This window comes from Mixophyes fleayi, chromosome 8, assembly GCF_038048845.1.
Source record: "Mixophyes fleayi isolate aMixFle1 chromosome 8, aMixFle1.hap1, whole genome shotgun sequence".
Classification (NCBI taxonomy): domain Eukaryota; kingdom Metazoa; phylum Chordata; class Amphibia; order Anura; family Limnodynastidae; genus Mixophyes; species Mixophyes fleayi.
Window position 1 is genome coordinate 109534720 of NC_134409.1, and position 288358 is coordinate 109823077.

The 288358-nt window shown below is 39.9% G+C and overlaps 2 protein-coding genes across 3 annotated transcripts; one reads left to right on the forward strand and one right to left on the reverse strand.

Annotated features, from left to right (window-relative positions):
• Positions 1 to 19205: 19205 nt before the first annotated feature.
• On the reverse strand, positions 19206 to 237319 carry SYN2 (synapsin II). 2 transcript variants are annotated; one of them, XM_075183165.1, is made up of 13 exons: positions 236465 to 237319; positions 132913 to 132970; positions 131280 to 131371; positions 129521 to 129677; positions 128258 to 128347; positions 92202 to 92264; positions 91206 to 91348; positions 89864 to 89938; positions 88538 to 88640; positions 62379 to 62528; positions 42163 to 42223; positions 30682 to 30922; positions 19206 to 21123 (listed from the first exon to the last, which is right to left on the reverse strand). In XM_075183165.1, exons 1-13 carry the CDS (start codon positions 236740 to 236742, stop codon positions 20988 to 20990), a joined length of 1647 nt encoding a protein of 548 aa, XP_075039266.1. In that variant the 5' UTR covers positions 236743 to 237319; the 3' UTR covers positions 19206 to 20987. The 2 variants fall into 2 exon arrangements, with proteins under 2 accessions (XP_075039266.1, XP_075039267.1); XM_075183166.1 differs by lacking the exon at positions 30682 to 30922 and having other exon boundaries at positions 21012 to 21123; positions 236465 to 237308.
• On the forward strand, positions 98658 to 122138 carry TIMP4 (TIMP metallopeptidase inhibitor 4). Its single transcript, XM_075183167.1, has 5 exons — positions 98658 to 98926; positions 108399 to 108487; positions 109481 to 109586; positions 110954 to 111078; positions 120260 to 122138. Exons 1-5 carry the CDS (start codon positions 98803 to 98805, stop codon positions 120434 to 120436), a joined length of 621 nt encoding a protein of 206 aa, XP_075039268.1. The 5' UTR covers positions 98658 to 98802; the 3' UTR covers positions 120437 to 122138.
• Positions 237320 to 288358: the final 51039 nt, after the last annotated feature.

The window sequence follows — 288358 nt, forward strand, 5'->3', positions numbered from 1 at the left end:
CTCAGGACCTCTTTGTGATTGTCATATTATAAACTCATAAACCTTGTTTTCTATTGTTGCAGTGATCACAGTATTGCATTTTTAAATCGTTCAGCCATTGTAACCAAGCTTGATGAGCTTTTTATACAGTGATCTGCAAAAAGGTCCTCTGATCGGTGGTTAAGGATATGCTAAGGGTAATTAAGTCAGAAGTCAATTAATCCAACATTGCGGTTTCTTAAATCGGGACAAGGTTGTGGCCATCTCACAGTGGGGACATGGCTACATCTTAATCATATCAATAGGCCCCTATACCCTTGGAATGTGGCTGATTATTTTTTTTTTATCACTGCTTAACGTGATGATAAGAAATATCTTATTGCCACAATTTACCAACAAAGTTTCACAGGGGCAGCTGAGCGATACCACTCACCAGGCGAGACGCTCTAGCTATGGGCATGCATGAGTCGGATAGCCATTTTTTTTACTGAGCATTAACAGACAAATAATCACTTATCCAAATTCACAAGAAACTTTTATAATCATAATTAAATTACTGAATAACATAAAACTCTTTCACAATACAAATCAGACCCATGGTTGAAGTTGAGAATTATGCAATCCCATGAAACAGTTAACATACTGTTACCATAATTATTTATATATATATATATATATATATATATATATATATATATATATAAATATATATATATATATATATATATATATATATATATATATATATTTATTATAATTAAGATAAAGGACAATTGTTATAAAAATGAAAACAAAGTATAGGATGGAACGATTTGAAAAATCCCATGAGAAAAATACATTTCTATTTATCAATCAATGTATTGTGTTAGATTGATTATCTCCATGAACTGGTTGGCACATCCATTGCAGGAGGAGCTAAGTCATACTTGACAACTTTTAGTTTTTTAAACTGGGAGATGCGGACAAGTATGAGCTAAATGAAGTGAATCACTACAGTAAACACAAGACGCCTGTAGAGTGCAGAATATTTGACCACTCCCACATTGGAAGGGACATGGCAGCTCTCAGCTCCCATCTCTGTTAAATAGGATAATAGGATAATACCAGTAGGCAAGGATGAGGGAAAGGATTTAATTTTGAATGATTCAAACTGGAAAACAGCAATCAAATCTCATATTTTTATTTAATTTGAGAACAATAATATTTTCTTTTGGAAGGTCTATTATATTTGTCCACTGTTGTTTTCCAGTCCCATATATACCTAGTACCTCCAGGTTAGGTGGCAAATATGGAAGGGGTGTTGTGATGCAATTGTGTCACTGTGGCCCCACCCCTGCAATGCCACGATTCATGGCATCACACAGCAGGGCGGGGGGCCTGATGACTTGAATTGAGTGCTTTAGTCCTGTCTCCCCTGCAGTCCGGGAGGGTGCCTGCTGCTAGAATGCATGTGTACTGAATTCGGCTAGTCCTGACACCGCTTCTGCCCGCTACATCAGTCCTGTTCTGTCTGCATGTGTACTGAAATTTGGCTCTTCTGACTATGTGTACAGCTGCCTTGTGCGGTGTTCTCTTTCTTTCAGTCCGTAGTGCTACATCATGAGGCAGGCCAGTGGACCGCGACTTGAGAGTTCTCGGCAGCAAAACCCATCCTGCCTTGGGCGGTTCTCTCGGCTTGATGCTCTGCAGCGGCAGCCTCCCTGTCTGCACTGTGTTCTGCATCCTCTTGGAGTTGCTGGATCAGCCGCAGTGAGGTTGCAGGGTCAGCATCCTTCAGCTGTTTGAGAGCGGTCTGAAGGTAACTGTCCAGGGTAAACTCCCCACGTGATTGAACAGAGGTATTTGTGGTAATGTGCACTGCTGACTGCTCTCCTGAAGCAGAGAGGTTTTCACCACTGTCTCCTCCGGCTCTTAGTTTCTGATCAGCCTCCACAAGCGCTTGCAACAGTTGCTCTCGGTTCCTGCCAGGGACAACAGCAATTCCTCTTTCGACACACAAAGCTAAAAGCTCATCCTTTTTTATCTGCTTATAGTCAGGGGCCATCCTGGACCTCACACTTCCATCAAATAAAAAATATAAAGAAAAGAAAAAGGGGGGAGACAAAAACTATTTGCGCAGTATGTCTTTTAAAATTTTGTAAGCCTTGAACGTAATCTCCGGTCAATTAGGATGCTGACTCTCTAGGATCACACACAACTAATTCATTTAAGTTCTTATGATAAAAAGAAAAATATTATCAATCCCACCGCTGCCACCAGTTTGTCACAAACGCCCAGCCTGTCCCAAATAGAGCAATCTAAACAGTTGGTCGTGAGCGTCACCTTAGTCACTTAGCAATGAATACACCTATTCTACCCCCACAAAGGATTTATTATGGCATCCTTATGTTCACCAGAACCACTTATTAATGTTTCACACTGAAATCATATACACATGCATGAGCCTCTTGGGCTTTGTAAGTTCACACAGAATCACGGAAAACACACTAGAAAAATCTGAAAAATGTTTCCGAGGCTTAATTACAAAAAAAGTTAATAACAAGTCATACAATAAATTTGCACAAATAAGTTTTTCGAAAATAAAACAGGAAATAAAACCCGAGCAGTACTTACTAGTTAAGACTTGGTGTGTGAGGGAACACAATTGAGAAAAATTAGACATTGCAGTCCCGATAGACCCCTCATGAAAATGCACACGCAATTGTCTAAGGCATAAGATTTTAAACTCTTCTTACAGGCTCTTCACCCCTACCTTAGGAATTACATTTTCAATTAAGTCAGATTGATTCGCAAAATGACACAGTTTTCCAAAGTGAATTATCTATCACTAAGATATATGTTTGGGCATCTCAGAGAATCTCTCAACTCTGCTCTGCTTGAGTGGCTAGATGGTTTACAGCTTTGGGCTACAAACTCCCAGGCCTGGCTAGTTTCAAAAGATTAATGACACTTGCATAAGTTCAAACTCATGTCATCTAGCAAATCACACATTGAGATTATATTACAATGTTACATAAAATATTCACATGGCCATACATGAATTCAACAGAAAATAACAATTAGTCATTAGATATACTACATAATCCTCACAAAGGGTGTAAACTGTAGATCTCTTTTTGAATATAAGACCAACATTGTGTGCTTCAAGATCTTGCTCACTGCCATGTATCTATGAAATTCAGTCTTACATTCCAAGTTACTGGCCTGAATCAATAAACAACCCTCTTAGTAGCAATATACTACTGCAGAGGTTTCTGTTTACCTTCCTTCTAGTGATTATATATCATATTTTGAAATAAACATTCATAGCAAAACATTTTTGTGTTAACACAAATATCTTTGCTTTTACACATTCCATTGATAGACACCAAGAAGGCAGTTCCAAATGTAAATGCAGGTTTTCTAGAAGGGGGATTTCCAAATGTTTGATTTCAGAATGAAGCAAAAAAAACATCTTGGGCTAGATTTACTAAGCTGCGGGTTTGAAAAAGTGGGGATGTTGCCTATAGCAACCAATCAGATTCTAGCTTTCATTTATTTAGTACCTTCTACAAAATGATAGCTAAAATCTGATTGGTTGCTATAGGCAACATCCAAACTTTTTCAAACCCGCAGCTTAGTAAATCTAGCCCTTTGTCTCAATACACCTACAACAAACATTTTATTTGAGTTATTCATATCTGTACTTATAGCTACTGCTGTAATTTCTAAGCACTGTTTTATGATCTGCATATTGTTATTTGCGGTGGTAATCGTTAATACTATTACCACAGTTTCTTGTCATCGCAACTTGAATTCCTTTAAATTTAAAGCGGCAATGTCAAGCCACCACAAGTTAAGTGTTTAAACAATTAACCCGACATTGCCGCTTTAAATTCAAAGGAATCCAAGTCGCGATGACAAGAAACTTTATTGCCGGACACCTCTTCATTAGAAATGACTTGCGGTCAGCATTGTGGTGCATCACTTAGCAGCGGAGTCGCTGTACAGTAGGGCAAGTGGGTGTCGGGTTTTTCAATACCGAAAAACCGTACCCCACCCGTAGATTGAACTACCTGGGGTATATCTTTAATTTGCACAAAAAGTACTCCAATGTCATATACACCAGTATGTGGCTATGCACAGTAAGCATTCTATAAGAATGCCAGAAATCTTGAGTACACTCATCCATGGAGCAAGCACCCAAGTGTGTCGCTGTAGAAGAACATTCACAATATCTGCTCTGCATGTCTGAGACATTAAGTTCTTTGCATTTCTCCAGTGAGGTCATAAAACGTGATATATACAGAAACTATTCGCTATAGCTGAGCTAGACAACTGACTATCCAGCTGTAGCAAACAAGCAAAATAGTGCCAGCGTATGCTGGGATTTTTACTTCCATAAGACATGAAGTGCCACCGGTTAACTAGCTCTGCAATATAAAGAAGAGTGCAATACATTCTATAGGTCACTCTGTTAGACCCCTACTAAAGGTTTGCCAGGAACATTACTTTCTTCCCAGAATCCTCAGCGGAAACCAAAATTTGCAGAAAAGCACGGCCAGAGGCCAGAACAATAGTGTATGGTCCAGTCACCTATGCGCCTCATTCCCCCAGTCTCGGAGTATATGAGTTTACTTAAGGTTGGAGCTGACCAGGGAGATGAAGTTGGACACTCGGGCCACTAGGACTGCATGGGTGGTTTGGTAGGTCCCAGTCCTTGCTTTGCTCATCACATTCAAACATGCAAGGAGGGCTTTGGTGAACTGAACTTTCCCCCATTCCCTACAGAGGACATGCATCGATTCCAGGCAAAAACAAATTATGTTATAGAACTGCTGTAAGTTAACATAAAATATACTACCGCTCTATGGTGTAAGAGTGTGTGACACTAACAAAGGGATTAACACCTCTATTTTGTGGTATTGTAACAAGAGAGCAATATTCCTGTCACGGAATTAGCAGAGGTGGCCACTAGCCGGTATTGCTGCAACTGAACAGGGAGGCACAGAGTCTAACGTACCCCTGGCATTACTAGCAACCCTGCAAGGGAGTTTGGGCTTTGCTGCAAGTGGTACACAGGGCGTGGTTCTCTGAGACAGTCACTGGTGTAGTGAAGGGAGTAGTCAGGCGTAGTAGAACAATCCGGGTCTGAACCAGTGGAGCAGTGCGGTACACAGGGAGGATCAAGAAAATAATCAGGGCAAGCCAGCAGTCAAACCAAATGAGCAGTGAGGTATCAAAACATAACCAGAATAGTAGGAGAAACCAAGCCGAGTCAGAATCGAGAAATACAGGATACAGGAACCACAGGTAATTGTTGGAGCAAGGTAGTAAACAAATACTTTGGCACCCTATTGTTGACAGATGGTTCTATATAAGCAGCAAGAAGCACCCTGATTGGGTGAAGTAATCTCGGCGCCAACCGCTGACAGATGAGTGAAAAGCGTAACGTGAACTACAGCGCATGCGCACAAAGTGTGCAGCAATAAACAAGGGAGTGTCCAGTTGCTAAGCAACGGGGCGCGGTGATCAGCAAGGTACAGGCGACCGTCCACTGCACCTAGTGTTAGTGCGGAGACGGCGCCTGACATCGGAGAAGAGTGCTAAGATAGTATAGGGCTGTGTGAGGTTCCCAAGTCCATGATAGAGAAGCATAGAGATAAGGCGAGTCTTAAAACACTGCAGGTGTTGATTATGAAAAAAGAAAGTGGTGATCCCAATAAGTGTGAGATTTGTAACCGAGAGTATGAGTGCATATGGCCTCTGTTTGTGCACACTGGCCCATACACCCAGGGATATAAGAGAGAGAAAGAACTAACATACAGCTGAGTACACTCATATAGATTTAACATAAATTATTTGATACTTCTTACCTGATGTTTTAAAAATAGTATTTTGTTTCAGGTTTAGCTCCATTTTAAATTGTCTGTATAGACATACAAGAGTATATCCAACCCAAGCAACATACTCTATTAATGCAGCAAGTTGGAGTCAATTTGATTCAAATTGGAAGTCCAAATTGGTGCGTATATGGGCATCATTACGCATCAGTCCTGCTTTTCAATGGCCTGCCTTTTTATAAACTAATTTTCTATAACATGTTTTTCTCACCAGATTACGTCATGGACCCCCACCCCACCTTATAAAACATAATAATGTTCAGGAAAAGAATAGTTATAATTCTCAGTCATGTGATATTTTTAGAGTAAACACCGTCACTGACATCTAAACCAGGAAACAGTGGTCAGGAATAAGTTTCATATTAGTTAACCCAAGGAAAGAGGGAACTGATCTGAGTGTCCTAGCACTGTCCTCTTCTAACTGCAAAGGATTTTTATTTAAGCCTGATTAGACATTTCTGTGTATCAGTTTTTCGGTTACCAATTCCACTAAGTCTCCTGATCTATAGCCAAAGTCTGTAGCTGCATTCACTTAGTTACCTTTAAAATCCAAAGTCCTCAAGCTCTTAAAACAACTTGAATTTGAGATTATTATTAGCTACTGGAAGTGAGAATTTACATATTGTGACTTCCACCTAGTGGAGAAAACTGTTTAAAGTTATTGCACTACATGATGAAATAGGTAGATATAGGATAACCTATGTGACCTAAGGTAATGTAGCAACAGGACCAAACAGACACTGTGCTCCGATCACAGAGCAAGCAATCACGACCTGCGCTAGCCTTCAGTTGAAATATTATCGGACAACAGTTAGAACATGCCATGAGTGATATGTCATATCTATTTGTGATGTAAGATTAGAAATTCTACTTTATTAAAAATACAAACATTAATTACCTAACCTAAATGACACTAGGCATTATTTTTGATTACATATATATCCCTTTGACTGCATCTTCTCCGTTATTGATGTGGCTATTTGCCTAGAACAACCCTAGACCAGTGGTTTCCAAACTGGGTGCCGTGGCTCCCTGGGGTGCCGCGGTGACCTCCCTGGGGTGCCGTGGCCAGGGCTGGTGGAAAGCAAGGCGGGTGACTACTTGGTAATTATTTTGGCTTAGGGGTGCCTTGAAAAAATTATGGAGACACTAAGGGTGCCTCGAACTGAGAAAGTTTGGGATCCACTGACCCTAGATCGTGACCTCCGAATGCTGTAAACAGTATGGCAGCCTCCATTGTGAATAAGTCCACTTTAAGACATCCCATTCTGTGTAAACCCTTTTTTGTTTTGTCATCCACTAGCAGAAAATCAAAATAGGAAATTTGACCTGCTTCTGGTAATCATATAATTGGAGCACAAGCTGTCGTAGGTTGACAGTGTGTCTTGTCTTGTTTGTTGTCCGTGGTGTCTGGTTTTGGTGGTTTGGTCCTGGTCTGTGGAGCAGGGTTGTTCCTTATGTGTTGAGCTCAGGGTGAGGAAAAGTAGAGTGTGTTACAGTTTAAACCAGGGAAAAGGATGTTGGTTGGGTATGGCAGGTAGGAAAGTGGGTGTGGGTGGGAGTGAGGGGAGTTTAAGTGGGTAGTGATGTTAGGAGTAAAGGGCGGTTGTGTGGATGTGAAACGGGGGGGGATTCAGATAAAGGGTTGTAATAGTTTGGATTGTAAGAGTGGTGGCGGAGACATAGGGTGGTGTTAGGATGGATTATGTGGTGGGGGCTAGATTTAACAATAGGGGTGAATGGCAGGGGAAAAAGTGGATAGAATAAGAGACTGAAAACTGAGATGTACAAAAAGATAGTGGTATGTGAAATATAGGATAGTATATTACAGAAGAAAGTAAAAGAAAAGGGGTTAGAACAAAATGCAGTTAGAGTACAGCAAGGTAAATGATGGTGGAGAGAACTGAGTGTGTAAGTGTAATAGAGGGGGGTGTCAGTGGATATTTGAGGAGAGGGAGGGATAAAGGGAGAGAGATCAAGTATAGTGTGCAAATACATAAACCGGGTCTGAGAATTGTGTTGTGAAAATATATATGTGCACGGTCTAAGATACTAATTTGGTGGGTCTAACAGCTGGAGATGTGTTCTAGGTAGTTCAGGATTTTGGACAGTTATGTTTGGTGGGAAAGGGGCAAGGAAGAAGATCAGAAGAAGGGGTAAAAAAAGTGAGAGCTGCAGTGGTCTGTGTAGATGGGTGAGATGGTAGGTGTATAGGTGGGACAGATAGGTGGCCACAGAATAAACTCAAATGAATGAAATGCAACGAGTATTAAATGGCGAAAAAAAATAAAAATAAAATGAGAGGAATGGGTTCTGCGGACAGAATGGAATCCAATCTGTCCACAGAACCCACTGCGGAAGCCACTACCTGATACCCTCACACTCCAACAACAGTCTGCCATTTACTTCTATTTACTGTTTATTTATTTTATTTATTTATTGTATTTTATTTCATTCTCTCATTTTATTTTATTTTTATTGCAATTGATCTTTTTTTTACCTCCACGTCTACGCACAAATGATCATAAAATTCTCCCCTGCTTGTTTCTAAAGCCGGAGTATAAAGTTGGTAACATTTTTTTTGTATTTTCCAGGTAATCATATGAAGCAGCCGCACGGGGGGGCCAAAATATTTCTCGTGGCCCTTCTTTGTGCCCTACAATTCCCATTATGTTTAGTGAGTGTGATAACAGTGTGAATGTTTGCATTTAACACACCTCTTCAATGAATGCTCACGTTAAAGACTTAACAATAGATAGTAGGAATTGCATCTACCATGCAGAAAAAAGAAATAGTACTGTGTAATTGTTCAATACTGCAAAAACAGGGCCATTTCCAGCAATACAAAATTCCAGGGACAAATCTTTAAAACTGGGGACAAACCCCCGAAATTAGGGGCAGTTAGTAACTATTGAAATCTCCAACAAGTACATTTTTAATCCTGTTGTATTTTTAATATCTAAAAAACTTTGTGATAGACATTTTGAGAACGTTCGGTAACTGTATGAAGCAAACAACATATAAAATGTAGGTAAAGTATAAAAACATCTGAAACAGGTTTTTCTTATCAGCTCTTTGTACAACTCAGATAGCTTTCAGAATTATGCAGTTTAGTAACCCTGTTGTTGCGTCCAGCACAGAACCATGTTTACAGTCAGGCAGCTGAACAGGTTAATCGTTGGTAAGCAGGAGCACGTGAAGAGTGAGTGGCTGGAAACACCTTGATACGCCAGTTTCGTTACTCATTAGCCAATGTTAAAGAGAAAGGAAGAATGTTCTTTTGGGAACTGCTGAATCATGCTGATCATTTGAGACCAGTATTTGTGTTGCTCCACAGGTAGCTGTTAAAAAACAATCATTCAGCCCCCATTTCAAATCAAGAAAAAATTGGTTATGAGTAGTTGACACTTCAGGTCGAACTGGTGTAGGTGGATGCAATTTTCCAAAGCAACTGAGGTAAAAAGTGTTCTTAACACTCTAATCATTAAAGTCAGAGCCGGATTAACAATAGGGCTAAAGGGGCTACAGCCCAGGGGCCTCGGGCAACTGGGGGGCCAGCCGGCATTTATCGGGTTTCTGACTGTCACCTGTTCAAGGAAAATGGCAGGCAGCTAACAGCAAATGTTATACTGTTAACTGCCTGCTGTCACTGTAGGACTTACGCGGCGTGCAGTAATCTCCTTACTGAGGAGATCTCGTGAGAGTGAGACTATGAGTCATAGTAAGGAGATTACTGCGTGACGCGTAATTGCTACAGGGAGTGGAACAACGGAAGGAGGTAAGTTCACTGGGGGGCTCATGGGGGGAGGCTCACAGTACCCATAGCCCGGGGGCCTCCCTTCCCTTAATCCGGCCCTGATTAAAGTACACTTTCACAAAATACTGCCCTTTCAAATCAATTATTCACCTACACTAGATATATTTTGCAAAGCCTCTCCTAAATAAAAGCTAGAAAATTATCCCAAGACTACATAAATTTTGCCCCTAGCAATTTAGCAAACACCAGTGGTTCTTGCATGATAATGACAGATATAAATGCAGTATTTTTACACTAATCTTATGTGCTCATTTTGGATCTGCTTCTCAAACAGCAACAAATACATGTTTTGCTTGTCCATCTGTCTTTGTATACGTATGTATTCAAGAACAGGACACAATCAATTGTAGAAATCCACTTTTTTATGCAAATGCTTTATTAGAAAGGAATAAAAATAAAATAAGAGACCGATTAACATCTGCTAGACACAAATCATGCAAATACATAAGTACCATCTTAATATCCTATAAAAGATACATACTGATACAACTTGTGGAACATAATTAGGTTTTCTAGTTTTCATTGTTTTTTTTGGGGGGGGGGGGGAATCAGTGTTTATTATTCCTGGGGGGTTTTTCTGCAAGCAAAAAAATCTGTGTTTTCTAGTGTTTGTTAACAGATACCTGCCAAAACTGAAAAGTTACAATTTGGTGTTCATGTTGTTTCATTTTTAAACAATCTAGAAGGGAGGGTTCCAGTGGACGGGCTAAGAGGAGATGGTATCAGAGAACAAGTTCCCAGGAGATACATATTTAATCTTTTACTGTACTTCTTATACACTGCCTCTTTCCTCCAATGTAATGGAGAGGCACACCTCTGTATTAATAAGCTTTGTGTACGCAACCAGCCAATGTGGTCCTGAGGAATTTACTGGGGAGGGGCACTGACACTAAAACATAATTGTCAAATGAAGCCTAGTTAGGCAAGCACTGCACTGACTGCTATACAGGTTTGTCAGAGCCCCGTAAGAAAGGTGATGGGTGTCATGTGACAAGCAGGGCCGTCTTTCCCAGTGGGCACGCTGGGCAGTTGCCCGGGGGCCCCACGAGCATAGGAGCCCCATAGGCAGGGTCCAATAGAAAAAAATATATTCACCCATGTATCAAGGCACCAATACAGTTGTAATAAGAATTATAGACATAGACTTACCTTCATTATTATTTCCGCACCACTGATATACAGTATAACCTGTATATTGCCCATCCGTAGACCTATATGTCCCCCAACTCATAAGCCTGTGCAGCACATGCTGCCCTCCTCACCAGTCTATGCCCCACATGCGCCTCTCCTCACCTACTTATACCCCACATGGACATCTACTGACTATTTTGCAACCCACCTGTCTTTCCTCACCTGTTTATGTCCCATATGCCCAGTCCTCACAGGTTTGTATCCCAAATCCATTATCTTTAACTGACGGTGCCCCACATGCCCACTCTGCACTCCTCACCCCCATGCCTCCTTTCTCAACAGAGATCTCTGTATTATGTGGCTGGAGTAATCACATACCTTAGTGATATCACAGTGATATGAAAACATCCAACACAAAGGTGAACTAGACGCTACCATAACAATGATTGGCGGCAGGGGAGGTCAGGTATGTGGGGGAATGGTATGCTGTCATGTTCCCAGTCTACTCAAGCCCTGTTGCTTGAGCCACATCTGTAATCCACCTCTGTTACTGGCAGTTCCAATTTCCCCTGCTACTCAACAATTACTTCATACAGTTCTCCAACACCATTGCTTCCACTTAGTGTTTCACAGCTAAATGCAGTATTATAAGAGCCTAGAGCACACAGCCTGTTTAGATTTCCCTAGAACCCCAACATGTTCGGCGAAGCTCTTGGGATTTCCCTGGGATCCTCCCTAAGGCCCTCATACCACGGCAATTGGCGGTGATGATAAAACAGGAAGCTGATGTACTGCAGTGGTTAGAAACTTCCTAGAGTGCCATTGGCGGATATAAAAGGCCCATAAATGCTGCAGTGGTGAGAAACTTCCTAGAGTGCCATTGGCGGATATAAAAGGCCCATAAATGCTGCAGTGGTGAGAAACTTCCTAGAGTGCCATTGGCGGATATAAAAGGCCCCTAAATGCTGCAGTGGTGAGAAACTTCCTAGAGTGCCATTGGCGGATATAAAAGGCCCCTAAATGCTGCAGTGGTGAAGAAACTTCCTAGAGTGCCATTGGCGGATATAAAAGGCCCATAAATGCTGCAGTGGTGAGAAACTTCCTAGAGTGCCATTGGCGGATATAAAAGGCCCCTAAATGCTGCAGTGGTGAAGAAACTTCCTAGAGTGCCATTGGCGGATATAAAAGGCCCCTAAATGCTGCAGTGGTGAGAAACTTCCTAGAGTGCCATTGGCGGATATAAAAGGCCCCTAAATGCTGCAGTGGTGAGAAACTTCCTAGAGTGCCATTGGCGGATATAAAAGGCCCCTAAATGCTGCAGTGGTGAGAAACTTCCTAGAGTGCCATTGGCGGATATAAAAGGCCCCTAAATGCTGCAGTGGTGAGAAACTTCCTAGAGTGCCATTGGCGGATATAAAAGGCCCCTAAATGCTGCAGTGGTGAGAAACTTCCTAGAGTGCCATTGGCGGATACGTGCAATACGTTCGCTTTATTGGTTTTAACCGAGAATGCCAGGACTGTCCTTGGTGAAACCTTTTTGTTCCAATCCTTGAATATCATTTTCTAACAGAAAGAGTTAAGGTAACACCCCTGCATATGCAGAGTCCTTTGACTAGTAATTGATATACCAAGAAAAATGTATTTTAGTATTTATTTATTAATATAAGGTATAAAATAGACATATAGGGCCTGATTCAAGTTCAGACACAACAAGTATATACTGCTAACATTATAATCATTAATAAAAATATGGATTTTAAAATAATTATTTTTTTAACATTAAATACATAAATAGAGATGCTTTTAATGCATACTGTACATACAATGACTTTTCCTAGTCTATCTTACTTGCATACACATGTTATGTGCTGTCTTATGCCGCGCATACGTGTAGTGTTTAACACAAAGACGATACCTTGACAGTCATCTTATTAGTCAGCACTTCCACCTGTGCTGTAGCTGGTGCAAATTATACGGCTGAAACCAAGTGTACTTACGGGAAACCCAGGACATGAATTGGCCACATCTGCCCCGGAACGGCCTCGGGACGCCCTTACTGTACATGGCCTACGTTAGTCTGCACCTCCCCACCCCCTTCCGCCACTCAGGTGGTAGGTTGTCATAACTGTCATTTACGTTCAGACATGAATTGCATGCAATTGTGTTCAAAGACGTAAGGTCCGTTTGTGAACATGTACAGAGATATTTCACACAAGACACGCTACGCATACGGACGTACGTCAAAGCATGAATCAGGTCCATAGCCTTATGCTAGCTTAACAGTGTTTAGCACCTAACAAGAAGCAACAGTCTGCTTTCATACATTGATTAAAGTACATGTTTCATGGGTGGCGGGACATTCTGTTTGAAAAATATGGGAGCCCAACCCATGTTTGCTCAAGTACAGGACTGATGAGATATATAGAATGTGCACTTTAAATACACATAACTGTTATGGCAGATTATATGAAAGAATGAGAAATTATTTAGTGACATATTCCCTTTCACATATATATTCTAAATTTAGGGCATATATTTCATACTTGCCAACTCTCTCGAATGTCCGGGAGACTCCCGAAATCCGGGTAGGTCTCCCGGACTCCCAGGAGAACAGGCAAGACCCACCAGCCACGCCTCCTGTCCGGGATCTCCCGGACTTTACTATGTAACAGTCGGCAAGTATGATATATTTCTTAGGTGAGTTATCTTATGTATGTGCACTGTGATTAACTTTCTGGAGCTTTAATGTGAAACAACCTTGTCCCATGGGCTTCTTACCTCTATTTCGTTTTTGCTCCTAATAATGTCTCTATAGACCAAACCTTTTTCCACCTTAAAACTAATTTTATCTGGGATGCAAACTAGATTGCCAATACCTCACGAGAAAGGAAATGAATTGTTTTTGCTGGAAAGCATCCCCCCAGTTTCCTTACATTTAATTATAACAGCACAGTCACTGGCTGCTTCCTACATGTTTTACATGCTTTCTTATGTAATTATATATTGTGTATATTTTATGCCCCAGGAATGACAAATGGAACACATAATACATGTAGTTAAACAAGAGTTATGCAATATTCAGTGTTTATATTTTCTTTTCTTTGCCAGATCTTGAGTAAAATAAAAGTAAACATTGTGTATAATCTATAACTTTTGTATTGTAGGCATTATACACTCCCAAATACCTCGCCCCTCCCTGGATTATGACATTAGTACTGTGGAATGGGCAATTGTGGGAGGCAGCTGCACCTTGACAAAGGATTTGGTTTCAGAAGTGTAATTCATAAAACATAGGTGTATATTTAAAACAGGACTGAAACATGTGGAAAGCACGCAATTGTATGTTGTGTATTTATCTGGAAAAATGAAATACTAAATGAAAATATTCAATATTATTTTTTTAAAGATAGAGCAGAAATATACTGTTTGGATATTTATGAAAACCAGTGAATATGAAAAGGTACAAGACAAAGCAATAAATCAGATTGTATAACTTTCTAGTACAATGAAAGCCGCAGTGCCCCGATCCAGCCGCTTTTCGGGCTTTGCACGCAGCCTTGGTAAAATCCACACTGAGCGCAAAACATAGAGAGGGATTTCCGCGCCACTAGGCTAGTGTGAATAAGTAAGAGCGCAATAGTATGATACTGTATATCAGGCTGTCCCCATAATGTTTCCATCCTACCAAAAGTAGATCAGATTGTTTATTATAACTTTGTCACTGGGGCTTTACAGGTTCCCAATAAGTACTTCCAGGGACCAGTGGTGGAAGTGGGCTGGTATACGGTGGTATACCATACCACCATTTCTCCTACTACCTTTATAACAAATTCTATTCACTTACATTTTCTACACTGCCAATTTCCACTTCGACCACTGTCAGGCGCCATACCTAGAAATGATCAGAGCGCCACTTCACAGAGCAATATCTAATGACATTTTAATAAGACACTAGTGAAAGAAAAAAAACTTTGTACATTAAAAAAAGTGCTTAAAAGCTTATCTTGATGGAAGCAGTGGCAGTCCTTTAGTAGAGTAACTAAACACCAGCCGGAGCTCCATGCACATGACACTCAGGCCCCAGGTTGTCATATGAGAAGATGCTTTTGTTCCCAGACTCAAGAGAAGACTCCGATGCAGGAAGCTACCCCATGTGTTGTGTTCTACAACTTCATCAGGGTTATAGCGTTCTACTTCAACCCAATCTTTACCAGGTAACAAAAGCATAGTATTAGTTACTAGCTGTGATGGGTGAATTATATAAAAGTATTCATTATTAATCTGATAGCTAGGGGTAGCTAAAAAAATTAAACAATTTTTGCTATACAAAAGGGGATACATTAAGTATGAAAACCTATTGTATAATGTTAAAATTGAAAGGATTGTAAAAAACTGATGAGGCATAAAACACATAGTATTATATATTGATGCTAAGTAGTTTAAATCAATAAATCAATTTGCATTAATTAAACTGATATAATCTTTAAAATACACAGTGACAGCAAACTTGATGAAAAACACAAGATAGTAATAGGACAATTCTAAACTATCCGGTAATAAAAAGGCTTTACAATGAAATTTGACAATATATTAATGTGGTAATATAGTAATGAATAAAAATGCACATACAATGCAATAATGCATGTATGGAAAAGTATACATTTCTGTAGAAATATTTGTCAATTTATCAAAGTAAAAATATTATGTTCATTGTAATACTATAAAAGTCTATTTGAGGGGAATACTGTGAATGCCAGAGTAATTAACCAACAATACAACATAGGACAGTGATAGGCAACACTTCAGGGGCTGTCATAGAAACATGGAATTTGATGGCAGATAAGAAACACTTGGCCCATCTAGTCTGCCCATTTTTTAACCTACAATACCCTCAAACCGCATTTGATCCTTAGTTATTAGTAAATATATCCTTATGTCTACCCAAGCATGTTTAAATTCCTCTACTGTACACTCTGATGGGAGGCTGTTCCACTTATCCACTACCCTTTCTGTGAAGTCATTTTTCAGCAAATTTCCTCTGAACCTACTTCCCTCCAGTCTCATTGTATGTCCTCGTGTTCTAATACTTCTCTTCCTTTGAAGAATGTTTCCCTCCTGTACATTGTTAAAACCCTTGTTATAGTTGAAAGTTTCTATCACGTCCCCTCTTTCCCTTCTCTGCTCCGAACTATATATATTAAGATCTTTAAGTCTATCCGAGTACGTTTTGTGATGTAGGTCATACACCATTTTAGTTGCCCTTCTTTGTACAGTCTATAATGTATTTATATCCTTCTGGAGATATGGCCTCCAGAACTGAACACAGTATTCTAGATGAGGCCGTACCAATAACCTATACAGTGGCATTATTACTTCTTTCTGCTACTGATTTCTCTCTCTATGCAACCGAGCTTTTAACTTGCATTTCTCATTGATTTGTTATATTGTTTACCTGCCTGTAAGTCACCTTAAATAGTGACTCCTTTCCTCCTCAAAAGTTTCTATTACAGTGCCGTTAATATTATATTTAGCCTTTGGGTTTTTAGACCCAAGTGCATGATTTTTCATTTTTGGGCAACTGTCAAAAACACACATTTTACCCTTAATCTCAGAAAGTTAAAATAATATATTTAACCAAAGAAAGAGAGACATTTATATAATAACATATCAGCAGGTATTTTATACAAGTGTTACAAGCTATAACAAATCTGACAATAAAGCAGGAATGAGCTGAGGCCACAGGTGAAGTATTAGAGCCACATTCAGCCCTAGAGTCTTCTGTTGCCCATCACTGAATTAGGGAAGAGACGACAACACCCCTCCCCCATAAAATTACGTACATACTATAGATATATGCTAAAGAAATGCATATGAATTAGGACAACCATAAAACCATATTGTAATGTAACATTATCTCAACATGCATATTGTGCACTACAAATGGTGCCCCCATCTTATTTTTATTAATTTTTTAAATGTTGTCCCCATCATAAATACATTCTTATTGCCCCCGTAAACATATAATACATTTATATTTATATATTATATAGATTATTTTCTAATTTGGAAGCCAAATTATCATTAGTCAAAAATGAGAGGCTATAGTGGGCAGGTGACATGCAGTACTTAATACTAGTGTTGATGGATCTCCCCCTGTGGCCTATTCATCCCATAGAGCAGATTCTCAGAGCTACAAGGCATTCCAAGACTTTTTCAAACATTTTATTTGATTCTGAGAGGATTAAAGAATCGATAACAAAAGAGTACACATTCCACTCTGCTGTCCCTAATACCTAATATAGGATCAATATGATCTTGATCGGCCATGGTTTAATATTGAACTTAGGCCATGCCCAGCTTATTTTTCAGGCCTAGCCTACTGCCCCCTCTAGGAGAATGAATGAATCTCTACACCATGCCATGTGTAAAAAACAACTACTCGAGCTTCTAAATGAATATTTCAACTTCGATGCTATTATCCTCTGGAAGACCCACAAAGCAGTGTTGAGGGGGCATCTGATTAGCATGACCTCTAGAATTAAAAGACATACAAAAGTTTCAGAGCTTTCTAGACAACCATAACAACTAGAAATCCAACATAAACATTGCTCAGAACCTGAAATCTGTTCTCTAATAATTTATTTCTGAACATATGGCCAACAACATGTTAAGATAATGATTCTATGGAAAGAGTATATCATCAATATATGTTATCATTGATGAGATTGGTAGGTCGAATTTATGATTGTAATATATACACATATATATGTGTATATATATATATATATATATATATATATATATACACACACACAAGTTAACCCGTGCATGATACTCATGCACTCTAGTCAAATCAAGCTACTTAAGGTGTTAAAAAGGTTCTTGTCATGCATTTGGGGCTAGACCAGGCCTCCTCAGGGGAAGAGCGTTACTTCCCGACACAAGCGCCCTTTTTTAACGTGGTTTTGTCCACATGTCACCACCTCATCATTTTTCTCCATGACCTCATCCTTCATCTTTATCGCCACATCTATCCAGACACAGGGATCTCTCTCAGCGGTCCTGAGTATCGCACTCCTCTCGCTCTGTCACCCCCGGCAACCACCAACCACTCCCAACTGTCACCCCCCGGCAGCCACCAACCACTCCCAACTGTCACCCCCGGCAACCACCAACCACTCCCAACTGTCACCCCCGGCAACCACCAACCACTCCCAACTGTCACCCCCGGCAACCACCAACCACTCCCAACTGTCACTTCTCCTTCAAGAAATATATATATATATTTTTAAAATCTTTATAAACACTTTTAACAATTAACAAATTAAATTAACAAATTAAAAACATTAGTATACCAACTTTCAGCCCTTTCTGAGTTTTTTTCCCCACACACACTAAGAATTTAGTAGGTCAGTATATAACTCTGCCCAGCAGGTGGCGCTGCAGCTTGTTTTTTTTTTTTTCACACACACACACACAGACTAACACGCGCCACTAGGCTTATGTATATTATATATATATATATATATATATATATATATAGAGAGAGAGGGAGAGAGAGAGAGAGAGAGAGAGAGAGAAAGAGAGAGAGAGATGGAGTCTAGAGAAGGTAATATGTTCATTGGTGGAGCAATGGGAGGTGATATTTACTGTGTAGTGGTAGAATGTAGTATTTAGTAGCAGTTTAAAAACAGACACCATCTGACCTTCATATGTGTTCCAGGGCGGAACACATATTGTTTGTACCACTGTTAGGGTTGGATACATGCAATAGGATTGACAATTTCCTAAGATGAACTACAGCTGACAATCCTTTGGCACTATATATAGGCAGGTAATTATAATATTGGCTTGTCTATGCTTGCTCTTTCTGCTGTTCTATGTAAATCTGTCTTGAAAAAGGTCTGGATGTGAGACCAAAACGTTGACTACAATATAAAGGAACTGGATTGAAAATAAAGAATAACCTACTTGTTTTAAATGGTTAGCGCCCTCTCTACCTTTTGAATGAATATATATATATATATATATATATATATATATATATATATATATATATATATATATATATATATATATATATATCACCTTAGCAGGAAAAATCTGACACAGACATTCTTTTCATTTTAATTAAAGCCGTTTCTCTCCGCCTACCGATAGAGTTCAACAATGGTGACCATGTTTGGCAGAGGTCCTATATGTGGAAGCTGGCACCTTACTCAATTGTACAGATTGTAGGAATCACATGGGGGAAGGGGGACCCCACCAAAGTACTATAACTGGGAAGTCAGGAGGGATACTGATTTGTTTTCTGATGGTGCAACCCCTTTAATGTTATAGAGATGTAAACCACTAGTAAGAAGTATTAATAACTTCAGATAAAAAAAGACAGTAACTAATTTTAAGTAATAATTTTTATTCTGTACAATTCTTGATACATATTAACCATATTTTAGCAGTGTATAACAGGACATAAATAGCAACAGCCAACAACTGAAAAGTTATTTGCAATTTTCAGCATTATGAGATTTTGCAGCAGGCTGTTTAATGCCTATGACATTGGTTTAATACAAGGCAAATATGACATCATAGAGCTGGAAGTATCAAAGTAAAAAACAAAAAACCTATTGACACACACCACTATAAACTAGATTGCAAGGGTCTTACATCACTATATTGCAATAACACAGATCCTGCTCTACAAGTTAATATATATTTGTTATTTAACATGAAGTGTATCTATCATGAGACTTTAATATATTGTGACTCTGTTAAATAGGTTATTTTTTCATGTTTTTATTAGGTTTCTCAGGAGCAGAGTCCACCCTACCTAGAGTTTCAGTCTGGTTTCTTTTCTATGTTAATCTCATGACATATTCTTACTATGACACTGAACAACGCTGCAGAAAGTGGTATATAAATAAAATAGTCAGACAGGCCAGGTCAGCAGTCCAAAGCGGGCAGTCATACAGCATAGGGTCTAACCTGAAATAGGTAGTCAGCCAGGCTGGAGTCAATACCTTGAGTCAATTTCAACATCAGAAGGACACAGACACGACAAAGGATATTGGAAAAGACTGGGGCGGGAATAACACAATAATAGGAAAGGAGCCTCAGGACTGTCCTTGTGCCAGGACTTGGAATAGCACGAGGAAGCTTAGAACTACAATAGGGCAAACGAAAGATGAAATAAGGGAAGGTAGAGACTGAATCAGAGCATGGTAAACACGGACAAAGAAAATAGGATACACAATGTAGGATGTAGAATAAAACAAAGATGAAAGGCACCAGACCACAGGCTAAGACAAGTACTGAGACACAAATGCAGCAACTTCAGTTTCATGGATACAAATTAAGGCTGAGCACAGAGACCTCAAAATGCTCCAGCTGTTTTAGCAAACCTTATACACTTCTGCAGGTTGCTGGGAAATTATTACAGCTTAGCTCATTAGGGCAGAGACAGACACAGAATGAAGAGGCAACAAGAACAAAACATATACCACAACACCTACTGCAACAGTCTAGGAAGACAGCATCTAACATATTTTCACTAGCTTCATGCAGTGAATACACTCTGAAGCTGTGGGAAACAGAGAGGAGAGAAGCAAATTGGTAAGATATCGCTCTATCCCCAATGTAGCCAAGACCCAGCAGTGCAAGTACAGCCCAGGAAGCCTGGGTTCACAAATTAGATAATTGGGACAGGGGACATATTGGGTAGAGATCAGGTGAGTACAGTGTAAAGAAGCAGATAGGCAGACATAAGCAAAGAATGGAAGACAGTATGTCGCTTTTATACATCAGATTCCAAATTAGTTTTCAGAATTTACTGCTCAGTTTGCAAAACCTTTGTAATGTGGCAATGTTACAATTTTTCACAAGGGTGGTGAGCATCGAATTTCATTGGACACTGCCGGCCAAGAATTATATATTGGAGCAGAGGTCCTGGGCCACTAAATCCTAGCAATAACTTACATTGTGTTGAAAACTTAAATTGCTTCTACTGAGCATTAATTAGCTTACTAAAGTTATGCTCCAGCATTAGTAATAATTGCTGAGAAGCATCGGGCTAATAGATGTCTTCAAGGTGGCTGTTGGTTATTTTTGCATTAGATAATCTCATTTCCTGAAGCAGAAGGTGCAGGATTAACCACAACAAATGAAAATGTGTTTCTCAGCTAATCAGAGAACAGACTGGCAAAGGAATTCCTCAGATTTCGGATGGTGTCTGCTTTCACTTCGTCCTCGTTACTTGATGAACGGAAAAATGATGACTGGGTGAAGTTGAAGGCGTTGGTCAGAGACTGTGACTTGCTACGTAAAAGAATAAAGAAATATTGCTAAATTTGTACTACATATATAAAATATCAAAGAAGTAGATTAAATAGATAAAATGCTTCATGATATGTTCTCTCAGCTAGTTCAGTTTGTAAAATATTTTACTCTACACTTAATCTAGACCTTGAAGAGCATATAATAAAAATACAATTTAAAGTCCACCTGTCACCCACATACAGTGGAGGCAGCTATTTTGTTAGCAAGACCAATATTCACAAAAGTACAACCTATCAATTTAAGTGCATCAGTAATGACACAGATTTCTAGATATGCTACAAGCTCCTAAGTATTGGTTGAGTCCATAAATAGCTACATTCATTGTGAAGTGATAGGTACTCTTTATAAATCTTTTATGCTGTATTTGATGTAAATCTGCCATACTATTGCATGTTTGGGCTTTTTGGAGGTAAATCTTTGAAGCAGTTGTTGGTAAAATAGTCAGCCCACTTTATGTAAGAAAGGTAGTGAATGTTATCAAATAAATAATATGTTTATGACAATCTTTACTATGAAGACAAAGTATAATATCTGATTAAACACGAGCTGCCACTGGATCAGCTTTGTCACCAGGTAAGAAGCAAGGCACAGAAGGAGCATATTGAGCTCCGACAAATGATGCAATCCAGCTCCTCTTTCATTACTGACAGAGGGTGGGGCTAGTGGGCCAGGTGTAAAAGGTGCAATATATGTGATAACTATGTTTCTTACAAACTAAAGTTTCTGGGAAATCTGGATTATAATGGAATCTTGCAGAAACCCTGTGGAATTAACGGAACCTAATCCTGGATTCAGAGCATTCAGTCAGAGCCTGAATAAGGATTAGGGGTTCTGGCCGTCCTAGACTAATTCAGTCATTTCCTTGATCCAAATGAGACAATGACTGCACTCTGTTGCTCATCCAGCTTAGCAATGCATGCACTGAGCTGATACCGATGAGGTTGACCCAATTAACCCAGCTAAGGCCCACCTGGGCTTAGCAGCTCGTCATTGGGGAATAGTAGCTACCCTAAGTTGTTCTAACTACTATTCTCTTCACTTTTAAAATTGGAACCTTGTTGCACAGCTTATGTTCCAACCAACTGCAGTATGCAAATATCAACACAGCTAGTATTTATTTCTGTCCATTGTTTAAGGGCTCTATTTTTTAAGAAATATTTTGTGATTCATCATCCAAAGCTCCTCACCACCCTCTGTGGGTCCTACTTTTCCTTAACTGAGCAGGCTGACATCCACCAACCATGAAAAGCTTCCTACAACCCATTGTTGAAATTATCTAGCCATACATCTGACAGGTTAATCCCATCATTGTGATACAGCCCTTCAAAAAAATATTTTATTTTGTTATGGAGCACTACTGCACCTTCCATTGAAACAATTAAGTTCTCCATAGCGGTGATAGTCAGTTTCACGATACTGACTACCCCAACAACATAGAGAACGACATGAGGAGTCCAATTTAGTACTACACCGACCTGCAAAGAAAACTACTTACCAGAATGAAGATGACTTCAGAACCTGACTCACTGTGCTGCCAACTGCAGAAATTGACGTCATGACAAAGAGCTACTTGGCTTAAAGCATCGCTGGACAGACACGCCTGTCATTTCTGTCCTGTAAGTATTATGTTAGGTGTTTGGGGTATTAGGGCTAGGGTTAGCCTTAGGGATATTAGGGTTAACCCTAACCCTAATATCCCTAACATAATACTAACAGGACAGAAATGACAGGCGGGTCCGTCCAGCGCTGCTTTAAACCAAGTCGTTCTTTGTCATGACGTCAATTTCTGCAGTCGGCAACACAGTGAGTCGGAATCTGAAGTCATCTTCATTCTGGTAAGTAGTTTTCTTTGCAGGTCAGTGTAGTACTAAATCGGACTCCTCATGTCGTTCTCTATGTTGTTGGGGTAGTCAGTATTGTTAAAAGGTACTACACCGCTCCATAGTGTTGCCTGGACTTTTCCATTTCTACTGGTGAATTTGCACCTCTTTAGAACCTCTTTGGAGGTATGCTTATCAATATCATCTTAACCTGTGGCTATAAAGCCAAGCACCTGCTGAGGTCAGCCTTCAAGTATCACATCCATACTTCTAAGAGCATTGTCTCCAGTATATATGAAAATGATTGAAGATGTGCCTCATTTTCCATAAACTTCTTGAATCTGGTGGGAAATCTGAGCTTATCTCAAACCTTTTTAATCTAACCATTGGACATTTGCTTGTTCACTTAGCATACCCAGGTCTGCTCCTTAAGGCCCGAACATTGCTCTTCTGAGTGTCCAATGGATCAATGAGTGCTCAACAATTGTTATGGCAATATTGGAGAAGATAATAAATGCCTAGAACCTTCTTCATGAGATATTCGACTACAGCAGCCCCTTTTGCAAGGAATGTGATATGTTCTAGAGTACTCGGTTGCTCCAACTCGTGGCAATAGAGGCTAATTGAATATGGTATTGCTGTTTGTGGTGGACAGGTGACGAAGGAGGTTAAAATCCGATAATCAGGCCAAGATCAATAGCAGATCCAGAAAACAGGCAGTGGTCAAGGGCATGAGAAAATAGAAAAGTCCGGGTCACAGCAATAAGTAAAATCAGAAATATTATTCACAGCACACTAGCTCTGTCTAAACTATCACCAGCACAGGTGATAGACAGGTAGGGGTTTTTATTTGCTGGGGTACCTATGGGAAGTACCCAGCCAGATTATTGCACTGGTGCAGAGGGCTCTAATGAGAAGTATTTGCTAGGCAGCTACTGTTACCTAGTAACCGGCTAGACACTCGCAGAACAAGTGAAAGGTCATTGGTTGTCATTACCTGGCAACCAACTGGAAGTGAGGTGCGCCTCCCAAGTTATAGGACACTGGTTGCCTTTGCCAGGCAACCGGCTCAGTGGATGGTGGCACCCGCTGTCACTATTAACAACAATTTAAATGTTTTTTGGTAGTTTTGTGAGCAATTTAATGGGAAAACAGATGTTAGGAACAGTAATTATTACCAAGTTGTGACTGAATCACTTATAAATAACTTATGGTATAAATGTATTTAAAGGAAATAGTGCAGGGCGCTTATTTATATAATTGCACATGCACTTATTTTTGATATTGTGTATATTTTGGTAAGGGAAATCGTTAATTTCTGAGACCAACGGGAGAAAATTAGTTTTTTTCTGTTTTAACCTTACTAGAGGAAATGCTTTATTTCTGATGTATATATCTGATACAATAAGCCTTTGTTTTAAAAGCCTTTTGTATATCTTGGTGTAAGGAAATGTCTTGTTTGGGGTTTACAACTTTTCCTGGGGAATTCCCTTTCTTTGGAGGAAATGTGTATTCTGCAACTGTTGGAAGAAATGACTCATGCTAATCTTATGCTAATTAGACCTTTTGATGTGTGAGGGTCATAGGAAGATGTAATTAGACTTGCTGTCCACTGTAAGATGCAGGATATCACAGCAAGGTTTTAAGATATTACAGATAAGCGTAAATATTGTTAGCTTTGCATTGCATGTAAATCCATGTTTGTGTAAACATATTGCATCCTGATTGTAAAAATAGCCTGTGTCCAAAGCAGTATAAAAAGCACTGTCTTGTACACTGAAATGTATAATTCTGATTTTCCATCTGACCTGACAACTGATACCTTTAATCTGGAACTGTCCTTGTCAGGTCACCTGAGCTAAATAAAACATCACTCTTTGCTTCAAGACCCTGCTTGACAACTTCTTCAATATTGCTGTAATCCTGTGACCTGCAGATTAGACCCTAAATCTAATCCATTCTCTGGCTGTTTCTGAGGTTGAACCCAGCTCTCCAGTACCACTGCTCTGCCGCTACCCAGCAGCTTTGGCCAGTGTGATAGGCCAGGGGGATCCATCCACAGCACCCTAATCCATAGTAAGCGGACCGGGGTACCAGCCCAAGTGTACCAGCACGGGAGTACACTAGCAGCGACAGTTACTCTGAAGGAAAGTGGTTCTGAGCGCCATAAAGGAGTCCAGTGGTGGCAGCAGGCTCCTCCTACTGCGGCAGGAGGGGCGTATTCGGAATAACAAAAGGGGGCGGTGGCAAAGTAAACCAGGCTGGTTCCCAGTAACAACAGACAGGGTGGCAGTGGTTCTGAGCGCCATAAAGAAGTCCAGTGGTGGCAGCAGGCTCCTCCTACTGCGGCAGGAGGGGCGTATTCGGAATAACAAAAGGGGGCGGTGGCAAAGTAAACCAGGCTGGTTCCCAGTAACAACAGACAGGGTGGCACAGGCGGTCCATCCTGTCACACAAGTCTAACATACATTTTGTATGCATTTGAACATCATCTGCCAAGAGCCTTTATTTTAGTTTTTTAGCTGCCAACTCAGCTACTTCATCTGTTCCAAATGAATGCAAACCTAATGCACCCACACTTAGACTTGCCATCTTTACAAATCGCTTGTGCACCGCTTGGGTTGGAGTGGCGACAATCACATTGCATCTTCATGTTTAAGAAAGGTATTTTTATGTTTGTGCCACCAGGCAGCTGTCATCATTCCTTTTGTTTAGGAGTACCCACACACCTCTTTCCAGTCTGATCTGTGTATGCGACACAGCATTGCATCATTGGAGAAGGTAACCTACTTATACAACAAACTTTATTTTGATTATTTTGTTTGTGACAACTAACTCTAACATTGAAGGCCTTGCTCTGGAGCTCTTCCCAAAGTAAGTCCCACAATACCAGCTATGGACGACAGATGGCAGTACATCATCAACACTGACAGCTGCACACTCAGCACTTCATGACAATCAGGACAAAGAGACCTCACCTGTATGCAGCCTTTATAAATCCCTTACTCCTATTAAGCTTTGCATGAGGAAAGTCTGGACTTACAAACTTGCTTGCTTCAGGAGTCCCCTGGATAGCCATGGTCTAACACAGTGTTTCCCCAACTTGGTCCTGAGGCACCCCTAACAGTGCATGTTTTCCATTTCTCCTTGGTGGAGCACAGGTTTAATCATTATTGACTGACACATTGTTACAGATCCACAGGTGGTGCTGATTATAATGTATCGGTCAGTAATAAATACACCTGTGCTCCAGCAAGGAGGTATGGAAAACATGCACTGTTAGGGGTCCCTGAGGACTGAGTTTAGGAAACACTGGTCTAACAAAAGATTTGTATATTCTGAAGAGAAACCAGATGGTAAAACAAAGTGCAGGTGCACGGAGTCCCTTGCAAACTAACAAAACCTAACTCTACTAATACTTGTCAATATTTAAACACAACCCCCAACTACAATTTACCACTACTTTCTAAGTATCTAATCTATTTCCATTATTTTTAAACCTCAGTTAATTTCGTATTGCTCTGCACACAATGTCCCAGAGATGCAGCAGAAGAGATGGAAGGAGGCCATTATGTAAAGTTCATGGTTCATGGACCTCATAATGAAGAATCAATACTGTGTAAGGCTCCACACCTTAATTTGTCTTGGTCAATATAGTTATGTAAATGATAGTAATACAGAATCTACAGTGAGGAGGTAAAACAATAAGATCAAATATTACAGTTGTTCTTATTGTAGAGGATTAGGACCAGTGGTCGAAGTGGACATTTAGAAGTGGCGGTATGTAATTTAGAGGTGGCGGTATGGAATTTAGAGGTGGCGGTATGGAATTGGAATTTGATAACTTTACAATGAAGGCAGTAGAAGTGGCAGTACAGCATACCACCGTATACCAGCCCACTTTGACCACTAATTAGGACAGTAAGGTATATTAATAGCTATTTTCAGTGTTAAGGTATATGGCAATAAGGTGCATTGCAGAATATGCCCTGTAGAGGCATAGAACACATGGAGTAATATTACAGCTATTTTCAATGTGGAGCAATAGGAAGGTAAAGTGTAATATTTCATTTAATTTCAATGTGGAAAGATTTGTCAGTAAGCTATAGTATTAAAGGATTATAGTAAGATGTAAGGTTAAGGTTAGTATAGTGTAATAATTTTGACTATGGAGGTATATGGCAGTAGGGTGTAACATAACAGTTGGATTTTAGTTAGGAGGGATATGTTAGGAGGGATCATATTTCAGTTACTATAAATGAGGAGAAATATGACTTAGAGGGAATATATTCAGATTAGTAACGGAGTATGAGCTTCCCCTTTCTTGAATGACATCTCCCAGTAAAAAAAACACACTACACTCACGTGATAGGATATGTTTCTAATAATACAAGAACTTAGCACTGATTGCACAATGAGGAAAGATCATTGTGTACTATTACATAATGGACTGTCAGGTGTGAAAGTCAAAGATAAACTTCTAATAAAAGAAAAAGATGATGTATCAGAATCTGAGTGTGCAAGTTTTATGCCGGATCTTAAATATTGGAGATTGATTAATAAACAAAACCAATGTATTCACTTCCCTTTTGACTAAAATAGTTTTTTTGATGCATCATGGCCATACACTGTGCCTTAAAAACATTATTGCACACCTCTCAATATTCCTGATTGGAAAGTCAGGATAAATTCGGCCACGCAAAGGTCCATGGGCACGTCATATTTCTTATAGGGCACAATTTTCTCTACTACCAAAAATGGAGATGGTGTCGCGCCTTCCACTTGATCTGCTGTTTCTAATCGCCTGGCTCAAGTCAATGTACATTAAATTACCATAAAGTGATATCTTTAAAGCGCAAAATATTAGTGTGTGCACATTGAAATGTGTGATTTCATTTAAAGATGGGAATAAATGGGCTGTTATGAAGCAGCTGTACAGCTGCATAGCTATACAGTAGTGCACTTACTATTCAGGGTGAGAGGATGAGCGCAGAGGGCCAGCACTGGCATTGTTTCACCAATGCATCAGGGGTCAAGGTACTGTCTTGTCCAGACTGGTTTCATAACGTTGCATTGTACTGATGTCTCCTTGACACCAGCTACTCGCACCCTAGCGCAGCGGACTCTGCAGCCTGTCAATACATCTCCAGAGAACTGAGTCAGCATTTATGACGTCATTCCGTCTCTTTCCCTGTGGGTCACTGTATGGAGGCGAGTTGTGTGGGTTTGCGCCCACAGGCTCTACATAGTAATTTGGCTTCTGACATATATGTGAAGAATAAATTAGACGCAATTTAAAATGAATAAAACATATAGCCCAACGTGGGTATTGAATTGGCCATATGACTACAGAAAGGAAGTTAGGAGAAAAGTCGGTATGGCACATACTGGCCCACTTCAAGCACTGATTTAAACATATGTCAATTTTGTAGAATGTACTAAATAAGTGATAACTATAACCTGATTGGTGGCTATAGCAACATTTCCACTTTTCAAACCCGCCGGAAACTCGGAGCTTGATAGATTTAGCCTGTAGTGTTCACTGTGGAAGCCATGGCTTTTCCATATATGATGCTGCTCATTTATTTAAACTAACTCTTTAATTAACTTAGTTTAAGGGACCGATTCAATTAGCCGCAAGGTTCCATAATAGCATCATGCATTAGGTTTCAGGGTCATGTTTAGGTAATGATCTTCGCTCATTTTTTGCTCACAACTCACAGGGAGCAAGTAAAAATGAGTTTTGTTATTGCAAAACCTTGCGGCTATTTAAATCAGCTTTCAGAAATAAGCAGTGTGGGTCTGACCTGTTGTTCAATCACCAGCATTACTGCTCAGCAGAGCCGTAACGACGGCGGTGCGGGCGGTGCGACCGCCCCGGGCGCAAGCCCAAGTGGGCGCAGCCGCCCGATACCTGACTCCGTGCCCAGAGGAATCGCCGCTCTAATTCAGATCCCCTACAAGCAACAATCCATTCCCGGCAATGCAGTGGAACGCATGTGCGTTCCAACAACAGGAAGTTCGGCATTTGGAACGCAAATGCGTTCCAAATGCCGAACTTCCTGTTGTTGGAACGCATCATTGCCGGGAATGGATTGTTTCTTGTAGGGGATCTGAATTAGAGCGGCGATTCCTCTGGGCACGGAGTCAGGTATCGGGCGGCTGCGCCCACTTGGGCCAAGTATCCTGGCAGAGTGTCAGTTTGGACATGTTTTATATGCAGGTGTGATACCTGTTGATTATAATATGAAGAGACCCTAATGTCCTGCCATTTGTAGCAGCCACTTCTATTACTTTTTATATCTAAGCTTTGCCAGTGCAGCTCATACATACAGTACTCTTTATACCACCTTCTTTATAACATCGCTCTTGTTTACCATCAGGTTTATTCTCCACACAAAAGTACATTTAAATATATTATGTCCAGTATACACCAACTTTCTATACCAGCAGTTTTGTCTATATATTTAGTGGGAATTATATGGAGCACTTTATAATGTGTACTGTATGTAGTATTTGTAGGCTATGTACAAACATAAACATGAATATTTTGGTGAAGAACAAACTTGGAAAACCTCTACATCAAAGTCCTGCTCTCGCCCCTAATAGTATGTCTCCTTCCGTTATATTGACATCTGCTTGGGTTCATCATGAAAAGTGCCTATTTGTGTTTTGTGATTATTGTGTTTTTGATTATTTGCTAAAACATCCGGTTGTTACAGTGAGATATAAATTAAATGCTGCTTGATGTGAGCATGTCATCATTATTTGATACAACATAGACAGGAAATTTGTGCTTACAGCAAATTGCATTATATTATAATATATACAAATTCTTTCAGTAAAGTGCTAGCCACACCCATATTAAGTTGGCCACACCCACTTGTCAAATGCCACTCCCACTTAGATGGGGGGCGCCGGTGCCCAGTCTCGCCCAGGGCACCACAATGGCTAGTTACGGCACTGCTGCTCAGCATACACTACTCTGTCATTACAGACTCCTCTTCACTAAGCTGCAGGAGGGGTACAGGTCAGGAAAAGGTACCAGGCCTGATTACCTTGTAAGTTGGTGATAAGCTCCAGTGACTGAGTGCCAAGGTACACCACCTAATTCTTCCTAGCTACTGGAGCAAATTACTGTACTGCCTATCTGCAAACATCACATCTCCATCTTGCTCTACAACCCCATACTTCCCAACATTTTCAATCACGAATTCGGGACAAAATAAGCCTCACCCCCATTCCTCCAACAATTTGTTTATAACTCCACCCATTTATTGTAAAGCCCCACCACATTTGCAGCCTACGAATCAGGATGTCACACTACAATCGGAACAGTTGGGAGTTATGTAACCAAATGCACTATGGTGGAAAACTGATTGTCACTGGGGCTTTAGTTACTCTTCTAGTTATTGGCACTGTATAGTATAATCTGCTTGAAATTTAGGATAAATAAGATGGTAGTCATTTAAACTATATAATGAGTGTGTTGCTCATTTTGTGACTTATTTTTAAGTAATCTGACACGGTGGGGTGTAACTGGTGGTCCAGTTAGACACTATTGTGGCAATATCTGCTTCCTGTCTCCATCACAATGATCAACTTCTATTGTTTTACTGTGTTTGTTGCCCTTAAAGTATCCTTATTAATGTATATTATTAATATATGCTAACTTTAATAAGAAAATCAAATTTGATTTTATTTAACATGGTCTTACTTCAGCTGCGGATGAGGTTGGGTCTTTGGAGGTGGTTCCGTCTGAAGACTGGATTGTGATTCTACATTGTGGACAATAGGAGGCATCTGTCCTACAGACCGTGGCTGTTGAGATGTAGTAGGTGGAGGTCTTTGTGGTTCATTCTGTGGAAGTAGATCCTGACCAGGAGATCTTTGTGTGTCCAGATGATGGAGTGGCTGGTGGCTGTCTGATTGCAATCCTTGGGGTTGCACTGGGCCCCCTAGGTTTAGTACAAGAAAAACTTCACATTTTTACAACATTAATAGGACCTTATACATTTCTAAGACTCAGGGGTAAATTTACTAAAAGTCGTGTTTAGTGGAGGTTGTAAACTGCAACACACATCGCCAGTGAACCACCGCATATACTATAGGGCGGATTCAAAACAGCCAAATCGCCGGAGTTTTTTTCACAATCGCCATCTAAACCGCCAGGAAAAAGACATGTTATTTTATACCTGCTTCTGATTGGCTAGATAACTCAAACATGCTGTTTGAGCTATCTTGGATTCAGAACATAAGAGGAGGCACCATTGACATTTAAATTACGCAGGCATTCATTATATATTGATTAAGGGCAAAAATATTATTGTACTGTCATTGTAATTATAACATGTAAGTATTAACATTTGTAATTATTGTCCCCATTAGCACGCAAATAGTATTGTCCAGTTAATATACTTATATATTCATATTTCTCCCATAATATAATACAATAATAGTGTCCACAAAATATAATGAAAAATAATATGTGCCCCCATAAGTTAATTAGAAATTGATTTTGCCTCTTAATAAATAATGATTGCCCCTTAATTTATATATCAATGGTGCATCCTCTTATGTTCTGAATAGCAAGATAGCTCCAGCAGCCGCAGTTAGAGCAATCTCGCCTCTCACAACCACCTGTTTTTTTTCCTGCCTATTTTCTTGACAGTTTGTCAAATAGCAGCTTAGTAAATCTGGCTGTTTATATTTTGATCATGTAAAAACGATAAAAATCTGGATGGCGATTTGTAAAGTGGTGCTTTGTAAAACTTTGGTTTTCACCCTTTTAACTGGTGGTTTGGCCTTTATTAAACCCGGCAGGTTTAAATGGCCGAAAACCTTCAGCTTCATCTAACCGCCCTTTAGCAAATCTAGCCCTCATTCTCACTCCAGATCCTGGGAGAAATAGTAAATCTACTAGGCACATGTTCCATTGATGTAATCCTGCATGTATAACCACATTAATATTTTCATTGCCTAGCAGACTATTGCACAATATAACATCCTTTGATAAGAATCCAAAAAGTGCTATTGACATTGACTATTTCATTTATTTGACATTGCATCATGCATTACGTTACTGGTTTTACTGGTCTCACAACACAGTGATGTCATCTTAGTTATTAAATGTGGGCAGATATTAAACTTTTCCCGTGCTTTTCTGTACTGTTTGCAAAACATTATATGCTGGCGGGAGTTTACATGTTATACTTTATATTGGTTCTAGAGATAATAGGTTGATTGTACTATGGATAATGTTTATTGCCTGGGTGTAAATATAGCACTCAATGTTGTAAACCACAGTAAAAAGTTCACATTCAATTAAAGTATAATGAAAAGGCTAAAGTCCATGTAAAGTTCTGAAAGGGCTAGAGAATAAATATAAAATGTCATGCTCATTGGCAGGTGGCCATTAGGGCATATTAACATGACTTATTTCATGTATGTAACAACAAGAATATGGGTACTGCAATAAGGGAATACATATTATTACATTTAAACTTTGCATTTTTTGCATCTCCAGAAATAATTAAGCTTGTAGTTTGCTAAGTATTGAATAAGGCATTTCCTAGTAATGACAGACCATTGTTATTGTAAAAAATCCCCTTCAAAAACTTACTTTATGAGAGTAAACAGACAGGAACCACCTGATATAATTATGTAATTCATTTGTCAATCCAAAAAATATGCTCTGGAAATAGGGTTCTGGTATCTCCATGACATAATTAATTTTGAAATAGTTCTATAGTGTTTAAATAAATCAGTAATAGCAAGTCATTAACACATAATTAAAGGAGACAATCATAACCAATAATTATTATGAAACAATATGCAGATGTCAGTGTTATATATATATATATTTATATATATATATATATATATATATATATATATATGTATATATATATGTGTATATATATATATATATATATATATATATATATATATGTATATATATATGTGTATATATATATATATATATATATATATATATATATATATATATATATATTCTACTTGAAATAGGTCTTGTCAGTCTACAGAAAACTGCTCAGGACAGTGATATGACTCATGACCTCTAGAACACCTCCAAAGATCTCTAAACCCTGCTGATCTATAGCAAATTAAATGGGGAGTTACTTTGCCACTATAAAAGGTAATTTACAAAAGTTTTAGACCTGCAGGCAGACAGCTGTGCTACTTGACCAAATGCACTTAATCGTCCGTCTAGCTCATTCAAAAGTGTACGTATTCATCTGGGTTTTTGGAACTCCCTTTGGAAAATCAATCTGCAACTACTTTTGTCGGGTTGAGGGCCCAAATGGAATTATGCATTGTGGTTGGAGTGAAAATGTCATCACCCAGTACTGCTTTTTCATTTAATTTTCAAACCACCACATTCATTTAAACGTTTACAAATCTAAAATGCTGCACTGTTTATCCTCGTTTTTTTTAAAAAACTAATCTTGAGAGTGAAGGGACATTGGGACTGTATATATTTGTCACTATTGTACATCTGAAAGGCTGCAGTCATACTTGCCAACTTTTATAATCTCTCGTCCAGGAGATCCCAGAGGGGAAGTCAGGTGACAAGTGCGGGGCGGGGACATGGTTACCGTTGCCCTGTCCCCTGCTATGAAATGCTGATATTCCTGGCATGGAATAGTGGGGGACGGAGCCTTATGATACAAATCATGTCATTAAGCCCCGCCTTCCCCAGATGCCTACTTTTTCAGGAGTCCAAAATGTGTGCGCCTCCCAGAAATTCCCAGAGAGTAGGCAAGTATGGTTTGATTAGATTAGGTTGAAAGGTGCGTGGAAATTTTCTTTCCTCGGAAACTGCACTTAAACCCCATTGAAAGTGTAGGACAACTTGTCATTACCTGAACCTCCTAAGTATCTGTGAAACTGAAACTCTTTTGCCACTCTAAATATATCCTCTCAACCCCTTGGATCTCATATAAATTATCTTGTCCAGCAGAATAATCTTGTTTTAGCATGTGGGTGCACAACCAGAGGCAATCATACACCCAGCCTATATTCAGCAATGATGGCCTCCAATCTGCAACATTCCTTAGATCAGAAGATGCAATGTTTTATACCCCTGTAGATGGCGCCATCTTTGCCAACAAATCCATGCACCTCCACTTAAAAGAAGGAGCATTTGTGCCAAAATTGTTGTGTGATGTCAAAAAAACTGCAATGTGGCTGTAAAAAATAAAATAACACACTATATTGTAATTACAGTATATCATCAAAGACTTATTCTGGTCACAGCAGCACAGTTGCTTCCACCTTTGCACATCTATAAATGGCCCATATTATCTACCTCCTTCAGTAAGAGCCAATTGGACTGTTTATACCCGTTCTGTGCAATGAAGGAACACACATCGCTCTTTTTGGAAAAGCAAGAGCATGGCGAATGCTGAGCATTGCAAGAAGCAGCTTAACTGCAGTTGGAAGTGACTATTAGATGACAAAAGCATAGTACAAAATGTATTGATGTTTATTGAGGTAAACTATGTGGATATAATACCAGGCCCTAGAATTCCCCTTTACTAAAGAAGTCTGCTCATAAACAATAGGCACTATATTTCGATCAATCTAGCATTTCAAGAAATGCAAAATATATTTGTCCTACACTAATAAAGAAACAATGAAATAAGTTTATAATTGTGACTATCGGACTACCAGTGATACTCTGCTGCCTCGGTGATAGTGGCTGTGTGTGGTAAGGCTTTACTTACCGCTTCTCTAGGCCAGTCTCAGCGGATGCGCGCATGCTCAAGCCAACTAGCCAGGTTGCGCATGCGCATTGGAACTGACAGCCCGGACTTGGACATTCAGTTCCACTAATAAAAAAATTCAAGTAAAGGTTAAAAAAAAAAGAAGAAATATATATATATATATACACACACACAAGTTAACCCGTGCATGATACTCATGCATTCTAGTCAAATCAAGCTACTTAAGGTGTTAAAAAGGTTCTTGTCATGCATTTGGGCCATAGCCCAGGTCTCAACCACCAACCACTCCCCACTGTCACTCCCGGCAACCACCAACCACTCCCAACTGTCACTTCTCCTTCAAGAAATATATATATATTTTTTTTACATCTTTATAAACACTTTTAACAATTAACAAATTAAATTAACAAATTAAAAACATCTTAGTATACCAAATTTCAGCCCTTTCTGAATTTTTTTTTCCACACGCACTAAGAATTTAGTAGGTCAGTGTATAACTCCGCCCAGCAGGTGGCGCTGCAGCTTGGTTTTATTTTTCCACACACAGACAGACTAACACACGCCACTAGACATTTATATTATAGATATATGTATATATATATATATATATATTTTAAGACAATTGCAGAATGCAAAAATTGATTTATTCAAATAGTAAAGCATTTTTTCCATTCATTATTAGGTCATTATTAAAGGTTTGTACTGCAGTGATCTTTGTAAGATGAGCATGGGGAGGCTATCGCAGGTAGAGGTTACTGTGGTGATAGCTGTACCTAGCCGGTGGTGAATCCTTGATCTTGGGTAGGCTTTTCTCTGTTTAATAAATAGAGCCCTATGACTGTTAGTAGGAGTGAAATCTCTGATTAATGTTTCCTAAGGAGCTATATTTAGATACAACTGAATGATAATTATAATACTCCTGGTGTTTGAATCAGTTTAATATCAATCTTACTTTCCTACCATGACCCAGGCTGAGCAGCTCAGATAAATTTAGATTTAGTGCAGAATTGTGCAATACATTAGTAAGCTGATCAGCAGAAATGGCATTATTTGAAGCTTTTCTGCTTCCTTAGTTTAGCAGAACCTTGTGGCTGATATCAAGTGTCTGCATGTGGTCTGAACAAGCTGCTGCTGATTCTGCTATTTAAGAAGCTCCTGTACCGGTCTAATCCAGAACGTCATGACCAAGAGATTACAAAGATGCCATGAGTTTTGTCTTCGGGACAATGATTAGCACAATATTTTAAGAATCTTACTTACGCGGCAGTAAACTTCACTGTGCAATAAATGTCAACACACATTAATCAAAACAAGACAAAGAACAGATTATGAACTGTATCATAATTAAATATGAAATCCCCATTCATTACCTTGCCTATAACCATTACCATTACCTATAATTTACCTCCTTGAAACCTGTTATACTCCTAATTCATTCCACAGACATTTGTTTACACAACATAGCAGCAGGGACGCTGTAAATTTTCAAAGCACCCTGGTTTTAGCCCATATACCACGTTTATCACAATCGTAATTTCTCCTAACATGCCAACTCCATATAAGTTGCAATTTCCATATTGTAATGCAATTAAAATAACTACTTTAATAGAATTTTATTACACAATAATGTGTGCTACAGATACATTTGCTGTTGGGAGTTACACTACAATTAAATATGTTTATATAAATAATAATAATAATAATAAAAAAATGGTCCAGGACACTGTCCATGATATTTAGGATCATGGCTTTTTGTGCCAGGGTTTAGAGACCCCTTGAGTAACAATGTACCAAACATAACGGTCATTGCTTTTGGGTGCAAGTTACTGGTTATTGGCTGCATCTCCAAAATTATGTCAACCTAGGTTTGAATAATTTTGGGTCATACTAGTGGTTGGTATAAAAAATTGAGAGTAAGAGTAACTAGTCATCATTAAGTCATGTAATGGCTTCTCAGACATGATATGCTTGAAAAGTCTTCCAACCTGAAGTCAACTTCTTAATTCTCTAAGTTGAATAACAAATGTTTCTTCTCAACTGGAAATTAAATTGAAACAGTTCAAAGATCAAATCATCGGAACTTCATAGAGAAAAGTTACATTGAATATCTACTGTTCAGCGTCACCCTGCACTATACTGTTTTCATTAACAGACAGGTTTAACCATTATCGTTTGCTCATCTTAGAGGCAACAGTACATATACCTACATGTAGTTCTGTTGCTATTCCCGATTATCTGTGCCAGTAATAATTTTTGCTGACACGCATGTTGCACACTAAAAGGCTTGTGTCACTAAGGCAGTTCTGAACATGTCAGACATTTAGAATCACATTTTCTAGTCAACACTAAGGGGTATATTTACTAAACTGCGGGTTTGAAAAAGTAGAGATGTTGCTTATAGCAACCAATAACATTCTAGTTGTCATTTATTTAGTATATTCTACAAAATGACAGCTAGAATCTCTCTGGTTGCTATAGGCAACATCTCCACTTTTTCAAACCCGCAGTTTAGTAAATATACCCCTAAATGCCCGTCAGATGTTTAGTCTATAGAAACTATACATCAATGCAACACACACTACTATCTGCAAAGAAACAAGCTTATGAACGCTGAAATGTAATTCACGTGTGCACTCAGAAACATAAGTGTAACACTAGCCTTATAATACCAAAAAAGTAACACTTGAATCACAGAGTATTCCAGAACCCCAGCACAAATAAACAGTTATTTTTTTCACCAGAAACACACTGAAAGACTGTGTATAATATTGTTATTTTATGGTAATATAAGTGACGATTCAGTGGGAGGATTTGGTGGACGATGAGGAATACAATTGCCGGTGTTCACCGTACATTTGAAAAGATTTGTTTCTGTAATGTTTTACCTGTTGCTGCTATATCGGGAATATACAGTTGTCTAACATGTACTGACAATCGAACAACATCATCTATTTTTTGCGCAACCAAAATTCGGCTTAGCTATTAACTGGGTGCAAATGGCTCAAATATGGAGGCTCTCGTAGCAATTAGATATTATCTTGCATCAGCCTAGTGCAATGAAGATTAAGCAGAACAAATATAGAATTTGGTTGCCATGGGTTACAGCATATTTTACTATGTTATTTTAACCACATTCAATAGATAAGCCTGTTTATCAGGAATACATAACTCCTTACATGTTGTCTGGCTAGCTAGCATGTATCTCATGGATACTGTACATTTATCTATAGTATTAAAGGCTACTGTAAAAACCGGTCAAAACAATATATTCTAGAATAGAAGCATTAATGAAAAAATGCTTTTTGATTTTAAAAATAAAATGTCATTTGGCAATAGTTTTAAATATATTTTTGTTTTGTTACATTTTTCATAGAACGGAAAGCTCAAATCATTGCTTTCAGTTCCACTGCACATGTGTGAACCAGCTATTGATGTCACACATGCGCAGATTTCCTGAGACTGGCCCGGCAAAGCGGTGAGTTAACCCTTCACGCTCAGGCCAGAATCGCAGAGGAACTGATAGTGTATTTTTATTGCTATGATAAGCAGCAATAAAAAAATTGCTTTGAAAATCATTTTGCTGATATTTTACTTTGATTTGTGGTTGAAATACAGCATTTAAACTTAACTCCCTTTCTACAGCATTAAATTAAATTAATTGCGCTCCAAAGTCAAAGTTAGTAGGTACAACTAAGTGATAACTGCCAAGGTCTGTTGTAAGAATTTGTTTGGAGAAAATAATGCTGCAAAAACCCTGACTTGCAGATGACTTATTGGTAGATTTATGATAGGTAGATTTATTAAATCATCTAAAAAGATAAAGTGGAGGTGTTGCCCATAGCAACCATTCAGCTTCCAGCTATCATTTTCTATAATGTACTGGACAAATGATAGCTAGAATTTGATTGGTTGCTATGGGCAACAATTCCACTTTTTCTTTTTAGAAGGTTTGATAAATCTAACCCAAAAAGACATAGGGGTATATTTGCTAAACTGCAGGTTTGAAAAAGTGGAGATGTTGCCTATAGCAACCAATCAGATTCTAGCTGTCATTTTGTAGAATATACTAAATGATAACTAGAATCTGACTGGTTGCTACAGGCAACATCTCCACTTTTTCAAATCTGCAGTTTAGTAAATCTAGCCCATAGTCGGTAAATGCTCTTTCCCTACTATGAAGCAGCAGAAAAATTAATTGCAAAAACTCATAAATAATTTTATTAGCGATTGGAGGATATTATTATAAAACATAAAAGGGAATAGTTGTCATTTAAAAGCATTTTTAGGAACAAATATGTCCCTACCATATCAGCATGTGATGCACCTGCTCTGTCTTCCCTGTCAAAGCATGTGGATATGTCTTTTTTCACCTTTGGGTGGTATGTGGGGGCTCTTACAAAATCTGGCTACGGGCCCACAAATCCTTAGTTAAGCCCTTAAGAGTAAACTGGGATGTAGATGCAAATACAGCTGAATAACATTCTCTTGTTCCCTGAAATGATGATGGTAATATTGGCATGATGGTGACCCAGAAACCATACACTGAAGGCAGAAGTAATTTCCTTTATTGCACATTAAGCTGTACAAGATATTTCACATAAATCACTGCAGTCAAACATCGTGTACTCTGCGCCACACAATTGGCTTTGTACAAAATAAATCTAACAAGAACAAAAATGTTTTACAAAAACAAATACATGAATTCTACATTTTAAGACGACTGACCCGTTTCCAACAACATTGCACCGTAACATGCTTACATGCCAAAAATATATAGTAATCTCAAATGTTACCAGCGGCATTTAGAATTTCCTATGTCATAGAAATAACCCTCTGGAATATAGAACTAGTGGCTATGTTGGCATCGTGTTTTCTCCAGCCATATTGTGTCCACAGAATGAAAACAGACTGGTGATACCCACATATAACTGCATGCACAAATCTGTACCATGACAGTAAATTTCTTCACGGCTTTATGGCCACACTGATGTAATAATGTGTTACGGTTATAACAGAAGGCCATTAGGACCGTTAACCGTAGTGATAGAATCTTCAATCAGTATTTTAGCTGCACTTCAGATACAAAATGGCAAAGGATGATCTTTGCTGTACATTGAGCTCTAACAATTGTATTCCTCAAGCCCCTTTAAGCTCTCAGTTTCCCTGGTTTCAGTATTAAGGTGATAAGAGAACACAGATCTAATGAAGGCAGGTACGGTGGCACTTCTGCCTCACAGCGCTGGGGTTAGGTGTTCGATTCCCGAACACGGCCTTATCTGTGGGGAGTTTGTATGTTCTCCCCGTGTTTGCGTGGGTTTCCTTCAAAAACATACTAGTGGGGTAAATTGGTTGCTATTAAATTGACCTTATTCTCTCTTGGTCTGTGTATGTGTATGTTAGGGATGTAGACCGTAAGCTCCAGTGGGGCAGGGACTGGGGAATTAGTGGCGCTATATAAATAGCTGCTGCTGCTGATGATGATGATGATGATGAACAAGGAGGTTTTAATATTCTGTAACTGTCTGATGATCTAATGATATCTATCACTGTTCTGTGATATCAGCCCTTAGATAATGCTGTTCTGGATATATGGGCCATTTATTGGGGCAGTAGAACACAAACATACAGTAAAGGAACAAACGGAGAAGGGGAGGCAAATTATGGTAATAAAAGAGAATGAATAACACAATAGTTGTCATATAAAATTAGTGAAATGTGTACGAGAAAGACCCACAAATGCATCAACTTCACAAATGTCCCAATTTAAGAAAAAATTGTTAAATAAATAAAGACTATAACATTAAAATAAATGACCCCCCAGACATTTACTAAGACAAACCTAGCAGCCTAGAGGAAGCTAGTAAGCCACAGTACAGTGATGTCTAAATTAATGGGCCTGACCCACTAATGGGCTAATCTACCAAGCCATGTTCTGATGACCCTAAAATACAGTGTAATTATAGCACTATAAGAGAACCTCTGTCAATAACGTGAATTTTGTAAGTATCTCAAACACCCTAAATTCTATATAAATAAACAATAAGTAATAGCAAGCACTATCATGTCTCTGTTCTGCCATACAACTAAAGCTAGTCAAGGACTGTCCATATTGACAGCACAAAATTCAGTATTAAATATTGCATTTTACAATTAAGAATATGGTGAATGGACGGGCTTAATGTCTAAACACACCGCTAGTTGCATGTATCAAATCCTCTATTTTCCTTTCTTTATTCTTGTTTCAGGGCAAATCCCAGTCTAGTGGTTTAGTTTCCCTGGTTCTTTACCTGCGTCCAAAGTTAGTTGACCCCATCAAACACACTGTGATGTTTCGATCAACATAAAAACGAAAGGCAATACCTGTTGTGCCCATACAAATCTTTAAGAACAGTATGATTGCCTATTGCCTCTTTGGGTAGTGCTAAGCTAGAAATCAATGTGAGTCACATCACACGTTATGGCTATAGAGAGATACACGTGTAACAATAAGTTAAGGAATATTATCTGAGCTGCTTAGGAATATTTACATTTCAGACTGACAAGTACAAGGATTAAAGATTAAGCAAGTGTTTTGAAAAAGAAAGTGGTCTGCAGAGCTCACAATTCTTTAGATATAAGTAAGAAAGTTTGACACTTGCTCCTTGCTCTTATAAGCCACACAAGCAATGACATAAGTATGTGGACTACAATGAAACATTTTATACTTGTTCACAAATATTGCACTAGTGTTCTATCCATACGGCGTGCAGACCATACTTATACAAGAATGTTAAAAAATACTTTATGCACACCTGCATGAGAATGTCATTTTATGGAGTCACGGAACAGACGATACTAAAGTCCATGTTTACTAGGTCTACCCATGCTAACAAATACAATGACAGCAATATCTATAAAATTAGAAAAAGAAAATAACCCCGGAATTCAACAATGTAGATAAACCTGGATTGGAACTCATTGATCTTTCTAATCACTTCATGCAAGTAATAAAGCGATGTCCAATTGAGGTGTGTACACACCCACGCACATAGACGCTCAAAGTCAAGTCAGAGTTTTGAAATTCAAGTTAGGTGTTATTCCCCACAAGACTTAAAAAAGAAAAGAAAACTATAATAAACAGTCAGGTTGAACTTGAAAGAGGCACAATTCTGTGTATACTGTTTACATCAGCTCTGAATCACACGTTAAACAGAGAAAGAGAAGTTAGCGTCACAGGCGTGGACATATAGAGGGGAGAGACGAGACAGAAAGGAGTGACACTGCATAGGAAAACACAGTCCAGGTCAGCACTGAAACATGGCAAAACTGCACACAATTTTCTTTTCATTATTTTCTTTTTTTTTTTTTTTTTTTTGGCTACAACCCCTCTTCAACAACCCCTCACACAGCCTGGACTTGTTTTGGTCCTACTGCAACGCCATTACAGTCGAGAATGTACTGCAAACAACCTTGAGGTGGAGGTCGTTGTGCTGGAATCTTGCTCTGCTCAGATTCCTTCATTGTTCCGCTCTGCAAAACAGAAATGGGAAGCAGAAATCAGATGGATTATTTCTTACACATACACAGATCGAGATACAGTTTCATCTTGCAACACAATAAGTGTTACTCAAAGCAGAGTCACCCTAGGCTCATGGGAGATAAATACATAAAAATCAACCCTCAACTCTCCTTATAATGTATATTGTGAATACAGTACCTTATATAAAAAGTTTCTAGAATCTAGTATGCAATTTATCCAAAAACTACTGCAGAGGGAGCTGAGTAATACTCAGTTACTCCGCCAATAGTGGTCATAGCTGTAAGAGTTACCTTACTGCTTAGGTGGCCCAGATTCCCACGTTGTGCTCACGTGTTAGCCGGTTCGCTGGATTGCACACACACAGTGAAACTGAAAGCCCAAATCTTTCAGATCTACTTAGTAAAAAACAAATATATTATAAATATAGATAAAATGTATTAAAAATATTTTAAAAATGTATGGATTAAAAAGTGTTCATTCAATAACGCATTTTTACAATGATTTAGTTCTGTTATCACCATCCTGAGATTTGCGATAACAGAATATTTATCGCGGTAGTAAAAGTACACCTGCAATACTTGTTAAATGAGCTTGGGAAAGTCTTCATCAGCAACAGCCAGTGAATCTTAGTGCTGGCAGGCATACGGCCAGTGATAATATTGCTATTGCCGGAGATAACCATTTGATGAATTCGATGAAGCGCAAATAAGTCCTATGGCCAGGCATATGGCTTTTTATCTTTCATTAACATGGCCCTTATACTTAATGTCACAGAGACATTAAGGGCCGAGGTGTATCTAGATTTTTTTTCAGGAGGGGACTATTTAGTGCCCTTCCCTCTCTTACACTCCTAGCAGGGGTGAGCTGCCGGTGGCCGCACACTGTATACATGTGCCTGTCGGCTGAGAGACAGGTAGAGGGTGCTGTCCATCCACTTTGATTTTGTGTAATACACAATTGGGGCGACCGGGCAGAACTCTCTGTCTGCCTCTCAGATGTCAAGCGCATGTATATAGCGTGCGTAGGCAGCCTGCCCGATAGGGGTGGTGATCTTCCCCCTCTGAATCCGCCACTGATTAAGGGTCATTCATAAAGAAATGGGGACCCACACAGCTTTTTATATGCACCAATGAGTCTATTTGTCTGCCAAGCGCAAGGTAAATACCAGTCCAGTCCTTGCAACTGCCTTTAGAAAAGGTTAGTGTACCAACTTTTTGGGACTTGTCCACGTGAAAATGTTCATGGTGGAAACAATGAGAATGTAAAAGATTTCTGCAATATGGAATAGCTTACGCTCACCTTGGTTCATTGTCTTTATTAGAAGACAATGAACCAAGGTGTAGTCAATGAAGTTTGCTCCCCTTCACAAACAATGGTGCATAGACACACTTTTGTAGTGCATGTTTAGGAGCTGTGTCCCATTCTATGGTCCTGGGCACCACCATGGCTCCCCTGCCCACTCACCTTGCTGTTCACCAACTTTCCTCATGCAACCTTATGGAACTCAGGCAATATTGCAAAGTAGAATGGGTAAAAATTGCAATGCTCAGATGCCATTAGTATTAAAATGGTGAAAGTGGGGTATGAATACTTATGTAATAATTTGTTATCTGTTTACATTTGTAATTCATTAAGCAAAACATTTTAAGTAGTTTATTATTTGACATTACAGACTAATTGTGCTGATCAATAGTAAAATCCATTTAGTTTCAATGAAGGGAATAAAGCGTAAAAAATGCTGAAAAGGATGTTACTACTTTCTATAGCCATTTTATGTACATAGCAAATAGAGAACAGTAGCTCTATACAACTGCAAATATTTTGCTGTTAATTAACTAAATTGAGTATATTCTGTCAAATGTAAATCCTTTTTATGACACCTAGTTATTTGAAAAGATCCTGCTTGTGTCAGATGTATAAGTATACTATTTACAGGAACGAGTTACTGAGTAGCCAGCATCTCACCAGAATAAATGTAGGCAGATTGCAAAAGATGGGTTTGGTTTACAAGTTTTAATTACTCTTGGCATGGCTAACTTGTTCATAATTTCTTATAAGAATAAAAAATACAAGTCAACAAGGATTCATGACCTATAAAAACACTACACAATAGCTCATAAATGAATCATTAAGCAAGATACAGAATATATCAGTTGACTGAATGAACATTCTTACAAAAATGTGAATAAAAAAGAAGGAGCCATAGAACCGCAAGAGAATAAAATGGGCTTAAGTAATAATAGTGTGTACCTCAAGGATAATGCAGGTTTTCAGATTGGAACACAATATACAATGCTATTGCAGTAACTATACAAGATCATTAAATGCAATGGCCTCGCAAATAAAGAATTGCATGAAATGAATTAATGTAAGAGATTATGTACAGGAATGGAGCTTGATGTTCAGACAGTAAGAGGTCAACAGAAACTCTGGGTTTCTTTTGTCTATTAGGGACTATTTATGGATTTATTTGAATTAGGTCAACGCTCTACAGAGGTTAAGAGACTAATAATCTAAATATTACTAGTACAAAAAGTTATAAAAATACACTGCACAACATGAACTGGATAGTACCCAAATTCCACATATACATATATTTAAGTGTAAAAAGAATGAACCTGCAGTTGAAGGGACTCTAATACTGTAGTTTCCATTCATATTTCTCTAATGTAAATATTAAAGATTGAATGCATACAATTATCCTTATTATAGGACTTACTTACTACTTTCTATGATGGTGCTATTAAGTCTGCTTGCAAAGATCACCATGTAGTTTAGCTCTATTGATTGCATTCACATCTCCAAAATTCCTTAGTATGCTCCCAGAGTTCTCCGGTCAACCCTGTAGAGTTTGGGGGCATTGGATCAGTGTGCCATAACTGGGGATGGGATCATACTTGTCTATTCTCTGGAAAGGCCGGGAAACTCACAAATCTTGGACAGTAATGGGTAGGACAGGGGCCTTGTTGATGCAATTCACCCCAAATCCCGTCATTATTGCCTTGCCCCCACACCGCAATGATGCAATTGTGGCAATGCCGACAATCACGCCCCCCATGCACTGGACACTTGACCCATAGGGGAATTTGCAGAAAAATAGCATAAAATTAAATGCATGTGCATTCCCATTTGTTAGGCAAAATTGAGCAATGAACATTTGGCAATGTCCAGTTCCACCCGTCATTCTGGGAGCCTCTCTTAGTCCGACTGGTGTTTGCCATAGTTCTCCTTTCAAAGTAAAAACCATTCACTCCTTATGAATGAGCTTTACGATTTTCTAAAACACAGGTGATGCTACTCTACCAGCATGTGCATTATGGGCCTATTTCTGGCTAGGTACGTTCAGTGTGGACCTATTACTTGATAAGGTTGTTCATTGTGGTCCCAATACTGTGTAAGTGGGTACATTGTGTCTCTACACTAACCTAACTGTAAAATAAAGACGAATGAGAAGCATTGTGGCAGACCTGAACAACCTGTGACTCTCTAGGTTTTGTAAAACTACAAATCCCAGCATACCCTGCCATCTATCAGCTGCAAAAGCATGCTGGGGTTTGTAGTTTCACAACACCTGGACAGCCACAAGTTGCCCAGGCCTGCACTATGGCTATTACTGCTGTACAAGGAATGTGGATATCACTGCAATGGCTCATGAGGGATGCTGAAATGACAAGGAGTTATGTGTCCATATAAAATACACACATTTTTGTAACACACACCAAAGCCTTAGCATCAGGACTCACTGCTTATAAAATTCTCATTTACAGGCGTTTTTACATATATTTGCTTGTGTGTTAAAATATGCAAATGTTATAAAGAACCACAACCGAGTTTATTAAGCTGGGTACACACTACAGGTTTTTCACCCAATTATCATGCCAATCACATGATAAACGATTGTTAGGTCCAATATCGCATTAGTGTGTACGCTCTATTGTACCAAAGCACATAGTATCATTTCATTTGATTTTATAACCATCATGTTCAGTTCGACAGCGGAGGGAGACAGAAGAGGACGCCGGAGAAGAGACGGCGTGGAAGAGGCAGACACCGGACAGAAGAAGACAGCGCGGACAACAATAGAAGAGAGAAGACAGCGCAGAGGAGGAAACTGAGGCAGAGAGTCCTTGTCAGGGCTAAGAGCTACTCTGGTCTCTGAAGACCCAGCGGGATCAAGACCTGAAGACGGCGACAGAGCATTGAGGTGGCGGCAGAAGGGGAAATCCCTGGAGAAGAGCCTGAAGACTTGGAAGCCAGGTAGGTGGCCCTTCTGGTCACCACCTTCCTCCAGAGCCCCAGCCCACACTCTTCACATCAAAGGGCACAAGGTCCTGCTGCAATTCGGGCATTAGGCCTATGGGCCAGATAGGGGGAAGCACAAGGCCCCGGTTCAGTTAGGACGTTTGGGCATTAGCCCTTAGTTAGTTAGGGCACAAGGCTCTTTAGTTATAGTTAGGGCACAAGGCCCTTTCGTTAGAGAGAAGAGCACAAAGCTCTTTAGTTGCAGAGAAAAGCACAAGGGTCTTTAGTTACAGAGAAAAGCACAAGGCTCTTTAGTTACAGAGAAGGGCATAAGGCCCTTAGTTTGAGAGTTAAGGCACAAGGTATCCAGTAGTGAGCTGGATATAAGTTATCAACTAGGTGGGCACCAGGCCCATGGTGTAGAGAAGTGCTAGGCACACTACGGAGTTGAGAGGGCCTTACCCCTCAGTTGCTTAGGAGGGGCATTAGATCCTGTTGGTTAGTAGAGCAGTAGGCCCTTCTAGTAAATAGCAGGGCACTAGGCTCTGGGTAGAATAGCAGGGCGTTAGGTCCTGTGTAGTTAAGGATTAAGAAGTGAAGAGTGGCATATAAAGCCCCTCATTTGTCCGGAAGGGCAACTAAAGTCCTGAGCCCCAAGACAGGGCGGGCTTAATAGCCGGGGTTCTGGCTGTGGGCGGAGGCCTGAGGAGTGGATGAGTTCCAGCGGACCCGGGGTGACCTAGGACATGTGAGCAGGCTTGAGGGGTGGTTCCTGTTTGAGTTGAGAAGGGACGGTGTGTCGCATAGTGTTCCCTTCGAATCGGGCGAGTACCTGGGTTGCTGGGAAGGGGAGTGCAGTTTATGTGACTTTGTCTCCCTTAGCGCCCGTTACACCAGCATTCAATTTATTTCTGTTCATCCTTAGTTTAATTGGTGTTGGTAACTCAGGTGGTAACGGTACATAAGGCCTTGGTTTTACCAAGGAATACATTTAAAATAATCACCGATTTATTTAACAATAAAGACAATAGGACAGTCCTGCTAGCAAGTAATATAGAACACAGATATCACCGTAATTAAACAAAACAAAAAACGTTTGCCAACAAAAAGGTGAAACAATAGCAAGGCTCTGAAAATAATGTACGTATGCAATATTTGATTACTTTTTATTTTACAGACTTTGTTTTTTTTTGTAATATTTAGAATTTGGATTGTATTTAATTACCTGCAGGTACAGTGCGCTTTAAACGTAGAGCGTAAAAGGGCCATGATAACACAACAGAGGAAGAAACGACTTTTGCATTTTCTCCTGTTCACATATGATCATTTCCCTGCTTAGTTAGTGTGGTTGAAAAAAAAGACCATTAAGTTCAACATTTTTTAACTTCTGTGTTGATTCAGTGGAAGGCAAACAAACACCCAGGGAGGCAACTGTCAACTTAACCTCACAGAGGAAAATGGCAGAGTGATTCTCTGGATCCATGTACTTTTTAGGAGAACTTATTCACCTGGTCTAGCAACATTTTACATTTTACACACATATGGGACATATGACAACCTTATCTTTATCTGGACTGGCAATCAAATAGACATTGATCATTTTGTTACAGGACATATGCTAATCAATTGAACCTATCATACATCCCAGACAGCCAGGAATCTGTGGCATTCTTGGACTTTTTAAATATCACTATTATTATTTATTTATTTATTAAAAACTGATTTTGCACGGCTTCTTTTTAGCACTTTCTCATCCATCTATTTGAATAGCAATAGTGGCCATGAAGATCCTTGGTTAAAATCTATCCAAAAGAGTCAGTTGCTGTATATAAAAAAAAAAAACAATTGCGCCCTTGATAGTCACTGTGAAAAAGTAGTATGTTTTTAGATGAAGATATTTTTAGAAAAAAGTTAATGACACTATTATTTTATCCCTGTGGGATTGAATTTGAACCTGTGGGTTGGATTTAATAATCAATAATTTAAAGTTATAGATATTCCCTCTTATGTAAGTGCAAGACATACTAGATACAGTCTCTTAATACATTAATTCCTATGGGTTTTATTTCCTGCCTTGATTGCAATATATTTTAAGAATGCCAGTAATATTAGATTGACATAATTGAATACCACCCAGATAACCTAACCACATCCCCTATACAGATAACCACATTCCCTATATATATATATATATATATATATATATATATATATATATATATATATATATATATATATATATATATACATACACACACACACACAAGTTAACCCGTGCGTGATACTCATGCATTCTAGTCAAATCAAGCTACTTAAGGTGTTAAAAAGGTTCTTGTCATGCATTTGGGACTAGCCCAGGCATCCTTAGGGGAAGAGCGTTACTTCCCGGCGCAAGCGCCCTTTTTTAACGTGGTTTTGTCCACATGTCACCACCTCATCATTTTTCTCCATCACCTCATCCTTCATCTTTATTGCCACATCTATCCGGATGTCTATCCAGACACAGGGATCTCTCTCAGCGGTCCTGAGTATCACACTCCTCTCGCTCTGTCACCCCCGGCAACCACCAACCACTCCCAACTGTCACCCCAGGCAACCACCAACCACTCCCAACTGTCACTTCTCCGTCAAGAAATATATATATATTTTTCTAAAATCTTTATAAACACTTTTAACAATTAACAAATTAAATTAAAAAATTAAAAACATCTTAGTATACCAAATTTCAGCCCTTTCTGAGTTTTTTTTCACCACACACACTAAGAATTTAGTAGGTCAGTGTATAACTCCGCCCAGCAGGTGCCGCTGCAGCTTGTTTTGTTTTTTTTACACACACACACACACAGACTAACACACGCCACTAGGCTTATATATATTAGACAAGTTAACCCGTGCATGATACTCATGCATTCTAGTCAAATCAAGCTACTTAAGGTGTTAAAAAGGTTCTTGTCATGCATTTGGGCCTAGCCCAGGCCTCCTCAGGGGAAGAGCGTTACTTCCCGATGCAAGCGCCCTTTTTTAACGTGGTTTTGTCCACATGTCACCACCTCATCATTTTTCTCCATCACCTCATCCTTCATCTTCATCGTCACATCCTTCATCAAGCTACTTAAGGTGTTAAAAACTCCCCACTGTCACCCCCGGCAACCACCAACCACTCCCAACTGTCACTTCTCCTTCAAGAAATATATAGGTCAGTGTATAACTCTGCCCAGCAGGTGGCACTGCAGCTTGGTTTTTTTTTCACACACGCGACTAGGCATTTATATAGTAGATATAAATATATATATATATATATATATATTGCAATATGTTATAAGATATATTTTGTTACTTGTATAACATTTATATAGTGTTTCTCATTGCCTGTAGAAGGAGATAACCTGGAATTGGGTTACCCGTTCATTGATGTGGTCATGTTTACCAATATCCTGTAAGTGCAATTTTTTTTTTTTAAATAAACTTTTAAAGCAATTAATCAATCACCACATTTCTTTCCAGCACATGAGACAAGGTGACAATCTACTCTCAGGCAGCTCCCAGACGGTTCCTGTTCTACCTCTTCAAGTGCCTCCACTACTCACAGTGCTCCAGAATCATTCATTAGAGACACAAATCACCTGCGCTTCATCCTGCGGTTTCTGTCTGGTAGCTGATAGGAAATAAAGGTACCAGAGAAGGTCACCAAGCTGAAACTGCAGGAGAAAGTGCAGGTGATTTGTGTCATGATACAGTTCCTTCTACAATCAACGATTCTGGACTGCAGCGACGGGTAAGAACTGGAGGTAAAGTTCTTGGCGGAGAAGGATGGTACTGCAATGCCACCTCAAGCAGCATATATGTGAATAATGCACGTGAACCTCTCATGACCACTTATTCTGGTTAGGAAGTCTACAGACTGACTACCCACATTGAAATACACAAGAACATTTAATTGTGAACTACAAAATTTGTATCTACATTTGTAGTACAAATGTAGATAGGACTATTTTAAGCTCATAGACCAACCAGGTATACAACTGTGTTTCACTTATGCAAATAATTTAGCAGGAGTGTTGAATAAAAGGTCCTTAATATATCAACCCCATATTTTGTCTTGGTAACTTTGTATAAGTACTAGGAAGGGGTTCTAAGTTTTTATTTAAATTTAACTTTAGTGCACATTTCTCAGCCTGGCAACTTAATAACCTTTGCAGAGAAACACAGCGTGCACATCTGAAATAATTAGTATAAGCCAATTTTTAGTTTGCTGAGGATGAATTTCTAGGCTTCTTGCACAACCTTGATTAAGTCAATATGTTTTTAGTTTCCATGACAGCATTGCACAGTCAAATAATTAGTAAGAGCTAAGCAAGGACCCCAAAAAGTGGAACTTTGGACCCTAGTTGAGCTCATCTGTCAGATTGTGGGTAATCAGGCCCTGTTCACTGCTCAATATTTTGGCAATCAATTTACAGTAGATAGAAAAAAAACTATATTTCAACATTTTGATCTTACCAAGTACAATTACTTACAACAAAGCTATTGTAGCCCAAAAAGTACAGTTTCACAGTATAGTTAACTGCAGGAAGGAGGTAGGAGATTCTTATATCACATGAATTGGTCTGGTAGGCTATATCATCTGTCAAATGCAAATACTAGACTGATATAAATTATGTATGGATAAATAGCACTCCCTAGTGGTAAAAGTGTATGCAGTATGAAATACTTTTTAGAGATTTTGATATGTATATCCAATCATCATCAACATTTATTTATATAGCGCCAGCAAATTCCGTAGCGCTATCCAATGGGCGACTGTAAAAGAAAATAATAGAAGATTAATTTAGTTTCTTAGCCAGAAACACTTCATGAACCCAAGAGATGAAGACATAGACAATCACATTAAATTTCATGAATCAGGTTTAACCATGTGACAGCATTTTCAGTACGTTTACATAAATCAGTGGTGGTAATGTCCTAGGATTTGCATGTTCACAAATTTAACAATATCTAATGTTATGAAAATAGCATATTTTACAGTAATTCCTGACATTACCATATTAGGGGGCTATTTAATTCCCCAAAATGTTTTCCCATGGAATTTTTTTTCTTTTTACCCTTATTCAATTGCCTGCCTTTTACCTGGGAGACAAATAGGCTTTTAGTTACTATTGGCATTGAAAAGCACTGGCTGCACATGAGTAAGCCTATTCAATTGAACACATGGAAAACATCAATTCGCCTCTAATTTCTCCAGAATCTGCTCGTCATGTGAGGCTGCAAAATCCAGCGTGCCCCCCCCTTCAGCGACCATCAGCTAAAACATGCCAGGGCTCTTCCCACCAAACTGAGTTTTGGACACTGGGGTAGAAAACAAGAATGGGGCATCTAGAGTGGCAACTTTGCCACCCCACCCCAGTGGCCCCGGGATAATGGACAAGGGTGCTAATGTATGTACAATGTTTTGGATGAGAAAGGCTCTCACTTGTACACAATTTATTATCCCTATTAGAGTTGGATGTAAGAAAGTTCAACTTCTGACTGCAAAAAATCAATTTTAAGTGGAATGTAACTTGCCCTTGCTATATACAGTAAGGCCGCATCTTCAGATATACTTCTAATCAGGCGTAAAACTTAAAGCTGCGGTTTAAATATACGTGATGATGATGATGACTTGTACTGCCGCAATACTTGTTAAAAAGGCTTTCCATGCAAAAGCTATTGTCAGCAAAATCCGGCCACATATACCAAAGATATCACCAGAAGGGGTTACCCCTCGGCTATAGCAGTGTTATTGTCGGTGGTGACCCTTTCATCCATAGAGAGCATGTGAGAAAAACCCTTATCACCAGTGAATATACATGTTTTCACCAGCAATAGCTCTTTTCATACTTTAATAAATGAACCCCTTATTCTGAATTAAAACAGGGTTAGATCACCACCTGCTGGACAATATCTTCATATACATATTTACACAACAATGTGTACACAGTATTTTGCAGGCAGTTGCAGTGCCTAGTTTTGCTTAAAATACAATTTTGGTGCCTGGGACACAAGACAACAAATTTACTTCTTTGATTTTACAAGGATCAGAGCCAAGGTTATTGGCATCAGTGTTGTCATTCAGTCAGTGCACTTAACTGTCAGATTCATATTTTTTCAAGACTGCAAATACACTTTGCTTTTCTGTGCTTCAAAAAAATACAATTTTTAAAGTGTAAATATAGGGAAACTGATTCTCTATGCTAATTAAATGTAGATGCTCACAGCATAAATGTGCAACATTGCAACAATAAAGTGTGTGTATACGTAAGTATGCATATGTGCGTTTAACATACAGGTTAATGCTCAATGCTTAATAAAACACATTACCAGTTGATCCACTGCTGGAATTCCTAATGTTAACTAATGGCCACAGGTCAAGGCCCCAAACTAGGCAGCAATGGAATCAGGACATAGGGCAGGCAGTGCACTATTAGAGCCAGTAGATGAGCCAAAGATCAGACAAGCATATCCACTGAGCAAGTCAAGATCAATAAAGGTTGGTCAAGTACAGATACTTGAATTAGATAAGCTCAAGTAAACCTGTTTCTGTTGAGCAGACACTGAATAGTGGGGATGACCACATTACATAGATTGTGTAAATGACATTGGTGTCCGTACATGTGGCCTATTTAACAAATGTACCTAGATTAGTGGCACTAAAAATCCTAGTGTAATGTTGACAGACACACACATGACTGTGTCTCACGCACTATGACTGAAGCCAAGTGAAGTGTTATGTGACCTCCATTGTCAGGTTTGTATAAGGAATAAGTTGTCAGGTTTAAATGGGTAACGCATATTAAACATTTTTTTAACAAAGGAACCAGAAGATCCAAGATTCTGATCTCTCTACAGAAACATAACCTTTTCAAATTCACCAAACAGAATAATTGTCCACAAGTAAAGTAAGAGACAAGGATTTGTTTTACCTTACATTTTTCTTAGTTGTAAGTCAAAAGTAAATGTGGAGGAAGTTTCCTGAAACAAAATCTATTGGTCATCAAAGGTTTAAGAAAAAAAAAAGGTTGGAGATATTTGATATTCTTAGGTTAGGAGATAATTTCAAGATGAATTTGTTGTAATATTTTGTTGGACCAATAAAATAGAAAATGAGCTTAAATGATGGAACGCTGAGTCTAATATTCCCAGTAGAGAGCCTCAGTTGATATTTGAAATGTAAAAGAGGTAGTGGCCTATGCTGATGATGATAAATAACTATTGGTGAGTAGAAGATTTAAGAAGACCGTGTTGAATATCGGTCCAAATGTGCACCATAAACAATAAAAAGTGGTCTTTTGTTCATGGATTCATATACATAGTAGTGGTGGCACAGGTGGCCTCCAGATCTATGCTACTGATTTGACTTGTTCTCTGTTTTGTTATAGAGCTGAACAAGGGCAGCTTCAATCCACATCACGTGATCTCCTCTGCACAAAGCAGAGAAATCCCACATCACATCCAATCAGTGCAGTGTATTCTGCACCTCGTCATTTAACTTCTTATTCTGCAGGGTCCAAGTGTGAAGGTAAGTATGTTTAGCTATGTGAAGAAGTGTGAGTGTCATGTGCATGAGGTGTAAGTGGTGGCATGAGGGGATGTGTGAGTGTCATGTGCATGAGGTGTAAGTGGGTGCATGAGGGGATGTGAGAGTGGCATGTGGAGGGCATGTTGGGAGGTGTGAAAATAAAAGACAGCCCGGCACTCTATAACAGAGAGTGGGATATTACAGGGTGAAGCAAGGCTGTATAGGACGGTGTGGCCATTGGAGCCAGAAGATGGTGAAGTGTTGTAAAAATATGAATACATATAGGGGCATATTCAATTGACGGCGGGATCGCCGAAAATCCCGCGCTCAAAAAATATTACCGTTAATACGGTAATATCTCGCTGGATTTCAGCAGCTGCGAGCTGAAATCCAGCGAGTAAATTACCGTATTAACGGTTTCCCCGTGCAGGATTACCGTAATAACGGTAATATTTTTTGAGCGCGGGATTTTCGGCGATTCTCGCCGTCAATTGAATATGCCCCATAGTGTTATATGAATGGGGAGAGTTTGGAAAAGGTATTACAGCCTAGCTTATGTAAGCTAGACTATAATACCTTTTTAGCCAATATTCACTTTAATGGCACTCATAAGGCCTATCCAAGATATAATGACAAGTTCAGGAATCAAGGTCAGATTTCATCTGAGAAAGAAGCTGCAGGAAGTTGGACTGGAAAAGTTGGCTGTATTTCTTAGATGGATAAACTCTGAGACATTTGATCTTATGCTGATGCCATTTGAAGGGGTCGGACTGTTCCAGATAAACTCGTCATGTCTGAGATATAAAAGTCTAAGACCACAGTTTTCTGGGTGTTAATCCTGTAAGCTGAATATCATCTGCACTGTTCAATTTCTTTGAAGAGGTGGAGAAGTGATTGGGCTGAGTCTGCCACTTTTAGAGAATTATTTGTTCTGATTAGAGCGTATTCTCACAGCTAGAGGTTAGATCATGAGGGAAAAAATTATTGGGGAGAGGGGGCACCTTGTCTCTTACCATTGATGATTTTGAAGGGGAATGAGATGACACCGTTTGCCAAAAGGGTCGCTCTGGGGGAGACATATAAGGTGCCTATCCCCTCAATGAACTTCCTGGAGAATTACATAGCTTTGAGCACCCTAAAGACAAATGGCCAAGAGTTGTTATTGAACACTTGTTCCATGTCAAGAGCCAAGACCTAAGAGGGGATTTCTGCTCATGAATAGAGTGAATCAAGTCAATGGTTCCTCTGTTATTGTCTGCGGCTTGTCTGCCTGGGATAAACTTGACCTCGTCTTGGTGGACCAGTGAGGGTAGCAGTGGTTTCAAACCACTGGCCAAGATGTTAGTGGTTTATTACATTTTTTATGTGACTTGTATGGTTTGATACACAAGAAAGAATAATACCTTATTAATAAAAGTGAAAAATTACCATATTGATAAAAATTTAATAAACCTAAACATCATTATTTATACATTTAAAAATTAAATAGGAATAGTCTTTCCAGAGCAGCCTGTATGGAATGACAATTAAGTAATGCGAATAGACGTCTACCAGTTAATTTAATTTATTGATCTAAAATAAATGCATTACTAATAATTTAATTTCAATTACCTCCCTTGAACAAGCTCTCTGTAACTTGAAAATATTAAACAATCTTGATACAGACATATGCATACCTTTTTAAGTCCCTTACTCAGAATACACATATCCCAATATAACCTAATTGCATGGGAAAATACACAGAAGTTAGGTAGGACCTCAAGCTTTAAGCTACGTGCCTTGTCTGCCTCACCTCCCACCTAGTACCAGAATGACCCCAAAACCTAGTTTTGGGCTTTGGGACGGAATTCTTTTACCATGCCCCTACCCTTAAACAAATCAAATGATTAGGACCCTGAAAGGCTGGGAGCAATTTCATTATGCTGTGCATCCAACACACCAGAGAAGGTGGAGAAGCTGAGCATACTCCTCTTGTGTCCATACTGTTCCAGGGAACGCCAGCTTAAGGCTCCCAGCACTAGGCTACAGGATGATTTCTTTATATGTATATATATATATATATATATATATATATATATATATATATATATATATATATATATATAAACTGTTTTTAAACCATACTATCTGCATTCAGCAACTAGATAATATAACCATTGCAGGCGGTTTGAGCTGTCCTGCCTGTCCATCATTTAAAAAAACAAAAAAAAACATTAAAATGTTAAAGAAAAAGCCCACTCTTCCCTTCCTGAGCGGGTTGTGCATCAGTCCTGGTCCTCAAGTGGGGGAACAAACATTCGGGCCTGCACCCAGAGGTGCCCTGTCCAATGCTAAGTAGCATTGAGCATGTCCTGTTACCTCTTCTCAGAAGGTTCCAGGGGAAAAAAAAGAACAAATTGTGCCCCCTTAGATATTAAAAGCAATAGTGCCCCGGGAGATAAATTATTAAATTGCATTATTATTTCTGAATTAATGGGTACCCCCTATAGAAGAAAATTATTATGTAACAATTAGTTACTTCTTTAGGGGGCAACAGATAATTGTTTCTTTAATAGAAGGGTACCAGATAATTATTTATTTCAATAGGGGGCCAACAGATAATTTTTTTTTTTTATAGGAGGTCTTAGTTTGTTATAATGATTTATCAATTTATTATCTCTGGGGGCGCTAATACTTTTGATTATTTAATGAATATCTAAGGGGGCACAATATGTTTTTTTTCCCTGGTACCTACCCACCAGGGGTATCAGGAGGGGTCCAATGCTACTTATATCCCCTCCCTTAGAGGGGAGACTAAGACCTCTGGACATTCTAGCTGATATTCAGACGGATAAGTACTTGCATTTGTTTTCTACTCTTTTAAATTGTCTGCTGCGGTATATTTCCGTATGCTAAATGAATTTTACTTTGATAAATGGTTTATTGTGGTTCACTTCCGTATGCTAATGAAATTTCGCCACTTGTTTTCGTCAATGTGGTTGATCCAAAGAGTGCTACATCTGAATTATTCCATTTGAGTAAATTCTATTTATAGCTATAAAACTAAGTTTTCCCACACACAATTGAAAAACGGCATCTAGGTCTTTATAGACCCGCAGTTCGCCACTGATCTTACATTTATTACAACTGTTGTCTCCTCGCAATCTACCACAAGCAACTCAATTCAAACTTCAGTTACTGATTGACATCACTCTAAGCCTCTATATCTTATTTGTGTATCGCTGTATGCCATTCAGAAAACTGACTCAGGCTCCTATCAATGTTGTGAGATTCATTACCATTCATTTCTATCAAGAGGAACGTGCATATCAAAACTCCTAATGCGCATTTTCGCAATCACGCTTTTTCTCAAAGGAAACATACCAGCTATTCGGGTTCAGAAGATATTTAAAGGGATGACCATCAATCAGAATCATTCATAATGATTTACAGTTATCAAAGCCTATCAAATCAAAGCCTTCATTTGGCATGTCTATTAAATCCCACTGAGACACACAATCAGATTTTCTTATTGTTAGCAAAGAGTGGACATATTAATTAAAAAAGTAACAGTTTATGGATACTATTATCAATATTGACTATATTTTAATGTACAATGAGTCAAGTGGACCTTCCTTGCGTTTGTATCTTTCTCAAATACTAAAATATATGAATCTACTTGTCATAATAATGTGATATTTTTCAAGATTGTGGAAGTTAACTAATTGGATGAAGTTGGCTAAATTAATATTTGTTTACTTCGCAATTGCGATTAGTACGCCACGTGTAATGACACAAGTGCACGGTTAATGACACACATATATACATTCACACTTACACTTGTAAATAGTACCCATTTATTTAGGTTCCAATCCACATTTATTTATTAGTAAAATATATTAGAAATCATTTATACATAGGTAATACTACAGTAAGGGTAATTATGGTTCAGGTCCACAGAAATGTGTGGAGTTTAGTCTCATATTAATCTATATTCTACTAGCTGATATCCGGGTTCAATAGGGGAGCGATCGCAAGTTATGAATGGCATGAGATTAATAAGCACTTTGTTTATGGGTCAGTTTAAACTGGTTATTCGGCTGGAAGACACGTAGGCAACAGTTGGAGTAAGTTGCCCCAACCTTTGAAGAGAGATCAAATGTACTGACCTTTGACCAGCAGTCTACTGGAAAAAAAATGTGTCGGGTCCCCCCATCTGAGCACTATTTACCCAAGTGCTGCCAGCCTATTGCTGGTTGCATGAAAATTGGGGAAAAATTTGCGTGGGGTCCCCCTCATGTTCAAACAACCAGCACTAGGCAAACCAACCAGGGTGGTTGGCACTATAACAGGGGGACACGCAGTATGGGTCCCCCTGCCATAATGACATACCAACCCCAAGCTGTTCAGTGCTTTCAGCCCCAGTGCTGAAATCATTAGGGCTCTTCCTACACCGCTGGGTGTGGTGGGTGTAGGGTAATATTGGTGATTATAGAGTAAAATAACCAAACAAATGGCATTTTGTTTTGTGGCACTAGAAGTCCTAGCCATACCAGGGTGCCATAAACAGTCTGGGCATGCTGATGCTTGTATAACTACAAGCACCAGCATACCCATGGCAGCCAGGTCATGCTGGCACTTGGAGAACCACAAGTGCCTACATGGCCTAACACCCATGGCTGGCTGAGACACCACACCCTCATTAAAACCACACAATTTTAATAAAAATAATAAAACCCCAATAAAAACATAACATAACCTCTTTTTTACCACATAAATTTAATAACAATAATAAAACCCCAAATACTGACCAATCTAACTTCTTCTTTTGTCAGCAGGTTTTAATCCAAATGTGCTTGAAAGTCATGTCCTTAAATATTTGTACATCCAAATGTCCATGCTTGTAAATATCCAAAATAATTGTACATCCAAATGTCCATGCTTGTAAATATCTTCTGTTCTTCTGGTCATCAAGACCCCTAGTTGCTTGCTGTCTTCTTATCTTCAGGTCACAAGGGCCCCCATAATTGTACATCCAAATCCGGAACATGCTTAAATAAAAAAATAAATTCAAAATAAACCCAATTTACAAATGACGCAACTTTTGCTTGTACACTGTACAAACAGAACGCCGCTAATGAATAGAATACAGCTGCAAGCTATATTTATACTCTATTGAGATTTCCCACGCTGTCTTGGGTATTCCCAGCTTAATACATCTGGTGACTTGTATACTAAAATCACAGGTTATCATCTGTGATTTGCCTTGATTTTTAATCAATGAAAATATCGAAGCTAGATACATTTACCCCTTAGTGTTATCTCTGTATATTTGTGACATCATCACTGTTTATGTTAATTCAAACTGCACATAAGCAAGCCCCGTGCCAGTGTTAAATCTCTCTTCCTGACTGCAGATTACAAGGCTGAATATGGACCTGGGCCCAGGACGCGCTTGCTTAATGTAATGTATTCGGTTTATACTTTACTGTTTATTGTTATTCTTTTTATGCGTCATCTTGGCTTGCTGTAAATTCTGCTATCTTTTGCTATTTCTCTTTGTGCGTTGGAACCACAACAATCGCATTGGACAATATTTATTGGTAGCAACAAAACGAACATTACAAGATATTATGCATATTCATCACTTTATTAATTATTTATTCATTAAAGTTAGTTCCTGTGCTTTAAGATGAGGTTATATTCAAATTAAAACCATAGTGATTATTGCTGTATTGCAAAATCCCATTCTATTAAAAGTACTATGTTATTAAAAGTATAACCACTGTTAAACTTCCCAAGTTTTAATAGTATAATCAGGGCTTGTCATCTAAATCAATAATTATATTATGGCGTTAACCTATATAGGGATGACAAGACCCTTAAAACATGTCGGGGAAGGAGTAGTCTTGTATGTAATGTCATTCATGTGTCTTATATCACCTGCCATCCGGGGCTCATATGACAGTTGAGACAGTCCTGGGGGGAACCTGATGTTATTGAAGAGTGGGGCTATATGAATTAGAGTTTGGAAAAGGAAGAACAACCTAGGGAGCACATTCATTTTAACACCATAGATATGGTCTATTCCAGTACAAATAATGACAAGCCCAGGATTCCATATCTGATTTCATATGAGAGAGTAGCTATGGGAATCAGGCCTGGAGGAGTTGCTAGTATATCGACTGGTTATGTAAACCCTGAGATACTTGATCTTTTAAAGGTATAGAACTGTTTCAGGGCAACTCTTGCCATGTATGAGCTATAAGGGGCATATTCAATTGACAGCGGGATCGACGAAAATCCTGCGCTCAAAAAATATTACCGCTATTACGGTAATCATGCCCAGGCCGCCATTAAGTGTTTAGGCATACTGGTGCTTGAAGTAGCAGACGTTCCAGCATACCTATAGCTGCTGGAGCATGCTGGCACTTAGTGAACTACAAGTGTCAGCATGTCTTTGCATCCAGGGAGCACAGGGATCTGCAGTGCACTAGAGGAAAATGTAAATAATGCACACGCATTGTTTAAAATATAATTTCATTGAAATAAATGCTCCCCTACACATCAGTCATTCACCCTCTTTATTAGATCCAGGCTGGCACCACTGGCATCTTCTTGAAGTTAAAAAAAACTCCAGAAGTGACGCAGCAGTGCTAGTTAAACGAATAGATCCCGTTGTGAATTTATTCAAATTAAAACTAACCTTAGTGTATTACAAAACAATATTACAAAACAATACAGAAGTTTCTCTGTGTTTGTATTACAAAACACCAAGCTATTAAATATCCCAAGCTATTTAAAGCATAACTAGTGCTTGCCACCTTACTGATTAAGTCTGTTGAAATTCCCATGTTTTAGTATAATCAGTGTTCGTCACCTAAATGAATATTTACATGTTTGAGTCATGACCTACATAGGGATGAATCAAAAGCCGTTAAAAGAAAGGTAGTAGGAAAACATAGGTACAATTAGAAATGTGGGAAGCAAACACTCATCATAATTTATAGGTTTTAATATTTCACAAGTTATCTGAAAGATTAGAAGTTTATAGTTTTAAACAATACTAATAAAGATTGAATTTTAATAAATTAGTGACTTTAATGTCACATGACAGAATACTTGCCACCGATCACGGGAATCTAAAAAAATATATTGTATGATTGTCGAAGTATTGGGAAGTCACTAGTAACCTAATATATATTATTATTATCGTAGATTTGTAAGGCGCTACAGTGCTCCACAGCACCGTACAGTAGGGAAACAGTACATACATAGAACTGGGACATACAAGGTAGACAAAATAAATGCAGACATGAAAACAATAGAGAGCTTACATTATAAGTGGAAGAGGGCACAGCTGAAACAAGAGGAGCAAATGTGGTTCAGAGTGGAGATTGGGACAGTTGTGAGGGTGTATTAGTGTGAATAGTCTTATCAGGGATAAGGTCACCTCTACAAAAGAGATGGGTTTTCAAAGGGGTGTAGGTAGTACCTATTAACGGTACTGACTACTCAGACAGAGAACAAGATGACAGGAGGAGACCGAATGCCTAGTAGAGCGACCTGCAAAAAAACCTACTTATCAGGATCAGATGTCTTCATGGGCCGACTCGTTGTGTTGCCGACTGTGCAAGATGACGCCATCACAAACCGCGACTTGTCTTAAAGCGGCGATGGACAGAACCAGCTGTCATTGATGTATTGATGTAATGTAAGTATTATTTTAGTGGCTAGGGGTATTAGGGTTAGGAGTTAAGGTTAGGGTTATCCCTAACCCCTAAAATAATACTTACATAACATCAATGACAGCTGGGTCCGTCCATCGCCGCTTTAAGACAAATCGCCGTTTGTGATGATGTCATCTTGCACAGTCGGCAACACAACGAGTCGTCACATGAAGACAACTGCATACTGGTAAGTAGGTTTTTTATCAGGTCGCTGTACTAGGCATTCGGTCTCCGCCTGTCGTCTTCTTCTCTGTCGGGGTAGGTACCGTTAAACTGACTACCACCGTTTCAAAGAACATCTAAAGGCTGTGGGAAAGTCTGATTGAGTGTGGTAGGGAATTCCAAAAGTGGGGAGCAGCACGAAAGAAGTCTTGTAGGCGGGAGTGAGAAGTAGTTACCAGAGATGAGACAAGGAGCAGGTCAAAGGTAGATATAAGAGGGCAGGAGGGAGAGTATTTTGATATGAGATTTGAGATGTATGCAGGGGTGTGTTGTTGAGGGATTTGTAGGTAAGGGTGAGTAATTTGAATTCGATTCTGGAGTACACAGGGAGCTAATGTAGGCTATAAAAAAATGTTTTTTTCCATTATGGTTCTATGTATACTGAGGATATTTTATATTACATTGTAAACTATGTACCTGTGGCTGTGTGGTTGCCGTTGGTCTCTGCGGAGAGGGAATAGGAGTTTTGGACAGAGCCTGATTCATCTTGTTAACAACTAAATCAGCAATTAGTTGCCGATCCTCCACCTGTTGTTCACCCATCACTGGCATAGTACAGTCCATGACCTGAAAATAAAGAAAACACGGGTCACTACATGACAAGGAAAGTCAGATCAACACTCACCGTTATTTGGTGCTCCATAACATTGACCACCAATAACTACACTGCCTTTCCTGTGCAAGAAAATCATCTACTTTGCTTTTTTTTATCCTTTTATCTACCGGTCTGTCTTGCAACAAACAGCATTGTACATGTGCACAGGATGATGAGTGTCCAAATATAAATATATTGTTGTAGAAGCTATTCATAACCCCGGTTAAGTTCTTCATGATCAAGCTACTTTTTAAAGTTTAAAATTACTGGAAAAGACATGGTCTGGCTTCTAAAATGGCCGCACGTCTTTTGTAGAGGCTCCGTTCGGGCACGCTATTCTCTATACATAAATAGCAGACATCACGGAGGAAATCCGAGCTTATTTGCTTCAAAAATTGACATTGATTCCTCAACGCTCTGATCTTCGTGCCTTCTTGAAATCATCAACGGCATCTGATATGAGTGAAAAGGCCTCATTAAACTCTTCCTCTCAGGCGTCTATACCAGACTCCCAACTCGTGAAGGATAAACCAACTTCATCACCCACAGCAACAGAACAATTGGATCTGCAACAAATCCTGCAGATGCTCAGAGCATTGCCAACCAAACAAGATTTGCCCTCCAAAAAGGACTTCGAAACATTAAAACCTAAGCTCCAAGAAGTGGTTAGACAGGAAGTCGCCACACTACAGGCTGATCTTACCCATCTGGAACATCAGCTGGTTGCCTTGCAAGAAAGCAAAGAGGCGGAAGAAGAGCGTTTTGTCACCTTACAAACCATGGTCACCAATCAGGCCAAAGCTTTACAGTGGCTACACTACAAAATGGTCGACATGAGAGTCTGAGGCATCGCAGGCGACATACCACCTCTGGGACTGGTTGATGTGCCAAGTTGTTTAACGAAATCCTGGAACTACTGCCAGACAACCTAATTACGTTTGATAAAGCCCACCGGGCCCTTCGCCCTCAAGGAGCGCCCTCAAGGAGCGCCCTCAGAATGCCCTAGAGACGTAATTTGCCTTCTACACTATTTTTCCCAAAAATGAAATCCTGTGGAAACTAAGACGACTGGAGGGTCTTGAATTCAATGGCCAAGAGGTTCAGGTATTCCAAGACCTGTCATGACACACCCTTCAACAAAGGAGAACTAAGGAAGAAGGACATTAAATAGAGGTGGGGCTTTCTATTCCAATTACAGATCACGCACAATGGGAAATGGGGCTGTCTTCAGAGAACCATCTGACCTATCACCTTTCTGCTCTGCCTTGGGCATTTAAATGGTTCCTCTTACAGATTGGCAGGAATCACACTCCTGTATAATCCCAATGATTACACCATCTGAAGAGGAAAGGTTTCAGAATTTGGGCAGATCCAGAAGGAATCCCAAAAGGCGCCAGAATAAAACGAGTCAAGAAGTCACCTGATTCTCCCAGGAAAAAATACGGGACTGCCATCTTCTATGAGACACTCCTTCCTGTCCGTGTCTACTGACATTTGCTCTTGATTGCCACTTTCTTGAGTACCCATACACCACTTTTCTTGCAATTTGTTTGTTGTTCCTCCTTTTTTCCTCAGGTTTCCCAACTCTCCAGCCTAAGGCTTACCATCAAGACTTTTACATGAGATCATCACTCCAAGTTCCAACAGAGTAATCTATTCCTCATTCTCAGAATACCACAATGAGGATTTCATACTTCCTCGAGTTATTCTTGTTTGCTTGTTTAATAATGGATGGGTTTGTCTGCTTGGGTTGTGGGCATCTCGAGACCACCATGTTGACATTATGTGCCCACATAATGTTCTCTTTTTCTTTGTAAAGCTTATAATTATGTTTGCTAATTTCTTACACGTTAATTTCTAAGTACACTCATTCTCATATAATGTTTAGCATACTGAAATCTAAGGGGGAAAAAAAAAAGTTTTCTGTTACATTGTTGTCTCTGTCAATGACCCCCAGTGACCCCCAAGCTGCATAGGTTTTTTCCAGATCATGGTCAGGCTATTGCTCACCATGATTTTCTGGAGCGGTTTATTTTTTATTCATATGGACACCATACCAGCATTCATAAACATTAGCATATTTTTGTCTCCTGACCCTCTTTCCTTCCCCCTCATTCCTAGACATCATTCCTGTTTTCACCTATAGCCGGGCCACACTGTATTTTCACCTGATAATCTCTAGGGCAAGCACTATTCACTATTTAGAACACCCTACCAATGGTAGACAAACTCAAACTTACTACCCTTAATGTTAAGGGCCTAAATTTTCCAGAAAAAAGGTCTAGACTTTTGAGAAACCTTTTGGCTGCCAAGATAGATGTGGCCTTCCTGCAGCAGACCCACTTCAAACTAGGGTCAGCACCCTTCTTAAACAGCAGCACTTATCCTCACACATTCCAGTCTAATAATAAGGATAGCAAAACACTGGTGGTGGCCATACTTTTCTCTAAAAGACTGTTGATACAAGATGTGATCATTCATAAACTCCCAGAGGGCAGAGGTTTATTGATAAAATGTAAAAATTTCCATCAATCCTTTACCTTTGTAAATGTCTATGCTCCTAATCATAACCAACCTGTTTTCCTAGAAACACTTTTGGACCGAATAGACTCCCTAAGAGAAGGGGTTCTACTTATTAGAGGATATCTCAACTGGACTCTTCAGCCTACTGTGGATACATCCTTTGGAGCAATTAGACACCCAGGCAGGTAATACCACAAGGTGGGGCGTAATCTTTATGACCACCATTTGGTGGAAACCTGGAGACTCAAACATCCCACAGACTGCGACTAAATCTTCTTCTCCTACCCACACAGCATTTACACCCGACTAGACTATTCCTTCTTGTCACTCAGACATTTACACATGATCACGGATTTCACCATAGGACAAGTTACCTGGTCAGACCACGCCCCAGTATTTCTTTCTCTTTCCATACCACGGCCTGGTCATAGACCGTTCACTTGGCGACTGAATGAAAATTTGCTGCAAGATGCATACTGTAGATCACAAATTGACACAGTGCTAGACGAATACATCCAATTTAACGATTCCCCAGATATACCTAAAATTCCAGGATTATTATGCCAAATTTTACAATATATCTCAAGATATACCAGCGACGGACAGGTCCATTAAACAGGTACAAATTGCCTCCTACCTTGTAAAAATGCTTACAGTGGAAGACATACAGATGCTGGAGAATCTTTTCTCCCTGAATGAGTTAGAGGAGGCGATTAAGACTACACCTTCCAGGAAGAGTCCAGGTCCTGATGGTTTCTTACTATAAAACTTTTAAAGACAGACTGTCCCTGCTTATGCTTCAGGCCTTCAACTCCATCTCTGACCAGTCCCATTTCTCCACCCATTCTCTAGCGGCACATATAACAGTCCTTCCTAAGGAAGGGAAAGATCCTGCATTATGCTCCAGCTACAAACCCTTCTCATTGCTTAATGTGGATATTAAATTGTACGTCAAACTTACTGCCAACAGACTGAAGCTTATTCTGCCTAATGTGATCCATTCAGACCAGGTGGCTTTGTTCTGGGCCATGAGGCTCGGGATAACACCACAAAGATAATTGACCTGGTTTATTATCATCGTCATCATCATCATCATTTATTTATATAGTGCCTTATGCATCATTAGTCAATATTCCCTCAATTCTCTTGTCCACGGATGCCGAAAGGGCGTTCGAGAGAGTGGATTGGGATTTCATGCTGGGCATACTTCGTCATCTGGGACTTGGTCCAGTCGGACTGGAGAGAATATGGGCATTATATACATACCTAATGGCAAAAGCCAAAGTTAATGGAGAATTCTCTGATTCGATCGGGATCACATAATTAACAAACAATAAATTCCTGCGCTCATATCAGATACTAGCATATAAAACAATCAATACTACCTGGACATGTGAACTAAAATGTACTATTGCGCCCTAAGGGCTAGATTTACTAAGCTGTGGGTTTGAAAAAGTGGGGGATGTTGCCTATAGCAACCAATCAGATTATAGCTTTCATTTATTTAGTACCTTCTACAAAATGACAGCTAGAATCTGATTGGTTGCTATAGGCAACATCCCCACTTTTTTTAAACCCGCAGCTTAGTAAATCTAGCCCTAAGGGTTAATCTGCTGTAGTTGACAGGTTCGAGTGCACAAGTCATGATGATCTTGACCATTAATATGTAACCAACCAGGTATTGTGCAAAGTAAATACTTGTTGTGTAAGATGAATCAAAATAGTTGCCAGGTATCCAAGTGTGGATCTAACAATCTTTAGCGCTAATGTTTGGGTATGCGTTCCACCCTGTAACGCATGTGCCGTTGGCCGCTTCCTGTTCCTGTGACGTCAGTTCCGGAGGTGTATCCCAACTCATTTTGACTCAAATTGGAGACTTTCTCAAGGGTGATAATAATGGGTATAGATGGAAGTCGTGTCTAATTTATATGTCCTTCATTCCTCCAATTGGATCATTGCTAGTAAAATGTCCCATACATATTTAATGGGAACCTAAGGAGCCTGTTTATAACTATTTGAGCCTCTCACAAATAAAACAAGTTTCCATTATAGTAGTTGACATAATATGTGATTCATATTATAAATAGGGCAATTTAATGTGAAGAAAAATGAAAAATAAAAATAAAAAAATAAAAAAATAAAAATTAAATTAAATCAATATAAAAATAAAAAATAAGAAATAAAAATGAAAATCAAAACTATCCAAAAATAGAAATACAGTCAAGTCCATAAATATTGAGACATCGACACATTTCTCATATTTTGGCCTCTATACACCACCACAATGGATTTGAAATGATACAAACAAGATGTGCTTTATCTGCAGACTTTCAGCTTTAATTTGAGAATCCAAATCAGGTGAACAGTGTAGGAATTACAACAGTTTCTATATGTGCCTCCCACTTTTTAAGGGACCAAAAGTAATGGGACAATCGACTCAAAAGCTATTTCATGGACATGCGTGGGCTATTCCCTCGTTATCATCAATTAAGCAAGTAAAAGGTCTGGAGTTGATTCTAGGTGTGACATTTGCATTTGGAATCCGTTGCTGTTGACTCTCAATATGAGATCCAAAGAGCTGTCACTATCAGTGAAGCAAGCCATCATTAGGCTGAAAAATCAAAACAAACCCTTCAGAGAGATAGCAAAAACATTAGGTGTGGCCAAATCAACTGTTTGGAACATTCTTAAAAAGAAAGAACGCACCAGAGAGCTCAGCAACACCAAAAGACCCGGAAAACGACAGAAAACAACTGTGGTGGATGACAGAAGAATTTTTTCCCTGGTGAAGAAAAACCCCTTCACAACAGTTGGCCAAATCAAGAACACTCTCCAGGAGGTAGGTGTATATGTGTCAAACTCAACAATCAAGAGAAGACTTCACAAGAGTGAATATAGAGAGTTCACCACAAGATGTAAACCATTTGTGAGCCACAAAAACAGGAAGACTAGACTAGAGTTTGGAAACAACATCTAAAAAAGCCATTACAGTTCTGGAACAAGATCCTATGGACAGATGAGACAAAGATCAACTTGTACCAGAGTGATGGGAAGAGAAGAGTATGGAGAAGGAAAGGAACTGCTCATGATCCAAAACATACCACCTCATCAGTGAAGCATGGTGGTGGTAGTGTCATGGCGTGGACATGTATGGCTGCCAATGGAACTGGTTCCCTTGTATTTATTGATGATGTGACTGCTGACAAAAGCAGCAGGATGAATTCGGAAGTGTTTCGGGCAATATTATCTGCTCATATTCAGTCAAATGCTTCAGAACTCATTGGACGGCGCTTCACAGTGCAGATGGACAATGACCTGAAGCATGCTGCAAAAGCAACCAAAGAGTTTTTTAAGGCTAACAAGTGTAATGTTATGCAATGGCTAAGTCAATCACCTGACCTGAATCCGATTGAGCATGCATTTCACTTGATGAAGACAAAACTGAAGGGAAAATTCCCCAAGAACAAGCAGGAACTGAAGACATTTGCAGTAGAGGCCTGGCAGAGCATCATCAGGGATGAAACCTAGCGTCTGGCGATGTCTATGCTTTCCAGACTTCAGGCTGTAATTGACTACAAAGGATTTGCAACAAAGTATTAAAAAGTGAAAGTTTGATGTAGGATTGTTTAGTTTTTCCCATTACTTTTGGTCCCTTAAAAAGTGGGAGGCACATATATAAATCGTTGTAATTCCTACACTGTTCACCTGATTTGGATGTAAATTCTCTCAAATTAAAGCTGATAGTCTGCAGTTAAAGCACATCTTGTTTGTTTCATTTCAAATCCATTGTGGAGGTGTATAAAGGTCAAAATATTGTGTCGATGTCCCAATATTTATGGACTGGACTGTATGTGGTCTTTTACACAAGGCAAATATTTGGTAAGGTATTATATTATGTAAACCTTTTACTAAACTAGTGGACAGTAACAGATTATAAATATTGGAAAGTAATAACTGTCTTTGTGGAAAATATATTATTTCTAGTTGGTCATTTATTTCAGCATATGTAGGTTTATCTGAACAGGATAGTAGCTATGTGAGTATCCTACAATAAAGAATCTATTCTCTTGTTTCAAGTCAGGTTGGTTCAAATAATGTTGCTAATATTATAGAAATTCAATATGTATGCAAAATATACTAGTGAACAAATGTTAAGATTCACATAAAATAAACCATATGTACTATATTCACTAGTAGGTATACTGCAGTGTGCCACCCCGACCTTAGGGTGGGATCAAACTCTCAAAGCAATGTGTGCAGTGGAGGGTAGAGAATAAGGAAGTTAATTCTAATGTACCAGGGGTTCTCAGGCGGTCCACCAACCTATTACCGATCTTGCTTACTCTGCTTAGCTTCAAAGATCGAACATTGTGGGCGTATCTAGAGTAATTTGACAGTAGAATCCAGATGTTCTCACCTCAAGTATCCCTCTCCATCCCAATGAGGCCATTGGGATCTATGGTATTAAGTGTGTATATAAATTTGGCTTCCTCCTTATTCATCTGTCTAATACTGTCCCTCCTCTCCAGTTTGTCTTTACTTCTTTAATGGTTATAAATTTGAAACCGTCTATTTGCCCATTATGTACAGTATTAAAGTGATGGGACAAATTACACATGTTTTAAAGCCTCTGATTTTGTAACTTATACCTGTATGGGTAGACACATATTCCGTAATGGGTTTTGTATGTCTCAGTCCTACCGATGTGCAATTCTTGCAAGACCCACAATGATAAAATTGTGTTTATTTCTTCCAATATTTAACCAATCAGTATGTTTATTCTCTGTTTTAATATGGTTAATTACTAATGTCTTTTTAAAATCTGGGGCTTTATTAAAAACAATATTGGGATATTCAGTTTCTTAAAACCTAATCTTTTTTAATAATGTGCCAGTGTTTATTATCTGTCGTAAAGCTTGTGCCTGACCCGAATATAGGGATATGAAATAAATCTTACTATGTAATTCATCTTTGTTATCTCTAATCCTATATTCTAATAAAGCTTTCCTGTCAGACTTTTTGATTAATTCAAAATCCCTATTGACTATATGTTGATTGTATTTTTTGTTAATAAACTGTTGTTTCATATGATTCCCTTGTATTCTGTAGTCCTCTATATAAGTGCAGTTCCTTCTAACACTGGTGAATTGACCTAATGGAATATTATTATTCCAATTGAGATGGTGATTACTATCGGCTAGAATGCAACTGTTCACACCAACTGACTTTCTAAATGTTCTGGTGGCTATTGCACAATCTTTAACAAAAATGTCTAGATCTAAAAATTCAACTCTGATTTGGCTAAAATTAGATGTAAAATGAAGGACGCTATCATTGTTACTCTAAAAAACCATTTAATTCATCCTGCGTGTCCTACCAAATTAATATACTGTCGTCGATGTATCGTCTCCATAGCACCAGATTTGCTCCCCAACTATGCGGAGACAATATGTACTCGTTTTTCCTAATGACTCATAAAAAGGTTTGCATAACTGGGAGCAAATCTGGTGCTGATGGCTGTACCCCTTGGCAAATATAGTCTATTTGGACAATTTTTAGAAATGTAATATACTTTATTGTTACAGTGTATTTGGACCATAGATGAAGTCATTATTCATGGCGAAATGCGTTGGGTCCTATTACAGCAAAGCATTGTATCTAGCTACCCCTTCTGACGTCACAAAATTCGCTCTGCTGCTCAGTCAAGCCGCGGCCAGTGAGTCATGTTTGAACAATGATTCACGTGGGCTGGGAGTTTGTTTTCTGACCAAAGGACGCCACAAAGATACCTTTTGAGTAACTGTTATCCATATCCAAATGTGAGTGCGGTTTTATGTTTTTTTAAAATAAATTATTTTTTAAACTTACCACATTATACCCCTCCTCCCCATCCAGTTTCTTTGTTTTTCCTCTTATTTCATATATGCATGTTGATGCTAACCGAGGGAGAAGCCATATAGAAACTACTGGTACCATCAGAACTACATGTGGAACTCAGGCTGTGTTTCTTGGACTGATTACATTATGGCAGGGATCTATCCCTAGAATTTGGACATTGGCACTGTTACCTAAGCATTGATTACACAGGTCTACGATGAAAAAGCTTTTTTAATGAATTTATGTGATACTTATAGATTTTTGGCTTCTGAACATGAAAATGACTCCCGATTTTGCATATCACATTTTCTGCAAAACGTGTATTTATGAATAAGTCATTTTTTTCATATTCTTTAAAATAATAAATGTACTCTGCCTACATTTATTATAAAGCATAGTCTTAAATGAATTAAGTCGGTAGTATAGAACGTTGCAATTCAGTTCTTGTCATAAAACTTCCCCTTGCCCAGTACCAGATTAAGGTCCACATGGGCCTGGAGCTGAAATCTACAAAGGGCCCCATACTGTCTAAAGGAACATTGCACACACACAACTACTACTACAAGGTGAGCTGGTGAAGGTGGAACCAAATACAACAGATGCAACACAGTTTTGCCCTGTGCCGGCTCATTTTAACCCCTGCCTACCACCACATACACACACACACAGTACACACTACAAACACACTGTTAGGAACCCTTCTAGCCGGTACAACACAACCCGGAGTCTGCTCTGCCAGTCAGGTGTTCACTGGAGCCCCTAGTGGTCGGGACAGACTTGGCCGCAGACTAGCAGAGGGTCGTGAAGTGCGTACCGACTAGGGAGAACCCGGGAAAGCGGAGTAAAGTCCAGGCAAGGGTCGAGGGCCGGCAGCAGACAGGGAATCCAATACACAAGCCGAGGTCAAGGGTTACAGGCACGGTAGCAAGGTCCAGATACAGGCAGGAAGGTCAGGGTCACGAGCAAACAGGCAGGGTCCAAATCCAGGCAAAGGGTCATACATGGAAAATCCAATAGCGTGTCCACGGGACAGTGACAGGAACAAAGGCAGGTACAGGAAACAAGCAGGTCAGCAGGACTGTGGCAGAGAAACTATAACCGGCAGTGAGGCTGCAGACCTCACTGCCCTAAATACCCAGGCAGACCAATCAGGGCTAGAGTACACACATGCAGGCTAATTGCCTGCCATGCTGCCTAAACGAATCAGAGCTTGCCCCAGGACCTACACTCAGGTGTAGGTTAATGAATTAATATGTCATGGTAATCAGCCCATAGGCTGCGGGGAGGTTCAGCTCATGCGCCCTGCTACACAGCCTGCCGTAGCGCATAAAGATCACTTTCGGCGTCCGGCCGTTGCCCTGGCAACGGACCGAATCCAGGAAGTGATGTCCCGGTCGTCATGGTGATGGCCGGAACGTCAGAAGGAGCAGGAAGCGAGCCGCGTCGGCTGTGAGTACCGCCGCGGCTCGTGACAGTACCCCGCCCTTGAGGAGGGGTTATGGAACCCCGACACCCTGGTTTCCTAGGGAATTTCTTGAAGAATTCTTTCAGATGTCTTGTAGCATGAAGTTGTCTTCGCAGAACCCAGGAGCGCTCTTCCAAACCACGATTCCTCCACTGTACTAGGAAATGCACCTGACCCTGCACCTTCGTAGAATCAAGAATCTTCTGAATTATAAATTTTTGAGGTTTGTTCCGATTCAGTACACGTGAACTTGGAAGGTGGGATTGGTTTGGGTATAGCACAGGTTAAAGCAGGGAGCAATGGAATGTGTTGGGGACCCTTATAGAACTAGGAATTTTCAATCTAAAAACTACGGCATTAATCTGTTTAACAATGAGGAAGGGACCGATGAATTTAGGCCCCAGTTTCCTGCAAGGCTGTCTGAGCCTAATATTGCGTGTGGACAGCCACACTTTCTGGCCCACTTTGAAGGAGCAAGTGGTATGGTGACGGTCCGAATTTTTTTTAGCAAAAAATGAGGCTCTTCTCAATGATGACTGCACTTTCCTCCAGATGAGCTTGAGACCCTTGTCTGTGGAACAAATCTCCGGAATACCAGCAGGCTTGAGAGAATACAAGGAATTGGATCTGGGATGAAAACCAAAATTGCTGTAGAATGGAGAGGTTTGTGTAGATGAATGACATGAATTATTGTAGGCAAACTCTGCCCAGGGTAACAAGGAGGACCAGTTATCGTGAAATTCTGAAGTGTAACAACGTAGGAACTGCTCTAATGACTGGTTAACCCTTTCAGTTTGCCCATTAGACTGAGGGTGGTATGCAGAAGAAAGACTAATTTTGATGCCAAGAAGGGTACAGAAAGATTTCCAGAATTGTGCTATGAACCACGATCAGAAACGATGTCAATAGGAAGTCCATGGAGACAGAATATATGCTGGATGAACAGGACAGCCAAATTTCGAGCACTAGGGAGCCTGGTTAATGGTATGAAGTGTGACATCTTGCTGAATCAGTCTACCACAACCCATATGGTGTTGTGTCCTGCAGAGAATGGCTGATCGACTATAAAATCCATGGACAAGTGAGTCCAGGGTTTTGCAGGGATGGGCAATGGAACCAATTGGCCTGCAGGACGATTCCTGGGGACTTTATTCCTGGCACAAGTCTCACAAGAGAAGACATAGCTCTTGACATCAGCGGACAATGACGGCCACCAGACCGTACGGGAGAGGATTTCCAATGTTTTCTGAATACCAGGATGTCCAGCAGTTTTACTATTTGTGCTTCTGCAAGAACTGCCTTCCTTAAATTAACAGGAACAAATAAAAATCCTTCTGGAGTATTATCAGGAGCTAGTCTTTGAAACCTTTGAAGTGTGGTGCTCAAGTCTTGGGTTAGTCCAGCATAAATTACGGAAGAAGGAATGATTGGTTCTGGAATAGTAACTGGAACATGATGTGCCAAGAAGCTTCTAGATAGGGCATCTGCCCGGACATTTTTAGAACCTGGTCGGTAGGTAATCACAAAATTGAAACGAATGAAAAACAACGACCAGCGGGCCTGTCTGGAATTCAGACGTTTGGCCGATTGTATGTACTGTAAATTTTTATGGTCCGTGATAACAGCGATTTGATGTATTGCACCCTCCAGCCAATGTCGCCACTCCTCCAAGGCCCATTTAATTGCCAGTAGTTCCCTATTGCCCACATCGTAGTTGGCTTCGGCAGAAGAGAACTTACGCGAGAAGTAGGCACATGGGTGCAGATGGTAAGTATGAGAGTCCTTCTGAGACAGTATAGCACCAGCACCGACATCAGAGGCGTCGACCTCAAGAACAAATGGTTTTTTAGGATCTGGGTGTCTAAGGACCTGAGCAGATACAAAGGCCTTTTTCAAGCTTTCAAATGCAGCTATTGCTTGAGGCGACCAATTAGTGGAATCCATTCCTTTGTGGGTCAGGGCGACAATAGGAGCCACAATATCAGCAAAGCCACGTATGAATCTTCTATAATAAATGGCAAATCCCAGGAACCTCTGCACCGCTTTGAGATTATTAGGTTGCACCCAATCCAGGATATCTTGGACCTTGGTGGGATCCATGGAGAACCCTTCCGAAGAAATTACGTAACCAAGGAAGGATACCTTCTGCACCTCAAACTCGCACTTTTCTAATTTGGCGTAAAGGTGGTGTTCTCGCAATTTCTGTAGGACCTGTTTGACGTGACCCCGATGTATAGTTAATGACTTAGAATAGATGAGAATGTCGTCTAAATAGACGACCACGAAACAATCAAGGAACTCCCGTAGCACTTCATTTATCAAATCCTGAAACACCGCAGGTGCGTTGCTAAGACCAAACGTCATGACCAGATACTTGTAGTGGCCAGATTGCGTATTGAATGCAGTCTTACATTCATCTCCTTCTCTGATACGGATGAGGTTATATGCACCACGAAGATCAATTTTGGTGAAAACTGTAGCACCTCTTAATTGATCGAATAATAGGGAGATGAGAGGAAGGGGATAGGTGTTCTTGACTGTGATAAGATTTAATCCTAGTAGTCAATACAGGGTCTTAGTCCTCCGTCTTTTTTGGAGACAAAAAAGCATCCAGCACCCAGTGGAGATTTAGATGGCCTGATAAAGCCTTTCTCCAAATTCTCATCAATATATTCCTGCATGGATTTGGTCTCTGGACCAGAGAGCGAGTACAAGCGTCCCTTGGGCAATTTGGAACCAGGAATAAGCTCGATAGCACAGTCAAAGTCTCGATGAGGTGGTAACGTGTCAGCAGCCTTTTTGGAGAACACATCCCAGTACTCATGATATTGTGAGGGAAGTTGCTCCGGATTAGACTGGATTACACGCAGAGGTAGAGTCAAGCAAGACTGTGCACAATAAGAGCTCCACTGGACAATTTCTCCTTTTGCCCAATCCACGAAAGGGTTATGACGGGAAAGCCACAGATGGCCCAGGATCATCGGAACCGATGGACAGTCGATAAGGAAGAGGGTTATGGCCTCAGAATGGGGAGCTCCTATGTTCAGTTGTAATGATGGAATCTCCCAAACAATTTTACCTCCAGGCAAAGGACTCCCATCTAGGCCACAAACTGTAACTGCAGAAAGAAGCTTCACCATAGAAATCCCAGCAGAACGGGCAAACCCGATGTCAGGGAAGTTGCCTGCAGCTCCACTATCAATGAAGGCTGACAGGGCCACTGAACTGGCACCGAAAGTGACTTGAGCGGGAATCAGGACAGCATTCTTTTGGGAAACAATTTGAAAGCCTAAGTGGACCTTTCCCAGACATGCTCCTTTTTCAGGTTTGTATGGACAAGAGCAGGAGTAGTGGCTTTTATTACCACAATAAAAACATAGGCCTTATGACCGTCTCTTGTCTCTTTCCTCAGGAGGGAGGCGAAACGCCCCTGACTGCATAGGCTTCTCAACATGCGTGGAAGCTGGAATAAACGCAGACGAAAAAGAAGACGCCTCTTTCTCTGTCCTCCTCTCCTTAATCCTCCTGTCCATTTTAATAGCGAGTTGCATAAGGCTCTCCAACGAAGTGGGAGAAGGATACTGCACAAGTGAATCCTTAATCTCCTCTGACAGTCCTAAGCGAAACTGGCTGCGTAACGCTGGATCATTCCATTCGCTGTCAGGCACCATCTGAGGAATTCAGCGCAGTATTCTTCTGCCGAGCGCCGGCCTTGCTTTAAGGCCCGTAGATGAGCCTCAGCAGAGGCAACTCGATCGGGATCATCATAGAGGAGACCTTATGTGTTGAAGAAGGCTTCCAACGATTGCAGGATAGGACTCGACTGCGGTAGGGTAAAAGCCCAGGACTGGGGGTCTCCCTGCAGGAGGGAGATGACAATTCCAACTCTCTGCTGTTCTGAACCAGAAGACTGAGGTTTCAGCCAAAAATAGAGTTTGCAACTTTCTTTAAAATTCCGAAACAGGGCTCTATTTCCAGAGAACCCGTCCTGCAAGTTTAACTTGGGTTCAACAACGGAACCGGAAATGGGCAGTGTAGACCGGGAGTCCTCCCTTTTGAGAGGACAACCGCTGGGACAATCCCCTGACCGTTTGGTACAGGGTCTCAACATGACCCGCTAGGGCTTGAAATGGAGACAATTTGGTTCCTCTTTCATCCATCCCAATTCTGTCTCCAGAACGTTTTTTTGGCCGGTTATAAAGTTAGGAGCCCCTCTAGCCGGTACAACACAACCCAAAGTCTGCTCTGCCAGTCAGGTGTTCACTGGAGCCCCTAGTGGTGGGGACAGACTTGGCCGCAGACTAGCAGAGGGTCGTGAAGTGCGTACCGACTAGGGAGAACCCGGGAAAGCGGAGTGAAGTCCAGGCAAGGGTCGAGGGCCGGCAGCAGACAGGGAATCCAATACACAAGCCGAGGTCAATGGTCACAGGCACGGTAGCAAGGTCCAGATACAGGCAGGAAGGTCAGGCTCACGAGCAAACAGGCAGGGTCCAAATCCAGGCAAGGGGTCATACACGGAAAATCCAATAGAGTGTCCACGGGACAGTGACTGGAACAAAGGCAGGTACAGGAAACAAGCAGGTCAGCAGGACTGTTGCAGAGAAACTATAACCGGCAATGAGGCTGCAGACCTCACTGCCCTAAATACCCAGGCAGACCAATCAGGGCTAGAGTACACACGTGCAGGCTAATTGCCTGCCATGCTGCCTAAACAAATCAGTTTGCCCCAGGACCTACACTCAGGTGTAGGTTAATGAAATAATATGTCCTGGTAATCAGCCCATAGGCTGCGGGGAGGTTCAGCGCATGCGCCCGGCTACACAGCCTGCCGGAGCGCATAAAGATCACTTTCGGCGTCCGGCCGTTGCCCTGGCAACGGTCGACCCGAATCCAGGAAGTGACGTCCCGGTCGTCATGGTGACGGCCGGGACGTCGGAAGGAGCAGGAAGCGAGCCGCGGCGGCTGTGAGTACCGCCGCGGCGGCTGTGAGTACCGCCGCGGCGGCTGTGAGTACCGCCGCGGCTCGTGACACACACAGTACATATACATTCATAGATTCTTCAAAAGTAAGTTTAAAAGCTGTTTTATTGCACAATGGCAACACATACGCGTCAATACCATTAGCACATTCAGTCTATCTTAAAGAAACATATGAAAATGTGAAAATTATGGTTTTGTTTCTATTAAGTTTGATTTTATTGTTATTTTATTATGTTATTAAGACAAAAACACAGTGATATCATCTACACTTCTTCATATTTCACAATAAATATGTCAAGAACAATTAAACTTCTTGTTTTTTCTTAAAAATGTATGTAACCCCCTTATAGGTAAATGTGATATGGTAATTTTTTTTATATACTATTTCTTGATATACACAGGGGTATAATTAAGAATATAAAAGTATTATTAAAAAAGCTTTTAATACCTTAAATTTCGCAGACCTGTGTTATTTGAATATACAAGTGTGTATTTTATGTGCACAGAGGGAAACACATCTTCATGTGGCTTAGCTGTCATGTGATCAGTTATCATTATAGATTTTACAACCACACTGTGTACCCCTTTTAAAACAGACAAGTGTGCATTTTATGTGTACAGAGGGAAATATATATTTTCATGTGACTATGTGTTTATATGTTTAGCCATCATCAGATATTACAGAACCACACTTTTCTATCCCTTTTGTATCCCAACCCAACCCATTTGCGCCTAATCCCATCTTTCCTTTTGAATATTTGGACCATAGAGTTCAGGTGATTTTTTTTTTTTTTATTATCATTGTGGTGTATATTGTGTCACATTTTCATGGTTATTGTATGTTGAACAACTTTCATTAAATTATGTATTTAATCTTCATTGCTACCAATACATATTTCTGACAATCACAGCAGATTAATCCTTAGGGTGCAATACTACATTTTAGTTCCCATGTCCAGCTAGTATTGCTTGTTTTTTACGCTAGTATCTGATATGAGCGCAGGAATTTATTGTTTGTTAATTATATGATTTAGTCAAGAATGGATACCTTGTAAAATTGCCAGCAGCTCTATCAGATTGGGTGGTTTTTCAGAATCCAGAACGTAGTGTTTTTCATGTTGTATCGATTGGGATCACGAATGGAATGAGACAAGGGTGCCTCCTTTCCCCAATGATATTCATATTATGCATGGAAGCATTGGCATGGGCTATCAGGGCTAACCCTGACATCTCAGGTCTGCGGGTGGGGGACAAAGAATTCAAACTTGCGCTATTCACAGACGATCTCTTTTCTATCCTCACTAACCCTGTAGTCTCAATTCCAAACTTGATGTCCGAATTTAAATTATTTGGAGCCCTCTCTAACTTTAAAATCAAATATACAAAATCAGTCACCCTCAATATCTCTTCCCCCCTGGGTGTTGTTGAAGGCTTGAGGTATGCATTTCCATTTGTCTGGCATCACACCCAGTTAATATCTGGGAGTCATCATAAACAGAGATGTGTCCAGGATGTATGCAGTAAATTCCATACCCATAACTTCTACCATTCATAAAAACCTGAGAGACCGACTTCCCAAGGGTTTCTCTTTGATAGGTAGAGTAAATGTAGTTAAAATGAACCTACTCCTGAGGATCCTATATGTTCTACACTCCCCATCCATATCTCTAGCCAGTGGTTTGCTGACCTGAACCGGGCCATACGTGAATTTTCTTTGCAGGGTAGAAGACCCCGTTTTAAACATGAGATACTTTATAAGCGCAAACACTCTGGAGGCCTCCAGTTGCCAAATTTTGCCATGTATTATGATGCTGCAATGCTAAACAGGGTCCTAGATTGGACGAGAAGTGGATCTGTTAAACAATGGGTCTGGATTGAGGAGTATATACTAAATGCCCCTATAATTCACATGCCTTGGCTATCGGTACTCTCCTCCATACACCACCAAACATTCACCCCGGCCCTGAACAGATGGTCCAGACTCTGAACTATTCCAGACATATCTTCCAGGACTTCTCCCCTGACTCCACTACTAGATAATCCAGACTTTCCTCCAGGTCAACAGGGATCGGCCTTTGGTCGTTGAACAGAGGCTGGAGTCTCCCAGATCAGCCAGCAGGTGGGCATGTCGGGTATTATGCAGTTCTCAGACATCCAAACAAAATGGTACTTACGTAATTCCGAAGTTTGGCGGTAACTGCAAATAAAACACTTCCTATGCTCCTCGGGGATGCGCGAAATGGCAGGGAGAAAACTCACTTTGTTTGAATCTCTGTGCACTGCAAACCAATACCCCAGACATACACTGTCCTCAATATATAAAATTTTGATTGAACACACCTTTAGAGCTCTGCTAAATTTCACCAAATATTGGGAACGAGAATTGGGAACTGTCATTTCGGATCAAGAATGGACTGATATATTCCAACATACACATGCCAGCTATGTCAGTGTTCGGGTGATTGAAACCCAATATAAGGTTCTGACCCGGTGGTACCGGTGTCCCAGCATCCAGGCCAAAATGTACCCTGGTCTCCCAAATCTCTGTTGGAAATGCCAAACAGCATCAGGACCCCACTACACATTTGGTGGGAATGCTCTGACCTTCGTCCCTTCTGGGAAACAGTGTTACTTATTTCTAAGGCTATAACCGGACCTGAGGTTCCAAATTGTCCAAACTTTTGGCTGCTTAATAATACTAAAATGCCCATTTCCAAGTGCAAGAAATCCACACTAAAATACTTCAGTTGCACTGCGAAGGCTTTGATACCGGTCCACTGGAGAACCCCTACACCACCATCCATTAAAGAATGGTTTGCACGATTGGACTTTTATATGTCCATGGATGACCTGATATTATCATCAGCGGACAAATAAAGAGAGTATTACATATTGTGGTTTGAATGGCTAGAATTCAAGAAAAGCCCAATGTACGCCCTTTGGAATATATGAGGTTTCCTTGATCCCTCTACAGTGCTAAACCCACTGTCTCTTGCATGACATGCAGAATTCATAATATCCTTTTTGGTTTTTTTCTTTTCCGGATATCCTCCAATCACCCTCCTTCCCCAGTTTGCCGTTCTCTCTCTTTCCCCATTCTTCCCCTACCTATCTTTATCTCAGCGAAAGTATCATATTGAGTCTAATCTGTACTAGAGTGCTTGCAATAAGTCTCTTTCAAATATTACGCATTATTTTGTTGTTGTTAATCTGAAAGTATACTGTATTTCCGTGAACGTAAATTAGTGATATCTTGTTATGTGATCTACATCCTATGCTTCTGTTCTATTCTGTTCACCATGTCATTTCCATAGAATGTACTCTTTTTTACATCCAATAAAAATTGAATGCATTAAAAAAAATTACTGGGAAAAGGAGACTGAAATGAGAATTTAATTCCTATACTATACATTTAATTTTGCTGTATTTAATGAACAATAGGTCAAAGTATGGTTAAGCTCATTTATGTGAGTTAGGAAGGGGCAAAACACAGTCTTTGCACCGCCAACAGAAATCATGGGCCAGCTGCCCCCCCCCCACCCTGGCTGTAGTCAATGTGCAGTAAGGATGTGCCAAGCTCGAGCGCACACAGCAGCGTTTGATTCAAGCTCTGGGCATCTCTCAGGTACTAGTTTTTCAACAGTATCTCTTGCTCCAGGTACAGGTCTAGTCTAAGTGCTGATTACTAGTGATGATGGCTGAGTATGTGTTTGCAATTAGGAACAACTGTAAAAATGTATTTTATGTACAGTAGACATTCATAACATCCTAATATGTATTTCATGAACAAAATATTTTTTTTTATTATATTTTAATGTTTTATCATTAATGCCTTTATTATTAACAGTTCACATTAACCAAATTTTTTTTTCTGTGCATTCTTTTGTGAGTTTATATTCCACATATGTATTGGACGTACCCCGCAGTGACTTTTCTAGTAGAGCAGAGCAGACCTACACCCATATTCATCACCACACTCATCTTCAGATCCACTCCTTGTTGAATTCAGAGGTGCGTATACCCAATTTACGTGTGTTTTTTCTTAAAAAAAACATCCATTACGCTCAGTTTGCACTGCTTAATGAATCAGCCCTCATATGTTTTTATTGCTATGTTCCATCCTATGTCCAACTGCTGCAATTTATAAAACTGAAGGGAGGAGGTGCCTGAAATACTCCACAGTGGGCCCGATAGGTTACTGCTGAATTCGGCGGTCAGATGTATATGACTGCCGACATGTCAGGAAAAGAACCGGCCCGTTGCCTAGCAACGGGACGCAAACCCACCGCGCATGTGCGAGCGGCGGAACCCGGACGTACGTCCCATTGCCTAGAATCAGAAGAAGCAGCGGGTGTCCATCCCCGGCACATATGCACAGTGCGGGGATGGCGCCTGATACTCTGTCTTTCTGTGTAAGTTTTGTACTGTAGGCAAGGCATCATTTTAGTTGCTCTTCTTTGTATAGCCCCTAGTGTATTTATATCCTTCTGGAGATTTGGCCTCCAGAACTGAACACAGTATTCTAGATGAGGCCGGACCAATGACCTATACAGTGGCATTATTACTTCTTTCTTTCTGCTACTGATTCCTCTCCCTATGCAACCAAGCATCTGACTTGCCTTCCTTATTGCTTTGTTAGATTGCTTACCTCTCTTTAAGTCACTTGAAATAGTGACTCCTAGATCCCTTTAATTCTCAGTAGTTTCCATTACAGTGTCATTAATAATATATTTAGCCTTTGGGTTTTTGAGACCCAAGTGCATGATTTTGCATTTTTGGGCAATAAACTGAAGTTGCAACTATCTTGACCATTCCTCTAGTCTACCTAGATCATCAATCATTTGTTTTACGCCTCCTGGTATGTTTACCCTGTTGCATATATTTGTGTCATACTTTCCCTTCAATACCATTTGCAATGTCACCAATAAAGACATTAAATAGCACTGGTCCAAGTACAGATCCTTGGGGTACTCCACTGGTAACCTTTCCCTTCTGTGAATGCACTCCGTTTACAATAACTCTCTGTTTTCTATCTTGAAATCAAGATCTTATCCATTCAACCATCTTAGAATCCAATCCCAAGCTTTCAAGTTTATTTAATAGCCTGTGATGTGGGACAGTGCTGAAATCCAGATAAGCTACATCTACATCCCCCATCCCCGATCTATTACTTTAGTCACCCAGTCATATATATATATATATGTATATATTATATATATCAATTGACATTTATCAATATTAAACCATTTATGCACAGATCTATGTGCAGTATTAGTATGGACTGTAAACTTTGTGTGTCGCTTACAATATTTTATGTTTTACAGACAGAAGTGAGAACCTCTATTTTGATGGCCTTCAGATTGGACACCAGGAAATCCCTGTTTCATTCTGTGCGACACTGTTTTTACACCCAAACCAAACATAGCATACATGCTGATTTGTGGCCACTGGTTTGAGGATATATTGAAATAATATTGACTTATACTCTAGTGCTCTTAATGTAAAGCTATGCAGATTACCAGAAGACCAAGCAGACCAATGAATGTAGCAAACAAACCATCCTCTATTCCTTTCTTACTTCTAAAAGAGAAGTATTCAGAACCATCATGAAAAAGGGATATTTTCCTAGGAAAGTGGCTTGTTACTATGTTTATTAAAATTGGTCAAAATAGTTGACTGTCTGTGATAAAAAGAATGAGTTATTTATTATGAAATGTTTGTTGGAACTATATTTAGGGCTTTTCACTTCAAAATGAACTTTTAATTTTAGATGACGCCAGTAATAAAGTTATGTAACAATTATAGTTTCTGTGATATTTATAACATCAAGTGTAGGTTTACAAGAAACTATTCAATATAGAGGAAACAATACCTGGTGTAACGTGTGCACTGTGTCAGCAAACCTCTGATTTGTGAGTCAACCAGCAAGCTTCCAACCTCCATTTAGATGTCAACACAAAATGAGGTAAACACCTTTTTATTAGAGAAATAAAGATTTATATTGAGTGTAAATGAAATGCTTTTATTAGAAATAATTATTATTTATGTGCATGTCTGGAAATAAATAGACTCCATGTTTATTGTAATGTACAGTGTTAAAAAGCAGGTCCAAACACAAACAAACAAACACACACATACACACACACACACACACACGCACACACACACACACACACACACACACACACACACACACACACACACACACACACTACATGGCCAAAATAATGTGGACACCCAAATGTCACATCCATATGTGTTTGTTGAACATTTCATTCCAAAACCATGGGCATTAATATGGAGTTGGACCCCCTTGGCTGCTATACACAGCCTCTGCTTTTCTGTTTTTTTTCCATTCGATTTTGGAACATGGCTGCGGGCCGCATCCATTCAGCCACAAGAGCGTTAGAGAGGTCAGCAGGGCCTTAATCCCCTGTCTCATAGCCTAGGGCGCAAGACTGAGAGGGGTGCCAGCTCAGTGAGTGAGGAGTGGTTCAGTGCCATTCTGTCACAATGACAACCAGAGCGGCTTTGAGAGACTCCTTACCCTAACACCTTACTTGGCAAAGTCCGAATTCAGTGAGGACAAAACACCTAGGGGCTGAGTCATTAAGGAGCGTATCTGCCCATTTTGTGTGTATCATCTGCACTATACACCAAGGAACGGAGCTGCATCCAAATCGCCGTGGAGTGAAAAGGCCAGCTACTACACCATACGATTTTATGGAGGGAACCGAGAGGGGAATGGGCGTATGCATGTAGTTAATGTACAGTAAGGGCGTTCCTGTATAGCAACGTCCAAGTCAATCTCCGACGCTTGCAGAAATAAGCTGTTTTTCAGCCGTACATCTTGCTCCAGCTACAGAGTTAGTCTAAGTTCCGAATACTAGTTATGACAGCTGAGCATGCATGCTAAAACGTGTTTGCAATCATGAGCAACTGTAAAAATGTATGTTATGTACAGTACACATTAAGAACATCCTAATTATTGTTTTTCATGAAAAAAAACTAAGAAAACAAACCAATTTCCATGTTTTCTCATTGATGCCTATATTATTGACAGGTAACATTTATGCAATAGTTTTTGTTTCTGTGCATTCTTTGTGAGTTTCTATTCTACATAGGTATTGTACATATCCTGCAGTGTCTTGTCTAGTAGAGCAGATTAACCAACACTACACCCGCAGTGATCACCACACATATCTTCTGATAAGTTTCTTGATGACTTCGGAACTAGGGATATTTGGCTTACAGGCGTTCTAAAACAAACTATTAAGTTAATGTTGGGCTAATTGGGGGGAATGAGGTGTAATTATCAAATGAGGGTGCTATTGATTTAATGTTGGGCCGGTTGGGGGTAAGGTGTCCTAAAGTTTCCACTTATTGCTCAGGTTTCAAGGAGGTGAACATTAACTCTCTCTTTTCCAAACAGGGCCCCAATATTCCAGGAACCAGCCAAGCAACTGAGCTTAAGACACCATCTGCAGGACCAGGTAGTCAGATCTGCAAGAAAATGTAGAAGAGAGCACTACATGGCTGAAGAGTGGCTATCACTCATACCCCAAGAGTGACAACATCCGCAACAAAGATGGGGGGGCGCCAGTGTTCTCTCTTGCCCAAGGCACTATAAAGTCTATCTGAGGTCAGGCACTGATGTTGGGCGATAAGACCTGGTTTGCAGACAGCGGATCCGGGGGGGGGCATTGGGGTGATCATCTCCAATAGAACACTGATGGGACAGTGTCTCGCTCCCGCCCCCTCCTCCTCACAGACTGTCGGGTGTGACATCATCATCACATCCCGATGCTGTCAGTGAGGAGCTGCGCTGAAAGTAGTAGCTGACAGACAAAAAGACAGAAAAAAGAAGGTCATAGGAAGGTAAGAAAATAATTGTGTGATGAAGGGGGACAGTGTGATGAAAGGGCACAGTGTGTTAAGGGGGACAGTTTGATAAGGAGAAGCAGACTGATAAGGGATACCATTGTGATAAGGGGGAGCGGTGTGAAAAGTGGCACAGTGTGATAAGGAGTACAATGTAATAAGGAGCACCGTGTGATAAAGGGGACAGTGTGGTAAAAGAGCACAGTATGATAAGGGGGGGGGGGGAGTGTGGTAAAAGAGCACACTTACTGACATCCCTAGCCAACCTACATGCTGAAATCCTTTCTTAATTCAGATAAATCAGATGGTCTAGACTTGAATATGCCCAATCCCACCCAACAATCATTTTAAATTAATTTTAGGTACAGGTGTCCACTTGCCCAAACTTAAAAACATGGGATTACAGATTACTAAACATTTGACAATCTCTTCACAGGTAATTTCTCTGCATCATTAGATACAATCAAATCTTAGCTCTCTAGCTGCATTAAAGCAGTGGTTCCTAACCAGGGGTGTGTGTACCCCTGGGGGTGGGAGAACGCATTTCTAGGGGTGCGAGTGGTAATGATAGGTTTTTATTATTTTTATTTGTATCAAAAAGTTAAAGTAAAATAAAATATATGGATTATTCAATAAATAAATTGTTTTGCAATAAATGCAATTTCCTAACAAAAAATCGGAACACAATTTTCAAGGGGGTGCGAGAACGTATTTTGAGATTCAATAGGAAGGCAATCACTAAAAAGGTGAAGAACCACTGGAATAATGTCTTAATTCCCAGATTGGTCGCATTACTATGAACAAAATGAATATATTACCTCCACTCCATTATTTATTCCAAGCTCTACCAATTAAGGTATTATATTTGTTAAATTCTTACAAAAATGTGTATCCCACCTTGTATTCTTTCCAAACATACTAGATCGTATCAATGCTAATAGAGATATCTTATGTCTCCTGTAAATATGATTTAGTAATTTCTAATGAGAGGGGTGTATATATATATATATATATATATTCTTTATTAAAATAGCATAATAGCTTTTCATGATAATTTGGAGGTTTTGGAATTTTGAAAATCCAAATCCAAATGAGAAAAGCAATGGGGCGGTTAGACCTCAGATTAACATGACCTCTGTGGACAAATAAACAATAGCTAGCTTCCAGCTGCACAATACAGTGTTAACTTAGCCTGATAATTTCCTTATTCATGTCTGTTTCCTAAAGGACAGATAAACTATGTATAATTAAACAATAGCTCCTTACCATTGTATTACTACTAAAAAGTATGGTTAATTAATCATGCTGAAGCCTAACTACAAAACTGACTGAGCTAAGATGTTTAGCTGAAACAAGATGGTGTCTTGGTCACATCTGAACAATATAGCAACTGTCTTTACATTTCCAATACATACAGTATTACAGGTAATTGAAAGGGTATAATGTATAGTATGACATGAAACACATAACATAATACACTGTTGGTGTATATACTCCAACTGGCCAAGGATTATAAAGTACATGTTGTTGGGTGAAACAGATGATGAATAAAAAGTCCACAGGCAAGGGAAACCCTGCTTCTCCAGAGCGGTTTACTGTGGGGATTAGCTTTTTAAAGGGGCCTCACTTCACTAAACTTTATTTAAAGCATATAACAGTTTATTAATAAACATAATCTTTATAACAGTCTGTCTTAGTTAGAGTTAGAGTCCACCAGCAAGAAGGAAGGCAGTCCACTAAAGGTTAGCCACCATAAGAATAACCAACAGCAGCTGGGTTAGGTGCACAGTGAAGCAAAAAGGGTTCAGGCAGATGCGTAGTTGAGGACAATTCGAGGTTGGTACACAAATAATGGATAACTGGAGGCAGGATGCAGAAATATATATTTTATGTACATATACATAGTGGCAAAGAGGAATATTTGGCACAGTACCCCTATACGAAAATAGGTGAAAACACAGCTAGTCTATTGACTCTAATCATTCAGATTGTTTTTATGGAAAATAAATGTGCTTTAAGATAATGCACCATTGTGGTTGCTTTGCTTCTTCTTCTTTTTATGTCCACATGTTGGAGTGGAGTGAGAGAGAACATATACTGCAATACTGTTAAGGGAGCAGAGCACAACCCTACAGGCGCATATTGATCTCCTGTTATGTAAGCATATACCCTAAGGGGGAGAGAATTGAAGAAAAAACCACGGGTGCTTATTGGAAGTTTTCATTGACATCACCTTTTTTTGAGGATTACCATATACCCCATAGTGGTGGTGGACTTTATTTGGTGTTGTAAGTTATTATGCCATGTTTTTTTCTTTGTCTCTTCTTTTATTATGTACCTCGCATGACGAGAGGATTGAGGAGATACATTCCTCTTTTTTAGAGGTTCTCTGTGAGTCTAAGACGGAAGCGCCAGTGTACGTACCCATTTGTGTATTACTGCACATTAATGGTAGTTGCAACACATAGTCAGTTATGTCCAAATATAGTAGTATTCATATGTTATATTAGAGTTACATGCATATTAGTGAAATACACGGAACAGGTTGAAGGAATCATATCATGAGTGGTATCATAATAAACCTCTTTACATTTCCTACTGTTTGGTTCACTCTGCGAGGGAATCGCAAAGTGCATACACAAGTTATGAATGATAGGGAATTATGAACTACTTAAGACTAAGGAATCTTGGCGGGAAGAGCAGAGCATACCCCCTGGAGAGGTGACCCCCTCCTTTGGATTCCTTAGGATGAACTAGCCAATGATTGACAACCCCTTGGACCTTCCTGAGACCTGGACCAATAGATGCAAGCTATACCATCTTCATTGTATTACTGTATTTCTGTGTGTATATAAGCAGCAGCTTCACATCTAGTGTTCAGACATCTTGTCCCCAGACTTCAGGATTGAATGACTGCACACTGGATCCAGAGCGCCTGCGATAAGTAACGGCTGTATTTATTATCATTTCGCTTGAACACATTACTCTACTATTTGCGAATAAATCTTTGTGCTTTGGAAACACAAATCGAGGTTCCACAATCGTTATTGGTTAGCGACAATACGCACATAACACTGTCGTGGTAAGACTTTGAATTGAACTCCCCTTTGACTTTAGCAGTCTCAATTTGACTTTATATATATTTGTTATTATGGAGCTAAAGTGTTTATTACAAAGTGACATTACTAACACAGTAAAAGTATTGATTTATGTGAGAATTTGCATAGTAATTACTGGTGTAACATTAATTCTTACCTCTATAATATAATCCTTTCCATCCTTTCCATGCACAACCTTAACAGCACAAATGTCTAGGCCACCAAAGATTTCAGAACATGTATCAACCCAAAATTTATACCTGCAAGAAAACAGATTACGCAGTCAACATTACATTAGTGTTTCTTAAAATGACAATCTTATTTAATGAAAATATAATAGACATGCTATCCAAGAGCCCTCACGATTAGGGTATAAAAACATTATTAATAATAATATTTAAAGTCATACAATGTAAATATGAACCTGCTTTTATATAATATTTGAATATTAGAAGTCATCAAGAAGTATATTAATACATAATATCAGTCAGCTAATGCCGCAGAGAGGTCACTGGTCCCTAGAAAATTGAAAATCTGCAAACTGTTTCAGCTCACAAAATGGTAACTCCCCTGTATGTAAGTGATAGGTCCAGGTTAAACCTTTTAATACTACTAACACAGAAGCATCAGGAGACTGGATTGCCTACTATTCCAGAATGTCTGGGAGACTCCAGAATTTAGGGGGGTCCTCTCAGACCCCTGGGAAACTAGGCCATCCTTCCGGATCCAGCCTGATCTTCTTGCAAAGCTGACAATTCTTACACAACATAGGCAACAACAATAAAGGTGAACTATGTCATTTTTTTGGCTTATTACTACCTATGTCAAATATAACATTTGTAAGTGCTCTCTAAAATTTTCCTGTGCATCAGATTTGTGTCAGTGTGTGTGCGTAAGTGAGAGCTCATTAGAGGTTCCTAAACAGGAAAGGAGGTCCAGTATGTATTGGAGACCTAATTCAGGCATGCACTGCAAGCAGCATTAATAGATCCATGCAGAACTGGATCTTATAAGTGTTGCTTTATAAAAGTTAAACCCTGTTAAACCCCATTTACATTGGATCTATTACTGCTGAAAATAGGGGATATCCATAGAAATATCTGACAATCCTCTCCTGGATTTAAAAAAACCCTGTCAATTCTGAAAGATGATGTGCAAAATGAAATAAAAAACAACACACAACAACATAAATATATCCATGTTCATAGGTTGTGCTAGTAAAACGTAACTTGACATTTTTTCTGGGTTGTGCAAAATGTGTAAAGTGTCTGTGGGGAGAATTAAGTTGTATTATTAGCTTTATTTTGTATTCTTACCATCAATTGGCAATAACTATAAAGTTCTCTATTCAAATATGCTACCAAAATAAAGACATACGTGTTCTGAAAACACATTTACTTGGATAGACTGAAAAAATCAGGAAAGTGGCCTGGGTATTAACGTGCAAACCACCTCTAGATACAATGGAGTTAATATTACTCACCTTCCTGTCATTGCAACTTGTTCTAACATTGCAGATCCAGTGTTGGTCTTCCAATTACCTGATATAGAGGTTCTCCTGATAAACACAGAAAAATAGCATTACTGGAAAATCAAACATACTTAAAGAGAGTGTAAATTTTCATACCATCAACCATTCTTTATGCCCTGTCCCTATATGTAGCTTTCTGCTCCCAGGCTACATAGAAATGATATGAGGGGTTTTACAGAATTGTGCATCACATATAGCAAATTACAGTTTATCTAGAAAACAGGTCATCTGAATGGAGACACTGGTCTGGAAAGCCAAACAATAAATTCCATGCCGGCTGGGTATAGGAGCCTGATTGACATGCTGTGTCTCAGTTAGGTGGATCATATCATTAAATTTTGTGACCTGGCAATCCTTCTCCATCCCTTCTGTAGGCCCAAGCTCTTCTGAGCATATGAGAGGGTCGGCACATGCACAGTGAACCTGTCTGGGATTTCAGGTCTAAAAAATTTAAATGGGTCTTCATTGCGCATATGTATGAGCAGTGTAGGGGCTTGTGTAGCAGCTGGAGACGCATCCCCAAGCCCCAAGCGCCCCTCACTGTTGGGCGCCATAGCCACTGCACCCCCTGGAAAAGCTATAGTCCTGCCCCTGGTCCCTACACCACAGAATCTGCAGTCAGATGAGTGGAAACAAAAAGAACTTACGTTACGTTGAGGAGGATATAATTAGATGGGTATTGGGGCAATAATTATTTTAGGAGGTGGAGATCCCCTTTAAACACAGTGGTTAGAAAGTTGATCAACCATCTCTATCATATCCTCCTTATTTAGTGATAGCAAAGTCATGTTTTTGAAATAGATGACAAAGAGCATCAGGTTCTTCTGACATAAAGTATGGCTTTTATGCCAAAAGACAAATGCAAAAATGTTACACACAAAAATGCAAAATGCTTATTATTGTAGATATACATTTGTTTCTTCATTTGCAACTTAATGTTTTCCTCAGTTTTTCCAAATACTGTAGCTAAAGCTGGGTGTGGCTTGGGCCAGACTTCCCAGCGCAAAACTTGCAACATATCTAACACAAACATAACATTTCCGAAACACTTGTGAGTGCACAATTAACATCAGTACAGACACAGAGCATGACAGGCACAGGAGGTCTTCAAACAGGAAAAAAGAAACAAATTTATAGAAGTGAATTAACATTTCCATAAATACTGTGAAGTAGAGAAGACCATTTAAAACAAAAACAAATAACTTTTTTCTACTGTGCCCTAGTTTTAATAAATGTCCCCCAATATTACTGTAGAGAGGTTCAATTTGTGATAACTATGCCAAGGCCTACTTACATGTATGCTTTGTAGTTATTTCCTATCTTCTGAATCCTAATGTCATATTTAGAATCTATGAAGGGCTCGGTGGTGGCGTAGGTCTGCGTTAAGGCCACAACGCTGGCAATATCCTGGAAATCATAGTGGTTCTCTATCTTCACCTGTTGATACACATGAAACACTGGTTATTATTGAACTCTGCGATCAATAAGTACAGATGTTATGAGAGCATTATATGAAGCAATCAGAAACATGAAATTAATAATAGTCTGTAGAAAAATACCAGTTTACCATCATGTCAGAGAGATGTTCTATAGAAAAGTATGTGTATGTGGGCAGAATAAACAGTGACAATATATTCTCTACCATATTTAGGACATACTTGACTAACTTTTATATCTGCCCTTTGGTAGATGCATAGGCCATGTATAAAAAGAAGAGGTGGGGATGACGCCATTCTTGTCAGCAAGTGGGTGGCACAAGACATATGACAATGATGGGTAACAGACAGTCCTCTGAGATTCAACCTGTGAACCCAGCTCCTTCCTGCTTTACTACCCATCAGTCCTTTTGTCAACAGTATGTCCTCTCAGCCCCAGGTCTTGTTCTCTGCTTTCCACCCCACCAAGCTTCAGCCACAGCTCCATCTCTCATTTACCAAGATAGGGCCGCAGGTGAAACACAGAGGTTCATAAATTAAACAGTAAGACCTTATTCTTTGTTCTATGAAGTTCTGCATGATACAAGGTTAAGTAAGTTTGCTTAGCCTAAAATTTGCATACAAAGTATCTTTCAGTATATGCGATTATTAAGACAGTATCTAATAATATTAACAGATTTACTGTACAGGTTCAATATCCTCTGACAGATATCCAGCTGTGTAAAGAATAAGTTAACTTGGAACCACAGTTTCCTAGAGGCAGCTAAGACTTAACTGTTTTTCTTGTGTCTATTTATTAATAAATCTGAAAATAAGTAAATTAAAGATGAATCAAAGGAGATATCTGTAAGTACCTTTCCCATTCCAGAATGTGCATGTCCAATCTTCACTACAACAGGAAATGTTGGCATTGCGAGCTGAAACACAACCACAGAGCAGTTCATTGGACTCAATTATTTTTACAAATTTGTATTATTAAACATTGCAGAATATGTGCAGAAAGGGCATCATATATACTTACTTATGCCAAAGTATAGCATAGAAATTCAGCTTAACAGTGTAAGTTGTAAATGCGAATGTCACATTACCCAATACGTACACAATATAATTTAAAGAACTGTTATATACATGTCAGAGAATAGTGCATTGGCGGTGTTATTAACAAAGGCAAAAGTCAGGTTTTTCATATAAAATGTACTAAACTAAAAACACTTCCACACCTGTCATTTACTGCTTTATAAATAAAATAGGAATCTTTTTTCGGTCAGTAGTTCAAACAGATATAACAAATAAGTAATTCAAACAGATGGTAGCAATTTGACATAATTTAAATGTGACACTAATGAATGAAGTGCTGGAGGGGTTGTTATGCAGACAGCCAATCAGAAGTGGCTGGATAGTACTGCTGGAATTTCATCATCATCAGATATCTTTACACCAGGCCTCCAGCACCCACAAAAGAAAAGGATATCTGGGAATGCATTCAGCATGGCCGTAACTAGGGCTGTGCGATAGGGGCGACTGCCCTGGGTGCAACGCTGAAAGGGGCGCAGTTTAGGTATATTTTACGTTCATTTGGTTAAAATTGACTTTCTCACCCCAGGCGCTAGAATTTTAAGTTACGGCTCTGGCATCCAGGCCACAGTAGGTGGCATCTCCAGTAGTACACGTGCTTACTATACTCAATTTACACTTGTCTGCCCCCATTCTACCTCTAAGGCGTAAGCGATCACAAGTCTAAGATGCACATAAATATAAATATTGATGCATTTAGGTACACATGCTGAGTACAAAAATGTGTACAATTAACAAAAAATTTACATATTCCCAAACATAAATGAGGACCAGGTTGTAAAGTATAGAAATTAAAAATATAGAAACTAAATTACAATTTTTTGCAGCATTTAAACATTACCTTCTGGTACCATATGCTATGTTGTATAATGAAGGCAGAAAGGAGTTATTATATGGTTGTTGAAGGGGAGAAAATCTCCACTTTGGACATGTAATGAATCACCACCAATGAACAAAAAAAACAACAGATACATGAAATTAAAGATTCATTTTATTAAGTGAGGGGGTGATTTAAATATTGCGTTTTGGAAAGGGGTATTCCTTGACCACTACTAAAACACGGAGGATCAATATAAGAAGCATGAAAAATGAAAATTTACTTATAGAAAGGTGGTAGAAGAAAAAAGTGAACTGAGGGTTTTTATGTGAGCATTTCCACTAATTACCACTAAAAAGTGGGAAGTATACCTTAAAGTAAGGTGAACATTTTGTAAAGAACAGTTTTTCTGAAAGTAATTATCAAATGACAAACATTGAAATAGAGGGGAAATATACAATGCGTAGACAACTTCATTATTTAGCTAATTCAATTCCATTTGCTATATGAAGAACTGCATAGAAGCAGCTCTCTTGTTCTGTATGCTGTATACCACTCCTAGTTTCTATTTCCATGCTCTGTAAAAACAAACAGGCCTTATGCCAATGGAATCAATAAAGTGGCCTAATCTATGAAATGACACAGACTATTAAACTTTGCAACCATTTAGTCAACACAAATTAACGGAAATGCAATTTCTTAGGGTGGACCAAGTTAGTACACCCTGGATTTTTTAGCTCTTTAATTTTTTTTAAAGTTTTCAATGATGCAGGTGAGCGGTAATGCATTATGCCAAGATCAACAGAGCACATTCGTGTCTCCAGAAGAATTGTTGATTCCCCTCGGGTTATAAAGTAATTTCAAATGACATCCGGTTCAATCATTAGACAGTCTAACAGATTGTGTGCACATGGAATAATTCCAAATTAGTGGAATCTAGTTAAAGCATGCTGTAGTACTAGACTCAGCCGATGCACTGGTCAAAAGATGCTGAAAGGATTAAAGACCCCAGATTAACATTACAGTATTTGCCACAATCATGAGAGCAATCTTGATCTATGTTGGAGGTCAAAGAAGGAAAGAACCCCCTCTCTCAAAATAGCATGAATTAAATTTGCTACAGATAACATTGGCTTAGGATCAAGACTTCTAGAACAATGTGCTTTTGACAGAGTCAAAGGTGGAATTATTTGGCCATAATGCCAGACATAAAGTTTGGCTCACAAAAGTGCTTTGAACAGAAGAACCTCATGTAATATGGAGGTGGGGACATTATGGTTTGGGGCTGCTTTGCTGCTTCAGGGTTTAGTCTATGCAGCATGCTATCATTGAGTCATCCTTCATCATCAGCTATATAGCGCCACTAATTCCCCAATGCTGTACAGAGAACTCACATCCTTGACTTCAAAAAAATTTCTGGTGTACCCGAAAAACCCACCAGAGCCTATGTCTCTCTGGTGATAATCTGGTGAGAGAAAGGTGACTTGATATTGTTTAACCTATAATGTTACTGTCACTGCCACTCCCTCCAACACATAGGTATCATCACAGTCCCTGCGCCTCCCATTTTCCCAGCAGACTTCTCGCCTTTCCTAATAGCACTGATGCTCAGGTCAGTCATGCAAGCTACACACATGTGGGATAAAATCAGGAAACTGTACTGATCATCAGCCCACATGACTAAGCCTGGCAAGTTCTGTAAAAAGCAAGGCACGTTAGCTGGTGAGGAAGGACACCCTTCCTGCTCCCCCTACCATCCCCTCCATAAATTACCATGGGTAATGTGCACCCTTATTACCATCATACTACCACACTGAACTCCTTCTTTCCTGACTACCGCCATCACATGATACTCCCCCATTATTCACCACCATGAATAACCATAGAAAGGGAACACTCTACCCATTACAAGGAGAGTGTCCACCCTCCTCCGCCCCTAATTACTACTACACTACCATCCTGAACTCCCTATTAGCTAACTACCAGCAATGCCTGTTACACCCCCATTATTCACCACCTTCTCCCTGATCTACCACTGCTAACACCTCATTGAACTCCTCCTGTCTAGTTTACCACTAATAATACCTCTTTGAACTTCTCCTCCTTCATTAAAACTGCATTCCATACTTTATACAGTAACATAAATAATGAGAACGCAACAGGCCATGTTTTAACTCCAACGCTGAGGTGACATTAAAGAACTCTACTAACAATATTAAATCTAATAATAGATGTGTCTTTCTCCCAGTCTGCCTGGTGCTCCAAAGCCCCATGTGCGCTGAGAAGTACAGAATAGAGAGGCTTCATCAACACTATTACTTATTGGAAGTAGGCTAGAAGTAGTAGTATACAGAATAGGCCCACAGAACCATCGGGGGCTGAATGCAGATTTAAGAAAAGATACATAAGAAACATTACGTACCCTAACAGTAGATTAAGACATTAGATGTATGGAAACTAGGTCAGCTATTTCAATTACTTTATATAATCCTATATACTTAGGGGAAAAATCAATTCCCCGTGATGTGCCACAGTTGTGAATGCACTCCGCTTTTAAGTAACTTCACTAACTTTTCATCGCACCCCAAAGAGTTGCGCAAGAAAATCAGTGAAGCTTTGGTACCCGGAAATAAGCACTGTCGGACCTGGCTGACTTATCCAGTGGCTCATGATGCTGAATTTAATTCCCCCCCATGAATCCATATTAGCAGATGATAACCTATGCTTGATGTTCTTAATTAATATTAGACCTGAACCCCAGTCTGCAATGTAAGAGTTTTCTAGTGGTTTCTATCAGCAAGATGTTTTTAACGAGAAACTAAATACTGACATAATCATTAACCAAATTTGACACATCATCAAGTTTGGAATCTGCTACAGGAACAAGAAGAGAAGGATAAGAAAAAAAATCTGGGATTTTACCTTATGCAAATAAGAATAGTAAAGTGCCAGTGGAATACTATGGAAAATGACCTAGGGTGTGATCACTGTGCACACAAAAGAATGTTGAAGTACCAGTAGAAAAGGGTGGTGAAGTCTATTAAGCAATTCTGCAAAGGGAAATATATAAGGATATTTATATCCACTGGCCTCAGGATGGTACAAAGAAGCAAATGAGAATCCTTCCCCAGCAGTTTCGCAGAGACAATGCTAATTGCACAGCATACATTTTAGGGTATCATTTGTCTGTCAAATATCACAATGACACCATAGCAAGTGCAATCAATGACGTATGATAAGATGTGTTATAAGTGATTCACAATGATAAATCACATCATCTTGTTTTTAAAAAGATAAGTGTAACATTCATAATTATGGGTTTTGTTTGTCTGAACATTTTGATTTTTAAAAAGCAATTAATATGAGAAACGCCTTCTCTTGGCCAGTGAATTAGTTTTTAAAATTAAAATTATGACTGCTACATAATGAGGTGAAGTTGTTTCAAGTCATCATGTTTGACTTATTTTGGATTTAAAAAAAAAAAAGTCACTCTTGTGCCATATACTGTGTATATGACAGAGCACTATGGGACTTTCACTTTTACTACTAACACTGTCAATGGGACGTGAGTGTACACATTTGTGTATATGACCTATATGTACTGCTGTTTTTGAGTGGGATGTATCTTGAGATACAGGGACATATATTTTACATGTATGTTCGCCCAACTTTAAATGAGGCCCTATAACAGTAGGAAAAGTCATTTCTATGTAAGGTCCTGCTCAGTATTATATCTTTGTTTTTCCTGAGTTGTTCATAAACAAACCCACAATTTGCCTTGACTGCACTTTGGTTTAGTCTTATTAGACCAATAGTTATCATATTTACTTTTGTGTATTCTGATTCTTCGTGCCCTGTGCAATTAGAAATGTTAGGGGATTTAGATGTAAACTCCAATGGGGCAGGGACTGATATGAATGAGTTCTCTGTACAGCGCTGCGGAATTAGTGGCGCTATATAAATAGATGATGATGATTAGGGTCAGGTCTGTTTTAATACTATACTTACAAGCTGCTACAATGTCTAGTTATACAACTGCTATACACTGCCCATTCTATTTGATGGTTTGTATTTTTATATATTGTTATTACCATGTACTCTGTCTGTAGCTTTGGTTCTATTGGACCATAGATAAAGCACTTAAATTTCACAAACTGATGTTCGACGCTAATGGGGGCTATGTTTTAAACATTGCTTCCATCACATTGCTTAGATCCTGAACATAATAGGTTTGATTCAAATTGGAATGCAACTTGTATGGAAGTTGCAGTTTAAAAAAAGAGCACGGACCAGGAGCGTAATTCCAAACATATTCAAATCCAAGCAGATCACAAGATGCATTTTCATTTGAATTGGTGTGTAAGTACACTCTGCATAAACGGAACTGTTAACAGACACAACAGAGTGCAGTACACACAAAAACATATGGGCACATTAGAAGGCATACAAAAAAATGATATAAAATAAAATATTTATATAATATAAAACAAATGAACAACTCTAAACAGTACACACATACATGTACTTTCCCAACAAAGACTATAATGTGCCAGTCATCACTATCAGTCGGCACTTACACCTTCCCTATAGCTGGTGCAAATTGTACGGCTGAAACCAAGCGTACTTAAGAGAAACCAAGGATTTGAATCAGCCACAACTGCATTGGCACACTGTCAACGAGCACTTAGCAGTCATTATCTACACCCGTCAGCTCTTTCCCAACAACATTACGCCCTTCAAGTCACAGGTATCAGTAAGTGTCATTTGCAATTGGACATGAATTCCATGCAATTGCATTAATTGGTGGAAGGTCCATTTATGAGCATGCGCAGTGCTATTTCACGCAAGATACAGCATGCAAAGGGACTTACGTCCGAATGTGAATCAGACCCAATTCTCAGTGAACATAATGTAAACTATACTGGATAAGAATAAGTAGTGACATGTAGCATACTGAAAAAAAAAGTGGTACTGTGCAGTTTTCACATAGTACAAGCATGATAAGAACAGATGAGAATTGTATGCAAAATTGAACAGTGATATATATGCCTGTTGTCAGCATTAAAAACAATACAAAATAAAACAGGTACATCTTTCAATCAATCTTAAAAACAAATCTGTATCTGGAAAGTAAGGATGTGGCACAGATTGATGCTTCCTTTATCAATCTTTTACATAGGGAGGGAGAGAGTGCAATCTATATCTACATACAGTACGCTCTCATGTTGCTACAATCCTGAACAAGTGGCTCTTATAATTATTATCAGACACACATTAGCTGTGGGGACTCAGTGGAAATAAGGTATGAGTGACAGCTTATAAAACTGCCATGCTTGATTTTCATCCTGTGATTGGTGTTGTGTTGTGTTGAGAAGGAGGAGCTACTGGTGTCCATCCATAAATAAGAAGGATTCATGCCATACAAATAAGAAATCAGATTGCAGAAGCCTCTGACTGAACATTAGGGGAATTTTCTGCACTTGTCAGAGAGAAGGAGACAACATCTGCAGCTTTTTGCAGCTTCTGAAGGGAATCACTTGCTTAGCTAGAAGTTGTAACACAGCATGAATCCTATTACACGCACGGTGCTCCTTGGAGCTCTCTTACTTTTTACCCTTAAGGAGCTGACAGAGGCGTGCAGCTGTTTATATTCTCACCCACAGGAGCAATTCTGTCATGCAGATGTTGGTGAGTCCTTTGATTGCAAGCAATGTATTATATATTTTTTTTAGGTTATTTGGGCATAGGACAATACCTAGCTTAGTGGATAAAGATATGATGAATAAAAAGCCTTTTTGTGTCCCCTGTAGAAGTTTGCAGAGTTCAATTTCACTGCATGTAAAGAAATAGAGACCCTGTCTGAATAAGATTGTGCTCTGAAAACATATCTATGAAGTTTAACTGTTTAAAGGGATGTTTGCAAACAATCAGCAAATGTGCAGTATATTATAGCAGCTTACAACAGTTTATTGTACATTTATCATTTTGTTACAAAAATCTTGTGTAAATACTTTCACAGAAGTCATCCTATGCACACATTAAAGGAGGGGAGGCTGGAATTGTAGGTTAAAAGGTGATAGTAAGAAAGTAGAACTAATGTCTCAATTTGTATCGGAAGCCTTTAAAGGAAACTTGTAGGTTGTTACTGATCTGAAAAACAAGCCTAAACTGTTTACTACATGTTTCAGAATATTAATCTGGCTATTAAAAGGCAGCTGGGAAGAAAAGTGATTTTGAATCCAACTGGTCGGCGGACCGAGTTGATATTTTAAACTCAGAGAAAGTAAACCGATTAATGGGACATTTGCACATCTATATTCATCAGTTACAGCTGCCCATACTTTGTATGAAAATGTCCTATTGAGATCTCTGACACATGTGTAAATAACTTAAATATATTCCGCTCTATGATTGGTCTCCAGTTGTTGGGCACATAGATATAAATGTAAAGCCCATTTAATTCATCATCTCATGCTGTGGCTGCTTAGCTCTCATCCCATGTTTACTAAATGTACAACAGAGATCTCCGCAGAACCTCAGAATTAGCATCTCTATAGTGCAGTTTGCACTTTGTGCATACTGATTAATAGTACTAGAGACGCTGTTAGAATAGGTTTGTGGGCCAGGCTCCTAACATGCCGTATTATTATTTACACCGACTTTATTAGTTTGTATTTTTCCTCAGACTTACATTTTATTTTACTATTTACAACCATGGCAGGTTGAATGTTTATCTTTAGTAAGAACAGTAAAAATACATTTACACAGCAATTTTTACTTTTTATAATTTTTTTTTTGTGGAAAAATATCTACATAACGTTTTGTATTTATCATCCACTTTACCGACATTTAATTTTAAAATACTCACTACATATATTATAAAAATTGGATCATTTACAATGGGGTGATACAGTGCATAAATATGCAACTTTTATGTGTACCTTTGTTGTACTTTATTTCTACTCTTGTCCCTACTTTATTTGTATTCTTGATCTATAGTTTATTTTTACTCTCTTTTCCTTACTTTATGTGTATTGAAAGTAAGATTCTAAGTGAACACCTTGAGCTTCGTTCTGAAATTGCCACTTTTTAGAGGCTTTTTAAAGGCAATGTATTGGTTTGTGTGCCATGATTTGCTTTTCTTTTTGCTAAACACACTGGACCTGACTCATTACGGAGAAAGAGCAAAGCCAAAAAAAATGAGTAACTTTGCACCTTGGCAAAACCATGTTGCATTGGAGGGGGAGGTAAATTTAAAATATGGGGACAGATTTATATTAGTGGGAAGGGATTAAACAAAAATTCTGCTCGCTGGATACAATAGTTTCAAAGCAGACAATACAACTGGACCGTGCTCTAGAACAGAGAAAAACACAATTCTCTCCTATTATATAACTACATAGCTGAAGAATACAGGAGACATCAAAGTGATAAACTAATGTATTTAGTAAAAGTTAGAGGAGGGCATGTGCAAAAGTGACAAAAAACACAAATTAACTGTACTCTTGGCATTGTGAATCACCATCACAATTATGCAGTCGTGGTGGATAACCACGACTGCAAGCATTATATCTATAAAGTTTAGCCATACTTCTTCACATTGAGATTGGGTAAAGAAAACATGTATTAAAAGTTAATATGGTATTAATCAAGACGTTTACTTGGCTTTGGTAAAACAAAGCACATGTTTGTTCTACTGTGCTTTCCCCGGAGGGTCACCTTACAACAATATTGCTGAGCCCCAGTTACCAACAGGCTGTGAAAGTGTTCTGAAAAGGCTTAGATTCCCTACAAGAAACAAGCAGAGAAATTAATTAGGCCTGGGCCAAGCACTTTTCCTCCCCACCTTTGTGAGAATGATTAGTGGTGTGACATTTTGTCTTTTCTTGTCAGTGCTCTTTTATCTTGTCTAGCTGCTTTCTTTACAACATGCATAGCTACAAAACAAATCCAGCTACAGAGTAAAAAGATCAAGAATTCAAGCAGGACGGGAGAAGTGAAGCGGGGTGAGATGTGCACTGCTGGCTCTGTCAGTTTGTGTAAGTGACAGCAGAACAATAACCAATCCCATTCAAACCTGGCTCAGTGTCAGAGGAAGGAGGAGCTGTAGAAGTTGATAAAAAAAAGTATATCACACAGACCAGACTGTAGTCTTGTCAGCAGTGAGAGCAGAGGCGGAACTAGTGAGCAATGGGCCATGATGCAGGGAAGCGGGGCCCACAGCTCGCTACACTTGACCCTTAGCATCTGGCGAGTAGCGAGCCCCATTATCTCCATGGGCCCGATGCACTGCACCTGCCGCACCAATAGTAGTTCTGCCACTGAGTAAGAGAAATTTTATGCAACTGTAGACAAACACTCAGAACTCTATGCTAGTTGATACGGCTTGCTTGTATTCTACTCTATCAATAGTGAGGTACGGATATTTCAAGAGTGTAGGTTCATTTATTAAGCTCAGAAAAGATACTCACCATTACAAAAGCAGCTTTAGACCTCTCATGCGCCTGGATTTCTATTTATGTAAAAAGGTTTACTGAACAAGACGGTCACTTTTGTGGAAGAGCAGCAGTTTTCACAGGCTAATGGGAGGAGCTGGGCAAGAGAAAGCACTCCTTGCAAAGTAATGGCTACAAGCACCAATGTGCCCTGATTTGTGGAGCAGTGAAGAAATTAGATTTTATTTTGCAGCCAATTATATGAAAAGGATCCAATTACACAAAATTACTTTGGAACAAACAAGTAGAGGACATTTGCCATATGCACTTAAGGAAACCTAATTAATATGCTAGAAATAGCTCCCCATATCCTCTAGAACTCAATTCCAATGATTCACCCTCACCTACATTGCAAATATTAATATATCTTCACACATCTCAAACCCATACATGCCAACTCTCCCGGAAAGTCCAGGAGACTCCCAAAATTCGGGTCAGTCTCCCGTGCAAGCTGGCATTTCTTCCGCATCCCAATCTCACTGAGAATCGCGTCATTTGACGCATTTCTCGGTGAATCACGCCATTTTGGAGGGCGGGAGGGGGCAGGACGAGGCCAATCGTGTCATTTTGGCCCCGACCCCCGCGATGCAAATTACGTTTTCGCGGGGGCGGGGCCAAAATGACACGATTGGCCTGGTCACGCCCCCTCTCCGGAAACAAGTTTCCGGGAGTTGGTAAGTATGCTCAAACCTCTGACCTGTACCTCTCCTGTGCCGCTACCAACTTATATAATTCCCTACCACGCCAGTCAAGACTCCCACCTAGCCTTCAAATATAAATGCACAATGAAAACCCATCTTTTTGTTAGAGCCAATCCTACTCCCAACTATACTGCTCACACTGGTACACCCTCGCTAATATGAAATACACTATCTCCTCTCATCTCAGCTCTGCCCTTTTTTCCACCAGATTTTAAGTTCTTATGAGCATGGCCCTCCCTAACCTTTCATGTCTACATTTATTTTGTCTACACTATGCTCTTTTTTTCCCACTTGTCAGTGCTACGGAACATTCTGACATCTTACAAATCAAAGGAAATGATAATAATAATATTGTTAACAAATAAATTACTCAGTATTTAGAGAAGTCCAGCCAAGCAAATCAAAGCCACCAGAAATCACATTTGATAAGTAATAAGTTTTCTATTTTCCTTTGCACATTAAGCTTAATGTCCTTTAAACATAAACACACAGGAATTGCTTTTTCACCTTTAAATTTTGAGCAGCCTATTTAACATGGATAAAACACTGGATCTAATATCACATATCAGAAATTCCAAACTGTGCTTAACACTGCACAGGTGAACACATAACTCTTGGCAATATACTTGGAAAAAAGGCTTACTGGAACTGCTCAGCACTGTTAAACCTAGGGTTAGAGACCCCTGTGATTCCACAAGTTCCACCCACAGCTTTCAGCTTATATTCAATATTTTAAAATCTCTCCAACATTAATACATATATCAGGGTCAAATGAGCAATACATAACTTCACATTAGTAAGTGGGGATGTATTAGGTTACTGAACATTGAATCAGATACAGCAGGTGTAGCGGTGCACAGTTACCAGTTATGAAATGAATGGACATCAGTCCATATCATTTGGATAAAAGAAATTAAGTTTTTTTTTTTTTACAGTGACTTTTTTACAGCTTATTTCTAAGTAACACATGGTAGTAGTGTCACTTGACATAAGAGCATACACTCTCCCGTGGTGGGATTCCCTTTATTTCTCTTGTTTCTCTGTGACTACACGGTTGTGGTCATGCCAGCGTACTCACTGGCCTAGCGACGTTACCTCATTCTGTTCTTGGCTACACTTAAGGCACTATCAAATGCAGTCTCGAATCTCTCAGATGCATCACACAGCCAGCAACAACGATCACCACTTGACTTACATGCAGAAAATGGAAGCGGCATCCTGTCCTGACAGTAAACTCGAACTTAACATTCCCGGCCTCTGCTTTCCAGAGCCTCCCTCTGAGAACTCCACATTTATTTCAGCAGTAATCATGATGGACCTGACTCAGAGACATGTGGCAGTCAGGTTCCCTGAACATCAAATGAACAGGTAGGAGTCAAAGGGGTATCAAGCTTAAACTGAAAGTGGTATCTCTCCATCTTGGAACACCACAAGTCCAAACTTTCTTTCTCGGATCCCCACACATGATCTCTTCCCACGTTCTCATGCTCCTTAATGGACATGACAATCACTCTCGTAAGCCTCAGGGGGCATTTTAAAATGAATATTCTCACTGACATTGGAAATTAAATTTTGTGACTTTTACACAAAATGTAGCAGTTAGATGACAGTGAATATTGCCATTATGCAATCTAGCAGGGGCATTTTTATAGCAAGCAGGTGGATTTAGGGCATGACAATCCACTTAAGAGCCAATATCATCATCATCATCATCATTAGCTATTTATAGAGCACCACTAATTACGCAGCTCTGTAGTCACTCACACAGACCAAGAGAGACTAAAGATGATCTAATAGCAGCCAATTAAGCTACTATTATGTTTTTGGAGTGTATTAGGAACCCAAAGGGAGAACAAACAAACTCCACACACATAAGGCCATGATCAGGAATCGAACTCATGATATCCCAGGGACTCAAATGTGGAAGAGCCAGAGATAAATTCTATCTTGGATAGTTCTACAAGTAAAATATCTTAAAGTCATTTAAGAAACTTCGGGATGCTAATGTACACTTTCCAATACTGCCAGTTGCATCATGCACTACATGCCAAGCTAAAACTCCAGAGGCTCAGGCCATATTTCAGAGGCTTAATCTGTAGCATGTAGTGGTGACAGTGTATGTGGTAGTAGCATGTGGCGTAATTTGTCACATGTGGCAGTAGCATGTAGTGGTGTTGGTGCGTGTTGCAGTAGTATGTGCATGGAAAGATAGAACATAATGGTGGTATATGGCAGCAGGATATAGTGGTGACAGAACATGTGACAATAGTATGTAATGATGGCATGTAGTCCCATAGATTGTAAGCTTGCAAGCAGGGCCCTCTCACCTCTGTCTGTTTTACCCAGTTTGTTTAATGCTGTTTTTGTCCTAAATTGTAAAGTGCTACACAATATGTTGGCACTATATAAATAAATGATGATGTAGTGGTTTCCATTGTGGTTGTAGTAGCTTGTAGCGGTGTCTGGGATGTTTATAGACTATAGCAGTGGTTCCCAAACTTTTTCAGTTTGCGGCACCCTTAGAGTCTCCATAATGTTTTCAAGGCACCCCTCCAAAATAATTACCGAGCTGTCCCGTTTTATAAGTAGTTGGTTCAAAATAACGTAATAAGTATTTAGGTCAGGACAGAAATAATTAGTAAGTTGTTTGCAAAAATAATACACATAAATCCAAGGGAAAAGAATATTTTTATGTATTTTTTTCAATTATATTTCTGTCAATTAATAATTTACAGCTAATATTAAGAGGAATAAGATCAAACAAAATAAAACAACAGCATGTACAAAAATCATCACACTGTGCCTCTTCACCTTTACACTGAGTCCCTTCACGTTCACACTGCCCCTTCATCCTCACTCTGTGTGCTCCTTCATCCTCACTCTGTGTTCCCTTTCACCCTCACTCTGTGCCCCTTCACCCTCACACTCTGTGCCCCTTCATCCTCACACTCTGTGCCCCTTCATCCTCACACTCTGTGCCCCTTCATCCTCACACTCTGTGCCCCTTCATCCTCACACTCTGTGCCCCATTATCCTTACACTCTGTGCCCTCCTTCATTCTTCCTCACTCTGTGCCCCTTCATCCACACACTCTGTGCCCCTTCATCCACACACTCTGTGCCCCTTCACCCACACACTCTGTGCCCCTCCATCCACACACTCTGTGCCCCTCCATCCACACACTCTGTGCTCTTTCATCCTTTCTGCGTACCTTCACCATCACACTTTGTGCCCCTTCATCCTCACACTCTGTGCCCTCCTTCATTCATCCTCACTGTGCCCCTTTGCCCCTTTAAACTTTCACCATGTGCCCCTTTATCTATGTACCATGTGCCCCTTTATATATGGACCTCTGTGCCCCTTTATATATGGACCTCTGTGCCCCTTTATATATGGACCTCTGTGCCCCTTAATATATGGACCTCTGTGCCCCTTAATATATGGACCTCTGTGCCCCTTAATATATGGACCTCTGTGCCCCTATATATATGGACCTCTGTGCCCTCTGTGCCTCAAGGAGAATCCGTTCTCCTTGTTTTGCTCTGCCCCTTTCAACCTCTGTTTAGTTACTTACCTTTTACTTGCCCTTCTTTCTTCTGTCCTGTCTTCTTCTGTTCTGTCTTCTTCTGTTGTTGCTCCTCGCTGCACTGCTCTTCACTGAAAATGACATGCAGTGCAACAGAGCAGGGAGGATTTTATTGCCAGCGACCAAGCAGGTGAAGGGTGGAAGGCAGAAGGGAGTGCTTGTAAAATCTTAGTATGTTAGTTTACTATCTGGTCCAGTTTTTAAAGTACATCAGGCTTTCTACCCTGACACTCTATGGGTTAAAGAAAGTAATATTTCTTAGAAAGTGCTCAGAAAAAAATATTTCTTTGGTCGTAAAGAATCATTATTTGCCATATCATAAGCATGTCTCCTTTTACAAAATGAAGCAATAACCTCAGCTGGTTAAATTATTCTCTAATTGCTTGTGGAATTAATTATGCAGAACATAACAAAACTGCTTCCTCATTTACTATCCATTAAGAAATGTGTCTAAGTTGATAAATGTAATTGAAATGTATTGGAAAAGACAGCTATCATGTTAAAGCAGGCATGGCTTCAATGTGAATATGATTGTACCCGCTATAATTAACTATGTGCAATAAAATGTCTTAAAATAATTTACTTGTTTAAAAGGCCTCTCTGACAGCACAAGTCTTGGCCTCAATGCCAATAAGTTGCAAGACCTTTCTGTGGAATCAACAGTCCTGCCTCATTCTATCTTGTTCTACCATTGCATTGCAGGCTAGTAAGGTTACCTTGTTGCCTCTTAAAGGTCCACTTACTATTGTATTGACACGATTTAATGAAAAAAAAAAAAAAAAAAAAAAAAATCAAAAAAAATCAAAAAAAAAAAAAAAAAAATCGCCAGAGCAGCTGATACAGCTGGTACCTCAAATTATACATCTAGTCAATATGCCTACAGTTGTATAACACTGCTGGCCACATTTATTAAATATGTTGTTTAACAGTAATAGAATTGTTACTCAAATTTGTAATGTAATTCGCCATCTTTTTGTATGGTGGAATCATCCCTCTATACACCACAGCTGCTTTCACTACTGTTTCATTTCTCCCATGCTGGATACATAGTTAAACCGGTCAGTCATCTGGTGGGAGCATCTATAGCCTTATCTAGACCCTACTGAATATTTGAATCAACATGGGGGTGGGGCCAGCATCTGCACAGATCAATGTTTTTGTAATCAAGTTCTGCAACAGTACAAGCAGCTGCAATTGCAGTCTTTTCAGGAGATGAGAAGTTAATGCCTGATACTCTTATAATATAGTATGATGTAAAGGTCTTATGTTAAAAATATCACTGTATAAGTCAATCAAAGAAGTACCATGACAGGGAGTCATTAGCAATAGAAAAAAATAGAAGGTAATTTTCAATTGGGACTGCTCCCTGTCATTTCAATTTAGCTGTTTCATGAAATAGAAAAGTAGGATACATTCAATGCCCAGCTTTTAGGGAGCACATACTGTATATAGAGCTTTATTGCATTACTAAACAAAATATCAACTACACATGCAGCACTTTGAAATACCCACAACCTGTCCAGATACGCCCACAGTCTTCTGATTTATTCCCTCAAGATTGGAGAGGTGTGATCTTGAAATACATTAGTTATGAGCAGGGCTGGATTAAGGGAATGGAGGCCCCTGGGCTAAGGGGGCCTCCATTCCCCCGTGAGGGCCCCACCCCGTGATCCGAGTCACCCCCCCCTGGTGAGCCGAGCCTCCCCCAAGGCACTTACCTCCTTCTCTTGGCATTGCAGTCCTTCCCTGGCGCACTCTACGCTCTTTACTGAGGAGATCGTACGCTCTTTACTCGTGAGAGATCTCCTCAGTAAGGAGACTACAGCGCGCCGGGGCAGGACCGCAGTGAAAGTGCTCAGCAGCATTGATCGCACCGGGGGCGCCCCCACCACCGACCGATCAATAGTGCTGCTGAACACTTTTAAAGGCCCCCTGGATGCCCGAGGCCCCTGGGCTGTAGCCCAGTTAGCCCTAGGGTTAATCCGGCCCTGGCTATGAGATGTCAATTTTACACCTACAGAAACCAGGTTCAAGTTTTGGAGTTGATGATGGATAATTGTCGCATCTTTGTACCTATACACTAAATTGAAGGTGGCACATACATTAAGGAGAGTGCAACTTAAAATACAGACGTGGAAACTCAGGAGTGGAGACACACCTTTGCTCATACACAAACAGGACATCCTTGTGTTCAACTCTGAAATCTAGAACAATGTTGTCCATAAGCCTGATTTACAGTACTGGATATAAATAGTGAGAGTTCCTCTTATTTAAACATCCCATTTTGTTTGCTTACCTTCACACACAGTGGTTATATGATGACCACATAATGGTTGTTTGTATTATTAACCTTCTTAATACTGTTCAATTTATACTAGTGGTTCGAGCAACAGTAACTGGTGAAAAAACGAGTCCTTCTGTGAATGAAGCTCCCCGAACAATCACGTACACTATCAACACGACCAAGGTATTTTAGAGTTTTACTATCCTCTCATAACAAAACATATTTAAAGCAATATGAATACCTCAAATTAGAGGTTTTACAGATAATTCCCATACCATGCTATCAAGCTTGTTTGTTCTTTCTAATTGTCAAATCTCATTCTAATTTCACCCTCACATGCTTTTTCATCCACATTCCCCTGCCATCTGCTTAGTGCTGTACCGTGTCCTTCATTTCCAATCATTAAAAGTTGTAGGAATGAGCATGATATTTTTTTATTTAATCTTTTTTGAAAACTAAACTCTCTTTATCACATTCACAGTTTAGAGAGAGAATTCCTGGTACTCTATGTTTCTAGATGGTGATGTAACGTGCTAAACCAGCCCCACTGGGGGGTGGTCCAATGATAATGATTCATCAGACACCCAATTGGTCATGCACCCCTGTGAAGTCCCGCCCCCCCTCCCCTTCCTTACCACCAGGTCCCATAACATCAGTGATAAACCACCCCCTATTCCTGTAGATTAATTAATTCGGAGATTATTAAGAGATTTCCATAAACACATTGAACTACAACACGAATTGTGAAAAGTGCTTGTGCAGTAGATAAAAATGATGGAAGAATTGTGTAGTAATAATTAACTGCAATAGTGATCATGACTTTACTATTCAAAGTGTTATTGTTTATCTCATTCCCTTTCATCTTCTCCTTACCACCTATCCCGAGTTATACCCTGTTTATTTTTCTTATTTTGAACCCCACTTTTGAACAAACGTGATTCTGTGTAGCTTTGTGATGACACTTTGAAGGATGTTTATAGTGCACAGGTAACAGTAAACCCACAGCAACCCTTCAGATACCTGCTGTTATTGTCTGATATATGTACACTAGAATCTGATTGGGGGGTTACTATGGGTTACAGAACCTTTCTTTACAGTTACCAAAAAACAGATTTAATAAATAAATCAATTATGCTGTCAGTGTCGAATAACATTTAATATGTAAAACTATTGTAGATGTTTAAAGGTGTTGACAAGATGAAAGCCCTTCACAGCGTGCAAACCCCATATGATTCTGCTGCGTGTGGAAGGAGGTTAGAAAAGAGAGAGTATCTTATAACAGGTAAGACCTGACCTCTTTCAATAATAATTCATTTTTACTGTGTACTTACATATCAGAAACTAGGCTTAAATCAGTCATCCTGCATCTATAAGCACATAAATGTAGTCCACATTACCAAGAAAGTAATGGGATTTTTGCTGGTGATAAAATGGGGTAAAGATACATATGGGTCTATGTGTGATCCAGCAGCAATAACAGAGCTTCAATCTCTGCTTATCGCAGTGATCTTGTTTCACAGCTATTTACCATTAAATGTGGAATCTTAACGCTCGCCAGCAAGTCTGGGGTTAATGTGTGCATGCATGAACCTGCCTATTTTAGCTGCCCCAGCAATAGTTTAATGATTGTGAGGACATGTTATTTTCTATCACATTTTAACAAATAGATCCCCAAATTCCCAGACTAAACATAAGATGTAATCAATTCTGTCATGGTGCTTTAATTTAGGAAGTATGATATGATTGTTATTAAAGCTATCTTGCTATCAGATATAACACATTTGTACACATTGCATAGGGCTACTCTATTTTGGAAGCCAAATAATAGGACACACTGCACCCAATATCAGTATTCAGTCTTTGCAGCCTAGTGCCAGTCTTTAGTCAGTCCACCTAGTGCCAGTCTGTGCCCCTTTGCCAGCATCTGCTCTGGCCACAGCTAGTAATGAGGAAGAAAAAGTCTTAAATGTTATTGACTAATAGTGTGGGTTGCTTTCTAATGATTACTATAACAGCTCACATTGTACAATCGCCCACACCATCACATCCTGTTCGCCACATGATCTTCCTCTGTACTCTACTCCTCGTCTGGGTTGGAAGTAGTCCAGGGGGAGCAGAATGCTGAGAGTGATCGAATCTCAGCTGCAGTTATTGCAACCAATAGGAAGCAGGCTGCTTCCTGCTGGTTACTGATGTTCCAATCAAAAAGTCGGACAAATCTGGGGTAAACCTGACAATTGGCAACCTTAGGATTGCACCACTTTATTAATTAAGGCACACTGTTTCAAGTTCTGCCACATGAAAAATGTCTTCATAGGGCATAATGTTGAAAAAAAAAACTAGCTCTGCAACATCAATTAAGCACAGTTGATAATTTTAGAATATCATGCATTGCTCAACTAAATTATACAGTTGAGACAATCATTTTGTGAGTTGAACTAATATTCATGAGAATGTAGCCTAACAATTCACTAGGAACTGATATTACAGAGTCATTAGACTTTAGAAACTCTGTGGCCTCAATATTGGTTCAGCCCATGTAATTATAGCCTCCACTGTGGGATGGGTACACTTTAATTCCTTTTCACTTGTATTTCTATGTAGTTTCTTTTTTCATATTTTAATACTCATGTTTATGTTTATTTAAAGGTTTCATTTCTAACAATAAAGTTCGCATCAGCTTGTGCGGTCTTGTTCAACCCTGGGAAACCCTGTCACCGTTCCAAGTACAAAGTCTCAGTACTACATATCAACAGGGATGTGCTCTCTGTCAAGTAAGTGCCATCTCTCTTTACTGTTATTCCTGATAAAGCTGTCTATTTACAAACTGCAGAATTTGTATACATGCAGGGCCTGAGTCATTAAGGCACGTATCTGCTGATATTGAGCATATAGTATGCACATCACCCTGTGAATGCCTAGGAATTGGACATTACGGCCGTCAACGAAGGCAAGTCCCCTGCGTGTGCATGTCAATTGACAGTTAGAGCGTGCCAAGCTCGGGCGCTTTCAGCCAGATCTGAATCAAGCGCTGGCTGTCTAAAATTTACTTGTTTTTCTGCCGTATAGGGATAGACGTAAGTCCTGAGTCCTACTGATGTCAGTATCGTATAGATGTGTCTGCAATCAGAAGCAACTGTAAAGATGTCTGCTAAGTACAGTAGACACCAAGGACAGCCTAATAAACGGTTTTCCAAGGAAAAAAAAAAATTACAAAAAGATTTTTTTTTTTTCAAATTCCATTTAGAATCATAGATGACTATATCACTGACACATAACATTAATTGCTTTATATTTTTTTTGTCTATGCGTTCTTTGTAGATTTTATATTCCACGTAAGTATTGTACGCATCCTGCAGTGTCTGGTCTAGTAAAACTACACTTGAGAGTCGTTCCTTGATGACATGGCAGTATGCAGAGTTCATTAAAACAAATGCACGATCAGGGGAGGGCTGGCAGACTTTAGCCCGGGGGGGCAAGCACATAGCACTGGCCCATAAGTAGCGGCCCATCCTTAAAGGGTGGTTTTTGGTACAATATATACTTATCTAAATACAAAGAGGCTATTTGTGTTGCTTAATCCATATATATATATATTTATGCCCAGGACCAGAGCTGGATTAAGGCTCTGGGGGGCCTGGGCACTTTAGACAGGGTAACCCCCTATGATGTAGCATGGTTATCATTCTAGAGAAAAAATACACAGGCAATACTGTGTGCACTACTGTTAGGTGCACACAGCTCTGCCTTCACGAGCAGTACACGGTGAAGTGGGATATACCTCCCAACTGTCCTAAGGGAAACAGTGACCCAAATTCGGGACTGTCCCACCAGATTCAGGACAGTTGGCAGACTGTCCTGCTCTCTCCTACCTGTTCTTGTCACTGTCACCACTTGTGGCTGCTGGTTACTTTAGCTCTGGATCCTTGGAGGCCCTATTTGGTAAAAAAAAAAAATGGGTACATGAAAGTTAGAAAACTTCAACAATCCCTGCCATTAAATCAATATATCACCCACGTTTTATAATTAGGCCCCCCTTCTGCCCACATGCTTTAGTCACACATGCCCCCTCTGCCCCCAGCATCTTTAGCCACACATGCCCCCTCTCTGCCCCAGCACCTTCAGCCACACATGTCCCCCTCTGTCCCAGCACATTTACCTACACATGTCCCCCTCTGCCCCAGCACCTTCAGCCACACATGCCCCCGTCTACCCCAGCACCTTTAGCTACACATGTCCCCCTCTGTCCAAGCACCTTTAGCTACACATGTACCCCTATACCCTGCAGCTTCAGCCACACATGCCCCCCCCCCTCTGCCCCAGCACCTTTAGCCACACATGTCCCCCTCTGCCCCAGCACCCTCAGCCACACATGTCCCCCTCTGCCCCAGCACCTTCAGCCACACATGCCCCCCTCTGCCCCAGCACCTTTAGCTACACATGTCCCTCTCTGCCCCAGCACCTTCAGCCACACATGCCCCCCTCTGCCCCAGCACTTTTAACTACACATGTCCCCCTCTGTCCCAGCACCTTTAGCTACACATGTACCCATATACCCTGCAGCTCCAGCCACACATGTCCCCCTCTGCCCCAGCACCTTTAGCTACACATGTCCCCCTCTGTCCCAGCACCTTTAGCTACACATGTCCCCCTCTGTCCCAGCACCTTTAGCTACACATGTACCCCTATACCATGCAGATTCAATCGCCCCCCCTCCCTTACACACAATAACTCCTCCTTCCACTTACCTTTTTGTACACGAGTGGCTCCAAAGACAGAGAGAACTGCTGCAACTCTGCACACTGACCATAGAGATCCATCAGCCCCGCCTACAATTCCTACCATGTGACCACTGCGGTCACATGACCTGGTGATGTAGCTGCTACTGAGATGCGATGGAGACAGCCTTTGCGGTCTGTGCAGGGGCTGTCACATCGCAGAGTACTCACTGCGGGGGCATCATCCATTCACAGAATATTGTACTACAAGCTGTAGTATAATATTCTGTGAATGAATGATCTGGCTGCAGTGAGTACTACGCGATGTGACAGCCCCTGCACAGACTGCAAAGGCTGTCTCCATCGCATTACCACTGGACCACCAGACGGCCCAAAATACTGTTCTTCTGTCCGGCCCGGGTGCCATATGCCCCCCTGTCCCCTGGACCAGCCCGCCCCTGTGCATGATGTGCTCAGTATGTGTGCCTTAATGTGCATGATAGATATAGTAAAAAGTATTTTCTTTCTTATTCTCCTGGAATTTCCAAGAGACTGCTGAATTTTGAGAATTTCTCACGGACCCCCAAGAGAGCAGGCCATTCTCCAGGCCCTTATGACGTGTTTAGTCACAAATTGTGTCATTTTTGTCATCGAGCCATTTCACCAAGGTTGGATCGACATTTGCCACTCAACCTCATCTCTGTGTGAGATGTTGGAAAGTATGAAAAGGCACCTCAAAGTCCTGCCTGCTAGCACTTTCAGACCACCGTTTTCATTAATTACAACTTGAATTTTTCCCATACAAAGGTGACCATATGAGCATCCATTATTTTTTCACTAAGTCATAAGAATGAGGGCATTTCAGGCTATCATGTTCATTTGAATGTTATTTACAACAATGGTAACTGTTTACTTCCCATATAAACAGTAAAGTGTATAGGACAACTCTCAATTACCAGAACCTCAAGGGCATCCACAAGAAACAGGTGATATAGTAGGTGCAAACGAAGATATATTAATATGCCTGGCTCTCACACAGCAAGGAACTCCCTAGTCCACCCAGATATTTCCTACAGAAGAAACAAGCATTTGGACCCTCAGGCACTAACATTTTGATGGTCTATTCTATCTACATCCCATATAAATGAGGGCTCTTTTTTATTATTTTTATTATCGTAGATTTGTAAGTGCATACATAAAACAGGGACATTCAAGGTAGACCAAATAAATGCAGACATGAAAACAAAGAGTATGAAGGACTCTGCTCATTAGAGAGCTCACATTCTAAGTGGAAGAGGGCACAGCGGAAATAAGAGGAGCAAATGTGGTTTAGAGTGGAGATTGGGACAGTTGTGAGGGTACATTAGTGTGAATAGTCTTATCATGGTAAAGTCACCTCTAAAAAAAGAGATGAGTTTTCAAAGAGCTTCTAAAGATTTGAAGGCTGTGGGAAAGTCTGACTGAGCGTGGTAGGGATTTCCATAAATGGGGAGCAGCACGGGAGAAGTCTTGCAGGCAGGAGTGACAGCTAAATACCAAAGACGAGACAAGGCGCAGGTCAAAGATAGATCTAGGAGGGCAGGAGGGAGAGTATTTTGATATGAGATTTGAGATATACGATGGGGTGGTGTTTTTGAGGGCTTTGTAGGTAAGGATGAGTAATTTGAATTTGATTCTGGAGGACACAGGGAGCCAGTGTAGGGCTTTGCAAAGTGGTGCAGCAGATGTGGAGTGATGAAAGAGAAAGATCAGTCTTGGAGCATAATTTAGGATGGACTAAAGTGTGGATATCTGGTTGTCAGGAATGCCATCTAGAATGCAGGAAGTTGCAATAGTCAAGACGGAAGATGATGGGAGAATGAATTAAAGTTTTGTTAGCATGCTGAGTAAGAAAATGGCAATATTCTGGCAGTATTTTTAAGGTGGAGTCGACAGGATTGGGAGAAAGTCTGGATGTGAGAAATAAAGCAGAGGGCAGAGTCAATTGTGACACCAAGGCAGCGGGCTTGGGAGACTGAGGAAATTGTGGTGTTATTGCAGTGAGGGAGATTTGAGGACAGGTGGTGACTCTGGTATGAGGGAAGATAATAAGCTCTGTTTTGGACATGTTTACCTTTAGGTAGCATTGGGACATCCATGTGGAGATAGCGGAAAGACAGCTGTTACACAAGATAAGAGTACAGAAGGAGAGAGGTCAGGGGAAGAGATATAGATTTGGGAGTGATCAGTGTAGAGGTGGTATTTGAGGCCGAATAAGCGAATTAGTGCCCCAAGAGAAGGTGTACAATGAAAAAAGAAAAGGGCCAAGAACGGAGCCTCGTGGGACTCCAACAGATAGTGGAGGGGAGGAGGAGGTAGAAACACTAAAGGACCGGTTTGATAGGTAGGAAGTGAACCAGGAAAGAACTGTGTCAGGGCCAATGGAGTGAAGGGTGTGTAGGAGAAGAGGATAAACAACAGTGTCAAAAGCAGCAGAGAGGTCCAGGAGAATGAGTATGGAGAAATGACCTTTAGACTTTGCAGACTTGATCACATTTGTGAGATCAGTTTCAGTAGAATTTTAGGGGCGGAAGTCTGATAACAGAGAGTCGAGAGAGGAATGAGAATAGAGAAAGGGAGACTGGAGTATGTACTGTAATTGCTCAAGTAGTTTGGAGGCATAGAGAAGAAGAGAAATAGGGCTGTAGTTGGAGAGAGAGGCTGGATCAATAGATGGTTTCTTTAGAATTGGTGAGATGAGAGCAGGTTTAAAGGAGGATGGAAATGTGCTAGTGGAGAGAGACAGGTTGAAGAGGTGAGCATGCAATGGAGGAAACAGAACGGAGCAGTTGGCAGGGAATAGGGTCGAGGGGACAGGTTGTAGGGTGAGATGATAAAATAAGTGCAGAAACTTCGTTCGTCTTCAATTACTGGAGTGAATAAATTAAGGGTGGATTGGGGAGTGTGGGTAATGGTCCGTAGAGTGGGTGGAGTGAGTGGAATTTGACATGAGGAAATATCTTATCGAATGGTGTGGATTTTGTCTTTGAAATAGGTGGCCAAATCAAGGGCTGTGAGGGAGGAAGGGGGAGGAGGTACAGAAGTGAGTTGAAGGTGGAAAAAAGGCAACATGAGTTATAAGACTGGGTGGATATTAGAGATTTGAAGAATGTGTATTTGGCAATTGAAAGGGCAGTGCTGTAAGATGAAAAGATGAATTTATAGTGGAGGAAATCTGGATAGGAGCACATTTGCAGGTAGCGGGTCTGTTTGGTGTGTCATCATTGGGGTTTTGGTCGCCGGAAACTATATGTAGTCTCTTGTACATAAATAGGTGCATGACATCTCAGAATGACTTTTGAGCTGGGGGCTGGCATATTTGCATTTTCCTAAATTACTGATATTCATATCAGAACAAGACTATGCAACTGATCTTGGGGAAGGGTTTAATCCTTACTTACACATTATTTCAACTATACAACAATTGTCTTGAGACGATAACAGCAGTAGCAGCTAGGGTGAAATATATATATATATATATATATATATATATATATATATATATATATATATATATATATATATAAAGAATCACTAGTCACTAAGAATCTCCTGGAACATGGGAAAGTCTCACCCAAGGATAAGGGGGTATGGTAATTTAGGGGCTACGGCAGCCACTACATCAATTGTTTGGCCTTTTATGATAATAGGAGGAGAGTCCGCTCATACTCCTCAGTAGCTCCATGGATGCATGACACCTTCACCTTAGGCAACCTTGTCGTTACATCTTTCAGAACCACAGAACTGGTGTCAGGATTTGAACCCAGGGCTTCTGCCTCTGTGGACTGCTGCTCTGCTGACTGAGCTATTCTGGCTGCTGGATAGTTCCTTGCCTTTATCCTGTGTTCCAGATCAGTTCTAGTGATCTCCTGATGTTCCAGCATGCCTTAGCTCCACCCCTTGACTTCCTATAAAAGCCTAGCTAGTTCCTGTCTCCTGTGCTTTATTATTGTGCTCCTTGCCTGTGATCTAGCTCCTGTTCCTGTTGCTTCTCTTATCTGCAGACATCTACTACTGGTGTACCGACCTCGGCTTGCCCTTGACTTCGCTTCTTCCCTAACCATTGGACCTCATTGCCTCTCTGTCTACCGTACCCGGCTACGTTTGACTATTCTTACATTATAATCTCCTGTTGGCCAGCTTTCCTCCCTGCCACTGGGCTCCTATTCAGTCTCCGAACTGTGACAACTGGAGACCAATGTCAACTTGCTTCCTGAGTCTACCAGGGCCAAAACAGCATGTTGATTTATTAAGACAGTCACCCGAAACAGTACCGGTTTCCCTGTGGAGGGGGACATGGTGCAACAAGTAGGAAAGACTGGTCCTAGCTGAGTAAACGAACAATTCACAGGTTCTGGTTGCTTTGGACATTCAGCATGGAAATGCCAAGGTCTGCCACATTCGAAGTACCGAGGCGACAACCTTGTCTTGGACAACAGTTTTGGATTCCCCTCTGGAGCCATAGACATGTGTTGCAGGGCCGAATAACGGTCTATCACCATAGCAAGTTCCTCATACGACTGTGGATCCGCTTGTAGCACCCATCTCTGTAAGCTCCTTTCCAGCCCACGGACACAATGGTCAATTCCCAGTATCTCCACAATGCGGCCAGGTGTATTGGTATTTGGCTGCAACCAACTCTTTATCACTTTAGAGAGATCAGCCATCTGTGAGCAAACCAATTTTCCTGGGAGATAACGCCAGTCATGCTAGCGCTGAGCTCTCCCAGCTCCAGTCACACCTATCCAGGCCAAGATTTCAGCTTTTACTTCCTTATACACAGCAACTTGCTCATCAGATAAATCAACATAAGCACGCTGAGCTTCACTGCTCAAATACGGCGCCAGCTTCTCCGCCCAGGTGGCACTTTGTCAAACGCTAAGAAATATGCCTCCACATCATCTGAGGCAGTCATTTTCTGCAAGACAGGCACCTCAAACACATCATGCACCTGCCTGACTTGTGCTAGCTCTTTATGCAACAGTTTGGTACCTTCTATCTTGGCCTCTGCAACTTGTAGCATTTGGGCCGGCTGTGCTTGTTGTGTAGCCGCTACAGCTAGCAATTCCTCCTGCTGTTCCTGTTGCCTAGTGGTCACATTCACCAGAGCCCTCAAGAGTTCCTCCATATTGCAATTTTGGTGTGACGGAAAATGAAACTTTGCTTTACTAAGCATAAATTAACCAGAGTTGTTTGTGGGAAAGGCTGTATGTCACTTGTAGTTCACAACAAACAACCATCAATCAATTTCATACACCTGCTTTGTGTTTAAGGCTTGAATCACCTGTAAATTCCAGACATTTGCAGCAAAGATTTTGTAATAAACAGTTTTGCACATTTGCAAACATTTGAAATAAGCAGGTTTTTGCTGTACTTGCAAGCAAAGAAAAACCCCAAAAAAACTTTATGCATTTGCCTTTGTGTTCAGATATTGCAACACCTTTTGCATGTAGCAAACAACATTGTAGTCAGGAGGTTTTGCATAACTCACCACCCTAGATTTGTTGGCTTGGGGGACAGCAATAATCTAGCTGTCTTATGCACATCCCACGATGACACCACTTGTGAAAAGCGTGCAAACAGATGGCTCCTCCCACAGGTTTTCTGAAGCACTTTGACGTTTATTTTACTTGTCAGGGTGGATAAACAGTCTTGGCAGTGTCTTCAGCAAACAAAATGAAACTTTCACAACAATAAATATAATCCAATAGCCCTAAACACTGGCTAGGTCCCTCACTGGTAACTTTTTGGCACTAGTCTCCCATGCACAGATCAAACACAGCTTTTTAAGCTTTCCTTAATTGATTAGATGTGTGTGTGTAGATTTAACCCTCTCTGCACCATTAGGCTGTTGTTTCCTAGGGAAACCACCACTCTTTCCTCTATTAGACAGTGACATATATATATATATATATATATATATATATATATATATATATATATATATATATTATACTGACTTTATTTAGTACTGTTAGGTCAGGAAAGGATTGTGGGTTCAGCCTGATCCTTAAAGGTTTGCGTTGTTTTTTTTATATAGGGCCCTAGCAAAATGTAGAATAATTGTTTAATCACTTTTAAAAAAGTGAAACTTAATGGCTTTATATTTTAACTAAACAACAAATACAGATGACGTTTATTTTACACAAATAGCGCTTGTGCAATTTGTCTAAAATAAACCTGCTCGATCTCTAAATACTGATCTTTACCAACAGCATAACTAAAACAGAGGAAACCAAAATAAAAATAAACCAATAGCTAGCGTTAGGTAAATCTCATCAGTTTTTACATGCCTTGACAACCTCTGATCACCATGCCTACAAGGGTGTACAATCTAAGAAAGATACAGTTTAGCAAGCCACAATTTAAAAAAGATACAGGTTAGAAAACCACAATCTAAGTAAGATACAGGTTAGCGAGCCACAATCTAAGAAAGATACAGGTAAGCGAGCTACAAGGGAAAGGTGGAATCGTCATTGGTTGTACCTAGATTATATGAATTTTGTAAGCACATTTTTTATTAATTTTTTGCTACTTTCATTTGTACATGAGAAGAAAGATTATACATGCTGCACAGTGGCTAAGTGGTTAGCACTTCTGCCTCACAGCACTGTGGTCATGAGTTCAATTCCCGACCATAGTCTTATCTGTGTGGAGTTTGTATGTTCTCCCTGTGATTGCGTGGGTTTCCGCCGGGTGCTCCGGTTTCCTCCTGGCGCTAAATAAGTAAATGGTAATAATAATAATGTTGAATTATAGAAGGTTTTTTTTATATTGAAATCAAACCTAATAGCAAATGCTATCAAAACATGATGTAAACTCTGTACATATGCTATTGGTGCAGATCTGGATGCATTTCGAGATGCCCCAATCTCAGCATATGTATGTAAATACTCTGCAGGATCCATTGGAGCTTTGACACAGGTAGAAGGATTTTTTTTTAACCCAGTTTAGCTACTCTGTCTCCTTGCTCTCATTTTTATAAACTGCCACTGACAAAGTAAATGGACAGATGACAAAATACAAAGTTAAAAATATGCACTAAAAAGCAGGCTTTATGGGTTAATGTATGATAACAAGTCACTTAAATATGACCCAGTAGTTTAATAATTACTTTCAATTTTGCATTATCTATTTTTATATGTGCCAGATATAATAGGAAAATGACACTCATATATTCAAATGTTTTTTTACTTAGATTAAGAATTGTGCCGTTTCAAACTGTGATGTGAAAGCCCCCAATGAGTGTAACTGGAATGTGACGGATCACAACCAAGCTGAAAAACAAGCACTGAACCAAGCATGTACTAAACAGAAAGGTGGCTCTTGTAACTGGTACCCAGCTTTACATGAAAATCCTGCCCCACATCCTTAAATAACCTCATGGCTCACTTTATATGTTGTAACAGACAGCAGGAGCTAAACAAATACAATGAATTGTACAGGTAATTTAATAAATTTTTGGAGTTTGTGGTTTCAAGTAGAATTTAGACTTCAGGAACCTCTTTTAATAGTTATCGTGCTCTTCAGAGCACAAGAAAAGCCATTTAGAAAATGATAAATAATCAAAATTATTCCTTCTCACTTTCCTATAATTTAATTTCTGAAGCTATCCGGACTACAGGAGGCTCTCATGAAATGTCTTATAAGAATTTTAAAGATACCAAATTTGATGTGAATAGAAAAATATTATTAACCCTGAAATCATTTCTAAAAAGATCCTGGAACATATGTGGGTCTGTGAATGATCCTTATTAGTAGCTTTCTTGTATAAGTCAACTTGTATTTTAAAATTAGTGATCCTGCAATGCTATTCTTTGTCTTAATATGGCTTACACTATTATGCACCACTGCACAATTGTCTTCTTTTACATCCTGTATTATTCTGCAATATATGTTCTTCTATGTCCCAAATTGCTCTACAATGTGTGTTCTTCTACATCCTGTGTTAATCATAATCTGATAACTTCTACATTCTGTACACTTCTGTAACCTATGCATTGTACACAGTGTATTATTTTGTAACTTATGTTCTTTAACAGTCTGTAAACTTATAACCAATGTTCATCTACATTCTGTATTCATCTGTAATCATTTTTTAATTATTCTCTCATCTTAGTTCTTCTACAGTGGTGATGCCCAACAGGTTGCCCCTTGGGCATCATGTGGCCAATGCTTTACCCGTGGACCAGGGTGTTGCATTATTTCAGGAGGCACAGTAGTTACTTGCTTTCCTTCTCTCTTTACTACTGCAGCACCAATCATTGAAAGATGCACATATTAGTGAATAACATCAAACAGTGTGCTCTGTGGGCAGCCACAGGTTATTCTCCAGTGGTGCCCAGAGCATGGATGCATGTCAGCAGCTTCTGCTACCCTTCAATGGTTTGTGCTGGCAGAGAAGAGAGAACGAAATTTGTTTATGCCTCATTCAGAGGGTGATAAATGTGTTCTCTTTTATAGCTACAAAATTGGACAGTGTTTTTTTGGAATTAAAGGGGATGGACGGAGAAGGGGAGCAGGTAGAATTGCAGGATTGTTGGAAGAATTAAGCTGACTAGAAGATACTTCAGAGTCAAAGTGGGGAGATCTGATAGAAAACATGGCAGAGTGGAGGTTTAGTGGAGAGATGTAGACTAAGTGGTGGGTAAATGAGGAATGGTTGTCATGGGGATAGCGGGTAAAGAAAGGATACTTGAGATGAAGAACAGAGTTTTGGGAAAGATGACGTTGGGGTAAGATTAAGAGACCTTTTTTATTCTACAACCTAGAATACTTCTACATGTTATTTGTCTGCATTATATAATGTCCTGTGCTATTATATATGCCATATTATGAAACGATTTATGTTTTTTTATGTTCCATTTTGTTGTGTTTTACATATATTTTCTTTTTTTGTCATTCTTCATTGCATGTCATTGTATCTATCATATATCACATCCCAATCGTATCATATTATTCTATAAATTCAAACCTTGCATTATTCCATGTTCTCCATCTCAGATAATTATTGTTCCATGCTCAGCTTTGTCATTGTATGCAATCATATATGCTTAAATATATACTAGTACATATAATTCTTTGTCCTGTGTTATTACATGTCTCATATCATTCTACAACTGTATTATTGGAAAATCCATTTTATTCTATATTGCATATATTTATTTGTTTCTACTTTAAATACTAGAAGTGATTGCTAGTCTCCTGTCACTTTATTACACACACCTACTCACGCAGGTAAGTTCTAGCAGATGAAGTCCTTCTTGTGCACCTATACTACATTGTAAACTATAACTATATCCTATATATATACATACACAATAATAAAACACCAGTTTTACAGCTACAATTATTATATGTCCAGAGCAATTCTATCATCTGTTACAATAATATCTATGATTTTTATGTTATTTTGAGTCACATATCATTCATACTGGCTTGATGATTGAAAAATTTGTCTACATTCCATGTTGTTATATGGTAGCTATCAGCGGTTTACAGGCATTGTGGTAAAATATATAAAGGACAAAATTACTTAACAGTTTCTTTACAAGCACTTCTCTTTCCCTTTTGTTTGCTCTGAAAAATAAGTTTACATGTCTTATTCATACTTACCAACTTTGAATAGTTGGTTTCCGGGAGCCTGTCATAGAAGGTGGGCGTGACGGGGGTGGGGCTTCAAAATGCGTATCATTTTGGACCCGCCCCGTGACGTCATGATGCAAACCGCGTCATTTGACAGCGGGGGCGGTGCCAAACGCAGCGATTCACCGGGAATCGCGGCGTTTGGGAGCTAATTCTGCCCACTTCACTAGGAAGTGGGGCACTTCCTAGTGAAGTGGGCAGAATTCGGGAGATTGCCACACTCTCCCGGGAGTCCGGGAGACTCTCACAAAATGCGGGAGTCTCCCAGACATTCCGGGAGAGTTGGCAAGTATGGTCTTATTGCACTTCACAAATATTGATAAGTACATTCTCATACCTCCCAATTCTCCTGGTTTAGGCAGAATAGTCCCAATTTGAGGGCTCTGTCCCATGGGCTGGAAAATTGGACGGTACGTCGTGGTCACGGCTTCAATGCATAGCAAAGCAACGGTGAGCCTGTGCTGTTCCTATCCCTGATATAGAAAGTGGAGCAGTTTTATTTCAGCACCTTCTTTTATAAATATACTGTAGGTTAGTGATGTGCTCACTGTTAAGCCAGTGAGATCCCTAGTACAGTTTCAGAACATCAGACAATCAAAGTAACCAGTTTTATCAGTCCTAATCGACATCTGAAAGTTCACAATCACATGTCAATAGGGATCAGGGATCATTGTGGGCCCCCACACATTACAGTTTGATCTAAATTGGCCAAACTGGCCACTTAATTTGCAGCAGATATAGACAGTGGTGATTGTAAATAAAAGGGAAAGGTTCCAGGCTAATTTATAATGGGTCATTTGGGAATCAGGAAACATATTTGAGAATATATTTTACTGAAAGAAAAACTACATTCTTTACTGATAGCGCTTTGGCGAACCATAAATACATCTTTGTGGACCAATTTAGCTACTAGATTAATGACTCATCTATATGAAAAGCAATAATGTAAATAAATTAAATAACTTGTATGTATCCCAGTAGCTAAAGCTGTTACTACTATGGACTATTAGCCTCAGCAGAGAGGCTACTGCAACCGAGATAGACGGCCAGTGCTATTGCCAATTTCCCGAACGCCTTCCACAGTACATCTTTATGGAACTGAATAGTTTAATGGGGAGAGGTATGCACAGATAGACAGTAAATGCAATACAGAGTAGTACCTCGATAGGTCTATCAAAGGATCCACCTCTGCAGAACATTTTTAAAAACATTGTATTTTGTAGGCATGCACACACATTTTTGCACTGTATCTGCCTTTTGTACACCTTTGTACTGAGAAGTACAGAATTAAACAGGCTATAAACATGTTATAACCAAGCAGGAGGTGACTATAATTAATAGAAAATGACAAAAATTAACAAATGTTAATATCCAGGCCAAGAGCTATATGCACAAAGATGCTAATGTCTGAGGGTTTTAGGGAATAGTGATTCAGAAGGAATATAATTTATTTACTAACATAGGAAAATGTGCAGTAACCCATAGCCCATTAGCAATTAGCTTGCACTAATATAGGGCATGTTAGGTAATTATAACAAATGCCTGATTGGGTGCTATGGGTTTTTGCCAAATTATAATGTTTTTGTAAAGAATTGAGTGAAAGTAAGATTTACATTAATAATAAAGGCAGATGCAGAAGACAGTATTGTCGGGCTTCATAGGAAAAACCTGGGGGAGGGCTCGGCAGTGGGGCTTCACTATGCATGCTGCAGCCTCCATGTATGCTCACAAGAGCAGGGGCCGCAACAGGGAGGTCCGGTATTGCCAAGCTCCTCTCATCTCTGGGCCCTGCTGCAGCTGCACCTCCTGCAGTGGCGTTAATTCTACAACTGGTTAAAGGTAAAGTAGGGCAAAGGCCATCCAGCCAGGCTTTCCAGATTTTCAAATTATCTCTCAATATATGAATAAAAATGCACATACAGTGGTCAAAGTGTAAATTTCAAAAGGGCGATATGGAAAATGTAAGTTATTATTATTATTATTATCATTTATTTGTTAGGCGCCACAAGGTTTCCGCAGCGCCGCACATAGTACAAACAGTAGACTATACAGGGTATAACAGTACAGAACAATAAACAAAAAGTACCAATACTTCAGAAACTCCAGGCAGGCAGATGCAATAGGCACGGAGCAGAAGAACGGGTAAGGAGACAGGAGGGAAGAGGGCCCTGCTCATTCGAGCTTACATCCTAAGGGAGGGTTAAACAGACCAGGCACAAGAGGAGCCAGTTGAGGGAATGGGAGAGAGGGGAGAATGAGTGGAGGAGATGGGGGTTAAGTGGATGGGTGGTAGGCTTTGAGAAAGAGGTGAGTTTTGAGTGCACGTTTGAAGGAGCACAGAGTAGGAGAGAGGCGGATGGAGCGAGGGAGGTCGTTCCAGTGAAGGGGGGCTGCACAGGAAAAGTCCTGGATTCTGGAATGGGAAGAGGTGATCAGAGTGGAGGAGAGGCGACGGTCATTGGCCGAGCGCAGGGAGCGGGCAGGAGTGTGAATGGAGAGGAGGTTGGAGATATAAGGGGCAGTAGAGTGGGAGAGAGCCTTGTAGGTGGTGGTGAGGAGTTTGAAAAGAATTCTGTAGGGGAAGGGGAGCCAGTGAAGGGCAAGGCAGAGAGGGGAGGCAGAGGAGGAGCGGCGTGAGAGGTAGATGAGTCTTGCGGCCGCGTTGAGTATAGAGCGGAGGGGGGAGAGACGAGAGTGGGGGAAGCCGGTGAGGAGGAGGTTGCAGTAATCCAGGCGGGAGATGATGAGTGCGTGTATGATAGTTTTGGTGGCCTCCTGAGAGAGAAAGGGACGGATGCGGGCGATGTTGCGTAGTTGGAAGCGACAGGCTTGGGCAAGGGAATGAATGTGGGGGGCAAAAGAGAGAGAGGAGTCAAGGGTGACACCCAAGCAGCGGAGTTGGGTGACAGAGGAGATGGTAGTGTTGTTAACGACAATAGAGAGGTCATGGTGGGATGGGTGGTTGGGAGGAGAAAAGACAATGAGTTCAGTTTTGGAAATGTTGATTTTGAGAAAGCGCTCCGACATCCAGGAGGAGATGGCGGAGAGGCAGTCAGATACCTGAGCGAGGAGGGTGGGGGAAAGATCAGGTGAAGAGATGTAGAGTTGAATGTCGTCAGCATAAAGGTGATACTGAAGGCCAAAGGAGGAGATGAGAGCCCCAAGGGAGGAAGTATAGAGGGAAAAGAGTAGAGGGCCAAGAACGGAGCCCTGCGGGACTCCTACTGCGAGAGGGTAGGGGGAGGAGGAAGAACCAGACGTGGATACAGAGAAGGAGCGGTTAGCGAGGTAAGAGGTGAACCAGGCGTGGACAGAACCAGAGAGGCCGAGAGATAGAAGAGTTTGCAGCAGGAGGGGGTGGTCCACGGTGTCGAAGGCTGCGGAGAGGTCAAGGAGGATGAGTAGGGAAAAGTGACCCTTGGATTTGGCCGATAGGAGATCATTAGTAACCTTGGCCAGGGCCGTTTCGGTAGAGTGGAGGGGGCGGTAACCGGATTGGAGAGGGTCAAGGAGGGAATTGTCCGAGAGGTGCCTGGTTAGGCGGCTACAGACAATCCGCTCAAGTAATTTAGAGGCATAGGGGAGAAGAGAGATAGGGCGATAATTGGCAAGAGATGTGGGGTCGAGATTGGGTTTTTTTGGGGATAGGAGAGATGAGAGCGTGTTTAAATGAGAAGGGTACTACCCCAGAGGAGAGTGATAGGTTGAAAAGGTGTGCGAGGTAGGAGCAGGCAGTGGGAGAAAGAGAGCGAAGGAGGTGAGAGGGGATGGGATCGAGAGGGCAGGTAGAGGGTGGAGAGGACTGAATGAGAGAGTGAACTTCTTCACCTGTTGTAGGGCAGAAGGAGCACCAGAGTTGGGTGTTAATGGGAGGTGAAGCAAAGAGGGAGGCGGGAGAAGGGGAAGAGCAGATATTCAGTCTGATGGCCTCAATTTTGGAAGAGAAAAAGGTGGCAAAGTCAGAAGCGGAGAGGGAAGACGGGACAGAAGGGGGTGGGGGGAGAGTAGGGAGCTGAAGGTGGCAAAGAGGCGGCGGGAATTGGAGGACTGAGAAGAAATGAGGGACTTAAAGAAGGATTGTTTGGCAAGGGAGAGGGCGGAACAGAAAGAAGAGAGGATGAATTTAAAGTGAAGGAAGTCAGCCAGGGAACGAGATTTCCTCCAGAGGCGGTCAGCAGTGCGAGAGCACTTTTGAAGGAAGCGGGTGAGTTTTGAGTGCCAGGGCTGGGGAAGGATGTGGCGTCTGCTGACGGTAGAGGCCGGGGCGACAGCGTCCAGGGCAGTAGTGAGGGAGAGATTGTAGAGAGAGGATGCCTGGTCAGGACAGACCAGGGAGGTAAGGGGTGATAGGAGAGTTTCAAGAGAGGAGGAGAAAGAGGTAGGGTCAATAGCGTCAAGGTTGCGCCTGGTGAGGGTCGCCTTGGGCGAGGCAGGAGCAGGTGAGGAGGACAGAGTGAAGGAGAGGAGATGGTGGTCAGAGAGTGGGAAGGGAGAGTTGGAGAAGTCAGAGATCACAGAGATGAGAGAAGACAAGGTCGAGGGAGTGACCAAGACAGTGGGTGGGGGAAGAGGTCCACTGAGTGAGGCCTAGGGAGGAGGAGAGGGCGAGAAATTTGATGGTGGCGGGGTCAGAACATTTGTCAATAAGTGAATGGAAATTGATCTCTGTCTCTCTCTCTTTCTCTGGGTCAACAGGAGTTTTATTGTGAGGATTCACAACATAACACAGTAAGACATTTGAACAGCAAACCAAAGCAATGCTGACAGTTCAGCATATATAGGCTCCTTCAGTGGAGGTGTGTGAGACTCCCACCAGCCACGCCTAGACTGAATTTGAGCCCTTAAATATGCCCAGATTCCTCCACTCTGAGGAATGGCTGAGACTTCCTCTTGACTTCCAGGAGGTTAACCCTTTCCTCAGATGTGGCAGTTTCCCACCCTGCCACACTATATATAATTTTTTTTAAATCTCAGGTAATACATCCCAAATTTCCTCCAATCTTCTCAAACCACTTCCCCAAATTTTGAGGCCATACCCCAAATCACAGGAGTGCTTCTTCTTTCCCCAGAGATCAGGACAGGACTGCTATGGATTATGATAATTCCAAGCCAATTAGGAACCTAATGGACTTCCCACAGTTTGATAATGTCACAGAAATGTTCTCAGGATCATAGTAAGCATACTCCACCAAATACATGGCGTGTTCATTCTCTCATTAGTACTCATGAATATTTAGACATGTCTCAAAATAGATGGCTTCATGCAGACATGTAAAAAGGAAGCTATACAGCATTTTATATATACAAATATTTATATTTACAAAGTTTAATACATTTTTTATTGTCATTCTAAAAAAAAATAATAAGCATAAGAGTTTTAACCAACAATAGTGAAATTATGAAATGCAGTTATATTATAAATGCAGGCTCTATAAACCACAGAGTTCAGCACTACTGCTGGCTATCACAGGGTACTGCAGTCCATGACAAAAAATATCTATAGTATAACAGCACAGGCATCAGACAGTATACAAGATGCTGCAAGACTTACCATTTCCTTGTGGTTTGGGTAGTATGTCTGCTCAATTAATGGAAAGTTTTCAGCTCCCATCGATTTATAGGCAGATATTAGTTGGGAAAACTGTAAAATATTAATGATATAGTGCTTCAAATTTTTTTTTGCTGTGAAAGAATGTGACAATTTTACCTCTAAAGTATCTACATGCCACGTGCCACTATAGCACAATATTTTTTTTTTTGGGGGGGGGGGGGGGTCCTACAGTTACTTGGTGGGTATCATTGCTTTGTATCTTCTACCCTCAGATATGCCTTCTATAGTTACTCGAGGAACTCTCTTCAAAGGCAAAACAGTCTACTTCTGCCTCAGACACTCTTTTACACTAAAAAAGTTATTCTATTGACTTGGAATCCCCATCTTCTCCCTCACTGTCCTGTAAATTGTTGCAAAGAAAAAATATGGTGTTGCCTATAGCAACCGACCACTATAACCAATTACTTTCAATTAACAATTCTATGAATGTATAAATATTGTGAATATAATGTGCGTATAACTATTCAGGAAAACACACAAGTCATTCTGCGCATAAAATTTTATTATTTGGAATGTTTGCACTTATTTACAAAAGTGTAAAAATACTTGTTGCGGTATTAAAATCCTCTAGTTTTGGTGTTACTATACGTGATACATTCTGCCTGGCACATTATACACATTGGGCCTGATTCATTAAGGAAAGTTAAGCAAAAAGTGGAGTAAGTTTTCTGGACAAAACCTTGTTGCAATGCAAGGGGTTTAGGCAAATAAGTTTATTTTGTACATAAGGAAAATATTGGCTGTTTCTTCATGTAGCACACAAACACTTGATAGCTTATTTGTACACTGAGATTTAAAGTTGATCTAGTACATGCCCTACCCCAAATATAAATCTGTCCCCACATTTTAAATTTACCTCCCCCTCCAATGCAACATGGTTTTGCCTTACTTTCTTACTTTTGTTTAACTTTCCATAATGAATCAGGCCCATTATGTTGGATAGGGATAACTGATCCATGTGGAGAAGTAAATATTGCTTTCATGTTCATAACTACTTGCTATATTCCTTATGGTCATAGTCCATCCAGTATTCACTATGAACTTCAGTGATCCCTGTCCCACATGATATGTATGCTTCATACATAATGCAGCTCCTATGGTCAGATATGACCATAAAGTTTATAAACAGACAATTCACACAGGTTACTAAGCAGTGTTTGTGACTATAACATGATTAAAGAAATACATGCATCCATCACTTACCACCCATGGCTTATCACAGAAGTTGTAAATCGACTCCAGGGAGTTGACGCTAGGAATACCGGCGTATTGCATGCCAATTATAAGGTTGCGGAAGTCTTCGTTTTCTGCCATGCTAAAAGAATGTTGTCGAATGAAGACAAAATCTGGTCGGAATGACCTAGAGACAGGACCATACATATTTTTATTCATACCTTAAAATTGATCACTGTATGATAAAACAAGACAATAAATAGATTGCAACATACAGTACTAATATAGTCTTCAATTAAAGAAAAATAGTGGCCTTATAAAAAAATATACTTTCAATTACATTCTTAAACACTGCTTTACAAATAGTAAATGGTATATGTGTCGCTAATATCACTAACGACTAATTAACAGGTCCACATTCTAAAATACAATTGATGTATAAGGGTTAGTGTGAACAAAGTAACTGCACAAATAGGATGTATTGGTGCTTATTAATTAACAGTATCATACTAACATGTACCTTTTTAGAAGGTGTTCAACTCTACCAATCATTAAACGGCTAGAGAGAATCATGGAATTTGTAGGACGATGAATACAATGATTAAAACATTTTTGTCAAGATCAACCAAGGTTGGCAATTTTCAAGAAAATTATTGACAGCCAACATTTCTTACTGATGCATTTATTCATCAGGATCTCAAAGTTGTTAAAACTGTTCAGACCCAAAATAATTGGTATGATTGATATGTATAGCTTAATAGTGCCAAAAAGCTGTTGCTCTTTCACTTATCTCTATTTTCTTACTGAAAGGCAAACATATTATTTGTTTATAATTGGCAAATAATAATTTGTTAGGAATGCAGGTCAATGCTCAACCAAATTATTTAAATAAATACTCAGCATTGTAGTACTTGCTACTGTTTCTTTAAAACAACACCACAGTATATGTTAGCTTAAATAATATAGATAAGCTGTAACACACTTTGGGTTGCAAACACACATGATGTGTTAATGATCCTGGATTTATTCGTTATAATAAAATGCCCTATATATATATATATATATATATATATATAAATATGTATAGATAGTGCATACATATGTATATAAGTCCTGTAAATAATATCATTGAGTGATAATGTCATTAATTGAGTATTCATTAGGAAAAATGGTGTATTATAAAAAATGCTGCACACCCTACTGTAAATTGTCATGGATATTACAAGTCATCTGGGATTCATGTGTCTCATATAAAAGCACTCGGCTTACAGGCTTAATATATGGCCACATAACTCCTTTGTGACTTCTTTTATCCACGTAATTTAACGTAGGACGTGCATTTATTTTATATATATATATATATATATATATATATATATATATGTATGCACTCCCCTGCATTATGATTTGTCCTGGTTGTAATGTAATTTCATCTGTTTACAAATAATTATTTGACTTTTTTCAAAAACAGCTTTCTTTTTATTTGATTTAACAAGGTAATATTTGTTTTTAAGCAAGCTGAATATTGAGGTTGTTACTGCTCTAAGGTCTGTTGCTTGTAACTGCAACCTTAGCAGTCACTGAAATAAAGGTAACGGAGACTAAAGGAAAATATTAAGTCCCTGATAAACAGCCCACAGTCTCATAGGCTGCCCAATGTATATGGCTGCCTTGAGTGAAGTGAGGAACTGAACCTATTTGTGATAACCGTCTCCAACAGCGGTGAAATGTGTAGGCTGATGTTATGCTGGATGATGTTTCTGCTCGTGGGGGCATCAATTGGACTCACTTGACAACTTTTGCTCCGTTCCGGAACATTTGCAGATCTACAGCGTATGTCCCATCAGAATGAGCTACAAGATTTATTTCTGAAAATTCAGCCTAAGTTTCAAGAGAAAGAAAGGATAAACAAGTTTAGAATGCTCAGAGACCTCATGTACTGTCAATTATTTTAGTTTTTATAACGTTACAAGAAACATGCATGATGTAGCACTAAAATAATAAATATTATACAAAACAAAAAGCAAAATATTATATAGTATTTAAAATGTGTGTCATGATGATCTTAAATAGCCCACAACATCACACATTGCTCTGTGTTTATAAATCCCTATGACATCACACATTGCTGTGTGTTTATGAATCCCTATGACATCATACATTGCTGTGTGTTTATGAATCCCTACGACATCACACATTGCTGTGTGTATGAATTCCTATGACATCAAACATTGCTCTGTGCTTATGAATCCCTATAACATCACACATTGCTCTGTGTTTATGACTCCCTATGACATCACACATTGCTCTGTGTTTATGAACCCCTATGACATCACACATTGCTCTGTGTTTATGAATCCATACAACATCACATATTGCTCTGTGTTTATGAATCCATACATCACACATTGCTCTGTGTTTATATATCCCTGACATCACACATTGCTCTGTGTTTATGAATCCGTACGACATCACACATTGCTCTGTGTTTATGAATCCCTATGACATCACACATTGCTTTGTGTTTATGAATCCTTATGACATCACACATTGCTCTGTGTTTATGAATCCATACGGCATCACACATTGCTCTGTGTTTATGAATCCATACAACATCACACATTGCTCTGTGTTTATGAATCCCTATGACATCACACATTGCTCAGTGTTTATGAATCCTTATGGCATCACACATTGCTCTGTGTTTATGAATTCCTATGACATCACACATTGCTCAGTGTTTATGAATCCCTATGACATCACACGTTGCTCTGTGTTTATGAATCCCTGACATCACAAATTGCTGTGTTTATGAATCTATACGACATCACACATTGCTCAGTGTTTATGAATCCTTATGGCATCACACATTGCTCTGTGTTTATGAATTCCTATGACATCACACATTGCTCCGTGTTTATGAATCCCTATGACATCACACGTTGCTCTGTGTTTATGAATCCCTGACATCACAAATTGCTGTGTTTATGAATCCATACGATATCACACATTGCTCTGTTTATGACTCTATACGACATCACACATTGCTCTGTGTTTATGAATCCATACAACATCACACATTGCGCTGTGTTATGAATCCTTATGACATCAGAGATTGCGCTGTATTTATGAATTCCTATGATATCAGAAATTGCGCTGTTTATGTATTCTTATGACATCAGATTGCACTGTGTTGAAGAATCCCTGCAAAATGTGCAATTTGAAATAAAAAATCGGTTGTCTTAATAGCATATTAGAAAGTATTATTTTACTAATAGATACATGGCCTAGTATCCCAGCAGTGCTAAAACTAAGAGATAAAAGTAATAAAAAAAAAATAAGCAATTATCTGGAGTGGACAAACATTTGTAATAAACATTTGAATTATCTAATGAGGTCAACTTATTGTATGTTCACCTCACCTGTTCAATACGTATATCAAAGTCCCCTTGAAGTTTCTTTCCTCTGAAACACTTTGCCCTAAAGGAAAACAGTGAGAAAGTAAGTATAGAATGAATGAACAATGAATGTCTTCCCTATATTAAGCACTAGTAACCATTAATAAGCACATTACTTGGGAGTGAATAATCATATGCTAAAATAAAAATGGCTGAGGTATCACTTTCACCATCAGAGATGACCAATTCACTGCAGACTGAGGAAATTAAACAATACTATCCGAATATAGCCTGCACTGTCTCATATACAGATAAGCTCATTAGACAAAAACAGTCATTTCTGTCTCTGGAGCCCAGGTAAAGGTAGTTTATCATGTTGGATTGTGAAATAATCCATTTCTTCATAACATTATAGGATTGCTGGTATTGCTTTCTAAAGGCAGATAATTGTGTAATAAATTAGTGTGTATATTGCAATTTAGAACAATTGATCAATCCAGCTTCCTAGGGCGTAGCCTTCCAATACACTGATTAATACTTAGTTCATTGGCTGCTAGTTTATAAAAATAAAGAGATCACATAGGAGATGGCCTGCCCCAGTGCAGATGGTGCCTGAGCCAAGGGCCTCACTAATGCCCTGGGCAACAGGCAGTCTCACCCCTATATAATCCAACACTGATAGCTGCATTATCGCTAATTAGATCACAGTGTTGTCTATAGCTTATGCTGGCGACAAACTTATATTTGGTCCTTTTTGACAAATTTAGCCAACAATTATATGGGTGTTCAGGGAGTGGGATGAGGCGATTAGAAGGGAGGAGAGGCGATGGTCATTGCCCGAACGCAGATGACAGGACAGAGTGTGTATGGAGAGGAGGTTGGAGATGTATGGAGCAGTAGAGTTGGAGAGGGCTTAGTTGACACCTCTGTTCTGCACAAAATCTGCATCTCTCTTGTACTATCCCTATTACCACCCTCTACACAGCTAACACAAGACAACAACCCTCTGACCAACATAGTTGTGTGACTGAGCATAGAGCTCATTAAATACTTGGTAACCTTTGCATTCTAGCTAGACAAATATTCAATATGATGTAGCACTTACCCTTGTGTATCAAACCATTGTCCCATAGATTGTAAGCTTGCGAGCAGAGCCTTCTTACCTCTACGTATGTATGTATTACTGAGTACTGTTTTATTACTATATGTCCCCAATTGTAAAGCGCTACGGAATCTGCTGGCGCTATATAAATAAATGTTGATGATAATGATGATTAATGGTTGTCATTGCGTGCTTTTTAAATAAGTGATTCTTACAGTATAGTGGCTCTTTCACAAACAAAAGAAAGGCTTCAAAGACCCCTCCCTATATCTGTACAACTGGATAAATCATATAAATGGCTAAGATGTCATGTAATCGGTGTACAAGCACTCCATGGCTGAAATTAGCATTAAGTCCTGAAGTTGCTCTGAAAATGATCCATTCAAGATGGAGAGAGCACTTCCGATTAACCTTGTCCATGCAAATTGAACACTGCTGTATGTAAATTATCCCATAAGCATTCAAATGAGCCCAGGGCTTTCTACCTTCATTACAACACTTGTGTAGTCAATGTGTAAATGCAAAGCCAATAAAAAATAGTGATCTGAAAAGGGTTAATATTAGACTACTTGTGGAGTAACTACTGCCATGCACTAGACTGAATTACTCAGATCAAAATATAAAATACCCATTTCTATTTAATGTCCATAATTCTAGCCTATATTTTAGATTACTTACTGCACACACTTTCATTTTTCATTATCTGGTGTAAAGCATCACTATTCACTTAGCTAGAGAGCTGGCATTAGGCATACTTACCTACTCCTGGAAACTTGGTTCCGGGAGAGGGGGCGTGACTGGAGGGCGGGAGGGGGCGGTGCGGGCCCAATCGCGTCATTTTGGCCCCGCCCCCGCGAAAACATCATGTGCGTCGCGGGGGTGGGGGGCAAAGTGACGCGAATGGCCTCACCCCGCCCCCCCCCCCCCCCGCCCTCCAAAATGGCGTGATTTGATGCGATTCTCTGTGATTTCAGGGATGCGGGAGAAATGCCGGCTTTCGCGGGAGCCCGGGAGACTGACCCGAATTTCGAGAGTTGGCATGTATGGCATTAGGCGTACCATGCATTATCATATACATTTACTGGGATAGTTTATCCTGGCTGAGGAACCCTGGATTCACAATCGAACAACAAAAATATTGTCTCTATAATTATTTAAATATCAATTCTGTAGCGCTGTATGACACTAGCTATACAAAAATAGTGATTAATATGAATGATGTAAAGGGACCTGTGTGCCACTACTTACCTTAGAGCAACTTAATGAAGGGTGTCTCTTTTGAGCAAGAGGTGCTTTGTTCAATCACATATACTGTAGCATCTGTCCCGTATTCTGACACATACCTGCCAACATTCCCAGTTGTGATACCGGGACAATACATATATATATACACATACACACACACATTATATATATATATATATATATATATATATATATATATATATATATATCTCGATTACAGCACTATCTTCTAAAATAACTTCAACTTAATCAGACGGAGGATCCCTGCTATAAGCTTGGAAATAACGTAACAATTTCTAAACGAGTTAATGTCAATTTCAAACCATCCACATATGACAAAAAAAATTCACATTCATAATGCAAGTAACACTTCTATTCTACTGGAACTCTGCATCCCCAGACACTTCTGTCAAAGTAAATTGTTAACCCTTGCATAAATAACTGCATAACATTAACTGATGCATTTATCAAAATTGTCTGTACACATCAATAACATTCGGATTCAATAACCCAACAGGGTATAAATACAAATTTGTCCAGATAACCCTTAGACCCCCTTTATATGCAAATTACTGCGCAGGAAACATCAACCTAGACATTTATTCCACATTATATAGTTCAGTACTTTTCTGTATGGCTTTTGCACATGAGGAGTTGTCCCTAATTATTATGTTACTTAGCGATGTGGCTGATTGCGGGTAAGCAAAACTCTGCAGCTTGAGGTGAGTTTAATTTCTCTACACTTTAGAACTGGCTGTATCACACAGAGTAGGTGCTTTATAATATTGCAAAGGTTTTGTTTTAAGCTTCCTGGGGTAGCTTTTTATTTTTAAGTCAATGAGGAACGTGCAATTTAATATTTATAGGCTTGGAGAGGAGACCTCTTTACTGCAGGTGCTAGTGACCTGTGGATTCTTGGTGCAATATCTATAATCCCTCAATTCTGACACTTTTCATCTGACTACACAGAGTGGTTTTTTTTAACAGTTCAGTCCTTACTTAGCATAACTTAGGCTAGGTACACACAGAAGAATTTTCTGACCGACGTATTATCTACAATGACTATACTTTCGACCGAAGGTCCAATCGCTCGGACGATTAATACACTAGTCACGTTTTAGACGATTACCAAAAGACCGACCGGCAGTTTTCATACCCATATTGTCGTGAGCAAAGGTTTGAATTTTGTATACACTGAAATGACTTATGAGGTCCATATAACGATATCCACAAGAAATGTAAATAAGGGGCATAGCATGTTCAACAGTAACCACTCCAAACCTCACAAAAAAGCAAAGGTACGCGTTTTCTTCATACATTCGTTAGCACGTGTACAGTGTACATTCGTTCGCAACCGCGCATAAACAAATTGCTTTTACTAATATGGATACTTTTGAAGATCAACAAGCAACTGCTCTTTTTCTGCTCGCTGTGGTAAGAAGACTGCAAGTACAGACCCGAAGGGAAAGAAGAAATAGATCTTGTTGGACCAAATAGTGGTTCAAGAGGAGAGACTCATTCTCTCATGTCCCTGCTGCAGGAGATATGGGACAACAACCCGATGACATCAGGAATTTCCTGAGAATGAGTGAACCCACATTTCAGGAACTGCTCCATCTAGTCACCCCCATAATTCAGAAGGAGGACACCCGTTTAAGAAGACCCATATCTACAGAGCAGAGACTGGATGCTACATTAAGATTTCTGGCAACAGGAAGGACACTGGCTGATCTGAAATACAGCACATCAATTTCACCGCAAGCTCTGGGTTTGATAATACCTGAGACCTGTGATGCTATCACTGAAGTTGTCCATGATCAGGTGGACAAACATAGTCTTCTTTAGATACAAATTGATTATTTTATTTACATACATAAAATGTACAATATATATTAAATTAATAAATTGCAAAGCAATAAAAGCATCCAAATAAACAGTTTATAGTTGTTCATATTGCAACACTTCACTATTATCCATTTGTGATGACCTTCCACTGAAGTGTTCCATGTTTGAGCTGGGTATATGGGTAGAAGTCAGGAATGGTTATGGCATTAAATATTGTCCTCCCATACTACTATGCTGCATCTGTGTATGCCAAAACGTGTACGATGGTGTCTGCCTGTGGTTTGCTGGAATTAGAATTGTATCCAGGTACAAATCTTCCTTGGAAGCTCTACACAAAGGTCGCACACCAAACACTCAATTTCCGCTTGTATTGGTCTACTAGCACTTTTCATTTTGCTTGCTAGCGTTGCTTCAAGTAGGTAAAAAAGTGTGGTTCAGGTTTTTTGACCATCAAAGTGTTTGCGCATTTCACCATCTTTGTAGTTAGCGCATCACTTTGATCAACCTCACAAAGCATTTTTTTTTTTCCTCTTCTGTTGCATTTGTGGTGGAAATGCAACCTCAGTTACATCCTGACTGTTACCTGGCTTCCCTGGACAATACTTCTACTTGTCTCTTTTTGGTCAGCAAATTCCAACATGAGTTCTTGTGACAGGACAGCAGGCTGAATAATGAAAAAATTAGAAAAAAAAGAGTATGATATAAAATGCATGCAATTAAACTATTTCACACCAGTTTATGTTTCAGATTCCTGCAACGGTAGAACAATGGCAAGTTATTGCGGAAGAATTTGAGAGGCAATGGAATTTTCCAAACTGTGGCGTTGCCATTGAAGGGAAACATGTCGAATTATGCCTCCATCCAACAGTGGATCTTTTTATTATAGTTAGAAAGGTTTTTCAGCATCATTCTAATGGCCATAGTGGATGCGAATTATGAATTGTTATTTGTGGACATTGGTAAAAATTTGGAAAAGTTTCTTATGTCGGTTAATTGGAGCAGACTCCCTTTCATACAAAGCTAAAAAACTATGAATTTAATATTCCAAATGGAAGTAATAGAAAATATGGTCTAAATGTTGTGTTTGTGGCTGATGAAGCATTTGCATTGCACAACAATGTATTGAAACCTTACCCGCACCGCAATCTGTCTACAGAAAGGCGGATATTTAATTATAGATTGTCACGAGCTAGGCGTGTTGTTGAAATCTACATTTGGACAAGATAGACAAGGTGGTGATGGCCTGTTGTGTTCTGCATAACTTTCTAAGATGTAAAATCTCCTGTGTACGCAGTGCACCTATGTATGAGGACAACAATGTAGAGAAAACGGAGGTAGTTGGCTTGACACCTCTAGAGTCGGGCCACCTTAGAAATGCAAGTGCCAGTGCAAAATTAAACAGGGAGGCATACATTCAATATTTTAACAGGGAGGGTGCAGTGCCATGGCAGAATGAGTTTGTGTAACAACTGTTCATAAGCATGTTATGTGTGCAAACTTTATTGTTATGTATTTCTACTTTAATAAACCTGTTACACCATACTTACCAACTTTGAATAGTTGGTTTCCGGGAGCCTGTCATGGTAGGTGGTCATGACGGGGGCGGGGCTCCAAAATGTGCGTCATTTTGGACCCGCCCCCGTGACGGCATGACTCAAAACGCGTGTAATCGCTGTGTTTGGCCCCGCCCCCGCTGTCAAATGACGCGTTTTGCGTCATGCCGTCACGGGGGCGGGTCCAAAATGACATTTGGGAGCTAATTCTGCCCACTTCACTAGGAAGTGGGGCACTTCCTAGTGAAGTGGGCAGAATTCGGGAGATTGCCACACTCACCCGGGAGAGTTGGCAAGTATGTGTTACACAGCAACAGCAAAATATACTTTACTTACAGTTCCACTAGGAGGTATGTCATCTGCTTGGACCACATCAGTAGGATAACTACTGTCTGTATCCAGGCTGCAGGTGGACTGGCGTGTAATTTCATTTTCACAAATTAAGTGCAGAAGGTCAGAGTACCACAACTTTGGCACATAAACATTATCTGCACCTGCCCCAGGTTTCTTTTGAGGCCTCAACCTTATTTAGTTCTTTTTTGTATACAGTCCGAAGTTCTGTGTTTTGCTCTTTGCGCTTTGACCATTCAAAATTTGTTCCAGGCTAATGTGGCAGGCATGCTTTCACAAGTTCTTGCATAGCCACATTATGTAACATTCGGTTACAATGCGAGAGGTAGAGCAAACATTTGTAGAAGTAGTGGAGGGGGATGGAGAAGAAGAAATACAATTAACGGGCGTTAAAAGAGCAAAGGCAGTGAGCCAGAGAGAGGTGGAGATGATGGTAAAAGTACTGGCCCAGTACGAATACGACTGCCAAAAGAGAAAATACCGAAGAGTTAATACCAGAATTAACTAATAATGCAGAAAAAATTATTAAGGAGAAGCTTGGAAAGAAAAGAAATAAACTTCAAGCGCAGAAGTGTTGGTCAGACCTAAAAAAAAAAGAACAATGGAGACTGATACAAATCCTTTGAAACATTAAAAAAAGTGAGTATGACATGTTGTGCAACTGTTTAAAGGACTTGTTAGTGAATTTGTAGATAAATGACTGACAATAGTATAGTATAGTATACAGTATATTGAAAATGTTGTATTATTTCCATAAAGAAGAATGCACGATGACATGTGCTGCATAGGTACTGAAAATTTTAAAGCTGAACACGTACTTGTTAAAGCAGAAAAAAGAGATACCGAATTAGAAAAAAAAAAAAGATGTATTAAAAAAAGGTATTTGAAGTCACATGTGGAAACTGCAAAATCTTTTGGGGAGAAACGTATACCGGTATAATAACCAAAATTGCATCTGTTTTACAGAACATATGGAGGTAAAGGGCACCTTTAGAGAGATGCAAGAGGATGCAAGAAGAGGAACCACAACATAAAGTTATTACGAGCAATGTAGAAGGTGAGCAAATTGGGACTTTACATGGTGTTGGAAAATAACTTAACTTTATTACATATACAGAAGTTAAATGCTAAACTTTTTTTTCCTTTTCTCATCGATACCATCATCATATCGGACGATAGGTTTTGGTTATAACCTTGAAAATTTGTGTGTTACGATATTAGGCGCCGTCAGTTGTGGCATTGTACTATATATATTGAGTTTTAATTGTCTGTCTGGATTTCTCTTCTCCTGCAAAGATTGGAAAAAGCTATTTAGGGTCAAGTCTTTGACTGATTAAATTCACTGACGTTGCTTTAAGCACATCTGTACCTAATATTTTGGAATGCCTGGCTTTTTATATCTCCATTCACAGTCCGTGTAAATAGTTTTTTTTTAATGCATGCACCTACTACTGCACAGTGATCCTTGTCCACTGATTTCACAGTCAGTGAATCAGGGGTACACTAAAGCTGGCAGCTGGGAGTATAAAGAAGGGCTGAAATCTGTGAGGAGATTGTTTTATACAGACCTCTCTTGGGGATATATTTACTAAGCTGCGGGTTTGGAGATGCTGCCTATAGCAACCAATCAGATTCTAGCTGTCATTTTGTAGAATTTACTAAATAAATGATTACTAGAATCTGATTGGTTGCTTTAGGTAACATCTTCACTTTTTCAAACCCGCAGTTTAGTAAATATACCCCCAAGAGTTAATTGTTTGCTAGCTGTATTTGGAAGTATGTCTTCCACTGAAGCTCCTTCTTAGGGCACCTTTCAGCAGGGAATCCCCTCTACTCACTCACAGCTTTCGGGTGCAGTCTGACAGTACCGGTGCTCTTGTTCTCACTGCTGGAGATACTCAGCTGTGTGTCCCCGTGCTCTCAGCCTGTCACCTCAGGCATCAAAACAGCCTTTACACCCCTCAAATTTTAAACCTGGAACTTTCCCGCCAAAAGTCAGCAGCCTCAGGGGTCACCTGATCAGTCAGCCTTAGGGGTCACCTGATCAGACAGCCTCAGTTGTCACCTGATCAGTCAACCTCAGGGGTCACAAGTCCAGTCAGAGCTCCTCCCCCTTCTTCTTCTGTGCAGACATCTAAAACCAATGTTTTAACTGAGTTTGTAAGCATTTTCTTCTATTGACAATTAGGGTAGGGAAAGGTCCAAACACAACTGTTATAAAACCAAATACAATTATTGCAAAATTATTTTGTTATTGGTACAACAAACAATAATAAACTCAAAATCCATTGACTATATCCCTGTATATTTTATAGTAACAAAAGTCACTTAATAGTGTATGGGGGGCAATGGCATAGGTACCCCCCACACACAATCAGTGTCCATAAGCAATTACAACTGAAAATATAGGTAGTTACATCAAATTATGCAGTGAGATAAATATAGCTAAGTGTATACACATATATTTCTATGTTTTTCATATATATACTTCCAGGGGGTACACAAGGTTTGATTGCGATATCACACTACCAGAGTTTGCTTTCTTACAGCAACATCAACTCTGCGATATGTTTGGAATCACGTGTGTCCCTTGTGGCCAGCATAATTTACCCTTCTTCCTATTGATTTTTATGTCACAGATTGAGCACAGTGCATTAATACAAGTATGTAGCGCGTCTTCTCACTAGCTCATCTAGCCATCCACAGGATAACCTACTGCTGGGGCAGCGTGATCATTACATTCTAGCGCTCTGATCACATGTTGTGAGCTGATGCTTCTTTATAAAGGTAATATATGGCCACCTTGTGGGGTTGTCTTGCTCCATTTATCTCTAGTGGTATGTTAATACGTAAAGGAACTTTGTGGGGCTAAAATAGTATAATCTACAGATGCATGGCTGAATTGGTCTGTCAGATTCATTTTATAATTGTGATTGTGTATGGGTTCATAGAGAAATATAAACACAGAGGGCCTGATTCATTAAGGAACTTAAATTGAGAAGTTTCTTACTTAAGTCTCCTGGACAAAACCATGTTACAATGCAAGGGGTGAAAATTAGTTTTCTGTTTTGCACACAAGTTAAATACTGACTGTTTTTTCATGTAGCACACAAATACTTGATAGCTTATTTGTACACTGAAATTTAAAGTTGATATTTGTGCGCTACATGAAAAAACAGTCAGTATTTAACTTGTGTGCAAAACAGAAAACTAATTTTCACCCCTTGCATTGTAACATGGTTTTGTCCAGGAGACTTAAATAACAAACTTCGTAATTTAAGTTCCTTAATGAATCAGGCCCAGAGTGTGTATGGGGAGTGTGCTGTCCACGGCCCAAGACATACTTAATCCACAACTGTTTTTACTAGGATTGTGTCCATCCGAGGATACTTCCAGGTTAATTTGTACTGTGTTAATCTGCCACTGTGTTTCCTTATCCTTATCAAAACACTGCAGTGCAAAATTATCTACCATTTAGGGTTTCCTCTTAACTGATCACTATAATTAGGAGCTGGAGATCCCGTTCTCCCAGCTATGTGAGGTTCACATCGCCCAGAAAAGTTAACTGGGCCTAGTCCACTTCCACCTTACCATCGCTGGCCCTGGCATCTCCAGGTTCTCATATATAAACTTCTCTCCCAATCCCACAAGTTCCTCCTGTACATTGTAAGTCTGCAAAGTAGAGTCCTCTCTACCCTCTGTCTCATCTGTTTCTGGTCTTGTCCGATTACTTGTCCATGGTAACCCTCCTTGTATCACAGGTTTTGTAAAGCGCTTATGTGCGTTGTGTTGTTATTTCTTGCTATGTGTTGTGTATCTTGCCTAATGTAAAGCGCTTATGTGCGTTGTGTTGTTATTTCTTGCTATGTGTTGTGTATCTTGCCTAATGGGCCGCACGGTGGCTAAGTAGTTAGCACTTCTGTCTCACAGCGCTGGGGTCATGAGTTCAATTCCCGACCATGGCCTTATCTGTGTGGGGTTTGCATGGTCTCCCCGTGTTTGCGTGGGTTTCCTCCGGGTGCTCCGGTTTCCTCCCACACGCCAAAAACATACTGGTAGGTTAATTGGCTGCTATCAAATTGACCCTAGTCTCTCTGTCATCTGTGTGTGTGTGTTAGGGAATTTAGACTGTAAGCTCCAATGGGGCAGGGACTGATGTGAGTGAGTTCTCTGCACAGCGCTGCGGAATCAGTGGCGCTATATAAATAAATGGTGATGATGATGATGATGTAATGTAGTCTGCCCAAGATAGCTGTCTCACCATCTCTGTATGTTGCATTTTGTAAAGTGCTGTGAGTCCCATTTGGAGAAAAGTGCTAAATAAATTAAATGATTGTCACTATTATTATTAATATTATTATCATACAGTAGCCAGACATAATTTAAAAGTGTCAAATTCCTTTCTGCAGATTTATCAAAATTTACACTCCTCCCTACAACATGTTTTATAACCACATCAAGTTTTACCTTAAATGTTTTACAATTAATATAAGAAAAATAAACACACAAAAGCATAAGGTTATAGAGACACAATGCTACTGTGCAGTCCGTACTGGTGTTTGCTGCCCTCCCCTGGTTACAAGGTAGACTATTTGTACTTCTAATTGTTGGATATTTAAAAACAAAGCTCAAAATGTGTGTTGTATTAGTTAAATATTTGTTATCATTCACATTAAAACAATACGTCTGCACAAGCAATTTAACCCTTTGAGAGGCCGTTTTGCTGTGCTCTGGGACTGTGCAATTTCAATAATAGACCATAATATTCAGTTGCAAAAACGTTACACTCATAACCGGTCTATATCCTTTCAGTTTAATCATATTTAATTTTCTGAAGTTTTTGATTAATGATTTATGTCTTCACTGCTCTTAATTTTGCCTTTTCTAGCTGAATAAAATTAGGTTCAAGTGTGATTGCAACTGCTGCATTTTTCTTTTTTTTTTAATATAACTTTGTGTAGAACAATTGAACCACTAACTCGTTACCTATAAATAAAACTGCATTGACACAAATACAACATGAACATTAGCTGCATCAATCAGAAATCAGGCTTCATTAGTGAGTATACTTCACACAGGAGAAAGCTGGCATTATGCTGATGACAGTTTATTATTCTCTATAATGCAGGGTATCACATTCCTCAGAACTCTGCACTGGGATAGATTCCTTAAGAGGGACTATGGCAGGAGCAAATTAAGATTCCCTGATTTTTAACAAACTACAATTTTAAGTTAACTGGCAGAACATATTTGGGGCTGTAGGTAAAATAACTTTTTTATACATGTGTGAATGGACTCCTAGGACAACACAGTAACTAGAGTTTTGTCTGTTTAGAGACCATAATGCCAGTAACCACGTCTATACAGAGTTGAACATATCTATGCTACCGCATGAAGAGGGGAGTTCTAATGTAGACTGAGTTCCATAACGGCATGCTTGCGGATATGCAATGTCGAGCTGAACACAGAGGCAGATATGCATTTTTGCGATATAAATTATGCCCAAATTGCGCATGACTCGACATCAGGTGAGTAGCAGTTAACTAGATGATTTTGGACACAGTGGCTGGCCAAATTCACAGATGCACAGCTCTCACTTGTAGGTTGGCAAGTGACCTCAGACATGCACCTAAGAGGGCCATCAGCTGACTCCATTTTATAGTTTGTTTATTGAAATGTGATCCCATCTGACATTAATAGTTGACAATGATTATTTTGTTTTTATCTCCATTTTGCTCTATTTACTTATTTAAATATACAAAAATACATAACTTTTCTAATTTATACTACATTTATGCTGTTTAAGTTGTTTTGATTAAGTAGATCAATGAACCAGGGATACAAGAAGGGTTAAGTTCTCACTGGTGTTAAAGATGAATAGTTAATTAGCAATTAATGTGACATAAAAGGAAGCCTTGAAAAAGTATCATTATGTCGCTGAGGAAATCCCATAACAGCAATGAAACGCGTTAGCCAAAGTTAGCCATTAGCCAAAGTTCTAAGTGATACATGTGTGACTACATTATATTGTTTTTTACCTATTGGAAGAGGAGTTCATTTGCTAATCACACTCTGTTACCGGGTGGTCCTTTGTCATCTTGCAACGATTGCAAGGCCAGTTAATTCTACTGTGAACTTACTTTTACGTGACATTACAGCTATTATTTCTATCCAGAGCGGCATTTCTGATTAGAGGCAGGAACCAATCTTCGTTTATATTGTTGCCAGTGGAGGCCGGTTACGATCACTCCCCTCACGGCTGCGGAGTTTGTCTAAAGGACAACATTGCTTCACCTATCAATCACTTTCTCCATGTCCATATTTAGGATCAAGTTTCCAGGTATCTGGTAAGGAGTTAAGTGACTTTATACGTACATTTTTATTTTCCCACACATCTATCGCTGGGTTTGGCTTTAGGCAAGTTGCTGACTCAATTTTTGTTACAACTCTGCTGATTACATTTGCCAACGACTTATTACAACTATTTAAACTTTTGGACTGCCGGATTCCAACTAATTGTGTGACTGTTTATGTGCACATTTTTTAAGAACTGATTTCTTAAGCAAAACGAACATACTTGGTATTTTCACACATGTGATCAAATATTTTATGATCATTTTATTAAATTTCATTGTGACATTGTTTATGTATTATTGATGTCCTGCCACTACTGATTGTGGTTTTTGATGTTGTTAGAATAAATTTTGTTATTTATCCATGGTTAACAGCAGGGGCGGATCCAGAAGTTAATTGTACCGGGGGCAATTAAGGGGGGGGGGGGGGGGGGGGTGATTTAGCCCCGCCCCCTTTTTGACACCTAAGGCTGCTGACGGCTGCACACTATGTGCAGATCCGTTCAGCAGAGAGAGTTAGGGAGAGAGTCCTGCCCGGCTGCTCTTATTGTGTCAATCAGAGCAGTTGGGCAGGACTCTCTCCCTAACTCTCTCTGCTGAACGGATCTGCACATAGTGTGCAGCCGCCGGCAGCAAGCCCCTGCTAGGGGGGGCGATCGCCCTCCCCTGGATCCGCCACTGGTTCACAGTTGTTGTTTGGATACATACACTATTGCATATTCTTTTTTTTTCTACATTTTTTGTCATTGGAGGATTGCAGACCTCCTGGAATTAGTGTTTTGCAGTGATTGCCCTGACAGTGCCAAGAGTCATTTCCTTTTTTCCTATTTTTATTTATTCCTGCCGAACTGTGCCTACTCTGTGCAGAGGGAGTAAAAGTGTTAGACATGTAAAACAAACTAGCCCATGGCAGGAACATATGATGGGAGGGAGGGATTTGCTGCAGTGAAAGAGACCCAGCAACCTTTGGGAGAAGCCTTTATACTGGACCTGGGAACACTCCCATTGGCTGGTACCTGCAGTGGACTTAACCCAAAATGGATAGGTGCCTGACACTCACTCAAACACCTGCGTTTATTGGCGTTCGGCTTATGGCCTCATTGGTCAAAAGCACACATCACTCAAACACGAAAATGTAACATCGATCTACATTGTATAATAGACTCACATTCACTGCTGCAGTCTAATGGGTGAATTCCTTATTTGCAAGCTACCAGGTCACTTCATAATTTGACTTAATGGACTTTTGGACATTTTAGTAAATAAGCATCAGGCTGTCACAGGAAAGTAAGGTATTATCTAAAGAACGGCAATCTCCACAATAATAACATTATTAAGAGCATCATTGTTAACACAGACATTTGGTTATGTTTTTGGATTGTGGGGGGAAATTGGTGTAACTGGAGAAAACCCACACCAACATGGGGAGAACATACAAATTCTTTTGATCCTGATTAATGAGCATGGTTTATAAGAGTAGGGATAAGGGAAGTGGGAGTAGTCGCACCAATTATTCAGGAGTGAAATACCCTTATCATATAGAAATTAATAATTTTTCATTGGTCCTTATTATCCAGTAAGGGGTGCATCAAAACCCATAGTAATCAGGTCATAAAAAAAAGAAGAGAAAGAAAATTGGTTCTGTAAGATGCACTAACAACACCTCATGATTAGATTATCCAAATTTGTTGACAATTCTTCAATATAAGACTTAACCTTTATTGGTAGTTGAGGCCGTAGGAGCTGATGAGTTCACCCAGGGAAGAGGTGTATAGAGAGAAGAGTAAGGGTCCCAGGACAGAGCCCTGAGGGACCCCTAATGGAAGGGTGGACGGGGGGGAGATAGATCCAGAGGTGGTGACGGAGAAGGATCGGTCAGCAAGGTAAGAGGTGAACCAGGAAACACAAAGTGTTTTTATTTTTCACCACCAGCCTAGCGCTTCCAGCAAATGCAGAATGCAAAATGCGCGCATAGGATTTGACGCGACAGGAGATCATGGAATGACTCTCTGGCTTCATTGGACCCCACAGGGACATGTAAACTAACGCCATCTCAGTTTGCAGTGAAAAGCATTCCTTTTTGCTGCTAATATCTCTGATTTCTCTGGTGTTCACCCCTTCATAAATTTAAATTAAACTTTTATTTAATATTTATATGGCCATTTTCTGGAGAAAGCTTTTGTTTTCTCGGGGTGTATGGCTGATTGAAGTTTTGTAAATAGATCCCTAAGAATGGTATGACTAATGTCAGTAAATTATGGATGTCAGTAATTTTTAGAAAATGCTGCTACAGTTCTAAGAAGCTGCATCTTTCCACATTGCTCCAGGCACATCCATGCGCTGCTACATTTAATTAACTGCCATGTTTTAGGAGGACATTACATCATACTCTATAGATTGCAATAAAAGTAACATTATCTCCTCACAATATGATTACTGTCTGAGACATCTCATCTTTAAGAATTTAAATCATATTTTGTCCTTGCTGGTTTCAGTAGCTTATAGGAGCTCTACATGTAATCTCATCTGCCTGGCCTGGCAATTTATTGAACACTTTAAATTCTGTGATGTTCTTTACTATTCACATTGAGGCTCATGTCGAGTTGGCTGTATCTCTGTTATTCTATCAAATAAACTACTGAGCACCAAACTGCATGCACGTATGTCCTTATGCAGATTTGTTACATCTTACACTTACAAGTTCTTGTGCTTGGAGAGAACGGGAAGACGTGGGCAGAACTAGGCCAAATACACTGCGGAATTAATGGCGCTATATAAATAGCTACTGATGATGATGAGGATAAGGTTATGTTCACTAAATTGCGACTGAAGGAGACCTGGATGCTGATGTACATACTAAAAATGTTCACTGACCCCTGTGTATTGGTTTTGTTTTTGGATCTAGATTAACTTCGTGTTTTGGTTTTGGCAAAACCGCCTTCGCATGTTTTGGTTTTGGTTTTGAACACTATTTTTTTTTCTAAAATCCCTAAAATCACATAATTTGGCTCTTTTTTATCCCTACATTATTATTAACCTTAATAACATTAATTTCCAGTCAATTTTTGTCCAGTGACAATTACAATGCTACCCCTCCTTTTTCTGTATGAGCAATGGCACTGAGCAATGGTACTGGAGACTGGAGAGTGACAAGAACACTGCTACCCCTGTTTCTGTGTGAGCAATGGCACTGAGCAATGTCACTGGAGAATGGAGAGTGACAAGAACACGGCTACGCCTGTTTCTGGGTGAGCAATGGTACTGAGCAATGTCACTGGAGAATGGAGAGTGACAGGAACACTGCTACCCCTCCTGTTTCTGTATGAGCAATGGCACTGGAGAATGGAGAGTGACAAGAACACTGCTACCCCTGTTTCTGTGTGAGCAATGGCACTGAGCAATGTCACTGGAGAATGGAGAGTGACAAGATCTACAGGGCCATCTTAACTACTTTATGGGCCCCCGGACAATGCAGTGCACCGGGCCCCTAATAATTTTTTATATATATATATATATATATATATATATATAAATAGTGTGTGTGTGTGTGTGTAAAAAACATATATATGTATGTAAAAAAAAAAGTGATTTTATATATATATATATATAATCACTTTTTTTTTTACATATATATATATATATACACAAGTTAACCCGTGCATGATACTCATGCATTCTAGGCAACTCAAGCTACTTAAGGTGTTAAAAAGGTTTGTGTCATGCATTTGGGCCTAGCCCAGGCCTCCTCAGGGGAAGAGCGTTACTTCCCGACGCAAGCGCCCTTTTTTAACGTGGTTTTGTCCACATGTCACCACCTCATCATTTTTCTCCATCACCTCATCCTTCATCTTCATTGCCACATCCTTCATCAAGCTACTTAAGGTGTTAAAAACTCCCCACTGTCACCCCCGGCAAACACCAACCACTCCCAACTGCCACTTCTCCTTCAAGAAATATATAGGTCAGTGTATAACTCTGCCCAGCAGGTGGCGCTGCAGCTTGTTTTTGTTTTTTTTCACACACGCCACTAGGCATTTATATAGTATATATATATATATATATATATATATATATAGGACCCCCCTTAACTTACCTTAAGTCCGATCCCCTTCTCCTTTTTTCCGCGTCGCTGAATCGCTTCTGCGCTCTTCCGTGCCGTGCTCGCAGTGAATGCTGGGCGTGACATCACGCCCAGCATTCACTGCGAGCACAGCACAGAAGAGGGGACCAGGGAGGGAGCCGGATCGCCACTGACGTGACCGCAAGGTATGTATTTTCATTTTTTTTCAGGATCATTTTTTTTACAGAGCTGCCTTGGACGGGTCCCCTTGGCCGCAGGGCCCCCGAGCACCTGACCATTGTGCCAAATGGAAGAGACGGCCCTGAAGAACACTGCTACCCCTGTTTCTGTGTGAGCAATGGCGCTGGATCTCCTGGGCAGGGAGGTACCTACCTGCGAGATGCGACAATGCAAAAATGATGTTTTGCAACGGTTCAGATCCAAGGACGCGCAAAAATAACGGGCTAGCTCACGAGCCTACTCGGATCCCCTAAGTTCGGGTGTGTTCAATTTTCAGAAAACCGAGCCCGTGCATCCTTAGTATATAACCCTGTCAGCAGGCGGATCTCTTGCGGGTGCTGGAAGGCTGGTGCAATGAGATGCAATGATGAGAAATATGAGCAACACCACTGTCTAGCTGCTCCTGATTGGCTGATTGCAGATTGACCCCTCCGGCTGAAAGTAATTAATGCATTAGTGTGGCTGCTATATTACATGAAGTCATCAATGACTTAATTGATATTTCCATTTGGACTGCGGCAAGAAAGAAGATTCCCATTTAATTTTTAAAGGGGAACATAACATATTTTTAATTAACTGAATTGAATTTCTTTTTGTATTTAATTATATTTCATATGGTATTGCTCCCATTGTGTTTACAAAAAACATTTGTAAAACACAGTTAAATAGACATTATAATGTCTCCTGCTGTTTGCCTGCAAAAATTTTGGGTAAAAAAAACTTACTCTAGAACAAATTAAAATCCAGGTATAAGTCATGACCTTAACATAATTTAAATGTTTTAGCATGTACATTTACGGTAAGTAGTTCATTTAAGAGACAAACAATATTAATTACTTGAAGCAGTTTTTTTAAGCAAACTCGTCCACAAATACCAAGACGATGTGTGGGATTGATAAGCAGGTAGAGGAGCATTCATGGCTGTTAAAGGGAATCATACTACTTATAATTCAAGGTTTGCTTTACAGACAGAAAAACCTAATCGTACAATATCTGTAATATTTCACTATGAAGGTAACATACAGTAGTAGAAGTATTGAAAAAACGTCATATCTCACTTGCGCAACACTGTGGCGTGAAGGCCCCCCCTCCCCCGCACCAGGCTGCGTGCACAGCATTGGCATAATCTACTTCTGTACACGTAGCCTAGGAGCAATATTATCGCCTGGACCAATAGGAAGCTACTGATTTGCGCAGTTTCTTTACTCAGCCTTTTATTTGGCTCAGTTGGGGTTGTGGATGGGAGGATGGGGCCAGAGCCTCATCTGCCCATATCATAAACATGTATGTTATTCGATTGTCTAGAACAACAAAAGAGCTTATTTACTAACATTTCATTGTGGTGCAAAAGATGCACTGAACCACAGCAACCAATCAAAAACTACACAATGAAAGCAAGGATTTGATTGGCTGCTTTGGTTCAGTGCAAATTTTGAACCTAAATGAAATGTTAGTAAATGAGCCATTGAATATAGGCTTTGCTTCTGGTCTAAAGATTAGAGAACTGACTGTTCTCTCTTCTATTGTAAACATTGTATATTGGAGCCAGTCTCTATTAAGAAAATGGCTGGAATACTACACATGCCATCCCTCCCTGGTTACATTAGATGCTGAACTGAACACTCAATGCCGGCAGCTGAACACTCAATGCTGGAATTCTGTTCAAAAACGCAATTAAGTGTAGAATGGAAGCCAGCTCGCAGACCATCTGTGCAGTCCTGGGATGAGCACGCTTCACTATGTGGGATCCGCTGCAAGTTATTAGCATCTATGAGCAGATGGAAAGGTTGTATTCTATAGTCCATTATATAAATCGCTTTCATTTCATGAACTTCTAGGAAAAATCTATACATTCCACTAAGAGCTATGAACTGTGCAGCATATAGGTCAATGTATTTTGCCTTTACAGTTAGATTAGACAAGCAACTTATTCTTCCTGGGATTTGTTATCTATGTCTCTGAAACATCAAGTGCAAAGGTGTTTCCTACAAATTGTGTGTTTGCAAGAAAAAAAAGTGTTAAATCTATCACCTACAAGCAACATTCAAATGGATAAAACTGTATTAGTAAACAGGTATATTATTTGCTAATATGTAGGATTTTTGTACACTATATTGTTTGTGACAATTTGTGTTAAGAAGACAACGAAAAATGTACCACAAAATACTCTGAATCTGCACATATATCCATTATCCTGCCAGAATTATAATGTTGCACTGTGGATGTTTTTACATCTCCACATCAGGAGGGGAGGTGAAAAGTGAGAACAGAGGGGGGCGGAGCTCGGCGAATCTCGTCAGGTTGACCCCATCCCTGCAGTGACGTGAAAGTGTCATTTTAGCGCGAGGAGCGGGTTCCATCGTGCCCTCTTTACTAGGAAGTGGATAGGATATGGGAGAATGTCCTGTTCTCCTGGGATTCTGGAAGACCTACCCGGAATTTGGGAGCCTCCCAGATATTCCAGGAGAGTGGGCTATTAGCGGAGTGACTAATCCATAAATATTGTTTTACCCATAGAAGCAGATAATTGTATAATTCTTCTGCAGGACCAAACGTTCATCATTTAGCTGCAATTCAGTGCAGATAATAATATTTGGGTGTCGCAGTAAAATAATGATGTCAAAACACCAACTTCAATTTTATATAATAAAACTTATTTAAATGAAACTGCACCCTTTAAAGCAGCAATCCCATGAAAAAATAAGGTATGCTTTTTAACATCAATTACTGTGGCAGAATGTTGGTATTTACATTTTTTTTCTTGATATGTTTCTTCAACTTGCTAATAGTGTTTTATAATTTTGCTGTGAGCCTGTGTCTATGTGACGGGCAGCCATATTTTGTAACCTGTGTATGACTATGTGGTATTACGACAATTTACAAACAATTATTATTTTTTATGCAGCCTCCTATTTTAAAAAAATAATGTATTAGTTATATTTCCTACATCTAATGGTCTGCAGGAAAACCCAATCAGCCTGTTTCCATTGCATCTGAATATATAGTAGTCTGTGTTTATACATATCCTTAATTTCCTAACAGACCATGGGCAGCAGATTTATGCATTCCGAATCATACTTGACTTCTCTCCCGGGAATGTCTGGTAGACTCCTGAATTTCAGATAGTTCTCCTGAACTTCCGGGAGAGCAGTCCACCCTCCCCCTCCTGTGTCCTGCCCACTTCTTACTAAAATGGGTGGGATGCGGGGGTCAATGACACGATTCATGGAACTTTGACAACCCACCCCCCGTGGCGCAAGGTCGCATTTGCAGCTTCATTCACATGGGGCGAGGCTACCACAAAGTTGGCAGAAAGCATGTTCTTATTGCTTTTATCTGATAGATTTTAGAGACACTTAACCCTTAGTGCTGCAGAGGCCAGAGTATAGAATAGAACAGCAGAGGTTTAAAAACAATGATTTCCAAATCATTGTCTTATCCTATTAAGATGTAGGTGGAGTTCCCTTTTCAATCAAATCTGTACATCTTGAAATAGTTTATAGCAATTACATTAGCAATTAAACATACAGCGTGGAGTCTATACCCAGACGAGCTCTATCATGCAGGTGGTAAAGAAACCAGCCCCAGGCAGTTGCTTGCCATCTGAGAACTCTCTTTCGTGAAGCCAGGATAAAATCAGAAGGATCGTCTTGATGCACGTTTTTTTCATCTCCATTTTAATTTGTTTTAATTGGTAGAAAATTGTCATATATATTGTTAAATTGTTACTAGTATACATTGTGAAATAAAAGAATGATTTCAACCTCTAACCCGGAATTTCCTAGGAAAGTGGGCGGGATGGGGCTTATATGACGCAAACCGTCATGGTTGGCATCATTATGATCCCCCCACCTGCCCCATGTTGCCCAATGCTACTAATTGTGGCATTGTACGGCAGGGCCCCGATAGCGTGATTGCATCATCACGCCCTCCACACCTGACTCCCAAAGCTTTTAAAAGTTGGCAAGCATGCTCTAACCTCAACCTGCAACCCCAGCATGGTAACTGGCACTTGCAACATGTAACACTGCTCAATAGAGGGAAATATCTCACAATACACAAAAGCAAACACTGTGAAAAAAAACAAGACTGACAAAGGATACAGCATGCACTATTTTCTTGTGTACTTGATCCACACTGTGTTTGCATAAACCCCTGTGTTTATTGTGAACACATTAGGGCTATTTCGGAGGTAAACATACGTCAGTTTGCGTAGCATAAATTGTGTAATTTGCTCTGAACCTGCCCACAATAAAATCCTGCCATAGTACCTATGCCTAAGCACTTGCGCCTGCAGAGGCTTGACGGTGGAGGGAAGGGGTGTTCTATCACAGTCACAGTACTGTAAGGGCGAGTTCGCTGAACTACACGCCAAAGCAGACATAGACAGAAATATGTCTTTTACAGCCATACTATTTGCAATTGCAGTTCACATTTTGTTTAGTGTGTAGTTACAAAAAATGTTTTTATTAATTGCATGCGTACGTGAGAAGAAAGGTTATATCTCTTATATTATAGAAGCTTATTAGCAAATGTGTTTTCCCTATGGAAACAAATGTTTACAAAGCTTTATTGCGCTTACAAGCTGGTTCTGTGTATGTGGATGTAAGTACGGCTGCCATAAACCTTGGTGCATATGTTACACATGCAGAGATCAACATATGCGCTCAAACATGCTGCATTTGTGTGTGCATATTTGGGCCATAAGTTCCATTCTACTCTGCATCAGGCTCATCATTCATATGAATGTATAGGAATCAGCGCTCCATAATGTAAGTCTTTGCTATGCTCTGTTCACTACAGTCAGAGCTCAGGTGCAACACACTGTACCACAAGTACAGGTAAGCATCGGTGGGTACATACTATAAAAATATATTGCTGTGATTAGTGCAGCAAAATCAATAGGACCAAGAGTATTATCAGGCCAGGATTAACAATGGGGCTAATGGACAATTACAGTACGAGCATAAAAACTTCTCCTTTGAAGATTATCTAATCCAAAAATGTATGCAGGGTAACCAGAAACATTTGTATGACAGGACAAAAGCGTTGTACTACACCACACATCATAACATGTTCATTAAACATAGATCTCATCTATTGTTTAGTATTTTAAATGCCCTTGAATAAATATTGACTTACAAAGTCCACAGAATAAAAACAGATGGTGAGAACTGGATATTATATAGAGAATAATAAGGAATAATATTGGATTGTTTGTTCATTTTAAAAATAGGGACATTATTGGGATCAAATGTTTAAAACCTGAGACATTCCCTTTAAATGTCAGTTCGCAAATATGTATTCATTTTCTCCTACCCCCATTCCTCTATTTCAATGTTTCCCAAACCAAGACCTCACAGCCCCCTGACAGTGCATGTTTTCTATATATCCTTGCTGGAGCACAGATGTATTCATTACTGGCTGACACATTGTAACAAACCCGCAGGTTGTGCTAATTATTTCACTTGTCATCTGGAAAACCTGCACTGTTAGTGGCCATGAGGACTGGGTTTGGGAAACCTTGCTCTATTTTAACAGTTCTCACTAGTATCCACATAGCTCTGAACAGTCACCAATTGAGCTCAGACAACAACTCTCTGTCTACAAACAAGCAATTGTTTGAGCTTGCCTCCTTAGCGGAATGTGTGTCTGCATGAAGTCTCTGGCAGAGATGACAAATAGGCCTGTCCCATCATGCCTTGCTCCACAGGCACTGGAGCAAGGCATGATGGGACAGATAGTTCTTTGAGTAAGAGAAGACTACAGAGTCAAGTGATTAAACTAGTTAAAAATACATGCCTCACAGGTTGCGATAAAAAGAAATAAGTGGCACCAGTTCTGCTATGAATGGAATAATCATTCATGAAAAAGCTAGAAAAGGAATAAAAGAGCACATTAATGTTGAGAATGAAATTAATTCTGCTTTAGAGTAAATCACCTATAATGAAAACACCATCTAAATGTAATTTTTAAACACTACAGATGAATACTGCAATGTATTTTAACAGGTAATGTAATTTTAATTATATGTATAGTAATGCTTAGGAGTGCAGAAGAGACCCTCGGGAGAGAAATCAATTCTCCGTAAACAATGTTTACCTACCTCGTGGTGGGACGATGCAAACTGTCATCAAGCTTCCGCCCACCCAAAGAACTCAGGGTCATGATAGCTCGAAATAGTATCATTATACGCTTAGACCTGCTCACTTGGCGATGCATTGACCTTATATCTTGTTCATCGGAAGTACTTATATAATATGTATTTTAATTTGCAGTGTACGTGTCTACTTCCATTTAAAACAGCAAAACCACTTCCTCTGGTTCTTTCCATGTTTATTGGGCCACTATTTCTAGTTCCTGGAGAAAACTACATAAATGCGGAGCAGAGGTGCACAAGTTATGGGTTGGGTTCCCAGAATCTGTTTTCAGGGCCCCCTTACTGTCATATTTTCAAAATATGCTACTGGACACTCTACATCCCAGAACAATGGCACCCTGACATATGCGGTCCAAGGACAATGGCCCATAGATTGTAAGCTTGTGAGCAGGGTTCTCTTACCTCTCTGTCTGTATTACCCAGTATTGTTTTATTATCCATCATCATCATCATTTAAATAGCGCCACTGATTCCGCAGTGCTGTACAGAGAACTCATTCACGTCAGTCCCTGCTCCATTGGAGCTTACAGTCTAAATTCCCTAACATACACACACATACAGACAGACAGAGACAGACTAGGGTCAATTTTGATAATTAACCTACTAGTATGTTTTTGGAGTGTGGGAGGGAACGGGAGCACCCAGAGGAAACCCACGCAAACACAGGGAGAACATACAAACTCCACACAGATAAGGCCATGGTCGGGAATTGAACTCATGACCCCAGGGCTGTAAGGCAGAAGTGCTAACCACTGAGCCACCGCGCTGCCCACATTTGTTCCCAATTGTAAAGCGCTACAGAATATGCTGGCGCTATATAAATAAATGTTGATGATGATGATGATGGCACCAGATAATAAAGTTTGAGCACCACTGCTTTAAAAGATAAACTAAGTGGAAGTATGTACTCACTTTCCAAATAGAGGGACAAAAAGCGCAAGATGAATCAGTCATATGATAATGCAGTATTTGCAGACTTTGGAAAGACTCAATTAGTAGGTTATTAAATGAGCGCCATGCTCAGAGGATTACCCTAAGGGTATATAAACTTCTACTTTGAAGATTATCTAATCCAAAGATTTATGAAGGGTAATTATACTTTAAAAATAGAATAAGAAACATTTGTTTGACAGGATGAAAATTTTAAGAGTGAACATTTTAAACTGCTTTTCTGTGTTATTACGATAGTAACCCAAGCAGAGCAGAGTTTATATAGATGACAAATAATCCCATGAAGATAAATTATTGTTTTGAAGCGATTAGCAAAATGCAGCAGAAGCAGCCAAAATAAGCATAGTTTACAGACAATTCAGCTGTAGAATACTGTCCTATTTGAGGAAAATTTAATTTTAACCTATAGAAGTCATTACACAGAACAACCAGAAAAACCAGAAATGAAATACAGAAAGTTGCAAATTAAAATACGTATTATATAAGTACTTCTGATGAACAAGATATAAGGTCAATGCATTGCCAAGTGAGCAGGTCTAAGCGTATAATGATACTATTTGAACTATCACGCCCCTGACCACTCAGAGTTCTCTGGGTGGGCGGAAGCTTGATGACAGTTTGCATCGTTCCACCACGAGGTAGGTAAACATTGTTTGGACAACGATTGCCCACACTCCCGATCAGTCCAGTCACTGCCACATGTTGCTGACTACTGGAAATTGGGGTACTGTAAACCACTAAGGGCAATTTACTAGCAAAGGTGCACAAGTGTTATAATGCATAGCAAATAATCAGCATTTAGCATTGATCTGTTTAGTGCAAGTTACACAGTAAAAGTAAATGTCTTATTGGTTGCTATGGGTTACTCGACTTATATAAATAAACACCACCGACTGTTTCTGAATAGCTCACGTTTTCCCTTTCCTTTGATTCCTGCCCCTTCTGGGTGAGAAATCTGCTTTTAAGTATTGTTTAGTGCATAAACTTAGCTAACTAGCAGGTTTTACACACAGTTGAAGGGAGTAGAAGGGAGATAAAGAGCCCTGATGACCGGCTTCATATAATCATTTCTCCCCAGCAACCTCCACCACTCACACTGGCATAATCTGTGGTGCTTGGGAGCAGGCTGCAGGTATCTGCTCCACACAAGAAGAACACTTTCCTGGCAACTAGGAGTGTCAACTAATATCATAGCCTACAAAGTGTATCCAACTCTACTGCCTTATCTAAAAATGGTGGATGGCATTGGTGGAACTACTGTTGCTGCAGAAGGTTCGGACGTTGTGGGACCCAGAAGTAAGAGAGAGACTGGCAATGTCGGAGCACTCTCCCAAAGCCCCCACTCTGTTCTTCTGTGCATGTACTAGCGTTGGAGGATGTACAGTGAAGCTCAGAAGAGCATATCTGGTGTCTCTGGATGAATGGACCATAATTGTCACTCCCCCAAACTTTGCTATGGGGCACAAAGACACCATGCTCTAGCTCTGGAAAATGGAGCTACATATAGAAGACCTGGATAATCAATCTAGTCAAAACAATCTCCATATGCATGGAGTACCAGAGACTGACCTCCATGATTATCTGAACAGTGTGTTCATATATTCACCGACATGCCCGATAATTTTATGATTTTGAACCGAGCTATACATCATGGATGTATTACGGAAGGTTGGTGTAAAATCACTGGGAAATCCCTTTCAAATTAAAAGTCTCACACAATGGAGTAAATTAGACATTCAATAACATGGAGGAGAGCCCCATTTTATCCAGGGCTGGGCTTGTCCATCTTGCTGGTTTTTGGATACCTCCCCTCAAGCTATTGTACATCCAGGTGACAAGAATGCTCATCTCCATCTCATCTCCCCCCAGAATGGTTCCCAGGTCCTAGCCGAAGCCCACTGAAGTAATCTGGGATTACTGCCTGAAAAAGTCTCATTAGACCTGCCCATAGATAATAATATTTTGGGTCACGTGGAGTCTTGGTCTGAGCCAACTTGCTCAATGCTTCATGCATTGATTGTTGTTCTACCCACCTCTGAATTCATTAATTACTTTGAGATTTTACCTCAGTCTTCAATGCGGGAATGTGATTTAGCATTGTTTTGAGCAAGCTGCCTGTTTGTTATCTGATCTATTGTTTACATTCTTAATTAGATTTTATGTATTATTGGTTCATGCTTCTTTTTCATCATATTATCATGCTAACCTCTTCTCTTGGATTCCCCACAGAGATTACAGGATTATGGTTGATACATTTCCCGCCAATAATTTCTCATAACATTAATGATTAAAATTCCCTATTAAGCAGAAAATAACAACAAATCATTATAAAGCCCTTCAGGCTAATGTTATTCTATTCCATACCTGAAAATGAGAGGTGACTCTCAATGTATTTCTCTAAATAAATATATCCTATATACATAACATTTTGTTATGTTTTATTTTCCACTGTGGCCTTATCTTAACAGAAGCACAGCCATTTAGATGCATGACAAAGTTCCATTTCTGCAAAGAGATATCTATTGGGACTTAGAAAGACACTTTATTGTTCTTAAATGCTCTTTTTATTCTACGAAGATTACTTTTGCACCAGTGTACTGTTCAAACAGAGGTGTAGAGAGTTTCTATTTAAGCTTGAGGAACTATGTTGTGATAAAAATCCTTTTTGGAGGTGATTTGAATAAGGTTTTAGACTGGGATAGGACCTTCCATGGGGCCTTCAAAATCTACAGTTGGTTGATGCGTGGGCCATGGAGACACTGTCATGTTATGAGAAAAAAGTTTAGCTTCCATTCAATGCCCTACACCACCTATTGTAGGATAGAATTTATGCTTCTCGATAATAATGTACTGTGGTTAATCCAATCGCATGTTCTGATCACTCTATGATTCATCTTACGTTATCTTATTCTTTTATGTCTTTTATGTTTTCCTAATATTGTATTTGGATGCTTAATGAAGCACTGCTAACTATTCTTAATGTGATTCATCTGGTAGCAAATGTGTTAGAATAATTATTTTCAAATAATAACACTGACATTGTTTCTCCACTCTTATTATGGGTCACACATAAATTTGCAATCAGAAATTATTTGATTAAAATAAAAGAATTTGAAGTTAAAGTTAATTAATACTTTCTCAACAGCCTTGAAAGAGATTTCACCTTCCCCTGATTAAGTTGCTAAAACAGAGGAAACTAATGAGATTTATTATTATAGCAGACACGTAAGGTGGAGCAAGCAGAACAGTAGAGATGAGTGGATTCAGAGAAATCGAACAGATCCGAAATTTTGGGTTCTAAGTGAAACTGAGTCATGAGTTCCTCGCGCTAAAATTGGATATGAAATTTAGGTAAAACGTCATTTACAAGAAAATGTTGGAACTTGCAAATTTTGGATCAATATCTTCTATATATAGCCCTAGCTCATGTTCTCATCTGTCATTTTATAACAGACAGCGTGTAGGATGTCAGCTGCAGTGCTCTGCTCTGAAAATCACATTTAATCTAGACTACAGCGTTAGGGTACAAGGGCCACAGGAAAGAATAGAATAGCTGTGATTGATTATAATTTATTTTAATGTAGTTCAGTTCTCCAGAGATCAGTGAGGTAGAATTATTTGCAGATTAATGTCTCCATATATTACTATATAAGTTAGACATCGTTCTGAACGAACTAGAATTTAGTGGAGAAACACAGTGTGCTTTTGCTGTATGAATATTAGCAGCAGAACCCAAAAAAAAGCAATTAGATTTATTTATTTTAAAATGTTACATTTTTCTAGCGAAAGTAATCTTGTGTGGGGCTGTGGCATCTGTATTAAGTAGGAAAAACTGGGTGTTTGTGTGTAAGGTTCAGCAGCAGAACCCCTTCAAAAAACTACTATATTCTAATTTGTTTGTATTTTTCAATACTTGTGAAGATGTTATGGGTCATTCAGTGACATCTATATTAAATGAGGGTTTTTTCTTTGGCATTTCCAACATTAAGTGACTGCATGTAGAACATTACAGCGGCTGCAAAAAAAATCTGCCATGCCACCAACTGAAGCAAGCCCATTAGATAAATTAAGGTGCAAGAGATAAAAATGTTGAAACACTACGCATGCACTAAGTTTCGATCGCTAGACAGCATGCATCATGGAGTCAAGCGGCATTAAGAAGCAGAGTTCAATAGATAAGACAGCGATATCAGTAGATATTTAGACAAGTCAAGTAGATAGATACCCAACTGTAAAATGTTAAGCAATTTGCTGTTTCTACATGTTGATGATGATAGATGGAGGTGGTCCGCACCCCTACTAAATAACTTCAAAGTCTACACACACATTAAATTTGGAACATAATAGGACATCCATTATAGACACTGATGCTACAGAAACAGGCAGTGAACATTGGATGGACAGTGGTATGAATAAATAGAGTTAGACATTTTATAAAAATAAATAGACAAGGTGGCCTGCACCCGTACTAAATAAATCAAAGACTAGACCTATGCACTTCTCGATAGGCAAAGCATTCGTTGGGACCCAAGAGTGGAGCAGAGCTTTCAAATACCTTGTTTTACCTTTAAGTGGTTGTTTATGCTACGAGTAAGGTAGATCTGGCTGAAAAATAATATGTTACTATCAATGATAACAACAACATCAACAATAATAATAACAATTCAATACAAAACGCTACAGGGCATCCATCAAGCTACAGTAACAGGCAGAGGTCATTCGGTGGACAGTGGTATGAATTAACAGACATTTAGTCAACTAAATAGAAGAAGGTGAACTGAACCCACAATAAAAATTTTGAAAGACCACACACTCAATACATTTTTAATGCAAGGCAGTATGCCTCATGGAAAGTGAAGAGGCAGTAAGAAACACGAGAGTTAAAGTAGATACACAATTGTAAAGTTGTACATAATTTGCTAGTGCTATATAAATTAATGTTGATGATGATGATAACAGGGCCCAGAGGTAACTTGAAAATGCACTGGTAGTGGTAATGGAACTGGGACTGGTGGGACAGGTTGAAAATGGTGGTGTGCCCTTGTAATTGTGTCATCTCCATAGCTCTATTTCATTTAAAATAACCTTTTCCCCCCAATATGAAATCTGCATGTTCGTGCAAAACATAGCCACACTCATGCTCTTAATCCTCGCTCAGTAAGGAAAACCAATAATCTGCCCAACTTCTTCCATCGGCTGAGGCATCCTGTAGACGCTACCATGTTGTCCGGCAAACCCATGCATTTCCCCAATCCAATGCACATGCACAATAGTAGATGCAAGACATCACAACATCACATGACAAGAGTGGAGCTTTTAAATACTCTGATTTACTTATAAGTGTTTGTTTATGCTATGAGTAAGTAGGATCTGTGCCATAATTCTGCCCTTGTGAATCAAATCTGATATATTTGCCATGTATATCTACATCCATTTACCATGTATATGTACATACTAATGTCCAAACTGAGATTAAATTGTCAATCTCGATTCGACCTTTTGGCTAAACTCAAGTGTAGGATTTGACCTAGTACGGTTGGTGTGGGATGCCCAGAATGGGCAGGTCACCTTGGTCTGATGCCAGAAGGTCAGTGGTGTTTGGAGCCTGAGGTGCCTCTGCCTCCAGGGGACAGGGCCATATGTGACCTCAAGATGCAGTGGTAGTGGGACTGAAAACCTCACCTTGTACAAACTCTGGGTAAATGGGACTGTCCAAGACTTCCAGCGTATAAATGATATACAGTATATATTATATTAGTGAAGTATAATAAATAGGCAAAACAGACAGTCCAGATAGGTCAGTAGTTGGCCTTCACAACTATTGGTTGCCAAAATCATCTGTCTTGACAAGACAATGCAATTGAAATTCCACATTCTGAGAAATTAAAAGGACAGAATTTGGAACTGGCAAAGAATATATGTATATATGGAATACGAAGGTTTAACCTTATAGACTGGTTAATACTTTTTTAAATGAATTGAAGAAAGCAAATGCAACAATGGCAAAGTTACAAAATCCTTCATTAAGACAGCTCGCTGTAGACCTTGGTCAAAATTGGTGAAAATTTAGACAGTTGTAGAGGGATCATTACAAAGTAGACTGGAAATGATTGGAAGTGAATGCTAATGCTATAAATAGAAATATAGGAGCAAAACAACTCAAAACCACACCATTTTACCTATTTTTCACAGTTTATAATTAAATCCAGATCCAAAACCAAAACCTTTTAGGCTTTTTGGGCAAAACCAGCAACAAAACCAAAACATGAAGATGTTTTAGAACCAAAACCACATCCAAAATCAAAACATGGGTTTCAGCAAACATCACTACAATACAGTGATCATTATGTTAGTGCTAACAAGGCCTCAGCAATGTTTGGAAGTCAACTAAAAAATGAGAGGATTTCAGTACTTGACCTTTAACAGCCAAAACTTGGCAAATATGAATATGTATTGCAACGATTTGCAGCAATACATAATGGGGCATATTCAATTGTTCCTCCGGCCGCCGGAAAAACGAGCGTTCTGAAACTATTACCGTTTATATGGTAATATTGCGCGCGAAAACCGTTAATACGGTAGTTTACTCGCTGAATTTCATCTCGCAGCTCCATTCAGCGAGTAATTACCGTATAAACGGTAATAGTTTTAGAGCGCTCGTTTTTCCGGCGGCCGGAGGAACAATTGAATACGCCCCAATGAGTGTTACAGCTGCAAAATAGTAAATAGACCTCTATGGCTTCAAACCTAATTGAAATTGATCTGGGGGAGATACAGAACGGCAAGGAAAAATAACAATAGCAAACACTGCTTCTAGCTCTAATTGTGTAAAAACGAAAGAAAACTCATATAAACTTTTATATAAGTGGCACTTAGTCACTACTAAACTGAACAAAATGCTCCCTAACTGATCCAGCACATGTTGGAGGGGTGGGCAGCACGGTGGCTTAGTGGTTAGCGCTTCTGCCTCACAGCACTGGGGTCATGAGTTTGATTCCCGACCATGGCCTTATCTTTGTGGAGTTTGTATGTTCTCCCCGTGTTTGCGTGGGCTTCCTCCGGGTGCTCCGAATTCCTCCCACACTCCAAAAACAGACTGGTAGGTTAATTGGCTGCTATTAAAATTGCCCTTATTGTGCATGTTAGGGGATTTAGATTGTAAGCTTCAATGGGGCCGGGACTGATGTGAACGAGTTCTCTGTGCAGCGCTGCGGAATTAGTGGCGCCATATAAATAAATAGATGAGGATGCCCAACTGACGGCTCCCTTCTCCGCATATAATGTCAAAGCCCCAGCCAGACTCATGTCATTCTGGTTGGAGCTTAGGAAGTTTGCATCCCACTTGTTACATCTCGATGTCCCTCTCTCCCTCAGGTTCTTCCTCCTGCCACTTGGGATCCCGTCTGCCATTACTCACCAAAACAAACTGTTTAGACATATAGGGCCCGAGTCATTAAGGAAAGTAAGGAGGGAAAAAAGGAGTAACTGTTCTCTGGGGCAAACCATATTACAATGCAAAGGGTGCAAATTAGTTTATTATTTTGCACATACGTCAAATACTGGCACATACGTCAAATACTATCACACAAATATTTCATAGCTTTATTTTTACACAGAAATTAAAAGTTGAGCTAGGACATGCCCTGCCCCAACTATAAATCTTCCCACATTTTACATTTATCCTCCCCACCAATGTAACATGGTTTTGCGCAGGTGCAAAGTTACTCCTTTTTTATGTTTTGCTCTCCTTAATGACTCAGGCCCATAGTGTCAGCTGCCTTGTGCCAAACAGCCACTGATTTGAAGAAACCTAGTGCTCCGCTGCTACAAGTGATCATTGGCAGACTCTGGCACACGTACAAAATGGAATATATGATTAGCATTCTTCACAACACTTCTAATTTGTTCCTCATAGTCTGGGACCCATGGGTTTCCTACTTCCATTTTCATATGCACTTCTCTTATAATTTTTCAATCTACTAATCCCAGTCCACCTACCCCATAGTTGCCTATTCTCCCAGAATGCCCAAGAGAATCACACATTTTTGGGAGCTCTCCCAGATTCCCGAGAGAGCAGGGCATCCTCCCGGATCATGCCCCGTTTGTTGGCGAAGTGGGTGGAGTGGGACTAATCGTGTCATCCTACTGTGATAGGCCGAAAATGACAGCGTTTGACAGGGGACAGGGCCTAATGACGCAAATCTTGTGCCACGCCCCATGACGGAGCCACCTCACAGTTAGCTTGTGCCAATGTTGCCAAGGATGACTTACCCTCTCTTCTCTGCTTATTTCTCTTTTTCTATTTTCTTTAACCATTTTCAGTCTCTTAAATGGTTGTCTGATAACTTTTTGTTTATCCTTCCAGTCCTCTTTGTACCTAGTACTGTTTATATATCTATTTTTATGAGTGTTTATAAATCTTATACTTTTTTTGCATGCATTATTTCAGTTATTATTCTATATTTGCTTCTTGTTTTATCAGATTCATGTCTAACTTATGTGAACTAAGCAGGTTTTATTTTTTATGTTGACAACAATCACCAACTTTCTGTTTTAGCAATGCAACTTTTAACACAGATCATCTATATTAGCCGTTATCTAATGGCTGAGAATACAATCATCATGTATGTGATGTATAAATAACTCTTATTTCCACAGTATGTTTACTGGAATATCAAACTCTCTCTGACTTGGGTATTGATTTGGCCATTAAATACTCTCTTCTGGTCCAAGAGGGATACTTTGCAGCTTTGGCCAAAGATTGATCATGTTGGTTGGAAATGTAAGCTTCACAGTGTTTCCAGGAAAATGATGGGCCGAACCCAGATTCTTCTTATTATTATTATTAATATTTTTATTATCTTGCTAGCCAGATTACCCAACTCCATAAATGGCAAGCCTGTGTATTCTACACCAATGAACTGATGAGCACGTACATATACATATAACGCTGAAGACTTGTCACAGATGTAAATACAAGCAACCAAGCAATTAAACGCAGTATACTCTTGATGCACATGCTGGATATTGTATAGATGAGAGAAACAGAAACGATTCAGTAGTTCAGCTGCACAATGTTAGACGCATTATGTAGCTTAAACACTGAATACATTTTTTTCTTTTATTCATAAAATGTCATCTATGTGAATGAAGATTCTGTTTAGTTACATAACCTTCATACCTCTTTTCTTTGGGAAACAAGTAGAAGTTTGCAATGTTCGCACTTAATTCTTTGAAATAGCCCAATTACTCATGACATATATAAATCCATTATAGTTCTACACAAAGCTTCTGGTGCCCTTAGTCCTTTTAGAAGACTCATATTGTACATCAAATCCTTCTCAGGTCACAACATGCAGAGCTTTCTTTAGCTCTCACTGTGCTAGTCTTCAAAATGCAAATCCTCCACAAAGGCTTTACTGCAAAATATCCATTTAAAGCTGAACTACCACTATATAAAATATTTTAATAAGGTGCCCTTCCCAAATTCGGAGCCCCAGTGGGTACTACATGCAACTGTGTTTCCAGATGCTTTGCTAGTTCTGAATATTACAGAACAGGCAAATCAATGTAGTTAAATTTTAAGTAGTAGCAGAAGGGTGGGGGTGAGCGCGAGGACCAACGACAAGCCATTGGTGATTGGTCCTCCAGATCAGTGGCAGAGTTCACTAGTTCCGCCACTGCTCTAGATCGCTACCTTAATCCCTTGGTATTCGGGATGTAGGAGACTGTAGGGCTCTGGCCCAGAGGATGGGCACCTTAGTAATATGTTTAACAAGATGATAGTGCAGCTTTAAGATAAATAATTAAATGTAACAATTTAAAGCCCATACTGAGTTATAAGGCCCCAGAATACCAGCCATTATATGAAATTATTATTAGGCTATATGATGAATTAGTGTACTTTCATAAAAAATAATTATTGGGCACTATTACAAGTAAAGGTGAAAAGAGTTGAATGGTAAATATCATTATATAGTACTTAAAAAATAGAACATTTAATTCCAGCACCCTCTATCTAGTGAGTGGTCCATGACACTGCTCTGGATTACCTATAACCACAGTCCTGTAAAAAGATCGGTAAATACTTTTAATTTCCACTGGATTTCCAGAAGACTTCCAGAGAAACTAGAGCTCCAAATGTTTCATAGAAAAATACATTACCGAGCGCGTGTGTCTTTTGTATAATTAGTCAGTGGAGATGAGCATATTTTTTTCTGTCAAGTAAATGAGATAATTTAATTCAGTTTCACACTCACAGCATGAATTCTCTGAAGAGTTCTCAGCATCCAAACCTTGTGACTCTTCCTGATGCTTCCTACACACTAAAAGATTCTTTCACTATTTACAGAATGTGGAGTTTTGCTGCAGAGGTTGTGTCAGGAATTTCCTGTTTTATACACACCATCACCTCCTGCATTTTAACACACTCTGCGAATGAATCTCTTCTGCTTTCCAGTGCTGAATATAATTAAAGAAATTCTAAAAGCAAAGGTTTGTTCTGCATCACCGCATCCAGGATTTGATAGAACGCCAACACGTCCCCCCCAAACCTCCTCCTAACCATGTTTTTGTGATAAATGGGTTCATTTAACAGTGGTGGCTAGTGCGTAGCAGTAAGTATCATCTTTTATCAAAATGACCTGCTGCTTGAATTTACCATGCCAGGGCGTTGCCGAGCCCTTGTAAAACCTCCCTCCTAAACTAAGTAAAAACTTTCTAGGCTGCTGGCGAATGAAGGAACTGACCACTGTGTGGTTATTGCGCATTTGTGTCAAGGGTCGCGCATGCGCATAGTGATGGGACCCGACGCCTACTTTGGCAGTGATGCTATGGACTCCATTGAAAGGGTAAGGTAACCCCATCTTGAGATGGTAAAATGCAAAAAGGCGCACAACCTATTGCAAATATCACAGTCATTTATTAAACACTCAACATACAGATACGAATAAAGATAGAGGATAAATCTAAAAACAAAAAGTAATAAAAAATATTCATATATATATTTATGAATCTGATACGAATAACCAAGGAATGTCTCAAACCATCTATTAATAATCCAAAGCAGATGTCAGCTTATGCCATAAATCTGTAAATAAATATATATATATATATATATATATATATAGATATATCTCTACATTTATCTCTCTACATCTCTATATGTGTATCTCTCTCTCTCTCTATGTATGTATGTATGTATGTATGTATGTATATATATATATATATATATATATATATATATATATATATCTATATATATATATATATATATATAGTTATTCTACTAGTCCGCTTAGTTCTTGTTAGAGAAGGTTAGATTGGGTCACATCACAGTCCCAGCAGTAACCAGCATTAAACAGGTTAGAGATTCTCCTGCTTTACACTTGTTAATTTAATGAAGTCCTGTGATGGTCATTCTTTGGAGAAAACAGCAATTTTCTCCAGATTTTTGGCTCATCACAGCTTCATAAATACACCCCAAAGTCTGTAATTTGTTTTCTTAAATCCTTGTTTTCAAAAATCCTAAAGAGCCTTTAAAGAAAAATCATCCAGAAATAAAGAGATACTCTCATCTGGGAGTAGCCTACCTCAATAATCGGGTTCCTCTGACAACCAAGGGGTATATTTACTAAACTGCGGGTTTAAAAGTGGAGATGTAGCCTAGAGCAACCAATCAGATTCTAGCTGTCATTTTATAGAATGTACTAAATGAATGATAACTACAATCTGATTGGTTACTATAGGCAACATCTCCACTTTTTCAAAGAGTTAATTGTTTGCTAGTTGTACTTGGAAGTATGTTGTGGTATGTGTACACATAAGTGAACACAATAATGGTGTGCCTCCTTTGTCATATAAAATGAAGTGCTATGATTACTGTGCCTATATCACCAGACAACATATCACATGCCTTGTTATTCAGTTGTGCTAGGAAACACGAAAATGCATTTTTTAAAGCAAGTGTTCCTCTTGCCATTCCTCTCTGAAATATTGATATGTATTATATTATCAAAAATTACTGTCTCATTATTGCTTGGTGTGAAAAGATTAATTAACAAACAGGACTATATCTGGTCATATCTATTGCAGTCTTAATATTTGCAGGACAATCTTAATTTTATGTGGTCAAAAGGGGTTAAAGGGAGGACTAGAGTACTGGGGGAGGTAGCACGGCAGATTGAGCGCTTGCTATTTTTGTTACAATTTGCAATTGTATGCAAATGTGTGTAAAAACACATCCAGTTATACATTCAACTTATTATCCAGTTGTATGAAATCATTATCAACCTCAGGAGTCTATTTACTAAGGTGTGATCAGCAGTTTTCTCCATAAAATGGCCACTGTACAATTTAAATCTAACATAACACATTTAACTTTGCTTAACGCACACCTCATATATCAATATGGGGACTGCAAAGTTATCCGATTAAGCTGAGAAAAGCGAAGCTCGTCTGTGGATGGCAGCAACTGTAATTTTCAATGGGATCCAGCTGAAGCTTCTACGGCTTCGCTGAATCCTACATCGCACTTCCTCCATCCACCAGTAGCGTTCGGCTGCCAGTGAACAGTAAAAAGACTTCATGGAGGAGGGGGGACTTCGCTGGGGCTCCCAGAACAGCCCTAGCTTTGTAAATTCCAGCAATGTTTCATTATGCATTTAATAAAAAGACTCCTTAATATGCTTATTAGTTTCATATGTGAGCAAATCATCAAACAGCAATAGAAAATACAATTAAAATTAATTCTTGGGGGTCTATTTACTAAATTGCGGGTTTGAAAAAGTGGAGATGTTGCCAATAGCAACCAATTCGATTCTAGCTGTCATTTAGTAAAATGTAGTAAATAAATGACAGCTAGAATATGATTGGTTGCTATAGGCAACATCTCCACTTTTTCAAACCTGCAGTTTTGTAAATCTAGCCCCTGGGCTCCTTTGTGTCTGCATCTTATGTCTCCAATGCTCCCCAGGCCAGTGACAATACTGATTCCCCCCTTCCCCCAGCTTCGGCAAAATCAGGTGCTGCTTGCACAGGTTAGAGAGGTTTGACTGCCCGGACCAATAGGAAGCTGTCTCACCACCCACAAACTGACTCTGACGGGGCTGTGGATGGAGTCCCCCTCCCTTAATCACTAACACTGGACCCCTAGGGGAAGCTTTGTGTGCACTACTAGAAAGCCAGCCAAGTTTATTTGCTCCCATTTATTTGCATAGACTTTCTCTGGCATAAGCTTGCAACTGAGTAAAGGAGAATGGTAAATAACTAAAACACAATCATGATCTAGGTTATTTTATTATTGAATGAGAAAGTATTAATTCATAAACAAATATACATTTAAGCAGTTATGTTACTGCAGAGATGTTTTTAGAGTACATCCAGAGAAATTACTCAACGGAGTTGAATACAATATTTATGAATAGTAGAACCCCTCCATAGAACCATTATACACATCTATAGATTTACCCCACAAGCGCTTGGATTTCTCTCTCTCTCAGGGTTTTGAAACACAAAAAAAACAGATGGCAAGTGCTACCTTACAGGTAAAAGCATAACACACAGACAAGCATCTGTCCTAGAATAACAAGAGAACCATTAGGATTATAATTACATTCTCAACAAGCACATAAATATTGTTTGTTTTGTTCTCTTTTTAGATTGTGACATTTTGTTTTTGTTGCTGAACCCAGGTGTGCTGATAATAGTACATTAGATGTAGGTGTGTGACTAACCTACAAGGGGAGAGGGGGGGGGGTAATGTAAATACATTTGAGATCTGATTGTTTGTAAACTTGCTGGCAAAACCATCTCTTGCTTAATCTACAGAAAAAAGGACATCTACTTTAACACGTAAAATAAAATACTGTGTAAGATCAGCTACACAGTGTAACGCATTGTCACAGTTGGAAGTAAAAATTCCCCTTGGAGCACTGATTTACTGATATTGCATGGGATAGGATAATCCATAATTTGATAGTGATGTTTTCCCACCAGCTTGATTAGCTAGTAACTATGTTTGGGATGGGTGAACATGTCATGCTGCTCTTATATCAGTGGTTGTCATTGCTGACTCACAGCGCTGAGGTCATGAGTTTGATTCCGACCTTGGCCCTATCTGTGTGGAGTTTGTATGTTCTCCCCATACTTGTCTGAGTTTACCCTGGCAGGGCCGGATTACATAATAGGCTGACTAGGCTACAGCCTAGGGCGCAATACTTTTATAGGGGCACAGCATTTTTTGGGCTGCAAAATTGTGACAGGGAGAGGTATAAACTGAAATTAATTTTAAAATATAAAAGAATAGTTGTTCCCAAAAGTAAAAAGAAAACATGAAAGAAAAATGTAGGTTTAAATCATATATTTCCATGTTAAAGGCTGAAGATAATGAGTATTCTTGGACGGGCACTTAAGGATATGAGCATAGGATAGACAAGGATGGCGACAGGTGCCCTCTCCCCCTCCACATTTTCACAGTCAGTAGCGCTCAATCATGCCTCCGTTCTGCTATATAGCTATGATTTTAATGAAAACTAAATAAGTAACAAAGTTTGCCGTGACCTTTATAAAAAGCCAAGTGGACCTGACTTTCGAAAATACGGGAACATAAACATTGGTTGGGGGGAGGGTGAAGGAAGACGGACTTAAAACTTAGGACGAGTTTGTTTTTACCATTTTTAGCCTGGCGTGGAAGGCGAAGGGGAGCTATAAGCATAAAGCTTAATAAGGCACTCAGACTCAAAATCCAAAAAGCAAGTTGGTAGCTTAATTGACTTCTAAAAAGATGGACCCTAGTCTATTTGTGTGTGTGGTAGGGAATTTAGATTGTAAGCTCCAATGTAGCTGGGACTAATATGAATGACCACATATTCTCTATACGGCACTGTATAATATGATTGGTGCTACATAACTACATTCTAATTAATAAATAATATGGTCTGATGCTTCTCTGCAAAGTTAGTGTACATAAATGAAATAGCCATTAAGAGACCATTGAAAAAAAAATAACGTTACCAACCATCACTCTAAAATAAAAAATATTGTACTCTTTATAAAGATAGCTGCCAGTCCCCACACTCAAGGGATGAATAGTGTGTGATTGGCAGAAATCACTAAAGCCTCACTGTTTGCACATCTTCCATGTGTCCTGGCAATCACAGGACAGTATACAGAATTACCGTCACTGAACACATGGGTTATATGCAGTGTTTGCTTGCGGTGTTTTTCCAGTGCACAAGAATCCCTAAATTTAGCATTATGAGCACAGGATACAGCAACATTAGCAGGATGCTTTATAAATCATTTTGCACAGAGGATGCAGATAACAATATATAACGTTTTCAGATCACACTCTCTTCATCAGCTATACATTCTGTAACATACTGGTGGCCATTTTATTATTTACATGTCAACCAATCATAAAATTAAATGGTTACCATGTGTTCATTACATCATTATGTGCTTAGCGAAATCTCTGCTGGGTTCTTTCATATATAGCAAAACACCACTTTCAGATCCCTTTTAAGCTACTTCACTCCACAAATATATTACTGTACAGTTACTGCAAATAGTACACAAACAGGATGTGTCAAATACCCAATAGATGAACTATCATTTAAATGTACATTAATAGAATGATATACAGGTGAAAACCATCTTCCAACACTAGATGTACAACCACATATCCTCAGATCCCTCTCGCCCATTGTCTACTGTCATCTCTTCAATTTATCCCTCTTGTCTGGAATTTTCCCCTCATGTAAAATCGTGTAAGTGTATACCATAGTTGCCTACTCTCCCAGAATGTCCGGGAGACTTCACAAATTTCCCGGGACAGCAGGCAATTCTCCCTCATCCTGGCCGGCAGTGTAAACTAAACGGAGGGGGCGTGGCTGGTATGTCATGGACGCATCATCGTGGCCCCGCAAACTGTTGTTATTGGTCCAGTGTAGTGATGTCCGCTTTGGGCGCGGGGCTAATGACGCGATTCTTCAAGCCCCGCCCCCACACACCCACCTGCACCCCGGACCTCCCGGGAAACATCTTGCCCATGTTGGGAAGTATGGTGTATACTCATGAATCGGCATGCTGATCGGGGCTTTCAGTCGTTGATAAAATCGCTAAAGATATTGCATTGGGAGAAATTTTTTGTAGTGTATACCTAACTTTAGTAATAATGTTCTCAAACCTAGTTGGGTGTACTCTCGTTTGTATAGTGTAAAATCCGCAAATTTGTACTGTGCATGCCCACAAATAACGCCACACACAAATGCATGTATGCAGATTTGCTCACAACTCACACTTGTGCCTTTTTGCAACTGGAAATGCATGACACACTTGCACGGAGACGCATATATGCTTGTGTGGGGCCGTATCACTTGCAGGTGCCTGGGAGCTGGTGTAGATACAAGCTAATGATGATGATAACTGGGGGCAGAACTAGCTAGCAGCTCTGATTGGCTAATTGTCAATTCACCACTGAAGCTGATAGGTGCTTTCTTTATTGATCATGCATATATGATTTTGTGGGTATATTAAAAAAAAATTGTTTTGGTTACTTTCATTCATACTCGATAAGGAAGATTATATCTTCTCTATTATAGAGGGTTTTTTATTTCAAACAAACCAATTAGACCAGTGGTCAGGGAACAGGGGTAAATTACCCCAAATAGGGTAAAAATGAAATTCCTGGGGGTAATGCTGCCGATTCACAAGCTGTCATTTGGATTGTAGACCCCTTTAAATGTGAAATTGCTGTTGTAGCAGAAGAGCCTCAAGGGTTGGCAGAGGCACTTCTTGAGCTTCGATGCAATAATGAAGCACGTATTGCATTTGAAAACAAAGCAGATCTGTCATATTTTTGGATGTCAACAGCTGCAAAGGCATTCAAAATTGCACATGAGCAGGCAGTCAAAAAGTTGCTGCCTTTTGCAACAACCTACCTTTGCGAACAAGAACTTTCCACTCTAACGAACATAAAAACAAAGCAGAGAAATCGATTGGACGCTGAAGACTGTATCCAAATTGCTCTTAAATCAAAATGCCCCAATATTGATGCTCTCGTATCAAAAATGAAGCAACATCATTCCTCCAAAACCTGAAGTTTTGAAGTTGAAGCTTTCAAAGAAATTTTGAATAGATTCAATAAAATTTTGGATTCTAATAACTAATAATATATGATTTCCTTCCTTTCAAATCAAGGGGGTAACGTCGGCGTATCTAAATATATTTGGGGGTAAAAGGTAAGAAAGTTCCCTGACCTCTGAACTAGACAATGCGTTTTACCGCTATCAAAACAAATGTTTTCTTGTGCTCCTGGTTATGTGTATGTGGGTGTATGTATCCCTGAAGCAAACCTGACGTATATGCTACTGGTGCATCCTGCAATCTGTAAATCTCAGCATATATGTTTACGTGCATTTTTAGAGCTTAATACTTGGACACAACTCAGCATCAGTTCCATTATATCTATTGATATGAAAATATCTACCTCCAGACCTTCCACCTCACCATTCAAATTAAGTGTTCCAATGTTCCCATATATATATATCTGCTTTAATCACTAAAGCTGAAATAACAGCATCCCTTTATAAGAAAATAAGTGTAAATTCCCCTCCAAAATTATTATGAGTCATATCTTACTTCAATAATGGACAATACTTATATATCATTTTCTTAATGCTTTCAGATTTTCTATTATAATTGCTCACAAATGAAATAATTCTATTACATTTTAGAATTCTGGCTTGCATCAGAAATGATTCCCTTGACCTTGTTCTGACATCCTCCTTATACTTAAGCAATACTGTATATCCATCCTTTAACCGTTCTGTATGACTGTATCTAAAATCGTATCGGCCCATGTTTCAAACTTCTGATCATCTGATATCATTCCCCTATCATTTATAGACACCAACACATCTAAGAAACATATAGCTTTGGTATTCTCCAATGTGAATTTGATAGTATTGGCAGTGCCAATCATATTCATTAGACTCATCTCATCCGATTTCCTAATAAATAATATACCATACATAGATCTATACCAATGTAAGATATGTTGGGCTTATGACAAAGATAATGTGATCTCAAAATGTTATATATTGTTATCTGCTTCCTCTGTGATTTAATAAAAGTGCAAAGTGCTTTATAGAGCCATTACCCTGCGTGTGCTGCTGTATCCTGTAGTCTTATCCCAGGACGATTCCATTACTTGTCACTGGAAAATTAGAACGTGGAACCATTATGTCCAAGAGCAAATCTATCACATAAAATATCCTAGCTGTAGACCAGAGACAGGAAAGCATAGTTAGAGTTAGCTCACACGGACATTTTAATATCCGTCTCCCCTAGGTTTTCTTGACAGGTAGACGAAGAAGTAAAATCACTGATCTCTATGGAGAAATGTATTTTCAGTGCATGCTGCATATTTACTGAAGTAGATGATGGGAAGAGAACAGAGGAGAGTAGAACATGCTCATATTCCCCCAACTCCTCACAATCATCCGCTTCTGTATATCAGCTCTGTGCATTGTGCTTGCATCACTCTATATGGATCAATAACCTCTTTCTGAGTATCCAGCTATTCTCTATGCACCTGTCAAACAAATTGGGTGTATGAGCATCGTCTTACAGGAAGGGAGCCTTACACACATGCATCTATATGCAATGACGTTAGGCAGCAGACACGGTTTGACATAAATTGAGTCTTACTGAACACATCGGAAGCTCATGAAAAGCATGTGTGCTTTTCCTGTGCGTATTCACAAGCTATTGATGTCATAAGAAGGATCCCATTTATCTAACTTACTAAAGTCCTGTTAAACAGACCAAAAACAGCATGGTCTGTGTGCATACATAGTTAAATTGGAGCATCACAAATATATAACTTCAGATCAACTGCAATAGGCATGGACACCCTAGTGTCATGTACCTAAAAGCAGAACAGTAGGGAATCTAATTAAAAACACACCAGCGGACGGCCTTAAGACTGTGACATTAGGCTGAGTGATGGAATTGGGAGGTAACTTTGTAAAACTATCTGAAGGAAATGTTTAAAGTATTTCAAATGGAAACAGGCTTTCAGCTTGTATAATATTCTAGTTTCACATTAAGTATCCTTTAATTGCAGGCGAATAACAAACAGTGACGCATGTTCAGGGGCTGGTTGGGCTGGGGGGGCTGGGTCACCTTTAAAATGTTCCTAATAGGCTGCTGAAAAGAGTATTGTCCCCCCCCCGGGGCTAAAATTTGCCAGCCCTCCCCTGAGCATGTTGAACAATCCATGTGTAAGGGAACATGTAAATTATAATACAAACTGAATACTGAAGTCATTTGCATGTCACTACTCACCAGTTATCATTTTAACATAGTAATAAATAATGTATCACACCAAGTGTTATTTAGACTTCAAAGCAGCAATCCCATGAAAAAATGAGGTGCGTTTTATTCCACATAAATCACAGTGGTATGCTTTAAAGAAAAGCTTGATAATTAACCATTTTCCTTAGTTTGTTTCTTCAGACTTCTATTGATGATTTATAATTCTGCACAGTGCATGTGATCACTATCGTAACCACAGTCACATGGTACGTGAGCAGAGAGGCTTTGGAATGACCCTCTGAGCTCATTCTGCACTGTAAAATCCCCCTCCTCCTTCTCCCCCTCTGCCATCACATGACATGGTGAGAGCTGTGAGTTTGTGTGTGTGTGGCTGGAAGCCATACTTTTCTGCCCTCCAGAGAGATTTTGATAAGGAAGTAATGATTTGTAGGAGGACAGCTAAAAAAAATGATACAGGTTCTTGCTTTTAAAGAAAAAACTGCTATATGGGATTGTTGCTTTAAATAACTAAAAAATATTTTCTAATCACTTTGAGAATGTTATACAAACAAACAAATTGAGAAAACAATAAAGTCACCTGTATTTATCACAACATTATATAAAAGTCTCCATGGTAAAAGTAACAGTAATACCTAGGGTATATTTCACAGGCATTGAATAGCAGCATGTACTGCTTTGTACTTTGTGCTCACTTTTATCACACCATTTAAAGCATGTTCTATGTATTTAATGAGAGCTCGTATAAAACTCCATTATATTTCACCAAAGTTTAACGCTTCCTGCAGGCAACAATGAAACTGACATGAATCAAAGCCAAACAGACGCTTGTCAAAAAATGTGTGTGTAGGCGTCCATTCACTTACATTATTTTTGGACTGTCAGCATTAAAGTGCTTTACTAGGCTTGCGTCGAACCACCTGAAATTTATGCCGTGTGTTTGAGTCCTTGAAATGGAAAATTTCCAAATGATAATCAGCTTTCTGTGTTAACAATGATTAGTAAATGTGCCTTTTTTATGCTACCAGTAGAAACCCTAATTTATATGCTAGGCCATTTACATAAACAGATCACGGCAGATAGTAACAATGATGACCATAACCTCTGCAGAGCACTATAGCAGATATAACTGCAAAATGTGATAGTCTTCACTGGCCAGGGGACACTGATACATAGGAAGAAGCCCTAAACCAGGTGAAACCTCCCGTTTGCCGGGATCTCTATATTAGCAGCCATAGTAGCTGAAGGAGTTGAAGCACAGACAAAATATATATTAGGTGACTAGCAAATAACTAAACGTGCCCTAATTCAGTCAACAAGTGGCAAATAATGGACTAGAATAATGTCTCCTCTTTTGGCAGGTATAATTAGCCACATTTTCTTTGATTATCCTTACTCCCACAATTTAACATTAAGCTGTGCACAATATATTTGTAAGTGAACTTGTTAATTGATTCATCCCTATGGGTAAATGTATTGATCCCTATAGATAAAAGCGCAAGGAAACAGAAATTGCAGATCATTCTATGGTTCCCTACAAGTACTTCCATTCATGCTCTGTCTACAAACTGTGTTTTCTGCAAACATGAATAGAACTACCCCGTGGACAAGCCCTTAAACTTTGTGAATAACAAGCATTAGTATAAGGGCTTCTATTAAGAAGCTAAAAGTGAACTATACCTTAGATAAAAGGCTAATTTACATCCGCTAATAGGAAGCAGAATGTTTGCTCACTTGTCTGCTGTGGATAATAAATACACGTATGTGTAACATGCCTCTGTGGATTGAGATGTTAATGTAAGCACTGAATACTGAAGCCCTGTGCATGCCCAATAATTATAGAATGATTTACCTGCTCGGTCTGCTATTTACTCCTAATAAACATTTTTCTGGGTAGCATCTGTTAGCTGCAGAACTAGTAATATAACTTTTTATTGACTAATTAGAGTAATTAGAGTGAATTATTCCTATTAAGGCCATATGCAGCCATTGCTAATTATCAGGCTGCTGTGCTGCCTGTAGTGTTTTGCAGTACTAAGTAAAAACCGGCGCCAATAACACACAGGGGAGAGGTATAGAATTGCAGAAAGAGCCATATAGACTATACATTAACTTGGTTGAAGCATTGACTTTGCTGTAGGAACATGTACTAGATTGATATAAGCTTTAGTCTAATAAAGATATAACAACTTAAAAATATAAAATAAATCTCTACATCATCTAACCATTTACAATCTTCCCTTTGCAACCGATACTCCTCTGTTACCTGTCCACCTCATCTCCTCTGTTACCTGTCATTTTCTATAACATTTACCCTTCATTATTTTCTGTCTCCATCACATGTCCTCTCCCCTCTATAGCATATCCTTCTTTATCAACTGACAACCTTTACCATGTTGTCTCCCACAACCTGTCCCCCTGAGAGCTATTGGCTATTGACACAAAGCACTTTTCCCTGTCTGCTATATGCAATCTAACCGATTGTTGGAAGTCCAAAAACAATGTGAAAATAAACCAAGTAGCAGTCATGGTTTGTCCAGCACTGTGTGTACTACACCATGTAAATTAATGACCCATATAGTAGATTATCATCATCATCTATTTATATATATATATATTTATATATAGTGCCACTAATTCCGCAGCACTGTACAGAGAACTCGTTCACATCAGTCCCTGTCCCATTGGAGCTTACAATCTAAATCCCCTAACATACACACACACAGACTGAGAGAGACTAAGGGAAATTTAATAGCAGCCAAGTAACCTACCAGTATGTTTTTGGAGTGTGGGAGGAAACCGGAGCACCCGGAGGAAACCCACACAAACACCGGGAGAACATACAAACTCCACACAGATAAGGCCATGGTCGGGAACTGAACTCATGACCCCAGTTCTGTGAGGCAGAAGTGCTAACCACTAAGCCACCATGCTGCCCCATGATGATATGTATCCCACACTTTTATTTCCCTCCAGGAGATCCTGGAGTGTAGCTGAAGTGAGTGGGTGAAAAGGGCTGGGAGGCCATGAATTACTGTGAATCGCGTCATGGTGGCCCTCATCCCACCCACTTCAAAAGGAAGTGGCAAAATGTGGATAATGGCCTGTTCTCCCAGGAGTCTGGGAGACCTACCCTGAATATGGCAGTCTCCCGGACAGTCCAGAGAGAGGGCAAGTATATATGTATTCTGTATTGAGCATGCGGGTAAACACAACTTAGAGTTACAGTGTCTATTTTAAGTTATCAGCAGTCAAACTCTGGACATCATCAGACATCAAGGCCTGGTGCCGCTGGAAAGCATCACAGATTTATTTTCCAAATTAAATTACACTTAATAAGTTCAGGTCTCTGTATTCTTACAAATTCACATGTCAGACTTAGCTTGGTATTAGAATGCTACATAGTTGAAACAGAGGAGATCATTTGCTTTATGATAACTCTGTGGGATAGTCACAGAGGGCCTGAGTCATTAAGGAGAGCAAAGCAAAAAAAGGAGTAAGTCTGCTACTGGACAAACCATGTTACAATGCAAGGTGTGCAAATGAGTTTATTATTTTACACACAAGTTAAACTGGCTGTTTATTCATGTAGCACATAAATACTTGATAGCTTTATTTTTACACTGAAATTTAAAGTTGTTCTAGGACATGCCCTATACCAATTATAAATCTGTCCCCACATTTTACATTTAGCTCCCCCTCCAAAGTAATATGATTTGCCCAGGTGCAAAGTTACTCCTTTTTTATGCTTTGCTCTCCTTTATGACTATGGCCCAGAGAGTTTTAATCATTTTTTTTAATAGAACAGGGGGCTGTTTTTGATTAACCCTTTGTCCCACACATGTCACGCAGACTCAGGTGAGTGCTGGATCGTGATAAACATAACTACATTGAGCCCCTCTGACAGCGGCTAGTACTCTGAATTTGGCGTTATGTGGGGAAAGCTGTAGCAGCAAACAAGCATACAAACCGTAAGATACCAGCAGTAAAAATCATAATGCGTTCTCAGCATTCTCTCGTTTAAGGATTCCCACTCATCCAAGTGGAACAAACACATTTCAGTGCAATTAAAATCAGCATTGTTCTTTTTTAGAGCAATTTTATAAAGGTTTATGCTTGTAGGTGACATGCCCAGCTCTACTCAGTGCTTTGAACAGTTGTAGAATAAATGACACAGACAGAGTTAAGAGCATGTAATACTTATGACTCCCCCTCCCTACAGTTACTATACAAGGCTACATAATCTTTTCATATTCCCATAGAAACTATCTTGAAATTATAGCATCCATATCTAAAAAAACTGATGCTGCATAACATCATCAAACTTGCAGAAGGATTGTATCTCAAGTTATAAACAGTAAATTGAGGCCAACATTTAGAATGCCTAAAGCATGACAAAATAAGTTCTGTCCCCGTTCCGATCAAACTCCGCCCACAAATGGATGAATGATTGTAAAACTCTACCCACTTTTTAAATTAAGCCATGCCCCTTTTACAGCTCACGAATCAGGATGTCCCGCCAAAATCGGGATAGTTGGAAGGTATAAATCATGGTTAACTGCACTAAATAATTACATATAAAATCATCATCATCATCATTTATTTATATAGCGCCACTAATTCCGCAGCGCTGTACAGAGAACTCATTCACATCAGTCCCTGCCCCATTGGAGCTTACAGTCTAAATTCCCTAATATAGACACACACTCACACAGACAGAGAGGGAGACATACAGACAGAGACTAGGGTCAATTTTTGATAGGAGCCAATTAACCTACCAGTATGTTTTTGGAGTGTGGGAGGAAACTGGAGCACCTGGAGGAAACCCACGCAAACACAGGGAGAACATACAAACTCCTCACAGATAAGGCCATGGTTGGGAATTGAACTCGTGACCCCAGTGCTATAAAGCAGAAGTGCTAACCACTTAGCCACCGTGCAGCCCAATTAAACAGAAAATACAAGTTTTGCAGGAATCCTGGTTTCTGTAACTCATAGATTTTTGCACTTAGGTTTTAACCATCTTAGATTTTGATGGTGCAGAAGAAGTATTTTTAATTATCACTCTTTTTTGTGCCTAAGTAAACGGAAAATAGATCTAACCCAGTTTTGGTGAGATATTATGATTAATTAGCACACAGGCCAATTGGAATTTCAAGCATGAAAACTATGAAGGAAAAAGTTTACAGATGACAGTGGAACATCACAAGTTACTAATGATCGTCTGCTGCCATGTGTAATTTCCAGTGCTAAAAGCTATCTCATGTTTTTACATTTAAGCAGATGGTGCTGCTTTATACATGGCTCAGTATTCATGTTTTCCTCACAGAAAGGAGACACTCTAATTAATTTGAGGCTTTCTAATACAAAATGGATGTGTGTTAAGCAAAAAGGACACACATACAGAGACACTGTCTATTCACTGGGGGTCATTTACAAAGTGCAAAATGGCACAGGAGCTGAGAAAAGTCCTCTTTGGTGGCTATGTATGCCTGAATTTGCGCAGGTGTGCCTAGTTTTTCCCAAGCCGCACATAAGTGCCACATGTAAAGAAAGCAGCCCTGAGATTCTCTGTACTCTCATACTTGATTTAAGCCATAAATTAGGTTAAACTGATCATTATTTTAGGAACAAAAATGCAACTTGTTAATTATATGGGCGCCACATGGAATGGGTCCATCAGTCATTTGGTTATTGCCACGGAGGATGACATCCTTGGCAGGAGCTCTCCAGTATTCCTTTGTCGCTCTCCTTCTTCCATTCTCTACCCCACCTTCCTCAAGTGCCCACCTTGTTCACAATGTTCTTAAATGTTTAGCAGTGCCCGCTCACTGCTTGAGCTTGATCACAGGTGGGTGCGGTTCATGTGGCTCCCAAATATTTACCAACTACCAAAAATATGGAAAATAATTATTTGATGCAATCAGTAGTTCTAAAGTGGTAGTAGGCTGGGATTCAGATCTTCAGATCTTTCCACCTCCCTGCAAACTTAGGCCCACTTCTAGTGGCCTTGTGGTGGCATCTCCCAAGAGTAGAGAATAGGTGTACACCTTGAAGCTTGTTAGGTAGGCCATCTAGGCATAGTTGATGAGGTTGAAAAAAGACACCAGTCCATCAAGTTCAACCTATTTTGGATCTCCTGCGATCCCTCTTATTTTTGAAATTGATCCTGATTAAACAATTTTAATTAACGGTCATAGGCTTTCTTAGTTGTAGAAAGATGGAAGAAGCAATTATGCTAATAATTTTCTGATAATGTGGATTTCAATTTCCAGTGTAAAATTAAGTTTATTAGGATCAGAGCAATTATTAGTTTAACAATGATACTTTAAAGCTTTCATGTCAACGATAGATAAGCTAAAGTCAGCTAAAATGTTCCAGGACCACACAGATCTGCTGACTGTCCCATTTGAGTTAGATGTAACTGATATTGATAACTCTAATATGTTGCAATCACAGCTAAAATTAGTACTACCATTTCTGTGCGCATACATAACATCCATAGTTACTAATACTATGCATAAAGCTTTAAAGTTTCTTCCCTGAAAGTTTGTGCCCCTAGAGGTAATACAAAAACAACAACTGCACAGTACCACTTCTCTTGTTCAGCATTGTATAGTTAACGCTCAACATTAATTGCTACCCAGCGTATATGGACAAATGCACATTAATTTGTTAAATGTAATTTTCATTTTCTGTTCTTGTTAGATTTGTTACTTGTTACTTTTCATTTTTACATATAGATATATTTGTACAATTTTACTTTGTTCTTTTTTAATATAGGCACTGACATTCTCTATATGCTTCTGAATAACAGATTGTCTCATACGCAAACAATGTTTGGAGATATCAGTCGGGGTCATGAGATCGATTCCCGACCATGGCCCTATCTGTGTGGAGTTTGTATGTTCTCCCTGTGTTTGCGGGGGCTTCCTCCCACACTCCAAAAACAAACTGGCAGGTTAATTAGCTGCTGAAAAAATTAACACTACCCTGTGTGTGTGTGTGTGTGTGTGTGTGTGTTAGGGAATGATGATGATAGCGATGATATCGGACAGTTTGCAGGTGATGCATTCATTTTTGGGTGCTTGGTAGAAACTAGCACTGAAACTCCTTCTTGATTATTGCTTTTCTCATTTTCTCATTATTATGAACTCATGACCTTTTACCTCTACATATTTGCTATATTACAATATTATTGTAATCCGTTAGCTATGACTCTACTGCCATCTACGGCATATGCCATACCTGCTTTTCTCTTTTTTTTATATATTTATGACGTATGAACGAGGTAGATTTACTGTGACACAAGCCTATGCTGTTTGTGAAATTGCCAGAACAATGCTGACCACATAAATGGTGCAATTCCTTGTTCTCACCAGTTGGTTAAATACATTTTTTTTTATTTGTATATGCAATTTCTACTCTCCTTGTAAATGAAGATGATGTAATCCTCCGTCCTTATATGCTATAGTCTTGTTTTGTATGCATGGAGACAGTGGTGGCGGTAACTCAAACAGAAGACTCCTCAAATTTGGAAGTTCTACTCCCAGATTCTAGTGAGAGTTGGCCTCTCTCCTGAATCCTACTTCTCTTTCTTGTGAAGTGGGAGGGGTTGGGCATTGATGGCACAATTCATCATCAGATCCCGCCTCCGCTGCTCAAAGACTCAATTTCCATCATTGCACAGCAGTAGACTGGGTCTGATCATGCGGATCGTCAGCCCCCACTCTGCAACTAGCGACTCGGACCTGATGGAGGGAATGTCAGGCGCCATCCCGCGATCTCCCTGGGACGGCCGCCTGTGATTTCCCTCAGCGCCTCTGGCTGCCTAGCAACCAGACGCCTCACTTCCGGTCCCGGCAACCCGGGGTTTACTAGCGCGTCCCGCTATGCGCTGATCTGCCTGGCGCTATTATGACAGCGCTGCAGCGCTGTCTCTTATTTTCCCCTTGCACTATTTAAACACTTCCTGGCCCTCCTACCAGTGCCAGAGTATCCGGTCTTCCTGCCTCCAGCGTTTTCCAGTGTGTTACCAATTTCCTGCATTGTTCCTGACCTTTCTTGTTTTGCCTGTGACCTTTCTGACCCGGACCGTTTGACCACTTCTATTTGGATCTCCCCTTGTATTGCGCTTCCTGAACGATACCGACCCGGCTTGTCTCACCATCCTTATGGATATTTTCGTGTACTTCTTTCTACCAGAACGTTACCAACCCGGCCTGTCTGACACCTCTTGTATCTCGCTATTTGACTCGTGGGAGGACCGCGACCTGCGTGTCCCTGCAGCGGAGTCCATACCTCCTTGCGAGGGGTCCCTGGTGAATACCAGGGGCACGTTAGACTACGCACCTTCCTCTGAGTTGCGCCAACAATAGCAGGTACGCAATATAGTTGTGACAGGGAAGGTCCAAATAGAAGGCAAGTGTGCAATAACTCAAAAGCGACCCTTTTTATCTCTGTTGGTCAGAGGAATGTTGTATTTTATTACATATGTATGTGCTGTCCACACAATAATCAGAGAGACAGGTAATGTATTATAAGTTTAAATAAGTTTAAAATAGCAATCACAGCTCTCTAATGCAACCTACAGCAGCTACCAGGAACTGAACAGGGACCAGCTTTTATGACGTTTATTACTATGTACTGCTGATAGGCATAACTCATTACATTGGTGGTCAATTCTTTGATTCTGTAAATCATAATTGCACTAAAGAAGAACTAATAAGTGAATCCTACAATGAGAATAAACTAAGTCTAAAATATACATATACATTCCTAAAATGGAGAAGGGAATTCCCAAACACGAGTCAGAACACAAGTAATTCTATTCTAATTGCATTCATTCTGCCAAAACCAAGACATTGACTTAGTGATCCAATTACCCAAGTCCTTGGGAGCTTCTAATGAATGCACGCTCATTACCATCACTATGCAAAGAAGCAATAAATTATTGTAAAATTAATCTGAGGCTGCGTAACAGATCCTCTTGCAGGAACGAGAATAAAAAATAAGTTGTTGTTCTGTAACAGATGCTGGAAAATGTAGTACTGAAAAGTCTACACTCGGAATTCTATATGGAAAAACATTAGATATTGCTGTCAGTTTACAGGCAGTTCATTAAGGGACTGTGTATGTAACACAGTGCAAAAATCTATGAGATACAGAAACCAGGATTCCTGCAATACTTGTATTTTCTGTTTAATTGGGCAGCACGGTGGCTAAGTGGTTAGCACTTCTGCTTTATAGCACTGGGGTCACGAGTTCAATTCCCAACCATGGCCTTATCTGTGAGGAGTTTGTATGTTCTCCCCGTGTTTGCGTGGGTTTCCTCCTGGTGCTCCGGTTTCCTCCCACACTCCAAAAACATACCGGTAGGTTAATTGGCTGATAACAAATTGACCCTAGACTCTGTGTGAGTAAGTTCTCTGTACAGCGCTGTGGAATCAGTGGTGCTATATAAATGATGATGACGAATTATCATTGGTTTTCAATAAGGGTTGTCATGTTCGTTAAAATCAGCAGATCCAGTTTATATTGAGTAAAAAAAAAAATCAATACATCCAGCAATGGTTTTATCAACTACTTGTTATTTCTGCTAGCTCCCATTAGTGAGCCGTGCTATCTAGTGTCTGATATTTTAGCAATTTAAAGGTACAGCTGTAGTAAAAGTTGTATTTTATGGACTACAAGATCATCACTATAACACTGCTGTTCCAATTCTCAGGGCTGGTAAACAACAGGTGCATGTCTTGTTTACACAGGCTCCACCTGTCAGTAGATTCAACATATCACTTAAACATGACAATTACTTGATATGACAAAATATCAAATGGTTCCATTGCTTTTGTATATTTTACCTAAGAGAACAGGAGCTTCCTGTAGTATCTTTTGCTGCATCCCATCTAACATGAAAGCTGTCACAATGATCTGTTCCTCAGACGGACTAAACAGCTGTTAATTACAGGAAAAAAACAAGTCTAAAGAAAAAAGAGTATTTGGGGGAATTCAATTAGCCCCGTTACTGTAAAAAGTAACGCGGCCTGCGGACTATTACTGCCGTTACGGTAATAGTGCGCATAATTACCATTAATACGGTAATTTCAACGCCAGATTTTTGCCCGCGGCTCAGGGAGAAAAGCATGCTTAAAATTACCATATTAACGATATTAGCGTTAACGCCGCATTAGTCGCGGCTGAATTGAATTCCTCCTTTGTGTCTTTCAAATGGAAATCACTTTAAAAATTGTGTCTTCGTTTGGGCTCAATTTATAGATGGGAATTTAATTGGCCGTGTTACTGCCAAAAGTAACGCGACATGCAAAATATTACCGTTACTATGGTAATAGTGCGCTCCATTACCGTTAGTACAGTAATTTCTAATGCTCATTTTTGCTCGCAGCTCAGGGAGCTGCAAGTAGAAATCAGGGTTAAAATTACCGTATTAATGGTAATAGAGTGCACTATTACCATAGTAACAGTAATAGTGCGCAGGTTGTGTTACTTTGGGCAGTAAGGCGGCCATCTGAATTTCCCCCATATAGTCTTACATGAAGATAGTTTTAAAAAAATTGCTAATTTGGGAGGTAAGAAATTAAGACGAAGGAAAAAAAAAATTATGGCCACCTATTTATCAAAATGCACCGCTAAGGATGTTTTTTTTTATGACTGAAAATTTATCAACAAAATATCGCCGGGGCTGGACAGCCAGACTCATTCCAGTGGAATAGATTTGCGAATATGTGAGCTGGTTAGCCAGATTTCAGCTTTCAGTTCCAGTAACACAAAATAAAAGAATACAATGTAAAATAATAGATAATAAAAGTCTTGTAAGAAAATTCAAACATTTCAAACACTGAAAAAATGCTTCATTCAGATATATAGCGGGAATCCTTACTGAATAGACATAGGCTGGCAGTGCTATCGCCAGCGGTAACCCTTTGGTATATTGGGTGAAGAGAGAAAAACTCCTTTCGCCGGCAACAGGGCTTTTTGTCCTTTGATAAATTTACCCCATGGAGTTGAAACAGACTTATTTTCCTACATATATTACCCCATTGGTGTCTTTAAAGCATCATTTGTCACTCTAAATAGAATATTAAAACATAAAGTAGCTTTTATAATCCCTTTTCTATATTCTCTAAATCACTACCCATACCCACTCATCATCCAAGATCATGACACTTTAAAGCCAAGACTAACACTATCCACCATGAAATCTCCATCCAATGTGCCAGTATGGGGCAAATGACCAACATATTGAAAATACAGGGTGACTCCTGATAGCTGGCAACCTATGATCATAATAAAAATAGAGGCATTTGGTTGGGAGAAAAAGGTTTGCAACCTCATACTAAGCACAGAATTAAACGAAGAAATGCGTCCTCTCCATCCCTAATATAATATATGCATAAAAGTAGCATAGGCATTGAGGAAAACCTATTCAATTTACCCTTACAAAGTTCAAACATGAATACAGTGTACTAGATGCAGTCTGCAATCTCCTCTATGTCCAGAATGAGCTGCTTTGTTAACTCAAGGTAATATCCTTCCTGTGAAACATTGACATCTGCTACAGTGTGAAGCATCTCACATTTCAGTCTATTGCATTTTTCATTCCTAATCACAAACTGTAAATATATCTGCTGGAAAATGTGTGTCTCTTGGGAACTTTAAACATTTTAAATTTAATTTACACCACAAGAGCTCCTCCTGAGCCCCAGAGATATCTCAAAGTAGAGAAAAGGTCACCTGCGCTTTAAATTATAACTACAAAGATCCAGTCTATCATTTTCAGGATTTTCTGTATTATTTTGCTGCTGGAAGGAGGCAGGCTTTCAATCCATGTAAACGATTAATGGAAGGTGGCAGTTGTGTTACGATCAATTATGGTCAAACACATTCTGCTAAAATCCTAGTTTGGATGAGACCACATGAACTCCTGCGATATCAGACCATTCTCCGGCAAAGTGGGTGGGGACATGCCATGATGATACAAATAGCGCCTTCAAGTCCTGCCCACCTCAGCGAACACTTAAGGCCTGATTCATTAAGGAACATAAATCCCGATATGTGCCGTATTTTAAATGAAATTGTCTATGCATGCTCAGAAACTAATTATATGCCAGTATAAGTCTATGCAATTCATGTTCGTACGTAAATGACACTTCCGGCTGCCTGTGATTTAAAGGACAGAACAGGGGAGGAAAGGGGCGTAAGCACGTAGGCAATGTACAGTAAGGGCGTGCCAAGGCGAAGAGCACGCACATCCGTCCAATTCAAGCTCTGGGCATCTCTCAGGTACATGATTTTCAGCCGTATCACTTGCATCAGCTACAGGGCAGGTGTACGTGCCGCATGGTAGTGATGACGGCTGCGTATGCATCCCAGAACATGTATTTTCAATTAAGTGCAGCAGGAAAAATGCATTTAATGTACAGTAGGCATTAAGCACAACCTGAAATAACTATTTTATGTAAAAAAAAAAAGGATTTTTGTTGTTGTTGTTGTTGCTGTTGTTGTTGTTGTTGTGTTATGCTTCTCTCTATGTTCTAAAGTGGTTCCTTCTCTCTTATTTCTGGTCTAGTGAGATTGCCCGCCCGTGTGCGTCTTAGGTGATCGGGTGCAGAGGAGCTAGTGCTGCTGTTTCAGATCTTCACTAAGAACTGGAATCCCACATGTTGATTATTGTTTGCAGTCTGTATCACACCAAACAACGCAGAGGACACACTGACATTCACAGTGTCGATTGGTACGGCACTGATTTTACCATCACAATGTTACAATAACAGCTAATATCTCACAAATGTTATCCGTAAGTACTACTCTTTTACTTTCATTAAAGATGATAACACTGTATATGCCGGTGGTAGTCTGTTTAACAGTACAGACTACCCTGACAAAGAAGAAGATGACAGGAGGACACCGAATGCCTAGTACAGCGACCTGTAAACAAACCTACTTACCAGGTTGCAGATGTCTTCATGGGCCGACTTGTTGTGTTGCCGACTGTGCTAGATGACGTCATCACAAACCGCGACTTGTCTTAAGGCGGCGATGGATGGACACAGCTGTCATTGATGTAATGCAAGTATTATTTTTGGGGGTTAGGAGTTAAGGTTAGGGTTAACCTTAACCCTAACCCCTAAAATAATACTTACATTACATCAATGACAGCTGTATCCGTCCATCGCCGGTTTAAGCAAGTCGCGGTTTGTGATAACGTCATCTAGCACAGTCGGCAACACAACAAGTCGGCCTCCTTTGGTCTCTCCTCATGGACTTCATCTCCCACCCACTGTGATGGACACACTCTTGACCATGGCTTCTCCCGATTCTGCAATATCTCTAGTTTCTCCAACTTGGCCTTCCCGCTTTCCTTTCTTTCAGCCTAACAATACCTCATGCCCCCCACCCCTCCACCCATATCCACACTCACACAGTGACAGCGAAATATTCTTGACCCTATCCACTTCTCATCTTCACTAAAACAATTACTCTCTCCTATGACTACTCTGTCCTTTCCTGATCAGGCTGCCTCTTTCCACAACAAAACAATTCAACCCTAGCCAATGCACCACTATTTTCTCAGACTCTCAAACCCACTGCTTTGGTATCATGCTTGATTCTGCCCTCTGCTTTATTCCTCACATCAAGTCTCTGTCCCTTGACTGACACCTCCACCTTCAAAGTATTGCCAGAATACACCATTTTCTTACCCAAGATGATATCAAAACTCTTATTCATTTTCTCATTTCCCTCATTGATTACTGCAACCTCCAGCTATCTGGCATTCCACTCACCCATCTATCCCTGCTTGAATCCATTTTAAATGCTACAGCAAGACAGATCATCATGGCTTGCTGCACAACTCTGCAAATCCCTAGAGTGGTTCCCTGTGACAACACCAGCCCTTCACACATATAAATTCAATCTCAAAATACCCTCCCGCTCGCCATCATAAATCTACCTCTGATCCGCACCTCACCTCGCCTCTGGTAACCGCCTCTCACTCCCGCCTACAAGACTTCACAAGTGCTACTACCCACAAACCCATCTCTTTATTACAGCATACCTTATTGCCAACTTAACTACCCACACTAAAGCACCCTTACACCTGTCTCTATTTTAGCTGTGCCCTCTTCCAATTAGAATGTAGACCCTGCCTACCCTGTGTTTTCATGTCTCAATTTATTTTGTCTACCTTGCATGTAACGGTTTTATGTTTTCCCCATTGTCAGGCGCTCCATAGCACTGTCGCACCTTACCCACATTAACAGTAATAATACTCACAAAATGACAGTGGCCTTTGCTGTAATTCCATAAATCTTCCACTTCTTGGGCATTACATAATAAAATGAGACAAGAGCCCGCAGGTTGAAGCAGTGGTAGTTTTGTTTCAGTCAGACTGGGAGAGCAAATACGACCGTTTACCTTATATGACAATGACTTTTTAGCAAATATCCACATTGCCTCTTGTGTCACCCCTGATTATTCCCCAATACAATGTAGCAGATTAATAGGGAATTTGGCTACCACTTCCTTCTCAGGATGGATGCCTTCCTTTCTCTACTGCTTTACAGCATTGCAAGAGATACTCCAGAACATGTCAGTTCTCTTGCACATTTATTATTCTGTTTTATTAACTTGTACTTATTTGCTTATCTTAGGTTACTTTAATATATTTGCAAATGTATTGTGAAATTTGTTCAACATTGTGTTATAATCTACAATAAATGAGAAGCCATGAAAAAAATCAGTAAGATAATAACATTAATTCCTCTCACTAGGATATCATGTGACTTATATCCAAACCATGGACCATGTAAGCTGGAAAGCCTGCGGTAACATTTAACAGCTGCTGTCTCTGCATCTACACAAATAAGAACACAATTAAACGAATGCTAAATCCCCCAAAATATTTTAAATAAATATTCCCAAATCATGAAAATTAACAGATTTTTTTTTTATTTTATTTTTTTAATCCGTGGTGTAGTTTTTCCCTTTGAAGTTTACAGTTTGGTAGCAATAGTCTGCTGGTGGTGTAGTTCTGTATTCCTTATCTTAATATCCCATGTTCTGTTTGCTTTGTTAATAACTGCTCTCAGTCCAGGCTCATCTTGCTTTTTCAACAGCTAAACATCATGGAAATATTAACCATCATCATCATCATAATCAGCTATTTATATAGCGCCACTAATTCCGCAGCGCTGTACAGAGAACTCACTCACATCATCAGTCCCTGCCTCATTGCCCGGTAGAGAGAGAGAGAGAGAGAGAGGAAGAGAGATTAGGGTGAATTTGATAGCAGCCAATTAACCTGCCAGTATGTTTTTGGAGTGTGGGAGGAAACCAGGGCACCGGAGGAAACCCACACAAACACGGGGAAAACATACAAACTCCACGCCACCATCACCTACAATGATTATGCCAATAGGTCGATATTTGTAAAATATATATTTATACATAGCAAATATTTCTATACAAATGCATAAACACAGATAACTGTTATAGTAGTAATAACAAAACACAATTATAAAAGATAATAACTTTATATTATACAATTGTAGCAAGATGTAAAAAGCGTCTATAACAAACAAATGTATTTGTGTATAGCATCGGGGAATTTATACACTAGACATAGACATATCAACAATGCTACAGTGTTTCTGTATATTTTTTATTGACTTCTACAATAGCCTGCATTTTATTTCTGATTGGTTATTTTAAGTCACTTTTCAGGACCTTATTTCTCCTTTTAACGCACAGAGCAGTCCATTATATGTAGCACGTAATATATAATAGTATAATTACAATGTTGCACATTGGTTTACTTGGATTCTGTTAAATTCATTGTAAATTGTTGACTCCTGGCTCTTTCCAGTACAAACCTTTTGCCCTGACCACATACTATAGGAAATGTATAACCACTGATGCCAATTAGTATGGATTAGAAAAACACTGCAGTCTGACTGTGCTATTTCCATTAGTGTTTTCCAGCAGATGCCAATTTTGACTGTTCTTTAAGTAAGTGATTATATGTTGTATTCTACAAGTAAAATATTGCACAGAGCTTGCACAAAGGCAGAAAATACACAAGGGTTTCCGACAATATAAAATGTAATAATGTAAATGTAGGGGATGGATGCATGAATAAGAGTGGGTACTGCTGTGTTTAAAAAAGCGTCCAAAGGATTAAAAACATAATATTTAAAGGACTACTAAATTCCAAAACTGAAATGTTCAGAAATGAACACGACGAGCACAATCCTGAGGCGGAGAGCGGAGCAGGATCCTGAGGTCAGTCACTTGTTCACAGTTAGGAGAAGGGAAGAGTATCAGGGAGGTCTGCCCCGGTCTTTCTGACACATATCAATAAATATACAAAATTGGCTGGAGGGTACAATTGGGGGATGCCATTTTAAGGGTAACACTGCTGCAACAGGATACTTCCAATAGAAACCAAGAGAATGACTGCTGCATTAAAGATAGGAACAGATAGTGAAGGTCAGACAGTTGATGGTGGTTATTAGGAGGACAAATCAGGTAATCTTTCCCCAGGACAGTGAATACGGAACAGTTTGCTGACTCCAGAGGTTGCCATATTGTGGATCAGATCATTAGATTGATGGGAGGATCTGGGGAGGGCCCAGCTGTCATGGTGTATATCAGTACCAGTGGAAACATTGTAAGTAGATGGACAGAGTTCAAAAAAAAGTTTTCAGGGAATTAAGCTGTAAACACACCGCAAGCATCTCCAGGGTAGTATTTTCTACAAAAAACCCCCAAAAAACTACCTGTATAATGTGACGCACCTGATCAACAGTGGGGGCTTAATGAGGTAAATAAGTTGCCGAGAAGTGTTGTAATAAGGGTTGGGGGTTTTTGGAGAACTTTGTGTGGATTGGGAGGAGAAGATCATTGGAATGCTGGAGAAGAGATTAACTAGGCACTTGGTTAACACAGAAGCCGTTTTGAATATAGTATAAACCTGGACCAGGCTTATTCAAGGGAAATGGAGGAGGAGTGGGGTAGGTTTAGAAGGGGTGATAAGCAGTTGTGGCAGAAGGAAATATCAAGAGCCTGAATCATTAAGGCACGTAAATGACAATATGTGCAGTATTTTGTGCAAAATCGCCCTACCCAGAAACAAATCAGACGCCAGAGAATGCAGCAATGCCCAATGCATCTTCAAGCGCAAAGGACCCTTACTATAGCCTATGATTTCAGAAGTCGTACAAGGAGAAGACGGGGCGTATGCACGTAGTCGTACAGGGAGAAGACTAGGCATATGCACGTAGTCAAAGTACAGTAAGGCGTGCCAAGTTAGAGTGCATGCAACAGCGTCCGACTCAAGCTTTGGGCATGCCTAAGATGCGTGATTTTCAGTCACATCGCTTGCACCAGCTACAGTTTTGGTGTAAGTGCTGATTAATAGTGATGACAGTTGTGTATGCATTGTAGAACATGTGTTTGCAATCAGGAACAACTGTAAGAAATTATTTTATGTACAGTAGACATTCATAACATTCTAATAAATGTATTTTAATGGGGAAAAAACACTTGTTTTTTATTTTTTAATGTATTATCATTAATGACTATATTATTAACAAATGACATTAATAGAATAGGGTTTTTGTTCTGTGCGTTCTTCTGTGACTAGATATTCCACATATGTATTGGACGTATGCTGCAGTGTCTTGTCTATTATTATTATTATTAGTAACTATTTATTTATAAGGCGCCACAGATTCCATAGCGATAGATACAGAAGTAACTTACATCCTAGAGGGAGAGAGGGTGAGATACAGTAGGACCAACTGGGAGAAAAAGGAGATGGCAGGCGAGGAAGAAGAGGTGATGAATAGAATGCTTAGAAGGTGGTAGGAAAGGCGAGCTAGAAAAGGTGAGTTTTAAATCAGCGTTTGAAGGACTGAAGGTTGGTGGAGAGACAAGTGAGATGGTCTATTAGAGCAGTAGAGCAGAGCAGACCTAGACCAGAATTCATCCTCAGACATATCGTCAGATCAGTTTTTTGTTGAATACATACATGCGTATACCCGATGTACGTGAATTTTTTTTTGTTATTATTTTTTTTTTTTTTTAAAAAAAGCACATTACGTTTGTTTTGCTTTTCTTGATGAACGAGTCCCCAAATCTATAGTAGCAATACATTTCTAGATGTAATCAGCAGTGCTAAATCAGAAAGCATAGGTGGTTTAAAATGGAGAATCAGAGCATTAAAATTGTTAAAACTAGAGAGACTGAAACCGCCTTATGGAAATAAAAGGAAAGCAAAATATATATATGTAAAAACAAAATCAGATTTACAAAGATTGTAGCTAAAAATGGATTGCAAGACAGCGATTAAAATCCCAAAAGTATTTTTCAGTACATTAACAGCAAGACAAAAAACAACATTGATATTGGGCATTATATGATACGGTAGTCAATAAAACTGTAGAAGATAAAGAAAAAGTTAGTTGTAAATATGGATTTTTCATTTGTATTTATAAAAGAGACAAAATATCAGGAAATAGGTTATGTAGCAATAGCCTATGTCTACTATTTTCTAACACAAGAGGATGAGAAGTTAAATTAGACTAATACAGATAAAGTACCAAGCACAGATGGCATCCACCTACATGCACTAAATAATGATGTTCTGTAATTGATTGAACACTAATTTTATATTTATTTACTCCATAACCAGGTTGTAATAAATTTTCTGGAATATGAATCCACTGTGCTGCTAGTGGTTAGTGTTGGCCTGAGAGGCGAAGTCTAGTGGGAGTCTATCTTATTTTTTAACAGGAACCCCTGCAAGGAAGTGTTGGGTTTTACTTTGGGCAGCTCACATGTGGCGGGTCACAGCCTCATTAGGAAACAGCTCACCATATAAAGCAAACAAGACCGAAATTATGGTGAAATATAGTCCAAGGTCAGGACAGTCAGATCTAGATTACAAGGTCATTCAGACAATACTTCAACAGAAGGAATGCAAACACAACCCTCAGGCTCCAGAAACTAGTCTAAGTGGGTTAAACATAAGGTGTCTGGCATCATGGACATATGCCCAAACATACGCACACCAGTCAATCGGAGCTCATGCACTAGTACATAAAATGCACCTATATTAGTATGACTGTATAAATGTACCTGGGTGCATGTTCGCTCCACCCCGCTACTCCCACTGCCTGTGCTAACTACTGCTCTTCCAAAAATGTGGTCATCTTCCTCTATTAGCCTTTGTGCCTTAACAGAAATATAGGTCCACTTGTGTATATCATGTCCTATGCTGCTTTTGCACAGCAAAGTGGCATTCGCTCTCCGTAACCTCCTAAGACTACTATATCTCTTGCTTCATCAAGACAGTCCAAGTGTCTAGCAGTGAAAATAATTAATTTGATTAGCTTGGATGTATGAGTTGGATGTAGACTAAAGGATAACTCCACCCAATACTGAAAATTCAGGTTTGGGTGTTAGAAAAGTTTTACTATAGGCTATTTAAGTTTTAGGTTGAGTTTAATAAGTTATTCTATTATGCTACTTGAATGGGTCTGACGATTTGTCCAAACCAGAGTTTCTACAATGCCTTCCACAGTCATCAGTGACCTTCCCATCCAAGTGAATGACAAGTTCACAAGTGGCTTTTGGCCGGCATTGGGAAAGGCACTGATTCAAAGGGAACACTGGACCCCAGGAAAGCAGCATTCATTATAACAATATAACTTATTCAACTGAACATAAAATTGAATTTCTAGTTTTGGGTGGAGTTATCCTTTAATTTATCAGTATAATTAAGTATGCAGTGGCTTTTAGTGGTTGAGAAACTTAAAGCACAATTTCAGCCACTGCAGCAAATTCCCACTCCCCAAATATCAGATTGGTGAAAGTCCCAATCAGGACACACCCCTTTTCGATAACAATCCATTCTCAGACTGTGATCTGACAGTCAAATGTTGCTGCCAAGTCTGGGGAGGCGGTGGGGTTATGTTAAAAAAAACACATATAATGCAATTTGTCTCAGAAATGTATCAATTTTATTTGCCTTTTATCCATTTTCACTGCATATCAAGCAATCAGTCGTCATTCTATTAGTATAATTAGAGAAGCCAGTATTGTTACTTTGATTGGAGGATACATAGTCAACTAGTGATTCACAGATAAAATATTGGTCCTGCCTGAAAAGATTATCTTATTTTAACTAGGACTGCTTTGTGCCTCATGCGGCTAATTTAGAACATTGATTTAGCAGGTTTAGAAGTATCTATGAGGATAGGAATGTTCCCAGTGAGCCTATAATGATTGTAAGCAAACATTCTAATTGGGTACTGGGCAGAACCACACACACTCACACTGTAACACAGAGAAGTTAAAACTTCTCCTAAAGTAGTCTATGAAATTTAGAGCATGTCAGGTTTTCTCCAGCAAGAAGACTTTAACGACATTGTAAATCTGAGGCATAAAATGACTGCAGCCCAATTTATGAACCCTAGGGCAACTGACAATATTCTTTCATTACCTGCGCTACTAGAGAGCTGTATAAAGAATCTGTCTGCAGTGTATGTAAGAGAATTACCTACCCAAGTGCCAGCCAATTTATGAGTCTGTGTGACTGCAAAGTAAATCGTGTTATCATAATTAAACAAAATGAACAGTGTGAACCGTGGACACATTGTTCTCTGGATTAATATAAGTGTGATTTTTTTTTATTGTCATAATCAAATAACTAGTAAAACAAGATCTCAGCAAAGACCCTGATATTCCGGTGTTCTTTGTTTTTTATTAGCTTTGTATAAAGTCCCTTCGCCTTTATTGTCCCAAAAGCAATTTCTATTAGACCATACGATAACATGAAAATATAATTATCAGACCAGAACAGATTTCATCAAAAGTCGGATGCAGGGTTAAAATTTAAGAACCAGATATACTATAATTAAAATCTGATCTGACCCACAGAAATCCCAAAAGCATTACACATAAGCCTTTATGGCCTACAAATGCTTAGCACTCCAGTCTATATGACCCCACAATAAAAAAAAACATTACTCCAGTTTGTGTACTCCTAGCAAAAAGGAAAAAAAAGTTAATCAGTCCCCACTGAAAATTCTTCTCTGGCCCAATGTACCTGCTTGATAGCATCACAGCGCTTCCTACCATAATGATGACCACTGTGAATAGCACTCCTGAAAGGACCCCAGGTGTGAAATCATTCAAGTTTCCAGGTGGTGCGTCTTTGACTACAGTAATTATACTACAAGTTCCCAATGCTGAACACTATCTGTAATCATTAAATGTCAAAACCATTACCACGATGGACAAAATATAACTCCAAAAGGATTTTACCATTTCAAACAAAGGTACATTATATAATACATTGCCACGTAATTTAAACATTAAATTAGACCTATCACCTGGCCCAATAGTGTTGCCTTGTGCACAATTTAATAAGCCAAAACAACAAAATCAAGAGAGAATATTTTATTCAGCTCATCATGTTCTCTGCAGAACAGAAGTTGAGCATTAACATGCAGAGAAAACCGGACCAGGAGTGAGTGTAGTGCAGTCTGGCAGCTTGACTGGGAAGCCCTGTTAGGCTGTCAGATTAGAATGTCAGATTAGAATGTCAGATTAGAATGCTCGTTCCTGTGTTAGCTTCCTTTACACATTGCAGCTCTACTGGTGTAAGAGCTGAAGGAAACCTACCCGAATAGCTCATAGCACATTGTCTCTGCGGTGAACAGGTTAATCTATGTTTACATTTTTGCTAACTACATATTAAAGTATATAAATAAGGCTAAATGGTTTGTTGACAAATCCATTTGAAAACAGAAATACTCTATACTGATGTGGGAATCAGTAAGCTTAAAATTATCCTTTCATAAACAACTGCTTTTAATTATTTCTTGAAATATTATTTAGCATGATGTCACATACCTCAGATTTTATCACAACAAAAACTAGGCATAATACTCATTACAAAGGACCCAACAAAATCTCTGTCATTAAATCTCTTTGAGCATTCATCTAAGAGAAACTGATACTTCCAGGAATACAGGGGCTATATAAAAATGATTATCTCCTGTGTACTTCCTAGGAACCTGCTTACATGGCAACGATGAACATATGTAATGTTTTGATCCCGTAATGTTACATCACAAGGCTTTAATGTAGTTGTAAATGATTACAGATGAAAATACATTTGCTTCTTTATTTATAATTATATTCTGTTTGATGCCATGTGTAGATGCTAATCATAGGGCAAAATTCATTTTACATTACCGAATCCTCCTAAATGAAATGTCTATGTAAATCTATAGATCCAAATTTTACTTTGCTTCATTATTTATTAAACCAATGGTAATCAATTCAGTAAACATCTTGATCCCTATTAAATGCCCCCATTTCCTTCTCCATTTTCTCGTAGCCACCAACTTAATGATCACACCCTAAATTTTATTATTATTATTATTATTATTATCATTTATTTATAATTTTCCACAAAGTGTCCGCAGCACTGTACATAGAGCATGGTGGGAAAAAACTACAACACAAAAACAAGACATGGCCTACAGGGCATTACAAGATTAAACTGCAGTAAAGTATCAACCAAATAGAGCAATAGGACAAAACAAGACATGGAATACTGGGCAATACAAAGTGCAGCAAATGATCAATCCTCTTGTACTAAGGAGGCATAAGTGAAGGGCAGGATACTAAGAAGATAGAGAGTGAAAGGGGGGGGAGAACTAAAACAAACAAGAGAGGGTAGAGAAAAATAAACCCAAGCTTTACCTGTGCCCCGGAGTGTGGGCACAACTAACAGGATTAAAGCCAGTGAGGAGGGAAGACAAGGGAGAAGACAAGACTAAGGGCAGAGGCCTAGTGACAAGGAACATAAATCAAATAGGGGAGACGAGGGGAAAGGGGACAAAAGGAGGAGGACACAGGGATGAGGGCCCTGATCACGAGAGCTTACAATATAGAAGGGAGGGGCAGACTAACAGACACAAAGCAAAGAGTCAGGGTGAGGGAAGTAGAGGTCTGGGGGGGAAAAGAGCAGGTGGTAAGATGATCAGAGCGAGAAAGAGAATGAGGGTGAGGACTACTAAAACTGGTAATGAGGGATCATTAGGGGTTAGGTAGTGAAGAGCGGGGAATAGGATAGACTTCTCTCAGTACCCCCTTAAAGCAACCTTAAAAATCAACCCTGAAATCTAACTCTTTCCTCAAACCCCACATTAAGGACACCCATATTCTGTCAGTCTACCTTCAATATCCATTTAAATCTTTTCAGTTCTCTCTGCATTTTCCATCATCAGTGGCAGAGCTGTTTGGGGCTTCACTGCGAGTGCAGGGTCCATGGGGGGTGGACCCGTATTGCTGGGTCCTGTCCCAAGCTTTGCTATTGGATTCACCCCTGTCCTTCATATCCCACCTTAATGAACACTGTCTGTATTATCACAGTATCCCCTCATTCCAATCTTATTAATCAACCTGTTTTCTCATAGTGTCAGCTAATAATCTATCTAAATGCTCACACTCTGTCGTGTTATTTCCCCTTATTCTTCATCTTAACTAATACCATTTCTGTCCCCCTAATATGTCCTACAAGAGCAGATAAAGCCAATTGATATATGACTATAACTGTGTCTGTCACCTTTCTGCAGCAGGTTTCCATGTAAGCAGGGAGGTGCTTCTTTAACTACACAAGCAGACTGACAGCTCAGCTTTTTCACCTGTATAAGATCCCAATAGGACACTGTGACGAAACGAGTGTGTTACGCTAACCATTCTGTGTCTCGTTTCTTACATAATGTGGATTATAGTACTTTTTATAGCCCTTGCTTTTCTTCCCCAGCTCACCAGACTACAACTGTATTGTCCAATTACATGTGGTTAAGGGGACATTGTAGTTGTAATGTAAATATGTATATTGTGTATTATATATTGATGACCTGCAGTAATGTTATTCATTGTCCTTAAACTGAAGCCAGGAGGGTTATGGGTAAAGATCAGGTGGTGTCCAGAATACAGGTGAGGGGGCTGGAGCTGCATTCATTCTCCCCCCTCCTTCCTCTACAGGAAGCATGGAACAGCTGGGGACTCTGTGACATCACAAAGTAGTGTAAGGGGTTAATTTTAGCAGGGGTTCACTGCTACCTTATCCTTGGAAGTAGGGGAAGCCAATTAGTATCAATTGTTCTCCTTAGGACTAGTCCAGACGTTCTGTCTGCATCCCAGCAGGGGGCTTCTGTGAAAGGAGAGCTCATCTTCACTGCCCTGTCCAAACCCCCTAGTCCTGCACAGACCAATGATTAAGAAGAATAGACCATGGGGTTTGCCCAGGGAGGGGAAAGACTTTGGATATTAGACCTGAGATATAAGGAACGACTCCAGGGGGGAAGGGTGTTCATTCTGGGATTTCATTGATGAAGAGTGCAAGACTGTTTTTGAGTTGTCGTTCTCTACTAGTCTATATATGCAGCTGAGAGAGATCCATGGGTTGTGAAGTCTGGACAGCCAGGTGACTATAACTCCTTAAACTAGTGGGGTAAGGGAGAGATGATGTGGTAAACCTGCCTGGCATTTATTTACTCTGTGTACATAATATTCTAGTGTTGTTTGTAGGACAATAAATATACTGTTGTATTTTTATAACTGCCTTTGTCTGAGTGACTATACGAATCCTAGAAGGTACTGGGTAGACTTCCCTGGCATAGGAAGGCACCCGTGGGTGGCCAGCCAGCGTGAAGTGGGTAGCATTGTGCCAGATAAACCCGGTATCTTCACAGACACTGTCCCAAAATATACAGTAGCCGAAAATTAAGTGCGGACATAATACTTTACTTTTTAATATTATTACTTTAATTTATATATGTGTGTGTGTGTGTGTGTGTGTGTGTGTGTGTGTGTCTCTTAATATATCTCATATATGTCTCATATATATATGTGTGTGTCTCTTAATACTGATTTGTTGAAATAATATAGGGGACTTAAAGTCAGATGTCCATCTCAGGTAATGTAATTGGATGTAGCTGTTAATATATAGTTATTATTTATTGTTTCCTTAAATATGTTGCATAATGGAACTACTAAAAAAGAGACTACGTTAATGTCAGTCCAGTGGTCTAGAAGTGTCATTGGGTTCTGGGGGAGAGGTTGGTAGCAGAAAACTTCTTTATTACTGTCAGAGATATATTGTGCTTATCTCACGTTATTCATTGCCTCTGACAGGGGATTTTAGTAATGTTGACAACTTGTTTTTCTTCTGTCTATTCATAAATCAAAGGAAATTACAGCTATGTTTTATTTATTGGAGAGAAGCCGCTTCTATTAGGTTTCATGATCGTATTTTTCAATGTTAGTCAAGCAAAATCTGGTATTAAAGAAACATGAATTTGTCCTACAAAATAATTGTTATCTGTTCTTGATAGCACTGAGATTAGGGTGTGTGATATTTGGTGGCCCAATTGTGTGTTATTTTGTATTAACAACTGGCATGAAGATACTGACATCGACAAATAAAGCGCCCCTGTGCCGCCAGTTTGTGGGCTGATGCAATATTTAACCCTATATGTAGGTGACAACAGGCACGGCCCAGTAAATTACATTTTCTTGAGACCTAAAATACATATATTACACATGCGCCACTACAAAGCATGTTTAAATGTGCAACAGTCCCAGCATACCACACATGATAACGCTTTATGAATAATGAATACAAAAAATAGTATGTTTTAAAAGTATTATGTACTCACCGCTGGCATGTGGCCCGACTAACGGTTATCATCAATGCCCGCTCAGTCTACTGTGGCTCTGCGCCAGAATGACATAGAAACATGTGCTGAGTCCTGATTGGAGGAGCTAAGTACACGCAAAACAAGGAGCAGCATGGCAAAGCCCTTCATGGGCTTTGCGGTATGCACCTTGTTGGAAAATATATCCAGACCACCTAACTAAATATTGAATAAAATATTGAGGGTGCAATACCGACAGTTGCGCCCCCCTCTTCTGCATCCAGGTAATGTTGTGAAAAAAAAGTTTAAATCCCGCTCCATAACAGCTGCAAAGCTGCCGTGTACCACTTGAAACTGCTTTTTGAAAGCTTACAGAAGGTTAGGTATTGCCAAATTGTACATTTTGAACCGATAGCTCTATTTATGCTCTAGTGCAAGGCTGTCCAACTGCTGGGCCGCCGGTCACATGCAGTCTGTCAGGCCACCCACTGAAGCTCTCAGCATGATGGGCAGCGATGAGGCTATCCCCATTGTAAAGCCAATCATTCTCACTCATATTTGCCAACTCTCCAGGAATGTCAGGGTGGGTCTCCCGGATTCCCGGGAGTGTATGGCAGTCTCCCGCATCTGCCCACTTCTTAGTGAAGTGTGCAGAATTAGGCCCAAAATGCCGCGATTCTCCGGGAATTGCGGCATTTGGTCCCGTCCCCTGCTGTAAAATGACGCATTTGCGTCATTACGTCATTGGGGGGGCGAATCCAAAATGACGCGATTTTTGGAGCCCTGCCCCCCGCACACCCACCTCCACCCGGCAGCTCCTGGACGCCAACTAGAAGAAGTTGGAAAGTATGTTCTCACTGACCATGTCAGCTTCATTCTTCCTTCAGAGCAACAAGTGGATTCATTAATTGTTGCTGCTACAAATAGTTTCTGAAAGAATGAATAGGAAGCCGCTGTAACGGTGGGCATTATATAATGTATGCTTGCTCAGAAGAGGCATCCGTCCTGCTCTTCTCAGAGTAAAGAGGTGGCCAAGGGGAGTGCTGCGGGTGACTGGTGAGGACCTCGAAGGTGGTGGGGACCCAGCATTACCAGTGTCCTCTTACCTGTCCCCGTGGTGGCTACTCCCCCTGCACCCATGGTAGTCCTGCCATTGGTGATAAATGTACTTTGTCCTACCTCTTATATATAAATATCTACAATGGCTAACAGCAGTAAAAAGTTACATTGTACAGACAGCAATCGCTGGTAAAATACAATGTAAAGAACATTTTATTAATATATATCATCAAGTAAAAGACCAGTGAACGAGAATCACACCATACGCCCACATATGTTTCTAGCCCAAGGGCATTTCGTGAAAATCATAAGACACAATTATATATAAAACAGCCTGTGACCATTTCACAAGATTTGTGATTTGAACAAAAGTTCCATATATAGAACAAAATACATCTCACAGACCTAAAAAACACTAGGACTGTGCTTCTAGTTTTAATCTTCACCTTTCCCATTCCATTATTGTCTATGTAGAGCCACTTGTGGAGCTGTGACAGGGACCCGATCCACACAAGTATAACAAGAAATGGAAGTTTACTGATAAGAGTTGGGTTGATGGGGCTATTAATATATTGTAGAGGCTAATACAGCAATGTGAGGTTTCTGTATTAAATGTGGACGCTAATAATTAAAATAACTACATAAAAAAGGGCCTATGTATTAAATGTGGGTGTTACTGATTTAATGTCAGGGCTGGTTGGGGGCTGGAGGCTAGAATGGGCATTCATTGACAGGTTCTCCCAGATGAGAATAGCACCTATATTTTACCCAAATGGGGTACCAATATTCCAGGATCTGGCCAACAAGCAAAAGAGCGACACCACCAGCAGCAGCAGCAGGTAATCAAAGCTGCAAGAACAGGTAGGAGAGTGTGCCAACAGTCCTGATATTAGGAAACTGTCCCTTACAGGGACTGTTGGGAGGTATGACTTGCTTCACGCTGTTCTCCCCATCCGCCCTTGTCAGCAGCTTCCCTGTTGTTGTATCTGTTGGAGGAGGGGTCAGAGTGATGCACTAATTTTGCACACAGGCCCACTGAATTCATACGACGCCCCTGCTGGGACTCAATCTGTTTTATCTTGCATTATACAGACACCCTGTGGAGCAGAACACTGAATGGAAACATTTTTCTTAAAAGCAGCTTGATAAATATTTGATGCCTGAATGCAATAGATGGCATCAAGCTATACTTGTACACTGCACGGCCTGTATTGATTCCAGGAACAGAATTGTAAACAAAACATATACAACCTGACTCTAAAGGATCATGGTGGCATATCTGTAAGCTGGTATCTAGTCGTACATTACACCTGTAAAAATCAACCCTGATATATATATATATATATATATATATATATATATATATATATATATATATAAAATCAACAATATTTACATATTTCTTTCATTCATGTTTTACGTACTAATAATCCTTACCTCAAGCAACAACCAGGTCACTAAAGCTGGGTACCCATTACAGTAATTCCATACAATTATCATGCACATCACAGGACATAGGGACGTTTGGTCAGATATTGCATTAGTGTGTACACCCTCACAATAATATTTTTATAGTACCGGAGCACATTTTATCGTTTCATTTGGTTTCATTTGGTTTTAGAAACTTCCTGAAAAACACTATCAGCCATGGGACGATGTCGCGCAAATGTGGAAGTGTGTACCCACTGATGACCAGCAGTGAAGGCAGATCCCTATAGAGGGTGCAGATTCACCATCTTTTCAGCAGATGGTTATGAGCATACTTACCTACTTTTGAAGGCAGCTGTCCGGGAGGGGGTCCGTCATGGGGGTGTGGCCACGCGTGGTGCCACAACGGTGCATTTAGCCCCGCCCCCACCATCTTCAACAACGGCGAAAGTTGGATCCGGGATTTTTGCCTGCTCTCTCGGGAGTCCGGGAGAACTCCCAAAAATTCGAGAGTCTCCCGGACATTCCGGGAGAGTAAGCAACTATGATTATGAGAGATGAGGATCACAGATCGGACTGTAGATCGTGCAAGTGTGTACACATATATCTGCATGCTCATCGGGACTGTTAGTCATTGGTAAAAATTGTTACAGAAATATCATCAGCAGCAATTTCCTGTAGTGTGTACCCAGCTTAACTGTTTTACAAAAACAAGTGATCTGTCAAACACACAAATTCATTACATTAATAATGTAATGAAAAAAATGCTGAAAGTGGACCTTTAACTATAACCTATATACAATAGAGGCGTCATTTTGTATTAGTGAAAATGTAGATTATCAATTCACTAGGAACAAATACCTAATGCAGTAAGTCTAGTAAGCACAGCATTATATCGCGAGCCTGGCAAATAATATTTTTCTCAAGCATAGGCTCTTTCATCTTCCGAGCCCCCCACTCTGGAAAAAGCCCTGTTTACGCTACCATGCTGATGGACATAATGGTGTAGCCTTTGGTCACCATAATATGGCTTGGTAAAAAAAGAAATATATATATTTTTAAAATAATTTTAAAGCATTTGCATTCCCAAGATGCTGCTACAAAAAATCCTATATTGATATTTTCCACATCCTCCCCTGACTGATCACACCTGCTGACAATTTACTTATTGCCTAATGTTTACCCTGAAGCACAGACAAAGAGGAATATTTATGTCTCTGCTGAACCTGTACCACTTGGTACAGGGACAATGGAATCCGTTGCAACACAGCACGTAGTGATTTGAGTATATTACTGCAATCTTTTACAAGGCTGCAAATAATTCCATCATGGTTTATGGATGTGATTATCACAACAGCAACCCAAACTGGCGATCGGTTTCATGAATATTTGATAACATGCGCTATGTTTAAGGCTTTTTTTTTAATTTAAGCAACGCTTCAAATTAAATGTCACAAACTTTGTTTGAAACACTAGTGTACAAAGGTTATGTCACACTGGCGCTTTTCACTCCACATTTAAAGCGCAGAGTTTAATTGCTCCAAATTGAAATATTTTATATCATGGAGTAAAACAACGGAGAAGATGTCACACAAGCACTTTAATTACTCAAGTGCTAAATAACAACAATATCCAATTGAAATCTATTATACTTGAGTAGATCCAGTCACTAAGAGAGATTCAAGCACACTTTATAAGCTATGAAATTTAAATGTTCTGCACCCTTATAACTGCAATAAAAACATCATAAAAATCAGACATGAGTGTTTCTAAAGCTGTAGATAAAAACAGCAAAATTAAAGGACAATATAAAAACACAACCTAAAACACGCACAAAAATACATATTGTGCCATCCCAAAATGTTATCCCAATGCTTAGTTCAATTGTTCTATAGAGTAGAGATATCAACTCATTTTTCTTTGTACAAGGTCTGACAGTAATAATGTCCAGTTTTACATTTTAGTTTTAGGGGTATATTTACTAAACTGCGGGTTTGAAAAAGTGGAGATGTTGCCTACAGCAACCAATCAGATTCTGCTAGCTAGAAATTGATTGGTTGCTATAGGCAACATCTCCACTTTTTCAAACCCGCAGTTTAGTAAATATACCCCTTAGACTCTTTATTTTCTCTTGAAGGTATATTGCAACTGCACATGGATGCAAAGCATCTGTGCACACAAATCCCTAGGTGAGAGTAAGTGGGGAAATGAAAGGGGTGGGAAGACAAAAAAAAATAGAGTGAAGGGTGAAATTTTTGTAAGCTAGGTACAAAATAATAGAAAAAAAGCATTTTTGTTTTATTGAGCTGTAGAAGGTTAATAGGACCCAGTTATTATTGTGAACAATATAAAAGAGACAAATATAGTCAGCATCACATGGTTACTAGTTAGACCATTGTTTTATAAAAGAAAAAATAGTAATAACTTGGACTCATTAAGTATATATATATATATATGGAATATTGAACCATTGATTACCCCAGTCATAGTTAAGTTCTCACATTAAACAGCTGAACTCTGTAGTTCACCCAGGCTCACAATGCATATACTAATTTCAGAAAGTTCCTGTAGTTATACATGCCGGATCATAAGGGATGAATTGCAGAGGTGGCTACTTTATATCTGTTATCCTGGGGTACTATGCTGCCAACCGAACGTCCTTTAGTGGGTAAGTCTACTGGTGTCAGGCCAGGCATATCAAAACGTCCACAGCTCCGGAAAACAGTGTTCCGCTGCTAATGGTGACACATTTAGTTTACTATAGAACTTCATCAAAGCAATATTATCTTAATGCTGTTAAACTAGTCCGAGTTTTTTAACCAGCAGGTCAGAAAACAACCTGATTATCAGGCTGCAGCTGTGTGGCTTACTCTGTACTGTAAAAACCTAGGGGTACACACATTCTGGGGTCACACTGGGGGAAATCAGGTTACAAGCTACTGTATGTCCTATGTAATCAGCCATGTTGTTTTATGAAAAGGCTTTTTGCAGTCGACTTCAAATTCCCGACCGCCACTTCTAGGTTTCCATAACGTCCACTTCTAGGTTTCCATACTGCCACATTTAGGTTTCCATACCGCCACATCTAGGTTTCCATACCGCCACTTCTAGGTTTCCATACCGCCACTTCTAGGTTTCCATACCGCCACATCTAGGTTTCCATACCGCCACATCTAGGTTTCCATACCGCCACTTCTAGGTTTCCATACCGCCACTTCTAGGTTTCCATACCGCCACTTCTAGGTTTCCATACCGCCACATCTAGGTTTCCATACCGCCACTTCTAGGTTTCCACACCGCCACTTCTAGGTTTTCACACCGCCACTTCTAGGTTTCCATACCGCCACTTCTAGGTTTCCATACCGCCACTTCTAAGATTTGAGACATTTGAGTAAAACATACTTGCCTACTCCACTGGAATGTCCAGAAGACTCCCGAATATCGGGAAGTTCTCCAGAACCCTCCTGCATCCTGCCCACCTCACAGTGAGGTAGGTGGGATGGGGGGCCTCAATAACACGATTTGTGCCATTGTGGCCCTGCCCAGCGCCGCAATGATGCGATCTCGGGTTTGCACAGTGGGGACGGAGGCAACATTACATGAACCACTGCATCACGCCCCCACCTCAAGTATGGAGTAGAAATTTGAACGACACCACAAGAATTCTCTGTACATCTGAAATGAATGATAACAGGGAACAATAACTTACACTCAGCTAAATAATAAATGCAGGGACAAATACTTCCAGTTCTGACATGAGAGCATGTACATATGATTTGATAAGATATTTTCAAACATTGACAAATATATATCCACTGGAATTTTCTGCCTGTTCCTTATGCACTTATGAACTCACCTTCCGAATTAGTTTTTTTTTTATAAAGAACAAATTTGCACATTGGCTAATGTACCGCTGACTTTGGTAAGATAGTCCAGAAGGTACGGTCTTTATATGTCAGTTATTTCTACTTTCAGAAACCTGTTCCAGCTGTGTAACTCAGCATGGAAAGCGGGTCATATCTCTGCACTGGTGATGTAGCAGCAGAAACGGAGCATGCAGTTTCATCCTGGCTGTCATGTATACTGGAAGCTGCACTGCTTGGGGATCACCCAGAAACACAGGGAACAACCACCTTCCTGGCAGTGCTTCATCTGGAACCTCCATGTGACTGGTATACATTGCTTGGCCTATGTAGAGCTATATCTGTAATCACAGAGCCTCTCAAAGCGCTATAATAGTTTATATGCATATGGGATTTCAGTCGTTGAACCCAGTCACAATTACAACCGCTGCGATAGCTGTTAGTATAATGCTGATTCGCACTCTAAACTAGATTGACCATCTTGACTAACATAATCATACACAAAGAAAAGTCATAGTATCGTGAAAAAATAATGAATGAGATTAACATGTAATTACAGCCACAATTACATCATCTAATGATATGGACTGTAAACTGCATGGAAAACCACTTTATATTTCCACTTATATAACAGCGAAGTCTATAACTTTGTGTAAAGGAAAAGGATAATGTGTTTGAGCTTTTTATAATGTGAAAATAAAGGTGATGGATGAAAGAAAGGTACAGAAACCATGCACAGTCACTAGACTTACATCTTAATTAGTGAGTAGTGGAAAAATTTCCATATCTAAGAAGTCAAGAGAACAGAATGGTTTCTTAGCTGTAAGGCAGCCTCTAAAGTCACTGTACATGAAGCAACAGAAATAGATTTGTCAGGGAAGTGACTGGTCTATGACTATTGTTCCATTTATGGGAAAATCTATGTGGAGCGCTTGTCCAAGGTTTATATCATCCTGCCTGAATTGTTATCTTTCCGCTCCACAGGAACAGAAAAACTCCCGTTTTCATATTTCTTTTCTACACGCTGTCTGTATAACAGGCTCTGCAGTGTGGCTGCTCTGTGGGAAATGTTGTTTTCTGTGCAAATAAATCGTTTGACTTCTACATGTTTCTCTGTCATTAGTTGGGTACTGCTAGTTACTGCACTGTAACCCAGGGCTGGAAAACTCCCAAAAGCCTGGAAGCCGACAGGCATAAAAGATCACTACTGGTGCCTACATTTTGGGAGTAAATTTTATTGGTGGCAATTAATTCTCAACTTCCCTGGTTCCTTAAAAGATCATGCTGGCTCCTCGGTTTAACTAACTCCTAAATTCTACGTTATTTTGGATTTTTAAAAAAAAGAAAACACAAACCACAATTTCACAGAAACATTGAATGATGAAATTGAAATTGTTACTGTAGTGCTTATAATTGTGCAAACTATCCCCCATATTTTGACATAACTCTTGTTTAACTGGGCAGTCATGTCAATCTTAGGACTGTTGTACTATACACACCATGTAGGTTCAATGACATCAAAAGTCCTAGAAACTGGGCCAAGGAAAATAGAATCCACAGGCAATGAGACACTTGGTCCCTGGAGAACTGTTGCCATTTTTTTGTGTATAGTTAAACTTAAATTTCACTATGCTGCCTCTAAAAGCACTAATATAATAATTTCTCAATGAAGAACTGATTCTACACCCACTGATCTTCAAGGTTTATATATGCACCCAGAAATTGTTTTGTCCTTATGATTCAATATTGTCATAATCTGCAAACAAGTATTTTTAGGATACATCAGATTGACCACTTGCCAATATTTGTTTATTATATAGATTTGTTTATAATATAGATTTTATTTTACAAACCCCTATCCAGTATAAACATGACCTGTTCCAGCATTGGGCCTCAGGTCAGTGGAAACATTCAAACATCAGAATATTCCCAACTCGACACCTCCATTCTGAACAAGATCTGCGTCTCTCATCCACACTCATTATTTGCTCCCTTTCCAGCAAGAAAGCTTCAAGCGTTTTCTCAAAACCCATCTCTTCAGGCAAGCTTATAAAATTCCTCAACCACACTCTTAACCTCACTAGGATACCCTACTACCACCCTTTACACAGTTCACAAAAGACAACAACTCTTTGACCAACACTGCTATGTGACTAGATCATATAGCCCACTAGGCACCTTTCACCTTTGCAGTCTGGCTGGACCTATATGCAATATGTAGCACTTAACCTCATGTATCAAACTCCCATTGTCCCATAGATTGTAAGCATTCGAGCAGGGCCATCTTACCTCTCTGTCTCTATTACCCAGTATTGTTTTATCACTGTGTTTGTTCCCAATTGTAAAGTGCTACAGAACTTGCCGGCGCTATACACAGGCCCGGCACTCCCATTAGGCAAGGTTAGGCACTTGCCTAGGGCGCCGGGCTCTGGAGGGCGCCTGGAGGGCGCCACAGTATTCTAAAATACTTTATAACTGTGCATTCAGATGGACGGGGAGGGGGGGAAGAGGCTATTTTGTCACCACCGCCGCCTCTCTGCTCCGTCTCCTCCCCTCCACTTACTAGTGTCAGTGAGTGGAGGGGAGGAGACGGAGCAGAGAGGCGGCGGGTGGTGAGACAAGGTAAGGAGAGGAGGGAGGAGGGCGGTGATTTTTGCGGGGGGGGGGGGCGGCGATTTTTGAGGGGGGGGGGCGCCGCTTTTTTAAAAATGCCTAGGGCGCCGTGGACCCTAGCACCGGCCCTGGCTATACAACAAACGCTGATAATAATTGTCTTTTTGCGGCTTTCCTTTTGCCTCAGTTCCCTGCCTTAGACAATGACACTGTCCCTGTCACATGTAGCTCTGTCATCACACAGGCACACATGGGAACAGGCCACTGCCTCCAAGATCAGCACATTCAGCTTCTGAAAAACTATACGTTCCTGTGTACATTCTGATCATCTGATTGATGACAGGGTGTTTTAACCACATCCACTTTCAGAACTGGTTGCACATAGATTTGCACCAGTTGAAGAACAAAAATACGGAGGATTTCTCTCACAGTAGATAAGGCAGAAAGTGAAGGTAAAATGATGGAAAATGTAACAGACTAGTTAGTTTACACCCAAAAGAAAAAATGCAGTTTTTTAAAATGTGAAATTAGTTTTTTAGTCACGATTATGTCTGCAAATACACAAAATGGGGACATATTCCATCAGTTACTATCCTACCTGAGACAGACACTATATACTACCCAGTAGCTGGAATAGCTTATAGAAATGACACCTGGCAATCATCTACACTTTTACCTCCAATTACAACCCCAAAAGTTGTGCTTGTTATAGAGTATGTAGTACATTGCACCTGATTATCTCCACCTTCTGCTTCCTCCACTCCCAATAAGTGCTCTAACACACTTAAATAATGGTGAGTCGGATAACTGATATTAAACAAAGAAAAGGTATTTAAGATCAGTATGAAATTTTGGCCTAATATTGGTTCACAAATGAATGAACTGTCATCAGTTCAATGAAACCATTCTACCAGAACCAAAGAGGAGGACTAATACATTATACAAATTTGTGAATTTTCAATATTTTAAAGCAATCTTAAAAGACCATTGTTGTATTCAACATATATTGACCAGGAGCAGGACATGCTAGGCCTAAGAGGGCCATCTGTGGCTGGGCATAAGACACAGTTAACTAATCAAGTGCCATGTTCTCCAGCTTACATCCAATCACAAGTCTTCCTCCCAGGCCTGCTTCTTTGAAGTTTCTCCTGAAAAATCCCTGCGGAAAACTGCAATTATCTTAAGTCCATGTGCACACAGCTGTTGTTATTTCCTTCTCCTCTCAGTTACGTCTATTGCCCAGGGAACAGAGGAAGCGTGCACACTTAGAGATCGACCTCTATCAAGTAGTGCAGTGAACTATGAACACTTACACATGTACACACGTGTTCTACTTTCCCATTACTGCTCTGACATCCGTATCTGTAAAGCTCCTACGTGCACAGTGGTTCCATAACTCTATAGCATACTTACCAACCTTTGGTAAGTTCATTCCGGGAGATCCCAGGCAGGGGGGCATGGTTGGTGGGTGGGAAAGGGGGGGGGGGGGGGGGGCGTGGTAATTCGTGTAATTTTGGCTCCGCCCCAGAGACAAAATGCAGTTTTGTCACGGGGGGGGGGGGGGGGGGGCGGCGGTGCCAAAATGACGCAATTCACCGCAAATTGCGTCATTTTGAGGAGCAGATGCCATATGCGGGATATTTGCCTGCTCACCCCAGAGACCTACCCGAATTTCGGGAGTCTCCCGGACATTCCGGGAGAGTTGGCAAGTATGCTCTATAGAGATCCATGATCTCTACACAAGTATCATTTCACTCCTCATGGTACTTGGCAAATGAAGAACAAATTCTAATATAACAGAATTATTTTGTCTGTGTTTGTCATATATTGATGGTGAAATGGCAGCTGGTCTTTATTATATGACTTTGTCAATAAACAGGAAAAGAATATACCAAAAATGTGCTCTTACTAACAGTGTATCTCTGTACCAAATCTTTGCAGTGTGATTCATATTATATTATCCTGTACGACAAATACAAGGCAGCCTTAAACAGAGTTTGACAACTTAATTTCCACTTCGCCTCCCACGTGACTAATTAGAGCCTTGGGACTTGCACAGCGTATTGTACAAGCACAGAGTCTTCTGAGCTTACAAACATACTCATTATTTCCACAAATCTTTACTTGAGAAATTCATACGCCCCCAGTTAATATACTTTATATAGGGTAGATCAAATCTACCTTGAAGGTGATGAAAGTCAAAGTAGGGTTGGAGAAATCTTATTTTAAAAACACACTTTGTTATCTATATATTTATTTAATGGTATTTTACCTGTATTCAGAATGAGATATCATCAGTACCGGCTAATGAGTGAAATGTACCACACATAACATACCAGACAGTATGTTTCCCAAGAAAAACATGAGATTAAATATTCTGACTCCCTGCAGGGTTTCTCTTTTGAGTTGCCAATGGGAGCTTATTGTTCTATGATTGATAATACACAACAAAACACTAAAGGGTGAGAGAGTATAAATACATATAGAGAATGCTTCTGGATATTGTACACAGAAGTGATTGCATCAAAGGACAATATGTAGGCAGCATGGATGCAACACATACAGCTATCACAAACATGAGACACCCACCTTACACGGTGAATGAATTAATAAGCCCTTGCTCCTTATTTTTATGGCAATAAAACAATTCTGTATAGTCGTCTGCACTATAATGTAATCTACGGACATAAGGAATCTGAAAATCATAATAATTATTGTACGTTAAAGTAAAGTAACCAAACAAATAATAGATATTTAAGATGACATATTGAAAGTTAAACACATCATTGCTTCTACAGGTATATTACACTGAAACATTACTTACAAAAAAATAATATGGAATATGATTTAAAGGACAATTATACTTTAATCATTTCTCTATAAATAGGATACAACCACCTCCAGTACCTGCTTGGTGGGTTCTATCCGCAGGGATCCCCTTCCTTTGTGCTGCCTAAGTATCTAGTATACCCCAATGGTCCATTTAATCACTGTAAAATTTAACCCAGATGACCTGTCAAGCCGCCAAATGACGTGGATTAACGTATTACAACATCTGTAAACCAAGGACTGGCTTCCCTCCTCTGATTAATAATTAAGATACAGCATCTGCCAAACTCCCCATCAATACCTCAGCAACACACTATGTACAGTTCCGCATTAAGAGTCTGTCATTACCAGACTATCACACATCTCACCTGCTACTCTGTCCGGGAAGGCTGACATATCGGTTTCCCTTAACTAGCGCTACCTCTTGGGCTGAACGGAGCTCCTCCACTCTCTGACACCATTTTTTACGGCATTGCTGCGCATGTGCAAAACCGGCGCTCTTAAACCTCCTCTGGATTCACATTGGCTGACCTTAGGTCAGTTCACTATTTAAGGCACTTCTTCCTATCTCCCGTTGTCAGATCTTCAGATCTCCTTCCCAGTGAGGACGCAGTTCTCTCTGACTCCTGCTTGCCTTTATTCGTGCCCAGCTAACCTGTGTCTCCTGTTCCACGATCAAGACCTGTGGCTATACTGCAGAACACTGCGCATCATCATTGATTCTGCTTCCAGGCTATACTGCCCACCGGGATCTAAGCGTTTCAGTTCTCTGAAGCTCATCGCTTCTCTGTTTAAAACCTGTGTCGCCTGTTTCACGATTAAGACCTGTGGCTATTCTGCAGAACATCGCACATCATAATCGATCCTGCTCCAAGGCTATACTGCCCACCGGGCTCTCAGCGCTCTGCAGCACAACGCTTCTCTGTTTGAACTTGTGTTACCTGTTCCATGATCAGGACCTATGGCTATACTGCAGAGCATCGCATATCACTATTGATCCAGCTCCAAGACTATACTGCTCACAGGGATCTTAGTGCCTCTGTGCTCTGCAGCTCATCGCTTCACCATCTAAACCAATGTCACCTGTTCCTTAACAAAGACTTGTGGCTATTCCGCAGAACACCGCGCATCATCACCGATCCTGTACCTATGCTCTACTACCCACTAGGATCTCAGCGCTCTAGTATACAGACTATTCCTGTGTCTTCTTTTCCACAGTCTAGATCTGAGCGCTCACTACAGGGCATCGTGCTTCATCATGGATCCAGTTCCAGGGTTATTCAGCTTGCAAATATCTCTGCGTTCCAGTGCTCTGCAGCTTATCCTACCTCGCTCTCCAGATCCATAGGCCTATGTACTTACCTTCTGGTGCTCCTACATAGTCTCTGATGTATTCTGGTTGTCCGTACCTGCTCTGTGCCCCCTAGAGGACAACGACCTGTGGTCAGAGAGCACCCAAGCCCATATTCCCTTGTGGGGATCCCTGGTGAATACCTCTCTTTCCGTTAGACTCTGCACCTTTCGGAGGGAAGACATCACAAGCAGGCTTCGAGGTCTATTCTAAAATCGGACTCCTTTACACAGACTCCACAGGCTCGCAATCCACTGAGATTCTTCAATATTTCCCAAACAGTCCACTGTAGAGAATACAATAATAAATACTAGGAAAACGGTAAAGCCGGTCAATCCTCCCCACATGAACTTGGTGCTCTTCTGAGCATGTAGAGGCCAATGCATGCATAATACACAGACCTGTGGGTAAGGCATCACCAGGCTCTCCCCAAATATTTTTTGGGGACCCTACCATTCTATCGTTCAACACAATGCAAAGCGTCTGTTCTTCCAAAAAGAATATAATTTAAAAATATGTACATATAAGCAGAATAGTAACAGAAGTCTCACAATGATGATCACTTCTCTCCACCTCTACCAAGTACATCTCAGAATCTCTGAGTAGGAGAGCATAGGGCAGGGCCCGGACTTCACATTTCCTCCATCACCAGCGTCTGTATTCACCTCCTTAAGAGAGAACATCAGCTCTGTCTGAATAATATACTGTATATATGAAACAAAGAGGCCATGATCACATTAAATGAAGAGGATATTTTTATCCTTGCACGTTTTTCAGTTGGTTTTTTATATTCTGTACTTGAGATTGCCAAGAATAAATAAATTGACAAAGAGCATTAAAAATAGTAACTTCTTATCACACGTATAAAAACAACACAACTATTATTAATGCCAATTCTCCAGTGTATCATATATAACCCATAGGGCTAGATTTACTAAGCTGCGGGTTTGAAAAAGTGGGGATGTTGCCTATAGCAACCAATCAGATTCTAGCTGTCATTTTGTAGAAAGTACTAAATAAATGAAAGCTAGAATCTGATTGGTTGCTATAGGCAACATCCCCACTTTTTCAAACCTGCAGCTTAGTAAATCTAGCCCATAGTCTTTCCAGTGACAGAAAGGATATTAATAATTTAAGCAGCACCCCAGGACGAGGGTGATATTGTGTTAGCCAAAAAGATGCGAGAGTGAAATATATTTCTAAATAATGCCAATTAAAATAATTTTAAAGTAATGATTTTAATGAACAATTTTAGTGAACAATTATGCTGAACACTTTACAAAGATAAATATTACTTTTAAATTACTTTTGTTATTTTTATTTGCAAACTTATTGTACTCTCTTGTCTTATATGCCAGAAACCATTACATCAACATTAAATACATCTATCAGAAAAACACTACATTCTGAATAATCCAGTTAACATTTTATCCTGTATAGAAATAAAGAGCTGTCTATGGTGCTGATGCAAGTAAGGGGGAAGGACTAGAGCTGGCCTGATCAAGCTGTGTCTCTCCAGGTGTTGTAAAACTACTAGTCCCAGCATGCCTTGCCAATAAATAGCCTGCTGATAGCTGGCAGGGTATCCTGGCCCTCGTAGTTCCACAACATTTGGAGAGCCACAGGTTGGCCAGGTTGGACTAGTGCTAAAGTTACTCACAGATCATTTTTGTGGAGTTCCCTCATCTGTAGATATATAGTTAAGAACAAATCTAATAATTAGACGATTTGTACAGCATACCAATGTGTTTCACACAAGAGGAAGCTGGAATAGGGGAACATTTTACAGATCTCTAGATAGGCTATTAAACCAATAGTTATTAGCATATAAGGTGAAAGAAATAAGTATTTCAGTTTGTATACTCTCCCCTCTCCCCTTGTTTGTGTGAGTTACCTCTGGGTGCTCCAATTGCCTTCCACAGACCATAACCAGATAGTAGGTATAATGGCTTCTGAATAAATAGACCGTAGTATCTGTGTGCACCAATGTGCATCATTAAACATTCTCTGCAAAGTGCTGTGTAATATGGTGATGCTCTATGAATAAACAATAATAAGTCAATTATGTTCTAGGCCACTTGTGGGTGTCTTAACAGGGGTGGTGGTGGGCACCACCCTATGCTTTTCCAAAAGCCAGCATTTTCCATTTGGTTTTTTTTTGCTAAAAAAATAATTAGTAAAGATAACTAACAAGAATATATTTGATATGTATTAATACTGCACTTGCAATTAATTGGGGGTTGCCACTGGGCTGCAATGAGAATATTAACTAGCCACCAGTAGCACTAAGGACCAGTAAACAGCCACTAGTACTCCCAGTAACCACCCCGGCCCAATCTTCTTTTACTCCTGTTACTCCTACATGCTAATCCCACCAACAGTAGTTCTGCCTGGACTGCGGTTACTGTACAGTGTCACTTGACATAGTGTGAAGTTTGCGCAGCACTGCCAACAGCCAATTAAAAGGCATTGGCATTTATCAAACATCAGCAAAGAAATATGAGACATTTTAGGCAACACTGCTGCTGGTTCCCACCCTGCCCTTCCACCTCTTCAAACCGCCCCTCGGTGGTGCTGTGCAATTTATTTTAATTATTACATCTCTTGCCTCAGCAAAAGTCTGATTCCTGACGATTTGAGCTGGCTCCTAAATGAAAGGACATTCGTCAAGTTACACCGTAAGTTCAACTGCTCTCCTCACGAAGTGCAACAGAGCCTAGATTTCTGCCAAGAGGGCATAGGTTTACAGGGCAGTAGTTCAGTTAGCTATTAACATATTGGCCTTAAGTCTTTGTTTATATAAAACCATATGCTAATACGATTTTCCAATGTATTCTACATTACCATAAGTATATGTGTTTTAAATTTTGTGATTTTTTTTTTTTCTTTAAGCAATGTCATCCTGGCATATAACCCTCACTATTTTATTCCTTTTATATAAATACATGCATTATAAAATGTATCAAATCATGTCTGTGACCTACAAGTACTATAATATCTATAACTAAAACCATGGTCATGGCCATGAATAATCTAAAGATAGAATGTAAATATCATTAGTCTCATTATGTCAATTATACTTCAGATAGTGAAGACATATAACATTTGTATAAGGTAATCAGAGTCATTTCTACTCATTTCATCAGGTATTCATTAAGAAATTTTCCATCAGAATTCCCTTTAAAGCTGCACTACCAGCTAGGGAAAAATAGTCATACAGTCCGTCAGCTGGAGCCCTGAGGTCTCCTCTGTGCAACCGTTTTTCCTGGGGATCCTTCGTTTCTCTCCCAGCCCCAGGCTAAAATTGATTCCAACCCTTAGCCAACCAAGAGATTGTGGCTTGTGATTGGTCCTTCCACTCACAACTCCCTTTTTCTGCAGCCATTTAATGCTGGCACATTGGCTCTTAGGGGGAGCCACCTTAGGCAAGAACATTTCTAGGTGATAGTGTAGCTTTAAAACAAGATATAGGAGTGTATATATATATCAAGACTCCTCAGATAAGAAGATCTATTGCAGTGGTAGGAATTTATCAATAAAATGACACAGAGTGATGCTCAGCTACACGGCGACCCAGGCCAGCAGTGATAAGAGGACTCTTACTGCTCAACAAGCCAGTCTGGTGTTAATCTGTGCATGTCCACTGACAGCCCAGGTGTGGGCTTCCTGTCCTAGATTTACAAAAAACAAACAAGACACCACACCAAAATATTGGACTTTTGTCACATATTACTGCCAAAGAATATTATTTCAACAATTGACGCAACACAGGTGTCCTGTACCCCGATACAGGGTCTGAGCGGGGCTTCGCCCTAAACCATCTCCCTCTGTGTTCTTTCCCCTCTCCTCTTACACTCAAATTGCTGCAGCTATGCAGCTCTAGTAGTGAAATATAGATGGAGCACAGAGCTCCCAAGATATGTCAGAATCTCAAAGTCTTCTATATCTTAACAGAGCACCAGCCCAGTATATGCATATCAGTGTGGGCACTGTGCTCACTCAAAAGAGCAATGAACCAGTCACCGGTTCCTGGCACTGTCAGTAGACTCCCAGGCAGCCACTGACTCTGTGGTGTGTGGCCCCCTGGCATATGAGTGCCTGCAGCAAACTGTGACCTTTGCACAATTATGCCACTGATCTCAGCAGTACAGAAACTTCTTTTCTACAGTAAATTAAATCCAGTAAGCGCACATATAAAAAAAAAACACAGTGCATGTAGGTGTTGTAAGTAATGAGTACATGTCAGACAAATAAATCATGAGAAGTAAATATTGTCACTTTTTCCATTTACTCTCCATATGCTATGATCACAACAACGGTAGGAGATGTCATATGGCACCTACATCCCTTCCAGGTGCTGGAGGCCACAACTCAGAGTTATAATTATAGCCCTGTTCTTCTACTCATTAATGTCATCCTCCGACTCAGGTCTTCCAATTAGTTGCACACACCATTCTCACTTGTGATATTTCATATTTCATTGTCTATTTTGAATGAATAGTGCTTGGAACAAAAACAATGCCAATATGTCTTCTGCTGTGATAAAAACAACATCACTTTGTTATATTTTCCATTAAAACACTTGTAATTATAGAAAGGTCACAGATTTTTTACCCAATATGAAGAACAAATATAATATACGACCAAGAAGACCACAATTGTAATACTGGCATACACAAATAAAAAATGTTCAGACATTTTCTCATTGTTGTCATGTGACTACTTTTGGACACTGTGCAATATTCTTTACACAGTTATGCATAGATGCATGTAGCAAGATGGCAGCTTTTTGTGTGGAAGATGAACTGGAAACATAGGGAATCACAATTTTTAAACCACTTAAAGCATTAAAACAAGATTTCATTCCATACACAAGGAATTTAAATAAACCACAAATGGTGGTGATAAGGCAACCTCACAGAGGTTTAGAACTACATACACAAGGGGCCCTTATTTTACTGCTGCCACTGACAATATTTAATACTTTCGAGGACAACTGAAGTAAAACAGATGTTTAAAGGGGACGGTCACCCCAGAAGAATCACATTCTATATTATTCATACTCTCCCGGAATGTCTGGGAGATTCCCGAATTCGGAATTCCGGGAGAGTATGACAGTCTCCCGCATCTGCCCACTTCCTAGTTAAGTGGGCAGAATTAAATTCAAAATACTGCGATTCACTGGGAATCGCGCAGTTTGGCGGGGCCACAATGACGCGATTTTCGGAGCCCCACCTCATGCACGCCCACCTGTCCCTGGCAGCTTCCGGATCATACTTGCCATGAGTTGGCAAGTATGGTATTATTATGTCTCTCTTTTTTTGTTCTGTAGTATCAATGTCCGCGAGGCTCAGCAGCAGCGGGGTGTACCCAGGAGCGGGCTGGGCTGGGGGGCAGGGGGGCATCGGGCCCCAGGGCCGCTCAGTCTGAAAGCTGTTTGGGACGGCCGCCCCCCCCCGTTTAATACAATATTTCATAAATATTACAAGCGGCCGCATCACAAGACATGCGATGCGGCCGCGTCAGCGAACAGGCGGCCGCATCACATGACACGCGATGAGGCCGCGTCATCAATGACACGGCCGCATCGCGTGTCATGTGATGCGGCCGCCTGTGCGCCACCCCGGGCTGAACATTGCCAGTCCGCGCCTGGGTGTACCAGGCCAAAGAGGGAGTCACATGACTAGATATGAGCCTATCATGTGATACTTACTTCCCTCAGCCTCCCAGCCCATTGTCATACATTCAGACATGAGTATCCATCCTCTTAAAGGGCTTGTGCACACAGGCGTCCCTTAATCCATCTACCTTCCATTTCATTATTTAATATTATTTATATAAAGAGATAGATACTCACAGAGAGATCACTGAACCCTATGGAGAGATGCTGATAGAATACACAAAGCAAACCTACCAAAACATATCCTAGAACAGGGACTGTAAAACAGCAAATAGGTGACTGCAATTGTAAAAACACTGGGGGGGCAGGAAGGATTATATCATGCATACTAGGTGAAATGGGTCATGCTGAGCTGTATGTTGGGGAAGAAAAAATATGCATTATTAATATCCTTTTTACAGTATTACACCATATAAATAAAGGATAAACAGCACTATATAAATAAATGCAGCACCGCAGAAGCAGAGAAGGGTTAGTCACTCACATCAATCCCTTCCTCAGTTATTCAACTAATCACTAACATTGACACACACTCACTGAGTCCAATTTGGTCAGCAGCTGGCTCAAATAATTGTATGTTACTGGACTGTAAAACCAGCTCAAATGCAGAGAGCAAATTCCATATGTTATACCCTGGTTGGACTTGAACCCAAGGTGCCAGGAATACCAGTCAGGAATGCTAACTACCTCTGTGTCATAATTCAGTTTGAGAATTCCAGGATCATAACCTCCTATTAAATGGATACATAATGACACAATATTATGACTTTTGGACTCATTTAGTAGTGGACCTATGTCTGATTGTTTTGCGTAAGATATGCATTTCCATATGGCACCAAAAATATATGTGGACATACTTCCTTATGTATGTTTTTGCATATCTTTTACTTGCGTCTCCCTATACCTAGAGAGGCAGAATGTTGCTCACGTAATTGGAACACAATTAGTAGACACATCCATTGATACGCCTAGGATGCATATCTCTAGCCACTTCTGATTGGCTGCTTGCGTACTGACTCCAGCTGACTTATGCAGTGGCTATATTATATAAAGTGGTAGCTGTTTATTCACATTACCTGATTGACATTTCCATTTGGACTACTCTGTTTGATCTTTTAAAGGGCAAAACTACAGATGTTTGTATTTAATTTAATCTGAATTTTGTACTTGTATTTAATTCCATTATATATGGCATATATGACTTTCTCATTTATTAATAACTGTCAAGACGCTATTCTCTGTTGTGTGTATGACACTTCATTGCATTATATTGTGCACAAATAGGCTAATGTGACTTTAACTGATTTTTAACACAGTCAAGCCACATCTCTACACTATTGTGGGGAGCAAGTATTTATACAATGTCTGACATATGCTACTGTTAATATCCTGGCCAGTATAGAGCAGCTGAGCACAGTACAAAGAACAATGACCAATATAGGGAATCAATAGGCAACAAATTAAACAATAACACAATATAGGGAAGCATAGTGAAGTAGAAAGTAGCTTAAAATTAGCTTTACAGTCTATTCTATTTCAATTTACTCACGGTATTATCTACTTGGACTTCCAGGGATACAAATGCCAAGTACAAAACCTGGAGCAGTCTCTGGATATTAGAAACAGTTATTAAATATGGAATGCTTGATGGTACATGGGACAGAACTACATTAATGCCAATGATGGGTACTATAATCAGCACACAAACATAGATAGATAGTCCTAGGAGCTCATCGGCGGGCAGAGTTCCACAACTCTATCCAGAAATACAACTCCAGGTCAGACATTGTGGATATACCCAAATACATTTAGACGCACAATATTTCTTAATGCAGGAGCAAACTTGTTGTGGGGGTACAGAACGCCCTTCAACAGGGTCATGAAAAGAAGCTAAGACAAAAATCACAATAATAAGCCGAAACACCACCCACTAGCACAGATGAACCACAAATAATACAATGTCTGTCAAAAGACATGCAGACCATATTCTACAGTATAATCACAGATTACTATGTAAAAAGTATTCATAAAAAACATAGAGGTGCGATCAAAACATAACATACAGGAAAGTCCTAATAAGAGAATCCTGTAAGTTAGAAGAATAAATCCTTTAAACTGTAAGCTCTGACGGGCAGGGTCCTCTCCTCCTCCCTCTCCTCCTCATGTCTGTCTCCCTCGTACGACCTTGTTGTCAAGTCTGAAGTGGAGTCCTCCACTATCTCATGCTATTAATGCTAGCTCGAGACCATCCATGGAGACACTATTATGCTTAATTTGTATTCATGTCACTATTAATATCTATATCTCTCATAATACTTATTGTATTCATTGTTGCTATATCTTTAAGATGAATGCCCAGCTCTACGGAATCTTTGGCGCCTTAGAAATAAACGATGAGATAAATCAATTATTCAACCTGATCATAGAAGTACAACCACAGTGAACAATTCAATACTATGTCTGCACTAATTGCCAAGAAGCTTCTGAGGCCACCTGGACAGTGCTCCACTCTCTCCACTGCCAGTCCCCTCGTCTACACAAGTGCTCACAATGCTTGCAATATATGTGATCAAGAAAGGAGGGCATTCCTCAATGTGAGCATTTGCAATGTTTCAGGACTGAGAGTACCGCTGTAGACAATGAGGTGGAGGAGAGGAAGAGAGAAGAGGGAAAATATAACACTAACCGGATTTTTGTTATAATCTCTGTGCCACACTTTACTAGTGTATTCACCGATGAACTGTACTGTGGTGCAGAGTGTATGTTTGCAAGCCAAGAATCCAGGAGGACAACTGCACCCATTGAATAATTTTATTCTAGAGATTCAGACATCCTTTAGGATTCCTTTGTTAAATAAAACCCTATACATTGTTCTTCAACGGAGAGAAACAAATGACTGACGGGATCGACTCAGAAATTCTAAATCATGTGATTTACATATTGGGCTAGATTTACTAAGCTGCGGGTTTGAAAAAGTAGGGATGTTGCCTATAGCAACCAATCAGATTCTAGCTGTCATTTATTTAGTACCTTCTTCAAAATGATAGCTAGAATCTGATTGGTCGCTATAGGCAACATCCACACTTTTTCAAACCCACAGTTTAGTAAATCTAGCCCTTTGAGTGCTGTACACTGGAGAGGATTATCTAGGAAAACTCAGATTTATGTTAAAGGAACACAACCCCAAAATTAACACTAAAAAATGAACCATTGAGTTAAAATATATTGTTAGCTTGACAGTCCACTGCAGCTCTAATAGTCCATTAGCTGCTGATCCTATTTTTGACACTTTTTTGGGTTGGTCAGATTCCAACATCAATATTAGTGACTTGTTTGTGCAGTACCCCCACAAATTTACAATTATTTTTTTTTACAGAAGACTTTAAATTTTCGGAAAATACTATTAGTTTGATTATACCTCCTGTCACTGCAAAATAAATCTATGTAAAACGGCCAAAAATTATGTTTTTATATTGAAATTGGAAGAAAGTGAACAAATATGTGTATTTTTTTCTAAACACCACTATTACATTTTTGGTGGTTTTTGCTTAGACATCATTCCACCTTTCCAAAACAACAAAGTAAGGATTCTGCACATAGCTTTTCAGAATAATATCTGCAATTGAAAATGATAAAGCTTTTTTATTTTTTTTGCTAGTTTGCACAGTCTTGAATAATATGAATAAAAGGTGTAGGAAAAATATATGTAGCCAAACAAGGCATCATTTTGAAAACGAGATAACTTACCGCATCAGATGATAGTAGACCTCAGTTTATTAAAGTCAGGGTGGCGAAAATGTCCCTCTCTGGACTTTTTAACGCTTTCTGTAGTGAAGGATATCATTGTATTACAAAACCCCTCCATTATATCTGTTCTTTGTTGGGGTGGGGTAAGATCGATATAACGGAGAGAAAACAAGTTTAAATTGCAGAAGAGTGATTCGGTATGTAGCTCTAGCAGGCGGAGCTAAAAGCCGCTTGCAGGACTTCATGAGTTAGATGTACTGAGTATGATCTGTATCTCCAGGTTGTTATACTGACGGCTGTATCATATGAATGATCGCAACTGAAAAAGGAATTGTGATCCACATAATAGTGTGGTGTATATCATACAATGAATGTGCGAAATTTAATAGATTCAATCGTGTCTTGTACTATGGGCTAATGCAGTGATCTCCTATTATCAAAAATTCGGATTATGCAATGAATTATTGTCCGAGAGCCTTTTTTTCCCCCTATATGTGCACTATAGGTAATTTCAACATAATTTAAGACCACAATTAGTCCGGATTAATGGTTTGGTGAAGTATGTTTTGATATTTTCTTTTCTTTTAAATTTTTTGTTTTATATATGTATTAATGTTTCTAAAAATACATTTTATTATATATTTTAAATCTACGGTAGTATTTATTAGATAGGATCCATTTGCGCTTGTTTTTGTTTTTTTGTTTTCTGCCATTATAATTGAAGTTGATGCACAACAACTTCTATAAATAAGCAGCAATTTTTCATATCAAAGTATATTAATTGTTACTTGAATCGGTTTTGTATCTATACTATACAAGGTATAGACTGCTATAGTCAGCGCCAGGTTTTTCTGCCCATTTGGGTTTAGAATTGTAGTAAAGTAAAACATACCTGCATATCGGGGAAACCTGTGAGTACACACTCTATTTGCTTGCACACAGAATGCAGTGTAAGCACTGATGGCCAGTTACATGAGCACTGACACATTATTCAGGCGCTGCTTGTAGCATTCACTACCTATTATATGCAGCTAAATAGAGTTATAAAATGCAGAGTTCTAAAAGGCAAAATATGTGGGTTGACACTAACTTAAGGATATATCTTCTTAATCAGTTGTTTTTGCTATGTTTGCTATGTAACAGACAATTATATTAACACACATGTAACAAAGGCTTTCCCTATAAATGTGAAATGCTCATAACAAATCACGTCCTTTATGAATACATTTAATAAAACGTTTAAAATAGCAGAAAATGTAGTTTAATTGGCTATATAATACATTACATGACCTTTACATAATCTCGCATCTTGGATTCGGAATGGCATAAATCTGTAGTGAATTTCAAATGAATATTTTCTCTCTCTCTCGACCTGCACAGCTTACAAGTGGTCATTTATCACTGCAAGCAATTGAACGGTCAATAGCCCAGGTCCCAGCACTGGATCAACAGTATGCCGCATTATTCAGCAGACATCGATTAGTTAGTAGATGCAGCCAGACAAAAGACAAGCACAAGAGACAGGGCTGTATGTACAAATAGCCACATTCATAGGCAGAACTGTTCTGTGGATGGCATATAAAATGGTTTTAGTTTAGAATATATATATATATATGTATATATATATATATATATATATATATATATATATATATATATATATATATAAAATTATATCTCATTGTATTTCTTTGTGACTTCACAATCCCCAACCTTTTATATTGTCCAGTAAAATAATAAAGCAAAGGGTTTTGGATAGAAGGGTATGAGCTTATGGGTGCACAGTCATATGGCACATTTACTCACAATGTCCTGGGCAGCAGCAACTCTAATTAGAGCCTAGATTAAGATCACCATATAAGGTTCAATATACACAAATGTATATACCATACATTGGAACACCAGCTATGGATGATCTACACTTCCAGTTCAAATAATGCAAAATTCTGCATCATCACCTATCACACAGAAGCAATATGATAGTAGCAAACTTCTGACTGGAAAATCAGGGAACATTAGGCCACACTGGTCCACTCAAGCCCGTCCATATTCTCACATGCCACACCCAGCCTACAATCCATTTACCTCAGAAAAAGCAAGATTGATGGAAGGTATGCAGCAGCTGATTCTTTGCTTATTTAGATTCAATACACCTTCAATTTAACTAAAAATGCCTGTGTTATCATTGTCATTGTGCCACAGGCTGCTTCAGATAGGCTAACTTTACCGCCAGACTTTTTGCCCAAATTGCAGACAATAGTTAAAGTGTACCTATCGTCTACAGACCATGGAGGTAGTCATTGTGTAGGCAATATTCATGAGATACATAGTGATTTAAAAATATTGATCAGGCCTCATGAATATCTGTCATCAAAGACCTAAGAGACGGTGCTGGTTCTTAATAACTGTATTGGCTGCATTTTCTTGGATTTTGGCTCAATCTTTTTGGAGTGTAGATGGGAAGTAGCAAGGAGGAGATACAAGTGTATAGGAATTACATTGCTCCCAACTGTCCCTAGTTTGGCGGGATGTCACGATTCACGGCCCGTAAAGGGAGTGAGGCTTAGTGAGAAAATGAGTCGTTTTTTGACCAAGTATGGCCATTTGTGGCCGGAGTTTGGGCTTACCTGGGCAGAGTTTGGGCGGTAAAAAATGGTAGGCATCAGTAAATTTACATAAAAATGTCAGTAAAAAATAATTTGAAGGGTTGCCAATTCTGGGCTGGGTAACCCATTTCACTCTACCTTTGAGAACCTTTCTGTGAGGAGATGTACCTAGTTTCACAGCCAGCATATTGTGATGTAAACTGCAGCCATTGTGGTATGCTGTGCTACAGCAATACACATTTTTAACAAGAAATGTTACTGAAAAACAAAATCATGTTGGCAATATGGTTTGGGTTCAGGATCTCCCCTGTACATTGGGTGGACCTGCCATCATAATTCTTTGAAAATTTGAGGATGAACTATTTTATTTTTCCCAGATATTATAAATGTGAATTGTTTCAGCTGTTACATTTTCTCCTCAATAAAAACAGATTATACAACATGCTAATCATGCGTCTTTACGATAATTTCCTCTAATCTCTAAATTCAGTCCAAGTTGTTCATTAAAATCAATCAAGCCAGAGATTAAGAAATCTGAGCCCAAGTACTGGACATATAAGTGCCTGATTCAATAAAGAAAGCAAGGCAAAAAAAATTGAGTAGGTTTTCTCCTGGACAAAACCATGTTACAATGCAAGGAGTGTTTGTTATTTCGCACATATGATAAATACTGTCTGTTTTTTCATGTAGCACACAAGTACTTGATAGCTTTATTTGTACACTGAAATGTAAAGTTGATCTATGACATGCCCTACCCCAACTATAAACCTGCCATCACATTTTACATTTTCCTCCCCTCTCAATGCAACATGGTGTTGGTGTTCTAGACGTGCTGCACACATCGACATTTTTCTAGAGACAAAGACGAGATTCTATAAGCAGTTCTGCCAAAGCCTGGCTAGTGTGCTAGAAGCCAAATATTCTATGGGGTCTTTTGGTAAATGAATGATTATATTAGTCCAAAAAAATAAAGTCGTTCAAGATTCAAATAGACAAAAAGAGTTAATTGTGTACAATCTGCACAATTATGAATTCGTGTCTGGGAAGTCTTTTTTTTTTTTGACAAGTACTGCATTCTTACAATGATTATTAATAAAATAATTCAGGGACAGCTGAATGGGTTTATAACATGAACTGTGAAAACATGCTGTAGAGCTGGGAGCTCAGTCTGTCTGTGCTTATGTGAGGAGATTATTAATATCATATTCTTGGGGATACCAGCAGACTGGAACCAGCACCTGCGTGCAGGAAACATCACTTAGATAGAAAATCAATACAGGACAACACAGCTTGGAAATTGAATTTATGACGTAAAAAGGAAAACTATAAAGAATGTGTGGAGCTTAGCACCTTGTCTGTTAGTATGAAAAATATAGCTTTAACAAGGGCAGGAGGAAAAAATAAATATTTTTTTATTATATTTTATTTTAAAGCGATATAAAATGCAAAAGGTGTTGTGGACAAATGAGAGGCTTATTTATATAAAAGCACTGGCCCTTTTATAGATCACAGAACTTATATATATTGCAATAAAAATTAAAAGACACAGTTTTGCATCAGTGACATATGATCTGTACATAAGCCAAATACATATCAAAATGGCACCAAATGTAGGAGCCAGATGTATGTAGTTGTCAATTGTAAAGGGAATAATGTACACACTACAGTAAAATATAAGGATATTAGAAGTCACCGAGGAGTTTTACTCTCTGAATATTAGAGACAACATCGCTACTCCCAAAATATAAGAATACATTTTAAATGTATTTGATATATATTAATGTCACTGTATATTTACTGTAACATTTGACATATTTGAAATAAACACAAATCTGCAGTGTCTATTGGGTCTATTGACCAAGCCCCTTAAGCGATAGAACCATGCGGCAACAACTGTTTTAGCATCCTGGATAGGCATCGTGCCTAACAGAGGAAATCCCTTCCATTAAGGCAAAGTCAGCATGGCAGTCCCCATCATTTGCTATGGGTGCTGCGATCTTCATCAATGCAAGAAGCTATGAAAAGGTGATCTTTTCGTAGTTCTCCCCTGTTAGCTAAAGCCATGCAAATTAGTGGGTAAGTGAAAAGTCTCGCCTTGGTCCCAGCCACGATCACGGAGTCTCTCTCGCAGCCTCCAGCCGACTACCAGCTCAAACTGTGAGAGGTCCAGGCTGCACCTGTCCTGTCCAGTGAGATCTTCACCTGGGTCCAAGAGTCACTGCATCATGATGTTCATTTTCCCATGTGTACTTCCCAGGCATGTGGTCGTGTCTTATATGTCCTTTATTTTAGCTTTATATATGCGATCTCAACATATCAATCTATAAAGGGCATATTGTATTATATTCACATACCGTTTGGTGCACTTTAATGGTTTGCTTGTGCAATGTACGGGTTGGACAAAATGTAAGCATACTGCTGCACATGGAGCTAAATAATGCTGTGCGCATGCGCATATCTTTACCGGCACATGAGCAGCTATGTTGTGTGTCATCTGTGCAGCCATTGCTGCTGCCACTGTCCGTCTGTTCGACCTCCTCCTCTATCATGGAAGAGGGGGATTTCTGCAGCAGATAAAAAATCTGGGGAGCATTGATAAGTAGCCGCAGAAAACCATTATGTAGCGCTGCATTCTAATGCATTATAATAGTTTCCGCAGCCTCACTGGCACCAATGATACATAGACCCCTATATCCACTAGCCATTGTTTATGATTGTTGGTGACTATGAGTTATTTAGTTGGACTTTGAAGTGACGTTTCACTCAAGCCACCATGCACATTTTAGGTGTATTAGTGTAGATTGATTTTCTGGGGCTAGTTCCAAGAACCATGAAATGCATGTGCACCTTAAAATGCACTAGACAGACAAGTAAGCGTACCTAGATAAGCATTAAAGGACCACACTTTTCTGAGAGTTGTAAATTACCTTTATGTCTCTTTGGATTTAATATTTGTACACTAGGGGCTACATTTACTAAGCTGCGGGTTTGAAAAAGTGGGGATGTTGCCTATAGCAACCAATCAGATTTTAGCTTTCATTTATTTAGTACCTTCTACAAAATGACAGCTAGAATCTGATTGGTTGCTATAGGCAACATCCCCACTTTTTCAAACCCGCAGCTTAGTAAATCTAGCCCTAGATGTGCATACTAGTGACAACAAATTGCACAAGTTTGTGTGCTATGGTTTCCCAGTACTGTCATAAGCTTTCAGAACAGGCAGAAGAGGTCTTCTCCTATAGCAGCCTCTTTCTTTCTTGTAGAGTTAGATGCACTCGTAGGTACTTGGATGCCCCCAGGACTTAAACTCACTCAGTGTTTGTAAAAGCTTATAATCAGAAACTGGAAGAGTGGAGATAAGAGACTGAGAGAGGCAACTCAAAGCACAGGATAATCAGGGCCAGGCAGGAGATCAAGGGTCAGAAGCAAGCAAGGAGAGTAGTTAAACAGGCCAAAATGTCAGGGCTGGTAACAGGTAAGGATAGTCCAGGAGTACCAGCCAGAGGTCAGGGGTAATCAGCAAACAGAGTCCAGGAAACAAAAACCAGGGTCAAAACAAGTAATCAGGTAGTAGTGCACAGAACAAGGAGCAAGTACAGCTATTGCAGAGCAAAGACGCTATAACCGGCAGAGAGGCTAAGCCCTGCCTTTTAAACATAGGTGAGTCAATCAGAGCTGGAGCAAGAAGGCACACCCCTAACCCTGTACAGGCGAGTGTGGTCAAGTAATTACATGCGCACCAGGCTCCTGCGAACAGAAGGGGCGAAGGCGAGCTAGGCTCCCTGGTCACGTAGGAAACAGCTAGGACGCTAGAACCGGAAGTGACGTTCCAACTGTCTGGGAAAAAGCCGGGATGCAGAGGCAAAAAAATACTCCTACCGTTGCGGCTAGCGCGGAGGCCCGTAACAGTGTGCTTTGGTGGGAACATTAAGGATAATTTTGAAAGGCAAAATGCACACAATGAACATTGTACAAATGTAAAACATGATATAAAGACAGTCCCAATGTCCCTTTACTGTAGTGCCATGGGCTATTTAAGGCACATAAATGAGGCTTCAACAAGGAGACTTTTAGAAGAAAATGGAAACATCTAAGTAATTAAGGGAGTGAACCAAAACAAATTAAGTAGGTGGCACCTTGAAGTCACGATTTTACTTTTGCCGACATGTAGATTCACATCATTAAAGGTCACTGACAAACCCCAAAGTGTAAAACCGCAGCACAAATATTCTTTCAAGACATCATGCGTCAACTTTTGCGCAATTGAACCCTGTGTTTATGGGGAAAGGAAGGTTTGCAGCATTTTGACCTCCGGTGGAGAAATGACGTTATTGCATTATTACGTAACCTGGGAACTTGGCCAAAATGACTAAATTGGCCGCACCTCGTGGCAACTACAAATTAGGCCTGTCACCTGCACACAGGAGGCATCCATTCTGTGGACTGAACCAATGAAGAAAAATATTTTGATTAATCTTCAGATGTAACCGGAGCACAACTTACGTTTAAAACTTGTACACACAATTCATGCGTATCTCAAGATACCTTACCATTTGACTTTGGGTATAAGTAAACTCTGGCTAAATGCTTCTTCCCGTACGTAGACAAACAGAACCGAGTGCAGGATATACACATAATAAAAATGTGTGTTTTTTTTATATGAAATACATACATCAGGATGTTCTTAATGTGTACTGAACATAACATTCATATAGATTCTCTTACTTGCAAACCTATGTTCTGTGTTACTATCTAGTGGCACGCATACGTGCAGTTATCACTATCAGTCGGCACTTACAACTGCCCTGTAGCTGGTGCAAATGATATGGCTAAAAAACATGTACTTAAGAGAAGCTCAGAACTTTAATCAGCAGTATCTGGTTAGGGCGTCCTCAGTACGCCCTTACTGTACATGGCCTAGCAAAGCTATTTCATGCAATATACACCACGCAAATGGACTTACGTCCAAAGATGGATCAGGCCCATTGTCTATAAATCTCTTTTCTTTCTCAAATCAATCACACAAAACACACCCTCCTCCTTTAGTTCAGGGACACAACCTAACATGGGTGGACCCAGAATGTACCTATAAATTTATTAGATTGTTTAGAATATTGGGTTTACGTGCACACATATCAATATCATCCATATAAACAGAAATTTACAGAATAGATTTGGGGTGTATACATACATGGCTATAGTTTTTTTTGCTTCTATAGAAAGCTGTGTAATTGTCAAATTCCTGTCACACGAAGGGGTAAATTTATTAAAGGCCAAAAAGCTCTATTTCCAACAAATATAGGTCAAGGGGTCAACACTGGTGTGACCCCATGAATCTTCCTGCCAACGGAGGTAACTCGGCAGTGAGATTCGCTGAGAAGTCTAATTTTCAAGAAATGCAACGGTATAATTCCTTTTTATTAGTTTTTATACCACAAGGATTCCATATCATGGTACGTAGGAGGATAGAACATACAAAAACATTACCCAATTATAAGCATATGAGAGTTTTAGATGCTTCCAGAGTGAGAAAGGGTCCGATCCTGTTGATATTGTGAAGGTGCCTTAGGCAGGATTGGGAGAGGGACGAGTTGAAGATGAAACCCAGGCAGTGGACTTGAGGGACAGAGGAGAGGGTGATATTGTCAACAAAAAGAGAGAGAAAGGGAGGAAAATAATAATTTCCATTATAGACATGTTCAGTTTAAGAAAGCTTTGTGGCATCCAAGAGGAGATGGCCGATAGACAACTGGAGACACAAGAGAGGAGGGAAGGGGAGAGATCAGGGGAGGAGAGGTAGATTTTGGTGTCATCAGCATAGAGGTGATATAGGAGGCCAAAAGAGCTGATGAAATCACAGAGTGAAGAGGTGTAGAGGGAGAAGATTAGGAGGCCAAGAATGGAACCTTGGGGAGTCTGAAGGGAAGTGGAAGTGGAGGGGAAATTGAGGTGGAGAAGTAGTCGTTGGTGAGGTAGGAGGTGAAACATGCAAAGGAGTGAAGGCATGAGGATGGAGAAATGACCATTTGATTTTACAGTGAGGAGATTGTTAGTAACCTTGGTGAAGGCAGTTTTGGTGGAGTGGAGGAATCAAAAGCCAGATTTAAGCAGATTGAGGAGGGAGTGTGAGGAAAGGAAGGTGATGAGGAAGTCATAAGTAACCCACTCAAGAAGTTTGTAGGCGAAAGGGAGGAGAGATATGGGGCAGTAGGTAGAGAGAGGTATGGTCAAGGGAGAGTTTTTTAAGAATGGAGAGACCAGGGCATGTGAGGGTATGATGCCAGAGCAGAGGGACAGGTTGAGGATGTGGGCGATGTGGTAGCAGGCTTCAGGAGAGGGATGGAAGGAGGTGAGCAGAGATAGGGTCAAGACGAACAGGTTGATGGAGGAGAGGAGGAAAGAAGGGCAAGGTAGGTAAGTCAGAAGGGAATAATGAGGGAATAATGATGGTTGGGGTAGCTGATGAAATAACTCAATTTTGGAGGTGAAGAAGGTGGCTAAATAAAGTGCTGTGAGGGTGAAGAGGAGGGGAGAGGGGGGTCAGAGTAGGGAGTTGAAAGTGGCGAAATGGCAACAGGGTTGGAGGATTGGGAGCAAATGATAGAGATATAGAGCAGAGAATGAATTTGTAGTGGAGGAAACCTGCGTTAGAGTGAGATTTCCTCAAGAGAGGCTCAGTGGTGCAAGAGCATTTCTGTAATTAACGAGTCGGATTCGAATGCCACCATTGAGGTGGGGATGGTTGTAGGCTAAGAGTGGTAGCCAGGGTGGTGGAATCCACAGCAGAAGTAAGAATGTGATTGTAGAGAGAAACAAATAATCAGGAGAAATAACATCAGGAGAAGAAGGCAGGATCAAGAATGTCAAGGTTGCGCTTAGTGAGTGTAGCCTTAATAGAGGGGGGCGGAAAGATGCTAAAGGAGATTAAGTGGTGGTCTGAGAGTGGTAAAGGGAAGTTGTTGAAATCAGAGATAGCGCAGAGGTGGTATTAGAGTACCACCACAATACTTGTTCTCCTATCCCCAGCTCAGGATGATGAAAACATAAGAAAATCTGGAACTCTAGGTTTTATAAATATATTACTACACTTCATTTGGCAACCAAAAGGAAGTATGCTGCAGATTTTTTTTGCTAAAAGGAAAACGGAATTGAAAGTCGGTTTTAACCTACTTATTGCAATGTATATTCCTGGTTCCTATCCCACATGGCATTTTTTACACGCATTTTGAAGCTCATGCAAATCTAGCCTAAGCAATAAGGCAGACGCAGTAGTGTGATGGGTAAAATTTGACAACCCAAGAACCATGGAGACTATTTACTTGAGCAGCCGCGGCTGCTGTATAGGACAGTGCAGCTATAGCGGCCACTTAGTTAGCGCAGGGGGGGGGTGTTTCTGGAGACTCAGAAACCCCCCCTGCGTGCGCCACTGCATTTTGTGTTGCTGCAAATCACAGTGATACATAATACAGCATCGCTGCCATTTACTATGACGGATTGGTGAAGAGAACCCTCCTCCATGATGTCCTTTTACTGTAGACTGTCAGCCTAACGCTGACGGAGAATGCTGGAATTAAAATGCACATTCGCAGCTAGAGTCTGCGTATGCACAGTGACCTTAACCGGCGAGGGGATCATGCAAAGTCTTTCCGGCTTCACATGACCCCATTGGAACAGGTCACATAACGTCATCAATGCTAAATCACTAACATCGCAGTTCCCATAGACTTCTATGGGGACTGTGGTAACCAGCGAAAAGTAGGTTAATGCAGAAAAGATCTCGGATTTCTCCTGCGTTAACCCCTTCATAAACTGTGTAGATTGAGGCGATGATCATTTCCCAAGGAAAACAGCTGCTTTCTCCAGGATTATGGCTGATCGCAGTAAATAGCCCCGTAAATATTTCATGATTCTCAGTATGTACACTTATATCACTCAACATCTGGCAATATGATGTCATATGCTGTATATAAAAATATTTTGGAAAACAAAATAATTGCTGGCCCCGCATGCTGCAGTATGACAGGGTACATCCAGGAAAGGTCCTAGTATTGCTGCATATGTGGCCCCTAAAATGACTGCAATAAATATGTTGATAAATGTTGTCGAAAGGATGACTGCCATTACCTTGAGTGTACTGCTGTCTTTCAAATGCAGTTACAGGCCGCAATGATGCCAGGAGTGATTTGAAAACTTGTACAAGTCCAAACAGTGATCATGTAACTCACTTCTCAGGCCGCTGTGTGTCCTACTGAAAGCAGCATTACTAGTTAATCAGTCGATTTTGACTGACCTGCTGCTCCCCTTTAGTAGAGCCCCAATAACTGCTTGTTGAACAGTTATTCCAGTGGCCCCTCCATTTTTATAGTATGTAACCCCACAAATCTTGTCCATTTATTACTTTAAAATAGGTGTGGGAGGACCAATAAGAAGCTGCAATCTTCATCACTGCGGCTTCTTATTGGTCCACGAGGTCACACTCCACTCCCCAGTTTCACACAGCCCCCAGTTTTTGGCCCGGGCTGGGAGACAAACGAATGACCCCTAGGAAAACTCAGGTGAGGGAAATACAGCTTTGAAACAACATGTTGCACATTATATATGATTAAGCTTATAACACAGACAAATGCACTAATTCTATTTCACTTACCTTCCTGTATGAGCCCTCTATATCATAAACACAATATACTCAGTCACTGACCAGATGGCTCAAGCATCACATTCATACCACTTTTCTATCAGTACAAAACGCATATTTTTTTTTTATCAGAACATACAAAGTAAAAAGATAAAGTTATGCTAATAATTCATACTACATATGCATCACATACATATTGCATCATATAGAATATATTTACAATATATATAACATTCATATATTCACCTGTGGGGCTCACATACGTCTATAAAAATAATATTTAAATGTATATATGCTTTACCAACAAATGTGACAGCTAAATTTAATTTTCATACATATACACTATTGTAAGGTAATCACTTGGTCTTGGAGGTTATTCATGATTAACATATCATTTTAAGGAGACTCATTTGTCTGTGTTGAGGATCAGAAAATGTCCATGTAATTTTAGGTGGTCTAACCAGTAAGAGATGAGGGTACCTTATATGTTGATGTAATTTTAGGTGGTCTAACCAGTAAGAGATGAGGGTACCTTATATGTTGATGTAATTTTAGGTGGTCTAACCAGTAAGAGATGAGGGTACCTTATATGTTGATGTCATTTTAGGTGGTCTAACCAGTAAGAGATGAGGGTACCTTATATGTTGATGTAATTTTAGGTGGTCTAACCAGTAAGAGATGAGGGTACCTTATATGTTGATGTAATTTTAGGTGGTCTAACCAGTAAGAGATGAGGGTACCTTATATGTTGATGTCATTTTAGGTGGTCTAACCAGTAAGAGATGAGGGTACCTTATATGTTGATGTCATTTTAGGGAGACTCACCAATCGGTGTGGGGGTCATCAATGATTAGCAGGATACGGGACCTTCTCCCGGGGCCCCCTACAGTCTGCTCCCCCAGGCCGGCTGAGGCCGCGGTCTGTTTCACCACGTTAGTGATGGACGAGAAGAAGCCCCCGGACACCTGTCCGCTCTGCCTCCGGTCCGGCTCAGCAGGCGGGGGCGGCTGGGGGGGCTCCGGCCGCTGCAGGTCGGTCATGTACCCATTGGGGAGGTTGGCGATAAAGCTGCTGTCCGACAGCCGGCGTCGTAGGAAGTTCATCGTGCTCTCTGGTGTAGATGGTCACCTGGGGGGTTCCCGGTTACAGTGCAGAGATGTAGGGGGTCACCCAGCTGTGGAGTCCCCGTGTATCGGAGAGACAGAGGGGTACAGCTGCTTCCTGCTGTCTCCTCCACTGACTGCCTCTTCCACGGGGCTAGGGGCTGTCAGAAACCGGTGGGAGGAGCCGCTGGGTCTGCAGTGATCACAACCTGACGCCCCCCACACCCAGATCCCGCACCGAGGCCACTCAGGATGCTGTATGTTCACCAAGTGCTGTCTGTGAGCAGTGCGCGGTCTCTCTATGGGAGTGGTGCTCCGTGCACTATAATGATGGATGTGCTGTAGGTGTACCAGTGTGAGGGATGCTGATGGTGTAAGGGATGCTCTACATGTCTAGGAGGAATGCCCTGTGTGTAGGAGGGATGCTCTCTATGTCTATGCGGAATGCTCAGTATCTTGGAGGGATGCTCTGTGTCTATGCGGAATGCTCAGTATCTTGGAGGGATGCTCTGTATGTCTAGGAGGGATTCTCTGTCTCTAGGGGGGTTGATAGGTCTTCTCTGATGCATGGAGAGTCAGTAAATGTAATGGATGTTGAGTGCTTTAGAGTTGGTGTATGGGATGCTGTGTACAGGAGGTTATGCTAGGGTTGCACTCACTGGGTGTGCTAGTGACAGAGGCTCTGTAGAGGTTGTTGGGATGAAGAGTATCGTGCAAGGTCTTAGATAACGTATGACCTTGTATGTATGACTACTGTATAGTGTATTTGATTCAGCATGCTGTTCTAGAAATTCAGAGGGAGAGCTGCTGACTTGAGGGTTTTAGAGTGAAAAAAAAAAAATCACTACTGCTTGAATGGCAACCTGTGTCTGGTACCGATCCTCTGTGAAACATACTCTTTGTGGTGTCCTGTTTTAATTACACATTTTGTAATGCATGTTTTGTCTTTAATAGATGTTTTATAAGTAATGGTTTATCTGCTATGTATGATCTGTTTCTTTGGGAATGCGGACCCTGGGAGTGATTTAGAGTCAGATGTAAGTGTATTTGCACTGTGTAAATATGCATCGCCTTTTAAACTTGTCACACTGGGTCATTAAGGAAAGTAAGGCAAAAAAAGGAGTAAATGTTCTTCCTGACAAACCATGTTACAATGCAAGGGGTGCAAGTTATTTTATTATTTTGCACATAAGTTAAATACTGGCTGTTTTTTCGTCTAGCACACAAATACTTGATAGCTTTATTTTTTACACTGAAACTTAAAGTTGATCTAGGACATGCCCTGCCCCAATTATAAATCTGTCCCCATATTTTAAATTTACCTTCCCCTCCAAAGCATCATGGTTTTGCCCAGGTGCAAAGTTACTCCTTTTTTATGCTTTGCTCTCCTTAATGACTCAGGCCCACTGTACGCGCATCTTGTGCCACTATTTTGATCTGCGTGTATCTAGCACTTGCAGCCCCTTGTGCTTCGAGAGGCGTATCATGGGCATTCATCTACAAGTACAATACAAAAAGACCGCGCAGACACATGTTAAACATGCCCCTTTGAAATTCAACTTATTTTGGGTTACATTTTCCTTATGAACCATAAATATTGCACTTACAGAAGACAGGTGATTTTTTGGTTGATAAAGTTTCCCTGGAAAAATCTATACGCTATATTTAAGGTTGCACGTATCTTAAGATGTGTGTAACTCAAAATACAAGTATGGAAAAGTAAAGGTGTTTCATAAGAAATATGTAACTTCTTGTATGAAATATATGTAACCAGCAAAAGTGTCTCAGTCATGACCAGTGTCATAGGGAGTTGTGTTTGGCTTTAAATAAATACCCAAGGGGTGGAGTGGCGAGTAACTCAAGGGCAAACGCAGGATTTGTAGAGAGAGGTTTCCATGCCACACCGCCAGTGGGCGTGGCCAGCATGCTTTGGGGCGTGGCTATCATTTTCGACAGTTCTTGGCTGCTCTCCAACTCTTCCTATCCCCATCATATATACGGGCAATGCTGCATGCACTACTGTTAGGGGCACACAGCTCTCCCTTTTCGAGCAGAGCCGTGTAAAGCGAGACATACCTCCCAGCTGTCCCTACAATCCTGACTGAGTGTGTCAGAACAGTTGACAGACTGTCCTGCTCTCTCCTACCTGTTCTTGCTACTTTCAATACTTGTTGGGGAGAGATGGCTGTGAACAATGCAGGCAGAAATGTTCTGCACACAATCTGCAAAGTGTCTGGTCCCGGAGCAGGGCCCAGCCACCTCAAGCATACAGTACCCCAGGCTGGGAGGGGAGTTTTCAGGCAATAGGAACCCCCCCTCGGTTTGCCTATGTGACTAAAGTGCAGTTACATGATATTAGAGATGGTCACTGACCCCAGTGTTTTGTTTCCTCGTGGAAGATGTACCGTATTTCCCCATGTATAAGATGCACCTTTTTCCCCAAAATTTTGGGTCTAATAACTGGGTGCGTCTTATACAGGGGTAGTAGCACTTACCCTGTCAGATGATTCCTCTGTCCGCTAAAGTCTTCTTTCTGTCTGATCCTGATGCTGGAAACCCGATTAAGATCCTCTCTGCGATGTCCGTATGTCCTTTCAGGACAAGCTGCACAATTACTCTGTGAAAAAATTGAGGATAATGTTTATCCTCAATTTTTTCACATGATTTATATAGGTGCATCTTATACAGTGGAGCGTCATATACATGGGGAAATACGGTAGTTCATTCTAATAAACATCATTTTCTCCACATTTTTTGGAAGTAACCTTCTACGGCGATCACTGACTAAGTTCCCGGCTGTACTGAATACTTGTTCAGAGTACACACTGGAGGGTGGGCAGCTTAGGTATTGCAAAGCAAGTTTGTACATGGGTTTCCAAATGGCCTGCTTTTCCTCCCTGTAAGGAAAGGGACTGTCTGACATTTCCATATCATGTTTATACTCGTATTGGATGGAGTTATGGGCAAGGTGACACATTTTTTTAGAAAAATCCTTCAAACCAGCCCAGATGTTCAATTGTTCTGGTCTGCCCCCTGCGTCTTCCCTGCTTCTTTTTGGGAAATTAAATTTTTTACGAGCAGCAGCAGCTTGAGAAAGTGAAGGAGGACACGTAGTCAAGCCGAGGCCCAGTTCAGCGGCCAACTTGCTGAGCAATAGCTCCTTGCAAAAGTTCACATCTCGCTCATTTACAAGTAAAGACTCAATGTAGGTCTTAAACCTTGGATCAAGCACAGGGGCCAAAACGTACTGATCCGAGTTCAAGATCTTAATAACTCGAGGATTATTGTGAAGCGAATGAAGTACTTGATCGACAAGGCCAACATACTTTGCTGATTTGCTTGCTTTCAGTTCCTCCTTCAGTTTCTCAAGCTGCTTTTCCAATAGTCTAATTAAACGAATGACTTGGCTAAACTAGCAGAATCTGCACTCACTTCACACGTCACAACTTCAAATGGTTTCAGCACCTTGCACAGCACTGAAAGGATTCCCCACTGTGCAAGACTGAAATACATCCCCCCTCCTTTCCCAATGTCATGGCTTGTGCAATATGCTTGGATGGCTTTGCGCTGTTCCTCTATCCTCTGAAGCATGTACAGGGTGGAATTCCACCTAGTTACCACCTCTTGCTTAACTTGGTGGCAGGGCAAGTTAAACTGCTCTTGGAGCTGCTGTAATCTCCTACATGCTGTGGCTGAAGGCCTGAAATGGCCTGAAATTTTACGGGCCACCGAAAGCATCTCCTGCACCTCACGGTTATTTAGTAGGAAGCTCTGCACCACCAAACATTGATGGTGTGAGCTAAACACTGGAAATCACCCAGCTGTAATGCTCGCACTATATTGTTGGCATTATCAGAAATGACATATCCTGGGGAGAGCTCAAGTGGTATAAGCCATGTATCAATCACATCTCTTAGTTTGCGTAACAAATTGTCAGCTGTATGCCTGTTAGTGAAGCCGGTGATACAAAGAGTGGCCTGCCTGTGACAAATGTTACGTAGTGGTGTACATGCTGCTGCTGTTCCTGCTGGTGAAGGTGAATGGCCAACCCAGTGGGCTGTCACAGTCATATAGTCTTTGGTTTGGCCACTTCCACTTGTCCACATATCTGTGGTTAAGTGGACAGTGGGCATAATGGCATTTTTCAGCGCAATCTCTACATTTTTACACACTTTTTGGTATAGTTGTGGAATAGCTTTACGGGAAAAATGGTGTTGCGATGGAATTCTGTAACGCGGACACAAAACCTCAATTAACTGTGAAAAACCAGCTGCGTTTATTGTGGATATTGGACGCAGATCTAACACTAACATTGCAGCCATGGCGTCTGTGATTCGCTTGGCGACTGGATGACTGCTGTCATATTTGCTTCCCCTAGCAAATGATTGTTTCACAGTTAATTGTTGAAATGTAGGACTACTCTTTTTCTGGGCCTTCCTCTGAGCTGACGATTCACAACCAGCAGCAGCAACAGCAGCAGCAGTGGGACTAACGCTTTCTTCAGAGGAATCAATTATAGTGCAGGAGTCATCCAGCCTTAATAAGTGGGATGCAGGGCTAACTCCAAGCGCTACTGAGGATATTGATGAGGATGGTGTAGCTGATGATGGAGTGCTTGTAATTTTTTTGGAAGAACTTTCAGCTTTTCCCAACACTGTGCCATGAACTCTAGTTAAATGGCATAACATAGACGAGGTTCCAAGATGGTTAAGGTCCCTCCCTCGTCTGACTGTGGCTTGACATACACTACAAATGGCTAGACAATTGTTGTCTGGATTGGGGTAGAAATAATTCCACACATAAGAAGTGGATATTTTTGTTTTATGGCCAGGCATGACAATGGCCTTTCGCTTTATGTTATGTTAACGTGCCAGAACTGCTGCCACTGGTGCAGGACTTACACAAACAACCTCATCATCATCAACATCCTCATTAGCGCCCTCGTTGCCTACACAAATCTCCCCCTCATCCTCCTCTAATTCCAAAGTGGCATCCTCAATTGGTGTATCACCGGCTACACTCGGGCTGTTCAGACACACATCAGCAGAACTGCTGAAAGGGCCCCTCTTTATGGGTACACTAACAGAATGCTCACGATTAGACATCCCACTGTTGGATGGACTCTCCACAGGGATTGGTGTCATTTCTGATTCAGAGCAAACATTATCCTCTAATGCCTTACTGTTAACTTGCAGCTCGGCTTTGACGCGTAACAGTAGTTGTGCACCACTTGTAGGCTCGGTAACATTTTTGGATCTGCCACTAATAGAGAAAGGCGAAGGCCTCATTCTCTCTTTGCCACTGCCTGTGTAGAATGGCATGTTGGCAATTTTTTTTTATCGGCAGTTAACTTTTCCTCAGTTACACTTCGTTTTCGCTTCAACATGGTAAAAAAAATTTTGGTGTGTGTTTTTTTGGCTGATTTCAAAAGACGGTGTAGTGTGACATCGCCTTTCCCAGATGACGTACTGGAAACACTACCATCAGGACTGGTGACAGAACCTGGTTGCTCATTTTGCTCATATGTGGACTGCTTTGAATCCATTCTGAGCCCAAAGCATTTGTAGTGCTACAAATTGTTTTTGACACTGCTGCAAAATAGTACTTATTTCACAGCCAGATAAATTTCTGCAAAAGAATGGGGGACACCCCAAAAGCAAATGGAAGTGCTAAATATATTTATTATTAAAGTGCTGCAATATAGTACTTTTTTCACAGCCAGATAAATTTCAGCTAAAGAATGGGGGACACCCCAAAAGCAAATGGAAGTGCTAAATGTATTGTTTTTACAGTGCTGCAATATAGTACTTTTTTCACAGCCAGATAAATTTCAGCTAAAGAATGGGGGACACCCCAAAAGCAAATGGAAGTGCTAAATATATTTATTATTAAAGTGCTGCAAAATAGTACTTTTTTCACAGCCAGATAAATTTCTGCAAAAGAATGGGGGACACCTCAAAAGTACTTGGAGTGCCAGAAACTGAACAAAAAACCCTCCTCTTTCTCCTCTTACTGCTGTAACAATCTGGTATTAAGCTTTCAATGCTGTTGAATACAATCAATCACTGTCCCTGCGCTGATATAGCCAGTGTGACCTAACCCTGCTTTCTCCCTCTGTCAAATGGCGATGCATTGCTGTGGAGGCTGGTATTTATGCTTTTCAAATCTCGCAAGATCCGAGCTCAGAAAAACGAATTAGTCACGATGACGTTTTGCCTCGATTTCGAACCCGAATGTGCGGGAGAGCACCGAGCCTGCTCGGCTCGGTACTCGGATACCCTAAGTTCGGTAGGATTCGGATCTAGGGGAACCGAGCCCACCCATCTCTACATGATATACTGCACCTAGTGAAGAAGGGGCACAGAATATGGGTAGTGATCAGAGGCGGAACTTAAAATTTTAGCACCTGAGGCGAGAAACCCACTAGACCTCAATTTTAACCAAATGTACCTAAAATATTCATAAACTGTCCCCCCCCCCCCCTTGAACGTTGCACCCTGGGCGGTCGGCCCTCTCGCACAACCCTGGCAGTGATAGACCATGACAGCTGCAGTGTTTTCAGTGATTGCAGAAGAAGGTCTGTGTACTGTTTTCAGTTGTACAGATATGTAGATATAAACAAAAAAGACATTTTCCTCTGAACTCTCCGTGTACAAACTGGGGTGCAGGGAGGGATTGCCCACATTGTGCAAACAAAAACCATGGATACACTACACTCACCAAATACACAATTAATGCATTTCTAATTAATTTTCTATATTAGAATCAAGGATTGTTAGTTCCCTGTATAGTGCAATATATGTTAATCTGACCAAAGTCTTCCCATTCTGGCCAATCCTAACATGATCAAATGCTATGCTTTTTTTTATCTTGGCTAAAGGTTTAGCAGCACACAGCTTTTAAAGGCAAGTTTTTCACAAGCACTGGCAGCCATGGAACACCTGAACTGATACCAGTTGGAATTTATTAATGTATAGAACTAAAAAATGGGGTGCAAGAGAGTTGGGACTTTGTTTAGTGATATTAGTGTAGAGAGGGGAGCCATAGTATAATGTAAGGTATGTATAACGGTAACAGTTTAAGATATTAGGCTAAACAGTAGTATAATGTGTAGGTTGGGTGGTTAATTGTATTATTGTAGTGTGTATGTGTTTGGATTATTATGGAAGTGGGAATATTGTTTTTTTGGGCAGAGGCATAAGTCATAGCTCAGTGAGTGGATTGTGAATGTACACGCTACTCTCCGTGATTGGATTGGGAATGTACACGCTACTCTCCGTGATTGGATTGGGAATGTACACGCTGCTCTCCATGATTGGATTGTGAATGTACACGCTACTCTCCATGATTGGATTGGGAATGTACACGCTACTCTCCATGATTGGATTGGGAATGTACACGCTACTCTCCATGAGTGGATTGTGAATGTACACACTACTCTCCATGAGTGGATTGTGAATGTACACGCTACTCTCCATGATTGGATTGTGAATGTACACACTACTCTCCATGAGTGGATTGTGAATGTACACGCTACTCTCCATGATTGGATTGTGAATGTACACGCTACTCTCCATGATTGGATTGGGAATGTACACGCTACTCTCCATGATTGGATTGGGAATGTAAACGCTACTCTCCATGAGTGGATTGTGAATGTACACACTACTCTCCATGATTGGATTGTGAATGTTGTGGTTACCATTTATTTAAAAAAAAAACATCAGTATTTACATTCATTGCACATGTGTTGCCTCCCAAAAATGACAGCATTTGTTGAAAATGTTTGAAGTCCCCAACTACCGCTAAGTTAAATGCTAATGGCACACCATCAATTACTTAAGCCGTACCCCAAGAGGCTTCCAAATACAGCTGTTATGTTTGGGGGCCGATAACAGATATAATAAATGATTGTCAACCTTGCCTGATTGAAGACCAACAGTGTTAATCAATTCAACACTAGTATTTGAAGTACTATTTAAGAAATGTTATTTTTTTTTTTTTACTATTTCTTCCCTATTAGGTTATGTTAATACTTTTGGCTGCTTCTTATAAACATGTGTGCCCACTGTGTGTGCCTTTGTAACAATCCTAGTTTTGGCTACTTGAAATGCATATACTGCAGTAGTCACTTATTACTTTCAATAAAAGTTGTTATTGTATAAAAAAAAACATGAAGGAGAATTTATGATGAACATTTTGTTTGTAAGTTTATCTATTCATATAAAGGATGTGGCGGATAATCAGATTCTTTAAGGTGTAATACATAAGAGTAGCTTAGTACAGAAGGTAAGAGGGTTGCTTTATATATATATGTGTATAATCTATACTTAGTTTCAGCTGAGAACATACTGGGAGACTCATCTGTAGCTTTCCCTTGGGATTATATTTTCATTCAAACACTGACAATAAAACCCAGGCAGGGAATAGAAGGAATATTTTGTACAGGTATCTTGGTTACACCTCTCCATTTCTTGTCACCAAAACAAGTGACTCAGGCAGTGCACACAGAATATCTCCATTATATAAATTCTTCTCAACTGGATGTGGCAAGCCAAGGTAGCTGTCCCAGGTGGCTACATTTTCTACCTATTCTGGGAACAGACAGCAAACACCTAAAGACAGAGCGCCTCTGCCTTAATATATTGTACTCTATTTCATTAATGCAATATATTAGGTGGGAATTACAAATATATAAATATCATTTTCCCTAGACATTACATTCATAAAAGAAAAATAATGGGAACAGGAGTAAATACAACTCTTTCTTCACATGCCCTGATGTCATGATGACCTCGCTCTCATGTTTTTGTGACTTTGATTTTGTAACTTGTCTCCCTTGGTTAATTGTGATAGCCAGAAACTGCTGGGACAGAACTATGTCATAGCATGATACAGAAGAGGCTCTAGGACCCAGGGAAAACCCAGGCTCTGAGGCTGCTGGAACAGAGACTGTTGAGACAGAGGATGAGCCTCAGAGAGTGAGTGAGGAGACATTTTATGAAAAGATACATGTTTTTTCTGTTATGCAGTTGTGAGGAAAAGTGAGGCAAGTCAGGGGGGGTTTCCTAGTCTCTGGAAACCCCTGTCCTGCCTGCCAATCGTGAGGCTGCCTGTTGCTGATTGGCCTCAGACAGGAAGTGCTCACTTCACTTCCTGTCTGAACAACGCAATACGCAAAGTGATGCAGCAGAAGAGCACCTAAAGGTAAGTGAGGGGTGCTGATGTCAGTGTTGTGTGCGAGGGCAGCAGGGGGGGTGATGTCAGTGTTGTGTGTCTGTGTGTTGACTAGGGGGCTTGTGGCAGTGTAATGTGCGTGATGGCACAGGGGGCTTCTAGCAATGTAGTGTGTGTGTGATGGCACAGGGGGCTTCTAGCAATGTAGTGTGTGTGATGGCACAGGGAGCTTCTAGCAATGTAGTGTGTGTGTGATGGCACAGGGGGCTTGTGGCAATGTAGTGTGTGTAATGGCACAGGGGGCTTCTAGCAATGTAGTGTGTGTGATGGCACAGGGGTTTTCTAGCAATGTAGTGTGTGTGTGATGGCACAGGGGGCTTGTGGCAATGTAGTGTGTGTAATGGCACAGGGGGCTTCTAGCAATGTAGTGTGTGTGATGGCACAGGGGTTTTCTAGCAATGTAGTGTGTGTGTGATGGCACAGGGAGCTTCTAGCAATGTAGTGTGTGTGTGATGGCACAGGGGGCTTCTAGCAATGTAGTGTGTGTGATGGCACAGGGGGCTTGTGGCAATGTAGTGTGTGTAATGGCACAGGGGGCTTCTAGCAATGTAGTGTGTGTGATGGCACAGGGGGCTTCTAGCAATGTAGTGTGTGTGATGGCACAAGGGGGGGTTGTGGAAATGTAATGTGTGAGGTAGGTTAGTAGCTAATTAATGGGTGTTATTTTGTTTGTGGGGTGATGGTGAGGCAATTTAATTTAATAGTGTGGTTGGTACAGACTTATTAATGTAGGGTGGGATGATTGATTTAATGTTGGGGTGGTTGGGGGGCTATTATTTAAATGTGTGGCAGAGTTTTGGAAAAATGATTGCTATTTCTTAAAAGTGAATGCAAGTTATTTAATGTATGGAAGGAAATAGGTTTATTTAATAAATGTGATTACTATTAATTTAATGTTGGGGTTGTTTGGGGGAAATAGGTCTTTTTATTAAAGGTGAATAAAATTATTTTACAGTCGGGCTGGTTACAAGAAAGGGGCACTAATAATAAAACATGAGTTGTTTTGATTTAATGTCAGACTGCATAGAGGCAGGGAGGCCTACTGTGTTCACTCATTGCTGGTATTTCTATATCTCATGTACCTATTTTATTTCCAAACAGGGAAACCAACATTCCAGGATCCAGACAAGCACAACTGAGCTTAGGGCATGAGCAGCAGAGACAAGTATTGAAAGCAAGAAGAACAGGTAGGAAAGAGCAGGACAGTCTGCCAACTGTCCTGATTCTGGTGGGGCAGTCCTGAGTTTGGGGACTGACCCACTCAGTCAGGACTTTGTCCCGACTACATGGACAGTTGGGAGTTATGTCCCACTTCACACTGCTCTGCTCCTGAAGGGGGAGCTGCATGGCCCTAACAGTAGTACACGCATCATTGATCGTGTATTTAAAGGGAGATTGCAAGAGTTGGACAGCTACCTAGCACAGGTATGTAGATATAAACACAAAACAATTACACACACCTGTTTCACAAAATGTCTCCTCAGTCCTCACTCACTCTCTGAGGCTCCTCCTCTCAACAGTCTCTTTCACCGAAACCATGGAACATTCCAGCACAGAGACACAGAGCCTGGGTTTTCCCTGGGTCCTAGAGCCTCTCTTCTATCATACTTGTACACAGTCCTGTTCCACAGGGTCCTAGTGCCCAGCAGTTTCTGGCTATCACACAACTATGTAGGTTTCCTCCACTAGAGCTAAATTTAAAGTTAATATATTAAACTATGTGTTGTATTTAAAGGGGACTTACAGTTATAAGGATTAGAATAAAGAACAAGGATACTAAAGAGGAAAACATGTAATGTGAGATCACTCGTGACTATAGATTTATATTAAAACATAAATTTTATTATTTCATTTTAAAACATTCGATATTTATCCCTAATATGAAACCTTAGTACCACTAGTAGCAAAATAAAAATAAATAAAGTGAACAAAATAACAAAGATAATACTAAAATGGCAGATCAACTGCCATGCCTCACTGTTGTATTGTTTGATCCACTAATTTCTTGTTATTATTATAATCAACAATAATTCTATTATATTGTGATTCTCTCTACTGCAGAATCAATAAAGTGTATAACATAACATAATTGTGGGGAATAATCTAATCATAACTGCAGTGTAAATATTGTATATCAAATGAATCCATTAATAATGTGAGCTACTAATGTGTAAAATGTGAAGCCAAAGGTTCTGGTGTGTGTGTACTTGGTGGCCCTGCCCACCTCTGAGTTACATCCTGACGTAGGAGAGTTTTTTTGACACCTAAAGAGATGTGGGACAGACAGAAGGGAGCCATTCCCAGCAGGAGTCTCACACAAAGAGACAAACTATGTGACTAAAGCCTGCAATATAATTATGATGAAGGGCAGGCCATATGTCAAATAAAGCTGTCTGTCAGGCAGAGAAGGTGAGGAAATGAGTTTCAGCTCAGTTGATACACTGGACGTATGCTGTTTGGTATCTATAAATTCGTAAATTTATATTGAATTTATTAATAATAAAATTTGCTCTTTGTGAAACTCCACAGGAGAGTTAGGTCATATAGTAGAACTGGGTATTAAATCATGGAACATGCAAATTGTGGTTGTAAACGGTCACAGACCACAACCCCCCTGGAGATGGGGAAAAGTGTAAAAGTGTCTTTAAAAAGCGGAGACCAGTTACAAGAAATTGTCAGCTCTCGGGGCTTAATCTAATTGAATAACTGTTCATCTCTTCTATCTCTCCCAGGCATACAGATTATTATATGTAAGCTATGCTCTGTACATTCATCTTATTTGTTTTTATCACTGTTATGCAATTTTTTATTTGTATGTAATTTATGAATTTTTTTTTAGAACCTGTAAGAATTGTACTTTTCTATATTAAATCTAAAAGTTAATAAGTACTGTTCTTATTGCTCTAAACAAATTCACTGCCTGTTTAGAAAAGATAGATTGCTTGGCTGTGTTAACCCTTTAGATACCAGTAATTAAGTCATAGGTTTGCTACGGGCCTTATAAGTAGCTGGTGGCAGCTACAGAGAGGTGTGGCTGTGTGCGCCTATGTTGAGAAAGGGACCAGTTAGATCTCTAGCCTAAGAGAAAGGTGAGTGCGAGATTTAGACAAGAATCCTGTGTGTTCCCTTACAGTAAGCTTCCAAGTGACAAGAGTGTAGAGTGCGGTTTGTGACTAGTAAAGGTGGTCAGGAGAGGTTTCCTGTCAAAATAGAGGTGATATATTGTCTGACTGTGTGAATATATGATAATATATTAAATCAGGGAGTGGCTAGAGTCTGCTATCCCTGACACTATGCATTAAAGTAGAGGTGGACATAGGCATCCCGGGGTTGCATGTGGCCAGTAAACTAGCAAACATAAAAAGGAGGTTCTGGGCAGAATTTCTGTATCCCTCCCAGTTGTGACTCTGCATATTAAGCTAATGCTAAGTAGGGCAATGGGGAGTATGTCTGTCAATATGTTTGAGAAATAGATATTTGCCCCCTAGATGGAATAATATTGATGCACTCTTCTCCTATTCTTGTGCGGTGAGAGTAAAGAGCTCAGAGGTGGGGACATTAAAACTACCAAGAGTTTCCATTATATCTTAATCTACTTCTAGTTCTCTCCTTGAAGTCTCAATTATGATCGCTCCCTTTTCAAACCTTACGAAAAAATAAACATATGCAATCATATGCAAACACTGTATACGGTAAAACTTGTGTCACTTTTATAACCTACAAACACAGTGCTCATCTGATGGGAAGGGGCAGGTCCCAGGAGTTGATTGACATAATGTGATGAGTTACCAGAATTAGGGGTCAATACAATATAGCCTTGGATTCTATAAACTACAACTCCCAGCATGCCCGGGCTGTAAAGAGGAAGGATGTGATGTTTGGCATAAGAGGAAGAGAAGAAGAAACATGGGAAAGTGGCAGAAGAAGAGGTAGGTGTGGCTATAGTTGGGTTGGCAGTCATACCAGGATTAGGCATATCTACACTGGAGTGAGCCTGCACAGCTGCTGAGCCTGTGAATGTAAACATTATATGTACCACAAGATAAAATAAATTATTTAGATTCGCGTCTACAGCAAAGTAAACAGGGAAATGTGTTATTTTAAGATATGTATATATATATATATAAATATATATGTATATATATATATATATATATATATATATATACACACAAGTTAACCCGCGCATGATACTCATGCATTCTAGTCAAATCAAGCTACTTAAGGTGTTAAAAAGGTTCTTGTCATGCATTTGGGCCATAGCCCAGGCCTCAACCACCAACCACTCCCCACTGTCACCCCCGGCAACCACCAACCACTCCCAACTGTCACTTCTCCTTCAAGAAATATATATATATTTTTTTTAAATCTTTATAAACACTTTTAACAATTAACAAATTAAAAACATCTTAGTATACCAAATTTCAGCCCTTTCTGAATTTCTTTTTCCACACACACTAAGAATTTAGTAGGTCAGTGTATAACTCCGCCCAGCAGGTGGCGCTGCAGCTTGGTTTTATTTTTTTCACACACACAGACAGACTAACACACGCCACTAGACATTTATATTATATATATAGCCATGGCTTAAAGGACAGGCGTTACTCCCACCTTGCCTATAGAAGGAAGTCTCTTCAGGTGCCTTGTAATTAATCTTCATTGCAGACACACCTTGTCAGCCATGTTATTAGCAGTGGAAAGACATTTTCATTGAATGTAAGTTAAATCACATTTTATACTTTTACTTTGTCACGCATGTCTTGCATCTGTTTACCTCTGAACCTAGGTGCACTGCTATACCTATTTGTAACCCAGTCTGCAGCCTTTACCTGCAGACTGCCAGCTGAATAGCTGATTCCTCTCTTATACCCCTTTCATACTGCAGCCTCGACCCGGGTTTTTGCCGGGGTGAGGCTGTAGTATGAATGACTCCAGGTCTAATTCCCGGGTTGGCTGACCCAGGGATTAAACCCGGAAATTTTAGTGGGGTAACTTCCGGGTACGACCCGGGTTGCCCACATTATGAATGGTGAGACCCAGGTTTTGTAACCTGGGTCTCACCAGACATAATGTTAAAGCTTGAAAATAAAAAAAAAAACATCACAAGAGGAGCCAATCAGAGCTCCTCTTGTGATGTTGCCATGTAGACCCATGTTCAGTATGAACAGGGTTTACCTGGGAATTTGATTGGTAAGAGCCTCTGTCGCCCCGGCAATATTCCGTGTACATATACCTGGGATATTGCTAGGGCGGCAGTATGAAAGTGGTATTAGAGGCCTGTGGAAAACAACTCCCTTTGCTACAATATATTCCATAGACAAAAAACCTTACGGTCCAATTAAGGTTCTTTATACACAATCTACAATGTAAGAAAACGATTGAAACTCTTCAACTCAAACTGCAAAAAGCAATGAAATTACGACAATTAAGGCAGAAACCTTAACGGACGTGTTCCTTGCGCAATACAGTCATGTTATGCCATCACATCCTGCGGTTAGCTGCAGATTCAGCACTATCATGTAGTGAGATTGCTGTCACTCACAAAATGGTGGAGTTGTTAATTCACAGATTTGTGTGTTCACTGGAATACACAGATGATAGTCGCCACAGCCATCCCTCTTAGTCCTGATTTATGGATGGTAATTTATATAAGTGTGTATGCAAGTTTGGAGCTACATACTAGAGCCTGATTTGTGAATGTACCGAGGTTTGGCTGAACAGAACCTCATATTGAGGATTTAGTATTTACTAGTGCATAACTGAAGTTTGAGCATCAGTACTCTTATTAACTGAGGATTTGGTAAACCAGCTGGTTACTTCTGCAATAAGACCTTATCCAATTGAGGACCTTTCATTTTTACCACAGCTGGATTAATTTTGGTTCCTTAATTTTCTCTGAGCAATTATAACATCTGTGTCTATCTGTATATGCTGATTTGAGCACTCGCTCCACGTTTAAAATACTTTGTATTGTTGGTAATCCATTTGCATGAAGTTTTTACTTTATTAATAAATACATTCGATATCCTTTATTATTATATTAAAATAAACTAGTTTTTATTTTTATTTTGCTGTGGGAACATATTCTTATTTTATGTATATACCCCTTGCAGCTTTGTTCTGGTGCTCTCTGTGCGTTCAGTTTACACTACTGAGCAGTTTACCGGGAAATATTTTATTAGTTAAGTCTTGTTGGCTTTATGCATCCTTGAATTGTTGTTAAAAGTCAGCTTAGGCCTTGTAAGGGAATATAATGGCAAACGTTGCTCACTGATAACCAAACTAAGCAAAGGCTTCTCTACCATTTAAATGTATTTCAAATATATTATTTTGTAGTTTTTTATGAAGTTATTCTACTGTCCCTTTCTAAGACACAGAGACCCTAAACTACGATAAAGGTAAAGGTAAACTAAGAAAATGTACTACTACTGTATGTGTGTATTCCAGTGAACACACAAATCTGTGAATTAGCAGCTCCACCAGTTTGTGAGTGACCGCAATCTCACTCCATGATAGTGCTGAATCTGCAGCTAACCACAGAATGTGATGGCATAACATGTCTGTATTGCGCAAGGAACACGTCCATTAAGGTTTCTGCCTTAATTGTCGTAATTTCATTGCTTTTTGCAGTTTGAGTTGAAGAGTTTCAATCATTTTCTTACATTGTAGATTGTGTATAAAGAACCTTAATTGGACATGTTAAACCGTAAGGTTTTTCATCTATGGAATTTCATGGCTTTTTGTAAAGTGAAAATATTGATAATAAATTTACAAACTTAGAATTTCACAGCAGTTAAAAATAGTGGAAACTAGATGGGCCAAGTGGCTCTTTTTAATCCCTAATAAACATGAGTGGTTACATTGCTCTACTATATTAGCCTCTACCACCTCTGGTAAATGCCTATCCCACCTGTCTCCTACTGTTTTGATAAATCAATTTTCTCTTTCATCCAATCTGGGGGACACTGCTACCATGGGGGTTGTATGAGGGCACATGGAGTTGGCACTTAAATAACTAAACTGTTAATGTAACTGTTGACAGAAGCTCCTCCCCTTTGCAACCCCTGAAGCTCCTCAGTGTTATTTAAGTGCCCAAGGAGTTGGGCTGTTCTCAGTACTGCTCTGCAGTACTTGCTGTTAGTTAAAATAGATTTTCTTTTATTTATTCTTGTTATTATTTATTTTTACTTAGAACGGGGTAAGTACTGTAAGCAGCACTTATACCCATAGAACTAAGCGGAGCACCGCTCTGTTCATTTCAGTTATACAAGAAGATTTCTTTAGTTAGGGCCAGTGACAGCTGCGTGTTGACGAGGCTGACACTGATTTCTCCTGACAGGTCCGCTCTGCCTCAGGCATAGAGTGTTGTGCCCTGATCAGTGAGCGGCCATTACAAGGAGATACCAGGTTCCCCGCTGAGGCGGAGGGGGGAACTTGGATCTCACTAGCCAGAAAAATGAGAGAGCAAACAGTGCAGGGAGTGAGAGCAGAGCTCCCCCCACAACACCTAAATGAGAGGTGCACAGATTACTGCTCCCCTCACAGAAGAAGGGGACATCAGCTATTAAATTACAGCGGCTGGCTCCTTCCCTCTTCATCTTCATACAGACCGTGGGTCCTCAGCAGCTAAGCACCCCACAGGGGAATAACTAATTAATGAGGTTCCTTGTGGTAATAGAAAGAAAACTGTCATATATATATATATATATATATATATAGATATAGATATTAATATATATATATCTAACTACAGTTTAGTTTATTATAGAAGGCTCTAAAGTTAATGCAGACAGTATTTTACATGAGTGTTCAGTTAAATTATTCTGAGACGTTCATTTTATTATCCAGATATTATTTTCCATACTGTTTTGAGGCATTAGCCAGGGTCAAAACAAAAGTGGTTCTACTATCTATTATCTCTGTGGTGTGATTGTTTATGGCCTGTGTGTTTTCCTTTTAAATAATAACACATAAATTTTACTTGACAGATACAAGTACTATTATACACATATAGTAGTTAAAACCTGAGGAGGAGCATGTCATGTTCATATAGGACTGCTCCCCCTACACAGATATGGTATGTTCCATTGGAGCCAGTGCAGGAGAGGTGACAGTTGGAGACAGTTGAAGAAACTCCTGAGCACCATAACATGGCATCCCAGACAAAGTCCACACTGTCAGCATGGACAATATGTGTTAGAATAGGAGATTTTGCTACGCTCATTCATTTAAAGAACCCCTCCCACACATTGCCGGCTGTCTGTTTTATTAATCATCAAGTGCTCCTAGGTGTTGGTAGGGCTTCCATCCTGGTGGAGTGAAGTTGGTAGTGGCAGCGACCAGAGGACCATCTAAGGTGACATAAAAGCGTAGATCTCTTATTCTAACATCTTACAAAGATCCTGTTATGTGATTGTTTGAGATGCAATTCTGGAAGTTTTTTTACTGTGTCATAATACATTTTTAAATGGTAATGCACGAGGTTTTGTTTGGTATCGCTCTTCATTACATGTGCGGAGGAGTATACTGATGACGTCTAAGATTCGTGGAGCGAGGACATTTGGATAAGAGTTATTTTTGAGAGGCGCGTTGCAAAGTGTTTTCTCTTAAGCAGATACCCTTAGGGGTTTACATAGAAGAAGATTCACACTGGGGGATCCCTTCCATTGAAAATTTAAATCACCATCTGTGTTATAAAGTTGTGAATTAGTGGTGGTGGACATTTCCCAATGTGATTTTAACAAATTACACTGTTTTTTTCTCATATGTTTAATTTTTCATGGTATATGCGTTGTGTGGAAGAACAAATTTACAGGGTAAGAAAATATTCTCTACCCCATATAAGAACATCCTATTGAGTAGAAAAGAAAGCGCTGATGTATGTAACATTTGGTTTTGATATATATTGTTTATTGTGAATGATAGTGGGATTCACAGTCACATACTAAGCTGCATATCTGAGTGGAGCGCCCGGTGGGTCCTATACACTTTTGCTTGTCATAAGTGCTCCTAGGTTTTGGAAGGGCTTCCCTACCTTGCCTAGGTGCGTACATCTAAACAAGGTAGGTACTCTCCCCACAGCAGTCACAACCTATTACACTTCACCAGGATGGAAGCCCAACCAACACCAATGGGCCAAGACATTTATTCTGCGTCAATGTTGTTTATTTTGATGCAGCACATCATTAAAATGAATCTCTCAAAGAGGTTGGGCTTCTTCCTGTAAAATGAAGAGAAACCTGGTAAATGATAACGGTCAAGGGAGCCATGTGCACAATACAAACATTTTAGAAGGACATACATATATATATATATATATATATATATATATCTACACACTGTTAAGGGAAGATACTGGAAAAGTGTTTGGATGTGTTTACACTTTTTCAGTTTTTCTGGAGCTATGAAAGTCACTTACATGGTGCTTGGTGCATCATCCAATCTCTGATAAGTGGAGGTTTCCTATGGTACAGGGAAGAGAATAAAAAAAACATTTAAATAGGAGAAAACAATCTCACCAACAATATAAGCTCTTTATGGGACATTATAGGTTTATGAGATTTAATTCAGAAGATAATATATGTCTATAAAGGTGTGCTATCAGTACAGTAGGGTAAGCAGAGGTGTGGGGTATAAATGGTGGGTGTTGTAGCAGAAACCCAAACACCATTCTATTATTACTGACATGTCACTCAGCCAGAGTAGGTAGGTAGGTAGATAGGTAGACAGAGAGACAGACACACTCTAACAATTCTCATCCAGCCTTCAGTCAGCCAGTAATTGTATAATGACTTTGTATGATGTAGTTCCACAACATCTGGAACATGTTTTGTAGTGGGTGAATATTCCTAGGTGTAAATGTAATGTACAGATGACTACTGACTTACCTTTTTTTGGCAACATCTCCACCAGCTTCTTTGTTCTGTAGATAAGATGCAAAGTAACAGTCAATAATCTTGACTAGCACCTTAAGTGCAATTAGCCAAACTATCTCCCCTTCTGACCCCAATCTGTGCACCTTACACCATTTTATTCCTAAGTGCATGATCTATGAACTTGAATTGTTGTGCTATTTTTCTGGTACATATGCTCAGATTGGCACAGAGGAATAGTCTTACAAATAAAGAGGAAGGAAGAGCCAGGACATTAAAGAAGGACTTATTATATTTTCAAAACTTTAATTACATGCTTACCATTCTCCTCTGCTGGAGGGGCAGTGAACCAAATGATGTCTGGATCAAGGTCCTAAAAATAGAAAAAAATTATACATAAGAATCATGAATGAAACCTTAAATTTGCTGCCGCTACATACAATTGATACACATTTATTCTAATAATTGTTAATCATACTGCAGTAATTTCTGCTTAGTGTTACTTACCATTTCTATACCTCCTCTACTGCCCATTTTGTGGGTGATGTACTCAGGGCCGCAGAGAGGGGGGGGGGGGCAGTTACTATTTACCCAGGCCCGGCCATGCCAGGGGGCCCGGCCCGGGCCCTTAACTGCGGAATTTTAATTTTTTTCTTACACTTGTTTTTTTACCGACAGGGAGGGGGTGGGGGTGGGGCTAGGGGTGTCCAAACCGATCGTTGGTGGGGGGAGCTAGATAGTTTAAAAAAAAATTAAAAAAAGTTTACATACTCACCTGATCGCGCCGCCGGCTCCCTCCTCTCTGCTCGGTTCACACTGAATGTCGGGCGTAACTTCATCAAGTCCCGCCCGACACTCAGTGAGGAGCGTCGCTGAGGGGACCAAGCAAGAAGAAAGAGAAGAGAAGACAAAAGAAAAGAAAGAAACTAACAAAAAGTAAGTAAAGGAACGGAGAGTCATGGGGAGGAAAGTAAAAATGGACAGTGTGACAAAGAAGGGGGGAAAGAGGCACAGTGAAAAATAAGGGGGGGGGGGGGAGAGAGGCACAAAGGTCTCCCTTTCTTGAATTTCAAGATGCCAAAAACATATTTCATTCTCTTTGGGGTGTCCACTGATATTAGGAGATAGAAAGAGTGTTTGTTAGCAATGTTTTGGATCTTTAGTAGTTTCATTTATAAACTACAAAAGGGAAATATTTTTCTAGTCTCTAAACAGCTGAGGCCAGTTGGCATGGAGATAGGTGCTGGTTCCATTATTAATGCCTATAAATAAATAATAATTAAAGAAAATATCTATCTATCTAGTTTCTTTTGCTCTGTTCTCTTCTTATTACCATATTATAACCTGTAGCTCTTTTTTTTTTTTTTTAGCTAGTTATTAATAAATTTGGGGAGAGGGGGCTATTAGTGTTATAGAGTGGTCATTGCATTGGGATTAGAAAAGAGAAAAGAGGCACAGTGAAAAATAAGGGGGGGGAGAGAGGCACAGAGTGAAAAATAAAATGGGGAGAGAGGCACAGAGTGATCATAAGGGGGCACAGTGTAGTTGTGATGAAGAAGCACAGTAATGTGTATGTGATGGCACAGGGGGCTTGTTGCAATATAATGTGTGTGAGGTAGGTGGTGGCTAATTAATGGGTGCTATTTTGTATGTACGGTGATGGTGGGCCAATTTAATAGTGGGGACTATTAATTTAAGATGAGGTGGTTTGGGTTTATTGAATGCGGGGGTGAGTTTGGGGAGAATGAGGTCTCTTATCTATTAAATGTGCCTATGAATTATTTCATGGCAGTGATGGTTGCGGAAAATATATATATTTCTGAAATGTAAATACTATTAATTTATTGCTGTAGCTGTTTGCAGGGAGGGAAATAGGTTTATTTATTAAATGGGAATACTATTATTTTAATGTTGGGGCTGGAGGAAGGCCTAATTATTACTCGTGGGTGCTATTGATTTAACATCGGGGCTGGTTGTCATTTTCTAAATGTACCCATTTTTTTTCCAAATAGGGCCCCCAACATTCCAGGATCCAGAGAAGCCACAACTAAAGAAAGCAGCAGCCACAGGTGGTGAAAGTGAGAAGAACAGGTAGGACAGTCTGTAAAATGTTGTGATTCTAGTGGGACAATCCAGATTGTGGTGAGTGTTCTGCCCAATGCAAGGGGCAGGCTAAGACTGTTAACTGTTTATGTGCGCACTGCATTGTTTCTATACTACACTATGGTGCTAGATGTCCTCAAAGTCAGGAGTGCTGGGACATATGTCACGCTCCGGCAAGCGGTCACTGCACACTTGTGTCAGTGTACACAACAATGCAGGTTTTTTTGTGTGTAAGAAGGTGGGCTAGCACTTTTCACCTGCTAGCTACGCCCCAATGATGCATAGCCATGCCTATTAGTATAACCACACCCACAGCAAATCTGCCAAAAATTTTCACGTGTTCAACTATAAGCGGGGCCCCATGAAATTGTTGTACCGGGGCCCTGAATTCCTCTTGGCAGCCCTGGATGTACTGACTTGTAACAGCCTGGAGGGACTAATATATAGTATTTTGCAGCATGACACCATAATGAAGTGATACAACAGCCATTATTTGCTAATTAAAGGGGCCCCAACATCATTTACATTTTTCAATGTTTTGTACATTACATGTTATTAGTTTAAAAACAATTAATAGGGCAAAAAAAATTCTAATAGTGGTTGTGCAAGGTTTTATTGGAATGCCAATGGTTTCTAATGTTTGGTTGTTTGTTTTTTTATTTGACATCTAAGCCAAACCTCCCAACATTTCAATAGTCTATTGAGGAACACTTAAAATAAAAAATTTTAAATTGCACTTTTTCAATTATCAAAGTAAGGCCCATGCTTCTCCGCATACTTTTGTGTACAAGTTACAATAGAATATATACAGTTACTAACAGTCAAAAACATTAACAATCATCCTAATATATAGGATGTACGCTGTAATAAATTATAAAATGACCGGTGAATTGGGAGTCTAAAAGAAAGATACTTGTGAGATATGTATAAACATGTATTTATATTAAAATAAAAATAATGGATGTTTCCCAAATAGGAAAGTATAGTTAAATAAACTTCTGTTAAAGGGATGCAGATAAGAGAATACATATCAAATAAACTGTAAATTAAGGCTTATCTGAGACTTACTTGACTATTTTGAAAAGAAAGTTCAGGGACATTGTGCAAGTAGCATCTAGGAGCATCTAGGAGCGGCGCACTGTCAATGGGGGCATGTCCTTTTCAGTCACAAGGGGTGGGTCTATCGCTACATGTAGGTATGTCTAGTACTTAGCACCGCCCAGGAGTATATATGCATATACTGGCTAGTCCGCCTGTGCTAGCATAAACTCACGTGTGTGGTTATCCTACCTTCTCATGAGCTCCCCTAATATTTTGGGAAAGTGGGCAACTGTGACAAACACGTACACACACACACACACACACACACACACATAGACAAACACATATAGACACACACACAGACACACACACAGCGTCGGACTGGCCAACCAGGTTCGCGGGAGAATCACCGGTGAGCCCCGACGCTTTAGGACCACACCTTTTTGAAGAGAGATGGATCCCCCCCAGGGGGGCCAGCGGGCAAGCAGCGGCCAACTTCCTTCTTGTGACCGCTAAGCCGCGGATCCTCTGCCCCCGTGTGTAGCCTATTCCATCCCATAATTCTCAGGAGTCACAAGGTACGCACACCATGTAACAGGTGCAGTGCAGGAAGCGCGCCTGAATCAAGGTAAGTAAGTGTGTTGTGTGTTTTGTGTGTTATGGTAGTGTGTTTTGTGTGTTATGGTAGTATGTTTTGTGTGTTATGGTAGTGTGTGTTTGTGTGTGTGTGTGTGTGTGTGTGTGTGTTATGGTAGTGGGTGTTATGGTAGTGTGTGTGATTGTGTTATGGTAGTATGTGTGGGTGTTATGGTAGTGTGTGTGTGTTATGGTAGTGTGTGTGTGTGTGTGTGTGTGTGTGTGTGTGTGTTATGGTAGTGTGTGTGTGAGCAATGGGGCTTGTGGCAATGTAATAGGGGTGAGGACAGGGGGGCTTGTTAAAGTGAAACGGGGGTGAGAGCGGCAGTTAAAAATAGTGGAAACTAGATGAGCCAAGGGGGTCTTTTTAATCCCTAATATTAGCCTCTACCACCACTGTTAGATGCCTATCCCACCTGTCTCCTACTGTTTTGATAAAGTAATTTTTCCTCAGATTTCCTCTAAACCTAGTACCCTCCATTTCTAGTGCATGTCTTTTTTCCACATATTCCCAACTGCTGTAGAAGTAATTATTAACAAAAACCCTATATTACCAATTAGTTCAGTAGAATGAACCAATGAACTTGAATTTTGTTATTGTGCTTTAAGAGAACGTGTTGCACAATACAGAATTGTATAACAAGAGACATGTTTTTAGTAAAGTTCCATTATTGCACAATATCTGGATATGGCCAAAGAAATATTGGCACCGTAAAAGGTCATGATGACCGTCCAAGATGAACATGTTATTTTTATTATAGAGACTTAGATTGCCAGCAGTGATGTAAGCTGGGAAGGTGTGTTTTGAAGTAAAAAGAGTATCATCTCTATAAATGTAGGAGTTAATCAAATATAGAGTGTCAATTGGCATTTGAGACCCTGGGCGTATGTCTTCTTCGTCCAGTATGGCTGTATCTATGTATAATATAATTTTAATAATAAACTATAGAAATATTATATTTTGGAAACCTGCTCATCTCATTTATTATTTAAAAAGATGGAAAGATAATATCTTATACAAGCTGGGGGCTCTCGTCCTATGGTTATCACATCCCACACCTTACTCTCTTCATGACTGCTTCGACAAGAGGGAGACGTTGATGATCTACACTCCTCTGCACTGGTGAGTATCAGATGTGTTAAATATATCATTGCTCCGAAGTGTATAAAGGTACTGAAGCAGTGAGCGAAGAGAGGGTGGGGGTGGATGCTGATATGTAAAGTAAACGAGGACCTTATTGCTAAATGTGTAGTAGTTAATTTAATGTGTTTCTGCAGAAACTTAAGAAAATATTGTTAGTTTAAATGTTGCTAAAATGTGCTTTTCTTCAGTATGGACTAGCCACCCATAACTGGCAAAAGACATTTTAGTGTTTTAACACGGTGTATAGCTGTTTGCAAAGTTAAGAGATGTGACTTGCAAAGTTAATGTGTTAAATGAAATGCTTTTGCAGTATAGGCTGAAACCTATATCTGGAAGAAAGCGTTGTGAGGTTTTGTGATCTACTCGGTAGACTTATTTGAGAAAAAAAAAAGTTATAATATACGAGTAGAAATGCCTGTTTCTTATGATGGACTCATCCCTTAGATAAATAGAGACCCTGAGTCAGGATAAGGTCTGTTGTTCCTAAGGAGAGAAAGGGCTCCCCGGGCAAGTGTGCCTATAGAGTTTTAAATCCTGATTGCATGAAAACTCTAAAAAAGGGGGATGCAAGGAAAAATAACAAAAAAGTTATAAAATGTGTTTTTTTAATGTGGAATTTTTACTTTTGAACCTAGACGTAATGAGAGATGAAATTCTCTTATAAGAGTAAAGTGAAAAATAAGTCGGTTAAAATGTTATTTAATTGTTAGTTGTTAAAAAGTGATATGAGCAGTCAAAAGTGCATAAATTTCAAACAGCAGAAATAAATATATAATGATGATACAGCCTCTTAGTCACGTTTTATCTCTCCCTGGAAAAAAAACCTGAATGGTTTGAAAGTTATTTACATTATCCTGATGGTTTGCAAATGTGTCTATCGTGAAAATACACTGCATATTGTACATTGTAACTTGAGATGTTGGAAATACATTGAGCTAAGCTTCCAGAGGACGGGACTGGTAAGAAGTAAATAACTGTCCCGCTGTAAAATACTTCAGCTGTTTTTAGATTTGCAAACCTTACTTAAGCTGTGTTAATATTATTGATCAGTGAATTGTTTGTTCCATATAGCTTTCTCGTACTTTTGTCATTCTGGGGCTATCCACTCAGCTCTATTGCAGTAAATGCTGGACATTTAATTTCTTTATCCTCTTGGAGACAGAGCTGTGAATAAATATTTAGAGGTGTAAATAAGTTTGTTTTGTGAAGACAATAGGCTAAAGATAGTCTGATTTTTTGTAGTGCCTGTTAAGACTTGTGTAATGATCATATGTGGTTTTAAAGCATAGATAAATGTCACGGTGCAAGTTAGTGTTAATCTTGTGAACGCGCATTTCAGAGTTTTTTGTGTGTGTGCGATTTCAGTGAAACATCTGGTTTTAATAATGTGTCCAAATGTTAAATGTTATGAGAAAATATGCTGGTTTTATGAATCTGGAAGATGTACAGATTAAATTTAAGATTTAAAGAACTTCTATGGAGGTATTAAGTAAATAAATAGTATTTGTCAGTTTTACAGCGAGCAACTACAAGACAGGGTCACGCCCAGATTGAAAGGGACTTTGTTGGGTGAATCAGCAGAAAGACATGAGATGAATATTTAAATAAGGTCTTTAACATGTGTTAAATAGTGATTTTGCAGATGAAATGTATGTTAAAATATTTTTAGAGTGATTGCATAATATTTTTGGCATGAAGTGTAGACCGAATCCCCGGTTACACATAGAACACAATGTGTGTGTGTTTAAATTTTGAGAAGTCTTTGTTGTTTTGAATTAGAATAATTGTTATTTGAAATACGGCAACAAAACCTGTGTTATGTTAGCTTTATCAGAAAATAATTGAATTGAAAGATAGTTGGTTTACTTTGAAAATAGCATCTGTGTAGTGGTTTACATAGTGAGATTTGTAGCTGCGTCAGAGATTTGTTTGTTGAAGTTTCGCCATTTTACAAAGATGTCTCTCCTCCCATCTCACTCGTCCTATGGAATGAGGTGGATGTTTTATTTTCATGCCAAGAGGAGGAGTTCAGTATATGGAAAATTTCCTCTGTTCTGAGCGTGAACACAGTTTTGTACCATAGAACGGACAAATGACTGGACCCCGCTCTGCATACCAATGCAGATCTCAGTCATAGATTGCGCAGCGTTGATTTTTAGTGCTAATAAGAATTATTCAGAATATTGTTTTTTGTTGTTACCAACAGGGAGGTTCAATCTTTATAAAGTTTCATAGACAGTTCTAATGTTATAATGTTTGCAGAATAATTTGCAATCTTTTGTACCCACAGGAGACTAGAAACCAGAATATGTGAATGATGTTCTGCTGTGAAGATACTAAATAATTATTGTGTTTTCTTTCAGAAGTATCCAAGAAGGAGAAAATTCATTATCTATTAAAAAGGTTAAATTGTTTGACACCTGGCCAGAGATATTTAGATTTCCTAAAGGGTGGTCCTGATCTTTGAACACCCTCTACCTCAAAATAATGAAAAAAAAAAAAAAAAAAAGAAAGAAAGAAAAAAAGAAATAAAAGCAGTACATTTATTTCTTGATATGTCACAATTCTGTAGTCAGTGAATACTAGGATTTTAGCCACAGCTGTATGCTAGATAAAGTTGAAAAAATATTCCTGAATTCATTGAGGCATTTAAAGAGATTAAAAGACTCTAGCCTTTACCACGGCATTAGGCATCTACAATTATAAGAAATGTTTTATATTGTACTTATGATAATACTGTTTTAGGATATTTAAAAGATAATTAGTGTACAATTAGATAGGTAGCAAAAGCATTAACTTCATATTTAAGGATTATAGCCATAGCAGCTATTATTGTAGAAAAGACACAGGATATTGTGTTGCAGCGTGTGTTACATTTGTTTGTCCCTCGTGTTGTCACACAACTCCTGAATAATGCACAGACTAGACATGTTTATGTAGCAAAGTTTATACAATGGGAAATTAAAATTAAATTAAATTACATTAATTCTTCTAACATTAAGATATGCAAATGTCAGAATCTCAATTTTGTTACATCATTGCCTGAGAAACCTCACATGACAAGGAATACAATGAGCCTTATTGAATTAAGTAAATGTGTAAGTTTTTCTGTATTACCAGGCATTTCTGAGACTACATTGAAGAATCTAGATTAAAGTTTCTTTACTGATGAAAATGTTTAATAGATAAACACATGATAGCTCACTAGTGACAGTGACAGGATGTGCAATCACTATACATAATGAGATAACAGCACTCATCAGAGCATGTCAGCTAGGTAAAGAAAAACGAGTAACCATGTACACAGATTTACGTTACGTGTAGTAACACGCCGTAGTTTATGATTTTGGAATTATTTGAAAATATAGGGGTTACGTAACATCAACAAGAACACCCGTATCACATGCACAAACAGTCAAACAACCAGGGCCTGATTAAGGGTTCTGGCCGCCCTAGGCTAATACGGCCGCAGCGCCCCCCCCCCCCCCCCTTCTCCGAATATATAGGTGTATAGGAACACTCCTGAATATGAATGTTCAGGTGTATTCTCCAGCATTCAAATTTAGACAGATTGTGCCATTGTCTCTTACCTGTCCTTGCTCTTCTCTCTTGCAACTTTGTTATCCTCTCGCTGGCTTCTGGAAAGTTGGCGTCCTTTTTTGAAAATGCAAAAATGTATTATAATACAAACCCTGAATGATTAGGCCCTTTAGTTAAAACAAAACACTCCATTATGGCCAGCTAAAAGTACCCCATTGGACAGGCATATATAAGCAATATCTGAATATTTGTTGTCAATCAAATACAAACCTCTACCAGCCCCATCTCACTAATATTTAGTATTCTAGTGATTGCTGAGACCACCCATGTGACCACCACACAATCATGAGATTCTGCCCCCCAAAGCTGCTCTATTATTTAAATACCCCCTGCAGCCATTTTCCTTAACCACAACCCCCCCACAGCCATTTTCCTTAACCCCTGCTGCAGCCATTTTCTTTACCTCCCACCCTGCATCCATCCCCCTTGCAGCTATTTTCCTTACCTCCACTCTGCTAGCTAGCTATCCCCCCCGTCACATCAAAACTCCCCCAGTCACATATATCAGCCCCCCTCCTCTGCCCTCCTTTATACATATCAACCTCTCTACCTCCCTATAGATTTTCATGGCAGCCCCCCCTCCCACCCTATAGATTTGTATGACAGTCCCCCTCTCCCTCCCTATACAAATGCATGACAGTCCCCCCTCTCCCTCCCTATAGATATGCAGGGTAGTCCCCCCCCTCCCTATAGATATGCAGGGCAGTTCCCCCCCTCTCTATAGATATGCAGTGTAGTTCCCCCCCTCCCTATAGATATGCAGGGTAGTTCCCCCCCCTCCCTATAGATATGCAGGGTAGTTCCCCCCCCCTTCCTATAGATATGCAGGGCAGTTCCCCCCCCTCCCTATAGATATGCAGGGCAGTTCTCCCCCTCCCTATAGATATGCAGGGCAGTTCCCCCCCTCCTTATAGATATGCAGGGCAGTTCCCCCCCTCCCTATAGATATGCAGGGCAGTTCCCCCCCTCCCTATAGATATGCAGGTCAGTTCCCCCCCTCCCTATAGATATGCAGGGCAGTTCCCCCTCCCTATAGATATGCAGGGCAGTTCCCCCCCCTCCCTATAGATATGCAGGGCAGTTCCTCCCCCCCCTCCCTATAGATATGCAGGGCAGTTCCCCCCCCCTCCCTATAGATATGCAGGGCAGTTCCCCCCCTCCCTATAGATATGCAGGGCAGTTCCCCCCTTCACTTACCTCTAGTTGTGCCAGCATCACTCCTCTCCTCAGATCAGCAGATAGGAAGTGAAGACGTCCTGCTTCCTGTCTGCTGCACAGCAACAGGCAGCCTGGCGATTGGCTGTGTGTTGCTAACCACTGACCACCAATGCTTTTGATCGTCGAGCCCTCCACCCCCCCGCAGCGACACCCCCCCCCCCCGCGGCGACCCCCCCTCCCCCACCCCGAATAAAAAAATGAATGAAGAAAAAAAAAAAAAAGAAAAAAAAAATTTTTTTGTTTTTTTTAAAAAAAAATACCCACAGTGCCGCGCCCCCCGGGACCCAGCACCCCAGGCTGCAGCCTGGTCAGCCTAGTGGTTGATCAGGCCCTGCAAACAACTGATAGAGGCTATACAGTTGCCAAAAGATGTTGCAGCCATCAAGTGCCAGGCACATACCAAACAGACAGATAAAGTCTTACTAGTCTAAAGTCTTACTAGAAAATAAACTAATAAAAAAGTGGAAGTTGCTCAATCAATTTATAGGGTATTGCAGGTGCTTGAAAGGGAGGGGTTATCCTGAAAGGAACAAATACACAGAGAGATCCCCCAATACACTGCTATAGCCAGCAACAGATCTGCCAGAAAACAAACTAGCAGACTCATCAGCTCGAGAAGCAGCTTTAAAAAAAAAAAAAAAAAAAAGGGCATCTACATACCCAATTGATGATTCTTCATGGTATCACATTTGAGAACTTACGACAATGTCAGTAAAAGGCTATATTGAATGAAATTAATACATGGAAATTGATACAATGTTATGAAACAAAGGATGAAATTTGAGTAGATATAGAAAATAAACCAGTAGCATTAAAAATGTTGTTGCTAGCTTTGCAGAAAGTGCTCATGGGTTAATCTACATGGGAGCAGATAATAAGATTAGAATTAGAATTGTAATATATTGTTGTAATTCCCAGAAAATACTACAGTTGCTAAGTTTAAATGTGAAATATGTATAATTTGTCTTAAGAACAATGAAGGAAAGATAGTACCTACTAAGGTCAGACAGTTGCCTAATATAGCCTTTCCATAGGTTGCAAATTAGTTTATTGATTTTATTTAATTGAGAGAAAAAAAAGTTAAGAGGGTTACAGTATGTGTTAGTTTGTATTGATATGTGTTTGTGGGATGAGGCCTAGTTAACTGCCTCAGACATAGTGCAACTTAATTGCTAAGAAGATTTTGACAGAATTTGTATGTATATGTAGTTAGCCAGAGAGTGAACTAATTTCAGAGAAAAAGTGTTTCAAGAAATCTGTAATATGATGGGAATATATTCAAACTTTATACACTATATCATTCTCAAGCTTCAGAGAAAGTTGAAATAATAAATGGAGTAATTAAAGAATAACTAAGCTTACTAAAGAAACAGGAATGGCACTTCTTTAGTTTATCATGGTATTAGAATCACTTCTAAACCTCTTCTCAATCTCTCTCCATATGAACTGTTATTGGACTTCAGCCAAGATACGTTATTAATCCACAGACTGACTTGAAGCTGCATCATGATCTAACTGCTCAATATGTCATACAGTTGTCTGAACAGTTGCAGAAGCTTCAGAAGGCCCAGAAGAACGCTTAAAGAAAGACATTCAATCAGAAGCAGCTCTTGGGCCTGCACACAGAAGATACAACCTAGAGACTATGTTATGGTAAGAAATCTCTTACACTCTGGTTCCCTTACAGATCTATGGGATGGTTCTACTAAAGACAAGTTCTATAACCACTGATACTGCCGTAAATGTTGCAGAGAAAGACATTTGGATCCATAGTTCCCATTGCAAACAGGTCAAAGACCCAAGCTTAAAGGAACCAAAGGACTCAGAACTGAACACAGATAAAGAGACTGAGTTATGTTTAAAAAAAACCTTCAATCAAGATGGAAGTGATGATGTATAATCAGCTACAAGGTTATCGACTTATGACGCAAAGAACCTTCAACCTTGTTGCCTGTCCTATAGGAACAACAATATTTGAAGCCTCAACACATTAATTATATATTTTGGAAAGGAATTGAGGAGAAGTTGGTAAGGTGATAGCCCATCTGATATATTAGATGAGGATGATTTTAATAAGACCATTTCTGCTTCTTTTCTAAACAGGAAAGCCAGAGAATTCAGAATTTGTAAAGGATTACCACCAATTCCAAAATGTATTTGTGAGTATTGTGGTACTCCACCAAGAGAAAGGTGTTTAATATGGTGGTCTGATAATAATGAATATTGTTAGAGAGAATATCCAGTTGACCGATTGCATGTTAAGTTAAGTGAAATGTTAGGAGTTACAAATTGCTGGGTGTGTACTAAAACTCCTTTATTAAGTAAAAATATGCCAATGTTACCATTTCCAGTACCTAATGAAGAATGACACACATTAGTCCTGATATACTATGTCAAGAACAAAATTGAGATCTTAGTGATTATGGTCGAATTGCTGAAAGTATATATATAACTTGTCTAAACCTCCGGTTATAGTTTTAGCACCCAACTGAATACATTTTTTATGTTTAATAAAGCAATAAATGAGGTTAAAATGATAACACCTCAGATAAAGGACAGCATCAGGTATATACATTGCTGCCGTAAAACAATAAGTACTTAAAGTTGTAAGAGTTAGATGAATAAGTGTGATACAGTGGTTACAGTGCCCAAAACCATATGGGCCCGAATGTAAAGAACCTTGTACGTTTGATGTAGACAGAGATTTAGGCATTACATAAAATGAGAAAGCTAAACTAAAGATAGAACTTCAAACAGATGTAACTAAGTTTGAAAGATATGCCACCAAAGCACTAAAGAGTAAAACATGTACACAATGTACATTGTATTAGTATAATCAACTTGTTAAGCACACACTACCAGAACCAGACTCAGGCGAAGAGAAAACGATACTAGATAAAAAATGTCACGTGGGTATGATAATCTCAACCATGGTGTTAGAATTTTGTTTTAATTGTTTTAATTTCGTTTACCAGGAAACATTTAATATATTATATATATATATATATATATATATATATATATATAAACATATATTGAAAATATGAATTCAAATGGTTATTAATTAATTATGGATTATGTTGTTTAGGAAGAGTGGTTCCTCAGTTTTATACATTGTTGTACAATGAGTTGAAAGAGATATTATGAATAAAAATATGTTCTACAAATTAATAAGTCAGTAAGACATAAAGTGGGTATAAGAATTGATAATATGTTTACTTATGGAAATGATGGATTTATGAAATTGAACTTTTGTCAGGATTTAATTGATAATATGACTGAAATTTATCATGATACCTTTCATTATGTTGGACTTGAATTACAGGTATTTAAATATGAACTTTTACAACATTGAGTAGTTTAGGACTATTTAACGGCTCAAACAGGAGGATAAAGTTTAATCCTTGAGACTGAACTTGGAGTCCATTGTTTATTACCTAATCAACGACACTTCCGATCCAGAAGCTATAATTACACGTTATATAAACAATGCCCATAATATGAAGAAGTATTTTGATGACAAAATTATTATAAAGACTTTTAAAATGATTCATCATGGACATGGTTATATTCAAGCATATGGTTCTTTGGACTTGGACAGTGGCTATCTAACCTAATGTATATTTACATGAAATTTATAGTGATAATATTTGTGGCAATATTGTTTCTGTATACTTGTTTAAAGTATGGTTTGTATTGTATACAAATATTTGCGAGAGTCAAACCAATCCGAGAACATCAGTGCTGATAGAAATATAGAAATATATACTCCCATTCAATTAATTATAGTCACATGAAAAAGTACCTTTTTATGTGTATACAAAAGGGTGGAAACTGTAGAAGTAATTATTAACAAAAACCCTATATTACCAATTAGTTCAATAGAATGAACCAATGAACTTGAATTTTGTTTCTGTACTTTAAGAGAACGTGTTGCACAATAAAGAATTGCATAACAAGAGACATTTCCATTATTGCACAATATCTGGATATGGCCAAAGAAATATTGGCACCGTAAAAGGTCACGATGACCGTCCAAGATGAACATGTTATTTTAATTATAGAGACTTAGATTGCCAGCAGTGATGTAAGCTGGGAAGGTGTGTTTTGAAGTAAAAAGAGTATCATCTCTATAAATGTAGGAGTTAATCAAATATAGAGTGTCAATTGGCTTTTGAGACCCTGGGCGTATATCTGCTTTGTCCAGTATGGCTGTATCTATGTATAATGTCATTTTAATAATAAACTATAGAAATATTATATTTTGGAAACCTGCTCATCTCATTTATTATTTAAAGAGACGGAAAGAGAATATCTTATACACTGCCCACCAGCTTTGTAACCGCATGCACAAGTCACTGCCGATTGCACCAGCTTTAATCTCTTGTTACCTCCTGTGTACCAGTGTCTCTCACTTGACACCCCATTCTCACTAGCTCTATTTTCACTTGTCACCCCCTTTGCACCAACGAATCTTTCAAATGTCACTCCCTGCGCACCAGCTTTTGTCACATGTCACACAAGTATGTATGTTCTGGCAGTCATCGGTACATATGTATGTTCTGGCAGGATTTGGTGCATATGTATGTTCTGGCAGACAGTGGTGGGGTGCAGTATGTATGTTCTGGCTGGCAGTGATGGGATGAAATATGTATGTACTGGCAGCCATTGATGCAGTATGTATGTTCTGGCAAACAGTGGTAGGGTCTGTCTGTCTGTTGTGGCAGACAGTGGTGGGGTACAGAATATATGTATGTATATGTTCTGGCAAGAAGTGATGGGGTACAGAATGTATGTTCTTGAGTGATGGGGTACAGAATGTATGTTCTTGCAGGCAGCAATGTGGTGCAGTATGTATGTAAGTATGTTTTGGCAGGCAGTGATGGGGTGCAGCATGTACGTATGTTCGTTATGGCAGGCTGTGATAGGGTGCAGTATGTATGTCGTGACAGACAGTGGTGGGGTGCAGTATGCACGTATGTACTAGCTAGAGATGGGCGGGCTCGGTTCCCCGAGATCCGAATCCATCCGAATTTTGCCTATCCGAATACCAAGCTCGGTACTCTCCCGCCCATTCGGAATCGAAATCGAGACAAAACGTCATTGTGACGTATTCGTATTTCTGAGCTCGGTTTTCGCGAGATTTGAAAAGCATAAATACCAGCCTCCACAGTAATCCATCGCCATTTGACAGAGGGAGAGAGCAGGGTTAGGTCACAGGCTATATTAGCGCAGGGACAGAGCAATAATTGTACACATTATTTTTTCTATTCTATTCTATGCAATTCTAATATTAATAACAATTGTATTTACAATTGTTAGAGCAGTAATAGAGGAGGATAGAGGAGACTTTTTTTTTCAATTGTTGGCCCTCCAAGTGCTTTTGGGGTGTCCCATATTCACCAATGTTTTTCAGTAATTTTTCTAGTTGTCAAAAGTCATATTTGTCAGCAGTGTCTAAAGCAATATTTTGCACTACAAGTCATTTGGCGTGTCCAATATTCTCCAGTGTTTTTCAGTAAGTTTTCTGGCTGTCAAAAAAAAATCATATTTGTCAGCAGTATCTATTTAAGACAATATTTTGCAGTACAAGTGATTTGGGGTGTCCAATATTCCCCATTGTTTTACATTAATTTTTCTGGCTGTCCAAAAAAATCATATTTGTCAGTAGTATCTATATAAGACAATATTTTGCACTACAAGTAATTTGGGGTGTCCAATATTCCCCATTGTTTTTTACAAATTTTTCTGGCTGTCAAAAAAAATTCATATTTCTCAGCAGTATCTATATAAGACAATTTTTGGCACTACAAGTGCTTTGGGCTCATTAAATGGATTCAAAGCAGTCCACATATGAGCAGAATCAGCAACCAGGTTCTGTCACCAGTTATGATGGTAGTGTTCCCAGTACGTCATCTGGGAAAGACGATGTAAAAGTACATAGTCTTCTTAAATCAGGTATAAAAACACACACCAAAAACATTTTTACCGTTTTGAAGTGAAAAAGAAGTATAACTGAGGAAAAGTTAAGTGCCAATAAAAAAAAAATTGCCAACATAACATTTTACACATGCAGTGGCAAAGAAAGAATGAGGCCTTCACCTTTCTTTATTAGTGGCAGATCCAAAAATGTTACCGAGTCTTCTTCTTGTACGGTCACTCGTGATCAAGCAAGACCAAGTAATTTGGAGTCTAAAAGTGGTGCACAACTACTGTAACAGCGTCAAAGCTGAGCTGCAAGAAGACAGTAAGGCATTAGAGGATAATGTATGCTCTGAATCAGAAATGACAACAATCCCTGTGGAGAGTCCATCCAACAGTGGTATGTCTAATCGTGAGCTTTCTTTTAGTGTACCCATAAAGAAGGGCCCTTTCAGCAGTTCTGCTGATGTGTGCCTGAACAGCCCGAGTGTAGCCGGTGATACACCAATTGAGAATGCCACTTTGGAATTAGAAGAGGATGAGGGGGAGATTTGTGTAGGCGACCAGTGCGCTAATGAGGATGTTGATGAGGATGAGGTTGTTTGTGTAAGTCCTGCACCAGTGGCAGCAGTTCTGGCACGTGACAAGAAAAAGACAATTGTCATGCCTGGCCATAAAACAAAAATATCCACTTCTTATGTGTGGAATTATTTCTACCCCAATCCAGACAACAATTGTATAGACATTTGTAGTGTATGTCAAGCCACAGTCAGTCGAGGGATGGACCTTAACCATCTTGGAACCTCGTCTATGTTACGCCATTTAACGAGAGTTCATGACAAAGTGTTGGGAAAAGCTGAAAGTTCTTCCAAAAAAATTACAAGCACTCCATCATCAGCTAGGACCCTCCGGTCACCGACATCCCGACGGCTACAAAATACACCCACCACACCATCCTCATCAATATTCTCAGTAGCGCTCGGAGTTAGCCCGAATTCCCACTTATTAAGGCTGGATGACTCCTGCACTATAATTGATTCCTCTGAGGAAAGCGTTAGTCCCACTGCTGCTGCTGTTGCTGCTGCTGGTTGTGAATCGTCAGCCCAGAGGAAGGCCCAGAAAATGAGCAGTCCTACATTTCAACAATTAACTGTGAAACAATCATTTGCTAGGGGAAGCAAATATGACAGCAGTCACCCAGTCGCCAAGCGAATGACAGACGCCATGGCTGCAATGTTAGTGTTAGATCTGCGTCCAATATCCACAATAAACAAAGCTGGTTTTTCACAGTTAATTGAGGTTTTGTGTCCGCGTTACAAAATTCCATTGCGACACCATTTTTCCTGTAAAGCTATTCCACAACTATACCAAAAAGTGTGTACAGATGTAGAGATTGCGCTGAAAAATGCCATTCTGCCCACTGTCCACTTAACCACAGATATGTGGACAAGTGAAAGTGGCCAAACCAAAGACTATATGACTGTGACAGCCCACTGGGTTGGTCATTCACCTTCAACAGCAGGAACAGCAGCAGCATGTACACCCCTACGTAACATTTGTCACAGGCAGGCTACTCTTTGTATCATCGGCTTCACTAACAGGCATACAGCTGACAATTTGTTACGCAAACTAAGAGATGTGATTGATACATGGCTTATACCACTTGGACTCTCCCCAGGATACGTCATTTCTGATAACGCCAACAATATAGTGCGAGCATTACAGCTGGGTGAATTCCATCACATTCCCTGTTTTGCTCACACCATCAACTTGGTGGTGCAGAGCTTCCTACGAAATAACCGTGAGGTGCAGGAGATGCTTTCGGTGTCCCGTAAAATTTCAGGCCATTTCAGGCATTCTGCCACAGCATGTAGGAGATTACAGCAGCTCCAAGAGCAGTTTAACTTGCCCTGCCACCAACTTAAGCAAGAGGTGGTAACTAGGTGGAATTCCACCCTGTACCCTGTACCCTGTAAATCTTGAACTTGGATCAGTACGTTTTGGCCACTGTGCTTGATCCAAGGTTTAAGACCTACATTGATTCTTTGCTTCAAAATGAGCCATATGTGAACCTTTAAAAAGGAGCTATTGCTCAGCAACTTGTCCGCTTAACTGGGCCTTGTCTTGACGATGTGTCCTCCTTCAGTTTCTCAAGCAGCTGCTGCTCGGAAAAAAATTAATTTTCCAAAGCAAAGCAGGGAAGACGCAGGAGGCAGACCAGAACAGTTTAACGTCTGGGCTGGTTTGAAAGATTTTTCAAAAAAGCGTGTGACCTTGCCCATAACTCCATCCAATACGAGTATTAACATGCAAAGGATGGTGGAGGATTATTTTCAAGAGGTAATTGATATTGAAATGTCAGACAGTCCCTTTCCTTACTGGGAAGAAAAGCAGGCCATTTGGAAACCCATGTACAAACTTGCTTTGCAATACCTAAGCTGCCCACCCTCCAGTGTGTACTCTGAAAGAGTGTTCAGCACAGCCGGGAACCTAGTCAGTGATCGACGTAGGAGGTTACTTCCAAAAAATGTGGAGAAGATGATGTTCATAAAAATGAACTACATCTTCCACGAAGAAGGCCTTTACCATCAAAGATATCCAAGCACTGACAGTTTTCTAATGGCGGATTCAAGCGCAATGGAGAAGAGGCCAAGCACGGTACAATAGGGTCACACCTCCCATCCGGTTTATAATGTAATAAGCCAAAAACACATATCAGTTATATCATTTTCACCAAACGTGCACCATTATAGGTTCTGTTTTCTTTACCATGCCATCAGAGGACGTCTGCAGTGTAGTGGTTGTTATATTCCCCCATAGCCTGAGCTACCATAGAAGCAGGGGGTGTAGCTGTTACAGGGTCCACAGCTGGTGGGGGCCTGCCTCCCCTGTATGCATGTGAATTTATCACCATTAGGGGATGATGATCATGGCCCCTCAATGGTCCATCACGTACATGGGGGCATTAATGCCAGGCTTAGTGCAAAGTTTGCTTATTGTAGAAATAACAACCAGGGCAATAGGCATGCTGACACTTTGTGATTCACAGAGACCATTGATGGTATAGGTAAACAAAGCAGCATAACAAGGGGAATAGATATTTTACTGTTAATTACAACCAGCACTATATAACAAACAAGGGTAGTTGTTAAAACATGAATCAACACTTGAGAGATACACCAATGATGTATCTATGGCAATAAAAAGCAGAGCGTTCACTTCTGCAAGTAATGCAGAACATACTACTAGTTGCTGGCATGCACGGCCGTAAACAGGTACGATAGGAACATTTGCACCAGAAGTCATTAAGCTGCGTATGTGACAATACGCGTCTTGCTGACTTCGGGCGTTTGCAATCACCAGATACGTGCATTAGTGCACGTACGTGCGCTGCGCTCAGTATGCGTGCCTCAATGACTCAGGCCCTATATGTTTTTGAGACTTTAGGTGATTATAATAAAGATATAACTAAATTGCTTTGTCCCTTGATAAAAGGACTTTGAATCCAATATTGAAGAAAAGCAAAGTTATTATGTGATGTGCTTGAGATTAACGTATGAGGCTATAGTAATAACTGTCATGGCATAGTCTTTGATTTTTAAAGTATGCGTATGTGTGCCACTAGCTAGCCCAGAACATCTATACACAAGTAAGAGAGACTATAAAAATGCAATGTATGTACTGTACACATTGCAAGCATCTTTAATTATGTAATTAATGTAAAAAAAATGCTTTCTGGTTGTGACCTTTTATTGTACATACATGTGCGTATACTGGAATTTGTTGTGTGTGTCTTCATATGCAAGTATTTTGTATGCAGATCGTACTTAGACCTAGAGTCAAAACTATCTTTAGATTTGAATTTATCTTTGAATTTGAATACGGTTGAAACTGTGCTCAAGTTTTGTGCTCTTTTTTTTTAAAACGCAACCTTTGCGCAAGTTGCTTCCAGACTTGAACCAGGTCCTATGTATGCAACTGGAAACGTCCTCTAGTTTAGAGAGCGTGCACCTTGCTCTAGCTTGACATACAAATCAACTTTGACCAGAGATCAATAATGATAGTTAATAGTTGAGAAATAAGAGCTAGACCTCTGTGTATGAAGGAGTATGTGATTGCATGGACACAGGTTTGTGAAGTAAATGCCCAAACATGTCCACCATTTTTTAGGGACATTCTCCATTCCAATAGGCCATGCCTTTTTTATAGTACAAAAAAATGTGACTGTCCTGAGTATTGGGAAGCATCCATTAATGTAGCAGAAATAGTTTTTGACACATTTACAGTACATAATTCTCATACACATTGGAGCAGATTCAATTCTAAACCTGCCAAGGAGTATCCCGGGCAATAGTTTTGTAGTGAATAAGTACTGCTAAAAGGTAAAAAGTATCGCTACAAAGGTAAGCTTAACTTTTTACTGTATAAATGATAATAAAGCGCAGCCGTTACGTTCTCAGGAACATCGTGGCCAATTGAATCTGCCCCATAGACTCATACATTTCTCATAAACACCTACACACACACACACACACACACACTGGGACATATTCAATTAGGATTTACGCACACGATTACACGTAGCTGCGCGTCTAAAGTGTCATTACGGTACCGCAATATTGCGGAAATCCACCATATTGCGGGGACCCGTGCTTCTGCGTGTAATCGCAGGCGCGAATCCTAATCCTAATGCCTCACTGACTTACACTCCCTTTGTCATAGACACACACATTTCTCATTCACCCTAACTTACACATTTTCTCATACACACACTAACACACAAACTCCCTAACACCTCTCAACTGCAGTGCTGCATCCAGCTTCCTCTGTGGTTCGGGCAGTGAGGTTAGTTGGCATGTCTGTGCTCCAATTGACTGAGTGCTGTGTGATGTCACTCAGCCAGTCTGAGCACTACAGAGGCTGCTGAGGAGTTCCCGTCTGAGCAGGAAACGGCTCTTCAGTATTATAGATACTGCAATTTATTATTATTATATGTAATACTAAATTAAAATGTCATGCACAATACCTGAAAGAGAATGACTCTTATGTGAGACTAATACTGTTAAGTATTATTATTATTATTATTATCAATTATTTATATAGCGCCTCTAGTTCCGCAGCGCTGTACAGAGAACTCATTCACATCAGTCCCTGCTCCATTGGAGCTTACAGTCTAATTTCCCTAACAAGCACATACACACACAGACAGAGAGAGTCTACAGTCTAAATTCCCTAACATATACACACACAGACAGAGAGAGAGAGAGACTAGGGTCAATTTTGATAGCAGACAATTAACCTACCAGTATGTTTTTGGAGTGTGGGAGGAAACTGGAGCACCCAGAGGAAACCCATGCAAACACGGGGAGAACATACAAACTCCACACAGATAAGGCCATAGTTGGGAATCAAACTCATGACCCCAGTGCTGTGAGGCAGAAGTGCTAACCACTGAGCCACCGTGCTGCTGGATGTTGCTGGAAGTATGTTGAAATCAATTGAAGAAACAAAATAAATGACCAGACCATATCCAAGAGTGGATGTAATTTAATACAATACATTGTACTACTGGCTACACACTATCCTTCTTAATGTTCGACAGGAATGCTATTTTGTAAATTCCAATCCTACAGCAATGATGCACCCCAGACACCTCTGTAGACTACCACCATGATAGACTATGATGGGCAAAAGAAGAGGATTCTCATTGAATTAGCCTCTGTCACCTCACTCATTGGATGGAACAGATGACTGCACGAGCAGCATTGGCAGCATTGCAGAGGATATGGTCAATGAACCAGAGTGGTTCCAGCATCCACAGATACTCCATTTTTGGAGCAAATAAGTAAAGAAAACATTATAGATCTCTTGAAAAAAATTCTAAATCATGTTGTTATAGAAATGGAATTGTGTGGGAACCACAATTACCCTTAGGAAGGGTGGAATGTAAAGTTTTGGACTTATAGCCCATAAGACTTACTATTTAGGCAAGTTATTTGTATTAGGGAAAGCGGGGGAGGTTACCCTCAGATCTTTTGAGTTTGTCCCCCAAGGAACGTTTTCTATGCTTTCCCTCCCTCCTCTGGGTTGAAGAGTAGGGAGCTTTTCGGCAGACGGGTGCAGTGTTTGTTGATCCATTAAAGCACATTCGTACAAACTAAAACAGTAAAATAAATAAGAACAAATATTGAGGGAAGACAGCACTTGTCAGCTTAATTATAGCCCAGTAGACAAGGAAAGGGACTGTTTAGTAGGTGACAGTTAAAAAACTGAGTCTAAGAAGAATTTTGTCTAGTAAGGAAGAAAGATAGAGGGTGAACAAGATTTTATTGGCTGAAGCCGAGATATCTAAAAAACTCTGTCTCAGACCTAAAACTTCCATTGGAATTGAAGCTGTGGTGCTGATAATTAGTCTGCTGCTTATAACTTATTATAATGTGAATTAAATAAATATACGTAGGCGATTATTCATTTAAGGATAAAGTGGCATTTATAAAAAGTAAAAAATAAATTGTTACATAAATAATTGATCTGTAATCCAAAATATAGTTACTTAAAAACTATAATGTTTTATACAGCAAAAAGTTTTATTTCTATATGTAAAGAGACATTTTGTAGCTTAAACTATTATTTAATACCATTTAATAATTAAGTGTATTTATTCATTGAATGCTGTAAAATAGTACTTAGTACTAGTACTAGTAATAATAGTACTAGTAGTAATACTACAAACTAAGACATGCTTAAGTCATACATATTATTTTTACCATGATTCTTTAATAAGCAATATTTGATCAAGGATGTTAAATACAGCAATAACACTGTAAACATGCACAAAGTATCCCAATAAGGGACATAAACATGGATGTTTGTGGCTGTGGTAGAGAATATAGATGGTAAAAACATAGCATAAGATGCATCCAAGTTCCATCTTGCATTTTAACTGTTTTGCGTCAGACAAACGTATTTGAGAAGCTCTACCTGAGGTATGAGGTACTTTGTTCAATGCCAGAGGAATGCAGAATTGCCGACCTCACCAATTATGTCCAGGAAATATCTGTCTACTCCTAAACTTAGCACTGAATTTCTAACTGAATTAACCTAGCCTTCATTCATTCATTAATGTAAAAAGTATTTTATCAATTAACTGAGTCCAGTCGGAAGCCAGTTTTAAATTTAAGAGTAGGCAAATATATGAAAACATTGCTGTGAATGAAACAAAGCACTAAAGGAGGGTCAAAGCAGTAAAATGTATTAGTTATACCTTTGTTGTGAAAAGTGTCTGCAGTGTTAGGTGGATGTGAAGCCACAAACACTTTTTACTTAAACAGGTTGCTGTTTATTGAACTTTGTAACAACACCTGATGCAGGTACTCACAGTTGGTAATGCTTGTACAGCAGCAGCAGGCAATACAGTTGTATGCACAGTAGAAATGCAGATACTCTTGTATGCTTGAATACACTTTATACATAAATTTCCAGGCAGGTTGTCAGTATACTCCATGTCCATACAGCAGTTTATATATTGTGGGCAGACTCTCCTAACACCTGTGGGGAGCCTCCGGTCACTATTATTTAGTCTTTGGGGAACTTATATGCTATAGACACGCAGCTACCTAGAGCTGCGTTCGTTCTGTGCTCATTTTAGTTGGAGGTGTCAGCGTGAAGTCGAACCTCCAGTTTGCGGCACTGACGCATGCGCAGTAATGCAGTAGCCCATTACGGACGCTAGGTATCCTGCCCCACTTCCTCCTCCTAGAACACCGGGGATTACTGCGGATACAATAGGGGACGGAGCATAGCGCTCTTCTTCTAACATCCCCCTCACCTAACGATGTCTTCTGTCACAAAGAAAAAACATTTTACTTTATCAAACACATTTGTCAATAAAGTCTCTTCCCTGTAACAAAGAAAACATAGAGTTAGTAAACAATGCAAATCATCAGTTCTTGGAATTCTTTTGATTGCAATCCAGTGTCGTTTTCCATGATTGATAGCAAATTGACTCACATCTCTCTATCTCTTGCTGCTTGTTGGTGACATTGCTCTTGTCATTTTTAAGCTGCCCTAAATTCCTTTAAGTTGCCCTAAATTCCATTATTCAAAAGCACTTAACGCATAACAATAAATAGTCAACATTGGGTCAGCAGTTTTTAAAACAAATAAAAACTGAGCTTTTCTAAGCATAGGTTGCACATAAAGCAATGCGTTATTACTGAGCAGCATATGAAAATACAACTGTCATGATAGATGATATCATGAATTTAATTGTTTTGTACCAGTACAAATTGGGATAATTGGCTGTTGCAGCTATACCTTGTTAAGAAACAAAATGTAATTTTAAAGAAAAAAATCTTTGACCTTCTTTAACTCAGGACCCCTGTATAATTTACTGAAAGCATTAAAAGCATGTGCAGGGAAGATTGTTAAATAAATATATAATTATAAAATATAATGAATATAAATATACTAAATTTAATTATTTTAATGTTAATTTGTTATGCAAAACCAACCTGATGCAAGCTGGATAATGTCATCATAGTTTGAGTAATCACAGTAATTACTGACAGAATGTGGAAAGGTAGGAATTAGCAGTGACTTGTGCTGTGTCCTTCAGAGGTAGAGTGTTTTGCTGACAAATACAAATTGCTTTCAGTTTATTTGTACATTTTTGTTTCATGCCTATGAGCTTCTAGGCTTCAGTAAGATGGGTGTCTTCCATTAAGAGTAAAGTAATACAGTAGATTGATGCGGAGGCTTAATACTGATGTTCTAAATTATCTGGCTTATTGTTTAATAGAAGCACTTAATAGCAATTGTCATTGTGTTCGCATAAGGTGGACGCAGCTGACATGTGTAGATGAGGGAAATTGGTTGTACCGTAGTATGCGGATCCAGGAGAGAAGTTCTAGGGGGTATAGAATGACGTTAATTAGGCAAGATCGCTGGTACAGGTTACAAGTAACACAGACCGTGTTCTAGCAGTGACTACATAGCTTTATTCTCCCTGCAAATAATACTTGTTTTTTTTACATGTCCTTGGGGATGGTGACTTTCAATTATACCATTTTTGCACCATCAATGTATACTTGAAAAAGTGGAGATGTTGCCTATAGGAACCAATCAGATTCCAGTTATCATGTATTTAGTACATTCAACAAAATGACAGCTAGAATCTGATTGGTTGCTCTTTTCCTGAGCTACTGGTAATGGCTAGGGGACCCACAATATCCACAGCAACCCATTCAAAGGGTTCTAATATGATGGGCATGGGAATGAGAGGAGCCCTCCCCACATCACCAGACTTCCCAACGAGCTGGCACACATAGCACGAGCGACAATACTTAGCTACGTCAGTCAGCATGCCAGACCAGTAAAAATGATGTACCAAATGAGCTTTAGTTCTGGCAACACCCAAATGTCCTGCTAGGAGTATCTCATGGGCCACTTTCAGCAACCCTTCCCTATAGGTTGTTGGTACAATGAGCTGTCTGTCAGTAACTACATCTGGATGCATACTCATGACATTATTATCCTGTACAAAAGGCCATTTCCCCCAAAAATTCTGTCTTCCTCACTTCCCAAAACAGACTTCACTGACCCTCCCCCTTACTGTTGATAAGCTGGGATCAGTGTTTTATTCCGATTTGAAGGTATCACTTCCAAGCTTGTCAGTGTGGAACACAGCATGGGGGGGCTCATTGAAATCACTGCCTGAATCTGCAGCTCCTACAGTGAGGGAGGGGAGGTGGAGGGGGATTAGTTTCTAGTGAACTTCCCTCCACACTTTCAGAATTGGGTACATGTAAATTGACCTGCTTACCTAAAACATTAGCAGATGTGGTATCACATTTAGGCACAATCTCACACACTTTGCCATGATCAAATTCATAACCTAGGGGATTTAAAGGGTTATTCTCTCCAACAAGAGCATTATCATCAAACACATTGATACATATTCCCTCCCTCTGCATTACAGGTACCTGCGTATCTGCATGAAATTTAATTACATATTTTTGCACTTATTTTATGCTGGTCAGCAGAGTTCACTTGGGACAGATTAAGGTTACTTTGCATCAATGCATCAGAAATGACATCAGTCTCATTTATATAAGCAGCGTGCATCCTTCCCAAATCAGTCCCCAACAATACCGTGGCAGGTAGATTAACTAGTACCCCAATGTTTCGTATTCCTCTGCCAGATCCCCAAACTAGACACTCTGGCTAAGGTTACTGCAGAATATAGGCCCCCCCCCACTCCTCGCACAGCAATAGTCTTCCCAGGAATAATGTTCTTTGGGCTCACTAGAGCTGGATGTACAAGAGTCAGGTCTCCGCCAGGGTCTATTAACCCAAGTGTGACTTGGTGTCCTACCTTAACCGCTTGCAGATTGTCTCTGGGGAGTTCTTGGGATCCTCCTGCACACAGGACGGCCGGCACTGGCTTTCTTGCCAGGCCCTCCGCAGGAGAAGGAGTTGTTTTCATCTTTTTGGGGCAATTGACACAAGTGCCCCACTTCATCACATGTAAAACACCTGCGGCCAGTTGACCAAACAGGTTTTCCCCCGCCGCCTAATTGTGTAGCAACAGCTGGTTTGGTTGACGGGGAACTCATGGGTAATCCTCCAGGTTGCCTCTCTTTCCAGAGTTTGCCCTGGCGCTCCCCAACTCTTCTTCATTACAGGAGCCCTGGTCACTGTGTACTTGTCAGCCAGGCTAGCAGCCACTTGCGCTGTCTTAGGGTCACGATCCACAACTCGTTCTCTCACCTCAGCTGGGCACAGTGGGAGGAACTGCTCTTGTAGAATAAGATCCTTTAGCTTATCATAGTCCAGTACCTGCAATCCCTCAATCCATTGATGCATCCTGGATGATAATTGCGCTAACAGTCCAGCATAAGTATCAGAGGGACTGTGCCTTGAGTCTCGGAATTTCCGCTGGAAAGCCTCAGTAGTTATGTTGAAACTAAGTAACAAGGCTTTTTTAATTGCAATATAATCACCTTCCAGTTACTGGGAAAAGTCTGCAAACGCTTCCAAAGCTTTCCCACTTAGTCCGGGGGTTAAATAGCTCACTGGATTCCAGCTCAAACTGTCGGCAAGTCCTTTCAAATCCCCTCAAGAATGCATCAAGTTCGCTGTCCTTTTGGTTTGTTTCCTACCTGAACCTCGGCTTGCCGACTGGCTGCTGAGCTGGGCTAGTTCCAGCTGGTGTTCGCGATCGGCTTGATGCTCTGCAGTGGCAACCTCCCTGTCTGCAGCAGCACGATGTTCAGCAGCTTCCCTGTCTGCACGGTGTTCAGCAGCCTCCCAATTTGCAGCAGCGCGACGTTCGGCAGCCTCTTGGTGTTGCTGGATCAGCTGCAGTGAGGTTGCCGGGTCGGCATCCTTCAGCTGTTTGAGAGCTGTATGAAGGTAACTGTCTAGGATAAACTCCTCACTTGATTGAACAGAGGTATTTGTGGTAATGTCCAGTGTTAACTGCTCTTCTGAAGCAGAGATGCTTTCTCCCTGGCCTCCTCCGGCATTTAGCTTCTGATCAGCATCCACAAGCACTTGAATCATTGGCTCTCTGTTCTTGCCTGGTCGGCAATTCCTCTGTCGGCACACAGGGTCAAAAGATCATCCTTTTTCAAATGCTTATAGTCAGTGGCCATCCTGGACCTCACACTTCCGCCAAATAAAAAATAGAAAAGAAAAACAAGAAAAAAAGGGGGGGGGGGGGTGGAAACTATATGTGCAGTATGTCCTTTAAAATATTGAAAGCCTTGAGCGTAATCTCTTTCCAGAATTAAACATCAGTAATTCACTTAAGTTCTTATGATAAAAAGAAAAATATTATCTATCCGACCAAGCTGCCAACCAGTTTGTCACGAACGTCCAGCCTGTCCCAGATACAGCAATCTGAACAGTTGGCCATGACTGGCGTCACCTTAGTCACTTAGCAATGAATACACTTTTTCTGCCACCACAAAGGATTTATTATGGTGTCCTTATGTTCACCATAACCACTTATTAATGTTTCACACTTAAATCAGTAGCATAAGCCTCCCTGGGCTTCGTAAATTACAAAGAATCATGGAGAAATACGCTAGATTAAATATGTTTAATCTGAAAACTATTTCCAAGGCTTATTTACACAAATTAATAACAAAGACATACAATGTGTTGAGTTTCAGAAAATAAAATAGGAAATAAAATCAGAGTACTACTTACGAGGTAGACTGGCTGTGTTTGAGGGAACACAATTGAAAAGTATGGGACATTTCAGTCTTGATAGACCCCTGATGTTTAAGGCAGAAGATTTTAAACCATTTCTAGTTGGCTCTTCACCTCCCACCTTAGGGATTTAGCTGTCAATAAAGACAGATTGATTTCCCAACTGTCACAGGGCTTTCGAAGTGAGATGAGTTTGGAATGTCCACAGGACCATGAAGTCTCACCTCTGCTCGTTCTTTCATCTTGGCTAAGTCTAATTCCTCTGCATACACAAACTACTCAGAGATTTATCTGGGCCTGGCTACTTTCCCAAGACCATTAACACTTGCCTAGGTTAGACTTAGGTCAGTTAACAAAATATACTTTGAAATGTTACATATAACATTCACAGTGTTATACATAAATTAAACAGAAAATAACAATCAGTCATTAGATATACTACATTTCATCACAGTCCCGCTACATCGGCATTGGTTTTGCCTTGACAAAGCATATAACTTGAACACACGAGTTAGCACATACACTGAGGATTTCCTGGCCTTAATTTATGCCTACGGGAATTATGGCTACACCAATTTATGTGTCTCTACTGACTAGACTTATAGTAACAGTGTAATTTTATGTGGTAGCAACTCCTCATGGCTATATATAAAGTTAAAATATACTGAAAGTACACTATTGCTGCTATGTAAATTTGAAATCTGTGAGTCAACAAAAGCTATTCAAATCATAGCTGGATCTAGTACGGCTATACTTCCCGTTTGACTAAAAGTCAGAGGTCCAAGAAAGAATATTTAGGTAACAGTAGTTGGGTTTCCATTACCTCACATGTAGACACGACCGTATGTCCGGTTGCCTTAGGTAAGAAGTTTGTAGCTTTTAATCCACAGGGAGATGTCACATATTTTGTTGCACATGAAATTTTCTCACCCGACTATATTTTATGTTAAGGCGATTTTAAGCGGATCATTGAGTTTATCGGCTTAGAACTAGGGCACCCATTTAGCGCAGCTACCACTGTGGCTTTAGTAGGGTTTTCCATTTAAGCGATCAAGCATTTATAATGATGGAATTAGGTACAGGAACTTGTAGCTCAGACTAAACACGCTGTGAGGTCCTGCTTGATCACTACACACATGTTAATCAAGGACACACACATTATTCCAAATTCACAGGTCCATGAATGACCAATCTGGATAGACAGTGTTGGATCACAGGCCATCCGCAGGTTGATCAACCATACGTCGCTTTATGTACGACAGATATTAGGCGGGCCACAGAGGGGTGTCATTGATATACAAGGATCCTTCACTCCTAACGAAATATCAATGTGATGCAATTTTTTAGGTGGTCCATGGAATTTACCGGCTTGGACCTGAAACACAATAACATGCAGTCATTTAGGATTGAGACAGCTACTGCTGCTGCTTTAGATGCGTCTACCATCAAAGCATTACAGCATTTAGGGTGATGGAGCTCCGATGACTCCTAGACATATATCAGGCCTACTGGAAAGTGTATGCCCGACCCCTACCCTTGGTAACTCAAGGCTTTGCTGCTTGTCACTTTTAGTGCGGGCATGAAGGGATTTTTTCCTATTTTTTCCTCATTGAAAGATCTGATTATCTATGTGCCTCTGAGGTTTTATGGGTTTTTAACCTGCATATGGGTTACCACACCCCTTCCCCCCTCTACCTCCTACCTTACTTTTGCCCAAGGACTCTTTGCTGGTGTATTTTGTTTATTTGTCTGCCCGGACACCAACTGACATGTACGTCTTTTTTTACAGGTGTGCTCATGGTAATGACATGAATATGGGTAGTTGGTCCTTCAGTTGTGTTCTGGGCATCCAGGAACTACAGGACCCATGTGTGGTCATCCTTTCCCCACCCCTGAGTCCTTGGTTGGTTACAAGGGATGTGTTAATAATATAATCATTAATGAAATATTTTTTTTGGTTTTTACATGAATAACATTTATCCAGATGTTATTAATGTCTGCGGTACATAAAATGCATTTTACAGTTGCTCCTGATTGCAAACACTTCATTATAACAATAATTTGGCACTTACACTTGACCTGTAGCTGGTGCAAGTGATACATTGGAAAATGACGTATCAGAGATACCCCAAGCTTGAATGGGATGAATGTGCGTTCACTCGACCTTGGCATGCCCTTACTTGACATTGACTATGTACCCTTTCCTCCCCATTCCGTCCTAGAAATCATAGGCGGTCGGAAGTGTCCTTCGCTTTCAAAGATAATGCAAATATAATATTAATTTTAATATGACACTTAAAGAACTCCATATCTGTCTCCAAATACTCACATACAGAGTGCAAATCAATTATTTAAAACTTCATCCAATCTAGATTTGAAAGTCCACCTCTGTACAGATTGGAAAGTTCATAGACAGAGGCACACCCAGATATGTTAAAAAATTATTTCCTTCCCTGTTTGGACATTCAGATCCATCTCAGCCGCAGTTTGGTCATTGGCTACAAAGGACTGAATATTATTGCACTTCTTTTTACTATTTGTCATGGAGAGAATAAATTACTCTAAGACAAGACAATTTTTTTTTAATAATCCTGTCAAGGTAAGACTGAACACTGCATTTTACAGTTTTATTTTGTACAGGAAAATTACAATTTTAAATTCAGTTGCCTTTTAAGTTTCTCCTGTGCTTTCATGAATAACATGTCCTAACTGAATTAAAAACAAGCTCAGTCATTGAAACGGAACTTCCTACATCTAACTGAGACTTTTGGGAATAACCTTTCCAGTTAACTCCCATGTGACATTTTCCATAGTACTTTGCTTTATCTTATATTTGCTTCACAATTAATGTCAGTCTAATAACGTTTACTCTATGCTTTAAGTATTACCGCCAAGCTGGTGATCTCTGTTCATTAATAGCCCTAGGATTTTTCTACCTCTTACTTAACAAGGCAATAAAAAAATAAGACATGCTTTTTTTAGCTTTTAACAACCAGGAGTTTAACAACAAAAAAAAGTTACACACATTTGTTAAAACCGCCTCAACAATATTATTATAGTGCAATTGCTTTACACAAATTGTATTATCATTATATTTGCAAAGCCGATTTTTAGCACCTTAAGACATCTTAGCAGTATTCACAATTCACCAATACAAATAAGAAACTTTGCATGTCATCATCATCATCATCATTATTTACATAGCGCCACTAATTCCGCAATGCTGTACAGAGAACTTGTTTACATCAGTCCCTGCCCCATTTGGGCTTACAGTCTAAATTCCCTAACACACACACACACACACACACACACACACACACACACACACACACACATACACACACACACAGACACAGACTAGGGTCAATTTGTTAGCAGTCAATTAACCTACCAGTATGCATGTGAATTGCTTGTTGCACAAGATTGTTAAATAGGAATTTTCTGATATGAACCATGGAGGTCAAATATTGTTCAGTGTTAAGTTGAACTTCCACTGCAGCTCTGTTAAAATTTTAAATATTTCCTCCCTCTTCACTCAGGGCCAGATTAAGGGCCACACGGGCCTGGGGCTGAAAGCTATACAGGGCCTATTGTGAGAAGTGCTGTCCAACCGGAGTGATGTGTGGGTGTGGCCAGCTGTGTGTGGGTGTGGCCAGCACCATGGAGGGCATAGCTTGCACTTCTCTTCAACCATGTACAATCCCTTCCATCTTCCTTTATATAAAGAGTGCACCACTACCTGGTTCACACAACATGTATGTAAACAAAAAATAGATAAGATTTTATCAGCGCTATAATGATCTGCTTCCTAGTATGTACACACTAAAAGGTGGTTTTCCCTCTTTTCATTCAATCAAAATATACAAAACATAAATGGTGTACATACATTAGGCGCCAATCTTTAAACACATCAGAGTTTGAGGCAGTTTCCTTCTCTATAGCGAACACCGATAATACAGTTAATTTCTCACTAAAACTCAAGAGAAATTTACATAGTGTAGTATGTTCTTTCCAAATTATAATAAAATACAGGTATATGGATTAGAAAGATTCCATGTAAACACCATGTGATGATAGATGAAAAATAACACCAGATAATGGCAGACTCTGTGTATCTTCTATTTCACCTTGTCCCCAAAAGACATATGCTTACAATGTTTCCAGTGAATATAAGCCTTCAGAAAAGATAACAGATGATTTCAGAAAGTGGGCATATAGATGTTATATCCAGATCTGTCATCAATTAGGTCAGCTCCCCGCTACCTCCAACGCATTTCAACTCTCTTGTGAGTCTTGATCAGCCTTGAAAAAGACTCACAAGAGAGTTGAAATGCGTTGGAGGTAGCAGTTAAGTGCAAAGGCTTGGGGCTGCAGCCCCATCAGGACCATTGTTAATCCGGCCCTGCCTTCACTACAGATAGCTGCAATCCTCCCACATATATAGAGCAGTGTTCTGATGGGACCTGATACAGGTCAAAAAGTTGAAAGTGCAGTCAATTAAATTACTGTGACAGTAACTATCGCCGTTTCCTCCTCTGTGTGTGTACCTATGTAGCCAGAGCTCTCACAGACATTGGGCGAGAAAGATCACTGGCACTCCGCCCCCCTATCTTTGTGGTAATAG

What these genes read in the sequence shown, in the direction of transcription:
- SYN2 (XM_075183165.1), bottom strand. Translation starts at nt 236,742, where the DNA reads ATGAACTTCCTACGACGCCGGCTGTCGGACAGCAGCTTTATCGCCAAC. An exon ending in GATGACCCCCACACCGATTG is followed by an intron (nt 132,971 to 236,464) that starts GTGAGTCTCCCT and finishes GTTTTCCTTTAG; the next exon opens with GGCAAAGTGTTTCAGAGGAA. An exon ending in CAAGTTGCAATGACAGGAAG is followed by an intron (nt 88,641 to 89,863) that starts GTGAGTAATATT and finishes GTTTTCTTGCAG; the next exon opens with GTATAAATTTTGGGTTGATA.
- TIMP4 (XM_075183167.1), top strand. Translation starts at nt 98,803, where the DNA reads ATGAATCCTATTACACGCACGGTGCTCCTTGGAGCTCTCTTACTTTTT. An exon ending in ATTCTGTCATGCAGATGTTG is followed by an intron (nt 98,927 to 108,398) that starts GTGAGTCCTTTG and finishes AATTTATACTAG; the next exon opens with TGGTTCGAGCAACAGTAACT. An exon ending in GAGAGAGTATCTTATAACAG is followed by an intron (nt 109,587 to 110,953) that starts GTAAGACCTGAC and finishes GTTTATTTAAAG; the next exon opens with GTTTCATTTCTAACAATAAA.